The 266,956-nt window shown below is 43.2% G+C and overlaps 1 protein-coding gene across 1 annotated transcript; it reads right to left on the minus strand.

Annotated features, from left to right (window-relative positions):
* Positions 1 to 87,426: 87,426 nt before the first annotated feature.
* LOC139415634 (fucosyltransferase 8b (alpha (1,6) fucosyltransferase)) lies at positions 87,427 to 235,194 on the minus strand. Its single transcript, XM_071163747.1, has 10 exons — positions 234,993 to 235,194; positions 146,319 to 146,929; positions 136,688 to 136,809; positions 134,962 to 135,124; positions 115,998 to 116,112; positions 109,929 to 110,166; positions 102,921 to 103,167; positions 98,539 to 98,715; positions 95,728 to 95,878; positions 87,427 to 87,770 (listed from the first exon to the last, which is right to left on the minus strand). Exons 2-10 carry the CDS (start codon positions 146,519 to 146,521, stop codon positions 87,429 to 87,431), a joined length of 1,758 nt encoding a protein of 585 aa, XP_071019848.1. The 5' UTR covers positions 146,522 to 146,929; positions 234,993 to 235,194; the 3' UTR covers positions 87,427 to 87,428.
* Positions 235,195 to 266,956: the final 31,762 nt, after the last annotated feature.

Genomic DNA, 266,956 nt, shown 5'->3' on the forward strand with positions numbered 1-266,956 from the left:
ATGGTGAAGCCCCAAAATTACCTACACTGGAAGCCTGTGTTTCAGACATAAAGAAGTGGATGGCGGCACATTTTTTACTTTTAAATTCAAACAAAACAGAAATATTAGCTCTAGGTCCCAAGACACAAAAAGATTTGCTGTTGGATCTGAAAATGTATCTTGATGATTGTACAGTCATTTCCCAAAAAAACTGTGCAGGACCGCAGAGTTATTCTGGACCCTCCCTGTTCTCTCTTTTGAACAACACATCAATAATATTTTAAGGACAGCTTTTTTTCCATCTTCGTAACATTGCAAACATCTGAAACTTTCTGTCCAAAAATTATGCAAAAAAGCTAATCCATACTTTTGTCACTTCTAGATTAGACTACTGCGATACTCTACTCTCCGGCTACCCAGATAAAGCACTAAATAAACTTCCGTTAGTGCTAAACACTGCTGCTAGAATCTTGACTAGATCCCAAAACGTGATCCTATTACTCAAGTGCTAGCCTCTCTATACTGGCATCCAGTAAAGGCTAGGGCTGATTCCAAGGTTTTACTGATAACTGGTCGTGTTCCTGTAACAATAATGCTAGTACAAACTCGAACGCAGGAGCAGAGAGACACAGCAAGCAGGAGCAAGAGGTTGGACTTGCTTGACTATGCTGGGCCGCGGCCAGTTGACCACCGCTTCTACCTTTTGGGAGTCCATCCATATACAGCCCTGAGTCACGATGTAACCCAGGAAGGAGATCTGAGGAATGTGAAACTCACTTTTCGGCCTTCACTAACAAGTGGTGAGAGAGGAGTCTTTGAAGAACCTGGCGAACATGTTGGATGTGTTCAACCATGGACCTGGAGAAGATGAGGATGTCATCCAGGTACACAACACGAACTGGTGAAGGAAGTCGCTCAGCACATCATTAACCAGGGCCTGGAAAATGGCTGGAGCATTGTTAAGTTCAAACGGCATGACATGGTACTCATGTCTATTTGGGGTGTTGAACACTGTCTTCCACTCATCTCCTGGTCTGATGCGCACCAAATTGTACGCGTTCCGTAAATCCAATTTTGAGAAAACCGTAGCTCCCTGGAGTCTCTCAAATGCTGACGACATAAGATGGCAATGTTATTTAAACCCAGGTAATCGATACAGGGACGTAATCCACCATCCCTCTTTCCAACAAATAAAAAAAAACACTCCAACAGGTGAAGTGGACATGATATAACTGTTCATGGCTGCAGTCTCTGGACCTGAGAGAGAATAGAGCCCTCCACTCTGAGGAGTGGTGCCGGGCAGGAGGTCCATGGCACAATCATAAGACCTGTGAGGAGGCAGTTCACTGGCCCTTCCTTTGCTGAAGACCTGACCCAGATCCCAGTAATCCGGAGGTATGCGGGAAAGATCAGCCTTGTCATCCCCAGTCTGGGGAACCAGCGAATCGGAAGCCTCCAGACGATCAGGGCCAGAAAGATGTGGAGAGAGTTTCTGGCAGGTGGACTGGCATGAAGGATTCCATCCCAGAACTCTTCCCAAGGGCCAGTCAATTTGTGGATTATGGATAGAAAGCCATGGATGTCCAAGAGCCAGGGGAAGCTCAGGAGAGTCCACCAAATGTAACTGGATAAACTCCACATGATAATCCAGAACTCGTAGCTGAATAGGCATGATGAGTTGCTTCACTTTCCCAGACCCTAGGGGTTGACCATCCAGCACAGTGACCGACAACGGAATGTCCAGCTTAGTGAGAGTTGTTGGCTGTTGGCAAGCTAATGTGCAATCCAGAAAACAGCCAGTAGCCCTAGAGTCTAAAGCAGGAAGGTCCAACTGCCCATTGGCCCACCACATTTTGGCCGGAAGAAAGATGCATACCGGGTCGGCAACAGGAGACTGTATCTAACTCGCCCGTATTCTCCTGCCTACTGATGAGTCATCCCGTTTCCCGTCAGCTCGGGACAGGAGGCATGGAAATGTCCAGACTGTCCACAGTAAAGACAACGTTGCTTGTTAATCCTGCGCCTTCTCTCCAGAGCGGAAAGTCTGGTGCGTCCCAATTGCATTGGCTCCTCTGAAGGATATGAAGGAGAAACCGATCCAAAATGAGAACTCTGACGGGGTACAGGACAAGCAGACAGATAAGGCAGTGGAACAAACAAAGAATCGACTCTCTCAGTGGAACCCGAAACACTGGAACAACTCGGAACCCCTCTGTCCTCTCACTACAACGTTCCCGAAGTCAGTTGTAAATCTGGATGGTCAGAACGACAAGCCTGTCAGGGTTGTCCTGGAAAGTCAGTTCATCCTTGAGAACCTCGCTGACTCTGTTCAGAAAGGCTGAGTGAAGTGCCTCTGTATTCCAACCGCTCTCAGCGGAGAGAGTCCGAAATCAGTGGCGTAATCAGCTGCGCTCTGGCGGCCCTGCCGAAGCGCAATGAGTCTTTATCCAGCGTTCCTGCCACTGATGGGGTGATCGAAAACTAACTTCATCTCCTGGGTGAAGCTTTCCCAATGAAAACAAATGTCTGATTGCTGCTCCCATATGGCCGTGGCCCAGGCCAGATCCCGTCCTGAGAACAAGGAGATGACGTATGCCACTCTGGAACGCTCGGTGGGAAACGTTAATGTCTGCATCTCGAATGCCAGCGAGCATTGGAGCAGGAACCCACGACACCTCCCAGGATGCCCCTCATAGCGCTTCGATGCCGGGAGATGAGGTTTCCGAAGGGAGGAAGATGCTGCGCTGGTGGAGAGTGGAGGATTAGGAACCGCCACAGGTGCAGCAGTCGTTGCTCCCGCCTGTCCTGTCTGCAGAGCAAACCCAGGCGCAGAGAAACATAGCAAGCAGAGGTAAGGGTAAATCCAGAACTTTTACTGAGAGATTAAACAGAAACAAGACAACTGCACAAGAGCACCCTAATAAAACATGAGACCTAAGCAAAGATACAGGCCAACTGAGGAACCTCAATAACATGGCAACCAAGAGAACAGATAAGGTAATTAAATACAGGTGAATCCAATAAGTAATAATCAAGGTAACCTGGAAATTAGAAAACAGGGTAAGGGTGCCCTGCAGCGGTAATCCTAAGCAAACAACAATCAAATAACACAGAAACTGTGACAGTTCCTACCTATCTCTCTGATTTGGTTCTTCTGTACATACCTACACATACGCTACGGTCACAAGACTCAGGCCTGATTATTTTTCCTAGAATTTCTAAGCAAACAGCTGGAGGTAGGGTTTTCTCCTATAGAGGTACATTTTTATGGAATGGTCTGCTTATCCATGTGAGAGACGCAGACTCAATCTGGACCTTTAAGTCTTCACTGAAGACTCATCTCTTCAGTAGGTCCTATGATTGAGGGTAGTCTGGCACAGGGTTGCCAAGGGGAACAAACTTGCTGTCTCTGCCTGGCCGGCTCCCCTCTCTCCACTGGGATTCTTTGCCTCTGACCCTATTACAGGTGCTGATTCACTGGCTTACTAGTGCTCTTCCATGCCATCCCTAGGAGCAGTGCATCACTTGAGTGGGTTGAGGGGTATCGTCGGAATGGGCCACAGTGTCCCCCGACCCCACTGTCACAGCCTCCAATATCTATGCTGCAATATTCTATGTGCTGGGGGGCTAGGGTCAGTCTGTTATATCTGGTGAAATTCTCCTGTCTTATTTGGTGTCCTGTGTGAATTTAAGTATGCACCCCCTAATTAACTCTCTCTCCCTCCCCTTCCGGAGGACCTGAACCCTAGGGCCATTCCTCCGGACAACCTGGCCTGATGACTCCTGGCGGTCCCCAGTCCACCTGGTCCTTCTGCTGCTCTTGTTTCAACTGTTCTGCCTGCAGCTATGGAACCCTGACCTGGCCACCGAACGTGTTACCTTGTCCTGGACCTGCTGTTTTCGACTCTCTCTCTCTCTCTCTCTCTCTCTCTCTCCCTCATTCTCTCTACCGCACCTGCTGTCTCGACCTCTATTAATGCTCGGCTATGACAAGCCAACTGACATTTACTCCTGAGGCACTGACCTATTGCATCCTCTACAACCACTGTGATTATTATTTGACCCTACTTGTCAACTATGAATGTTTGAACACCCCTCAGAGCCTGGTTCCTCTCTAGGTATCTTCCTAGGTTCCTGCCTTTCTAGGGAGTATTTCCTAGCCACCGCGCTTCTACATCTACACCTGCTTTGCTTACTGTTTGGGGTTTTAGGCTTTTGATTTTTGATTTAGAAGAGACAGCGACAAGAGGCAGAGCCACAGACACAAAGGGACACACAAATGATTTACTTCATCCCTCAGTAAATGTGAGAGAATAACACTAAACTGAAAAATTCATCCCAATTTTCAAATGTATTCTTTCAAAAGAAAATAAAATAGTGTGAAAGTAGAGAAAAAGTGGGACATGGGCCAGTGCCTCGGAGTTTTAAACCACTGAAAGACTTACAGCCCTGCTATACTCCAGGCATTCAGCATTGCCATCAGCCATCAAGGGAATGCTTCTTTTGAAATCAATGAAGCTGGTATACTACCAGATTTGAGTCATGTCCAATGGCAGCATCCAAGCTCAAGAGGTTCTATTCTCGCTGGCTGACAGGCCATCTTGTGAATTTAAATAATGAGAAACTGACATGATGCTGATGGTGACGCAATGCGACGTGCGTAGTGTAGCTGAAGTGTTAGCCCACAAAGACCTCCTAGCAGTCATTTGTTCAGTCATTACAATGTCCAAATCCCCACTGATGTAAACATGACTGTTGACTTTGGCTATGTGTGTTAAATGAACATAGCAAAGCAATGATTATTGATGATCATGAAAAGCAGCCACAATTGTAAACACAACTTTTTTATTCCACAGTGTGTGACTCAGTCCATCTTGTTGCAATACTACATACAACACACACCCATCTATCCTGCAATACCACATTTCCCCACTAGATGTCAGCTCTTGCTTCGTCCTGAGACCCCGTCTCAGCTGACTTGAACATTGAGTGCCTGTAGGTAGACTACAGTATAAAGTACAGAGGACGCGGACCCAGACTGCAGCCTGGAGCCGCACTGCATCAAACACGTGGCAGTTATAAATACTAATAATAAGCAAGAGAGTGCTCCTCTGCCTTTATGAGGTGGCCCAGGCCAGTAGAGAGGATTTATGTTGCTTTGGCCCTGAGGGCAGCTCTGCATCGTATAACTCATTGTCCTGTTAAGCATCAGTTAGCGTAACATTCTCACAACATGAATTCACCCCCTGCCCCCGAGACAAGTGTATATTAGAAAGAGGGGGGGGGGGGGGGGGGAGAGAGAATAGAGAGAGTGTGTAAGTGTCTCTCTCTCTCTCTCTCTCTCTCTCAGATTTAGGTCTGTGCAGATCGACTGTACACATAGGGTCAAAGTGGGGGAATATTCACTACCGAATGACTAACCACATTGCAGTGGGAAGCAATAGCAGTGTGTGGGTAAAAACAGTGGGGAAGCCAAGCCATCCTTTGTCCTGAATTTGTCCACATTCCAATTGTTCCCACATGTTTAGAAAGGTGTCTGTGTGCCATTCATTGTATTAAAAACAATTTAATTAAATGAATGACACACATAGACAACACAAGTTTAAAACACATGCAAGACATACATAATAATGTACAAATATGACATGTAACATCGATAAAACAAAAATAATAAAGTAAGTAACAATGAAAACAATGTAATAGATAAATAATAACCATGACAGCCTGATTAAAATGATTCCATTTGGCCTCCTGAGTGGTGCAGTGGTCTAAGGCACTGCATCGCAGTGCTAGCTGTGCCAGTAGAGATTCTGGCTTCGAGTCCAGGCTCTGTCGCAGCCGGCCGAGACTGGGAGACCCATGGGGTGGCGCACAATTGGCCCAGCATCGTCCGGGTTAGGGGAGGGTTTGGTTGGCCGGCAGGGATGTCCTTATCCCATCGTGCACTAGCGACTCCTGTGGCGGGCCAGGCGCAGTGCACGCTGACACGGTCGCCACGTGTACAGTGTTACCTCCGACACATTGGTGCGGCTGGCTTCTTGGTTAAGTGGGCATTGTGCCAAGAGGCAGTGCGGCTTGGTTGTGTTTCGGAGGACGGATGGCTCTCATCCTCCGCCTCTCCCAAGTCCGTATGGGGAGTTGCAGCAATGAGACAAGACTGGGGTAAAAAAAAGGGGTAAAATAAGAAATAAAAAGGATTCCATTTATAATGGCATGTGCTACCCAAATCTGCCTCAAGATGCACACAGAGTGAGCACAGTACCAGCCCCCTATCGCCACACAATTGAGCCCTAAGAGGTGGCACCCGAAGCAGGAGAACTCTGGTGGAGACGCCAGCTCTTTGAAGCGGTGGAACTGGTGCAATCAGAATAGGAGAGCAGATTTTACCAGGAAGGGCCAGGGATGTCAGCAAGACTGACACAGCAAAATAAGCACATCTTGGATGTACAGTCCCTTGACTTCCCTCACTTCCCCATTCGAGTTCTCATCGGGCCTGGAAACTCGAGCCCGATTCCGACCTAAGCCTGGTGAGCTGTGAACATTTGGATCAGTTATAGGTCTACTGTATATAGTTTACAAGGTCAGGCAATGCACATTAGCAGGGCAGTCATAAGCTATGGTTACACCTTCCATTAATGTGGTTGTCTTCATCCGATCAAGACGATCCGATCCTCATCTGATAGAGATTTGTTGCATCTATGCATGGTAATGATATGTGTCTCTTATCTGCCCACTTCATCCATATTGTGATCAAGATTCCCTGGTCCCTCCCTGTATGCAAACTAATCCAACCTGCCCTTATGACACAATCTGTATAAATCAACACTTTTATAATCAATAGATTTATGCTCTCGTCATTAGAGTCTACTTTTGCTATCCAACTATGTAAGTCTGGGCGTAAGCCATACAGCCATACAAATAAATATTCAGAGAATCTCTCCCATCCCTAAAAATGTTACCACACAAACGAGCTGAGTATCTGGATGTGTGTACACAATGCAATTATTGCACAGTATAAATAAAGATAACATGTAGGCCTTAATGCACACTGTAAAAACAGAAATCCACTAGGCACACACTGTTTGAATCAACATTGTTTCTCATATCTGAAATAGCAACAGAAATAGACAATTCACCACCCACCCACCGTTCGTTCTGGCTAGATCTAAAGGTAGGCTACAGTGTGAAAATTAGGCCTACACATTATACCTGCCACACACTGCAATCACTTGTCATGCACTGCAATCTTCTGCTGCGACTCCCTCATAGCCTGTCCCATGCATCCCCAATTCATCTGTGCTTCAGTTTAAATGCTGCTATTACAGTGCCTTCTGTAGCCTACATTGTTTTCAAAGGTTATTTGGTTTTGCTCTGGCATTGGATGTGGGAACAGGATAACCCTTTTTCTCTCACTCGGGATGATATCTCTTCATAAATATCTTCATGCCCATTCTATATGCTCATTTTATACAGAGATGGACACGGTTTTGGAGTGTGGCATCCGACTACAGCGCCAGTAGGCTGGTTTTTAATGAAGATCATGATTTTTATTAAACTGGCCCGGAGTGATTTCTTTTGAGAGGGTGGGACAACCGTGACATTGGCCAAACGTATAGGCTTTAGTTGACCGGATTCATTTACACTTTAAGGATATCTGTTCAAGATGTGTACAAGAAGCAGGTGCAGTTGGTGAGTTTAAAATAATTGAACATGGCGAGATACAAAACAAGAGAAGCACCTGGACAAGAAAACAGAACCAATACTGCCTGATGAGTTAGGCTACAGAGTTCTAGATAAAGGCGAAGTAATCAAGGTAGTGATGTAGTCCAGGTGAAGCATAAGGAGTGTGCGTAATGATGCTTGCCAGCTGTGCGTAATGATGGGTTGCCAGGACTGGTGGTTAGTAAACAGGCAATGTTGAGCACCTGAGCGGGAGAGCGTGAGTAGTCTTGACAGCCACTAGTGTCTGCAGCTGCTGTGGCTGAGAGAGTCGTAGCAGACACGCACAGTTATTTTTTTCATACGACAGGACGGCAACACCAAAGTCCAATTCACAGAATTTGAGGGCCAGCCGGGTATAAGACTGGGATTCGGACTGAGAATTAGAACTCTAGCTCGCAGTAGTCTCCCACTTTTATTTTCTATTAGGTTACAATTCTAAACTTTGTTAAAAGGGATTGGGACCAATAACAAGGAACTCTCTAGCCCTAGTCTATGGGTGAAGTGAAAGTGGGTCAGGGTTAATGTTAGGGATAGGGTTAAAACAGAACAAATACAAAATTAAAATGAGTGCCTAGCACTGGGATTGAACACTCGATCCTCTGAGCAGTAGCGCTCCTAGTGCCATACAGTAGCTTGCAGTTTAAGCTCTTCCTCTATCCCCATCAATAACGCCCTAGCGAGTTGCGAGCCTAGTAGATGGTAATAGAAGCTTGTACTGCCAATAGTTGACGGTATTGAAATGACATGCATGCACAAGGCATCTCCCGGTGTCCTGGGGGCCTGGACAAATGTTTAACACGGCAGTGGATCTGGTGTGACCTGGCTGGTGATACACTGCAGTTCTCCCTTTAACTTGTAGACTAGTGGTTAGTGCGTTGGGCCAGTAACCGAAAGATTCCTAGATCAAATCCCTGAGCTCACAAGGTAAAAATCTGTTGCTCTACCCCTGAACAAGGCAGTTAACCCACTGTTCCTAGGCTGTCATTGAAAATAAGAATTTGTTCTTACCTGACTTGCCTAGTTAAATAAAGGTTCAAATAAAATAAATACAATTCTTTGGATTGAGTGGCAACAAGTGCTTGAGTGTACAGCCAACTGTACATTTGTTATTTTACTCCCTGTTGTTCTATTCTGTCCATTGTCCATTGTCTGCCTGCCAAATGCCACCCTATTCCCTCTATAGTGCACCAATTAGCTAGTGCATTTACATTGGGAATAGGGTTTCATTTGGGAGGCTTATTGTATCCATCATAGTGGATACTGGTGGTGCAGCCATGGACTGTACAAATCGCTCTTCTCACAAAATATGTGATAATCATCAAATGAGAATTGGATGAAGTTGCATTTGAAATGACAGCGGTTTTCTTTATCATGTAGTGCAACACATAATGAAATAATAAAGAAGGAGAAAAACCGAGGAATGACTACAAGGGTGAGGGAGATGGGAGAGAGAAAGTGAGCGAGGAAGGGAGGGAAAGGGGAGAGAGAGAGAGAGAGAGAGAGAGAGAGGGGGGGAGAAAAAGAGCAAGTGAGAGCGAGAAGGAAAGAGAAATGGAAATAGAAACAGCGAGGGAGGGAGGGAGCAAGTGAGAGAATGAGTGTGCGAGCAGCAATTAGGTGGAGATAAAAGGCATGGCAGCAAGGGTGAGACAACCTCCAATTATTGCAATTAATCCAATTTACAAAAAAAGAATTTACCGCACAAGTAAAAACGAAACAAGCAGATCCACCAATCCATTTTACTGACAACAACAAGTGTTTGGGTGTCGTGAGTGGGCAGCGGGCAGCAGCGGGTGGCAGGGGGAGTCTCAGGGGGTAGCATCGGGCGTGGGCCCCCTGCCAGGCAGAGCTAGAAAACAGCACGCTGGCATTTGTGCTGGCTGAGTGGAACACGCGCCCTGTCAGCAGCCACATTAACGCTAATTCAACACAACGTATTGATATTTTTTCATGGAGGTAATGATGTTAATAGCTGGGTTTTAATGCCTGTGTGTGCATGGGGAGGCACAGGGAATATTAATTGAGGCTGCCGGGTGGGGTGGCGGTTTGTGTGTGTGTGTGCGTGTGAGAGGGAGTGTAAGCGTGTGTCAGCACATACTAAATTGGTCCTGAATTATTGTCTGTGTGCGTGTCGGTGTGTGTGTGTGATATTGTGCTTGTGTGCTCATATATTTCGGCATATTCAGAACATCATGTATCAACGATGGCTAGATTCAATACCATATTCCTACTAGCACTCAGAACTCCATTGTTAGATAGATGCTACCTTACTAATCCCCGAGAGGAAATTAATTTGTCACGGCAGCAACCAACCATAGAGCTTACCTTCACCACATGTGCATGATCACAAAAGACAAAAGAAACATCAGTGTCTATCACAGGTTGCTGGCACCTTAATTGGGGAGGACGGGCTCGTGTTAATGACTAGAGCGGAATAGGTGGAATGGTATCAAATACATCAAACACATGGTTTCCAGGTTGCCATTCCATTTGCGCCGTTGCAGACATTATTATGAGCCGTTCTCCCATCAGCAGCCTCCTGTGGTGCCTTTAGTCAAAAACGCGAGAAGAAAACCAACAGCTAAAAAGCTAAAGGGAGAGGGGGATAGAGGGTGAGATAGAGGAAATGTAAGAATGAAGGACAAGGTCTGTGCTGTAGTGCACAGGGGATAGAGGTGATGTACTGGCCTTGAGAGGAGCTTAGAGGGCCTAGAGACAGGTGTGTGGAAAAAGAAAAGTGAAGAGAGAGAGAGAGCGAGAGAGAGATGGGGAGCGAGAGTGGGACAGAGAGAGCGAGTGCGAGAGAGAGAGAGAGAGCGAGGGTGAGAGAGAGAGAGAGAGTGAGACAGAGAGAGAGTGATGGGGAGCGAGAGTGAGACAGAGAGAGAGAGCGATGGGGAGCGAGAGAGAGAGAGAGAGAGAGAGAGATGGGGAGTGACAGAGAGACAGACAGAGATAGATAGAGAAATAGAAAGAGAGAGAGAGTGAGAGCTGCTAAGCACCTGGCTAACCACTTAATTAATACCTACCAGAAAATAAACAACTTTTCTTTACCCTCACCACATCATCTTCTTACATGCTGTGTGTGTGTGTGTGTGTGTGTGTGCAAATGACAGCAGAATAGGCAATGGGCTGCAAAGAGAACAGTCTTGAGAACAGTCTTGTTGATCCCAAACCTATGAGCGTGTGTAAAAGTTGCACCCAGAAAGTATCAATCTCCCAGCTTATTGTACACACATCAGCTACATCAGCAGTACTTGAGGAAATGGGGTGACAGTGAACGTTATTACAAAAACATCACATTTCATGAGCAGGATCAGAAGAGATACTGCTCAGGGCCCATATGTATTATCTACTGATCTAGGATCAGGTCCCCCGCCGTCCGTAATCTTATTAATGATGATCTGAAAGGCCGAAACTAATCAGGACTCATACTATGAGACGCTTTACGAATACGGCCCTGATGCAACTTGGAATTTAATTTGAGTTGCTAAAATGTGTTGTTCAGATTACAGTTAAGATTGGGAGTGATTTGAATTGATGCACGTGTTTTCAAGGTGGCTAGAGGCTGTTGTTATTAAGTATAATCATCAAGTGCTGTAGCTAACAGTAAATACCTAGCTCTATAACATTTCTCCAGCAGGGTTAAACTTGCACTGTACTCACAGTGAATAAGAAATGACATGCTTAACTTGCTTGCTGGCATTTATCACAAAGCTAATGGGCCATGTCTGAATTATAGATGAGTGTTGATCAAGAAGAAAGGGGAAAAATAGGTTACCTATGAGGCTGATTAGCACCCAGTGTGTGTGTGTGTGTGTGTGTGTGTGTGTGTGTTTGTTGTGTGTGTGTGTGTGTGTGTGTGAGAGAGAGAGAGAGAGAGAGAGAGAGAGAGAGAGAGAGAGAGAGAGAGAGAGAGTGTGTGTTAGTTTGTGTGTTAGGACAGACTAAATAAGTTCTGAATTATTGTGTGTGTGTGTGTGTGTGTGTGTGTGTGTGTGTGTGTGTGTGTGTGTGTGTGTGTGTGTGTGTGTGTGTGTGTGTGTGTTAGAGAGAGAGAGAGTGTGTGTGTTAGTTTGTGTGTTAGGACAGACTAAATTAGTTCTGAATTATTGTGTGTGTGTGTGTGTGTGTTTCTCAAGCGCAGTGGCATGCAATACTATGATAATATTCCAATATTCCGGCTTTGATCTGTAATTTATACGGAATGTATGAACACTGACAAAGATATTGACCTGCCTTCATCCATTTGTGCACAGGTGCATGCACAAACACAAACACCACCCGGATACTAGATGGGGTGATTCAGAGTGATGTGTGTGACCTTGGCCTGATTGTTTGCTGGTTTATTTGGTTAGTTTCCAAATTATTTGTGGGTCTGTGTGATCTGTGGGAAATATGTGTCTCTAATATGGTCATACAGTTGGCAGGAGGTTAGGAAGCGCAGTTCAGTTTCCACCTCATTTTGTGGGCAGTGGGCACAAAGCCTGTCTTCTCTCAAGAGCCAGGTCTGTCTATGGCGGCCTCTCTCGATAGCAAGGCTTTGCTCACTTAGTCTGTTCATAGTCAAGGCCTTTCTTAATTTTGTGTCAGTCACAGAGGACAGGTATTCTGCCATTAAATACTATCTGTTTAGGGCCAAATAGCATTCAAATTGTGTGTGTTTTTGGTTAGTTCTTTCCAATTTGTCATAAAATAGTATTTTTATCTTGTCATGATTTGGTTGGGTCTCTGTTTTTGCCTCTCTGCCGCTTTCTCTCTCAGTGGTGCATTTCTCCTCACAAATCCTCATTAGCAAAAGGCAGCCAGCCGACCAGGGCAAAAGTGAAGTTCTAGCAGCAGTGATGCAGAAGAAAGGCAATAGTGGGTCAGCAATGGCCATTAAAAGCTGTAATTTTGCATCAAAGGGGGTTCGGCCCAGCAGGTAGACAGCAGCAGGGCCAGTAGCTTTAGTTAGCATCGTAGCCTATTACCATCGTAGCATATTAGCATCCACAAGACCAGCAGGTGGGCAGCTAGCAGGGTGCAAGATGTAGCTTGGCAGCATCCACAGGCCTCCCCACCGATCAGCTGCATAAACCCAGCTAACGGGTGACACAATGATGGGTTAGAGTAGAGCGGGCCACCGCTGGTAAATGTAGAGGAAGGGAGGGATGAAGGGAGCAATGGGGGAGAGAATGAGGAGAGGAGGGTCATGAAGGATAAATAGGCAGGGGGAAAGAACGGTGGGAGAGAGAATGAGGATACATCAGGACCTGGGAGGGGGGTGATGTCTTGACCCTCACACTACACCTCTGCCTGGGGTGTGAGGCTGAATGTATTAGGGCACACACACACCTTACCCCCCCCCCACACACACAGATGGGCTATGGCATTCACCTTCCCGATGTCCTTGGCACATAAGCCCCACAGATTCTCATCATCCTTATCCCCCTTCTCTGTAAATCTACTCTTACTCTCCTATATGGTTCTTTCCTTTCAATTCATTTCAATTTCAAGGTGCTTCATTGGCATGACATAACACAAGGTTTGCCTTACAGACTTGGGGGAGCGTCTGTCTCTCTTTTTCTCTATCTCTCGTAAAACTATGTTTCTCTCTATTTACAGCTCTCTCTTTCTAGCTCTCACTCTCACTCTCTCTCTCCATCTCTCTCTCTCTCTCTCTCTCTCTCTCTCTTTCTGTCTCAGTTGTTCTTTCTCGACCACTCTACCACTCTCTCCCTCTCTCCGTTTTTCACTCCATACCTGTACCACCAGACACATACTGTAAGAGTAAACGACCCCTGAGTAATAAAATTCTTTCATATTGGCAGAATAATATTGATTTAGAGCTTTTCAACACTTTCTGGGCCTGTCGTAAGACTGAGCTGGAGCATGCTAAGCATGAACGATGGATAGCTCCTAAAACTATACACAGACAGTCTATGTAAGGGTCCCTGAGAAGGACTGTTGAAACTTTGAGTTTATAGACTGTCTGCTCCAGTGACAATTTTTCCCTGGGCACAGTTGCTTGCACGTGTATTCATAATCATAAAATCACTGTAATATGATGTATTTATTTTCCTATTCATCATCATTAATTGCAATAGACTCATTCCCTGTTTTTTATCTGCAGCGTATGAACTCCACGCTATAACAGAGAGAGAGATGTCCGGGCAATGGCATGATGGTGAGTAATCACAATTGGATGAGCACAAATCAATTTTCTTCATTAAAATCAAACAGGAGAGAGACACTCAATTACATGATTACCACATGGAAGTACAATAACAGCTAATGAGAAAAAGGAGCAAAGCAGCTGGTAGACGAGATGAGAGGTGGACACAGTTGAAGTTGGAAGTTTACATACACTTAGGTTGGAGTCATTAAAACTCGTTTTTCAACCACTCTACAAATGTCTTGTTAATTAACAAACTACATGACACAAGTGATTATTCCAACAATTGTTTACAGATTGTTTCACTTTCACAATTCCAGTCGGTTTACATACACTTAGTTGACTGTGCCTTCGAAAAGCTTGGACAATTCCAGAAAATTATGGCTTTAGAAGCTTCTGATAGGCTAATTGACATAATTTGAGTCAATTGGAGGTGTACCTGTGGATGTACTTCAAGGCCTACCTTCAAACTCAGCGCCTCTTTGCTTGACATCATGGGAAAATCAAAAGAAATCAGCCAAGACCTCAGAAAACTAATTGTAGACCTCCACAAGCCTGGTTCATCATTGGGAGCAATTTCCAAACACCACTTTATTTTAAGAATGTGAAATGATAGAATAATAGTAGAGAGAATTATTTCTTTCAGCTTTTATTTATTTCATCACATTCCCAGTGGGTCAGAAGTTTACATACACTCAATTAGTATTTGGTAGCATTGCTAATACGTGCGTACTATTGCTTGTATAGATGAACGTGGTACCTTCAGGCATTTGGAAATTGCTACTCTCTCTCTCAATTTTTTTTCTGAGGTCTTAGCTGATTCCTTTGATTTTCCCTATGATATCAAGCAAAGAGGCACTGAGTTAGAAGGTAGGCCTTGAAATACATCCACAGATACACCTTCAAAGCCATGCCATCATTTTCTGGAATTTTCCAAGCTGTTTAAAGGCACAGTCAACTTAGTGTATGTAAACTTCTGACCCACTGGAATTGTGATACAGTGAATTAAATTATATGTGAAATAATCTGTCTGCAAACAATTGTTGGGAAAATGACTTGTGTCATGCACAAAGTAGATGTCCTAACAGACTTGCCAAAACTATAGTTTGTTAACAAGAAATTTGTGGAGTGATTCAAAAATGAGTTTTCATGACTCCAAACTAAGTGTTTTAATCACTCCAACCTAACTGTGGTTTTCATGTGTTTGATACCATTCAATTCACTCCATTCCAGCCCCTCAGCAGCCTCCTGTGTATGTGGTGGCAGGTAGCCTACTGAAGGGTTGCCAGTTTGAGTCCCGGGTCTGATGGGATTTTTTGGGGGGGAAGTGAGCTGGCAACGGAGGGTTGCTGGTATCAAAGCACTTAACCCCCCACAACTACTTCTCCACAGGCCCCCAGGGTGGCTGCCCCCTGCTCCAACCAATATGTGTGTCTTTTGGAGGATTTGTGGAAGTCAAATTTGGACCTTGGGCATGTGATGTACACAACATTTATGGTCACAGTTGTGTTCATTTGATGTTTTCTTATATTTAAAAGATCTGCACCTAATTTCTCTACCTACGTAAATATTCGGTTTAAGAATATGTGTCCTCCAGACTTTACATTGGAAGTCATTTATACCAAGTGTCACTACAAGGTGGAGACTGCGAGATTTGGGAGCTCTGGTTGGTGATGCACTTTGACCTTGGCGCCACTTCCTCATTCTGAGAGAAGCTGTCCACGAACCAGACACCTTATTTGCAGTCTCATCATTTCTCCTGTTTTACAGGTCTGTAATATGTATAAATGTATGCGCTTTATCGTTACTTGTAAGTAAAATATAGTCAGTTAGTGGTTTTACTATTTGATGGTTTTGTGAAGTTGTTGTGACAGTTTGGTGCATGTGCGGCAAGCCGCATTGCTTATCTAGAGGGGAAAAAAGGGAGGAATTCACTGACTTTTTGGTTTCCATTTTGTATGTATTTTGTAGCTCCTGTCACTTTTATTTAATATCTCTATGGCTCAATTTCATCATGCACAGTGCATTCGGGAAAGTATTCAGACCCCTTGACTTTTTCCACATTTTGTTACGTTACAGCCTTGTTCTAAAATGGACAAAAAAAATTGTCTCTCAATCAATCTACTCATCAATCCCCATAATAGCAAAGGAAAATCAGGTTTTTAGAAAATTTTGCAAGTTTATAAAAATAATAAACCTGAAATATCACATTTATAAGTATTCAAACCCTTTACTTAGTACTTTATTGAAGCTGGACAGTTGTTTTCAGGTCTCTCCAGAGATGTTTGATCAGGTTCAAGTCTGGGCTCTGGCTGGGCCACTCAAGGACATTCAGAGACTTGTCCCGAAGCCACTCTTGCATTGTCTTGGCTGCATTGTCTTGCTTAAGGTTGTTGTCATGTTGGAAGATGAATCTTCACCCCAGTCTGAGGTCCTGAGCGTTCTGGAGCAGGTTTTCATCAAGGATCTCGCTGTACTATGCTCTGTTCATCTGTCCCTCGATCCTGACTAGTCTCCCAGTACCTGCCCGCTAAAAAACATCCCCACAGCAGGATGGTGCCACCACCATGCCTCACCTTAGGGATGGTGCCAGGTTTCCTCCAGATGTGACGCTTGGCATTCACGCCAAAGAGTTCAATCTTGGTTTCATCAGACCAGAGAATCTTGTTTCTCATGGTCTGAGAGTCCTTTAGGTGCCTTTTGGAAAACTCCAAGCGGGCTGTCATGTGCCTTTTACTGCTGCAAAGATGGTTGTCCTTCTGGAACGTTCTCCCATCTCCACAGAGGAACTCTGGAGCTCTGTCAGTGTGACCATTGGGTTCTTGGTCACCTCCCAGACCAAGGCCCTTCTCTCCCGATTGCTCAGTTTGGCAGGGTTGCCAGCTAATTTACCACAGGTGGACTCCTATCATGTTGTAGAAACATCTCAAGGATGATCAATGGAAACAGGATGCACCTGAGCTCAATTTCAAGTCTCATAGCAAAGGGTCTGAATACTTATGTAAATAAGGTCTTTCTGTTTTTATAATTTTTTAACATATTCAAAAATGTCTAAACACCTGTTTTTGCTTTATTATTATGGGGTATTGTGTGTAGATTGATGAGAAAAATGAATAATTTCATCTATTTTAGAATGAGGCTGTAACGTAACAAAATGTGTAAAAAGTCAAGCGGTCTGAATACTTCCCAAATGCACTGTATATGTGAGTGGCTTTTTTTGTATGAAATTATTATTTTTGATACCAAAAGGAAAATACAAAATAAATATTTTGAAAATATGTTTAATAGATTCTGAAAGAATCTGTCCACGAACCGGTCATCTTATTCCCAGTCGCATCAATTCTCCTGTTTTACAGGATACTATTATCTGTTGACGTGGTCCTAAGCCTGCCACACGTACGATTGACAATGTTAAACTTCCTCTTGAGAGGCCCTATCTGGCTAAATGGGGTGTCTGTTCAAAAGAGCTTCTGAGTAGCCATACTTACATTCTAAATAGTATGTGGTACGATGTAGTACACAGTATGTTGTTTTAGTAAGTTGTAGCCAAGACAGATTTCAGACTCTGCCACTCTCTGTGCTGACCTTGGGCCTTCCATTCAGCAGCCCCACTGTCTGTGACAGAGGTGACAGGGTCAGAGAGAAGGGGATACAGGGAGAAAGATGATGGTTTCTTTAGTCTACTTGGCACAGGGGTCTCACGTCTCAAACACCTACAACGTCATTGCACAAAACACTACCGTTACTGTCAAGCCGCCTACGAGTACAATTTGATGCATACGTTCGATAAATCCAACGTATGCACCACACAGAACGCACTGCAATGCAGTGCTGCAAGGCAAACTCAGCATTCCATTGGAAATGAATGAATTTCCATGTGTATCAAAACGCAATGACGCCTTAGGTGTGATTGAGGCATCAGGCACTTGCCGGTGAGAATGGACTCGAGTACTGTAGGCTATCATTAAGTTGTTGGTTGGTATTTGTCATTCTACTGTCAGATCCAGGGTAATCACAGGCCACAGGGAACAGAGAGAAACGCACGAGCACACACAAACAATATATCTTATAGCAATAACTTTCCAGCAATGTCCTTGAAATTTATGGCACGCAACACCTAGTATGATATAAATCTAGCTTTGATCTAATCTTAAAGCTCAGTTCAAAGTTAACAACCTGCTATCCCCCATCAACTGCTCACCAATCAGAGCAATGGAAAGGGCTATATGAAGCTCGAAACCCCCACTAGTAAACTGTTTTACTGACCAATGCAAGTCAAATCAAAGTTTATTGGTCGCTTACACAGATTTGCAGGTGTTATCCAAGTGCACCGAAATGCTTGTGTTTCTAGCTTCAATAACAGTGCAGTAATATTTAGCTAAAGGCTGGTGTTTCTAGCTCCAACAGTGCAGTAATGCCTAACAATAAAAACAAAAACAACAACACACACATAATCCCCCAAAATAATTACAACAAATTAAGAAATTAAGACCGAATATAAAAATACACTAAATGACCAAAGGTATGTGGATGAACATCTCATTCCAAAATCATGGGCAATTATATGGAGTTGGTCCCCCCTTTCCTGCTATATCAGCCTCCACTCTTCTGAGAAGGCTTTCCAGTAGATGTTGGAACATTGCTGTGGGGACTTGCTTCCATTCAGCCACGAACGCATTGGTGAGGTCGGGCACTGATGTTGGGCGATTAATTCGCCGTTCCAATTCATCCCAAAGGCGTTCGATGGGGTTGAGGTCAGGGCTCAAGTTCTTCCACACCGACAAAACATTTCTGCGTGGACCTTGCTTTGTGCACAGGGGAATTGTCATGCTGAAACAGGAAAGGGCCTTCCCCATACTGATACCACAATGTTGGAAGCACAGAATTATCGAGAATTTTAAGGGTTGTCCACATACTTTTGTATATACTGTATAATGTATGTACACTTATAATGGTTTGTAAAGACAGCATGGACAGTATATGATAGAAAAGGTGTGTAAAGGCTGTAGTTGTATAGAATGAGCCATGACTAAAATACCGTATACAGTATACATATAAAGTGGGTAAAACAGTATGTAAACATTATTAAAGTGACCAGTAATCAATGACAACTGCATGTACATAAGGCTGCAGTCTCTAAGGTGCAGGGTAGAGTACCAGGTGGTAGCCGGCTAGAACAGTGACTAAGGTTCAGGGGAGGGTACAGTCTGATGGCCTAGAGATAGAAGCTGTTTCTCAGTCTCTCGGTCCCAGCTTTGTCTCCGCCTTCTATATAGTAGCGTGGTGAACAGGACGTGGCCTTGATGATCTTCTTGGCCTTCCTGTGACACAGGGTGCTGTAGATGTCCTGGAGGGCAGGAAGTGTGTCACTGGTGATGCGTTGGGCTGACCGTACCACCCTCTGGAGAGCCCTGCGGTTGCGGATGGTGCAATTGCAATACCAGGCGACAATACAGCCCAACAGGATGCGCTCAAAGGTCCATATGTTCTTGAGGGTCTTAGGGGCCGAGACAAATTTCTTCAGCCTCCTAAGTGGCGCTGTTGCGCTTTCTAACCATTTCTAACCAACACCACCCATGACTGCATCATTTGACTGCAGGAAAGGCTACTATGGTCATATTAATTTGATTGGTTAATCAGACATGGTATTCCTTCCTTCCTCTAATTCTGGGTACATTTGACTTTTCTTTAAGTAGTGTACAGGACATAAATAAGTCAAGTGACATAGTCTGCATGTCAACAGAACATATCAGTGAGTGGAATCAAGTCTATTGTCTCCCCAGGGACTTGGACGGCTTTCAGAGACGCTGCTGCCACATCATTGGCACTTCCTACAACTTGTGCTCCTGCGCGATCACACAAGTGCTCTACACAAATGTCTAACACGTACACAGCAACAGTATGCTCTTACGAGTTCAAGGCAACAAGCCGCACTACTAGACACCGATGATCAGTCTTGGCAAGAGCTCTCAAACTAGGCAAATTACATTCTACATCACAAAAGGCATTTGATAGGCTTATCTATTGATTTGTTGTGTGCAACTTTTGATGATACACCTTTGATGATATATTTAGGCAGATTATATATTTTTTACCTGTTTTTGCATGACATCACATTTCATGTGTGTTTCTGCATATGTACCAATATCTTCAAATCAACCTAAACCTACCAAGGGCCCAACTGGACATCCAATGACAGTGTATGCACTGGGTTATAGAAGCAGCACATTTAACTTTGTTTGTAGCTAAAATGGGGATAGATGAATATAAAAAGAAAGTCCTTTTCTCGGTGGTTGTCCTTTAAGATGGGATCACTTCCATTTTCCTGTGGTTGAGCAGAGAGAGCGAGAGAAAGCTGTCATGGTCATGGGTTGTCTTTTCATTTTACCACGGCAACAGCATATTAACTATTCCATCTTTACTGTCTGCTGTAGAATGAATGGTCTGACATGTCTGATGTGTATGTTGTTGTTTTGTTCCCTGTATAGAAGAAGATGGCTCTGGTATTGAGCTTCAGGTCCTGGAGAAATGACCCCTTGTTCCTCACTCATTCTCCCTGAGCTGGACCAAGACGTTGATTTGTCTGTAGCTTTACTGTTTGAGTAAGAGAGGATTATAAATGTTTTACAGTGTTTTACAATGTTGATAATAGTGCATAGGGCACTGGAAGATGTATTGATTCATGAGTATTCTCATCTTTTAGCAGAATCTTCTAGCATAATTTTTACACACCTTTTTGTTTTGTTCCTGCATGCAGTAGGGGGGCAGACATCAATTAAGCAAAGTGCTGTTAAGGTGTGAATGACACTGTCTGTTTTTCTTCGCTGTCCAGTGTGAATGAAGTCAGCATGGATCATTTTTCTGGTTTTGTTTATCATACTTTTCTTTTGGCCTAATCAGATTTTATAATTAGCACAATGATTTTCTAAACATTTTATAGAATTTCTGAAACTGTTTTTAAACCTATTAATCCAAATATAATATGACTCATTGTCAGTCGCAGGTGTGTTTTTTCTCTCTTTTTTACTGTCAACCTACACTTCCACAATGTATGGTAAAGCATGATCCCTATTTTATTTCTTACAACCTAGTCTGCAGCACTTCTTAGTTTTTCCCATGCAAAGGCCTTTAGCCTACAACCGTCCTTCATAATTACGTCACAGACTCCTACCTATATCACCTTTACCTGCGGCTGAGTATCTCGTCGGGTGTGGTGGCATGTGCCTGTAATCCAAGTCACCGGGAGGCTGAGGTTGGTGGATCAAGTGAGCTGAGGAGCTCTGGGCTGCAGCACGCTATGTCGAACAGGTGTCCATGCTAAGTTCGGTATCAATATGGTGTTCCTGGGGACCCCGGGACCACCAGGTTGTCTAAGGAGGGGTGAACCAGCCCAGGTTGGAAACGAAGCAGGTCAAATCCCCCGTGCTGTCCAGTAGTGGGATAATACCTGTGAGTAGATGCTGCTTTGCAGCCTTGGCAAAACATTGAGACCTAATCTTTTTCTTTTTTTAAAACCTATTTTTATCTGCTACACAAATTGCCGCTTTGAAATGTTTATCAGACCATGAAAAGTCTACACTGTTTTGCAGCTTTCCAATAACAGTTACCGTTATACCTTCTGATAATCGAGAATTATACTGACTACTACTGACGAAATGTGTGAATACCGGTAACAAAATGCAGCACGGACCGTTGAGGGAGTAGTAAGTGCTAGCCGATGCTTAGCATGAAACTGAGGCCAGCTCTCCCATCACCATCGACAGACAGGCAGTTCGGATAGGTTCATTTACCTGTGTGAAATGAGCCACAATAATGATTAGCGACATCAGTGGAATTAGCGATTCACCATCAAATTAAAAGTCCCTCATTGAAGGTGATGCAAACGAATACAAATGATTTCAAATTCCTTATATTAAGCAAAACAGAGAGCACTATTTTCATTTGTTCATTTGTATTTTCTTTAGTAATGTAGTGAAGAAAAAGTACAAGTTGCAAAAACTACAAATAGTAAATAAAGTACAGATATCCCCAAAAACAACTTAATTAGTACTTTAAAATATTTTATTTCAGTACTTTACACCACTGCCCATTATTTCACAACAGCTCAGTGAGCTATGTACTAGCCTTGATGTATTTGCTCCGTCTAGTGCTAAGAGTTTATAGTTCATTTGTAGTGATGTTGCCTTAAAAACCTCTCTAGGGTACGTGGGACGGTAGCGTCCCACCAGGCCAACATCCGGTTAAATTGCAGAGCGCGAAATTCAAAAATACTAAATTAAAATATTTAACATTCTTGAAAATACATGTGTTATACAGCAAAATAAAGTTAAACTTTTTGTTAATCTAGCCACTGTGTCAGATTTACAGCGAAAGCAAACCATGCAATTATCTGAGGACAGCACCCCGCTACAAAACCATAAAAATCATATTTCAACCAGGCAGGTGTGACACAACAGTCAGAAATAGCGATATAAAAAATGCCGTACCTTTGATGATCTTCTTCTGTTGGCACTCCAAAAGGTCCCAGTTACATCACAAATGGTCCTTTTGTTAGATAATGTCCTTCTTTATATCCATAAAAATCCAGTTTAGCCTGTTACGGCTAGACGTTCGACAACATCCAGTGAAATTGCAGAGCGCGAAATTCAAAATAAATTATTATAAATATTTCACTTTTATAAAATCACAAGTGCAATATACCAAAATAAAGCTTAACTTCTTGTTAATCCAGCCACTATGTCAGATTTCAAAAAGGCTTTACGGCGAAAGCAAACCATGCGATTATCTGAGGACAGCACCCCACCATACAAACACATGAAAATCATATTTCTACCAAGCAGGTGCGACACAAAAGTCAGAAATAACTATATAATTCATGCCTTACCGTTGAAGATGTTCTTCTATTGTAACTCCAATATGTCCCAGAAACATCACAAATGGTCCTTTTTATATCCCCAAAATGTCAATATATTTGGCGCGTTTGATTCAGAAAAACACCGGTTCCAACTCTCCTAGCATGACTACAAATGATCTAATAAGTTAACTGTAAACTCTCTCCAAACATTTCAAACAACTTTCCTAATCCATCCTTAGGTATCCTAAAATGTAAATAATTGATCAAATTTAAGACGGAATATACTGTGTTCAATAGCAGATAAAATCAATGTGGTACGCGTGACCTGGAGGGTGCACCAAACAAAAGAGTACACATGGTTTGACACTCATTCTGAACAGCAGTACTTCTTAATTTCTCAAAGGAAAAATATCAACCAATTTCTAAAAACTGTTGACATCTAGTGGAAGCCATAGGAACTGCAAATAGGTGCCTCATAAATCTAGTTCGCCATTGAAACCAATAGAAAACACAGTGAACTCAACAAACAAAACATTCCTGGATGGGTTGTCCTCGGGGTTTCGCCTGCCAAATAAGTTCTGTTATTTTCACATACATTATCTTAACAGTTTTAGAAACTGTAGAGTGTTTTCTATCCACATCTACCGATTATATGCATATCCTAGCTTCTGGGCCTGAGTAGCAGATAGTTTACTTTGTGCACGCTTTTCATCCGGATGTGAAAATACCGCCCCTTATCCCAAAGAGGTTTTAACAACCTTTTACTACAGTGAGCTAAATCAGGGTTACACAAAATGTATCTTGATAGTCTAACCATGCGGTCTGTGTGGATGGACCATTTCAGGTTGTCAGTGATGTGCACGCCAAGGAACTTGAAGTTTTGACCCTCTCCACTGTGGCTCCGTTGATGTGGATGGGGGCATGCTCTCTCTGCTGTCTCCTGTTGTCCACGATCTGCTACTTAATTTTGTTGACGTTGAGGAAGAGGTTATTTTCCTGGCATTACTCTGCCAGGGCTCTCACCTCCTCTCTCTAGGCTATCTCATCGTTGTTGGTAATCAGGCCTACCACTGCAAACTCAGCAAACTTGATGACTGAGTTGGAAACATGCTTGGCCACACAGACATGGGTGAAAAGGGAGTACAGGAGGGGGCTGAGCGCGCACCCCTGTGGGGCCCCCGTGTTGAGGATCAGTGTGCCAGAGGTGTTGTTGCCTACCTTCACCACTTGGGGTCGACCCAGTTGCACATAGAGAGGTTTAAACTCAGGGCCCTGAGCATAGTGATGAGCTTGGAGGGCACTATGGTGTTGGAGAATGAGCTGTAGTTGATGAACAGCATTCTTACATAGGTATTTCTCTTGTCCAGATGGGATAGGGCAGTGTGCAGTGCAATGGCGATTGTGTCGTCTATGGATCTGTTGGGGTGATATGTGAATCGTAATGGGTTATGTGAATCGTAATGGGTTATGTGAATCGTAATGGGTTATGTGACTCGTCATGAATCGTACGGCCCAGTACATCACTGGGGCTAAGCTGCCTGCCATTCAGGACCTCTACACCAGGCGGTGTCAGAGGAAGGCCCTAAAAATTGTCAAAGACCTCAGCCGCCCCAGTCATAGACTACTACCGCATGGCAAGCGGTACCGGAGTGCCAAGTCTAGGACAAAAAGGCTTCTCAACAGTTTTTACCTCCAAGCCATAAGCCCTGAACAGGTAATCAAATGGCTACCCGGACTATTTGCATTGTGTGCCCCCCAACCCCTATTTTACGCGGCTGCTGCTCTCTGTTTGTCATATATGCAGTCACTTTATCTATACATTCATGTACATACTACCTCAAATGGCCCGACCAACCATTGCCCCCGCACATTGGCTAACCGGGCTATCTGCATTTTGTCCCGCCACCCACCACCCGCTATCCCCGCTTTTACACTACTGCTACTCTCTGTTCATCATATATGCATAGTCACTTTAACCATACCTAGATGTACATACTACTTCTACCTCAGCCTGACTAACAAGTGTCTGTATGTAGCCTCGCTGCTGTTATAGCCTTGCTACTGTATATAGTCTCGCTACTGTTATTTTTCACTGTCTTTTTACTCTTGTTTTTATTTCTTTACTTACCTATTGTTCACCTAATACCTTGTTTGCACCATTGGTTAGTAAGTAGGTAAGCATTTCACTGTACACCTGTTGAATCCGGTGCACGTGACAAATAAACTTTAATTTGATTTCTCACGTTGGCCACGGAGAATGAGAGCACAGCGTCAAGGGCCAGCATCGGCTACTCAATGTTGTTTTCCTCGAAGCGGCGAACAAGGTGTTTAGCTCGTCCAGCAGCGAGGCGTCGGTGTCCGTGATGTGGCTGGCTTTCCCTTGATAATCCATGATTGTCTGGAGTCCCTGCCACATACGTCTCGTATCTGAGCCATTGAATTGCGACTCCACTTTGTCCCTGTACTGTCGTTTTGCCTCTTTGTTTGCCTTGCGCAGATTGTTGCTGGTCTGTTTGTAAACGTATATGTATCACCTTGCCATGATTTAAATGTGATGGTTTTGTGTGAATACTGCCATCTATCTATGGTGATTGGTTTGGATAAGTTCTAATAAGACCTGTACTATTTCCAAGTCTGTGTAATCAAAACAATCTTGAAGCATAGATTCCGATTGGTTAGACCAATGTTGAACAATCCTTACCATGGAAGCTTCCTGTATAAGTTTCTGCCCACAGGTGGGGAGGAGCAGAATGGAAGCGTGATCTGATTTGCCGAAGGGAGGGCAGGGGAGGGCCTTTTAGCCGTCCCGGAAGGAAGAGTAGCAATGATCCAGAGTCCGTGTTGCGTGTGTAGCACAGGAGATGTGTTGATAGAATTTTAGTAGTGTTTTGACAGATTTCCTTTATTAAAGTCCCAAGCTAAATAAATACATGTATTTTTCCCGGAGAGTTCTTTCTTCCTGTCGTCACAAAGGACAGAGAACCTCACTGGCTGAATGGATGTAAACAATACATCCGGAGAGAGCCATGATTCCAGAGTATATTACAGTCCCTGATGTCTCCCAGGAAGTAGTCACAAACCTTTATCTGGTCTCAAGGTTAGACTGATGGGCTGACAAAGGGATGTTAGTCATAACACACTGGGGAAAAAAACTGGTTAAATCAACATTGTTTCCACGATATTTCAACTTTAAAAATTGATGTGATGGTGTTGAATCAATGTGGAAAACGTATTGGATTTGCAAAAAGTCATCAACACAAGAGCATTTTTTTTTTACCCAACTTTTAAGCAAAAGCCAATGACATGTTGAAAGGTTTTGTTGAATTCAAGTGAGTTGACTACTCAACCAAATGTAAATCAAAACTAGACATTGAACTGACATCTGTGCCCAGTCAGGAGGCTTTTATTTCTGTGTGTATGTGTATATGTGTGTACGTATGTTTGTGTGTGTGTGTGTGTCTGCGTGCACGTGTCTTTCCGTGCATGTATGTGCATGAGTACGTGCACACTATAGATTTATTTTAAAAATGTACTATACAGTAGATGACTACAATTATCTTGACATTATGATTGGATGAAAGTGCTTCTGCAGATTTTCTGACCAAGACTAATTTGTTAGAAAGTGTCACCCAGATCTGCACAGATGATTCAAACTCAAAGGTAAATAGTTTTTTTCTTGTCAAATTTAATCAAGATGACAAAAGAACAAAACAAAAACCTTCGCTTGGATTTGGGAAATGGTTGACTTGCGAACCCAGTCAGCTTGACAGTTGTTAAAAATACCGGACTTTTACTTCAATGTTACCTAGGCTTTCACCATTCTAGACAAACCGACCTTGGAAGCACAACACTGTACAGATACACACCATGCAATTCAGTTTGACAGTTTTGATCATTTCTGAGTTTTATTTCAACGTTACCTCTGCTTTTGCCTCAACGATTCCAGATGACCCAGCTCTCAGGCTGTCACACCCTGATCTGTTTCACCTGTCTTGTGCTTGTCTCCTATTCCTCCCCATTATCCCCTGTGTATTTATACCTGCGTTTTCTGCTTGTCTGTTGCCAGTTCGTCTTTTTTTGTTGTCAGGCCTTAACAGCGTGTTTCCCGTTTCTTAAGTTCTTGTTTTCTAGTCTTCCCGGTTCTGAACTTTCTGCCTGCCCCGACCCTGACATTACGAATGTCTGCCTGCCCTCTATCTGCCCTTTGTTCTAAAAAATATTTGGAGAACCGAACCATCCGCCTCCTGTGTCTGCATCTTAGTGATATCCTGAGACAGACGCAACCGTATACACTTACACAGGGACAGACTGGGACCATAAATCGGCCCACAAAACTCTAACACACTGGACCATTTCCCCCTCAAGGCCCCTGCACAACATGCAACCCTACAGAAAATGTTCAGCATAGTTATAACCCCACTCCCCTTCGAAGCCATTGAACCATCGCCACTCAACTGCATAGTTAGACCCCCACTGTGTTCCAACCAATTTGCAACCCACTAAACCTCTTACACTAATCAACAGGGAAAGGGATATGAACTGCATCAATCAATCAATCAATCAATCAATCAAATGTATTTATTTTTAACATCAGCCGATGTCGCAAAGTGCTGTACAGAAACCCAGCCTAAAACCCCAAACAGCAAGCAATGCAGATGTAGAAGCACGACTTAACATGGGGCTAAGGGGACAGGAGAGAACGACCTGTAAGCGGGACTGAGGGGAATATTTAGTGTAATGATCCAATGTGTGTCTAATGAAGAGACCCGATGACTAAGGGGTCATGTTCCAGTTAATTCATTGATCATTAATGAGTGTGTTTGTGTGTGTACGTGTATATGCATGTGTGCGTGTGTGTGTGTGGGTGTGTGTGTGTGTGTGTGTGTGTGTGTGTGTGGGCTGTTTTTGCCTCAGAAGAGTCCCTTCTATCGCTCTTTGTTCTTTCCTCTCATTTCCCTCACTGCCCTCCCTCGTTCCCTCCATCGCTCTTACGCTCTTTCCGTTCAGCCCTCCCTCGTTCCCTCCATCGCTCTTACGCTCTTTCCGTTCAGCCCTCCCTCGTTCCCTCCATCGCTCTTACGCTCTTTCCGTTCAGCCCTCCCTCGTTCCCTCCATTGCTCGTACACTCTTTCCGTTCAGCCCTCCCTCTTGTTCTCCAGCTCCATATCTCCCTCCTTTCTCCTCTCACTCCATCTCTCCATCTCCGATACAGACACGCATTCAGAGGTAGTGTTTTTTCAATTCAAAACATGTTAGTCTGAGTGTAGGACTGTTGATCCGAACGATAATGTTACCACAAATCATAGTGTGAGCAGAATATGTTTTTCATACGTTTTTCTTTAATTTAATCTTCTTTTTAAAACAGAGATTTGTTTATTATTGAGACTGGAAAATTATTTGCATATCATATACTAATATAATAATAATTTGGTGGGTGGTTATATCGGTCTTACATCCCACATGTAGAAGAGTGATTTATTATGCATTTGTGAATTGGAATTTTTTGCATATCCCAACTCTCCCTGAGACATGGGGTCACGGCAAGGGTCTGCCACTCGTGGGAATTGGCCTATATGGATAGGGCTAAATTGAAATTATTCTTACAGAAGCACTATAAAATGCTTTACCAGGTAGCAATTAACAGGGAGAACAGTTAGGAGATTATGGGAAAATGATTAGACCAAACTTGAGGACACCGGACACAAGACTGAATCACAACATTATGATTGGCAGATATGACTTTTATGACTATAAGAAGAGTCTTCAACTATAGGGTGGATTGTGAATCCATTTTAAATCTCATTCTGGGGCAGGGTGGGCATCATGTGAAAGCTGACTAGCTAAATTCTAAAATTAGATTTTACAGTGTGAGGATTTAACAAGGCGATACAGAGAAACTGATTTGCGATGTTGGTGCACGTAGAAAGGAGTCATGAGGAGCATTCAGGTGCGTGTTAAGCAGAACATGTTCTTCACAATAGACAAACATTCTGTTCAAGCTATGATGCCATGTCAAACATAGTGATCATAAACGTTGACATGGTATATGACATGAGTTTTATGATATGGAAATGTGAAGTGAACGTTTGGACTCATGGTTGTTTGGCTTGATTGTATGACATCAAAAGTGTTTTCAACTTTTCATCTTCTCAGTCCTCTTAATTTACAGCTTTTCCTTCACTCAGACAACAAAAAATGTACGAAAGTTGCCCAATTAGCGGGAGGGAATGGGGGTAATTCCTTGTCGCGGGCTGAGCTCAAGTTCAGAACGGCTATCAGTCAAAACCCAAACACAGCTTTGTAGCGTAGACCCTGAGATCTGACATCATTTATAGCGTAGTAGTAGTAGTAGTAGTAGTAGTAGTAGTGGTAGTAGTAGTAGTAGTAGTAGTAGTAGTAGTAGTAGTTGTCACGTTCTGACCTTAGTTATTTTGTTATATCTTTGTTTTAGTATGGTCAGGGCGTGAGTTGGGTGGGTAGTCTATGTTCTTTTTTCTATGATTTGGTATTTCTGTGTTTGGCCTGGTATGGTTTTCAATCAGAGGCAGCTGTCAATCGTTGTCCCTGATTGAGAACCATACTTAGGTAGCCTGTTTTCACCCTTGAGTTGTGGGTGATTATTTTCTGTTCAGTGTTTTTTCAGCACCATACAGGACTTTTCGTTTGTCGTTTTATTTGTTTTGTTCAGTGTTCAATTACTTTATTAAATATATGAACACTTACCACGCTGCGCATTGGTTCTCCTCTTCTTCCACCTACGACGATCGTTACAGAATCACCCACCAAGAAAAGACCAAGCAACGTGGTGACGAGAGGCAGCGATACCTGGAGAACTGGACTTGGGAGGAGATATTAGACGGCAAGGGACCCTGGGCACAGTCTGGGGAATATCGCCGCCCCAAGGCAGAGCTGGTGGTAGCGAAAGCCGAGAGGCGGCATTGTGAGGAGCTAGCACGGCAGCGTAACAGGGACAAGAGACAGCCCCAAAAATGTATTGGGGGGGGGCACACGGGGAGTGTGGCAAAGTCAGGTAGGAGACCTGAGCCAACTCCCCGTGCTTACCGTGGAGAGAGGTGGACCGGGCAGGCACCTTGTTATGGTGTGAGGCGCACGGTGTCCCCAGTGCGCAGGCATAGCCCGGTGCGTTACATCGCAGCGCCTCGTATCAGCCAGGCTAGAGTGGGCATCGAGCCAGGTGCCATGAAGCCGGCTCAGCGCATCTGGTCACCAGTGCGTCTCCTTGGGCCGGAGTACATGGCACCAGGCCTATGCACGGTGTCCCCGGGTTCGCCAGCACAACCCAGTGCGGTCTGTTCCACCTCGCCGCACTGGCCTGGCGACGGGGAGTATCCAGCCAGGTAGGGTTGTGCAGGTTCGGTGCTTGAGACCTCCAGTGCGCCTCCACGGTCCGGTCTATCCGGTGCCTCTCCACGCACCAGGCCTCCGGTGGAAGCCCCACGCACCAGGCTGTCTCTCGTCTCCTTCCTCCAGGTGTTCCCTCCTGTCCAGCGCTGCCAGAGTCTCCCTCCTGTCCAGCGCTGCCAGAGTCTCCCTCCTGTCCAGCGCTGCCAGAGTCTCCCTCCTGTCCTGAGCTGCCAGAGTCTCCCTCCTGTCCTGAGCTGCCAGAGTCTCCCTCCTGTCCTGAGCTGCCAGAGTCTCCCTCTTGTCCTGAGCTGCCAGAGTCTCCCTCTTGTCCTGAGCTGCCAGAGTCTCCCTCTTGTCCTGAGCTGCCAGAGTCTCCCTCCTGTCCTGAGCTGCCAGAGTCTCCCTCCTGTAAAGCGCTGCCAGAGTCTCCCTCCTGTCCAGCGCTGCCAGAGTCTCCCTCCTGTCCAGCGCTGCCAGAGTCTCCCTCCTGTCCTGAGCTGCCAGAGTCTCCCTCCTGTCCTGAGCTGCCAGAGTCTCCCTCCTGTCCTGAGCTGCCAGAGTCTCCCTCCTGTCCTGAGCTGCCAGAGTCTCCCGTCCATTCGGGGACAATTACTTTATTAAATATATGAACATTACCACGCTGCGCATTGGTCCTCCTCTTCTTCCACCTACGACGATCGTTACATTAGTGGTAGTAGTAGTAGCTTTTATTGGTTTCTCACAGACACAGACTGAATTTTACACAAATGTACAATCATAACTTCAATCATATATAATTATCCAATAGTAAAATCCTAAACTAGCAAATCACTTAATATAATACAATGTTAAAATATGCAATATATACAAAACAACAAGACCACAACGATAAGGTTCGGGGTGGAGGTTTAAGAAAATACATATTTAGAGGTGTTAGGAAGGCATTTCTAAGGCCCCTGGGCTATATGGTGTCTGCGTTGATCAGCTTTAGTGTGGAATGGGAGAGTTCTGATAGCAGCCTGTTCGTGTCATGGGACTGTTCTGTTTATGGCTGTTACGGGTTGCCCATCCAGTAATCTGCTGTCTGGTTGGGGGAAGCCAGTCTTCAAACTAGGTGCTCTGCAGAGATTGAGCAAATGTCAGGCAGATCCACTCCCATCTGCTCTCCAAGGACATTATTCTGAGGGTTTCCCGGGATTGGGTGTACAACCCACCCAGAGTTTATCTGAACACGCTCCAGCTGAGTGGTCAGGGTTTGAGGGAGGCCAGGGTGCCAGGCAGGGACAGTATACTCCAGAAGTTATCTTATGTAGCCAATGGTTAGTACTGTAGGTCTGCTGTGGTTACCAAGAAGTGCTTAATGCACTTGAGGAGGTCATGGTGTCAACCTGGCTGTTGCAGTAAGACCCTGCACCCGTTGATGAAGAGGGGTGGTGGAGGGGTTTAGAGAATGTAACATGCATCAGTACACATTCATTTCCAATGGTAGCATGTTACAGTACAGCCACTTCATTCCAATTTAGGTGCTTATCAGTGCTCAAAACTGCCATTTTCAACCCACATACCACACCTTGCTCAAGGACACATTTCCAGACTTTTCACCTTGTCGGTTTTTGGATTCGAACAGGCGATCTTTCAGTTACCGGCCCAACACTCTAATTGCGAGGCTAATTGCTGTGCATGCTGTAGGCCTATCTTTCTTAACCTTGTCTTTGCTGCCTGTGTGATGTGTCCTCTGAAACGTGAAGCTCACACAAGCTTTTCTTTCTTTTCACAAGGTTTTCTAGCCAGCAGCATACCACCCTGAATACCACTCCTGGCTTGCTTCTGAAGCTCAGCAGGGTTGGTCCGGGTCAGTTCCTGGATGGGAGACCAGATGCTGCTGGAAGTGGTGTTGGAGGGCCAGTAGGAGGCACTCTTTCCTCTGGTCTATAAATTGGGGACACTGCCCTGTGTAGGGTGCCGTCTTTCGGATGGGATGTTATTAAATGGGTGTCCTGACTCTCTGAGGTCATTAAAAAGATCCCATGGAACTTATTGTAAGAGTATCGGTGTTAACCCTGGTGTCCTGGCTAAATTCCCAATCTGGCCCTCAAACCGTCACCTAATAATCCCCAGTTTACAATTGGCTCATTCTCCCCTGTATCTATTCCCCAGGTTGTTGCTGCAAATGAGAAAGTGTTCTCAGTCAACTTACCTGGTAAAACAATGGATAAAAAGAAAATACAATTTATTTCTCTAAAGAAATAGACCATTTGCAAGAGGAAAGCTACACATTTTCCTGGTGTGAAAGAGTGCTAAAGGGGATTAGAAAGAGCCTCAAAGTTCACCTTTTTGTCAACCCCAGTAAAGACGCGCACACACAGGAGATTGTATTAACAGTGTGTGGGGTGGTACCCTGTGGGGAGGTCGCTCTGATAGAGGGGGTTACGTTCCTCCCTGAGGGCCGTGAGGAGCGATTCTCGGACACAGTAACAAATCACTACTCCAATACACCTGTCAGGATGTGATTAAACTCTCAGAGTCCCCCCCCCCCCACACACACACACCTTCCTGGAATTTGGCAGAGGGCAGGAACTGTGAGTGGAAGAGTCAAAGGCCCAAAGAAAGGTTATGACACAGTGTGAAGTCTACCCTAGGGTTTATTGGGCCACGGTAACATCAACCTCTAGAGAGACACGATTATCAGCATGAACAACCCCAGACTGTCCTTGTGCTATTTACTGTTGTCTCTAACCTTCTGTGCCCTACAGAAAATAACAATTTAAGAAGCCTACAGTACTTACAGTATTAATGTGCAGCAAGGAATTATATTTCTCAGAATCAACATTGTCCATAGTATCTGTTGCCTACAGTTATGGCAAATGTCTCCATTGTGTTGGTATATACACTGAGTTTACAAAAAATTAAGAACACCTTTCTAATATTGAGTTGCACCCCCTTTTGCCCTCAGAACAGCCTCAATTCTTCGGGCATGGACTCTACAAGGTGTCAAAAGCGTTCCACAGGGATGTTGGCCTATGTTGACCCCAATGCTTGTTGGCTGGATGTCCTTAGGGCGGTGGACCATTCTTGAAGCACATGGGAAAATGTTGAGCATGAAAAACCCAGGAGGGTTGGGTTTCTTGACACACTCAAAATTCAAAAGGTACTCGCACCTCTGAGCCGTCTTTGTTGCAGGTGCACGGTGACAATTTGAATAAGATGAGAAATAAGAAGAAACCCGCACACTGCTCTTGATAGTATCACTGCTCATTAAAAAGCTTTATCGGCCTCAAGGCCTCGGTCTAAGTTTTCTAAATTAGCACCCTTTAGGTAGACATAGCCCCACCCACATCCGTTCCATGCATCGAATGGGATTGGAGTCAAGGGAAAACAAATAAGTGCTACCAAAATAAACACAGAAATATTCTAATAAAGTGTGTACATAAAACCTATTAAACACGTCTGTAAAACCACAATGAGGACATCGGCCTACCAAGGAAGTTTTCATAAATCATTGGGTACAGCGCAAGACAAATGTCAGAGTCATCTGAAATAGGGGGCATAATTCATATTCTCATTTACAACATAACATACACAGGGATTTCATCATTAAGACCTTTAGGAAATAATGTCTGGAGGGTGAAAATCCATTATTTATATCACCTCCCCTGTCTGATATCTTAACTTTCTCTATGCTACAAAATCTAAAAGGTAGAAATGTCATGTTTTAGGTCATTAAAATGTACTGCGACTGGATAATTCCTGTCCTATCTCCCGATTGAACTTTTATGTTGACTGATTCTCTGTTTGAGAGAATGAGAGGTTTTACCTACATAACACAGCCCACATGGACATTTAATAATGTAAATAACGTGGGTGGTGGAGCACGTAATAATGTCATTGATTTGGAACCATTTTCCTGTATGTGGGTGGCAGAAATATTCACACTTCATCATATTGTTGCACTGTGCGCAACCTCTGCATTTATAGCTACCATTCGGAAGAGGGCGTAAAAGAGGCTGGCTGATTTTCTTTTGTGGCTGGCAGTTGGCATGGACACATTTATGGGGTAAATTGTGACCTCTCCTATAAACAATAAGTGGTGGATTCCTAAATTGAGCTGGCAAAGCTGGGTCCGATGTACTTGACACACTCACACCGGTACGCCTGGGCCTGGCACTAACTACCATCTCCCCTTCAAAGGCACTTAAATATTTTGTCTTGCTCATTCACCCTCTGAATGGCTCATATACACAAACTATGTCTCAATTGTTTCAAGGTTTAAAAAACCTTCTTTAATTGAAGTGGATTTAACAAGTGACGTCAATAATGGATCATAGCTTTCACCTGGTCAGTCTACATCATGGAAAGAGCAGGTATCCTTAATGTTTTGTACACTCAGTGTACACTTGTGTCACACCCTGATCTGTTTCACCTGTCTTGTGCTTGTCTCCACCACCCCACCAGGTGTCTCCTATTTTTTCCCATTATCCCCTGTGTATTTATACTTGCGTTTTCTGTTTGTCTGTTGCCAGGTCGTCTTGTTTTGTCAGGTCTTACCAGCGTGTTTCCCGGGTTCGCCCGTGCTCTAGTCTTCCTGGTTCAGACCTTTCTGTTTGCCCTGACCCTGCCTGCCGTTCTGTTCCTTTTTGACTCTGCCTTGGAGTATGAACCTCTGCCTGCCCTCGACCTGCCGTTTTGCCTGCACCTTGGTTATAATAAATATTCTGAGAACCAAACCATTCGCCTCCTGTATCTGCATCTGGGTTATATTGGGCTCCCGAGTGGCGCATCAGTCTGAGACGCTGCATCTCAGAGCAAGGGGCGTCACTACAGTCCCTGTTTCAAATCCAAGCCGTATCACATCCGGCTGTGATTGGGAGTCCCATAGGGCAGTGCACAATTGGCCTAGCGTCGCTGGTGTAGGCTGTCATTGTAAATAAGAATTTGTTCTTAACTGACTTTCCTAGTCAGTCCTAAATAAATAAAATAAAAATATCCTTCGTTGTGATATTATGTCTGGTACAGTGGTACTCAATGGGCTGAGAACACTATGGCAACTAAACACTCAATTGCAAGAAACGAATCAAAAAGCAATCAGCAGTGGCTTGCCGGTGACTGATCTAGCGTGGCTTGGCCATTCATTATGTAAATGTTACCAACCTGGTTTTAAGGCCCTAATTTCTTTACAAATTACCCCCTCAATTGGCCGTAAAAACAACAAGATTAATATTGGACAGTTGCCATGGAAACAGGTCATGTAAAATCCATTTTAGAGTGTCCGTATGTGTGTGTGTGTGTGTGTGTGTCGAGTTCCTTGCTACAATCAACAGGTCTGTAGAGCTGAATCAGAGTTTGAGTTCCAAATGGAGCAGTAAATTAGATTTTTAAATAGTGTGACATCAGACAATATGTCATGGTTGTCTGGCAACGTCATGTTGTGTGTTTATAGTGCTAGATTGGGTATTGAAGCGGAAGTATTAGACATGGTATGATATTGCTGCTGCAGTTGATACTGCTGCTGCAGTTGGGAAGTAGGTGGTGCTGGAAATTTGCCATAACATATCATACCCTGCAAAAATGTGAATCTCCCCTGTTATTGTAATGGTGAGAGGTTAGCATGTCTTGGGGGTATGATATTTGTGCGTCTAACTTTCTCACTCATCATTATTCCCGATTAATTCAGGATTATACATAATCATGGTAGCATCCACATTAATGTAGAAGTGTTTAGAGACATATTGTATTCTTATTAACAATAAAGTGACTCTGAAATGACACAATACATGATTCATCATTCATTTCTATTGGGCATACAATAATCTGAAACACAACCAAAATTAGTCGTTGTATGATTTCAAATCCAAAGTGCTGGAGTACAGAGCCAAAAGAACAACAAATGAGTCTCTGTCCCGATAATTTTGGAGCTCACTGTAAATCTTCTTTCTAATGATGTCAACTTTATTTCTAAACTGCTAATATTGCTCAAATTACACTAATTCAAATCAAACCAAATGTTATTGGTCACATGTGCCGAATACAAGAGGTGTAGGAAGACCTTACAGTGAAATGCTTACTTACAAGCCCTAACCAACAATGCAGTTTAAAAAGTATGAATAAGAATAAGAAATGAAAGAAACAAGTAATTAAAGAGCAGCAGTAAAATAACAATATCGAGACTATATACAGGGGGTACCGGGACAGAGTCCATGTGCGGGGGCATCGGTTTGTCGAGGTAATTGAGGTAATATGTACATGTAGGTAGAGTTATTAAAGTGACTATGCATAGAGGATAACAGAGAGTAGCAGCGGTGTAAAAGAGGGGTGGGGAGGAGGGGTGGGCAATGATTAGATGTTCAGGAGTCTTATGGCTTGGGGGTAGAAGCTGTTTAGAAGCCTCTTGGACCTAGACTTGGATCTCTGGTACCGCTTGTCGTGTGGTAGCAGAGAGAACAGTCTATGATTAGAGTGGCTGGAGTCTTTGACAATTTTTAGGGCCTTCCTCTGACACCGCCTGGTATAGAGGTCCTGGATGGCAGGAAGCTTGGCCCCAGTGATGTACTAGGCTGTACCCTCTGTAGGGCCTTGCAGTCGAAGGCCGAGCAGTTGCCATAGCAGGCAGTGATGCAACCAGTCAGGCAGGATGCTCTCGATGGTGCAACTGTAGAACCTTTTGAGGATCTGAGGACCCATGCCAAATATTTTCATTCTCCTGAGGGGAATAGGTTTTGTTGTGCCCTCTTCAAGACTGTCTTAGTGTGCTTGGACCATGTTTGTTTGTTGATGATGTGGACACCAAGGAACTTGAAGCTCTCAACCTGCTTCACTACAGCCTCGTCAATGAGAATGGGGGCTTTCCAGGTCCTCCTTTCCTGTAGTCCACAATCATCTCCTTAGTCTTGATCACGTTGAGGGAGAGGTTACTGTCCTGGCACCACACGACCAGGTCTCTGATTTCTCCTATATGCTGTCCCGTCATTGGCGTTGAGCAGGCCTACCACTGTTGTGTTATCAGAAAACTTAATGATTATGTTGGAGTCGTGCCTGGCCATGCAGTCATGAGTGAACAGGGAGTACAGGAGGGGACTGAGCACGCACTCCTGAGGGTCCCTGTGTTGAGGATCAGCGTGGCTGCCTACCCTCATCACCTGGGGGCTGCCCGTCAGGAAGTCCAGGATCCAGTTGCAGAGGGAGGTGTTTAGTCCCAGGGTCCTTAGCTTATTGATTAGCTTTTTCGGACACTATGGTGTTGAACACTGAGCTGTAGTCAATGAACAATATTCTCACATAGGTATTCCTTTTGTCTAGGTGGGAAAGGGCAGTGTGAAGTGCAATAGAGATGGCATCATCTGTTGGGCTTGGAGCTAATTGGAGCTAATTACACTTATTGGAGTAGGTAACATAAGCTTGGGAAAAGCCAGAAAGTGCTGCTGGCTGCTGGTAAGCTTTTTTGACTTGGACATAAAAAAAATGTTTTTACTTGGCCATTCATTCCCCTGAAAATATTTCTGCTAACATATGATGTGGTCCCTGGGCAAGAAAAGGTGGAAGACCCTTGGCCTGCATCAATAAAATCATAAAAAATATCAGAGCCGCAATTTGGTCAGCAATCCAGAACAGCTTGTTGTTTTGAGTCCATAGAAATATTATCCATAGAAAGGCCTTGGAACCTCTAACCCTGGCAATTTCACTGGTAAGTTCATACACTTGCAATGACTGCCAGTCCTGACTTGAATGGGCATGTGCGTTCTATGAATTCTATTTCTATGGTCAGTGAACATTAGCCATAATCTGCCTTTTCGCAAATTTCTGAATACAATCGAGAAAAGCGTGATTTGGAAATGAAATTACTACTGAGAAGACTAATCTGTCTGTAGAAGCAACCAAAATGTTTCTCAAAATTCTAAATTTGAGCAAACAGCACTGTTTTTCAAAGTAGCTGATCTTGAGATAGGCTATTAGCACAAGAGCATTGGCCATCACCGGTGAGTAGCCTAGATGTAACAGTATTGCTTCCGTCCCTCTCATCGGCCCTACCTGGGCTCAAACCAGGGACCCTCTGCACACATCAACAACAGCTACCCTCGAAGCATCGTTACCCATCACTCAACAAAAGCCACAGCCTTTGCAGTGCAAGGGAAACAACTACTTCAAGTTCTCAGAGCGAGTGACGTCATCGATTGAAACGCTATTAGCGCGCACCCCGCTAACTAGCTAGCCATTTCACACCGGTTACATAGACACATATTCATGCTATCTTTATCATTGGGTGAGTCAGTGCCACTGAAAATAAATATTTCCTCTCTTTTCATTGGCCTGTGCTGTTGGTTGCATTCACATTGAGTTTCTGTAAGGATCTGGTTGCAGCTGGTGCAGAGGAGTCAGGCGCAGGACAGCAGAGATGAGTAACACAAGGAACTTTACTCAAAATATCAAAATACATGAAGTAACACCAGGCCCACAAACATCGGACCGAACTTACAATAAACAAACACGCACAAAAACCATGGGGAAAACAAGGGGTAAATAATGAACATGTAATTGGGGAATTGAAACCAGGTATGTAAAACAAAGACAAAACAAATGGAAAATGAAAAGTGGATCGGCGATGGCTAGAAGGCCGGTGACCGCCGAACGCCGCCCGAACAAGGAGAGGGACCGACTTCGGCGGAAGTCGTGACAGGTTCTGTTAATTGATCTCAGTTTTGTCCGAGTAGCTACTCATTTCGGTACTAAAAACGATTCAGCTAAAACGTTTCCAACGTCATGTAAATTACAGTGCCTTGCGAAAGTATTCGGCCCCCTTGAACTTTGCGACCTTTTGCCACATTTCAGGCTTCAAACATAAAGATATAAAACTGTATTTTTTTGTGAAGAATCAACAACAAGTGGGACACAATCATGAAGTGGAACGACATTTATTGGATATTTCAAACTTTTTTAACAAATCAAAAACTGAAAAATTGGGCGTGCAAAATTATTCAGCCCCTTTACTTTCAGTGCAGCAAACTCTCTCCAGAAGTCCAGTGAGGATCTCTGAATGATCCAATGTTGACCTAAATGACTAATGATGATAAATACAATCCACCTGTGTGTAATCAAGTCTCCGTATAAATGCACCTGCACTGTGATAGTCTCAGAGGTCCGTTAAAAGCACAGAGAGCATCATGAAGAACAAGGAACACACCAGGCAGGTCCGAGATACTGTTGTGAAGAAGTTTAAAGCCGGATTTGGATACAAAAAGATTTCCCAAGCTTTAAACATCCCAAGGAGCACTGTGCAAGCGATAATATTGAAATGGAAGGAGTATCAGACCACTGCAAATCTACCAAGACCTGGCCGTCCCTCTAAACTTTCAGCTCATACAAGGAGAAGACTGATCAGAGATGCAGCCAAGAGGCCCATGATCACTCTGGATGAACTGCGGAGATCTACATCTGAGGTGGGAGACTCTGTCCATAGGACAACAATCAGTCGTATATTGCACAAATCTGGCCTTTATGGAAGAGTGGCAAGAAGAAAGCCATTTCTTAAAGATATCCATAAAAAGTGTTGTTTAAAGTTTGCCACAAGCCACCTGGGAGACACACAAAACATGTGGAAGAAGGTGCTCTGGTCAGATGAAACCAAAATTGAACTTTTTGGCAACAATGCAAAACGTTATGTTTGGCGTAAAAGCAACACAACTGAACACACCATCCCCACTGTCAAACATGGTGGTGGCAGCATCATGGTTTGGGCCTGCTTTTCTTCAGCAGGGACAGGGAAGATGGTTAAAATTGATGGGAAGATGGATGGAGCCAAATACAGGACCATTCTGGAAGAAAACCTGATGGAGTCTGCAAAAGACCTGAGACTGGGACGGAGATTTGTCTTCCAACAAGACAATGATCCAAAACATAAAGCAAAATCTACAATGGAATGGTTCAAAAATAAACATATCCAGGTGTTAGAATGGCCAAGTCAAAGTCCAGACCTGAATCCAATCGAGAATCTGTGGAAAGAACTGAAAACTGCTGTTCACAAATGCTCTCCATCCAACCTCACTGAGCTCGAGCTGTTTTGCAAGGAGGAATGGGAAAAAATTTCAGTCTCTCGATGTGCAAACTGATAGAGACATACCCCAAGCGACTTACAGCTGTAATCGCAGCAAAAGGTGGCGCTACAAAGTATTAACTTAAGGGGGCTGAATAATTTTGCACGCCCAATTTTTTTTTGATTTGTTAAAAAAGTTTTAAATATCCAATAAATGTCGTTCTACTTCATGATTGTGTCCCACTTGTTGTTGATTGTTCACAAAAAAATACAGTTTTATATCTTTATGTTTGAAGCCTGAAATGTGGCAAAAGGTCGCAAAGTTCAAGGGGGCCGAATACTTTCGCAAGGCACTGTACATAGATTTGCATGAAATGCGTTTAGGAACGGCCATTTTTTCCAGACCCTGCCCCCAAAAACGCACATATGTGCCAATCCTTCAAACACCTCTAGTCAACTATATGTCAGTCTCCAAGATGACGATCAACCACACGGAGCGGAGGAGATGGCATTTGGTTCACTAATAATTGAATGTGGGATTCCTAGAAAAAAACTAAGCATAGGCCCTTAGATTAGTGCATAGGCCCATTACTCCCAGACACTATACTACTCCAGTATGCAGGTAGGAAATAGTGGGGATGGGTTTGCACTATAAAACGGGTCTTATTTTGTTCTGTATTTCAGACACAGATCTGCCTGTAAGCTGTCAATGGTGTGGAGGACATTGTTTGCTGTCAACCATTTGATAAGTTATTGCTAAAGTGTGAATAAAAAGCCCCCATAAATTGGGAGATGAAAAGGTTGGGCACCATCAGAGGTTCGATGCGTTCGGAAATGGAACTCTGTCCATGCACTGTGGTGCGTTTCATGGTGAGTAATGAAGATTGGGGATTCCTAATGTAGAAATGACCCAAAGATGAAAGATCACTTTTCCCTTCTCTCTTTCTGCTCTCTTTCATCACATCTGGGGATTATTGATTCATGAATGTAAATGATAGCAGAGGGACGTGTCCTTGAGGGTAGTCTCCTCAGAATCTTAGTCAGTTTTATCTGTATGTAGGCTAAAGTGTTATAAGGGAGGGTGTCTGTGAGTTGTGGAATGAACTCTTCTGAGGCATATCTATCTTATCTCTGTTTTTTCCTCTCTGGCCTTACATTGTTTTTGAGAAAAGGTGCTGTGCCTTGAATCAGGGTTCTTCAGCTGGCCCTGAAAGAGAACCCTTTTTAGGTCAAACAACAAAAATGTTTTACACCATGAAGAACCATCAAAGAAACATTTAATGCTGGGCTAGCACAAAAACCTGCACACCCAGCAGTTTTCTAATAACAGGATTATAGAACACAAAAGCCTGAATCCTAACCAAAGTTTTGGCAGTCAATGCATGATTTACGCAATCATCAAATTATGTAAGTGTGTGCAACTCAAGTTAGGATACCACTCTCCCACTCTGTTTTGTAACTACAAAGGCCAACTCTGCACGGTCGCAGTCTCAGCGGGCCTCTCCTCTTCTCCGCTGTCATCATCCAGGCAAGGACCCACCACTGGGAACACACACGAACACACACACCAGGTATTTCTTTAAGTATGTGTGTGCCCGTGTGTGTCCCTGTGTACGTGTATAAGTGTGTACCTGTGTGCATACTGTAAGTGTGTATGAGTTTATAGTATTTAAGTATTTTATTAGTATCCCCAGTTCTGCTAAAGCAGCAGCTACTTTTCCTGGAGTCCTGATAAAATGTGAAAGATGACATAATACGGAACATTAATAGACAAGTACATCACAAGGACAAGAGTATATACATTTTAAATAAGTATACACACTTTCACACATTTATTCCTTTATAATCATGTGATTCATAGAACACATAGAAACGACAATGGAAATGCAATAACATGGAGTTGCATTGCAAATACTCTGACACTTTTTGCTAAATACCCCTGATGTGAATGTAGCTACCTTGTTTCCCTTATTTTTATAGTTACAGACCATATCCTGGGGAAAGTATAGACTTTTAACAGTGACCACCCACAATGGGTTTCATTAGGTAAAATGCAACATTCATGAACATGAAATAACCAGGCCTTGAATCTTGAGCCTTCTTACAGTATGTCACCCATAACAGGTTAACTGAGATATAGTGTAACGTGTTACAGTCTACCACCCATTAGGGGTTAGCTGAGCTATAGTGTAACTGGTTGCAGTCTAACACCCTTAAAGGGTAATCTGAGGTTTTACGCTAGGCTTTGGACCTGCTCTTATAATGAACGAGGTCCTGTTAATCTAATGGAGTAGTTACGCTCCTGCTCATATAAACTGCACCAGAATCAGATGGGAGTTTCACGTAAGGCAAATGGCTTTCGCCTTGGCTTTCACCTCAGCCACCTTGATCAGTGTTTTAAAAGATGTGAACTTAGCAACCTTGATTCATGTGTAGTTTCCCCACTCTAAAGTTTCAACTTAATGGTTTGCACCTCAACAACTTCCTACATTTCTAACTTCATTCCCCGACACCACATTCACACCCAGCAGCGTCCACCAGTCACACACAAACACACCAGTGGCGGTCAGTGCCGTTTAAGATGAGGGAGGACACATTTGTTTTAATGAGCACGGCTTTATTTCTGTTACATCATATTGGATGACTGTCATTCATATCCCATTCCCCCAGTTCAATGTAACAGCAATAGATGTAGGCTGCTACATGATACTCAAAATTTCCCAATACCCATCATGAGGTTGATGCAAACTAGCCTATGAATGAAAGTTTACAAAATAGGTGCACACAGGTTGAGAGACAAATTTGACATGACAGACAGTGACACATGGACAGACAGTAACATTCAATACCACCTTGCACACTCTTGCCTGCATTTAAACTCTAGCGTCGAGCAATCCCGTATCCGGGAGCGTAATCATAGCCTCAAGCTCATTACCATAACGCAACGTTTCCTATTCATGAAAATCGCAAATGAAATTAAATAAATATATTCAAACACAAGCTTAGCCTTTTGTTAACAACAGTGTCATCTCAGATTTTCAAAATATGCTTTTCAACCAAAGCTACTGTCATGTACTGTCATGTTGTGTCTTGTCTCTGTCCTTTCCCTTCACCCTGTCTCCCTCTGCTGGTCGTTGTTAGGTTACCTTTTCTCCCCCTCTTTCCCCCAGCTGTGCCTTGTCTCCTCCTAACCACCTCGTCACCCCTTTTCCCACCTGTTCCCTTTTTCCCTCTGATTAGTCCCCTATATCTCTCTCTGTTTTTGTTCCTGTCCTTGTCGGATTCTTGTTTGTTGTGTTTCATGCCTGAACCAGACTGTCGTCATGTTTGCTGTAACCTTGTCTTGTCCTGTCGGAATCTGCCGGTCCGTCTGAGCCTACCTATGTTTGGTAATTAAAGAAGCTCTGTTTAAGTTAATTCGCTTTTGGGTCCTCATTCACGCACCGTAACAGCTACACAAGCATTTGTGTAAGAGTATTGATAGCTAGCATAGCATTAAGCCTAGCATTCAGCAGGCAACATTTTCACAAAAACAAGAAAAGCATTCAAATAAAATAATTTACCTTTGAAGAAATTTGGATGTTTTCAATGACGAGACTCTTAGTTAGATAGCAAATGTTCATTTTTTCCCAAAATATTATTTGTGTAGACGAAATAGCTCCGTTTTGTTCATCACGTTTGGCTAAGAAAAACACCGGAAAATACAGTCACTTACAACGCCAAACTTTTTTCCAAATTAGCTCCATAATATCGACAGAAACATGGCAAACGTTGTTTAGAATCAATCCTCAAGGTGTTTTTCACATATCTATTCGATAATCTATCAGTGGTGGCAGTTGCCTTCTCATCAGAAGAAAACGGAAAAATACTGCAGCTGGAGATTACGCAATAATTGCGACGGAGGACACCAAGCGACCACCTGGTAGATGTAGTCTCTTATGGTCAATCTTCCAATGACATGCCTACAAATACGTCACAATGCTGCAGACACCTTGGGGAAAACGTGGAAAACGTAAGCTGACTCCTAGCTCCTTCACAGCCATATAAGGAGTCATTGCCATGAGGAGGTTTCAAAAAAGGCGGCACTTCCTGATTGGATTTTTATCTGGGTTTTTTCTGTAACATCAGTTATGTGGCACTCACTGACAATATCTTTGCAGTTTTGGAAACGTCAGTGTTTTCTTTCCAAAGCTGTCAATTATATGCATAGTCAAGCATCTTTTCGTGACAAAATATCTTGTTTAAAACGGCAACGTTTTTCATCCAAAAATTAAAAGAGCGCCCCCTATATCCAAGAAGTTAACTGATATAGGGTGTAATCATTAGTCTATCAGTTGCAAACAAGAGTTAATATTGGACAAATTCAGGGATGTTTATCCCCATTTTGTTCCTGTTGCTTCCGTTTAAGAAATGTTTTTCAACAGAATCAGCGGAATGAATACACCCCTGATCACAGGTAAACACAGTTCACTTTCATAGCAGCCACGTTGTATTCCTTCTCGCATCTATGTGGTCTCCTCCTCTCACCTCTTCCCTTCGCTTGTGGACTTCAATGCACAACACATCAGCTGTATTTGACCAGGCAAAAAACCTTTCCAAGTCAAATCACTACACACAGCCTACATTGTTGTCACCATATTAGCTAAAGTAACATCATAGTCATTATAGCTAATAGGACTAATGCATTAGTAAACCTGCTACAATCATGTAGTAACGTTACTGTGTACAGTCAGTAAGCAGTTACACCAGCGGGCCCGAGGTGGCAATAAATTAGTAAAACCAAAAGCTTACCTTGACTTGGAACATTTCCAGTGTTGTGTTGGATAGTCATCGCCAGCTAGCTAACATAGCATCCCTCTGTTTGAGCATGTTGTTTCAGTAGGCTAAACTAGCTAGCTGCATTTTCTAAGTTTCTGAAACTGAAAGGGAAAAAAATTAATAAAAAATCTCAGAATCTATTTCTCTCTTGCTTCTTCATTTTGGAAGAAATGAATTTGTTCATAATTGTTCAACTATTGTCTTTCTCTCTCTTTGAGTCATCTACTCACCACATTGTGCAGTATGCACTGCAGTGCTGGGTAGCTAGCTGCATTTTCTAAGTTTCTGAAACTGAAAGGGAAAAAAATTAATAAAAAATCTCAGAATCTATTTCTCTCTTGCTTCTTCATTTTGGAAGAAATGAATTTGTTCATAATTGTTCAACTATTGTCTTTCTCTCTCTTTGAGTCATCTACTCACCACATTGTGCAGTATGCACTGCAGTGCTGGGTAGCTGTATCTTATGTTTTCACTACTAGATTCATTCTCTGATACTTTGATTGGGTGGACAACATGTCAGTTCATGCTGCAAGAGGTCTGATAGGTTGAAGGATGTCCTCTGGAAGTTGTCATAATTACTGTGTAAGGCTATGAAAGGGGGTGTGAAACATGAGCCTCCTAGTGAAGGAGTCAATATATCCAGACGAGGACGGAAGCTAGCTTTCCTCCGGCTACACCATGGTGCTACCCTACAGAGTGCTGTTGAGGCTACTGTAGATCTTCATTGCAAAATAATGTGATTTAACTTCTTCAGATTAGGGTCTATTTTTCTCAATTTCTGCCTGAATGACATGCCCAAAGTAAACTGCCTGTTGCTCAGGCTCTGAAGCCAGGATATGCATATAATTGGTACCATTGCTCTGACGTTTGGTACCATTGCTCTGACGTTTGTAGAAATGTTAAAATGATGGAGGAGACTATAACACAATAGATATGGTAGGAGAAAATCCAGCCCATGCTATTCCAATGGAAGGTATAGGGAAAAAATGTAATCTAGCTCCCAGTATGCAATTCCTATGGCTTCCACTGGGTGTCAGTAGTCTTTGTTCAAGGTTTCAGGATTGTTTCTTCGAAAACGATGAAGAATAATGAGTTTTGATACAGGGACACAGACTTGCTAAAATCATTTTCCTATTGAGCATACTTCTTTCCGTATTAAATATTTTAAATATAAATATTACATTTTAGGGTATCTGAGGATTAAATAGAAACGTATTTTGACTTGTTTTAACAAAGTTTAGCAGTAGCTTTTTGCATACCTTTCTTTGCATGTTGAACGAGTGGATTACTCAAATCGATGGCGCCAACTAAACTGACTTTATGGGATATATAGAAGGATTGTATTGACACTACATGTTGTAGCTGGGACCCTTTGGATGACAAATCAGAGGAAGATTTTCAAAAAGTAAATTAATGTTTAATCGCTATTTGTGAATTTATGAAACCTGTGCTGGTGGAAAAATATGTTGATGTGGGGCGCCGTCCTCAAACAATCGCATGGCATGCTTTCACTGTAAAGCCTACTGTAAATCGGACAGTGCAGTTAGATTAACAAGAATTTAACCGATATAAGACACTTGTATGTACCTAAATGTTTAATATCTCAACATTTTTATGATTATTTATTTGAATTGCGCCCCCCCCCCCCCCCCCCCCCCCCCCCAGTTTCACCGGAAGTTGTCCGGCTAGCGGGATGCCTTTCAATTATTTCATGACGTGATTATATTTAGTATAGTTTTATCTAAAAATGATACTTTTTTAAATTGTTTTACAATTTATATTTTTTATAAAATTCACTGAGGAGGATGGTCCACCCCTTCCTCCTCTGAGGAGCCTCCATTGATACACAAACATCAGTACATACTTAGGTATCAACTCAAGGTCAGAACTACATACATTTAAAATAAGAATACGTTGACTTTAAGCATAAAATTGCTCTACTGAGGCAGACCCTGATATCTTGCAACTGCACCAATGTTTTTTAAACATCCTGAGAGATTCTGTTAATCTGTAAACTGAGCAGAGTATCATATTATACAGATCATGACTGAAGTCTGCTAAATGGCATATATTATATATTATACAGTGTCATGAATCTCGACCCCCCCAAACAATAAATACTGTCCAAATGATATTGTTTTGTGATATTATTAAGGACAGTATGAATAAATAACTGTAACTCTACAAATATATACCTCCCAGTTATCAGATTTACATCTAAATGTTGTAAAACATATATGATTAAATATGAAACTATTTGTGAGACAATGAAATGTGATATTAGCCTTGTAAATCAGATCATAGTTTTCCATGTGTGCTTAGGGTCATTGTCCTGTTGTAATGTGAACCTTCACCCCAGTCTGAGGTCCTGAGCGCTCTGGATCAGGTTTTCATCAAGGATCTCTCTGTACTTGCTCCGTTAATCTTTCCCTTGATCCTGACTTGTGTCCCAGTCCCTGCCGCTGAAAAAACATCCCCACAGCATGATGCTGCCACCACCATGCTTTACCGTAGGGATGGTGCCAGGTTTCCTCCAGACATGACACTTGGCCTTCAGGCCAAAGAGTTCAATCTTAGTTTCATCCGACCAGATAATCTTGTTTCTCATGGTCTGAGAGTCCTTTAGGTTCCTTTCGGCAAACTACATGTGGGCTGTCACGTGCCTTTTACTGAGGAGTGGCTTCCGCCTGGCCACTCCAGCATAAAGGCCTGATTGTTGGAGTGCTGTAGAGACGGGTGTCCTTCTGAAAGGTTCTCCCATTTCCACAGTGGAACTATGGAGCTCTGTTAGAGTTACCATCGGGTTCTTGGTCACCTCCCTTCCCCCCCGATTGCTCAATTTGTCTGGGCGGAGTCTTGGTGGTTCCAAACTTTTTCCATTTAAGAATGATGGAAGCCACTGTGTTTTCAGGGACCTTCAATGTTTCAGACATTTTTCGTACCCTTCCCCAGATCTGTGCCTCGACACAATCATGTCTCGGAGCTCTAAGGACAATTCCTTCGACCTCATGTACACATTGTTACTCTGACATGCACTGTCAACTGTGGGACCTTATATAGACACGTGTGTTCCTTTCCGAATCATGTCCAATCAACAGGTAAATCAAGTTGTATGAACATCTCAAGGATGTTCAATGGAAACAGGATGCAGCTGAACTCAATTTCGAGTCTCATGTAAAAACAATTGCAATAATTTAGATTGATGAGGGAAAAAAACAATTTCATACATTTTAGAATAAGGCTGTAACGTAACAAAATGTGAAAAAATTCAAGGGTCCTGAAAACTTTCCCGAATGAACTGTATATGCCTTACTCTATGGAGGTTTTGCTTACAATTGCTTACTCTAAGCAGGCCCTGCTATTCTAATGCCAAGGGCACAACTTATCTTTAGCTTTAACCCAAACACCAGATGTACTCGGGAAGGAGATGATACAAGCTGAGGCGTTGTCTATACGTGCGTGTGTGCCACCAATCCACCTCAACCCCAGCCCCAGCCCTATCTCTCCCATCCCATCCATCAGGGTTTTTACAGCCGGCCCCTCTCCCCCCACTCCATCGTAACCACCAGGCACAGATTATAGGATCACTGTAATGTGAAATTGCCTCTAGAATTGGCAGATTCCGTTGGAATACTATCCCTGATTTATGTGCCATAAATCTGCATCATTATTCCAAGCCACTCTTAATCCACCTGCCACCTGGGAGGAGGGGAGGGACAAGTGCCGGAGACGACGTTCCGAAACAGCGGGAGACGAGAACTCCAGCGGTATTCTGGCAGTATTCCGAGGAGTGGGGGATGAGGGGATGTGCAATAGAGAGAGAGAGGAAGTGAGAGAGAGAGAGAGAGAGAGAGAGAAAAAGGAGAGAGAATAGCAGATGAGGGATTGATTGCATGTTGTCCTGGGCCGCAGCTCCAGTTATGACAGTGTTTATGATGTCCCTTGATGATGTCCTAATATTTCAAGAGCCGGGGAGAGCGGACCTGTCACAGGATAGATGGAAGGCAGTGTACCTGTGTGTTTACCTGGGAGATAGTGGTGGTGGTGGTGGACTGCACTGAAGATGACAGCATCTCAGGTAGAGTTAACATCTGCCTGTAACAGCTCACTTCCAGTCTACTGGAGCTGTCTGCTCCTATTCCCATCTAACAGGCAGGAAGAGAGGGGGAAGGCTTACCATATAAGGTGAGAGAGTTTAGATAATGCCCAAGGCTTACAGGAGATGAAAAGGTTCAGTACACATGGGCTACATCCCAAATGGCACCCTATTTCCTATATAGTGCACTTTTTTTGACCTAGGGGCCTTGGTCTAAAGTGGTGCACTACATAGGGAATAGGGTGTCATGTCAGATGGAGACGGAGGGGAGGTTTGCTTAGTGGAGAGAGGTAGTGGTGATGGCCAGCTATTTAATTTGGAACTACAAATGGCAGTAGTTGTCATGACAACAGTTGAGAGGGGGGTACCGGTCATAGATAGAACCCTAGACAGGCTGATGTCATAGAGCCACAGTTTTATATCTATGGTACCGGTCAGATCAAATGTAACACTACCCAGATGACCCTTGCTAGTGTCTGTAGGTCTTGAGCTAGTCCTGTGTCCCGGTAAAACCGTTATTCTCTTCCATCAATCCAACAATCCATCCTTTCGTCTAACATTGTATTTCTGTGATTACATTTAGTGTGCCCTGCCCAAAGTCCAACAATCATCCTACATTGATTGATGTATCCATACACTTTGTGATCCCAAACCACCAATAGAGAATCTACTCACTATGCCTCAGTCAGCCAGTCAATCAGTCTGTGGGATCCAACCTGCAGCTCTCAGTTGAAGTCAGCACTTCTCCTCCATCAGATCAAATGATTGAATTCCCACTTGTCAGCATAATACACTGCTCTTCTTCCACACTCAGCAGATCGTGAGAGAGAGAGATAGAGAGAGTGAGGGCACCCTAAGAGTGTCCAAACATACGAGCAACATTGGACATGCCATTGCATCATATGCTTATGATCTGTCATAGATGCGGATTATGCTGCCCTTCTCCTCCAATGAGTTTTGAGAAGGAAGCACGGAGAGAGGAGGCAAGGAATCAAGGACATATAATTGAGATTCACCCCCTGCTCCTAGCTGCTCCCCCCCCCCCCCACTCCAATCCTTTGAGCTTTGTGCTCAGAATGTCCCCTGGGGCTCTGAGAGGGAACTGCTTTTTGATTCTTATTTTGTCTGGGTGTAAATTATTCACAGTGCATCCTCTCCATTTATCTCTGATGGCGACTGGATATTCACTGGGTGTCTATTGTGTGTGTGTGTGTGTGTGTGTGTGTGTGTGTGTGTGTGTGTGTGTGTGTGTGTGTGTGTGTGTGTGTGTGTGTGTGTGTGTGTGTGTGTGTGTGTGTGTGTCCCCAGATAGGATCTGTCTCCGCTCCATCTCAGAGGAGCCTTCGGCTGGCCCTCTCTGGAATGTTGATCATGACACTGTGGTGTGTCGGCTGAGGTCTGAAGCTAGAGCCACATCAGACGTACAAAGGGTGGACTGGGACCTCTTATGGGACGGTTAGACTGACTAGGAGTTCCAGCTTGCAGTCTGGAGTCTATACCTCCTGCAGATGCCCATGAGTGAGAATTGGGGAGAAACTCTGATGGTTGCATGTGAAAGAACCATCAATGCTAGTTTACCAGAGGTTTGTCCCTCTGAAACATACTGTAGGGAAAGGGAGGAGAAGGAACATACGGAAGGGTGTAGGTTGCATCATTTTACTGCACATAGAGTACAGTTGACACATTGGAAGAACACTCCCCTTTCCAGGCCCTTGTCCAGGTGTAGACAGCCAGTCAGTCAGAGGAGGGAACCAGAGTGAGGAAGACTACCATTATGCTGCAAATGTCACTTGTCACCGTCCATCTTCATCACCCTAGTCAAAAAATCCTATAGGAGTCCAACAGGACTGGTTCCAAAACCTGATAGGATTCTTCGATTGGATTATTGTATTGGAATCCTATAGGATCTTCTAGAACAAAATCATATAGGATATAATCCCAAAGGAGTTCAATAGGACTGGTTCTAAAATCTGATAGGATTTGTCTATTGGATTATTGTATTGGAATCCTATAGGATCTTCTAGAACAAAATCCTATAGGATATAATCCCAAAGGAGTCCAATAGGACTGGTTCCAAAACCTGATAGGATTTTTCTATTGGTCACATTGCAAATTAACTTGGAGCCTTGAATCACTCCCATAGTGAGATTGGTTTTCATTTAGTCAGTGATTTACAATGACGGCCTACCCCGGACCAATTGTGCATGGCCCTATGGGACTCCCAATCACAGCCGGATGTGATATAGCCTGGAACTGAACCAGGGACTGTAGTGGCACCTCTTGCACTGAGATGCCTTAGACCACTGCGCCACTCAGGAGCACTTTGGTGTGTTGAAGAGGTTGAGAACCTCAGGGAATCATCACCGGTGTGAGTCGGCAACAATATGGAGATCTGCTCCGGGGACATGGGAGAGAGGCTGTTCCTCCGTTTACTGGTCGTTAATCTGGATTGCAGTTTTACATAAATGTTCATTTTTCTATGTGATATTTAGCTGTGAGATTGTCCAATAAACCTATATTTATCAAACTGTTATACCCATACACGTGGTCTGAAATAACAATGAATAGAATGGTATAAATAATATGTCTTGATAGGTTATAATAAGTAGGCAGGGCGAATAAACGGGCTGCTGCAGAGTCACTATGGGAACGATTTCTAGAGCGGTCAGTTAAATGGTGCATAAGAGGAAGAAAAGAATACTCTGTAAATGGTTAAACTAGTGAGAAATATATGTGTACACAATCGGCCTAAATTAAAATTGACATATTTGATTTTATATTGCGCTCATTTCCTGTAAGTGGACAGTATACGTTACTACATTAAACCTCATGTTTTGACCACATCGAGTTGACGGTAATTGCACATACTTTTTACCTCAGGTTAGTGATGTAAGTATACAAGTTTATAGTGATCACAATGACACAAAATCAATTGCTTTAAAACAGATCAATATCCTTGGTTTTGTATCGTTGATTTTGTCCTTTGGCGGTCTTAAGGACTTAGAATTCTACTTTCATTTTCAAACTTAAATGGAAAGGAACATTTCGGGGTGCTCTCTGTATAAAAGTCGCTGACCTCACACCTATACATGCAAACTATCACTCAGGTAACAGCCAACCCTTGTCACTTTTGATATCCTATGGCGGGTCGTGATTCGTTGAAGTCAAATAACAAAGCAACTGATTTGTTTCCTTCCCCTTTACGGCAGACTCCCTAAACTTCCATCCGACGTTTTAGAATTTAGATGACTGTCTTCAGCAAATTATTCTCAGAGTCAGTTTGGCTTTTCAGTGTTAGTTTAAACAGTGCATACACCCCAAACGTTTGCCCTGCTCTATTGATTTTAAATTGATATCGATATGAGTGATTAACAAAAGTGTTGCGTTTACCTTTCAGTATTGGCAACCCACTTGAAACAAAATGCATTAATCCAAAATGTGGCTGGCTGTCTTCTACAAGTTGTCCTCTAACCTGTGTGATACACCTATTATTCCCGGTTTCCGTGTTTTATTTAGTACGGTCAGTTAGAACAGGACGTGAAACCCGACTCCCCTCTCTCGTTCTATTGATTTCAACGTGATATCAATATGAGTGATTGACAAATAAGTGTTGAGTTGCTCTTTCCATTTTGGCCACCCCCAAATCGAAATGCATCACTCCAAAATGTAACTGGTGGTCTTCAGCAGATTGTCCTCTCACAAGTGATGTAAACAATGGCAGGCTCTGCCCTAATGAATGTGCTCTCTGACACCTGGAGTTGCATGGTCCAGGAACAAAGGACAATGCCCAAGGACTCGTCAGCCCTTCCCCCTCCGAGCGGCCAAAATGGACCTCTCTGTTACAGTATCCAGGGGAATACCTAGTCAGTTGTCCAACTGAAATTTGTCTCACACATTTAACCCAATCCCTCTGAATCAGAGAGGTGCGGGGGCTGTCTTAATCGACATACACGGCGCCCGGGGAACAGTGGGTTAACTGCCTTGCTCAGGGACAGAACAACAGATGTTTAACTTGTCAGCTCAAGGATTCAATCCAGCAACCTTCAGGTTACTGGCCCAACGCTCTAACCACTAGGCTACCTGCCACATGACTATTGTGATAGAATAATGCTATATTATCCACGTCTGGTATGTATCAGAAACTTGTTCTCAGGATAACTCTGAGCTATCTGTATGGATGTATTATCTCTGTGGTTACTTGTATTTGTACAGGGTGAACTTTGAATTATTATATTATGCAAATACTTTTTTATAGTCTTCTCGGGAATTCTGTCTTATTTACTTTGGTCTCATCCCCCACACAAGCCTTTAAATAATGACACCCAACCCTGTGGAGATTGGGCCTAGGAGTGTTTAGATTACTGTAAACTTGGTATTGGTCACTTCTGGTTCTGAGTTGAAAGGTTACACCTTCAGATATTATAAATGGAACTAAATGCCTCCTGTATCCAGTCCATGGAGGAAGGATATATGATCAATTATAATTTCCTTGGCTTGTAGGCCTAATAGGCATCTCTGTAACGGTCATCGGTGGAAGAAGGTGAGGACCAAAGCGCAGCGTGGTACTTGTTCATATTATTTATTTAAACTGAACAAGATCAAACAAAGAAACAAAAAACCACAACCGAAACAGCTCCCTCAGGTGCAAACCACACTAAACAGAAAGTATAATCACCCACAACTCAAGGGTGAAAACACGCTGCCTAAGTATGGTTCTCAATCAGGGACAACGATTGACAGCTGCCTCTGATTGAGAAACCATACCAGGCCAAACACAGAAATAACAAATCATAGAAAAAGGAACATAGACTGCCCACCCAACGCACGCCCTGACCATACTAAAACAAAGACATCACAAAGGAACTAAGGTCAGAACGTGACAATCTCTTTGTTCATGATTAGAATAATGCTTTGTAACGCTTGTAACTTAAGCTTTATGTCTTGTATATGAATCCATTCATTTTACATAGTACTTAAATTATACTTGTATTCTCAGGCATTTCTTCATTGCTCATTGCTGTAACTCAACTATGGTCTCTTGTATATTGCTAATAATCTTTATGGAGCCAGATAAAGATGTTAATAGGCTAATTGTCTTATGAGTCGAATGTGAGGTATTTATAATATCATATATACTGTATATACACATTTCATATTTACTGTTTTTTGAGTTGCGTTCGTTTCAACAGTGCATATAACCTGATATCCCCCCAATCAATATGAGTGATTTATTGCCACTTGTCAAAACAACAAGGTTTTAGGAAAATAAATGGAACGTTCAACATTCATTTCCAATAGTATTGTACTTCATTAGGTAAAAACTGCTTGAATGAGTCCAAAAATGTGATGTGATCGATTGATGATCTACTAGAAATCATGAAAACGGGATTGACCTGCCTATAATAAGGCACATATACTGTATTTAGCAACAAAAAACAAGAAAAAAACATGTATCATCTGCTATAAATATTATAACAATACATTGACTCAAAAACGGCAAACAAATGGCTACAACATACAGTGCCTTGCGAAAGTATTCGGCCCCCTTGAACTTTGCGACCTTTTGCCACATTTCAGGCTTCAAACATAAAGATACAAAACTGTATTTTTTTGTGAAGAATCAACAACAAGTGGGACATCCAACCTCACTGAGCTCGAGCTGTTTTGCAAGGAGGAATGGGAAAAAATGTCAGTCTCTCGATGTGCAAAACTGATAGAGACATACCCCAAGCGACTTACAGCTGTAATCGCAGCAAAAGGTGGCGCTACAAAGTATTGACTTAAGGGGGCTGAATAATTTTGCACGCCCAATTTTTCAGTTTTTGATTTGTTAAAAAAGTTTGAAATATCCAATAAATGTCGTTCCACTTCATGATTGTGTCTCACTTGTTGATGATTCTTCACAAAATACAGTTTTATATCTTTATGTTTGAAGCCTGAAATGTGGCAAAAGTTCGCAAAGTTCAAGGGGGCCGAATACTTTCGCAAGGCACTGTAGTTAGCTAGTCAGATGAAAGGCAACATGTGGCTAACATAAAAATGAGTGCATTAAATGCTGTACAATTATGAAAATATGACTAAAACATTGACAACTTCATCAGGAAACATAAGGAAACAAATACTGTGGTCACAGTTGTTGCATTTCAGCACAGTGAGGGAAAACAGTTAGAACAATAATTTTAGAAAACCAGAGGCATCATTCCAAACACGTAAAAGACACACCCTCTCCTCTCAGCCCTCTCCCCCTGTATTTAGATTTTTTTACCCACATTTTCTCCCCAACCTCGTGATATCCAATTGGTAGTTACAGTCTTGTCCCATCGCTGCAACTCCCTTACGTACTCGGGAGAGTCGAAGGTTGACAGGCATGGGAAACACGACACTGCCAAGCCGCACTGCTTCTTAACACACTGCTCGCTTAACACCGGAAGACAGCAGCACCAATGTGTTGGAGGAAACCGGTCACCGAAGTCAGTGTGAATGCGCCCGGCCCACCACAAGGAGTTGCTAGAGTGCGATGGGACAAGGACATCCCAGCCGGACCATTCCCTCTCCTAAGCCGGACGACGCTGGGCCAATTGTGCGCCGCCTCATGGTATGATGATTTGACAATTGCATGGGGCGAGGAAAGAATGAATTAATTTTAAATATACCTCCCTCGTATGGATATTTGTCACTTGTTCCTCCCATTGTTGTGTTTTCAATCATCATGGAACCACCAGTAGCTGTTGTGTGTGCTTTATATAAGCTACAGTCAATTATGATTGCATTTCATATCTTGGCTAGAAGACTACGCATCCGCAGACATCGAATGCTAGCCCTCCGACGATGTCAGGTAAATCGGAAATGACAATGTAGAAGTGTGATGTCAGGAAAAGTTGTATGCACTAGCTAACGTTTTCAAAAGCTAACCAAACAAAAACATCATTACTCTTACATACGAGTTTGTGCCACCATGTGCATTAGTAGCACAATTTCTAACTTGTACTTCTATGTTGACTTCTCCATATTGATGTTGGTTGTAAGTTTTGGTTGACTTTTGTTAGCGGATGTACAATCATCATGATTGGGGCGTTCAGGCCCCGGAGTGAACAGAATTGTACACTCGCAAACTCAATCACAAACAAGGGCTGAGAGGCTTACGTTGCCAACTTCCCTTGCCTGGCTGGTAAGTGGAGGAGGGTGTGTCTTTTATGTGTTCGAAACGCAGCCAGAGATTCTTTGCACAGCCACAGGTGGCAAGCTGAACTTGGGAGTTAGGCTAATTAACATTGTGAGCTTGCGCTAGCTGTGAAGTCATCACTCACTCTTAAAGGGACAGGCCTTCTTACAGGTGAATTAAACAGAATTGAATATAGAGCTGTTTTTTCCGATCAACAAGAATGCTGGAATTAATGGTGTTGTATTGTACTGGAACTAATGAAAACAAACTAAAATTGAATGGATTCAAGAATTTAAGAAAAAAGTTATAATAGGATTCTGATTGGGGATATATCAAAACCTATAGGATCCAATCGGATTACATTTGATTTACAATCAGAAAAAAAGTAGTCCAATAGGATTCTGATAGAGGTGATGCAAAATCCTATAGGATTGTGAGAATCATGTAGGGCCCAAATAGGATTACCTTTGAATCCCAATAGGAAAAATGTAGTCCAATAGAATTCTAATTGGATTCTGATACAGGTAACACAAAATTATATTGGAAAATCACTAATCCTATAGGATTGTTTTGACTAGGGCATTAAACAATCTTATAGTACAGTATTTTGCATCCTCTCTCCTTTTCTGGAGCTACCATGTCACTCTGGCTACCTGCATCCAAACCTAGGGCACACCTTTGCAACGGTAAACGAATATGAACGTTTGTCATTGGACACGTTCAGACAGTACCTCCCTGTCTCAGTTAGTTTTTCTTCCAAATTGTACCTACTGAAAACAACCTTGGTAGTGGAAGTCTTGGAAATGTATTATCCCTTCTCATAATGACCTCTGCTTGGATGGGCTTTGCTTGGGTGTTATATTAAGTCAATCTGCAAACATGGTTGATATGAATAGGCTGAATTGGATCAACCTGGCCATGGAATAGTGGAATAATGGAATATGAATCCCTGGGGTGTCGTTGATGAATGTCGTGACAAGACATCCCAATAAATACTTCCCATAATTAGTAACTATTTTCATTATAGGCAGCCAGGACAAGAGGTTTACCGTGTGGTGCGTGTGTGTGTGAGTATATACACAGGGAGCGGAGAAAGAGCATCGATCCCACCACTTGGGTAACGACATGCACTCTGAAATAAGAGCTAACATCTCAATGCTGGTTAGGCCAAGAATAGATAACTAAAGGGGGAAGCAGTTGGTAAAATGCTGCTTTCAGCAAAATACATTCTGCAAGTTTTACTTGTTCAGCACAATGAGAGGATAACAAAAGGAGAGGTCGTCCAAAACATAAACCAAAATAGATACCTCCTGATTTTCTGATGCTCTCTCTCTCTCTCTGACACACACACACACACACACACACACACACACACACACACACACACACACACACACACACACACACACACACACACACACACACACACGTTTGAGAAACATGGATGAACACACACACTACCTCACACACACACACTACCTTGCCCCAGCCCCTCACATACACCCACACACTACCCCCTCACACACACACACACACACACACACACACACACACACACACACACACACACACACACACACACACACACACACACACACACACACACACTACCACCTCCACCCTCCCTCCTTCACTCCATTCCTCACACACACGCACGCACGCTCGCGCGCACGCACACACACACACGCACTACACTTACACACTCTCACAAACACTACCCTCTGCCCCACCCCCCTTTCCAGCTGCAGGCAAGAGTCAGGACAAGGCCATAATGATAGGGAGGCTGCAGCTGCAAGCAGTCATCTAGCAGCATGTCTAATCCAAGCCTCTGAGTGTACCATTTCACTTAAACATGCACAAGCACCTGCCATGAATTAGAATGCCCATTTATACACACTGCAGTCACACAAGGTGCATCTTCAAAATAATGAAATGCATTTATTTTTCCATAAGGACTCATAGGAACACATTCCTTGGAAGAAAAATGAATATATGTGACCTGTTCTAAGAAGCTAGGCATATGTCGCATGTCTCTACTTCACAGGAGAGGCATTAGGATCGAACCCTTTTAAAAAAAAAATGCCTAAAATGACATACCCAAATCTAACTGCCTGTAGCTCAGGATCTGAAACAAGGACATGCATATTCTTAATACCATTTTATTTACCTTTATACCATTTGAAAGGAAACACTTTGAAGTTTGTGGACATTTGAAATGAATGTAGGACAACATACACATTAGATCTGGTAAAAGATAATACAAAGAAAAAAACATGCGTTTCTTTTTTTCATCATCTTTTAATTGCAAGAGAAAGACCATAATGTACTGTTCCAGGTTAGGCGCAATTTCGATTTGGCCACTAGATGGCAGCAGTGTATGTGCAACATTTCAGACTGATTTGATTAAGGTTTGAATTTTTGTTCAAAATGCTGTATCAAGACTGCCCAAATGTGCCTAATTGGTTTATTAATACATTTTAAAGTTCTTAACTTTGCACTCTCCTCAAACAATAGCATGGTATTCTTTCACTGTAATAGCTACTGTAAATTGGACAGTGCAGTTAGATTAACAAGAAATTAAGCTTTCTGCCCATATAAGATATGTCAATGTCCCGGGAAATGTTCTTGTTACTTACAACCTCATGCTAATCACAGCCTACCTTACAGCCTACTACTAATCATAGCCTACCTTGGCACAACCGTCCCGCCGGGGGGACCCTGATACCGTAGTAAGAAGGTGTGAACGACACTGAACGGGTGTGGATAAAGAAGAGCTCTCCAGTAGGTGTACCAACATATTCACGGGCCATTTTCTCATAAGTGGGGTTACAAGTTCATCAACTTTCAAAGCAGAATTACTATCCCATTGTGCCTCAACTGCAACTGAGTCTCTACATTTATCCAATGTAAAAACACTATTTCAAAGAGGCTGTAAAATACAAAAAAAGTTTTAAAGGAAAGTGAAGTTTGAGACTTGCTTAATATCAAAGACTAAAAATTTTGCAAAAGTGTAAATAGCTAAGAGCGGTTTTGTTTCATCTTGGATTTCCAGAAACAAAATTAAATTGGGTGATTAGTGAATATGGTGTAGAAGATTTAAACGGGTTAATTTTGAGGAACAGTATGGATTACTATGAAACTATTTGCTTAACGTCAGAGTTCAGCATGTGGGAGAAGTCAGAGCTCAACGATAAGCAAGTTACCCACTAGTAATTACCAGTTGGAGAGGAATTCAAGTGGATTTATCCTAGTCATGTGATGTATTTACAAGACGTTATGAACGCAGCATAAGGCTGCAGGACCACGTTCAGTTGCCAAATGTTGGTGAACGCTGCAGATAGAAATTCTATGAATAATACCAACCTGATTCCTTGGTCTTTACATCGGAGATGCATGTTTGTTCTGCATTACGTATTTATACCTGAATGTTCCAAACGTTGGGTCCTACTGAACGCACTGCAGGTATGGGTGTGGTTGGAGGCAAGTCCTACCCAAAGGCGCCATCTTGAATTCAGTATTTAGGATATATGTTTTGTCTAAGTAAAAGTGGTACATTGACCTCAGTGGTTGAGTTTTAGGAAGACATCCGGCCTAATGTGACTAAATTGACTAGAAGAGGGGGGAGAGCAGGCCAATATAACCAACCTTGCATACCATATTTGCAAATATAATTTGGAATTTATTACCCCTTTTTCTCCTCAGTTTTGTGATATCCAATTTGTAGTTACAATCTGGTCTCATCGCTGCAACTCACGGACAGACTCGGGAGAGGCGACGGTCGAGAGCCATGCGTTCTCCAATGTGTTGGAGGAAACACCGTACACCTGTCAATCATGTCAGTGTGCACTGCACCCGGCCCACCACAAGAGTCGCTAGTGTGCGATGGGACAAGGACATCTCTACCAGCCAAACCCTCCCCTAACCCGGACGACACTGGGCCAATTGTGCGCCGCCCAATGAGTCTCCCGGTCACGGCCGGCAGCGACAGGGCCTAGACTTGAACCCAGAATCTCTAGTGGCACAGCTAGCACTACGATCCAGTGCCTTAGATCACTGCACAACTCAGGAGGCATATAGTTTGGATTTTGTACTAAAAGTTTCACCTGACTGGTACAGTGAGGAAAAAAGTAATTGATCCCCTGCTGATTTTGCACGTTTGCCCACTGACAAAGAAATGATCAGTCTATAATTTTAATGGTAGGTTTATTTGAACAGTGAGAGACAGAATAACAACAATAAAATCCAGAAAAACGCATGTCAAAATGTTTTTAAAAATGATTTGCATTTTAATGAGGGAAATATGTCTTTGACCCCTCTGCAAAACATGACTTAGTACTTGTTGGCAAACCCCTTGTCTGCAATCACAGAGGTCAGCCGTTTCTTGTAGTTGGCCACCAGGTTTGCACACATCTCAGTAGGGATTTTGTCCCACTCCTCTTTGCAGATCATCTCCAAGTCATTAAGGTTTCGAGGCTGACGTTTGGCAACTCGAACATTCCGCTCCCTCCACAGATTTTCTATGGGATTAAGGTCTGGAGACTAGGCCACTCCCGGACCTTAATGTGCTTCCTGTTGAGCCACTCCTTTGTTGCCTTGGCCGTGTGTTTTGGGTCATTGTCATGCTGGAATACCCACCCAACCCATTTTCAATGCCCTGGCTGAGAGAAGGAGGTTCTCACCCAAGATTTGATAGTACATGGCCTCGTCCATCCTCCCTTTGATGCGGTGAAGTTGTCCTGTCCCCTTAGCAGAAAAACACCCCCAAAGCATGATGTGTCTACCTCCATGTTTGACGGTGACAAAGACAAAATAAAGAAACAACGAAACGTGATGTAAATTAAGTGTTCAAAGGCAACAACTCAAAAACAAGATCCCACAAAACACAATGGGGAAATGGCTGCCTAAATATGATCCCCAATCAGAGACAACGATAAACAGCTGCTTCCGATTGGGAACCATACCAGGCCAACATAGTACTAAACAACCTAGATAACCCCCCCCCCCCCCCCCAGTCACACCCTGACCTAACCAAAATAGAGAATAAAAAGGTTCTGGGCATGACAAGGCATGACAAGGATGATCACCATGGATGGCACAGTTAGAAGGAACAAGCCTGAGCTCCCCCCCGCACAGCAGCTTCTTCACAGCAGCGCTTGTGAAAGCTGTTCAGGGGGCTGAATCTTGTCCTGGTCCACCTGAGGCTGCAGCTGGGGCAGGCAAGAGGAGAATATGCCAATTCTGCCTTCCAAAGAAGGACTGTAAACAAATACTATGTGCTGCACATGTGAGAAATACATCTGAAAGGTCTTCCCCTGCATATTGTCCTACATGTGCTAATTAGAGTTGATTGATTTATGTTCTTCACATTTTCGTTTTGTATCTATTATCCTATTTTATTCTTATTTATTGTTGTTGTTTATACATCCTGTGGGTGAGGGCAATGGTTAAAAAATGGGAGATGACTAGTATTTTGTAGATTAATTCCTCATTGTACAGTATATAAGAATATGACACTATGTTGCCACAAAAGTTAAAAACTGTTATTGTTTCCCTTCAATAAAAGGGTTTCAAAACAACTTTCTGCATATTTCTGCTACTTTCTTAGGCTATACATGTGCTATCTCTTGCAAAAAAATATGTTTACACCTATGCAGTACTTTTAGCAATAATAATAATAATAAACCTCTACTTTAGTAAAGAAAACATTTATGACAGGTGTGTTGTAATAAAAATGAGTGGTGTCCACTGATTAAATGAGGTCTTTCTGCATTATGAAGAGGGAAAACTCAGATATTCACAAAGTTTGTGATGAATGATAGGTTGTTTCTTCATGCAAAATAGATTTGGGGTTTAAAATTCAATTAAACTGCTTAATTTTAGGGGTTTAGTGAAGGCGGGTCATTTTTTACCTTTAGGACAAGGGGAGTGTACAGAGTGTTAAGACAACAGTACACAATGGTTAAGAGGTTTTAAGCATCCTAAATATTCCATAGATTCAGTTTGAAAAACAGTCAACTTGAAGGCAAAAAAGGGAAGCGTGATGTAAGACGCGAAACTGATATTCCAACTGATTATAGACTTTTGAAGCCAATGACTTCCTGTTGCGCCACAGAGTTTTGATAAAAAAAAGTGGGAAAAACAAATGATAATCACACACTGCTATTTATTGCTGACCAGCAGATGTAACTAATATGCGTTGTGAACAGATAATGAAGCTAAGAGTAATAACCTTTATTCGGCAGTGTGGAATATGGGAGACAAGAGGCCTAAAATCCTTTTTATTAGCTAACAATAACAATGGGCCTGCAACCTAATTCAATATGGCACCTATACCTGCAGCCTTAAAGGCAAACAGCTTAAAAGACAATTATCGTAACAGTAGAGTATTAACAGTAGAGCATGTTAACATATTCTTGGCCAAGTACATGCATTATATTCAGAAAGTATTCAGACCCCTTGACTTTTTCCACATTTTGTAAGATTACAGCCTTATTCAAAAACAATTGACATTTTTTTAATGTATTACAAATAAAAAACGTAAATATTATATTCACATACAGTAAGTATTCTGACCCTTTACTCAGTACTCTGTTGTAGCACCTTTGGCTGCGATTAGCGCCTCAAGTCTTCTTCGGTATGACGCTACAAGCTTGGCACACCTGTATTTCTCCCATTCTTCTCTGAAAATGCTCTCAAGCTCTGTCAGGTTAGATGAGGAGAGTCGCTGTACAGCTAATTTCAGGTCTATCCAGAGATGTTCAATCGGGTTCAAGTTCGGGCTCTGAATGGGCCACTCAAGGACATTCAGGGACATTTAGAACCACTCCTGTGTTGTCTTGGCTGTGTGCTTAGGGTCGTTGTCATGTTGGAAGGTGAATCTTCGCCCCCAGTCTGAGGTCCTGAGCGCTGTCGAGCAGTTTTCATCAAGGATCTCTCAGTACTTTGCTCCGTTCATCTTTCCCTCGATCCTGACTAGTCTCCCAGTCCCTGCCACTGAAAAACATTTCCACATCATGATAATGCCACCACCATGGGGATGGTGGCAGGTTTCCTCCAGATGTGACGCTTTGCATTCAGGCCAAAGAATTCAATCTTGGTTTCATTAGATCAGAGAATCTTGTTTATCATGGTCTGAGAGTCATTTAGGTGCCTTTTGGCAAACACCAAGCTGGCTGTCATGTGCCTTTTACTGAGGAGTGGCTTCAGTCTGGCCACTCTACTATAAAGGCCTGATTGGTGTAGTGCTGCAGAGATGGTTGTCCTTCTGAAAGGTTTTCCCATCTCCACTTCCATTTAAGAATGATGGAGGCCACAGTGTTCTTGGGGACCTTCAATGCTGCAGAAATATTTTGGTACCCTTTACCCAAATATGTGCCTCGACACAATCCTATCTCGGGAACTCTATGGAGATTTCCTTTGACCTCATTACTTGGTTTTTGCTCTGACATGCACTGTCAACTGTGGATGTCACGTTCTGACCTTTATTTCCTTTGTTTTGTCATTATTTAGTATGGTCAGGGCGTGAGTTGGGGTGGGCAGTCTATGTTTGTTTTTCTATGATTTGGGTATTTCTATGTTTCGGCCTAGTATGGTTCTCAATCAGAGGCAGGTGTCATTAGTTGTCTCTGATTGAGAATCATACTTAGGTAGCCTGGGTTTCACTGTGTGTTTGTGGGTGATTGTTCCTGTCTCTGTGTTTGCACCAGATAGGGCTGTTTAGGTTTTCTCACGTTTATTGTTTTTGTTAGTCTATTCATGTATAGTTTTGCTTTATTAAAGAACCATGAATAGAAACCACGCTGCATTTTGGTCCGCCTCTCCTTCACCTCAAGAAAACCGTTACAGTGAAACCTTATATAGACAGGTGTTTTCCTTTCCAAATCATGTCCAATCAATTTACCACAGGTGGACTCCAGTCAAGTTATAGAAACATCTCAAGGAAGATCAATGGAAACAGGATGCACCTGAGCTCAATTTCAAGTCTCATAGCTAATAAATAAATGTTCATAATTTTGCAATAATTTAGATTGATGAGGGGAAAAAATGATTGAATCAATTTTAGAATACGGCTGTAACGTAATAAAATGTGGAAAAAGTAATGGGGTCTGAATACTTTCTGAATGCACTGTATTTACATGAACACATTATTTTCATAGTTTAAACATGTCATTCCTTTTAGGGCAAACATTTCATTTCATTTTCACGATATGCTTTAATTCTTACATCTTTCTTTTCAACTCTATCGCAGTGGACAGAAACTCCAGCATTCCAATTCTTCACTAACCAGGTTTCCATCCAACCATTTTTTTTGGCGAGAAAAGTACACGTCACAACAACAAAAAAGTCAGGCCTGATGCAAACGTCAAATTTAACGATAAACCTTCCAAACGTCAAATTTAACGATAAACCTTCCAAACGTCAATAAAACAAAATACGTTAGAAAAGGTGGGATCTTTTTTTGTCTGTAAAATGTATTATGTGATACAGTATAATAACCATCATATCCAAGTTAACATGATATGCGATGACTTGTTGTGTGGTCCTCCCACTACGACTCGGGAAAGCATGCAGTTTGTTAGGCTCCAGATAAAATAAGTTATGAGGAACTTCACAGGGTCTTGAAAGTGCATGGTGATGAGCTTGATCCTCCTTTCCAATAAATATCGAGGGTCTAATTCTGATAACTTGAGGATTGGGGGCTTGGCTGCCAATTGACAAACCCCCCAAAAAGATAGCTATTTTATCCATAATATCGTCATGTAGGCTATACCCTCACTGTATCTGTGAGCTGTTGGCTAGAACAAGCATACCAAGACCCTAGTGGACACGTGCTATATAACACAAAATTCTTATTGACAAAACCGTCAGTAGATAGATGGCTTATGCAGATTTTTGAATATTCACATGAAAATATGGCACCAATTGGATGGAGCTACTGACACAAAATAAGAAATGCCTCCGCTGTAGTGGATGGGGGGGGTTCAGGGGAGTGCCTGACTACCTGACTGCATGTCACTTAAAGAAAAGAAACCTAATAGTGTTTGTATATATGAAGGAGTAATATACACTGATGAGAAACAAGAACGGAAGATGAGCAAAAATCCTCCCTCTCTCTTCTGATTTATTCCCAGTAGAAGAAACAGCAGCAGCTGTGCTACGTCGGCCACTATCCTCCTATCTTGTCCCCTAGACAAAGGCAACACACACTGTTATGCGAGGCACAAGGCCTATAGTCTGTCCACAGATGAGGGAGACTGAGGAGAGAGAGAGAAGAGAGAGAGAGAAGAGAGAGAGAGAGAGAGATAGAGAGAGAGAGAGAGAGAGAGAGAGCGAGAGAGAGAGAGAGAGAGAGAGAGAGACTCATTAACCTCGTAGCAACACAGTTAATTACACAGGCACACTTCACTTGTGCTTGGTCATCAGAATCAAAGGGACAGGGGCCAGGGAGGAAGACAGAGAGGTAGAGGGGGGATATGGGATTAGAGAGCGAGAGGAGAGAAGGGGAGAAAGGTGTGTGAGCGAGAGAAGCGACACAGTGATGGAGAAAGAGAGAGAAGACCGCAGCTAGACCACAGACCTGTGTCAGAGGAGGAGAGGAGTCCCCTTTTTCTCTCCCAGCGTGCGTCTAGACACCAGACACCTTGCTGTCCCTCTAGCAGGCCACCAGCTCATCACGGTCCTATTCTCCTGTCACACAATGACATCCTAATTACAGACCAGGGACCAAACAAAAGACTTGAAAATGCTCCACTCTCACTCTGACACGCCACCACCAAAGAGAAATCACAAATCGGCACGTTGGTTCGGCCATTACAGAACAACCACTTAAAAACTGCACCACATCACAATTTCACGCTCTTTTTCTTCCTAGGGAGCCTGGCAGCTAGCAATCTGTTAGGCTAAGATACTAGGGCTTTTATCAGGCTTCTTGAGTTCTGACTGTAGATTTGATATGTCCTGTTTCGTTTCATATGCATCTGCAATCAGACCTGGGTTCAAATAGTATTCAAAAGAATTGTTTACATTTTAGGTGAGGTTGATTGAGCTTGCCTGGCGTGATGTAACTTATAGAATAGTCGCAAAATGGCAACACGCAATCAGCTAGGCAGAATGAATCCTCTTTTCATGCCTGCTGGAGGTTCACGCAGTTGCTCAGGAATTAAGATGTAATCACGACATCGTATAGACACGGTGGTGTGGTGAGGACCAGCGTGGCGGTGGAATCTCTGGAAGCCATGCTGCGATCTTAATCACTCTCCGCTATTACCACCACCCGTGGAATTCGCCATGTAGAAAGAAAACAAGACTTCAGGAGAAATTACATGTTGTTCTTTTGTGGAATGGTCGCATCGTCAAGGTTGTCATGGTGCCATGAGATTGCCTAGGCAGAGAGCTCTGTAAATATTGTACAAATTTCATTTTCAATTATGTGTTTTTAGTAGCATTTTCTTTTCTTTTTTTATGTGTGGGTTTTGCTGCTCTGGGGTTTGATCACTTACATCTTGTGGTCATGATTCTCAGATTTGCAGATTTGGGATAAAAAGTCTATATTTTTGGCTTGTAGCTAGCTTGTTGGCTGTCTGGATTTAAATAATGCATTCCTGGCCTTTTTGTTTCATCTGTCGGGAATATCTACACCAAGGACTGCATGCTTTGTCCAGAGATGGCAAAGGAGGCTCGGGGACTGTTCTTAACCAATGTTTGTCAGACTGTCTTTGTTTCTTCCTGATTGCACCATCAATACCCCCTCCACTGAAGCTACACTGCATTTCCAATCCAAACTACACTCTTAGAAAAAAAGGGTTCAAAGAGGGTTCTTCAGCTGTCCCCATAGTAGAACCCTCTTGGGATCCAAATTGAACTCTTTTGGGATTCATGTAGAACCATCTGTGGAAATGAACCAAACGGGTTCTACCTGGAACCAAAAAGGGTGCATCAAGTTGTTCTCATATGGGGACAACCGAAGAACCCTTTAGGTTCTAGAGGGCACCTTTTTTTAAGACCTCAACTCCCGGCCTTTCTATCATCCGAAGCCAAATAGAGATATTACAACTTCCTTATATCAATTTCAATTTGTTATTTGTTCGCTTTTTATGCGCTTTGAGATTATTTTCTTTAATAATTAATGAAAAGGACTATACAAGATATACAGTTGAAGTCGGAAGTTTACATACACTTAAGCCAAATACATTTAAACTCAGTTTTTCACAATTCCTGACATTTAATCCTAGTAAAAATTCCCTTTCCTAGGTCAGTTAGGATCACCACTTTATTTTAAGAATGTGAAATGTCAGAATAATAGTAGAGAGAATGATTTATTTCAGCTTTTATTTCTTTCATCACATTCCCAGTGGGTCAGAAGTTTACACACACTCAATTAGTATTTGGTAGCATTGCCTTTAAATTGTTTAACTTGGGTCAAACGTTTCAGGTTAACAATTGTTGGAAAGAATTACTTGTGTCATGCACAAAGTAGATGTCCTAACCGACTTGCCAAAACTATAGTTTGTTAACAAGACATTTGTGGAGTGGTTGAAAAACGAGTTGTAATGAATCCAACCTAAGTGTATGTAAACTTCCAACTTCAACTGTATGTATTATTATTATTATCTAAACCCATTGTGCTACCATTGAGTGATGAATGATGAATGGCGTAGAATTAATACTTTAGAAATTATTATGCAAATCATTGTCAATGACTGTAGTACAATTTATTTATTTTAGATTTTTTTAATCAATATATATATATATTGTTCAATACAAACCTTCCAGCTATGTCCTGTCCTGGGCCATGTTCATAAGGGCACATTGTAGCAAACCAAAATGAGCATTTATTGTTGAACAAGTTAAATTCCAATCCGTTCCGGACCTTTTTCCTCTGTTTGGTGCCTACTGAACTCCAAGTAGCAGACAGTGTATAATATAAGTATGCAGGGAGAGTTGAGTTGTGTGCCTTCACAGCCTCCCCACTTTCTCTCCTTCCTCCCTTCCTCGTCTCTTTATCAAACTCTGACTGGGAAGACAGATGGCTTTGAATGGGGCAGCCTAATGTAAAAGTGTGTGGAGAATGGCGGAGTGGGGAAGATAAACGGCGGGCAGCCATTTCTCTCTGGCTGTGGTGGGATGCAGGGCCACTAAATCACCTGTTATCTCCTGCAGGCTGCAGCCACACACTAATGGTCATCACCACAGGAAGGTGGAACCCCGGGAGGAGGGACAGGGGGAGAAGAGAGAGGAGGGACACCTTTAAACGCCAGACACATAATACTTAGAGCTATTGGGTTAACATGGAAACTCCATGGTTTCACTGTAGTCACATTAGGTGAAAATATACTGTACTCACCACAATGGCTATAAAGATATCTACAGTATATGCTGAATGTGACATCATAATTGGAACCGGAAGGACACAATATGTCCTTCATGAGCCCATAAATAACAGTGAAATCATTATCACCATCATAAAATTACAGAGCCCTCCTTCTGAATCTACATCATTATTGACTCTGTGACATCACAACACTCTTTTTCTACAACCGCACCCACAGCTTTATAAGCATTAACTCTGTGACATCACACTGTTCTGCTTTATTTTAATTTTATTTCACCTTTATTTAACCAGGTAGGCAAGTTGAGAACAAGCTCTCATTTACAATTGCGACCTGGCCAAGATAAAGCAAAGCAGTTCGACACATACAACAACACATGGAGTAAAACAAACATACAGTCAATAATACAGTAGAAAAATAAGTCTATATACGATGTGAGCAAATTAGGTGAGATAAGGGAGGTAAAGGCAAAAAAAAGGGCCATGGTGGCAAAGAAAATACAATATAGCAAGTAAAACACTGGAATTGTAGATTTGCAGTGGAAGAATGTGCAAAGTAGAAATAGAAATAATGTGGTGCAAAGGAGTAAAATAAATAAATAAATACAGTAGGGGAAGAGGTAGTTGTTTGGGCTAAATTATAGATGGGCTATGTCCCGATTCAGTAGTCTGTGAGCTGCTCTGACAGCTGGTGCTGAAAGCTAGTGAGGGAGATAAGTGTTTCCAGTTTCAGAGATTTTTGTAATTCGTTCCAGTCATTGGCAGCAGAGAGCTGGAAGGAGAGGCGGCCAAAGGAAGAATTGGTTTTGGGGGTGACCAGAGAGATATACCTGCTGGAGCGCTTGCAACAGGTGGGTGCTGCTATGGTGACCAGTGAGCTGAGATAAGGGGGAACTTTACCTAGTAGGGTCTTGTAGATGACCTGGAGCCAGTGGGTGAGTATGAAGCGAGGGCCAGCCAACGAGAGAGTACAGGTCGCAGTGGTGGGCAGTATATGGTACTTTGGTGACAAAACAGATGGCACTGTGATAGACTGCATTAAATTTATTGAGTAGGGTATTGGAGGCTATTTTGTAAATGACATCGTCAAAGTCGAGGATCGGTATAATGGTCAGTTTTATGAGGGTTTGTTTGACAGCATGAGTGAAGGATGCTTTGTTGCGAAATAGGAAGCCAATTCTAGATTTAACTTTGGATTGGAGATGTTTGATGTGAGTCTGGAAGGAGAGTTTACAGTCTAACCATACACCTAGGTATTTGTTGTTGTCCACATATTCTAGGTCAGAACCGTCCAGAGTAGTGATGCTGGACGGGCGGGCAGGTGCAGGCAGCAATCGGTTGAAGAGCATGCATTTAGTTTTACTAGCATTTAAGAGCAGTTGGAGGCCACGGAAGGAGAGTTGTATGGCATTGAAGCTCGTCTGGAGGGTTGTTAACACAGTGTCTTAAGAAGGGCCAGAATTATACAGAATGGTGTCGTCTGCGTAGAGGTGGATCAGAGACTCACCAGCAGCAAGAGCGACATCATTGATGTATACAGAAAAGAGAGTCGGCCCAATAATTGAACCCTGTGGCACCCCTATAGAGGGCCCTCTGATTTGACACACTGAACTCTATCAGAGAAGTAGTTGCTGAACCATGACTGTAATCACCTGAATTATGTGACATCACAACGCTCAGTCTATGACTGCGAGCACATGAACTCTGTGACATCACAACGGACTGTTGCTATGACTACAAGCACATGAACTCTGTGACATCACCATGCCCTGTTTCTATGACCGCAAGCACATAAACTCTGACATCACAATTCTCGTTTTCTATGACCGCAAGTACATAAACTTTGTGACATCACAATGCTGTTTCTGACAGCAAGAACATAAACTCTGTGACATCACACTGCTCTGTTCCTATGACCACAAGCACATACACTCTGTGACATCACAATGTGCTGTTTGTCTGACCACAAGTACAGAAACTCTGTGACAGCACAATGCTGTTTCTGACAACAAGAACATCACACTTGTCTCTACGACCGCAACTATCACTAAATCTATCAGAACATTTTTAACAGGCGAACCAATCAAATACTTTTAAGAGCCATCAGCAGCCCAGATCTATTCTCTTTCTTCCTGGAACATTTGGAAAAGCCTGTTGCACATGTGTCTCTCATCTCCTTCACTGCTTCAGAGCTCAAATAAGTCATTGATTTATCTGATCTGCAAACGAGAATCACTTTGTTGTGTGTGCCAAACAAAATTCCTTTTGCTTCACTAAGTGGTGATGTACCTTACACAGGCTCAATTTGGGGGGGGTGGGGTTAAGGAATAACCAAAATAGGAAACATATTTTAAAGACTGGAGAAGGAGATGAAGAGGAATAAGAGCATTAAGGAATAACCAAAATAGGAAACATATTTTAAAGACTGGAGAAGGAGATGAAGAGGAATAAGAGCATTAAGAGACGGTAATACATTTTGGAGCTCATCTTCTGAGTGTGCAATCCGTGGACAATTAGGGTGACCCCACACAAGCTCAGTTTCAGACAAAGAACACCGACAACACCCAATCCATTTGCCCTGGGGTCGTTCCATATGATTTCAATCACTTTCTAATGGCACCCCTTTTGATTTGAACAAAACCTTTCAGATATATTTGCCCATGTGGGAAGTGGTCAGAAAGTGCTTATACAGAAACCCAGCCTAAAATCTCAAAGAACAAGCCATGCAGATGTACATGTTGAAGCACAGTGGCTAGGAAAAACTCCCTAGAATGGCAGGAACCTAGTGAGGAACAAGGCTCTGAGGGATGGCTAGTCCTCTTCTGGCTGTGCCTGTGGAGATTATACGGTACCTATTATGTCAGGACTACTGGGAATACCTACTGGGAAACCTTAAAGCATCTCACCAGAGGGGAGCCTCTGCAAGCCATTAAAGTATGATAAATATGGTTGCCATTTTCTAACATATGTATCACAGGAAGCCCTAAGAGAATACCTCATTTTTTCAAGCTTTAGGAAAAAAATTACATCGTTGAACCATTGAGAAGTAGACGGAAAACCTATCAGGCCCTGGAGCTTTGCTGCTCTACATTGACTTGATAGACTGAATAACTTCTTCAAGGCTGAGAGGAGAATCAAGGTAATCAGCAGTTTCAGTCTCAGCTGTGGGAGTCTCCAGTTCACCCCAAAATGTAGTCATATAGGCAGTATCTGATGGAAATTCAGATGTATACAGGGAGAAATAGAAAGATTTGAAGGTGTCATTGATCCCCGTAGGATCAGAAATCAAGCTATGAGAGGAATCTTAAACTAAGGGAATCACACGGGTAGCAGCACTGGGTTTTAATTGGTTTGTGAGCAGACGACTTGCCCTGTCGCTATGTTCATAGCAGGTACCACGTGAATGCAATAGTAACCGTTCTGCATCTGCAGTGGACAAGAGATTGAATTCAGATTGTAAGTTCAAGCGTTGCTTATACAGCTCTGGAGACAGCGTCAGGGCATATTGGTGGTCTAAGTCAAGGAGGCTTTAGAATACTCTCTTCAGAATACTCTCTTTAGAATACTCTCTTTAGAATACTCTCTTTAGAATACTCTCCTTAGAATACTCTCTTTAAAATACTATCTTTAGAATACTCTCTTTAGAATACTCTCTTCAGAATACTCTCTTTAGATTACTCTCTTTAGAATACTCTCCTTAGAATACTCTCTTTAGAATACTCTCTTTAGAATACTCTCTTTAGAATACTCTCCTTAGAATACTCTCTTTAAAATACTCTCTTTAGAATACTCTCTTTAGAATACTCTCTTCAGAATACTCTCTTTAGAATACTCTCTTTAGAATACTATCCTTAGAATACTCTCTTTAGAATACTCTCTTTAGAATACTCTCTTTAGAATACTCTCTTGCCTAGGGATTCTGAAATCTCCAGTGATCTGTACACCCATTCTGAACCATAAAACCTGAGAAGGACTTTGACATAGCAGAGGGAAACATAGTTCTGGGGTTGGAGCGGTCTAAAGCCGGGCTAATAACACAATTCAGATCCCCGCCAAATATCAAAAGATGCGTATTCAGAGAATGGATTTTCCCCAGCAACCCATTGGCAAATTAAACATCATCAAAATTGGGAGCATATACATTGACCAATACTACAGGTGTGTGCCAAATCGTGCCAGTTATGATCAAATATCTCCCATTACTGTCTGAAATAACATTAGTAGTAGAGAAATGCATTATTTTACTAACCAAAATTGCAACCCCTCTGGCTTTGGAGTTAAAGTCTGAATGGAAAACCTGACTGAACCTGAGTGACCTTTAATGTGTAAATGGATCTCTCTGCTTTTAGCTTTTTCAAATGGGAGAAGATCTTAGACCTCTTGACAGGATTATTAATTGTTTTAATATTCTAAGATAAAAACTTTATAGGATTAGGCCTACCTATTCCAATATTACTATTATTAGCGTTGTTAGCCATCTAAAATACTGAAAGGAAAAAGGTGTGAAAACAGACCATGCATTTGCAAAGATAACAGAGAAAAATGATGAAAAAAACGAATATTAAAAATACATTTCAAATTTAAAATAGGACCTCCCCTCCGCTCCCCTCCGACCCACCCAAACCCAAAGTCTCCTTCCCCAGCTAATGGAGACAGTAGGTTGACGTTTTTGCAGCTTCGGGGCATATAAACAGAAAACCTTCCTATCCTAACGAGGAGAGGCTCCATAGCACGAGTATTGAAATAGATTTGAAAAGGCATTCACAAAATGTTAAAGTATGTCAAAAGATAACCAAAACAAAGACAGAAAACCAGATAACAGTAAAACGGAATTGTCCTGACTCAGGGAGTATTCAATCAGTGCAACACGTACTATGTGTCTTAAGGAGGTCCAAATAAGTGTCCTGCAGTATGTTACCCTGTTACAAAACAAAAAAGGGGTCGAGTGTCTGTACATGTACGAATTAATGATCAATGGGGCGTAAAAAAGTGGTGAAAAGCCCTTCAGTAAGTATCTAGATGAAAAAACATCTCTGCCCCACCTCTAGGGGATGCACTCAATGGAGTTGTCGTCTCCCTGCCCGCCAATGCGGTGAGCTCTGTCCAGCTTCGGGGGTGATGGAACGATGGCCGGACCCAGCACCTCCGAGAAGAAGTCTGACATGAACTTAACTGAGTCCCCTCCTTCAAGTTTCTCTGGTAGACCAACAAACCGAGGATTGCAACGGCGAGAACGAGATTCCAAGTCATCAGTCTTGTCAATCAGCTTTTGGTTTTTGGTGCTCAGACGGGCGACTGTTTTCTCAAGGGCTACTAGGCGGTCACTGCAGTCACACAGGTCATGTTCAAAGCCGTCAAGTCTGCGGCCTTGTTCATCCGCAGAAGCTCGGACACCATCCAGGAAGGCGGAGAAGGGAGCCAGAGCAGCATCAATGGCCGTTTGAGCTGAGTGGCAATGGTAGCTGTCATTTCAGAGACCAGAATCGTACGGAGGTTCTGAAGATCGGTGGGGAGTGTGACCACATGAGGCTCTGTAACGGTTGGACTGGAGTCGAAGCCATTACCATTCACATTTCCCCTCGAGGTTAAAATGTTAATTATAGGTCTTCAGTTCCTCCGATTGTGTGACATTAGAATCAAAAAGGTAACTTACGAACTCATCAATCAAATCTGATATGTAAGAAAGTGGAATGCAAAGCCAAAATGTGGTAAAATTAACTCATGCGTAGGAGCCCTGTCCACGAGCTTCTTCTCCATTCACATGCTAAACCGGACGCACCTCCAACCATCTTTGCGGTACCATTTGAAAGTTGAAATGTCTACTTTATTCACGTTAGTACATTTATCAGCCAAAACATGACATATTCAAGAAGAGTGTGCTGTGTCTCAAGCGATGGCAGGCAAAACACAAACAAAACAAAAATCAGAGTTGCGTTTTTAGATAATTGACGAGCTTAAAAAATATAATTTGTGTTGTGAAAAACGTTATTTTTTATGAGTCGTAAACGGTTTGAAAACCTTGTTTTGTAAGCTTTCAAATTATATCAAATTCAACCGTTTATCTTAATGAGTAATGAAGACAAGGACGTGGGGTATGCAAAATGGGTAACTTTGAGCACCTCTATCTCCTGAATGTTTACCAAAAAATAACTTTCTGACCACTTTTACCATGGGCAAACTTGTATGGAAGGTTTGATTCAAATCAAAATGGGTGCAGTCAGAAAGTGATTGATTCCATAGTTGTTGTGGAATTGTTAGATTACTTGTTAGATATTACTGCACTGTCGGATCTAGAAGCACAAGCATTTCGCTACACTCGCATTAACATCTGCTAACCATGTGTATGTGACCAATACCATTTGATTTCATTTGATCACGTTGAATGATCCCCTGTGAAAAAAACTCTCTGTGTGTTTATCTCCCAAACCCCTCAGTCATCATCTGATACCTGTGATGGTCCGGCAAGTGTAAAGCATTTTCACATCATTCCCAAGAGTTACAAATAACCAACAACCTATTTTCCCTGACTAAAACTATGACAAGAACTAGACGAGATGTTCTGAAAAAAGCCTGATAACTATTACAAATTGTAATGCAATCCTGTCATTGGCAGAATTATCGTTTTTCAGGTGCACAGGTTGCCTGAGCTTGGCCCTGCCTGCCTTTGCAACACACACAGCTCCTTTTACCCTGATGCACCCTCAGGGCACTTCTAAATTGTAACAAAACCTGTTGGCAATTTTTGCTTTGATAACATCCCAAACTCTATTTTGCCATATGCGCTTTATTCACCTTGCGGTCCGCAAATGTGAGAAGAGTTACTTTTTTCCTACTATTTGCTGAGTATTACAAGTAGGCTACAGCAATAAGTCTGGCATTGTTAGAAAACTCAGATTCTCCCCTTTTCAATGGAATCACTGTTACTTACCCCCCCCCCCCCCCCCCCCCCCCCCCCTCTGACGATTTTAATGGGGAGAAAATCTGAGCTGTAAATGGTTTAACCTATAGACAAGGCTTTGTAGTAGCTTATGGTTAATCATGGCTATTTCTGCCACAATAGCAATGTTGCCAGCTAAGGTATAAGAGGCCTTGCTGGACAAGGCTCAATGTGCGCATTGAAGTGAGGGAATCAGACAGTGGCTCCGGCGAAGGAGCAGTAGACCATCTCTACCATCTATGATCCTGTGCACCTCGTGTTTTCTGAAAAATAAAATGGATGAAATCCGACTGGAAACCAGAGCATGCTACGAATAATGTGAGTCCTGCATCATGCCATTTACTGAGACTTGGTTACATCAAGACATCAACCGATTCTCCTATTGAAATAGAGGGGTTTACTCATGTCCGCTTGAACGACTTTCTGACTGAATTAGAAATGTACTGTATAATATCTGAAAATGTAGCTAGGCTCTTCCCCTGTGTGCGTGGATGAATGCTTCACAGCAGACTGGAACCCCTTTAACTCTGTTTTGTCTGTAGACTGTACAGCTTGTTTGGCCCGCGTTGTGTCAAGTCACTCGGGTTCACTCTGACTGTGTGCGGAAAGTAGTCAATCACAACTTTTTCACACTTTGTCCATAGCGCCTGCTAAATTCAGGGCAGCAATGTTGTTGAGAGCAGTATCAACACTTTTGCAGTTCTCTATGGCTAATGTTATATACTGTACTTTTAAAAAGCCGCAGTAGCCAGGATTATCGACACATACTGAACAGCTCACGTTATAGACAGAAGCATGATACACGGCAGAACAGTTCGAACTCATCTCTTGGCATGTCCAGCCCATTCATTATCTCAGCCAATCAGGGTTAGCGGGAAGGTTCCTGTCTTTTTCCATGGCTAAACCAACGAGACTCATAATTTAACAGTTTAATTCTTATTTACAGATGGCATATATGTTTTGTTATTAAGGCACATGAAAGTTCACATGTTCCAGAAGGTATTTCTGCCCATAAAATACATTTTGATTGAAAAAAGGTTACATTCAAATGCCTCTCCGGTGAAGTAGTGACTTGGGACAGAAATGTTTTGGAAATGATAAAAATGTATGCTCAGCTAGAGCTAAACCACCTGTCTAACTCCAATCACAACACCGTCCAGCTCACTCCCACCTACAGTACAGCTCTCAAGAGCTAAAAACCCCTCGTGAAATCTTTTAATGTGTGGACTGAAGACAGCAGATAATCACTTAAGGGATGTTTTTTTGTGTGTACAGATTGGGATATTTTTCACGAGTTAGACGTGCGCAAGTCAACACAGGCTGCCACAGACTATATCCATTTCTGTGTTGACTCTGTCATACCCCAAATGACATTAAAGGCATACCCAAACAACAAACCATACATCACAAAGGAGGTAACGGACTGGGTCAAGAGGCAAGCAAGAGGCAACAACCTCTGAAATGTGTGCAAAAGGAGCTCAACCAAAAGCTCAGGGAGACAAGGAAAGACCACAAGGAGACAAGGAAAGACCACAAGGAATCAATGAAAAAAAAGAGTTCCTTACAGTGAATGAAAAAAAACAATGAAAGTTGATGAGAACAATAACCATTATGAACCTTGCCTAAAGAATCCTTGCGCGCACCAGATGAATTGACCAATGTCAATTAATTAAGTGTTTTCTATGAAAGATTTGATGTACATGACTTCTCTGTTGAGTGTGATAATGACTGACTCCATTGTTATTGATGACATTGTTCTTAGGTCGGAAATCAACCCTGTGGCTGTCACTAGTCTTCAAGCACACCTGTATGAATAAGGCAACTCTTCTTTTCTTCGAGGGACTTACTCCTGCTTTATGCCCTGTCTTTCAGAGGTCTGTAGACTCCCATATTGTCCACATCTTTGTGGCCATAAGGCCATTAGCACTCCAGTCCCCAAAAAGCCTTGTCCAAAAGAAAATGATGACTAGACACCTGTTGCTCTGACCCCCATCGCAATTAAGTGTTTTGAAAAGATCATGGTGAGTTAGATCCTTATCAAGGGAAAAGTCGTGGGACGGATGATGCAATCAACACCATAGTGCATCTCATTGTTCAGCATCTGGAAAACCCCATGGCCTATGTTGGACAGTTATTTATTGATTTCAGTTCAGTGTTTAGCACAATAAAACCACTTGTCCTACTCAGCCAGTTAAATCAGATGGTGTTAACCGCTACACCATTAGATGGTACCACTTATTCCTGACTAGCCATACTCGACCGGTTAGAGTTAACAGTACCCTCAGGAATGCACTAGCAGTAATCCTGATAACTATATTGTCAAGTTTTCTGATGATACTGTCATTCTTGGTCTATTGTATAAAGATGCAGATACTACTGTGTACAAGTCAGAGATTCAAAGGTCAGAGATTTGTTAAGTGATATGATGAGCACTCTCTCATCCTCAATGTAAAGAAAATAGAGGCGATGGTGTTTGACCCCAAATCTGTCGGCGACCACATGCCTGTGGTTGTCCACAATGCCAACATAGCACAGGCTAGTTCGGATAAGTACCTGGGTGTACATATGTACAATGTGCTAAGCTGGAAGGTCCAACTAGAGTGTGTCTGCTGCAGAGTCCAACCAATGCCTCTATTTCCTATGTAGACTCTGGGTTTTTGGAATTGTACCAGAAAATAATGCTTCTGTTCTACCACGTGGTCGTAGAGAGTATCTTGAGACATGGCATCACAGTATGGTTTGGCAATTCATCAGTCCAACTGACATCTCAAATTGCCCGCCTGATACAAACTGCAATGAACGTCATGGGTGTGAAGGTCATGGGTGTGAAGGTCATGGGTGTGAAGGTCATGGGTGTGAAGGTCATGGGTGTGAGGCAACATCCCTCCCTGCAGACTATTGTCTGTTACCAGACAAGCGCAGAAAATTATTCCAGATCCCTCCCATGCACTTCACTCTGAATATCAGCTCCTCCCCACAGGCAGACTCTATAGGGTCCATCCTCCCCACAGGCAGACTCTATAGGGTCCATCCTCCCCACAGGCAGACTCTATAGGGTCCATCCTCCCCACAGGCAGACTCTATAGGGTCCATCCTCCCCACAGGCAGACTTTATAGGGTCCATCCTCCCCACAGGCAGACTCTATAGGGTCCATCCTCCCCACAGGCAGACTCTATAGGGTCCATCCTCCCCACAGGCAGACTCTATAGGGTCCATCCTCCCCACAGGCAGACTCTATAGGGTCCATCCTCCCCACAGGCAGACTTTATAGGGTCCATCCTCCCCACAGGCAGACTCTATAGGGTCCATCCTCCCCACAGGCAGACTCTATAGGGTCCTTAAGTGTAAACTGAACAGGTGTAAGCACTCCTTCATTCCCATGTCCATCAAATACCTAAACAGAAATAAGTAAAGCTCAGCTGTGTTAGAACGCCACTGACAGAATGAGGGAATGTGCAAAGTATTATGTACAGTTGAAGTCAGAAGTTAACATACACTTGGAGTCATTAAAACTCGTTTTTCAACCACTCCACAAATTTCTTGTTAACAAACTATAGTTTTGGCAAGTCTGTTAGGACATCTACTTTGTGCATGACACAAGTCATTTTTACAACAATTGTTTATACACAGATTATTTCACTTATAATTCACTTTATCACAATTCCAGTGGGTCAGAAGTTCACATACACTAAGTTGACTGTGCCTTTAAACAGCTTGGAAAATTCCAGAAAATGATGTCATGGCTTTAGAAGCTTCTGATAGGCTAATTGACATAATTTGAGTCAATTGGAGGTGTACCTGTGGATGTATTTCAAGGCCTACCTTCAAACTCAGTGCCTCTTTGCTTGACATCATGGGAAAATCTAAAGAAATCTGCCAAGTCCTCATAAAACAATTGTAGACCTCCACAAGTCTGGTTCATCCTTGGGGGCAATTTCTAAATGCCTGAAGGTACCACGTTCATCTGTACAAACAACAGTAAGCACGTATAAACACCATGGGACCACACAGACGTCATACCGCTCAGGAAGGAGACGCGCTCGGTCTCCTAGAGATGAATGTACTTTGTTGCAAAAAGTGCAAATCAATCCCAGAACAACAGCCAAGGACCTTGTGAAGATGCTGGAGGAAAAAGGTACAAAAGTATCTATATCCACAGTAAAACGAGTACTATATCGACATAACATGACAGTCCGCTCAGCAAGGAAGAAGCTGATGCTCCAAAACCGCCATTAAAAGCCAGACTGTGGTTTTCAACTCCACGTGGGGACAAAGATCGTACTTTTTGGAGAAATCTCCACTGGCCATTTTTTAGAACTGTTTGGCCATAATGACCATTGTTATTTTTGGAGGAAAAAAGGGGAGGCTTGCAAGCCAAAGAACACCATCCCAACCGTGAAGCACGGGGGTGGCAGCATCATGTTGTGGGGGTGCTTTGCTGCAGGAGGGACTGGTGCACTTAACGAAATAGATGGCATCATGAGGATGGAAAATTACGTGGATATATTGAAGCAACATCTCAAGACATCAGTCAGGAAGTTAAAGCTTGGTCGCAAATGTGTCTTCCAAATGGACAATGAGCCCAAGCATACTTCCAAAGTTGTGGCAAAATGGCTTAAGGACAACAAAGTCAAAGTATTGGAGTGGCCATCACAAAGCCCTGACCTCAATCCCATAGAAAATATGTGGGCAGAACTGAAAAAGTGTGTGTGAGCAAAGATACCTACAAACCTGACTCAGTTACACCAGCTCTGTCAGAATTCACCCAATCTATTGTGGAAGGCTACCCAAAATGTTTGACCTAAGTTAAACAATTTAAAGGCAATACTACCAAATACTAACTGAGTGTATGTAAACTTCTGACCCACTGGGAATGTGATGAAAGAAATAAAAGCTGAAATAAATCATTCTCTCTACTATTATTCTGACATTTCACATTCCTAAAAGAAAGTGGTGATCCTAACTGACCTAAGAAAGGGAATTTTTACTAGGACTAAACGTCAGGAACTGTGAAAAACTGAGTTTAAATGTATTTGGCTAAGGTGTATGTAAACTTCCGACATCAACTGTATGTGGCTATATGAGCAGTGTTTGATAATAAGGGTATGCATTATTTTTTGTGTGTAATGTACAGTGTCTATTTTGTATAGAGCAGTACTGTGTGTCTAAGACAATTTACCCATTGGGACGTTGCAGTTAATTATCTGCTATCCTAAATATTAATTATTTAATAGACAATGCATTGACTAAAACTAGACTAAAATTGTCCAGAGTTTAGACGACTGATAATAACTAAACCTAAGGATTAAATTACTAAAATGTGATTAAGACTACAAGCTATTTTAGTCAAAAGACTAAGAATAAAACTAAATCTAAAATGGCTGCCAAAATGAACTCTGCTTACAAGACATGAATTCTGAAAGTCAACATGCTGCTGTAACTTGTTAAACTTTTCCAGTGACTTACACTTCAATGCCACAATACCTGTATACTGTACTTAAAGCATGGATTAAGCCCCCAAATACTCCAGAAACCAGGAGAATGACCATCAACATGCTCTTTCTGCAGCAATGGCATACCCTCAGGACACAAGGCAGGACACACCTTTGCTACGCTGCCTATAAAACAGCCCTGTGTTCTCTGTGAGATTTACAATTGTTTAAAGAATTTGGCCATAAGTAGAGAGAGGAGAATTGGCCAGTTAAAAACCTGAAGGCACCCACACCGGGTACCGCAGACCAATTAACAGAATAATTAACTGAACTAACGTCTCTTTTAAATGACTGTTACAGCGTCAAGTGTTTTAATTAAACTCCCCTCGAGTTAACTTGTGCATTTAGAAAGCCCTGGAGGCACCTCTTACTCGGTGAAAGAGATGTTCACTGAATAGCTCTCGGCTAAGAGAGAGGATGTGCGTGTGCTCGTGTCTGCACCGCACACTTTGTGAGTGTGGTTGTCAACCCAGACTAAATTGGCTCTGAATTGTTGTCAGAAGTGTGAATAGCTATAAAAAAATATGATTTTCTCCTTCGTACACTCGAAACTCATCTCCCCACTAGCTCTGCACTTTATCTTGTTGCTGTCCAATGAGGCATGTAGATCACTGATGGAGTTAAAGGAGGGATATGTAACAAAGCTACCATACACCGCCAGTGCTGTGTACATAAGAAGTCTGCAAAAATAAGACGTATAATTAGAGATCCTAAATGACTAAGACGTTGTAGGAAGTAAAAAACTGGTCATGAGAGAACAAGAAGTGCTGTGTAAAATAACATGGCGTATACAGTCCCAGAGTTGTGGGTTTGATTCCCACTTTGGATAAAAGTGTCTGCTAAATGGCATTTATATTCTTCTCTGTCATCTGGTGCATGGGGGTTTTAGGTGGCTGAATTGTCCATTGGGGTGACTCACTCTGGCAGCTTTCCAGTATATCTAGATAAACAATTGGTTTATACAGCTGGAAATGGACAAGGGCTGGAAATTCGTGATTTCAGGGGCAAGGCCATTTGGCCTTCAAGAGGTGCCCAATCTGCCAGGGCACCAAGGCCATTAACCAAAATAGCCAATTACATTGATTTGAAAACAGAAAGTTTAGAACATGAATGATAAATAGGCTACTAGTTTCAAGGGCATATGAGGAAGTGTTTATGAAATAATCCCCTTAACATTCTGTCAGAACATGGTAAAACATGCGTCATAAAATGACAAAAAACGTTCAGGTTTCAAACAATTACGTTTATAGTTTCTAAATGTTGACTGCCTCCACTCAGATTGCAAGGTGGGTGAGGTTGCAGTGCACTGGCCTTTCCTATCTTGTCTAACAGTGCCTCAAGTATGTCGACAGAATCCAGCCTTCAGCTGTTAATAATGATCCTACTTTAAATTTGTCAAACAAGACTGGTGTTTAGCCTATATACAGTATATGCAGTACCAGTCAAAAGTTTGGACACACCTACTCATTCAAGTTTTTAATAAAAAATTTTTTTTTTCTATATTGTAGAATAATAGTGACGACATCAAAACTATGAAATAACACATGGAATCATGAAGTAACCAAAAAAATGTTTATAAATATTTTATATTTGAGATTCTTTAAAGTAACCACCCTTTGCCTTGACAGCTTTGCATACTCTTGGCATTCTCTCAACTTGCTTCACCTGGAATGCTTTTCCAACAGTCTTGAAAGAGTGCCCACATATTCTGAGCACTTGTTGGCTGCGTTCCAACTCATACCAAACCATCTCAATTGGGTTGAGGTCGGGTGATTGTCGAGGACAGGTCACTCCATCACTCTCCTTCTTGGTACCATAGCCCTTACACATCCTTTTCCTGTTGAAAACAAATGATAGTCCCACTAAGCGCAAACCAGATGGGATGGCAGAATGCTGTGGTAGCCATGCTGTGGTAGCCATGCTGGTTAAATGTGCCTTGAATTCAAAATAAATCCATCACACCACCTCCTCCAGGCTTCATGGTGGTAACCACACATGCGGAGATCATCCGATCACCTAAAAAGACATGAGGGTTGAAACAAAAATCTAAAATTTCGACAGATTTCCAATGACCTAATGTCCATTGTGCGTGTTTCTTGGCCCAAGCACGTCTCTTCTTATTATTGGTGTACTTAAGTAGTGGTTTCTTTGCAGAAAGTCAACCATGAAGGCCTCATTCACATGGTGGTCTCCTCTGAACAGTTGATGTTGCAATTTCTGAGGCTGGTAACTCCAATGAACTTATCCTCTGCAGCAGAGGTAAATCTGGGTCTTCCTTTCCTGTGGTGGTCCTCATGAGAGCCAGTTTCATCATAGCCCTTAATAGTTTTTACGACTACACTTGAAGAAACATTCAAAGTTCTTGACATTTTCCGGATTGACTGACCTTACAACGGTAATGATGGACTGTCGTTTCTCTTTGGTCATTTGAGCTGTTCTTGCCATAATATGGACTTGTTCTTTTACCAAATAGGGCGTATGTATACAAACCCTACCTTGTCACAACACAACTGATTGGCTCAAACACATTAAGAAGGAAAGAAAGTCCACAAATGAACTTTTAACAAGGCACACCTGTTAATTGAAATGCATTCCAGGTGACAACCTCATGAAAGTGGTTGAGAAAAGGCCAAGTGTGTGCAAAGCTTTCATCAAGGCAAAGGGTGGCTACTTTGAAGTATCTCAAATATAAAATATACATTTTGCTTTGTTTCACACTTCTTGGCTTACTACTTGACTCCATGTGTTACCATATAGTTTGATGTCTTCACTATCATTCTATAATGCAGAAAACAGTCAAAATAAAGAAAACAAACCCTGGAAAAGTAGGTGTGCCCAAACTTTTGACTGGCACTGTATATGTAATTCAAAGTCTCACTAAAGTTTGGCTACATTTTCAGGTGCCTCATGTCAGCATCGGTCTGGACATGACAGGCTGTATCCAATGCTCATAGGCTATCACCTACACTTCGACATGTAGCCTAATTAGTTATGTACAGTTACAACGCATACACTTATGTTGACACGAGGCACCTGAACATGTAGCCAAACTTTAATGTCTGCAGGCTGGATTCTGTCGACATACTTGAGGCACTGTTAGACAAGATAGGAAAAGCCACTGCACTGCAACCTCACCCACCTTGCAATCTGAGTGGAGGCAGGCAACATTTAGAAACTATAAATGTAAAATGTTTAAAAACCTGTTTTATAACGCATGTTTTACCATGTTTTTGACAGAATGTCAAGGGGATTGTTTTATAAACACTTCCTCACATGCCTATTTAGCTCATGTTCTCAGCTTTCTTTCGTTGTCCAGTCATGTTAACAACACATGCTCGTTAATGTGTCTTACTACATTTCGGAAGGATATTTTCCATCTCTGTCATATGAAAGAGCTCTCATTTGCAGTGCACTTCCGTTAAAATGGCATTTTAGAACATTTGAGAGTATAGCCTTCCTGCCTTGTGCGCATTGATGCATTAATGTGAAGAAATAGCCTAATAGTTCATCAATATTTTAAGCTGATCATTCTGTTCTGTTACATCAGCCTCATTGCGTGTACATTTTCATTTGTATTTGTATGTAGGCTATAATGGTTATTTTCATTTGGGATCTGTCACGTCCCACAACTATCCCAGAGTATGTTTGAAATATTTATTTATCTCACAGAAGGACAAGTTGACCAACAGAAAAGGTTGACTTTTGTACTATTGGGGATAGTAGATTGACATAGGGCTAGTACTTTTGTTGTTCGTTAGGCCTACTCATCATGTTGGCTTCCGGAGTAAACGTGGACAGTTCTAATGTCTTCAACAAGCGCCTCAGAATTTGATGGTGTTGCATCCCTGATGTGTCTGTCTTCTCTTGTAGCCTGCTTCGGAGATGCGATGCCTGTGAGAAGGACCCGATCACGTGACAGGTATTGGCTAATAAGAATTTAGATATCTGAGAGTGATTTGAGTGAGAGGCATTTAGGAGCACAGTGATTGGCAGCCGGGAAAATTAACAGGTGTGCTTTTTTAAAAAGTTAATTTGTGGAATTTCTTTCCTTCTTAACGTGTTTGAGCCAATCAGTTGTGTTGTGACAAGGTAAGGGTGGTATACAGAAGATAGCCCTATTTGGTAAAAGTCAATATTATGGCAAGAACAGCTCAAATAACCAAAGAGAAATGACAGGTCAGTCAATCCGAAACATTTCTAGCATTTTGAAACTTTCTTCAAGTGCAGTCGCAAAAACCATCAAGCGCTATGATGAAACTGGCACTCATGATGACCGCCACAGGAAAGCAAGACCCAGATTTACCTCTGCTGCAGAGGATAAGTTCATTAGAGTTCTTAGCCTCAGAAATTGCAGACCAAATAAATGCTTCAGAGAGTTCAATTTAGATATCTGAGAGAGCGATATGAGTGAGAGACGCTTAGGAGAACGGTGATTGGCAGCCGTGAGAAGGGAATTATTACATTCAGCCCAAGGGCACAATTGCCACTTTGGCAGCAAAGCATGTATCTTTTTTAGTGGGCATTACGGCCACACAGGGGTCATCGACAGCCTTGGCCGTCAGTGACGCCGGACCCAGAGCCATATATTTAGAGAGTTTGGACAACTTCTAGAACAGACGCCATTTTATTGCTTTTATTCTCAACATTTTGGTGATGTAACATTAAGATAGCACCTCCGACAGTTCCCTATGAAATGACCCACTGTAAAACAAGCAAAACAGAGCAGTGAATTTAATTGACATTTTTATTGATTAGCATTCAGGATCATGTGTATCCAAGTATTTTCTGTGTTTATATATATATATACTATTGTAGTGTCAACAAATGGACATCTTCATTGGTTTAGAAAACGTTCAGAATAAACAGCACAACACGGAAGCGTCAGTTATCACTAAGCAATGGCTACGGAGGAGAATGTAGAGCTCTCGTAACGTTCAGACAGAAACTGCATTGTCCCAACTCTCTAAATATTTGGCTCTGGCTGGACCCTTCCTTCTAAAGGAAGAGGGATGACACTTTCCTTGAAGGGTTAAGGCATACATAACCCTCATGTCACGAACACATACTGGATGAAGTCCTCTGATGGCTGTCAAACCATCAAATGTTTGCCATCTTGATGAGGTCAGGTGACTGGTCAGCTGATGATGATAGGTCACCTGACCAGGAGGCCATCTTGATTCGGGACAAAGACATTCCTGGTAGGTTCACATTGAACAATTAATATCAACCTTTGTGGGAGTAGCAGTATCATCCATAACAACCTTCGTAACACATTTATTCAACATCATTCATAAAGAGTTTTTGGGGGGGGGTTTGAGGGTAGAGGTGGAATCATTTTGGATTCCTTTTAATGGAGATGGAGCGGGACAACACAAGTGCCACTTGGTTTGTCAAGTTTACTCGATCAGTGTTTGTTTTCAAAGAAAATGCCCCCAGAACATAAGCTATGACAAAGTTCTTTATGACAGTCGATTACAAACCTCTTATGACATAGCATTATCAATTTCAACATAGGCATCTATTCCCCCCCCTCATATTTCCAACAGTAATGTTAGTAACAAAAAAAAATACAACAAACAAACAGATGGACTTAGACGGACGTAGAGATGTCAAAAGGACATTAGCTCAGTGGAGTGCTTTGTTTGGTGAGCCTAAAGAGTGCTCCTGTGTGCACTGTAGTTCACCGTAGATCATTACAGGTCATCATAGTTCAAAGGTAATCATAGGTCACCATAGAGTATTATTGTTCAACATAGATCAACATTGTTCACCATCATCAATCTTCACTTATTGGTCACCATAGTTCACGGCTCAAGTTCCTGCTATGGGTCCAACTGTCACCACCAGTCTCATTGAGCACAACACAACTATTCAGTCAGGAATAAGGACGCCGCTCACTGCTGACAGGCACCATGTCATGCCCCCTAAACAGACACACGCACGTTAAAATCAAATCACTTGTTAAAAAGACATTAAGGTGGTATAAAAGGAATTGCACATGAAAGACTAGATGTTGGACAGTGCTATTGGAGCAAAAGGAGAGGGGAGGAACGCAGTGAGTGAATATGGCAAGGGGAAGATACAAGATACAGTACATTTAATGAACACAGGAGAGAAGAAATAAGGCAAGAATAGAATTAAAACCACAAAAATAATTGAATAAAAATTAAAACATGTTTTTTTCTTCCAGTTTATAATTGTTTCTCAGCCCTTGATCCAAGGCTCGACCCGATTGGCTAGTTCCATTCCCAGTCCACGTTGTCGGCTACGGGCGTTTAATTGTTTTCCGGTTCGTTTGAAATCAATGTTTGATTGATACTTTTCATCATAATCTGTGTGCACGGGGACGATGTAGTGGCAGCTGCAAGATTCCATAATTTACAGACCCACACACACAACACACAGACTCTCAGTGCAGCCTAAACACGACCACCCCCCCTCCCCCCCATTTCCCCCTGTTCTATCACTGAATCAGAGTCTCTTTCTCTATTTTTATTTTCATATTTCCATTTCTTCTTCACTTCTGTTGGGAGTTTGAGAGCAACTTGTCTGCCTCGGGGTACGTGGGGTACTTCACAGTCTCGATCTTCTCCTTGACTTTGTAGGACGGGTAGAGGCCGGTGCGGCCCATTTTACGGTTGACCCCTTTCGAGTAGCCATCCCAGTGGTTCCCCGCCACGCCGATGACGTCACCGGGCTCCAGGGGTATGTCTTCGGGGCTGCGGGGTTGGTGGGGGTAGATGGCGATCTGGTTGTGGGCGTTCTGACCACCGAAGTAGTAGATGTCGTCTAGCGAGTGGAAGAAGGAGGAGGCGTCCGGGTGCAGCGTTTGCATCATCTCGTAGGCCACGCGGCACACCTGGAACCAGAAAGAAGAGATACAGGAAACAGGAGGTATAAACAGGAAGTTGAGCAACAGAAAACAGTACGTAGAGATACAGGAAGTACAGATGCAGTTCCTTCAGAAAGTATTCACACCCCTTCAAATTTTTGTTGTGTTATCAAATAACATTTTATTGGTCACATGCACATGGTTAGCAGATGTTAATGCAAGTGTAGAGCTTGTGCTTCTAGTTCAGACAGTGCAGTAATATCTAACAAGTAATCTAACAAATTCACAATGACTACCTTATACACACCAATGTCATGGGATGGAATAATAATATGTACATATAAATATATGGATGCACGATGGCCATGCGGCATAGGCAAGATGCAGTAGATGATATAAAATACAGTATATACATATGAGATGAGTAATGTAGGATATGTAAACATTATTAAAGTGGCATTATTTAAAGTGACTAGTGATACCTTTTATTAAATCAATTTATTAAAGTGACCAGTGATTTGAGTGTTGACGTTGAGTGAGAGGTTATTTTCCTGACACCGCACTCCGAGGACCCTCATCTTCTCCCTGTAGGCCGTCTCGTCGTTGTTGGTAATCAAGCCTACCACTGTAGTGTCGTCTGGAAACTTGATGATTGAGTTGGAGGCGTGCATGGCAACGCAGTCATGGGTGAGCAGGGAGTACAGGAGAGGGCTGAGAACGCACCCTTGTGGGGCCCAGTGTTGATGATCAGCAGGGTGGAGATGTTGCTTCCTACCTTCACCACCTGGGGGCAACCCATCAGAAAGTCCAGGATCCAGTTGCACAGGACGGGGTCGAAACCCAGGGTCTCAAGCTTAATGATGAATTTGGAGGGTACTATGGTGTTGAATGCTAAGCTGTAGTCATTGAATAGCATTCTTACATAAGTATTCCTCTTGTCCAGATGGGATAGGGCAGTGTGCAGTGTGATGGCGATTGCATCGTCTGTGGACCTATTGGGGCGGTAAGAAAATTGGAGTGGGTCTATGGTATCAGGTAGGGTGGAGGTGATCCTTGACTCAATCTCTCAAAGCACTTCATGATGACAGAAGTGAGTGCTACGGGGTGATAGTCATTTAGTTCAGTTACCTTAGCATTCTTGGGAACAGGATCAATGGTGGCCATCTTGAAGCATGTGGGGACAGCAGACTGGGATAGGGATTGATTGCATATGTCCGTAAACAAACCAGCCAGCATGCTCTGAGGATGCGGCTAGTGATGCCGTCTGGGCCAGCAGCCTTGAGAGGGTTAACATGTTTAAACGTTTGACTCACGTCGGCCCTCGGAGAAGGAGAGCCCACAGTCTTTGGTAGCGGGCTGTGTCAGTGGCACTGTATTGTCCTCAAAGCGAGCAAAGAAGTTGCTTAGTTTGTCTGGGAGCAAGACACCGATGTTCGCGACGGGGCTGGTTTTCTTTTTGTAATCCATAATTGTCTGTAGACCCTGCCACATACGTCACATGTTTGAGCCGTTGAATTGCGACTCTACTTTGTCTCTATACTGACACTTAGCTTCTTCGATTGCCTTGTGGAGGGAATAACTACACTGTTTGAATTCGGTCATGTTTCCAGTCGCCAAGCCATGATTAAATGCGATGGTTCGCGCTTTCAGTTTTGCGCGAATGCTTCCATCAATCCACAGTTTCTGGTTATGGAAGGTTTTAATAGTCACCGTGGGTACAATGTCTCCTATGCACTTTCTTATAAACTTGCTCACAGAGTCAGCGTATACATCAATGTTATTGTCTGAGGCTAGCCAGAACTTATCCCAGTCCATGTGATCAAAGCAATCTTGAAGTGTGGAATCCAATTGGTCAGACCAGCGTTGGATAGACCTAAGCACGGGCGCGTTCTGTTTTAGTTTTTGCCTATAGGAAGGGTGCAACAAGATGGAGTTATGGTCAGATTTGCTGAAGGGAGGGCGGGGGAGGGCCTTGTATGCATTGCGGAAGTAGTAGCAGTGTTCCAGTTCCAGTGTTTTGCTCGAGCAGGTACGACAATGTGGTACTACAGGTACTACAATGTGCTGGTAGAATTTAGGGGTCCTTGTTCTCAAATTAGCTTTACTAAAATCCCCAGCTACAATAAATGTATCCTCAGCATATATGGTTTCCAGTTTACAGTCCAGTGAAGTTCTTTCAGGACCGTAGAGGTATCTGCTTGGGGGGGGGGGGGGGGGGGGGGGAATTCTAGGTCAGGTGAAAAAAAGGACTTGAGTTCCTGCATGTTGTTATGATTACACCATGAGTCGTACACCCCTGCCCTTCTTCTTACCAGAGAGATGTTTCTGTCGGCGCGACGCATGAAGAAACCCGGTGGCTATACTGACTCTGACAACATATCCCGAGTGAGCAATGTTTCCGTGAAACAGAGCATGTTACAATCTCTGATGTCTCTCTGGAAGGCAACTTGTGCCCTAATTTTGTCCACCTGGTTGTCTAGACACTGGACATTGGCGAGTAATAACCTCGGAAGTGCTGGATGGTTGCTTGCCTTCTAAGTCTGACCCAGGAGGCTGCTCCGTCTGTCTCTCCTGCAACGACGACTTTGTTTTGGGTCGGCCTCTTGGGATTAGATCCAATGTCCAGGGTGGAGGTCCGAACAAAGGATCCGCTTCGGGAAAGTCGTATTGACCCGCTCTTATATCCAATAGTTCTTCCCAGCTGTATGTAATAACATTTAAGATTTTCTGGGCTAACAATGTAAGAAATAATACATAAAAGACAAATTACTGCATAGTTTCCTCAGGACTTGAAGCGAGGCAACCATCTCTATCGGTCCCAGCCTACACACAATACCCCATCATGTCAAAGTGGAAAAATGAAAAGTTGAAATGTCTTGAGTCAATAAGTATTCAACCCCTTTACTATGGCAAGCCTAAAGAAGTTCAGGAGTAAACATTTGCTTAACAATGGATGGACTCACTCTGTATGCAATAATAGTGTTTAACATGATTCATGGATGACTACCTCATCTCTTTACCACACACATAAAATGATCTTAATGGTCCCTCAGTCGAGCAGTGAATTTCAAACACAAATTCAACCCAAAACAAACAGTGTTTTTCCAATGCCTCGCAAAGAAGGCCACCTACACCCAGTAACTACAAAGACACCTGTATCCTTCTTAACTCAGTTGACAAAGAGGAAGACATCCCAAAAATCGGTCTTCTCAAAAAATCGTCTGTAGCGTCCGAATGGTTTGGCCTACAAACCCTATGGAAATATGAGACTCTCACGAACACAATAGTGTCCTCCGTTTTGCTCTACGACCCCCACAAGTGTCTTGGGACTTGTCTGAAATCGATACAGCCGATATGCCAACTTCTGTCTGTAGCGTCCGAACACTAATTTGACCCTTCTGTGAAAAGGTGAGACTATCACGAACACATACGTGTTGGTTGTTTTGATCAAGGACGCCCACAGGGCTCACAAGATTCGTCTGAAGGTCCCCTGTTACCGGTTGAAAAACAATTAATGGAAGTATATATGGAGACTGTTTAGTGACAAAAATAAGGGGTTAAATACATGTCAAATAAATAATAATTCTAAATCAAATAGCAAAATGATCAAGGGTATGACCTTCTTAAAACAATTCCATATAAACTCAAAACGCAAAAAACAGAAACATACCTTTTTCAGGACCCTGTATTTCAAAAATAATTGGTAAAAATGCAAATAACTTCACAGATCTTCATTGTAAAGGGTTTATACACGGTTTCCCATGCTTGTTCAAAGAACCATAAACAATTAATGAACATGCACCTGTAGAACGGTCTTTAAGACACTAACAGCTTACAGACGGCAGGCAATTAAGGTCACAGTTATGAAAGCTTAAGACACTAAAGAGGCCTTTCTACTGACTCTGAAAAACACCAAAAGAAAGATGCCCAGGGTCCCTGCTCATCTGCATGAACGTGCCTTAGGCATGCTGCAAGGAGGCATGAGGACTGCAGATGTGGCCAGGGCAATAAATTGCAATGTCCGTACTATGAGACACCTAAGACAGCGCTACAGGGAGACAGGACGGACAGCTGATCGTCCTCGTAGTGGCAGACCACGTGTAACAACACCTGCACAGGATCGGTATATCTGAACATCACACCTGCAGGACAGGTACAGGATGGCAACAACAACTGCCCGAGTTACACCAGGAATGCATAATCCCTCCATCAGTGCTCAGACTGTCCGCAATAGGCTGACAGAGGCTGGACTGAGGGCTTGTAGGACTGCTGTAGGGCAGGTCCTCACCAGACATCACCGGCAACAACGTTGCCTATGGGCACAAACCCACGGTCGCTGGACCAGACAGGACTGGCAAAAGGTGCTCTTCACTGATGAGTCGCAGTCAATCTCAATGCTGTGCGTTACAGGGAAGACATCCTCCTCCCTCATGTGGTACCCTTCCTGCAGGCTCATCCTGACATGACCCTCCAGCATGACAACGCCACCAGCCATACTGCTCATTCTGTGCGTTATTTCCTGCAAGACAGGAATGTCAGTGTTCTGCCATACTGCCCAGATCTCAATCCCATTGAGCACGCCTGTGACCTTTTGGATCGGAGGGTGAGGGCTAGGGCCATTCCCCCCCAGTAATGTCCGGGAACTTGCCGGCGCCTTGGTGGAAGAGTGGGGTAACATCTCACAGCAAGAACTGGCAAATCTGGTGCAGTCCATGAGGAGGAGATGCACTGCAGGTCTTAATGCAGCTGGTGGCCACACCAGATACTGACTGTTACTTTTAATTTTGACCCCCCTTTGTTCAGGGATACATTATTCCATTTATGTTAGTCACATGTCTGTGGAAATTGTTCAGTTTATGTCTCAGTTGTTGAATCTTGTTAGTTTGCTGAAAATAAACACAGTTGACAGTGAGAGAACGTTTCAATTTTTGCTGAGTTTAGCTTAGTAGAACCAATACAACACATTAAGGAGTACCACTCTCCATATTTCCAAGTATAGTGGTAGCTGCATCATGTTATGGTTATGCTTGTACTAGTTAAGGACTGGGGAGTTTGGAGCTAAGCACAGGCAAAATCCTAGAGGAAAAGTCTGCTTTCTTTCAGACACTGGGAGCAGGACAACAAGTTGCTTCGTTTTGACTTAAATCTACTTGAATATCTATGGCAAGACCTGAAAATGATTGTCTAGCAATGATCAACATACAATTTGACAGGGCTTGAAGAATTGTGAGAATAATAATGGGAAAATATTGCACAATCCAGGTGTGGAAAGCTCTTAGAGACTTACCTAGAAAGACTCACAGCTATAATTGCTGCCAAAGGTCCTACAAAGGTTTAAATTTGTTTGATTTAGTCCATTTTGAAATCAGGCTGTGACACAACCAAATATGGAATACTTTCTGAAGGCACTGTATAGGACACAGAAGGTATAGATACAGGAAACAGGACATGTGACCAGGAAGCGTGAAGAATCATGGCAGCTTGCATGTTAGATTACAGTGCATTCAGAGAGTATTTGTCTTTTTCCACATTTTGTGACGTTACGGCCTTATTCTAAAACGGGTTAAAATCAAACATTCCTCATCTATCTACACACAATCGCCCATAATGACAATGCAAAAACAGGTTTTCAGAAACGTTTGCAAATGTGTTAAAGCAACAACAAACAAAAAAATACGTAAGTATTCGGACCCTTTGCTATGAGACTCGAAATTGAGCTCAGGAGCATCCTGTTTCCATTGGTCATTCTTGAGATGTTTTCTAGAACTTTATTGGAGTCCACCTGTAGTAAAATCAATTGATTGGACATGATTTGGAAATGCACACAACTGTCTATATAAGGTTCCACAGTTGGCAGTATATGTCAGAGCAAAAACAAAGCCATGAGGTCGAATTAATTGTCCGTAGAGCTCTGAGATAGGATTGTGTCGAGGCACAGATCTGGGGAAGAGTAGCAAAACATTTCTGCAGCATTGAAGGTCCCCAAGAACATAGTGGCCTCCATCATTCTTAAATGGAAGAACGAGAAACAAGATTCTCTGGTCTGATGAAACCAAAATTAAACTCTTTGGCCTGAATGCCAAGTGTCACGTCTGGAGGAAAACTGGCACCATTCCTATGGTGAAGCATGGTGGTGGCAGCATCACGCTGTGGGGATGTTTTTCAGTGGCAAGGACTAGGAGACTAGTCAGGATGGAGGGAAAGATGAACGGAGAAAAGTACAGAGATCCTTGATGAAGACCTGCTCCAGAGCGCTCAGGATCTCAGACTGGTGCGAAGGTTCACCTTCCAACAGAATAACGACCCCAAGCACACAGCCAAGACAAGTAAACACAATTTTCTAAATGTCCTTGAGTGGCCCAGCCAGAACCCGGACTTGAAACCGATCGAACATCCCTGGAGAGACCTGAAAACAGCTGTGCAGTGACGATCCCCATCCAACCTGACAGAGCCTGAGAGGATCTACAGAGAAGAATAAAATCGACGTTTATTTGTCACGTGCGCCGAATACAACAGGTGTAGACCTTGCAGTGAAATGCTTACTTACAGGCTCTAACCAACCGTGCAAAAAAGGTATTAGGTGAACAATAGGTAAGTAAAGAAATAAAACAACAGTAAAAAGACAATGAAAAATAACAGTAGCGAGGCTATAACAGTAGCGAGGCTACATACAGGCACCGGTTAGTTGGGCTGATTGAGTTAGTATGTACATGTAGATATGGTTAAAGTGACTATGCATATATGATGAACAGAGAGTATCAGTAGCGTAACATAGGGGTTGGGGGGTGGCGGGTCACAATGCAGATAGCCAATGTGCAAATACAGCTGTGCCAAGCTTGTAGCGTCATACCCAATAAGACTCAAGGCTGTAATCACTGCCAAAGGTGCTTCAACAAAGTACTGAGTAAAGGGTCTGAATACTTATGTAAATGTAATATTTCAGTTTTGTATTTTTTATACATTTGCTAATATTTCTTAAAACCTGCATTTCCTTTGTCATTATAAGGTTTTGTGTGTAGATTTATGAGGGATAAAAACTATTTAATCAATTTTATAATAAGGCTGTAACGTAACAAAATGTTAAAATAGCCAAGGGGTCTGAATACTTTCCGAATGCACTGTACATTATGTGGATTTGACTATTTAGATTTGTTCAGATGAAAAGTTACCTGGTCCCAGATCTATTTGTTGCCTTGCCATCTCCTATGGTCATTGTTTAACATGACAATGACAATAGTAGTAGGCTATTCAGGTTTGTAACCATATAGATCAGTGAATTATATACCTTCTATTCCCTTAAAGGCTGTTGTGTTGGCTATGGCAGGGGTTGTCAAACCTTTTGGGACTGAGGACCTCTTTTGTGAATGCAAATTCATCAGGGACCCCCTCATAATCATAAAAATAGCATACAAGGAGTTTTACTATGACTTCAGTGCATGGCTGTAAGAATCAAGTCCCGGGCCCTGGGATGAAACATTTTAAAGGCTCGCCTCATTGCATCGGAGAGAAGGAATTCAGTTTTCAAGCTAATTTCCTGCGATTGTACTCATTCTACCATGAGGCAGAGAGAAAACGTTGCAGTTTTAAAGCTTAAATTACAGTGCGTTTATGTAAAAAAACAAACATAATTTTGAGGTATTGAGTTGAAAAATGTATAATTGGCGGAGTACTGAGGATACCAATCTCCCTGGGAGCCTCCCAGGCCCATGTTGCTCATGATTAAGAATATAAATTGTACATTCATAATATTACATTGTATTGCATTACACCCTCTAAACATATTCCACAGATCCCTTGGCCATAATTTGTTTAATCTGTTACTGTTAGTAATATTCATAAAAATAATATATATCTGTGTGTGTGTATATATATATATATATATATATATATATTTATTTATTTTTTGTTGTTTTAGCCAAGGACACCCTGTAGTACTTTCGCAGACACCCCACTTTTGAGAACCCCTGGGATGTGGTACTCCTACCTGTGAGGAGAAGGTGCAGACCAGGAAGTCGGTCTGGGACAGGAAGTGTATGTCTAGGATGACTCCTCTCAGAGAGTTCTCGGTGTAGCGGTTGTGAAGGCCGGCTGACCACGAGATGGAGTTATCACTGATGAACTCATAGTCAGCGTACCTGTAGGACACACATACTATTACCCACATGGGCTTCTACATACAAACAGAAACACAATGGCCGTGTCTGAATACCCGAACTTGCGTTCCAAATAGTAGGCATTTTGTCTATGCAAAAACATGATGTTTTATGTGAAATTTTTAAAAGGAAGTATGCTTTGATGTCATACTCATGTAGACATTTCATCTAGTAGAATTCGCTGCAAACTATTGAGGAGGAGAGTCATCTTTTCAGACCCAAGTGTGTTGGACAACAACTGATCACCAAAAAGGTTGATCGTTTTTGCCTACTGCAATACATTTTTTATAAAACAGTATGTTTTATCTAGTACAATTAGTATACAGTATGCAGTTCTAGTAAGTAGTAGGCAAGAAAGATTTCGGAAACGGCCAATCATACACACACAGTTGTGGCCAGTGATCAGCCACAGTGTTTTGGTGTTTGTTCCCTTTTGGATCGCAACAAAATGTGGATTTCACCCAGAACGGCTAATGAATATTAGGGACACAATACCGGCCGGTATTTGTCCTGAAATTCTGTCATCATCCAACGATATACTACTGAAGACTACCCCGATGTTGAGTCAGACTTTAATTAAACCGAGGTTATGGGACTGTGGGACAGAGACACATGGGGAGGAGAAGCTGGGACTCATGCCTTTTAGAAGGTGAGGACTCCATGCCCCTTGTCCGTCATCTCCCTCTCCAATGTGCGTTCACTCGCCAACAAATCCGACGAGCTACAACTTCTGATGATGAGGAAAAAAAGGACTTCTCTCTCTCACCTCTGCTTTCTTTTTTTTATGGTTAAATGCCTCTATTCCCGACACCGCCGTGGATCTAGCCGGCTTCCAGCTGAACTGGGCTGATCCCGGAGCAGTCCAGTAAATTCAAAGGATGTGTGTGTTTCCCTATTCTGTCTAAAGCATGCTCTCCAGAGTCTACATCACGCCGAGCACCTGTGTGCACACACATCACAACTGCTGCAGGCTGATCAGATCACAGAGGTGGAAAGGAAATATCCGGATTCTACTTTGACCATCATGGGGGATTTTAACCACACCAGCCTACAACAGGAACTTCCCAGCTACAAACAAATGGTGAAATGTTCAACAAGCCAATAAAAAATTCTGGACAACGTTTACGGCACTATTAAAGGGGCATACCACACTGTCCCCCACGCTCCTCTGGGCAACTCAGACCATGTGATGCTACACCTCATCCCTGCATACAGACAGAAACTAAAAACTGCAAAACCTGTCAAACATACATGTGCAGAAATGGACTGAAGAGGCCATTGGGGAGTTAAAGGACTGCCTAGACACCACGGATTGGAACATATTCATGGACAACAATGCCAACACACACGAGTACACAGACACATCCTACATCAGTGTATGTGAGGAGAATTGCATACCATGAAATACCTTTCTATCACACAGCAACGATAAGCACTGGTGAGCTTAGGGCTCTCCTTTCTTACAAAGAGGAAGACCACACGAGCAAGACCAGGGACCTCTATAGAAAGGCTAAGAAAAATATACACTCAGGAATTAGGGCAGCCAAACAGCAGTACAAAGACAGGCTAGAGCAACAGTTCTCCAGCCACGACTGTCTGTCTGGAGTGGACTGAAAACCATTACCAACTTCAAACCTAAAGCTCCCCAACGCCAGACGACCCCTCACTGCCCAACAAACTAAACCAGTTTACTACAGATTTGACTCATAAAGGCCCCTCAATCACCAGGACAATACACCCTTCAGCCTACCCCTCCTTGCCACTTCACTCATGACCAAAACTTCCCGCCACCTGAAACGTTTCTTCCCCCAGGCTGTGGCCCTCACCAAACGGTCATCTGGCCCATAGAGACTAACGGACTATGCTGTGGCCCTCACCAAACGGTCATCTGGCCCATAGAGACTAAAGGACTATGCTGTGGCCCTCACCAAAAGGTAATCTGGCCCATAGAGACTAAAGGACTATGCTGTGGCCCTCACCAAACGGTCATCTGGCCCATAGAGACTATAGGACTTTGCTGTGGCCCTCACCAACCTGTCATCTGGCCCATAGAGACTAAAGGACTATGCTGTGGCTCTCACCAAACGGTCATCTGGCCCATAGAGACTAACAGACTATGCTGTTGCCCTCACCAACCTGTCATCTGGCCCATAGAGACTAAAGGACTATGCTGTGGCCCTCACCAAATGGTCATCTGGCCCATAGAGACTAAAGGACTATGCTGTGCCTCTCACCAAACGGTCATCTGGCCCACAGAGACTAACGGACTATGCTGTGGCCCTCACCAAACGATCATCTGGCCCATAGAGACTAAAGGACTATGCTGTGGCCCTCACCAAACGGTCATCTGGCCCATAGAGACTAAAGGACTATGCTGTGGCCCTCACCAAACGGTCATCTGGCCCATAGAGACTAACGGACTTGATTCTTGATGGATTCTGACATACAAACACGAATGCTACACCCCCTCCCTGTCCCTGCTTGCTCTTTGTGTGGTGAGTTCATTTCACTGCTCATCTGAGCTGGATTCCTTATAGGAGCTGAGGCGGCACGGCACACCACACACAACACCACACACACACACACACATACACACACACACACACACACACTTCATTATAAGGGTATTGGTTGTCACTCACTTCGTCTTAGCCTCTTGCAGTAGTGAGGGGTCATCTGTTGCCAGGTAGACTCGTTTCTTGTCCACGTGGATGCGTCTGGCCATGTGTTGGAACTGTTCCTCCACGTGCACCATGTACTCCTCTATAGGGTGGAACGCAGCCTCCGTCCCCACCTTATCTGTCCGTCGAACATGGACCCTACAGGGACAGAGACAGGGGTGGAGGGAGGGAGGGAGCGAGCGAGAGAGAGAGCAATACTTTCAGTCAATACGCTCACTATCAGCTACTTCATACTGTACTTAATTTGGCAGAATCTTTGTGCCCTTGCCAGTCTTGCCCATAATCAGAGCGAGAGAGAGAGAGAGAAAGAGAGAGAGATACCCAGTGGCACAATGTAGGAGTAATGACAGAAAACTAAAGTCAGAAAGGAAGGGGGTTTGAATGGGAGATAGAAGCGAACGGACGAATAATAGACCAGCGCTGCAAGTGTTTGTGAAACTGAGTGCTTTCTTTGTTTAATCGCTCATAACACAACAACGCCAGCATCTATGGTTTGGAGAGAGAGAATAAAGAAGGTAGAGACAAAGGGAATAAGAGAGAGAGAGAAAGAGAGGAGAGCAAAAAGAGCGAGAGAGAGAAAGAGCGAGAGAGAGAGACAGAGAGAGAGAGCGACAGAGAGACAGAGAGAGAGAGAGGGAGCGAATGAATGAGAAATCGAAAGAACGAGATAATAAACACAGTGTGTCTAATTACCAGAACTGGCCTGAGATCAGTCAGCCCAGTCCTCGGGATGCTCACTGAAGCAACAAACACCTTTATTTACCCTAACACACTCCTGGATCAGAGAGAATAGAGGGAACGAGAGATTAAAAGAGAGAGAGGGATGGAGAGGAGTAGAGTGGGGGAGGGATTCTCCACAGGTGCACGTAAGGCTGAAAGTGAACCTCTTTGTTTCTCTACATCTATTTAACTCTCTGTTCATATCTTCATATTCACTCCCCTGCACTCTCACTCTCTCCTTCCATCTCTCTCTATCTGATCTGAAGAGACTTTTGATTATAAGTGGGACTCTTGACTACGAGCCTCTCCATTCTCTGCTTCTCTCTTCCATGGTCTCTGTCTGTCCTTCTCCCGCTCTCTCTCTCCTTTCATCTCTCCTCCTGTTTTGTTCCTCCTCTCGTTCTCTCCTCTTTCCCTCCCTTCATCCCGCCGCCCGTTCCTTGGCAGACGATGCGGCCGTGCCTGGGCGCTTAGTGCCAGACGGCGTGCGAGTAATCAATCTACCCATCCCTCCCTCCCTCCTTCTCCACTCCCCCTCCTCTCTGGCTGTCTCCACTGCTTGTGAGAAGCTGCGCGGGGGCTGAGGTTGTGCTGACGACTGCTTTTGGATGCTTTAGTCTGGTGTGTTGCAGGCCTACTGAGGGTAGAGGCTCTGCTGCGACGACATTGCTTTTCACAGGAGCAGGGGGATGCAGGGAGACGGCTGGCTCCCACGTCGTCTCGTGTCCTCGGAGATACCTCATACAGTCCCTCCCCTCCGAAGCCCCTCTCGCATTCCTCCTCTAGCCCCTTTCACTCATCCCCTCACTCCCTCACTCAATGTCTCTCCCCAGTTTCATGCTCTCCCACCCACACCCCATCTTCCTCTTCCCAAACCCCAATCCTACCCAGCTGCTCCCCTACCCCCTCTATCTCCCCCAAGTACTAAGGCACTTTATTATATTATCAGATGGAAGCAGAAAGAGAAAAGGAGCAGAGGAAACTTTCTTTCCATCTAGCACTTTATTACAATAGGCTCCCCAGTGACAGAGGGGGGAGAATGGAGGGAGCAAGTGAGGAGAGGAGAGAGGAGAAGACAAAGCAATAGAGTTAGGAGAGACAATGATGGGAAATAGGGAAAGCGATACGGCGGAAATAGAGAAAAAGGTGAGCGAAATAAATGAGATAAAGACAAAAAAGAGGAGCAGGTGAAAGAAAGGATAGAGGTGCAGACGACATGAGAGAGAAAGTTCGATTGGGAAAGAAAGGAGGGTGATTCATAGAGTCAAAAGAGGACAGGGAGGACAGGGAGGGTTGAGAGAAAAAGGTAGCAGCAGAAGAAACTGAGAAAGAAGTAGGCCTAATAGAGGTAAAGGTGAAGAGACAGACAGACAGACAGACAGACAGACAGACAGACAGACAGACAGACAGACAGACAGACAGACAGACAGACATTTACACAACTTTAACAGACAGAAACATACACAAATAGATAGAGAAATAGGACACTTCAAACCAATGCGCCGAATACAGTGAAATGCTGTAACAACTTAGAAATAAAAGTAACAACTTAAAGAGCAGCAGTAAAATAACAATAGCGAGACTATATACAGGGGATACCAGTACAGAGTCAATGTGGAGACTATATACAGGGGATATTAATACAGAGTCAATGTGGAGACTATATACAGGGGATACCAGTACAGAGTCAATGTGGATACTATATACAGGGGATACCAGTACAGAGTCAATGTGGAGACTATATACAGGGGATACCAGTACAGAGTCAATGTGGAGACTATATACAGGGGATACCAGTACAGAGTCAATGTGGAGACTATATACAGGGGATACCAGTACAGAGTCAATGTGGAGACTATATACAGGGGATACCAGTACAGAGTCAATGTGGAGACTATATACAGGGGATACCAGTACAGAGTCAATGTGGAGACTATATACAGGGGATACCAGTACAGAGTCAATGTGGAGACTATATACAGGGGATACCAGTACAGAGTCAATGTGGAGAATATATACTGGGGATACCAGTACAGAGTCAATGTGGAGACTATATACAGGAGATACCAGTACAGAGTCAATGTGGAGACTATATACAGGGGATATTAATACAGAGTCAATGTGGAGACTATATACAGGGGATACCAGTACAGAGTCCATGTGGAGACTATATACAGGGGATACCAGTACAGAGTCCATGTGGAGACTATATACAGGGGATACCAGTACAGAGTCAATGTGGAGACTATATACAGGGGATATTAATACAGAGTCCATGTGGAGACTATATACAGGGGATACCAGTACAGAGTCCATGTGGAGACTATATACAGGGGATACCAGTACAGAGTCCATGTGGAGACTATATACAGGGGATATTAATACAGAGTCAATGTGGAGACTATATACAGGGGATACCAGTACAGAGTCCATGTGGAGACTATATACAGGGGATATTAATACAGAGTCAATGTGGAGACTATATACAGGGGATCCCAGTACAGAGTCCATGTGGAGACTATATACAGGGGATACCAGTACAGAGTCAATGTGGAGACTATATACAGGGGATATTAATACAGAGTCAATGTGGAGACTATATACAGGGGATACCAGTACAGAGTCCATGTGGAGACTATATACATGGGATACCAGTACAGAGTCAATGTGGAGACTATATACAGGGGATACCAGTACAGAGTCCATGTGGAGACTATATACAGGGGATACCAGTACAGAGTCCATGTGGAGACTATATACAGGGATACCAGTACAGAGTCAATGTGGATACTCTATACAGGGGATACCAGTACAGAGTCCATGTGGAGACTATATACAGGGGATACCAGTACAGAGTCCATGTGGAGACTATATACAGGGGATATTAATACAGAGTCAATGTGGAGACTATATACAGGGGATACCAGTACAGAGTCCATGTGGAGACTATATACAGGGGATACCAGTACAGAGTCCATGTGGAGACTATATACAGGGATACCAGTACAGAGTCAATGTGGATACTCTATACAGGGGATACCAGTACAGAGTCCATGTGGAGACTATATACAGGGGATACCAGTACAGAGTCAATGTGGAGACTATATACAGGGGATACCAGTACAGAGTCCATGTGGAGACTATATACAGGGGATACCAGTACAGAGTCCATGTGGAGACTATATACAGGGGATACCAGTACAGAGTCAATGTGGAGACTATATACAGGGGATACCAGTACAGAGTCCATGTGGAGACTATATACAGGGGATACCAGTACAGAGTCCATGTGGAGACTATATACAGGGGATACCAGTACAGAGTCAATGTGTGGACTATATACAGGGGATACCAGTACAGAGTCCATGTGGAGACTATATACAGGGGATACCAGTACAGAGTCCATGTGGAGACTATATACAGGGGATACCAGTACAGAGTCAATGTGTGGGGGCATCGGTCAGTCGAGGTAATATATACATGTAGGTAGAGTTATTAAAGTGACTCTTCGATCTACCCTTTAATGGGGTGTTTGAAAGCCAGCTTGACCCAGGTTGGGTGTTGTGTGTGTGTGTGTGTGCGTGCACATGTGTGTTAATATGTACGTGCATGCATCCACCTACCCTATGATGGGGTGCTTGAAACCCAGCTTGGCTGTGGTGTCTGCAATCTCCTTCTCCAGCCAGGCCTGAGGACGCACCAGGTACTTAACGAACTGAGACACCCACCACACAGACGGGTCACCATGGAGACGGTGTAGACGCTGGGCTAGGTCTTCCGGGATGGACAGGGGCAGGTACGGGGGGCGGGGGTGTAGGCTATCCACGATGGGTAACTCCACTACCTGGATGTCCTTGTCATGGGCCTCACCTACAGAGACAGAGGGGGAAAGAGTTACAGGGGAGCTGCACAGCCACACTGGTTACGCCCTGGGTTAATTGACGTGAGTTAGGAGCGACTCGCGCTCTGCAAAAGTTATGCATCTCACACTCACATCTGGTGTAGCAGGCCAGTTCGGCAGCATCTGTAACAGAGCGGATTTTGTCCATCCCTCACTAGAAGCGAACTAGCAACCTTCTGCTGCACAACAACACTTTGCACCAAGCAGCGTTACCTGTCACCCCACAAACGCTATGGGAGAGCAGCTACTTCTAGGTATCAGAGCAGGTGATGTCGTCTGATGGACGCTAGTCTATCGCACACATAGCTAACTAGCTAGCTATTCCACATTGGCTACACTCACCCTTATTTGACCCAACTGGCCTCCTCTTGGGTCCTATCCTTGGTTTATACAAATCTAAAAACAGATAGGTGAGAGTTGATATCCAAATAACTTTCTGCCGTACTACGTTTTCTACTCATCCAATGATGTCAGATCAGAGCAGATGAGAGGAGGGAGCCATTCTATACTATTAAAAGAGTTGTATAACTAAACCAAGATGGACCACAGCCCGTTGTTTCAAGTAGGAACAAATTAGTCTCAGTGGGCAGAACAAGCAAGGCGGTGGGCAGAGCCAAGCACGAGCTAGTGAGATCCTATTGGCTCGTTCCAGCAAACATTTGCATATTTCCATTCGGGAACGCCTACTCTGTGAAGTGCGTGTGTGCAATAATTCAATTATCTTTTGCACTTCTAAACAATGGAATTTGTTACAACTTTGGGCAAGTGTAAAGTCCCCTCTGTTTATAACATATTCTAGTTTATGGAACGGAATATTTTATTGAGATCAAATGTTTAAATCGATGAGAAAATGTGCAGAATGTTGACCAAAATCCATTGCGTTCCATCATCTCCCACTGCCAGCCACTGAGCTTCCTCTCACTACCATATTTGGAAACGCCAAGCGGACGCTTCACATTTATAGATCCCGGTGAAATATTTGTCTCATTGTTCTATCTGTGACGCAGACTTATATCCTCGTTCATTTACAATCATTGGATTAGTGTAAACCTAGTGTAAACCTTGGCTAGACAGTTTATTCCCTCTGTACATCTAGCAGCTACAGTGAACAAGTGCACACTGTGGAGAAAAGGGTATGGAATGAACCGCAGCCAAAAAGATAGAGAGAGTGAAGGAAGTTAAAGAAGACAGGAGAAAGTCATGTAAGGATAGAGAAGTTAGAGAAGACAGGAGAAAGTCATGGAAGGTTAGAGAAGACAGGAGAAAGTCATGGAAGGATAGAGAAGTTAGAGAAGACAGGAGAAAGTCATGGAAGGTTAGAGAAGACAGGAGAAAGTCATGGAAGGTTAGAGAAGACAGGAGAAAGTCATGGAAGGATAGAGAAGTTAGAGAAGACAGGAGAAAGTCATGCCCTTTCAAAACAACAATCCCAATTCTCTCTCTCGCTTTATCCCCACTGCATTCAGAGTGACAGTTGCCCTTTGGCTGTCCTTCTTTAAAGGGATAATCCACCCTAAAATTGAAATGTGACATGCTACGTCATCATGATAAGGTTCTCATCACTGGAGATAGGGGATAACAAACGATCACATTTCATAACTCTTTTAAAACAATTACTTGCACTCGGGAATGCCAAATCAGCCAATAGACTGTATGGGCAAACTTGTCTAAAACACATCAGTCTGTCTAAATAGTCACGAGAAAGTATATATTTTGTTCAAATGTCTTCAAAGTGGACAGTGCACCATCAAATGAATTTCCTTTTTCCTTCAACTGCCATGATGCAAAGCAGTTTTCTCCTCTCGTCTCCCTGCACGCAGGCTCACAGGGCACATGCACGTTTGCATAGCAACCTGACTCGCACCGCTTTGAGCTAGAAATGCGATCTCTACCAGGTTGAACATGGTAAATTAATAGTGCAGTTTGTTTCAGGGATTTTACAACTAGCTAACTACTTCACATACTGATATTGGCTTTGGTATTATTGTGTTACATACATTTTCTAGCTAGTTACCTAGCTAGCCTATCTAGAGAAAGCATTGCATTGTGGGTTCTACTCTGCAGATCTCCACAAGTTTTTTTACATGTTGCTTCCTAACTACAAAATGCAAATGAAATTCCCATAGTATATTGTTCTCACATATTAGTATTATTTAACAATGTAAATCATAGGAATTTGTCATTTTAAGTGGAATATTCCTTTAAAAGCCGAGGTGAGCCAATCTACTTCCATGGTACTGGGGGTGGAACACTGGCACCAGCTGCACCCAGAGGGCGGCCCATAGACGGGCATGGGACTGGCAGGGGCTCTGGGCACAGTGGGCAGAGAGGACAGTTGAGCTGGGCTGATTAGGAAGGTCATCCTCTCTGGGTTCCTGATAGCCTTTCCACCTGGGAGAGTGGGTGTTAAGCCTCAAAACACAAAGGAGTGGCCAGGACACACACACAAGCGCGCGCACAAACACATGTGGACACACACACACACTTTTGGTCTAATCTCATCTCGCCAGGAGGGATATGTCTGGCAGACAACCTCCATTCACACTTACATCCGGTCTGAAAACCAGAGGACATTTTTTAAAACATGTTTTTTTTTTACAGTTTCAAAAATAAGCTTAGACGACAACTACTGATCTCTGTGAAGTTGCAACGACGGTGACCTGTTCCATTACAGAAAGCCTAATAAAACTGCACACAGCTTTCATAACCCATTATCAAACAAATGGCATAATTACTCATTCAAATGGCCTTTAAAAGAAAGTGTAACTGGAATAAAATAAAAAAATTAATAACAACAAGGGAACACAAAAACCAGGGTGTCGGTGCAAGGGCATGTGTACTCCATGTAGCGTGAGCTGAATATAAATTGGCAAGAGCATTAAATATTTAACAGAAAAAATATTTCCAAGCTTTCTCTTTGCTTATATATCATCATTGGCAGGTTTTGCGAGAGGGAGAGAGGGGACTAGCCATATTTTTTAGGCCTGCAATTCTTGGCACAACTGCACAGTTAAGCGCTCCTTCCCCCTCCCATAGCTTCCTAATTAGGACACAAAGAGTCTACATTTTTACTCAACCTCCGCAATCTGCATGAATAAATTCATGCAGCAACAATTTAAGACATTTATTTCACTATTTGAGGCAGGAATGGAGAAGAAATTTAACCCATAATGCATTGTTCTGTTGACCGCGATGTCAGTATCTTTGTTGATTGGCTCCTATGCTCTCACATACACTTCCCTACAACACACACAGAAACTTAAGCACACACATGAACACGGACGCGATTACAGTATTCACTTCTACACAAGCACGTTCACACAAATACAAGCACACATCGACCCACACACACACACACACACACACACACTCCCATGCACACACAAACACAAGAAAACGCACGCACACACACACACACACACACACAATAACCCTCCCAGACACACACAATACCACCCTAGACACACACACACACACAATAACCTCCCCCCCAGACACACACACAATAACCTCCCCCCCAGACACACACACACAACCATGTACTCTCGCACCATGTGTATACAGTGGGGCAAAAAAGTATTTAGTCAGCCACCAATTGTGCAAGTTCTCCCACTTAAAAAGATGAGAGAGGCCTGTAATTTTCATCATAGGTACACTTCAACTATGACAGACGAAATTAGGGAAAAAAATCCAGAAAATCAGATTGTAGGATTTTTAATGCATTTATTTGCAAATTATGGTGGAAAATAAGTATTTGGTCACCTACAAACAAGCAAGATGTTTGGCTCTCACAGACCTGTAACTTCTTCTTTAAGAGGCTCCTCTGTCCTCCACTCGTTACCTGTATTAATGGCACCTGTTTGAACTTGTTATCAGTATAAAAGACACCTGTCCACAACCTCAAACAGTCACACTCCAAACTCCACTATGGCCAAGACCAAAGAGCTGTCAAAGGACACCAGAAACAAAATTGTAGACCTGCACCAGGCTGGAAAGACTGAATCTGCAGCTTGGTTTTAAGAAATCAAATCAGCTTGGTTTTAAGAAATCAACTGTGGGAGCAATTATTAGGAAATGGCCACTGATAATCTCCCTCGATCTGGGGCTCCACGCAAGATCTCACCCCGTGGGGTCAAAATTATCACTAGAACGGTGAGCAAAAATCCCAGAACCACACGGAGGGACCTAGTGAATGACCTGCAGAGAGCTGGGACCAAAATAACAAAGCCTACCATCAGTAACACACTACGCCGCCAGGGACTCAAATCCTGCAGTGCCAGACGTGTCCCCCTGCTTAAGCCAGTACATGTCCAGGCCCGTCTGAAGTTTGCTAGAGAGCATTTGGATGATCCAGAAGAAGATTGGGAGAATGTCATATGGTCAGATGAAACCAAAATATAACTTTTTGGTAAAAACTCAACTTGTCGTGTTTGGAGGACAAAGAATGCTGAGTTGCATCCAAAGAACACCATACCTACTGTGAAGCATGGGGGTGGAAACATCATGCTTTGGGGCTGTTTTTCTGCGATGGGACCAGGACAACTGATCCATGTAAAGAAAAGAATGAATGGGGCCATGTATCGAGAGATTTTGAGTGAAAACCTGGAGCAAGGGCATTGAAGATGAAACATGGCTGGGTCTTTCAGCATGACAATGATCCCAAACACACCGCCCGGGCAACAAAGGAGTGGCTTCGTAAGAAGCATTTCAAGGTCCTGGAGTGGCCTAGCCAGTCTCCAGATCTCAACCCCATAGAAAATCTTTGGAGGGAGTTGAAAGTCCATGTTGCCCAGCAACAGCCCCAAAACATCACTGCTCTAGAGGAGATCTGCATGGAGGAATGGGCCAAAATACCAGCAACAGTGTGTGAAAACCTTGTGAAGACTTACAGAAAACATTTGACCTCTGTCATTGTCAACAAAGGGTATATAACAAAGTATTGAGATAAACTTTTGTTATTGACCAAATACTTATTTTCCACCATAATTTGCAAATAAATTCATTAAAAATCCTACAAAGTAATTTTCTGGATTTTTTTTTCTTGTTTTGTCTGTCATAGTTAAAGTGTACCTATGATGAACATTACAGGCCTCTCTCATCTTTTTAAGTGGGAGAACTTGCACAATTGGTGGCTGACTAAATACCTTTTTGCCCCACTGTAAGTGCTTCAGCTCCTATAAGGAATCCTGCTCAGATGAGCAATGAACCAGTGAAATGAACTCACCACACAATGAGCAAGCAGGGCGAATCAATAAGGACCATTAGAGCATGCAAGATGCAAAAACCCAACAGGAAAATCAAGAGAAAACTATATCAGGAAAAGCAAGAGAAAAAGAAAGCCCAAGGGAGAGGAGGGGGAGACAGAGAACAAGGAAGCTGGAGAGGAAGTGTGAGAGAGGCAGAGAAGAAAAAATGTAGCGAGCATAAAGAGTGTTCAGAAAGTATGTTTCCACATTTGTTGTGTTACAAAGTTATCTACACAAAATACTCTGTAAAGTCAAAGTGGAAGACCAATTGTAAAAAAAAAACCCTTGAGACAATACAGTTGAAGTCGGAAGTTTACATACACCTTAGCCAAATACATTTAAACTCAGTTTTTCACAATTCCTGACAATTCATTGTAGTAAAAATTCTCTGTCTTAGGTCAGTTAGGATCACCACTTTATTTTAAGAATGTGAAATGTCAGAATAATAGTAGAGAATTATTTATTTCAGCTTTTATTTCTTTCATCACGTTCCCAGTGGGTCAGAAGTTTACATACACTCAATTAGTATTTGGTAGCATTGCCTTTACATTGTTTAAAGTGTCGTTCGTTGTCTCTGATTGAGAATCATACTTGGGTAGCCTTTTTCCACCTGTATTTTGTGGGTGAATATTTCCTGTTTAGTGTTTTTTTCATTCACCTTACGGGACTGTTCGTTTGTCGATTATTGTTTTTTTCAGTATTCAGTTATTTTATAAAAAATATAAACACTTACCACGCTGCGCTTTGGTCCTCACCTTCTTCCACCACAGACGATCGTTACAGTATGTAAACCTCTGACCCATTGGAATTGTGATATAGTGAATTATAAGTGAAATAATCTGTCTGTAAACAATTGTTGTAAAAATGACTTGTGTCATGCACAAAGTAGATGTCCTAACCAACTTGCCAAAACTATAGTTTGTTAACAAGACATTTGTGGAGTGGTTGAAAAACAAGTTTTAATGACTCCAACCTAAGTGTATGTAAACCTCCGACCTCAACTGTACATGTAAAAATCACTTTTGCCAGCTATTACAGCTCGGAATCTTGCTGGGTACATGTCTAAGAGCTTTCCACACCTGGATTGTGCAACATTTGCCCATTATTCTTTTAAATAATTATTCAAGCTCTGTCAAATTGGTTGTTGATCATTGCTAGACAACCATTTTCAAGTCTTGCCATAGATTGTTGAACCGATTTAGGTCAAAACTGCAACTTGGCCACTCAGGAACATTCACTGTCAATTATGTTAGTATTGCAGGCGTCACTGCAGTCCCTGGTTTGAATCCAGGCTGCATCACATCCGGCTGTGATTGGGAGTCCCATAGGGCGGCGCACAATTGGCCCAGCGTCTTCCGGGTTTGGCTGGGATAGGCTCGTCATTGTACCATAATGCAGATACCTCAATGGTTCAACCATAGCTATAGAACCGGGCCAAACTATAAATACCTGGCTGCTCACCCGACAGCGTGCACCCTGCCTACCTGACCAGTGCCCTGTAGACACCCCAGTGCGGTCGGTACAGGAGTTGCTGACGGGGTGGAAGACGGTCTCCCAGCCACCCGTGGCGTAGCGCCAGTTGTGGGACTCCAGGATGAGGGTGCGCTGGGTGCCGTATGCGATCATGAAGCAGTAGACCACGTGGTGCAGCTGACAGCCATAGCCACAGCCCTTGTTGATGTTACACACCAGCTTACGTGCCTTGCTGCAGTCCTGGGGGTTCTGATGAGGGGGGAGGGAGAGGTAGAGGTAGAGAGAGGGAGGATGAGAGAGAGACAGATCGAGACGGAGCGGAGAGAGTGGGAGTGAAGAAAACGACAGAGGGGGATGGGGGAGAGAGACATATGGGTGTAAGAACATACATTTGACCACTTGACCTCTGGGGGGCCCAAAATGGCTTTCTGAGCATTGTTCTCTAATTTATGATAACACAATTTGCCTATATCTCTCGCTCTCTTTCACTCTCTTCCCCTCTCTGTCTCTCATGACAAAGAGATCTCCCGAAATATGAGCCAGAGAAAAAAAGCATTCTCTCAAAATGGCACCTGTAAATCACGACGTGAGACCATTCCACCGTATTCAACTACACCTCATCAGACGAGCGGTGGCAAAATGATGCCATGCGGCGCTGCGTCGTGCCCCACAGAGACAGAAGAGGAAGCGAGATATCCCACTCCCTCATTATTTCTGTTTCAATGGAAATCAATAAACTAAGTAGACCAGACCCAGCTGCTATCGCATTGGTGTCTATGGGAGAGCCACCCCCTTAAGTAGACAGGAACTGAAAAATGTTTTCAATCCAATCAAATCAAATTTTATTGGTCACATACACATGGTTAGCAGATGCTATTGCGAGTGTAGCAAAATGCTTGTGCTTCTAGTTCCGACAGGGCAGCAATATCTAGCAAGTAATCTAACAATTCTACAACAACTACCTAATACACACAAATCTAAGGTAAAGGAAAGGAATAAGAATATATACATAGAAATATATGGATGAGCAATGACAGAGCATATGCAAGATGCAAAAGATGGTATAAAATACAGTATATACATATGAGATGAGTAATGCGAGATATGTAAACATTATTAAAGTGGTATTATTAAAGTGAAGAGTGATCCATTTATTAAAGTGGCCAATGATTTCAAGTCTGTATGTAGGCAGCAGCCTCACTGTGTTAGTGATGGCTGTTTGACATGCTGTTTGAGTTTCTGAGATAGAAGCTATTTTCCAGTCTCTCGCCCACAGCTTTGATGCATCTGTACTGACCTCGCCTTCTGGGTGGCAGCGAGGTGAACAGGCAGTGGCTCGGGTGGTTGTTGGCCTTGATGATCTTTTTGGCTTTCCTTTGATATCGGGTGCTGTAGGTATCCTGAAGGGCAGGTAGTTTTCCCCCAGTGATGTGTTGTACCGACCGCACCACCCTCTGGAGACCCCTGCGGTTATGGTTGGAGCAGTTGCAGTACCAGGCGGTGATGCAGCCGACAGGATGCTCTCAATTGTGCATCTGTAAAAGTTTGTGAGGGTTTTAGGTGACAAGCCAAGTTTCTTCAGCCTCCTGAGGTTGAAGAGGCCCTATTGCACTTTCTTCACCACACTGTCTGTGTGGGTGGACCATTTCAGTTTGTCCGTGATGTGTAAGCTGAGGAACATAAAACTTTCCACCCAATGATGTGGTTAGGGGGGTGCTCCCTCTGCTGTTTCCTGAAGTCCACGATCATCTCCTTTGTTTCGTTGACATTGAGTGAGAGGTTGTTTTCCTGACATCACACTCGGAGTGCCCTCACCTCCTCCCTATAGGCTGTCTCGTCGTTGTTGGTAATCAAGCCTACTGCTGTTGTGTAGTCTGCAAACTTGATGATTGAGTTGGAGGCGTGCATGGCCACGTAGTCATAGGTGAACAGGGAGTACAGGAGGGGGCTAAGCATGCACCCTTGTGGGGCCCTAGTGTTGAGGATCAGAAAAGTGGAGATGTTGTTTCCTACCTCCACCACCTGGGGGCAGCCAGTGGGGACAGCAGACTGAGATAGGGAGAGATTGAATATGTCCGTAAACACACCAGCTGATCTCTGCATACTCTGAGGAAGCGGGTAGGGATGCTGTCTGGGCCGGCATCCTTGCGAGGTTTAACACGTTTAAATGTCTTACTCACGACGGCCACGGAGAAGGGGAGCCTACAGTCCTTGGTACTGGGCTGCGTCAGTGTTATCCTCAAAGCGGGCAAAGATGGTTTTAGTTTGTCTGGAAGCAAGCCGTCGTTGTCCGTGATGTGGCTGGTTTTCTTTTTGTAGTCCGTGATTGTCTGTAGACCCTGCCATATTCGTCTCGTGTCTGAGCCATTGAATTGTGATTCCACTTTGTCTCTATCCTGACATTTCGCTTGTTTGATTGCCTTGCGGAGGTAATAACTACACTGTTTGTATTCGGCCATATTCCTAGTCAACTTACCATGATTAAATGCGGTGGTTCACGCTTTCAGTTTTGCGTGAATACCGCCATCTATCCACGGTTTCTGGTTAGGGTAGGTTTTAATAGTCACAGTGGGTACAACATCTCCTATGCACTTCTTTATAAACTCACTCACCGAATAAGTGTATAAATCTATATTATACTCTGAGGCTACCCGGAACATGCCCTAGTCCATGTGTTCAAAACAATCTTGAAGTGTGGATTCCGATTGGTCAGCGTTGAATAGTCCTTGTCACGGTTACATCCTGTTTGAGTTTGGTGTCGTGGTCAGATTTGCCTGAAGGAAGGTTGGGAGAGGAGGGCTTTGTATGCATCGCGGAAGTTACAGTAGCAGTGATCCAGAGTAAATGGCCTGAGTGAACTTAATTTATCTACCGTCTTTGGTTCCCCATCTTCTTCTCCTCACTCCGCACCAACTTGTGCCAACATCTTTCTAAAAAGCAATTTACTCTGCATTGCGAGTGTTTTGCTCATTAGGCTGTCACAGCTGAAACTGGTTGGCGGTGATCATGGCGGCAAGGCGTCTGGCAAGTGCTAACGTTATCACACCGCTTGTCTGTTTAAAAACTAGAGGAGAGCTAATGTTCCTTCATGTTCCAAATGTATTACCACCGACGTTCAATAATAACCTGAACAACACAAGCAGATGTCAACGAAGCAACAAACAAGCCACTGGGAAGATTTCCTTTGAGGAATCTGTGTGTGTGTGTGTGTGTGTTTGAGGTAAATATCGCTCCTCTTCTCCATATTGGCCCCATAGGTATCACACTTACAGTTGAATCGAGTACAGGCTTTACTGAGTAAATAACAAAGACGGAATGTAATATGAGATTTAATTAAATTGTTTGGTGTGCGGCCTTGTCTCAGATGATGTGATGGCAGGTAGCCCTATGCGAGGCTTTTGGCATTGAAACACCTCCGCTGGGGGAAAGGAGTTCCAATGACGGGCCTTAAGGTTATTATAGCTGTTGGTTGTGGGGAGGAGGATGGTTGTCGAAACTGTTGCTGAAAAATAGCAAGTGAGAGAACATGGGTAAGTGATAATTGCAGGAGTGAGCCCATAGGTTAAACAGCAAGTGTGAGGAATGTGCATTATTGTGCCATGCTTATATGCTATAAGGTAAATAGGTGAATGAGATTCCGCAGATGGCTAATAGGGAAGAGGAGAAGAGGCAAGACTGTGTTGATGATACACTACATGACCAAAAGTATGTGGACACCTGCTCATCAAACATCTCATTCCAAAATCATGGTCATTAATATGAAGTTGGTCCCCCCTTCGCTGCTATGACAGCCTCCACTCTTCTGGGACGGCTTTCCACTAGATGTTGGACCATTGCTGTGGGGACTTGCTTCCTTTCGGCCCCAAGAGGATTTGTGAGGTCGGGCACTGATGTTGGGCAAATGGGCCTGGCACACAGTCTGCGTACCAATTCATCCCAAAGGTGTCCAATGGGGTTGAGGTCAGGGTTTTGAACAGGCCAATCAAGTTCTTCCACAGCGATCTCGACAAACCATTTATATTTGGATATTGCTTTGTGTACGGGGGCATTGTCATGCTGAAACAGGAACGGGCCTTCCCCAAACTGTTGCCACAAAGTTGGATGCACAGAATCGTCTAGAATGCCATTGTATGCTGTAGAAGATGTCCCTTCACTGGAACTAAGGGGCCTGAACAATGAAAAACAGCCCCAGACCATTATTCTTCTTCCACCAAACTTTACAGCTGGCACTATGCATTGGGGTGTTCTCCTGGCATCCGCCAAACCAGATTCATCAGTTGGACTGCCAGATGGTGAAGCGTGATTCATCACTACAGAGAATGCATGTACACTGCTCCAGAATCCAATTGCTGCAAGCTTTACACCACTTCAGTCACCACTTGGCATTGCACATGGTGATCTTAAGCCTGTGTCCAGCTGCTCGGCCATGGAAGCCCATTTCATGAAGCACCTGTTTGAACATTTCTTGTGCTGACGTTGCTTCCAGATGCAGTTTGGAACTCGGTAGTGAGTGTTGCGACCGAGAACAGATTTTTACACGTTATGCGCTTCAGCCCTTGGCGGTCCCGTTCTTGTTTGGCCTACCACTTTGTGGCTGAGCCGTTGTTGCTCCTAGACGTTTCCACTTCACAATAACAGCACTAATTTGAAGGGGTGTCCACATACTTTTGTATATATAGTGTACATGTGTATTCAATCCGACTATGCCAGTAGAAATGGAAATGAAGTGGATTATGTTATGCTTAATGGATGAATATAAACAAGCATCCAGACCAGCCTTCCTCATTGAACGTTTGTGTGCTCATTGAACGGTGTGTTGTTGTTGCGAGTCTCAACAACAACGACTTGAAAGGCAGTTTTACACCAGCGAGCCCATCTCTTTTGGAGCATGGCGTTAAATCAGAACGACAAACAACCATAAGCGCACAAACTCTGAACTACTTTGGTTGTTTAAAAATGACAGATTCATGCGATTCAGATGTGCTAGGAGACAAAGTTCAATGGTAATTATGGAGAGAGTGAAATACCAAGGCTGACCCTTACTGCTATAGGTTAAGTAGCCCTTCAAAAACTGCATTTTCTAGTTAAAATACAGTAGACTGAAAATGTGCATGTGAGTGCGTGAGAAAGAGAGAGAGAGAGAGAGAGAGAGAGGGTGACTCATTAAATATGACCTATAATCAGCTGGTTCAGAGCTGATGATGTGCTATGGAAGAACAAGTGAAAGTGGAAGGCTGAAAATGGAGGAGGTACTGTGTGTTTGTGTCTGTGACAAGGTGGTACTGTGTGACACTGAACAAAGGGACACCAAGTAAAGGCCACTGTGTTCTCATTGAAGAGTGCGCAGTGAGACAGACAGACAGACATACAGACAGGTTGATGGAGTCAGCCGGGCCAGGGCCGAAGGGCGCAGGGGCTGAGGTTGGTGGTGTGGGGGAAGGGTGGTGTGTGTGTGTGTGTGTGTGTGTGTGTGTGCAGGAGTGTGTATATGTGCTCATGCACATCCGTGTGTGTCTGTGTGTGTTTGTAGACCTGGGATTGATGTTACTGACAGAAGTGTAAGAGGTAGACGGGTCCCTGGCTCCCTAAGTGTGTGTGTGTGTGTTTGTGTGTCTGCCAGCCTGTGAGGACTGTGTGTGGTTGATGAATTAGTGATGGCGGCCACTGGAGCTGTGTGATCCCTCAGCAGTGGTGACAGCAGCTGTTAGCTATGGCGTCTCCTCCCAGCCACACTCACTCTGGCTCTCTTCATCAAACACCAAGGCTCATTAATGCTGCAGGGCCCAACGCCGCACAGCCCCACCCCAGGCCTGCTGCATGCAAACTGGGGAAGGGAGGAGGGCTGAGGGGAGACTCCTGGGTCACTGGGGGTGGAGGGTATATGAGGGGATAACAGAAAGTGGATAGTGTCGGAGGATGGTGGGTGTGTGTGTGTGTGACAGGATAGATGATATACAGGGATTAGACAGCAGTCAGACCCTTAGACACGATGTGTTTCATCTATGGTGATTCTGACAGGTTTGGCTTGTGTTAGGTAGAGAAGAGCAGGTGTGAGAAAGAGTGTTTGTGTGTGTGTGTACCTGTAGGTAGGTGATCCTGCTCTGCACCAGGTTAGACAGGTCCCTGGCCTCCTTCACTCTCCAGTCTCCCACTCCATCAGCCTGGCTGAGGTAGTACAGGTCTGTCATGATAGACCTGCACGCACACACACGCGCACACGCACACACACACACAAATGCACACATACCGAAAAAGAAACCCATAAGTCCAGTGTGCTACATAGTACAGACATATACAGCAGTTTCCCATCTCTAAAAACCAGCATGGCTCAATTAATTTCAGTGACCCAAATCAGTCACATCCTCAGTGTGGGAAACCTCCTGAGCACAAGTACCCATGCACACTTACACACTTGTGCACGTACACACATGCACACGCGTCCTCTGGCAAGACATAATCATTACTCATGCTTCCATTTTTAATCTTAAACCACAACGTGTGTGTTTGATATGAAGCCATGTCAAACTCCTTTACCCAGAACCCACCAGGGATATATCACAGTCTCCCTGTGAGATAACTACAACTCTCCGCTAGTCACTGAGTTAACATGCATTGTAAATAAAATAAAATATATACTAATCTAGTTGTTTCAACTAATCATTACTAAGTAACTGGTTACACGTGTTATCAAATAAAATAAAATATCGCCCAAACTTAGCTACAAATTGAGAAAACTTTGGCAAAAGTCCATTTCAAATGATGTGTTTGCTCAACTTGTCTCATATGTTCACTCAACTAAACATGATTATTTGGGCATCTTAACTAAAAAAAGTCTGTGCAACTGGTTACACACAGTACTTTTAACATACATATTTGACGCATGTTGACATACATAATTACATTGTCCACAGTAATTATTATTCAACAGGTCCTCACCTAGGATTTGAATGTACAACATCTTGGTTCATGGCATTCCAATCTTCCTGCTATGGTACCATGCCTCTGCCAGTTATCAGTCACCTTGATTATTCTCTCAATATTGATTTGATTTGAGGTTTTTCCTGTTGTCTACTGTTGGTGGGGCATATTATTCTGTTTTATTGTTACTCCTTAAATCACTATGATAAATACAATAGTTTTTCCTGAATTAAAAAATATATATATATATTTCACCTTTATTTAACCAAGTAAGCTAGTTGAGAACAAGTTCTCATTTACAACTGCGACCTGGCCAAGATGAAGCAAAGCAGTGCGACACAAACAACAACACAGAGTTACTCATGGAATAAACAGGCGTACAGTCAATAACACAATAGAAAAAAAAAGAAAGTCTTTATACAGTGTGTGCAAATGGGATGAGGAGGTAAGGCAATAAATAGGCTATAGTAGCGAAGTAATTACAATTTAGCAGATTAACGAGTGATAGATGAGCAGATGATGATGTGCAAGTAGTGATACTGGTGTGCAAAAGAGCAGAAAAGTTAATAAAAACAATATGGGGATGAGGTAGGTAGATTGGGTGGGCAATTTACAGATGGACTATGTACAGCTGCAGCGATCGGTTAGCTGCTCAGATAGCTGATGTTTAAAGTTAGAGAGGGAGATGTAAGACTACAGCTTCAAGGATTTTTGCAATTCGTTCCAGTCACTGGCAGCAAAGGAGGTACTGGCTTTGGGGATGACCAGTGCAATATAACTGCTGGAGTGCGTGCTACGGGTGGGTGTTGCTATGGTGACCAGTGGGCTGAGATAAGGCGGGGCTTTACCTAGCAAAGACTTATAGATGACCTGGAGCCAGTGGGTTTGGTGACGGATATGTAGTGAGGGCCAGCCAACGAGAGCATACAGGTTGCAGCGGTGGGTAGTATATGGGGCTTTGGTGATAAAACGGATGGCACTGTGATAGACTACATCCAGTTTGCTGAGTGTTGGGGGCTATTTTGTAAATGACATCGCCGAAGTCAAGGATCGGTATGATAGTCAGTTTTACGAGGGTATGTTTAGCAGCATGAGTGAAGGATGCTTTGTTGCGAAATAGGAAGCCAATTCTGGATTTAATTTTGAATTGGAGATGCCTATGTGAGTTTGGAAGGAGAGTTTACAGTCTAACGAGACACCTAGATTTTTGTAGTTGTCCACATATTTTAAGTCAGAACCGTCCAGAGTAGTGATGCTAGTCAGGCGGGCGGGTGCGGGCAGCAATCGGTTGAAGAGCATGCACTTAGTTTTACTTGCATTTAAGATCAGTTGGAGGCCACGGAAGGAGTGTTCTATGGCGTTGAAGCTCATTCGGAGGTTTGTTAGCACAGTGTCCAAGAAGGGCCAGATGTATACAGAATCTTCTACATTTGCACTCACTGTACACAGATTTTTCTATTATTTTGTGTTCTTGACTGTATGTTTGTTTATGTGTAACTCTGTTGTTGTTTCTGTCACACTGCTTTGCTTTATCTTGGCAAGGTCGCAGTTGTAAATGAGAACTTGTTCTTAACTGGCCTACCTGGTTAAATAAAGGTGAAATAAAAAATATAAATAAAAAAGAGGTTGGTGAAGGTGAATAACCTACTTACCAGTATTTCTTTATTAATGTCTAAGAAGGCTAAAGATTGACCATACTGCCACACTGAAAAAACAAGATGGTGGAGAAGAGGATGAAAGGCTTACCTTTAGAGCTACACATTGCAGGTTCAAACCAAACATGTACAGATTGTCGACATATGAAGTGTAAAAATATGGTTTGGTTTGTATGACTAAATGTTACATTTATATTCCAATCTGGTTTCTTAAAAATGTGTGTGTGTGTGGGGGGGTCTAAGCTGACACAACGCAATGAATAACACATTCATAAATGGCAAAAAAAGACAGTCAAAAAATAAATCATAAGGAATATGGTTTTGAAGTGTCTGTCCTACATCTAGGAGATAAAAGAAAGCTCAGGGGGAAAAAGTATAATATAGTACCAGTCAAAAGTTTGGACTCCTACTCATTCAAGGGTTTTTCTTTATTTTACTATTTTCTACATAGAAAGACATCAAAACTATGAAATATGGAATCATGTAATAACCAAAAAAGTGTTAAAGAAATCAAAATATATTTCAGATTGAGATTATTCAATGTAGCCACCCTTTGCCATAATGACAGCTTTGCACACTCTTGGCATTCTCTCAACCAGCTTCATGAGGTAGTCACCTGGAATGCATTTCAATTAACAGGCGTGCCTTAAGTTAATTTGTAGAATTTCTTTCCTTCTGAATGCGTTTGAGCCAATCAGTTGTGATGTGACAAGGTAAGGGTGGTATACAGAAGAAAGCCCGATTTGTTAAGTCGATATTATTGCAAGAACAGCTCAAATAACCAAAGAGATATGACAGGTCAGTCAATCTGGAAAATTTCAAGAATTTTGAATGTTTCTTCAAGGGCAGTAGCAAAAACCATCAAGCGCAATGATGAAACTGGCTCTCATGAGGACCGCCACAGGAAAGGAAACCGAGATTTACCTCTGCTGCAGAGGATAGGTTCATTAGAGTTTACCCGCCTCAGAAATGTAAAGAACAGCTCAAATAAGCTGTCTCACCCTGACCATAGAGAGCCCTTGGTTCTCTATGGTGTAGTAGGTCAGGGTGTGACTAGGGGGTGTTCTAGTATGTCTATTTCTATATTGGTGCTAATATGATTCCCAATTAGAGAGCTGTTTATCGTTGCCTCTGATTGGGGATCATATTTAGGTAGCCATTTCCCCACCTGTGTTTTGTGGGATATTGTTTTGTGTTTGTGCATCACTACTTTCACATTTCGTTGTTGGTTTATTGTTTCACCGTAATAAAGATGTGGAACTATACTCACTCTGCGCCTTGGTCCGCTCATTACGACGATCGTGACATAAGCAAAGAGAAAATACATAAACTTTTCAGAGGGGACTGTGTGAATCAGGCCTTCATGGTCAAATTTCTGCAAAGAAACCACTACTAAAGGATACCAATAAGAAGAAGAAACACGGGCAATGGACATTAGACCGGTGGAAATTTGTCCTGTGGTCTGGTGTCGTTGTGAGACGCTGTGTGGGTAAACGGATGATCTCTGCATGTGTATTTCCCACCGTGAAGCATGGAGGAGGAGGTGTTATGGTGTGGGGGTGCTTTGTTGGTGACACTGTCTGTGATTTATTTAGAATTCAAGGCGACCATCAGAGTCCCTGGGTTCACGCCCAGGCTGTGTCGTAACCGGCCGCGACCGGGAGGTCCGTGGGGCGACGCACAATTGGCCTAGCGTCGCCCGGGTTAGGGAGGGTTTGGTCGGAAGGGGTGTCCTTGTCTCATCGCGCACCAGTGACTCCTGTGGCGGGCTGGGCGCAGTGTGCGCTAACCAAGGTGGCCAGGTGCACGGTGTTTCCTCCGACGCATTGGTGCGGCTGGCTTCCAGGTTGGATGCGCGCTGTGTTAAGAAGCAGTGCGGCTTGGTTGGGTTGTGTATCGGAGGACGCATGACTTTCAACCTTCGTCTCTCCCGAGCCCGTACGGGAGTTGTAGCGATGAAACAAGATAGTAGCTACTACAACAATTGGATACCATGAAATTGGGGAGAAAAATGGGTAAAATTCAACAAAAATAAATAAAAAATAATAATAAAAAATAAAAAAGAATTCAAGGCGCACTGCAGTGATATGCCATCCCATCTGGTTTGGGCTTAGTGGGACTGTCATTTGTTTTTTCATCAGGATAATGACCCAACACACCTCCAGGCTGTGTAAGGGATATTTTACCATGAAGGAGAGTGATGGAGTGCTGCATCAGACGACCTGGCCTCCACAAACCCCCAACCTCAACCCAATTGAGATGGTTTGTGATGAGTCGGATCACAGAATGAAGGAAAAGCAGCCAACAAGTGCTCAGCATGTGGGAACTCCTTCAACACGGTTGGAAAAGCAATCCAGGTGAAGCTGGTTGAGAGAATGCCAAAAGTGTGCAAAGCTGTCAAGGCAAAGTGTGGCTATTTGAAAAATCTCAAATATATATTATACTCAAATTGTCACGCCCCGGCCATAGAGAGGCTTTTTATTCTCTATTTTGGTTAGGCCAGTGTGTAACTAGGGTGGGCATTCTATGTCCTTTTTTCTATGTTTTGTATTTCTATGCCTTGGCCTGGTATGGTTCTCAATCAGGGACAGCTGTCTATCATTGTCTCTGATTGAGAACCATACTTAGGTACCCTTTTCCCCCACCTGTTTTGTGGGAAGTTAACTTTGTCTTTGTTCAGGGCACATAGCCCAAAGCTTCACGGTTTGGTTTGTTCTTCATTTGTCGGCGTCATTTTTAAATAAAGTTAAAATGTATGCTTACCATGCTGCACCTTGGTCCAGTCCTTCAGCCAACCGTGACACAAATAAAATAGATTCTGATTTGTTTAACACTTTTTTGGTTATTACATGATCCCATATGTGTTATTTCATAGTTTTGATGTCTTCGTTAGTATTCTACAATGTAGAAAATAGTAAAAATAAAGAAACTCTTGAATGAGTAGGTGTTCTAAAACTTTTGACCGGTAGTGTACGTCGACGTTCAAAGGCAAGCATTTCAAAATCTTTCCAACATCGTGGATGGTTCCTACGACAGTGGATACTTTATTAATGGTAAAAAATGAATTCATGATTTTCAACTCTGTCGTGATTGTATGATTTGTCGAACATCGAATGGATATCTGTCAAGCTAGTAATCTGGTTAACTGGCAAGTGCCAGGCAGGGCTAACGTTAGCTATTTAGCTAGGCACCAGGTAAGTTAGCTGGCTAGAGCTAATGTTAGCTAGCTAAAGTCAGCTGAAGCTCTTGTTTCGAAACACCCCTATCTAAAAGAGGCATAATCTGAAACTTGTTGGAATCGATGGAAGAACAGCATCAAATTCAATATGGATAAATACAGAACCAAGATGAGGAGAGGAGGATGTCAGGTCTCCGTAAACACAGGAAAAAGAAGGAGAAGCAATCCAGAGAATGAACCACCGCACTCAAACATGAAGAGACCTAGGTAAGTGGGCTGAAGTGAACTTCCTGCCAAACCTCCACCTTGGAAAGGACTCAGGGAGTCGTAAATCGCTGAGACAGGTAATGGTCCAAGAGGTTCAGAAGATCGATAGGAAGATGCAGAACACATTCGCCCTGCGGTGCCAGGGTAGAGTCACCGACACTCAAATTGTAAAGGAGTTCCTTGATCACTGGACTGCTCTGAGCATGGAGCCGCAGGTAAAATTGCAATGCTGTATTAATATATTAGTTCTACTGAATTAAATTGTGATACAGTATTCCAAACCTGTGATAAATTCTAAATTATGTCTATTCCAAGTGTAGGTGTATGCAGAGTTCTAGCGAATTACAAAACAGAACCTGCCAAACATCTTCTATGCTGAGATTGACCGTCACACCCCTCGGTTAATGACCTTGTACAGACAGATGGCATCGAAGACTGGAAGGACTGCTGACACTTTGGTTGACATTCTGAGGTGTCATGATCTACAGGTAAGACGGAGGACTCCACATTATACTGAATTCAGATCTTGGTCTAATGCAATTATCAACTATTTATTAAACCTTGAGGGGAGATGTCCCAGACACAGATTAAGCCTAGTCCTGGACTAAAATTATGTCTATGGAGATTCTCCATTGAGCTTGCTTTTTAGTCCAGGACTAGGCTTGATAAGAATTTAAAAAGGCACCTGATAGTTTGCCCTTTTGGGACTATTCCACTGGTTCCATTGTACCTTGTTCCTAATTAAACCGACCTCAGTGAAATATTTAAAATCTTTCTCTGGTACCAGGTTAGATTAGTAAACCGATGTCATAAAATGTACATTCAGGTATCCCTTTAGGAACACATGATGCCCACACAAGGTGTACAACTGTTCTCTGTGCTCTTCCTGTGTTGCTGCGCTAGTAAGCAAAACATGCTAGGTAGGTTTTCTGTCATTCCAGTAATTTTGTATTATTGTGCCCATTCGCAATCAACCCACTCCAGCTCCTGAGGTGATCTCAGATGATTAGATGGGTGAGTATGGTCAATCTAGCCAACCATAAGTCAGTGTAGATTTATTGCTATATAACATATCTGTCTAGTATTCTCATCTGGATTCAGACGAACCAGAGGTTGGTGACTCACCGGTAGCCCTGCTGACAATCGTTGTTGACAACACAGAAAATCCAGTCCACTACAATCCGGTCAAGATCTGTCGTCCTGGAGAGTGAAGTTGTGGTGATTGACCTCCCCAGACTGCCGGATGCTTTCCTGGGTAATGTTTGGTCTGATTTATGCTCTACATCTCAGTTATCCGAAAGAACTGTGCAACACGTTCAAGTTCATTCAGAAAATCCTGCTTTAAATCCCAACTATTGTTGACATTGTGGCATTTTTTTTTTACGAAAAGAACCACAAAAGACACTTTCTCTTACCCCCTAATCATCATTACAGTAGCACCTCTACCAGGGTTGGGGTCAATTCCATTTCAATTCAGGAAGTAAACTGAAATTACAGTTCTAATTTCATTTTATAGGAGGCAATGAGAAAAATTGGAATTGATATTGAAATGTTAGCTTACTTCCTGAATTGAAAAGGAATTGACCCCAACCATGGTGGAAGTGCTACTGTAAAGTGTTCTCTTTAACAGTTAACCTTTGCAGTGTGTAGGCTAATAATTGTAGGTCATGATGCTTCTTAGATCTGCCGTTTTCCTCAACTTATTATTTCCTTGCTCAAATGCGTTGAGATAATTAGCATGTTGTCTACCGTTATTAACATGGCACTTGAATACGTCTACCGCTGTTAGTTTTTTTTCAAGCACGTTGTCCACTGCTTGTAACACACAGCACTTGAATAGGCCTAGCACTGCCAATTATTTTTTTCGGGCTTACATATGGAGCAATGTCTCAGTGGAGGTCAGGGTTGGGTCAATTCCATTTTAAATTCAGTCAATCCAGGCAGTGAACTGAAATTCAAATGTTTTCCTCAAAGGAGGCAATGAGGAAAATATTAGAATTTCAGTTTACTTACCAAATTGACTGAATTGAAAATGACTGACCCAAACCTGACCTCCACTGAGACATTGCCACATTGACCCCAATCTGTAATTGGGGTCAATTTAATTGTGGAACCTTGCACTATGTTCTCTAACATGTAAACCTTTTCCTGTATTCTCTTTAAATGTACTCTGATTGTTATTGTTACTGCAGCAATAAATCCATATTATTCCTGGTTTAAAAGCATTCATTTGTACGTGTTTTTTTTAACATTGCAGTTATTCTGTTTGAGTCAGTGCTACTAAAGAAAACCTACGCAATCAGTTGCCACAAAGTTTTTGATTAGATGCACAACTACCTTTTGATTGAAGTTCTAGTTTTTAATTTGCATATTAGTTGTTGCAACTTACAATAATTGATTACAGGTTAATGGCTAGGAAGTAAGCATTTCACAAAAATATTAAGTTCATACATGAAGTTTGTAGAAAAATTACTTGAAAGTGGTGTGTTACATTTACTTAAACATAATGAGTTTAATTGATATATATATTTTAAGTTACTGTAGATCATAGTAATAAAGTTCATTCTAATTACTTTAATTAAGCTATCTGTAATCAAAAATGTATATTAATTAACAATTTTTAAACTAAGAAAGTCAGTTAAGAACAAATTCTTATTTTCAATGACAGTCTAGGAACAGTGGGTTAACTGACTTGTTCAGGGGCAGAATGACAGATTTTTACCTTGTCAGCTCAGGGATTCGATCTTGCAACATTTTGGTTACTAGTCCAACACTCTAACCACTAGGCTACCTGCCGCCCCAATCAACAATTTTAAGTTTCATAATAACAACAAAAACGAAGCAATTAGTTGCCACAAATGTATTGAGTTCTGCTAACTTATTCGGTTTTACAGTGTACTTGTACCGGCCGTTGGTTGAAGAAGGTGAGGACCAAAGTGCAGCGTGGTACGTGTTCGTCATGTTTATTCCAAACTGAACACTAAAATGCAAAACAGCAAAGAGACAACCGAAACAGCTCCGTCAGGTGCAATACACACTAAACAGAAATTAACTACCCACAAAAACCCAGTGGGAAAAAGCTACCAAAGTATGGTTCTCAAAAGTATGGTTCTCAATCAGAGACAACGAGACAGCTGCCTCTGATTGAGAACCACACCGGCCAAACAACAAAGAAATCCAAAAACATAGAAAAAGGAACATAGAATGCCCACCCTAGTTACACCCTGGCCTAACCAAAATAGAGAATAAAAAAGCCTCTCTATGGCCAGGGCGTGACAGTACTTGGCCTTTATTGGTATTTCATTGTAGCTTATGTACCTATTTGTGAGAAGTGCAACATCATCAGCATATTATTTTAGTCAAACTTTTTATGGTTATTTCTCACATTGATTGATCAGCCATGAACTAAAATGTTGCTATTGTCTACCCTTGAATCTTACAATGAGGATAATGCTTTTAGGGCCTGATGCCTCTTAAACTTTAAGTGTTTTTCCTATAGACTTGCCATTATTTTGCTACAATTACCTCCACGTATCATCATGAAAAGAACTGGAAGCAGTTTGATATTCAGAGTCTTTTACATTTTGTTTTCAATTCAATAGAGTTGAATTCATCCCTGATGTTGAATTAGCCCTTTCTTACTTCCACAAAGCATTCCAGGATGTATGCAACAAGCATGCCCCTTTCAAACAATACCGAATTAAGGGCAGACAACTCTGGTTCTCAGATGAACTAGCTGAAATCATAAAGAAACGGAATGGTGTGTGGGCTAAAGCAAGGAGGTCTGATTAGGTTGAAGATTGGATGGCTTTTAAACGCCTTTGGAATCAGGGTGTGACTACGACCCGAGAGTTGAAAGCAGACCACTCCCTCAAATCTACTGCTGATAATCTGAATAATCCTTCAAAATACAGTGCCTTGCGAAAGTATTCGGCCCCCTTGAACTTTGCGACCTTTTGCCACATTTCAGGCTTCAAACATAAAGATATAAAACTGTATTTTTTTGTGAAGAATCAACAACAAGTGGGACACAATCATGAAGTGGAACGACATTTATTGGATATTTCAAACTTTTTTAACAAATCAAAAACTGAAAAATTGGGCGTGCAAAATTATTCAGCCCCCTTAAATTAATACTTTGTAGCGCCACCTTTTGCTGCGATTACAGCTGTAAGTCGCTTGGGGTATGTCTCTATCAGTTTTGCACATCGAGAGACTGACATTTTTTCCCATTCCTCCTTGCAAAACAGCTCGAGCTCAGTGAGGTTGGATGGAGAGCATTTGTAAACAGCAGTTTTCAGTTCTTTCCACAGATTCTCGATTGGATTCAGGTCTGGACTTTGACTTGGCCATTCTAACACCTGGATATGTTTATTTTTGAACCATTCCATTGTAGATTTTGCTTTATGTTTTGGATCATTGTCTTGTTGGAAGACAAATCTCCATCCCAGTCTCAGGTCTTTTCAAAATCAAATCAAATTTTATTTGTCACATACACATGGTTAGCAGATGTTAATGCGAGTGTAGCGAAATGCTTGTAGAACGCGAAGCGAGGCGGCCATCTCTGTCGGCGCCATCAGGTTTTCTTCCAGAATGGTCCTGTATTTGGCTCCATCCATCTTCCCATCAATTTTTACCATCTTCCCTGTCCCTGCTGAAGAAAAGCAGGCCCAAACCATGATGCTGCCACCACCATGTTTGACAGTGGGGATGGTGTGTTCAGCTGTGTTGCTTTTACGCCAAACATAACGTTTTGCATTTTTGCCAAAAAGTTCAATTTTGGTTTCATCTGACCAGAGCACCTTCTTCCACATGTTTGGTGTGTCTCCCAGATGGCTTGTGGCAAACTTTAAACAACACTTTTTATGGGTATCTTTAAGAAATGGCTTTCTTCTTGCCACTCTTCCATAAAGGCCAGATTTGTGCAATATACGACTGATTGTTGTCCTATGGACAGAGTCTCCCACCTCAGCTGTAGATCTCTGCAGTTCATCCAGAGTGATCATGGGCCTCTTGGCTGCATCTCTGATCAGTCTTCTCCTTGTATGAGCTGAAAGTTTAGAGCAGGGGTGTCAAAGTCAAATGGACGGAGGGCCAAATAAAAAAATCAGCTACAAGACGAGGGCCGGACTGTTCGAATGTTCATTGAAAAAATTTTAAATGACGCATATAGTCTAGTGAACCTAATTGAACCTACTGAAAACCTAACAAATATATTACAATATGATCAGATAAATAAAGCAATATTTTCTTATGGCTCTGTCAGTAATCTTTAATTTTCAACAGACACAAAAGACAAATTTCCTTTATATAAATATCCCCATAACATGAACATTAAATGAAAGAAACCGGTATTCAAGGCACCATCAGTAGACTATATTTTCTATTTTAGCAAAAGTGGGCTAAATTTACTTCAAAGAAAAAACAATAATAGCAATTTTCTATCATCCACTCAACTGAAATATTTTTAAAATATAATTGGATTGAAATACAAAAAAATAAAGTGCAAAAATCTATTAATCAAAAACAACACTTTGTTTAAGGAGAAGTAACATGCAGTGAAAACAAATATTAAATTTTAACTTTTAAACTTGAACTGAGTAAAAACTCTAAATATGTGATTGCACAGTAATGTTCACTTGTTTGAGGTTGAGGGTGATACTTGGTGGTGTCCCATCTTTTCCACAAGTTCATCAATGTTCGGGGTAAGGCTCTGAGCTGAAGAAATCCTCAGAATTGAGTGGAGGTGTTCAGCAGTAAGTCGACTTCTGTGTGATGTTTTGTTCAGGTTCATCAAAGAAAACAGTTGTTCACACAGGTATGTGCTGCCAAACATAGACAACGTTTGAGCAGCCTGGATGCGCAGCTGGGGCATTGTGCCGGGGAGGAAACGGGCGAACTCCGCAGCACCCACTGCCGCATATTTTGCCCTCAGTGCATCATTGCATTGGAGGTCAATCAACTCCATTTGGAGGTTTGGTGGTGAGCTTTCCACGTCAACAGCAAATGGGTTACCGAGCAGTTCCAACCTGCTTTTTTGTGCTTCAAAGTCAGCAAATCGGCGTCGAAAGTCAGCGGCAAGCATACCTATTTTATCAGCCAACTGTGTGCTCGGGAACGCACTGGTAGAGAGCTTCTCTTTCATGGTCTGGCAGCTGGGAAAGTGGCTCAAATTTTCTTTCCGCATCTGCGTCTCCCACAGAGTCAGTTTGGTTTTAAATGCCTTCACTGTACTGTACATATCAGAGATGACACGATCCCGACCCTGCAGCTGCAAGTTTATTGCATTCAGATGACTCGTAATGTCACACAGAAAAGCCATTTCACACAGAAACATTTCGTCTCGGAGTTGTGTTGTGTCTTTCCCTTTGCTGTCCAAGAACAGACAAATCTCCTCACGAAGCTCGAAACATCTTTGAAGCACCTTTCCCTGGCTTAGCCATCGCACCTCTGTGTGATAAGGCAAATCACCATGCTCCGTTTCTAACTCCGTCAGAAATGCCTTGAACTGGCGGTGATTCAAACCTTTGGCTCTGATAAAGTTAACTGTGCGCGTGATGATGCTCATTACATGCTCCATTTTCAAGGCTTTACCGCACAACGCTTCCTGGTGTATGATACAATGATAAGCTGTCAGCTCACCTGTCGCGTTTTCCTCTTGCATCTTTTCCCGTATCTTCGCCACCAGTCCGCTCCTGTGTCCACACATCGCAGGTGCTCCGTCGGTTGTCAAACCCACGAGTTTTTCCCAAGGCAGCTCCATCTCATTTACACATCTTGACACCTCTTCATACAAATCATGCCCCGTAGTTGTGCCATGCATAGGACGTAAAGCCAAAAACTCCTCTGTCACGCTTAGGTTGGAGTCCACTCCGCGGATGAAAATTGACAACTGGGCAATGTCAGAAATGTCGGTGCTCTCATCCACAGCCAAGGAATATGCAATAAAATCTTTTCCCTTTTTCACAAGCTGCTCTTTTAGATTGATGGACAACTGGTCTACTCTCTCGGCAATGGTGTTTCTGCTCAGACTCACATTTAAAAAGAGTTGCCTTTTTTCTGGGCAAACTTCGTCACAAACTTTAATCATGCAGTTTTTGATGAAATCCCCCTCCGTAAATGGCCGGGCTGATTTAGCGATCTCTTCTGCCAAAATAAAACTGGCCTTGACAGTTGCGTCCGCGTGTGTGTCCGCGTGTTTCGTTTCATAATGTCGTCTCAGATTATACTCTTTCAGTACCGCCACACTTTCTCCACACAGAAGACACACAGGTTTTCCAGCTACCTTCGTGAACATATACTCCGACTCCCACCTTGTTTGAAACCCCCGGTTCTCAGTATCCACCTTCCGTTTTGCCATTTTTGATGGGTATCTGAAAGTTAATTTTACTGTGATGCTGACGACTGCTGTGCCAATAAATATTGAAATGAAGCAGCCTACTGCTCGGTGCGTCACCTTTGCATTGTGGGAAATGTAGTATTGGTGCGTGTAAAAGATCTGCGGGCTGCCGGCTTGCTGCGGGCCGGTTCTAATAATAAATCAAGATCATCCCAGGGGCCGTAAAAAACCTTCTTGGCCCGCGGGCCTTGACTCTGACATATGTGGTTTAGAGGGACGGCCAGGTCTTGGTAGATTTGCAGTGGTCTGATACTCCTTCCATTTCAATATTATCGCTTGCACAGTGCTCCTTGGGGTGTTTAAAGCTTGGAAAATCTTTTTGTATCCAAATCCGGCTTTAAACTTCTTCAAAACAGTATCTCGGACCTGCCTGGTGTGTTCCTTGTTCTTCATGATGCTCTCTGCGCTTTTAACGGACCTCTGAGACTATCACAGTGCAGGTGCATTTATACGGAGACTTGATTACACACAGGTGGATTGTATTTATCATCATTAGTCATTTAGGTCAACATTGGATCATTCAGAGATCCTCACTGAACTTCTGGAGAGAGTTTGCTGCACTGAAAGTAAAGGGGCTGAATAATTTTGCACGCCCAATTTTTCAGTTTTTGATTTGTTAAAATAGTTTGAAATATCCAATAAATGTTGTTCCACTTCATGATTGTGTCCCACTTGTTGTTGATTCTTCACAAAAAAATACAGTTTTATATCTTTATGTTTGAAGCCTGAAATGTGGCAAAAGGTTGCAAAGTTCAAGGGGGCCGAATACTTTCGCAAGGCACTGTAGATGCACAGCTTTCTAAGCAACTGCTGGTAGGTGGTAACTGAGAACCTGTTTTAATCAGCATTTTCTTGATGCAGGTGGATTATTTTATAGGGTTAAAGGTCTAAATGAGTCCCCTGCGAAATGACCTGATTCCCCCGTCCACTCCTTCTCCAGGTTCTCCTTCTCTGTCTCAGAGGTGCGTAGAGCGGCGAAAGCAATTGATGTCAAACAAATCCCCTGGCCCCGATGGTCTAGACCCCCGCCTATTATTATGTGCAGACATAATTGCTCCCCCTTTAACATGCACATTTAACCTCACTATAAAATGTAATGAAATCCCCAAGTTGTGGGAATCAGCATTTTACCTTCTTCTTTTGAAATGAGGTGACCACAGTCTACTGAATAACTATAAGCCCATATCTAAATAGTCTGTTTTGGCAAAAGTATTGGAGTTCCTAGTCAATAAGCAGCTTAAGGCCTACTTCCAGGAAAACAATATTTTGGGTGGTATGCAATCAGGTTTCAGGACAAGCCACAACAGTACTGTTACAGTAATATTGAACGGTTTTGGATGATATTTACTGTGCTCTGGATAAGAAGTTGCATTGTGTATCAGATTTGTTCATAGATTTGTCAAAGGAATGGGACACTGTGGACCATACTGTATTGGTGCAGAGACTGAAGTGTATTGGGATTACTGGTCATGCTCTAGAGTGGTTTGTGAAATACCTGTCAAATAGAACCCATTGTGTTAAGGCAGATGGTTGTAAATCCGACATCATAGAGCTGCACTCAAGTGTGCCTCAAGGATCCATTTTAGGTCCCCTGTTGTTTATAATCTAGATCAACAACATTGGGAGACATGTTGAGACAGCTGACGTTTAATGCGAATGACACTGTCTCTATTCAAGTTGCAGCAGTTTGATTTTGGCTTTTGAAAAATCTAACATCAGAAATAATCTGTGCAAATTTGTTCTGAATTCCTCTTAAACAAAACACATGCTAATTTCCAATACTAAACACTCTGAAAACCATGTCATTACTACCTTGGAAGGGAATTCCATATAGCGAGTCAAGAAGTACAAATATCTGGGCGTTTGGGTGGATGAGAAGCAGAGCTTCACTACTCATCTTGAGAACCTGGTAAAGAAGATCAGGTTGAGAATAGGTTTTATTACTGGTATAAGGCTCAGCCAGAAAGAGCTGCTACGGTGTACATTCCTCTCTGTCTTGGACTACAGTGATGTAATTTATATGCAGACCTCAAGCACTACCATGAAGGCACTTGATTCTGTGTTTCACGCAGCTCTTAGGTTTATTACCAACCAAAAGCTTTTGACACACCACTGTGATCTCGATAGTGCTGTTGGCTGGTCTTCATTGACTCTACAGTACATAGATCATAGTATACCAATCTTGAAGCCTAAGGCCATTTTGGGAAAACTGCCACTTTATCTCCGTTATTCTTTGATAAGGTCAGAACATATATATCAGTTATGGTCTCACTCCTACTTACTTTTAACGGTTCCTATAATCAGAAAGGATCACGGCAAAAAGGCGCTTTAGCTACTCAGCTCCGTGGTCTTGGAATTCTCTCCAGGCCAGCTTGAAACGCCATGGTCTTGTTCCCTTGGAGGAGTTCAGTTGGTTGACTCACATATTACTGAGGAATGTGATTGTCATTAGGATTTGATGCAGTGGTACATATGATAGATTTTTTTTTTGTTTTTATCTATGACGCTTGTTTGTTTCTGTGATTGAAATGTATATGCTATAGAATGCTAAATGTGTCTGATCAGATATTAGCAAACTAATAGATGAGTTGCCACCTCCACTTATTTGCATCAGATAACCAAATATACAGATGGAGATTCAGTGAAACACAATCACATTGATTGATTATCAGACAAGTCAAGGGCTTTTAGTCGGGATGTAGCCCCTATAGGCTAAAAAAAGCAAAATAATCAACCTGCTATACTAGGCTAGCGTAGGCTACATAGCTAGCTAACATTACAGCAAAGTTTTCTGATAACACTGTTAGAAGAGCAAACTAAACAGAAAAATTAAAATCATGAACACTCACCTCAATTAGGCTAACATTTTGCCAGCCTAATTGTAACCAAATATTCAAACTGAGATTCGGACATTGGTTGATTTATCAAGATGAGTCCCAACACTTGTCTCAAAACAGCGCGTTAACGCTGTCGCAATCAGAACGGTGCCAACATTATAGTTGATAATACTTTAAAGCTATTGCTTTTAAAATATTTAAAATGGTTGGATGACTTTGGGAGTTTCAGTAAGCAACAATTTGATATATGCCTTCAATTGCATTAGCCTACTTTATTCCAATATTTTTATCATTCAGTGATATTCATTCCCATAATTATTGATTGACCCATCCAGTCGTGGTTCAGAAAAGGTGCATGCGTAGTGGTGGGCTTTGCGAAGTGACATGCTTCGCAAATTTTAGAACTGCCACGAGGAGGGAAACAGCCTAGTAACAGGTGCTGCCTAGAAACCATCATTATGAAGCATCAAATCTCATGAACACACGCTGTTTACACCGAATTTAGCTATGACTGTGTTCTAGGAGCATTCTTGCAACAACAAGTGAACGTTTTTGCATCATAAAATAAACATTGTAGAAGCATCTGCACAACTGGAAGCTTTGGTGTTTTGGGAACATACATTTCGGTTTTTTGCACCCTAAAATAAACATTGTAGAATCATCCACACAACTGGACAGTTTTTGTGTTTTGAGAAGAGATTTTTTTTCCCCACAATGTGATGCTCCAACAAAATGTTTTCTGGGGAACGTTCTTGTAACATCAGGTGAATGGGCCAGGTGAAAAGGGTCCATATCGGGAATATATTTACATGACACATTTTTTATATATATATTCTACAGAATACAGAACATTTCCAATGCATATTTTGAGTTTGTAGATAAGTACCATATCCTGACAAATTCTGATTCCAAAAGTGTCTTTTAGACAGACTCAGTATTTCAAACATTAGGAACACCCCCCCCCCCCCCACCCCCTTTTTATTGCCCTCTATCAGTCTCAATTCGTCAGGGCATTGACTCTACAAGGTGTTGAAAGCGTTCCACAGGGATGCTGGCCCATGTTGACTCCGATGATTTCCCATAGTTGTGTAAAGTTGGCTGGATGTCCTTTGAGTGGTGGGACCATACTTGATACACACAGGAAACTGTTAAGCAAAAAACAAACTAGCAGCTTTACAGTTCATGACACAAACCGGTGCTTCTAGCACCCATTACTATGCCCCATTCTAAGGTACTTAAATATTTGTTCTTGCCTATTCACCCTCTGAATGGTACACATACACAATCCACGTCTCAATTGTCTCAAGACTTAAAAATCCTTCTTTAACCGGTCTCCTCCCCTTCATCTACACTGGTTGAAGTGGATTTAGCAAGGGACATCACTAAGGGATCATAGCTAACACCTGTATTCACCTGATCAGTCTGTCATGGAAAGAGCAGGTGTTCTTAATGTTTTGTATACTCAATGTATATGATATTGGGATTACTCCGAATTATCCACATTATTTTAGGTGAATGTTTTTTGCATCCTAAAATAAAGAATCATTCACACAACTGGACAGTTTTGGTGTTTTGGGAACATATCTTTTGTGATGTCCCAACACTGTTCCCACCAGACTGTTCCCACAACCTAATGAAACATTCTGGGAACCTTTAAAGAACAGACGCAATGTGTTCTAGGAACATTCGTGCAACGTCAGGTGAATCTTTTTTGTACCCTAAAATAAATATTGTAGAATCATCCGCACACAACTGTTTTGAGAACATCTCTTTGTCCCCACAATGTGACGTCCACACAATGTTCTCACCAGACTGTTCTCACAACATTCTGGGAACCTTTAAAGAACAGATTAAAAGGTGCACTGTGTACAAATCGCTTCGCCATTTCCTGTGTAACTTGTTCCTAACCTTTTTTTTGTTATGATGCCCAAATAATAATTTCTAGTTGAATGAACATACGAGACAATTTGTGGAAACACATTTTAAGTTTTCTCATGTTGGAGCTATACTTGGGCCAACTAAACATTTTAAATTGAAGTAACACTTTGACCGAAGAGTTGAGTAAACAAAACAAAAAGACTGTGGAACCAGTTACTTAATAATATTCAGTTGAAAGATTTTTTTACAGTGTGGGTGAATAGACAGACAGACCCTGTGGGCTTTGGGAGACGAGAGGGGAGCTTCTTTTGTTGGTTGTATACATGCGCGTGTCTGTGTGTGTATGTATGTATGTCTTTCTGTATGCATGCTCCGTCTCCTTTTCTGTGTGGCTTGTGGGGGCTTCCTCTGCCCGGCGCTTGCTGCAGATGCAGACTTTCGAAGCTGCAGGCTGGAGACAGGGGTTGACGGGCGGCTGAGCTGAGCAGCCCTGAGTACTGATTACTCGCTCCAATTGGTGGACAATTATTGCCCCATTTACAAGTAATAAATCAACAAGGAGGCAGAGAAAGGGAGGGAGGGAGGGAGGAGGGGAGAGAGGGCTGGGGGACACTGCAGTCTTACAGGGCCCATCAACTACGTGAACGTGTGTCTCATGTCTCAACCGCTCCCTGCTCTCGATGAGCTCAAGGCCAACACAAAGGAAGAGAGAGTGGAAAGGAAAAGTGTGTGTGCGTGTTCCTGTTGTTTCTGTGTGTGTGGCGGGATGGGGGGGGGGCAGCCTGTGAAAGGCTTTTAAGAGGTCAAATCAATTCAAATGTTATTGCAGTGTGTGTGCATGCGTGCATGTTTGTGTTTATGTACTGTATGTGTGTGTGTGTGTGTGTGTATCTGTCTGTGTGTGTCTCTGACCTCTGCTGGTGTCCCAGGTCTTGTAGCAGGGTGTCAGCCTGTCTGGGCCTTCCCCCCGCCTCCACATGGCCAAGGCTCTTCACCTCACTGCGGACAAAGTACCAGAGCTCCCTCACACCGTTCTCTACCCTCCGCCTCAGCTCCTCCTGGGTGGGGCCTGGACCTGAGGGGTGGTGGGGATTGTGGAGGGAAGAGGGGAAGGAGGGAGGGAGCGAGGGGGGATAGAACAACTATTATGAACATAAAGCACAGGTGGAATTGTCATTGAACACATGGTAGCTTCAGGAACATTCTGGATCGTCTGCTTTCTCAATCCCTGCCTCTCAACCTCCCTCCCAAGGGGTTGCTTTGATCAGAGCAGTATTAGCACATCTGTTTTGTCCGTACAGGATGGAACACCACACTTATACATATTTTACAGACACAATCTATTTTACAATAGTTATATTTTGTTTGTTTTTAGTCCTTCCTCTATTTCTGATGTCCATCCAGTTTGATTTCTATTTGTAACTATGTTATTTCACAAAAGTTCTGAATATATATATACATTTTACAGATCCGGTATGTTTTACATTAGTTATTTTGTTATTAGTCCTACCCTTCAGCTCCATTCAACCCCTCCCATCTATCTCTTTATTAACACCATCCATTTTGGATTTCTATTTGCCATATATTTTTCAACTGTGGTGTGATGCTTCACAAAAGTACTCAACCTTTCTATTCTCATAGCTTCTACAGATTGTACTTTTTTTTTGCTAAAATAACAATTATATTATTGATTTATCGACTATGGCTTTTCAAATCACCCACTATTGCTATCTGCAGCGTTAGTTCTAGGCAAATGTTGCAATTTTTCAGACATTCCTGGACCTGTGACCAAAAACGAGCTACATACAGACAATACCAAAATAAATGATCTAATGACTCTGCCTCCTCACAGCAAAATCTGCAAAGCTGGGAAGATTGTATCCCCCATATATATATCATTCTATTGGTTGCAATAATTTTGTATAGTAATTGAAAAGTGTTTCCACATATGTTGCCAAAGCAAACATATGGACACATATAGAATCAATGAGTAGTAACATTTAACAGGACACTACAGTAAGAAATGAATGAGGACAATAATGAAATAGTGAGAAAGACACAGGTAGAAATGTTATTGCTCTGGTTGGTCGTTCCACTGGCTGTCCCTACGGGGTGGGGCAGGAAGCTACATATTTTGAGGCTGATATCGCACAAAGGGTTTTTTCTCACAGATATTGGATTTTCTCCTTTTGCTTCAAAATTGTTGTATTGCTCTCTCTCTCACACTAATTCTATTCCATTCCCACGTTTACCCACTCACCTAGCAACTACCCTATCCTCCTGACGCTCACTTTTTAGACACACACAGATGCAAGCTTAAAAAAAGCACACACACACACACACACACACACACACACACACACACACACACACACACACACACACACACACACACACACACACACACACACACACACACACACACACACACACACTCACACTCACACACACACATTTGTCCTGTCAGCTGAGTTTAGCTGCTAGCACAGCATTGGATTAGCCTGATCTATCTGACTTCATACCAACTGATCCTATAGGTACAGTTCCACCTGGTCAACCCTTCCTATCTGGGATTCTCCCACAGCTTTCCTCTTCTCTCCCCCGACATGTCCTTCCCAGGTCCTGCTGTTCTGCTCACCATCTCCGGTCAGTCTCTGGAAGCTGTGGATCTTCTGCTTGGCTCTGGTCAGCTGGTCCTCCAGCGAGCGTAGTCTCCCCACAGCCAGGGCCCCTCCCTCTTCTACTTTGCCCTCAGGTATCCTGCAACAAGAGACGAGGGTGAGAGAGAGCAATGGGTTTGGGAGTGTGTGGATGTGCGTGTGTTTGTTTTTCATCATCTTTCTCAGCTGGGTTAGTATATGAGTTACAGCTCTTATGCAGTGTGTGTGTGTGTGTGTGTGTGTGTGTGTGTGTGTGTGTGTGTGTGTGTGTGTAGCTCTTTGTGGCTGTCTTGATTAAATGTGAGCATGCATCAAAGAGTGTTCAATAGCACAGTATTTCAGTGAGCTTAGCAAATTTGCAGCTGAAAATCTTGCAAAGCTTAATTGCTAATTACAATTTAAATTACGCTCAGGCCGCCTTTTAGCCCATTTAAAATGTAGCCTACATTGCTCGCTTTTCACTAATGAGTATTTGTAAAGTATAATGCAGTGGTTTTCAACCAGGTTGCCGGGAAACCTTTCCAAATCGTGTACATTTTTTGAAACACACACTTGTAAACGTGACCTGTTGAACGTACAGGGAATTCTGACTTGGGAGCACCAGTGACGCTCGGATAATAAATGAAATGGCACATGGTTACATCTGTATCGTTGTTTCAAGTCCAGTGAACTCAGGCTGTTGCCACAATTGTATTATATGAGGGGCGCGCATCATGAGCAATGTCATTTGTTTCATTTTACTTCACCTGTGAGAACCATTAGCATAGGCAAGTCTGATTAGAATTAGCTGTACCACATCCTAAGACACAGGAACAAACGGAGCATGGATCTTTACAGATCCACTGCAGATAACCGCTTATCTGTAGTCCAAACCATTCAACCATTATTTTACTTTCTTAAAGGGGTACACACAAATGAATCATCATAAGTAAGGAACTAATAGCTCAAATAAAATGTAATCCATAAAACATGGTTCAGATGAGATGGAGGTCATTACCATTAAATAAATGAATAGGGATATTTTAGGCGAGCTGTAGAATTTTCAAGCTGTACCACAGTTCAATGCTACAATGCTGTATACAGTGTGCTATAGTGACTGGAAATGTCTCACTTGATACCATTTCCTGAGCATCTCAATTACTTCATGAAAAGGTTGTCCTCTTTTTCATAACACACAGATTACACATAGCCACGAACGTGCGCGCAAGCTCACACACACACACACACACACACAATCTTCAATCATGATGGCAAATTAAAATGCCTTAACGCTATCTAATACATTAATACCTATATGAAAATATTAATAGAAACAGCTCCAAGTGTGTCCAGACACATCCAGTCATTTGTGAACCGAGACAGAGGCTTTGTTAATGAGTCATCAGGCACGCAAACTCAATTTGCTTCCTGAGTGGGGAACATCAGAAGCTGTCAGGCAGAAGGAGGAGACTTTTATAGTAACATGGGTCATTATAAAACATGCACACACACATCAGAGAACTAAGCTAACAGCAGTGCGGGAGTAAAGAAACGAAGAAATGAAAAAAGGACTGATGAATAACCACTTGAAGTTCACATTTGGGCAGCAGTGGATAAGGGACAAGGTTAACCTTTCAAAAATCCCCTGTGATATTAGTTCATATTACTGTGAAATGGTCTTCCAACTCTCCCCGAGTCGCAGAAACTTGAGAAAGGGCTGTTTCACTTGCCTGAGTCTGACAAAGCTCTTACGAAGGAAGACCCATTACGTGTGTTCTCCTCCTTCAAGGTCAGGGGTCAGCTCCGAAGTGTGCAACGTTCCAGATTGTTCAGTTAGAAGAAGTGTATTCATTACATTTCTATGGGTAACATTATGAACGTTTAACCTCACTGTAAGAAGACAATGAGAGGGACTCCCAGAGGCCACCGCCTTACTGACCAGCTCACACGATCACGTAGGAACAAGGGCTGGGGGCTTGTTTAGGACGATGCAACTTGCAGAATGTTCAGATAGAAATTCATGTAGACTATGATATAACATTATTCTCTGTCCTGAAGAATATATCATCATTTCATTTAAAGAGAGCCTCTGATTACAGCTCTATATGTTACATTTCTATCTGCACCATTCTGAACGCTCTACATTACCGAAAATACCCCATGAGGATCCTGGAATGAAGAGGCAAACAAGTTTGTAGTTCCACAGTGTAGCACCTCCGACTAGAGACACAAATCCTTACAGCACTCACTCTATGTGATGCTAACAAAGGCTAACAAGCATAACATGTGTCTACTGCTAGCTCAGATGATAACAGAGAGACGTCAAATAGTAGACACCTGCAGCCACAGACAACAGACGTAAACATGTCAACACAGAGACAAAGACACAACATGAATGCAAACACAGCAACAACACCAAAGACGACCTACCACTGACAGAATACACATCAAATGAACAAAAAGTGCTCAAAGGATCCCTGACATGAATATGTGCTATACTTTTGTCCCGAAGGACAAACAGAACTGAGGCTAGGCAGGGTAACTTGGAGGGTAAAATATGTAAAACGGCACAATCCGATCGTGCATTGTCTTCTATGCATGTTTTAAAGGCAATGTTCCTTCAAATCGCTGAGGACACATTCACGGTGAACACTATGACCACTCAATCGGAAATGACTAATTAAATGTAAATTACGCTATAACCCGGATCTTCCGCGTTCTGATTGAATCTAGGCCTTTGTTTAATGAAACGGGAGAGAGATAGCGGACGGGAAAATTCCAACTGGGAGGGGGAGGGAGGAATGAAGAACACTGTTCAGTCTGAGTGAAAGAAGGACAGGCTGAGAATGAGGGAGCAGGGAGCCCCGCGGCAACGGCCACTGAGGCAGAAAGCAGGTGAGATTCCGCATGCACAGCCCCCGTTCCCTCGGAAACGCTGCCCGCTGCCTCCTCATTGGCTCGCCTCCGCCTGGTAACCATGGAGTTAGGAGTCACATTAAGATCGGAGCTGGATACAGCAGTTTAAACGGGGGGCGAATAATGTGTGCAAGGCATAATGGTACTGCATACATATTTCCATATTCCATTCGCCTCCTCTGTTCCGAGACTTCATAGGTGACCTTAGAGCTGACCTGGGCAGAGACATACACATGGATAGGAATGTAAAGCACTGCTAGAATCACACAGATGAAAGTGGGGCTATATAAATACAATTTACATCTGGAAAAGACGGGTGATGTGTGGAGCCGTGGGGGGAGACCCTATATATATATATGTGTGTGAGTGTGAGAGTGAGAGTGAGAGCGAGTGAGAGAGAGAGTGTTAAAGGCTGTGTATTGGAGTCAAAATCCCAGCTGGTGCTTGATACCCTATTACTCCAAACCTCAAATTCACTAGAAGTGAAGTACGAGCTAATCCACGCCCACACGGCCAGACTCCAGCTCTCTCCAAGCTCATCTCTTCCAATCAGGCCAGGCTTACACAGTTGTTGTGCCCACAGACAGCTCACACAATGGGCTAGTGTTGCTGTCAGAGCCCCTGCCTTCCCTGAGACGACCAGGTCAACAGAAGTTCAGTCTGGAGGCAGTGGCAGTGGTAGCAGGCAGTGTCTGCTCAGTGGAACCATACTGGGCTAATGACATTACCCAGTAAATGAGTCCTCTCACCAGAGTCACCACACAAGGAATACAGTCAATGGCACACAGGCAGCGCTCAAGTCATGAGATAAGATCTTACATACAGAGAGACACAAAGATACACACACACAATGAGGCTATAGACACACAATGGGGGACACACATAGACAAGCAGACACACACATGCACAAATACTAGCAAGGCTCAAGCCAAGCCCACCTGAGAAAACATCTCTTTGCTCTCAGTTGGCTGTGTTTGAGTAGTGGATGATCTATTTGTCAGCTAATTGCCACTTCACCGATTGCTTTCAAAATTGAACAAGAAAGAGTTGATGTTTGATTAGATCAGGGGGGTAACTTGGGTTTAGAAGTGGTCGGGGACATAATACAAAGTACCGGTCAAACGTTTGGACACCGACTCATTCAAGGGTTTTTCTTAATTTTTTTGTATTTTCTACATTTTATAATAATAGTGAATACATCAACACTATGAAATAACACAAATGGAATCATGCATTAACCAAAAAAAGTGTTAAACAAATCAAAATATATTTTATATTTGAGACTTGATGACAGCTTTTCACACTCTTGGCGTTCTCTCAACCAGCTTCATAATGTCACCTGGAATGCATTTCAATTAACAGGTGTGCCTTGTTAAAAGTTAATTTGTGGAATTTCTTCCCTTCTTAATGTGTTTGAGCAAATCAGTTGTGTTGTGACAAGGTAGGGGTGGTATACAGAAGATAGCCCTATTTGGTAAAAGACCAAGTCCATATTATGGCAAGAACAGCTCATATAAGCAAAGAGAAATGACAGTCCTTCATTACTTTAAGACATGAAGGTCAGTCAATACGGAAAATGTCAAGAACTTTTTAAGTTTCATCAAGTGCAGTTGCAAAAACCATCAAGCGCTATGATGAAACTGGCTCTCATGATGACCGCCACAGGAAAGGAAGATCCAGAGTTACCTCTGGATACGTTCATTAGAGTTAACTGCACCTCAGATTGCGGGCCAAATAAAAGCTTCACAGAGTTCAAGTAACAGACACATCTCAACATCAACTGTTCACAGGAGACTGTGTGAATCAGGCCTTCATGGTTGAATTTCTGCAAAGAAACCAATACTAAATGACACAATACGAAGAAAAAACACGAGCAATGGACATTAGATAGGTGGAAATCTGTCCTTTGGGATTTTTGGTTCCAACCGCTGTGTCTTTGTGAGACGCAGAGTAAGTGAGAGGAGGAGTTATGCAGGTGTGGCGGGTGCTTTGCTGGTGACACTGTCAGTAATTTATTTAGAATTCAAGGCACGCTTAACCAGGATGGTTTCCACAGAATTCTGCTGTGATACACCATCACGTGTGGTTTGTGCTTAGTGGGACTATCATTTGTTTTTCAACAGGACAATGTCCCAAAACACACCTCCAGGCGGTGTAAGGGCTATTTGACCAAGATGGAGAGTGATGCACTGCTGCATCACATGAACTGACCTCCACAATCACCCGACCTCAACCCAACTGAGATGGTTGACCAACAGAAGGACAACCATCTCTGCAGCACTCCATCAATCAGACCTTTATGGTAGAGTTGCCAGACGGAAGCCACTCCTCAGTAAAAGGCACATGACAGCCCGCTTGGGGTTTGCCAAAAGGCACTGAATGCCAATTGTTATGTCTGGAGGAAACGTGGCCCCATACTACAGTAAAGCATGGTGGTGGCAACATCATGCTGTGGGGAAGTTTTTCAGTGGCAGGGACTGGGAGACTAGTCAGGATCGAGGGAAAGATGAACGGAGAAAAGTACAGAGAGATCCTTGATGAAGACCTGCTCCAGAGCGCTCAGGACCTCAGACTGGGGCGAAGGTTCACCTTCTAACAGGATAACGACCCTAAGCTGACAGCCAAGACAATGCAGGAGTGGCTTCGGGACAAGTCTCTGAATGTCCTTGAGTGGCCCAGCCAGAGCCCGGACTTGAATCAAACATCTCTGGAGAGACCTGAAAATAGCTGTGCAGTGACGCTCCCCATCTAACATGACAGAGCTTGAGAGGATCTAAATTCGCACAAAAATGTATCCTGTTTTAACTTTGCACTTATGGGGTATTGCGTGTAGATTGATGAGGAAAAAAATACATTTTAATCAATTTTAGAATAAGGCTGTACTGTAACAAAAATGTGGAAAAGGGGAAAGAGTCTGTATACTTTCCGAATGCACTGAATGTGCTATAATACAGTCAACATTGTATGGATTAAATTTATTTTAAAAAGTGTTTTACTCCATCATGCAGCTGTTACATTTATCAGAACTGTATTTTGGACCTTTATATACACTTTGACGACTGTTGCTACACACACACGCACGCGAACACGCACGCCTGCACATAAAGCACAGTTATAGATCTGCTGCATGGAGCATGGAGAACACCGAGTAATAGAGTAATCTGTCTCTCAGTCTCATTGGAGGCAGACAGTCAGACTGACAGACTCCAATCCGTCTAATGGACAGATAATGGTCAATGGACACTGTAGAGAAAAACCAATAAAACCATTCAGCTCTTTCTTATTGTGTCTGTGTGTGCTCTAGCCTTTTGGGTGCCCTAAGCAAGATTTGATTGGGGGGACCCCCCCTGCGGTAAAACGTTTTTTGTGGCCACGCTCTAGACGGTGTTTTAGTTGTAAAGTACAGTTCCTGCAATTCTACTCGTTTTGCCATGGGGTGGAGAGAAAACTTTAGCAGTTTTAAAGGGGGGGGGGGGGGGGGGGGGGGGGGCCTAAGCAACTGCTTATGTCACTTATTCCTGCACCTGGCCCTGTGTGTGTTCTTGCAACCGGGCCTGTGTGTGTGCCTGCAACCGGCCGTGTTTGTAACGGATTTCCTCCTCTTCGTCTGAAGAGGTGTAGCAGGATCAGACCAATACGCAGCGTGGTAAGTGTCCATGTTTTAATAGAAAGGACTGAACATGACACAAATACAAAATAACAAAGTGAAATGGAAACAAACAAACAAACACTGACACAGGAAACAATCACCCACAAAATACCCAAAGAATATGGCTGCCTAAATATGGTTCCCAATCAGAGACAACAATAAACACCTGCCTAGCCAATCTAGGCAACCATAGACCTACATAAACACCTAGATGGAAACAACCCCATAAATCTACATAAACCCCTAGACAGTACAAACACCCTAGATGAGACGAAAACACACATATCACCCATGTCACACCCTGACCTAACCAAAATAATAAAGAAAATAAAGAATACTAAGGTCAGGGCGTGACACTGTTTGTGTGCTTGAGCATGAAGACTGTACATCTCTCTCCATTCCATTTCGTCCATGTCAGTCCCTCCACTCTCTTTCCCTCCTGTCCATGTTATCATAGCGACCTGCACTCAGTGGCGTATTTCAGTTTCTCGCTATTTTACAAATTTTGCCATGAGGCCTGGAGAAAATGATGCTGTTTAAGAGCTAATTTCCTGCTATAAAAAATAAAATCATGGCTTATAACGTGGGCCCCTTGCCTTGCGGGGGGGCTGCTGGGGTGTGTGCTACAACAGTGCCTGCACTGCTCTCCTCTCTCTTTAACAATCCTCTTCTTCCACCCACCCCTAAATATCTGCATGGTGCAGACCTCACCTCATCCATCATCCCTCCCTTTCTCCATCCGCATGCCTGGGGATCGATCAGGCCCTCATCGCTCTGGCCACCTGTTTTTTTTACACACGCACACACGCGCACACACATTCTCTCTCTCGTTCTCTCTCGCCATATCACTTGCGCGTGTAATCATCTCTGTGTGAGACACACCAGGTGATTGACAGCTGTGGAGAGGGCGGCACCAGAGGCAGATCGCCACACCGACCCTGTGTTCACCCCTCATTAGTGCTGCTGGGTGATTGGTGGGTGGGCTATCGGCCTGTCTCTCAAATCAGTGAGGGAGAGGCTGAGTGGGAGTTAATGTAGTGGAGGTGTGAGATACTGAGTTAATGGCTGCACCTCAGGGTGACTACATTGCAATACATGCTCACATGTCGTGTGCCACGTCATCAACTCCACAGTCCGACACCAGATTTCTATATCATGTGATGGGTTAGCTGATATATTAAACACAACAAGTTCAACACCTATCCAGGCATTGTAGTCAACCTGAAACTAGTCACAGCCATAATTCACTCAGTCAGCCAGTGAGTTGGTGACATACTCTGAGTGTACAAAACACTTGCTCTTTCCATGACATAGCATTCACCTGGATTCACCTGGATTCACCTGGTCAGTCTATGATCCCTTAATGATGCCAAATGCTAAATCCACTGTTGTGGAAATTCCTACACGGGGACACTCAAAGTCAATCTTAAATGAATCATTGTCTATTTGTCAGCATGTTGGAAAGGTTCCAACTATCTCAATGCCCCATAGTACACACGTTAATCAGAAGCTCTGCCGTGGCAGTCTCAGCAGTTTGTCTTATATACGGCTATACACAGACAAGTTATATTCGCATGATTTAGCATAATTAATTCATCATTACGCTTTTGTTTCATTCATGTGACTGACCAATATCTCAGGAGGCGTCTTCTCTCTAAGCTGAGACCTTGATACTGAGATATCTTTAGTTCGTTCTCAAAACAAGGTCTGGGCGTACTGCCAAATTGCAGCTACTGATAGTGAGGATTTGTACAGTGAGTCACTTGAATGAACACAGAAATTGGTTTATAGAACAGCACATGAATAGAACACGGAAATGAGTTAGAAGAAAAGCACAAACATTAAAATTATATTACACTACTTCAATCAGTGTAGATGAAGGGGTTAAAGAATACGTTTTAAGCATTGAGACATGTTTTGTGTATGTGTGCCTCCCAGAGGGTGAAGGAGAAAGACAAAAAATGTAAGTGCCTTTGAACAGGGTATGGTGGTAGGTGCCAGGCGCACCGGTTTGTGTGTGTCAAGAACTGCAACGCTGCTGGGTTTTTCACGCCAGTGTGTATCAAGAATGGTCCACCACCCAAAGGACATCCAGCTGTCTTGACACACCTGTGGGAAGCATTGGAGTCAACATGGGCCAGCATCCCATGTAGAGTCCATGCCCTGACAAACTGAGGCTGTTCTGAGGGAGAAACTCAATATTAGGAAGGTGTTCTTAATGTTTTATTCAGTCAGTGTATATAGTAAGTTAGTCAAACAGTGAGTCAGTGAGTATGTCAGTTCGTGACAACTAGGTGGTAAGAGCCACACCACTCAGGTCGGCTGTCACAAACACACACACGCACACACACAAAGGCCCTGGTCCATGTCTGTGCCAGCAGTTAGGTGGTGGAGAAGGGCAGGGTCTCTCTTATTATGCAGATAAGACACATCTCCGCAGCGGTCTCCTAGCTTGGGCCTGCTTCAGTTCAGACTCACCGCTACACACACATACATACCCATCTACCCAGCCTCATAGCTCTGGCATATCATCTCTGATAATTAGCTATATAGATTAGTGGGACTTTAGCAAGATATTACCTTTATGACGCTGGGTGGTAACACTGGTCCTGACCTGCTCTAACAGAGTAGACTGACTGGTTCCAGACCGCTGGCTCTATCTGTTCAATAACAACAAACACAAGGAATGCACTGTCTCTGACTGAGACCCACCTGGACAGTGCCTGTTTGAAGGCTGGTCTTGTTTTGGTGCCATGAATCCTACCTTTGCTTTCAAGCCAATCCTGAATAATTACAAAAGCAAGGGATTTAATCGGAGACCAGCTGTCTGAAGTGTGTGTGCTTCAAAGCAATTGAGGATATCACAGGAGGGAACTGAATGCTGCACCTACAGCTGGACTTATGACTAATGCAGGCCCTCACACACACACACACACACACACACACACACACACACACACACACACACACACACACACACACCAATAAACACACACAAACGCGCACAAACCAGACACAGACTAACCCCCCTCTACACACACACATCCCCCCCTCCGGGTAGTTACCTGAGGGACTCTGCCATGCGTCTCAGGTCCTCGTTCTGCTGCTTGAGGCGCTCCAGTTTGGCCAGGATCTTAGATAGCTCGCGGCTGGACCTCTCAGGGTGTTCGCTGTCTCTCACCAGATGGCCCCCGATGTAGAAGAGCAGCGTGCCCCACGCCAGCAACACCAGGGTGATCCAGCGCCACGAGCCCGCCCAGGGCCGCATCGTAGTTCAGCCTGGCCACCCACACACACCGTCGCGCCCCGTCACAATACCCACCAGGGCATCCTCTCTGGCACCGCAGGGCAGGGGGAGGGAGGTAGTAAGAGAGACGAGGGGTTTTGTGGAAGGCGTGAAAGGGGATACAATTGGGTGTTTCTTTGGTGAGTATTCCAACCAGTCCCCTCTTCTTGTGCTAGAGCATGTTTTTCTCCTCAGAGGGTTAACTGACTGACTAAGGCTCCTGGCTGTTGTTCCTGTCCTGTCCTGCAGGGGTCTCCACCTCCTGTTTTTTCGTGCTCCTTGGTGACTGTGTGTTTATCGTTCCACTCCTTGCCCCTTGCTGGTTGCACCTGGTTTGTACACGTCACCTTTTCCTCCGGTCCTGATTACTTCATGTGTTTGGCCTGGCTCCTATGGGGACAGAAAGAGAGGTTGTCAGACGGACAGAAAGACGAAGGGACGGACGGATGGGCGGACGAAGGGACGCTCAGACACACACCCAAACCCACACACATAGACACACAGAGAGAGATGGTCAAACATACAGACAGACAGAGAGACATATGCCTGGGAGAAGAGCTGAGCATCAGACATGCCACAGACAGTCCCATATAAGCACAGACACAGCTCAAAGGAACAAGGTTTGCTGGGTGTAACAGGCTCAGCAGCACAGGCTCAGCAGCAGCCCCTCAGGATTGATCAGCATGACACCGCAATTTACATTTCCAGCGTGATGAGAAACACAATGCACTGTGATGAGGAGGCAGAGAGACAGGGATGTTTTGTTTACTCTCTCTCTCTCTCTCTCTCTCTCTCTCTCTCTCTCTCTCTCTCTCTCTCTCTCTCTCTCTCTCTCTCTCCTAATGGCTAATGACTTCCCATGGTGATGGCTAAATCCCCGGCCGTTCCCTTGGTTTTCCCCTGTACACTCCCGCTGCCATCGCCATTGTCTTTGTGACGATGTGCAAACACTGTCAAGGTGATGTGACGAGCCCAATGGAGCATGTGGAAAGAAATCCCTGTATCATCACTTCACCTCCCCCACATCACAGAGAGAGAGAGAGAGAGAGATGGACGGACGGACGGACGGACGTGCGTTGCCGGGTTTATGACAATACACCCCTTTTCTATCAGCTCCAAAACCCAACAAAGCACTGGACCTACAGATGCTGTGTATGGACCGTGCTTTGAGACATGACAGGGAATGTCATGTGTGCGTGCCTATCTGTATGTGTGGTCTCACTAGGATGTGTGTGTGATCATTATCACCTGGGACTAGCGTGGTAACACATAAGTAGGTTAGCTGCACTGCCAGTGTACGTCAGCATGTGAATTATGGAGCAGAGTTGGCAGTAGTTGGTATGTAGGACATAAGTGGTGCCATGTAGGCCCTTCATGTTTCACTGACAACACTCCTGAACACAACTGCGGTCATGCACACACATCCTCTCTCCTTGTCTACTTCTCAAAACACATTGGAGGCGAAGGTCAAACGGGAAGGACCTCTGGCTTTCTCATCCAATGGGTTTTGAGAAGTAGGCGAGCATAGAGGAGAGACGACGCAAGGAGAACACAATTGAGATCTTCCCACACACAACAAGTCGTAATGGCCGACCAGTCCTTCTGGCCGGCTATTGAGAGCCAAAATGATATCGTGCCACTGTGCTCCGTGGCGGCTCTGCACTGTTGTTGTGACTAACACGAGCTGACATGAGGACAGGTTGACGTACTGTATGCAGGGCTAGGATAATGCTGAGCTGTGTTTTTATTATGGGAAATAAGCAGTGCGAGGATTAGCTGCTGCCAGCCAATGCATTTGCTTGGTGGAGGGGGACTGTGAATCACTCGTCATCATGTTATAGGGAGACAGGTTGTCTGGCTGGAGTAGTAATGAAGATTGTGTGAAGTGGGCTTGGACCGGGTCAGGGTGAGCACCACAGTAGCACTGGTCCCAGATTTGTTTGGCTGTATGGCCATGTCATATATGCTCTTTGACATACAGTACAAACAGATCTGGAACCAGGCTAGTGTTTCTCCTGACACAGCCTTTAAAAATATCTGTTGGTGCTTTGGCAAGACATTAATCTCCCGTGGGCAGATTTTGCTTGTAGAAGAATCTGCTGGGACTGATTGGGATGCGTGAGATAACGAGCAGCATTTAGTTACGGTTTTTGGGGTTTTCGTCACAGGTTGTTTGGCCGTATCAGGATTGGGGCGAAGGCGGTGCTTCAACTGCTATGCCTCGAATGCTTAGCGCTGTGCCCACACAGATTAGAAAGGGAGGGTGGGGGGGTGGGGGAGGGGGGGGGGGTGTGAGGGTGTAGAACTCTCAATTTCTAACATGTGTGAACACAGATGTTAATCATTCGGGCTGACCAAATTATGTGAGATTTTACTTCTGGGTCAGCAGAGATTAGCAAAACAATGACTATGGCCCCTTGCTACCCCAGACAATAAAATAATAAATAGAGAGGGAACACACTACCCTTAGTGCCAGAGTTCACCATAGCACAGACCAATATTTGCTATTTGCTAATATTTCTCGACAACACATACAAAATAAGCAGGGGAAGCTTGTGGCACACTCTGTATCAGCAGGTTACAATGACTTTAGTACAATAGAATAGTTGGAAACTATAAGTGAAACTGAAATGGAAGGCTGCCTTCTATGCTGTCTGATTCAATGGTTCAATACAGACATCGTTGTTGTGAATATGAGGTGAAAGGAGAGGTGACACTCTTCAAACGCTTGCGTTTCACAGGAATGAAAATGTGAGATCCACACATCAACCCTGAGATTCCCGTATAGATTTAGGCTAAGTGATACCTTATGGAATGGTATCAAGAATATGCATATCCTTGCTTCAGGACCTGAGATACAGGCAGTTAGATTTGGGTAGGTCATTTTAGGCGATGCAGATCCTTAAGAGTTCATCTATGGGTATTTCTCAATATGCGTACTACCATGCTCCGAGGCCTCTAATTGAAGCAAGGGAGGGTTGGAGCATGGAATGCTTTTCCAACAGTCTTGAATGAGTTTTCACATATGCTGAGCACTGATTTTCCTTCACTCTGCGGTTCAACTCATCCCAAACCATCTCAATTGGGTTGAGGTCAGGTGATTGTGAAGGCCAGGTCATCTCATGCAGCACTCTGTCACTCTCCATCTTGGTCAAATAGCCCTTACACATCCTGGAGGTGTGTTTTGGTTCATTGTCCTGTTGAAAAAAAATGATAGTCCCTCTAAGTGCAAACCAGATGGAATGGCATATCGCTGAAGAATGCTATGATAGCCATGAAGTGTGCCTTGAATTCTAAATAAATCACTAACAGTGTCACCAGCAAAGCACCTCTACACCATCACACCTCCTCCTACATGCTTCACAGTGAGAACCACACATGCAGAGATCATCTGTTCACCTATTCTGCGTCTCACAAAGACACGGCGGTTGGAACCAAAAATCTCAAATTTGGACACATCAGACTTCCACCAGTCTAATGCCAATTCCTTGAGTCTATTCTTCTAATTTGTTTCCTTTAGTAGGGGTTTCTTTGCAGCAATTCGACCATGAAGGCCTGATTCACACAGTCTCCTCTAAACAGGTAATGTCTGTTACTTGAACTCTGTGAAGCATTTATTTGGGGCTGTAATTTGAGGTGCAGTTAATTGCCAATTTCTGAGGCTGGTAACTCTAATGAACTTATCCTCTGCAGACGAGGTAACCATGTGTCTTCCTTTCCTGTGGCGGTCTCATGAGAGCGAGATTCATCATAGTGCTGGATAGTTTTTGCGACTGCACTCGAAGAAACTTTAAAAGTTCTTTACATTTTCTGGATTGACTGACCTTAATGATGGACTGTCATTTCTCTTTGCTTATTTGAGCTGTTTTTGCCATAATATGGACTTTTGTATACCAACCTTACCTTGTCACAACACAACTGATTGTCTCAAATGCATTAAGAATGAATGAATTAATGCATTTCACAAATTAACTTTTAACAAGGCACACCTGTTAATTGAAATGCATTCCAGGTGAATACCTCATGAAGCTGGTTGAGAGAACACCACAAGTGTGCAGAGCTGTCATCAAGGCAAAGGGTGGCTACTTTGAAGAATTTCAAATCTAAAATATACTTTTTTTGGTTACTACATGATTCCATATGTGTTATGTCATAGTTTTGATGTCTTCAATATCGTTCTACAATGTAGAAAATAATACAAATAAAGAAAAACCCTGGAATGAGTAGGTGTCCAGACATTTGACTGGTATTGTATATATATATATATACTGTACACTGTATATATATACATTTTTGTCATTTAGCAGACTTGTCTTATCCAGAGCGACTTAGTGCATTCATCTTAAGATAGCTGCAAGGTGGCGATTACTTTTTCACACAGTAGCATTAGGTGTTGCATAACTTTGTTTATGAAATCAATTAAATAAGTATGTCATTGTCGTGTTCTTTGTTCAATGAGGTTCCCTTTATCTAACATTAGGTTATGTTAAAGATCTGAAAACATTCAGTATCAAAAATATGCAAAAGTAGAGAAAATGTGATAGGGAGCACATGCTTTTTCACAGCACTGTAAGTCGACAACCACATATCACAGGAACAGTAAGTCCACTTTTCCTTAATACGGCAGCTATTAGCAAACTCAGAGCTAGAGGAAGGGGGGTGTTTGAGGCGAGGAGGGGGATTATTTAAGAGGTAGGGTTTCAGCTGCTTTCGGAAGATGGGCATGGACTGAGCTTGGACTGGGCTGAGCGGGAGCTGTCCTCAAGAGACTAGAGGTGACAGAACGGAGTGCTCGGGTTGGGGTGTAGGGGGATTTGAGGATAGCCTGAAGGTAGGGAGGGGGCAGTTCCTCTTGCTGCTCCGTAGCCAAGCACCATGGATGCGAGTGGATGCGAGCTTTGACTGGAAGCCAGTGGAATGTGCAGAGAAGCGGGGTGACATGGAGAACTTGGGAAGGTTGAAAACCAGGGGGGATGCAGCATTCAGGGGTTTGATGGCACAAGCGGGGAGCCCAGCTAATAGCGAGATGCAGAAGTCAAAAAAATGATAATGTCAGGTCTAAACCAGGAAATCGAAAATCCTGCCTCAGCACTAGAGTCATCTGAAGTGGAAGGTCCACGAGGCGGTTCTGCTGACAGCGGTGACATTTTCAGACAAGTTAGTCGTTTAGTGGTTGTTTCTGACCACAATTTCCCCCTCTCCTCTTCCCCTCAAAGAAAGAGCAACCTGATGTAAAGTGAAGCGCCAGCCACTCCAGCCTAAATTAAATATGTCACGACTCTCTTTTACATTTGCACTAGAGGGAATATGGGTGAATAGAAGGGGATAAAAGATGCGTAGCGCTATTCGTAAGTGGGTAGACTCAAGCCACCGCCATCTCGCCAATCTTCTTACCGACTAGGCTTGGGCGGTATACCGTATATACCGTATATTGGGGTATATAGAAATTAAAACTAGTAACTTTTATCTTTTTCAATACATTTTAATATTTGTGGCTACTTTTTAAGTAAATACCTGAGGTCAACTTGTGCAATACATTCGGAGATAACGCAGATTTGCATGATTCATTTCACCTGTCACATTATTTTACATTGTGAAGCTTACTGTGGTTCCCCAGAACAGTTGAGCCAGTCACGTGTTTGTTTGTAAATAGCACAACGGGAGAAAGGTGGAGCGGCTGAGTCCAGATGTGTATTGACTGGGGTCGTGTTCATATTGAAATCCAACAGTGTCTTTTCTTGCTTCAGAGGGATCAGGGACGTGCAACTATAGTTTTCCACAGTAGATACATTAGTGCAACACATTCTGCAAAAAATGGCTTGATTTTCATCCGATGACAACGGAAGTGCAACGCTATTTGTCTAGCAGCCAAACAATTATAGGAGTTTACAATGAAAAATCAAGGTCTTTTTTTGCAAAAAAAAAGATCCTTGGCCATCAAATGTCCTATGTTTATCATATAAAGAATGTAGCTTAAAGTTAATCTTGCAATAACTGAAAAGCATGCAGCTACACTGTGAGAAGTAGCCTACAGGAGAAAAGTATCAGTCAACTGAAAAACATTAATTAGTCCCTAATCTATGGATTTCACATGACTGGAAATACAGACATGCACCTGTTGGTCACAGACACCTTAAAAAAAGGTAGGGGCATGGATCAGAAAATGAGTTAGTATCTGGTGTGACCACCATTTGCCTCATGCAGTGCGACATCTCTTTCACATTGCGTTGATCAGGCTGTTGATTGTTGTCCCATTCCCCTTCAATAGCTGTGGAAGTTGCTGGATATTGGCGGGAACTGAAACACGCTGTCATAAACGTTAATACAGAGCATCCCAAACATGCTCAATGGGTGATATGTCTGGTGAGTATACAGGCCATGGAAGAACTGGAACATTTTCAGTTTCCAGGAATTGTGTACGGATTCTTGTGATATGGGGCTGCGCATTATCATGCTGAAACATGAGGTGATGGTGACGGATGAATGGCATGACAATGGGCCTCAGGATCTCGTCACGTTATCACTGTTCATTAAAATTGCCATTAATAAAATGCAACTGTGTTCGTTGTCCGTAGATTGTGCCTGCCCATACCTTAACCGCACTGCCACCATGAGGCACTCTGTTCACCAAGTTGACATCATCATTCCGCTCGCCCACACAATGCCATGGTTTGCGGTTGTGAGGCCAGTGGGACATACTGCCAAATTATCTAAAACGACTTTGGAGGCGGCAAATGGTAGAGAAATTAACATTCAATTCTCTGGCAACAGCTCTAGTGGACATTCCTGCTTCAGCATGCCAATTGCACACTCCCTCAGAACTTGAGACATCTGTAGCATTGTCTTGTGTGACAAAACTACACATTTTAGAGTGGCCTTTTATTTTCCCCAGCACAAGGTGCACCTGTGATCATGCTGTTTAATCAGATTATTGATATGCCACACCTGTCAGGTGGATCGATTATCTTGGCAAAGGAGAAATGGTCACTAACAGAGGTGTAAACAAATTTGTGGAAAAAATTGGAGAGAAATAAGATTTTTGTGCATATAGAACATTTCTGGGATATTTTATTTCAGCTCATAAAACATGGGACCAACACCATGTATAACTTTATTAGCTGGATTGCCTATCTTTGCAATTAATTTATGTCTGTTTGTGCTCGTCTGCGCATTTAGCTAGCAGCCTCCATGGAATTTCACTCTTACTTGTGCTTATTTTGTTAGCATTCTGATAATAGACACCCAACGCCCCCTTATGTACTAAGCTAGTAATGCCATAAATGACGGGATGAGAGAAAGACGGCATGATGATATGAAAATCTGGATACTGCCCAACCTTATACTGACACCTCGCGCCTAACTCTCAGTACAGCCAGGACTGGGAGATGTCGTCATGATGCTATCACACATAAACACATGCATGCATGCAAACACACAAGCATGCACGCACACACACAACCATGCGCACACACACACACACACACACACACACACACACACACACACACACACACACACACGCACACGCACACGCACACGCACACCAGTACAGGATCTTTATTATTTTCTTATTTTAAATGTATGCAGTTCTGTTCTTCAGCTGTTATTGTCTATTAATAGTCTGTATTATGTAATGTTTTATGTGAATAACAAGAAGAGTAGCTGCTGCTTTTGAAGACGCTAATGGAGATCCTAATGAAATAACAAAATAACAAATAACACACACGAACACAGACTGTCTATAAGACCAACCAGGGTTAGCAGAATGTGGAGCTAGAAGAGCTAGACGTGAAGCCCTAGGAAAGGTCATCTATCTTTCACAAGGCCATATTAAACCCAATCTATTGAATAAAGCATGAAGCGGTAGAATAAGTTTCTTACACATCTAGTGCCGTTCAGACACGTGAAAGACAGTAATGGAATTCCGTTTGTACAGTGTGTGTACTCTGTGTGTGTGGTTACATGAGTTTGTGCATATTAGCGTGTGCTCCTGGTATTACCTCTAGGTAGCTCGGGACGACAGGTGCACCCACGTGCTAAGAACAAGATGGAGGGGGTGATGGGTGCACTGGCTGACTACTGGAATATAGTTATGTAAAGCGGAACAAGACACACACCTGGGGTTGAATACAGCAAATAGGAGCAGCAAAATAACAGGTTTGCAGCCGTCTCAGTTAGGATGCTACATGACTCATCATTAGGAGTAGACTACAGCTGTCTCAGTTAGGATTCTACTTGACTCATCATTAGCAGTAGACTACAGCCGTCTCAGTTGGGATGCTACATGACTCATCAATAGGAGTAGACTACAGCCGTCTCAGTTAGGATGCTACATGACTCGTCATTAGGAGTAGACTACAGCCGTCTCAGTTAGGGTGCTACATGACTCATCATTAGGAGTAGACTACAGCCGTCTCAGTTAGGATGCTACATGACTCAACAATAGGAGTAGACTACAGCCGTCTCAGTTGGGATGCTACATGACTCAACAATAGGAGTAGACTACAGCCGTCTCAGTTGGGATGCTACATGACTCATCACTAGGAGTAGACTACAGCCGTCTCAGTAAGGATGCTACATGACTCATCATTAGGAGTAGACTACAGCCGTCTCAGTAAGGATGCTACATGACTCATCATTAGGAGTAGACTACAGCCGTCTCAGTAAGGATGCTACATGTCTCATCATTAGGAGTAGACTACAGCCGTCTCAGTTGGGATGCTACATGACTCATCACTAGGAGTAGACTACAGCCGTCTCAGTAAGGATGCTACATGACTCATCATTAGGAGTAGACTACAGCCGTCTCAGTAAGGATGCTACATGACTCATCATTAGGAGTAGACTACAGCCGTCTCAGTTAGGATGCTACATGACTCATCATTAGGAGTAGACTACAGCCGTCTCAGTTAGGATGCTACATGACTCATCATTAGGAGTAGACTACAGCCGTCTCAGTAAGGATGCTACATGACTCATCATTAGGAGTAGACTACAGCCGTCTCAGTAAGGATGCTACATGACTCATCAATAGGAGCAGACTACAGCCGTCTCAGTAAGGATGCTACATGTCTCATCATTAGGAGTAGACTACAGCCGTCTCAGTAAGGATGCTACATGACTCATCATTAGGAGTAGACTACAGCCGTCTCAGTAAGGATGCTACATGACTCATCATTAGGAGTAGACTACAGCCGTCTCAGTAAGGATGCTACATGACTCATCATTAGGAGTAGACTACAGCCGTCTCAGTAAGGATGCTACATGACTCAACAATAGGAGTAGACTACAGCCGTCTCAGTAAGGATGCTACATGACTCATCATTAGGAGTAGACTACAGCCGTCTCAGTTAGGATGCTACATGACTCATCATTAGGAGTAGACTACAGCCGTCTCAGTTAGGATGCTACATGACTCATCATTAGGAGTAGACTACAGCCGTCTAAGTTAGGATGCTACATGACTCATCATTAGGAGTAGACTACAGCCGTCTCAGTTAGGATGCTACATGACTCATCATTAGGAGTAGACTACAGCCGTCTCAGTAAGGATGCTACATGACTCATCATTAGGAGTAGACTACAGCCGTCTCAGTAAGGATGATACATTTGACATGGTTTTTTGGCATAAGTGCAGAACCGGCTGCTTTTTGGTGCTTAACAGCGGTGTGTGTCTTGGTGTTTGTGTGTGTGTGCATGCCTATGCATCTGCATGCGTCTCGGTGATGTGTGTGTTTAGGAGTCACCGGGGCTGGGTAGGGCTAGGTAGGGCTGGGCATGGGTGGCTGCACAGACAGAAGCCGGCTGCATATTTCATGAGCTGCTGTTTGCTTGACAACATTTCCAGGCTGACTGCACAGGAGTCCATTAACTTAAATGGCACAGAGCGCACCGAGAGATCTCCATATGGAAACCAGAGAGGGATAGACAGGCGGAGGGATTGAAGGAAAGAGGTGGGAGAAAAGGATGGAGGAGTGAAGGAGGGAGATAGAGAGAGAGAAAGAGAAAAATTAAGAGACTGAGAGACCATAGAGACAGTAACTGATGCTGTTAGGTTTACCAGTAGGAGGCTCTTGAGGTAATGACATAATGCCATTACAGTGTCATTATGAGTAGTGTAGTCGTTAGGTCTGCAGGACTATGGACAATGTGTAGGGCCCTGCTTTTTGTTGCGGAAATGGATGCACTGTGCTTTACACCGGTATTTCAGCATTATCCACTATTGTTACTACAAGTAGAAAATCCTCAAAACCGTTCTGTAATTGACACGAGGTCTCCAATCAATCAATCCGTGTCTCGTTGTGTGTGTTGGACGACGGGATCGCCTGAGCTAAGAGGAGTTGTAGCTCTGTGAATTTGAGCCGCACAAAACCTGTAGATCAGTAATTCCAGCTAGGTCACCCATGATACAAGTCAGTATTCGATGTCCTTCCATGTCTAAGGACATTGGGAGATGACATGCAAACTGTCCCCTATGGGCAACAGTGAGGACTTTTACCTTCAAATAGGTTTCAGTTTTGCTAGGGTAGGGTTTCACAAACTCGGTTTTTGGGACCCCAAGGTTTGCACGTTTTTTTCCCCACTCTAGCACAGCTGACTCAAATAACCAACTAATCATCAACCTTTGAATCAGCTGTGTAGTGTTTAGGCAAAAACCAAAAAGTGCACCCCTTAGGGCATTTTGGATGGGCCTTTGATTCTAAGTGTCACACCCTGACCATAGTTTACTTTGTATATTTCTATGTTTTGGTTGGTCAGGGTGTGAGCTGAGTGGGCATTCTATGTTTCATTGTCTAGTTTGTCTATTTCTATGTCTGGCCTGATATGGTTCTCAATCAGAGGCAGGTGTTAGTCATTGTCTCTGATTGGGAACCATATTTAGGTAGCCTGGGTTTCACTGTGTGTTTATGGGTGATTGTTCCTGTCTCTGTGTTTTCACCAGATAGGGCTGTTTCGGTTTTCGTTACGTTCTTTGTTTTGTAGTGTTTGTATCGATTCGTGTTTTACGTTTTGTTTATTAAACATGGATCGCAATCTACATGCCACATTTTGGTCCGACTCTCCTTCACATATAGAAAACCGTGACACTAAGGGCTGCAAGTTCAAATCCAGTGATAGAAGGCTTTTTTTGAGATTTTTGTTTTAAAGCCTTTCCCAAACCTTTACACTTACCTTAATCATTCAGAGTGTATGCCTAACCTTAAGATTTTAGAGCTGATCTTAGATGCCTAAACTGCCTAAACTTAACCCTAACATAAAACATATTTTGTTAATGCCTAAATGTAAACTTAAATTAAACTTTAAAAAAAAAGAAGATGTTTGCAACACCTCGAAATTTGACATTTGAGGAACATGGAGGAATGTCTAATTCTGACGAGACTGTGAGAGCTAGTTGGTAATTCTACACCTCACTTTGCTTAGTTACCCAAGCTAATGCCTAGGCTTTAGCTCAGCGGGTTAACACAGTGTGAGTGTGAGAGTGAGTTTGTATGTGTGCGGGTGTCCGTGTGCATATGTGTGTCATAACTTGAGTTACTCCTGGAGCGCCATGTAGGCACTGTTTCCCCTCATTACAACTTTGGGATTAACTTTGGAGGAAGCGGTAGCAGTCCCAAGTGCACACGACACACGACACACACACACAATGCAGCTAGGCCCGGCACTCGGTATCAGAGCTAAGCACACTGCCTCTCCCTCAAGGTTATCTCGGCTGAGAATTTGCTGACAGGGTCCAGACAGACACACACACACAAATACACACAATATACAAACAGTTGGACATACACACACTCTTCCAAGCCCAGAGGTAAAGAGCCGAGAAAGAAAGAGAGAAGAGGGAGTTTGTTTGTGCGGACTGTTATACAAACAAGTCTTTAATTTGGACGAAGGGACACATGATTAGCAGTAAAACGCTCCCATCATTCCCCTGCTTCATTACTTTTTATGTCCAAAAAAAAACGTACGGGGGCGGTAGGCTCGAGGCCAATCTGCCAGTCCAATCTGCCTCACGGACGAGTGAAGGTGGATCTGAGGGGCTCAGACGTGGTCAAGGACATGCTTGTCAAACCACACAGCCAGGGAGAGCCAGAGAAAGGCTGGTACAAGGTAACACTCTGAGAAGGGAGTGGGGAGTGAGGGAGTGCAGCAAGGGTTGGGGGTGTTATGTTTGAGAGAGCGAGAGCGAGAAAGACAAAGAGAGAGAGAGAACAATGCCACTTAGACAGACATGCATCACAATACGACAAGGAGGGAAACCGCATTTTCAAGAGTATGTATGTGTGTGTGCGTGTGCTAGTGTGTTTGTGTCCCAGGCTTGTCAATATACTTTCACTAAATGTGCATACAGCATCCTGTTGATAGTTCTCCAAATTCGTACATGCCCGATTCAGACATAGAACCTTGACTGTAATTGCTTTTGAAAAACAGTATTAAAAAACTCAGTCTACTTCTCCCGCCTGAATTAGCCGCAGCTCAGCTTCCGACACACACACACACACACACACACACACACACACACACACACACACACACACACACACACACACACACACACACACACACACACACACACATACACACTGTCTGTTCCAGTCTCTGTTTCTCATGAGGCCCCAGTGACAGCTGACCTTTGGCGGGCCAGGGGCTGAGGGGTACGAGGGGGAGATGGGCACAGTGGGGGGCAGCAGAGCGGATCGCAACCCTCCACTGACAGCGCCCACCTCTGTTCAGTCACTTCAACGGCTTAATGACAGACAGAGAGAAAACAGAGAACCAATCAGCCAGCCATAGAGGAGAGTGAGGATGAAGGGGGTGAGGGTGGGTGAAGAGAGATAGTGAGAGAGAGAGAGAGAGAGAGAGAGAGAGAGAGAGCGAGAGAGAGAGAGAAAGACACAGAGAGACAGTGGCAAAGAGGGAGACAGAGAAAGAGAGGGAGGGAGAGAAAGAGAGGGAGGGAGAGAAAGAGAGAGAGAGAGAGGAGAGAGAGAGAGAGAGAGGCAGAAAGAAAAATGTTCAGAGAGAGATACAAAGAGACTTTAGCTGGGGCTGTTTAGGGGGGGTACAGCTGTCGAGAGGAGACAGTGGAGAAAAACATCCCTGCCTCTAATTGTAACCTCCCAATAACAGCATGATTGAAGAGGGTGGAGGAAGAAAGGACAGACAAAGTGAGAGAAAGAAAAGGAGTGATAGAGATAGGACAAAATAGATTAAAGACAGTGTAACAAAAGTAGTGCTAGAGTGTGCAATATGATGAGCGAGAGAGAGAGTGAGAGTGCTCCCTAGGGGTGTTTGGGTCCTGAGTCTGACTAACACACAGGGTTGGAGGGAGTTCTATAAACAGCAATAGCCTAAAGCTGTGGCCCATTCATCCCTCGCTCCCTCTCTCTGCTACATTACTTCTCTTAGTGCTGCCCCAACCTGCCTGTGTGTGCATACTGGTGCACCCCTCCCACTCTTCTCCTTCCTTTTCTCTCACCCATTCTCTCACCCCTCCTCTCACTCTACTCCTTTTCTGTAACCCCTCCTTTCACCCATCTCGCCCTTCTCTTCTCCTTTCTGCCTCGTCACCCTCTGCTGTCATCTCCCTCTCCTGTCTCCCACCTCTTCGACCTTCATGGTATGTCAAAATGTCTTCACCCAGTCTCCTCTGTATATTCCTAATTTCTCTCGACGCTCCACGACAGCACTCCACACGCCTATTGGCATCAAATCAAATCAAATGTTATTAGTCACATGAGCCGAATACAACAGGTGTTGCTGTGTTGAGCATGCACCCCTGAGGGTACCCTGTGTTGAGGATCAGCGTGGCGGATGTGTTGTTACCTACCCTTACCACCTGGGGACGGCCCGTCAGGAAGTCCAGGATCCAGTTGCAGAGGGAGGTGTTTAGTCCAAGGGTCCTTAGATTAGTGATGAGCTTTGAGGGCACTATGGTGTTGAACACTAAGCTGTAGTCAATGAATAGCATTCTCACATAGGTGTTCCTTTTGTCCAGGTGGGAAAGGGCAGTGTGGAGTGCAATGAGATTGAATCATCTGTGGATCTGTTGGGGTGGTATGCAAATTGGAGTGGGTCTGGGGTTTCTGGGATGATGGTGTTGATGTGAGCCATGACCAGCTTTTCAAAGCACCTCATGGCTACAGATGTGAATGCTACGAGTCGGTAGTCATTTAAGCAGGTTACCTTAGTGTTCTTGGGCACAAGGTCTACAGTACACGTCCTGGTAATCCGTCTGACCCTGCGGCCTTGTCAATGCTGACCTGTTTAAAGGTCTTACTCACATCGGCTGTGGAGAGCGTGATCACACAGTCTTCCGGAACAGCTGGGGCTCTCATGCATGTTTCAGTGTTCTCGAAGCGAGCATAGAAATAGTTTAGCTCATCTGGTAGGCTCGTGTCACTGGGCAGCTTTCGGCTGTGCTTCCCTTTGTAGTCAGTAAGGGTTTGAAAGCCCTGCCACATCCGATGAGCATCAGAGCTGGTGTAGTACAATTCGATCTTAGTCCTGTATTGATGCTTTGCCTGTTTAATGGTAAGTCGGATGGCATAGCGGGATTTCTTATAAGCTTCCAGGTTAGAGTCCCGCTCCTTGAAAGCGGCAGCTCTAGCCTTTAGCTCAGTGCGGATGCTGCCTGTAATCCATGGCTCCTGGTTGGGGTATGTACGTACAGTTACTGTGGGGACAACATCATCGATGCACTTATTGATGAAGCCAATGACTGACGTGGTGTACTTCTCAATGCCATCGGAGGAATCCCGGAACATATTCCAGTCTGTGCTAGCAAAACGGTCACTTTTTTATTGATCTAGTTACTGGTGCTTCCCGCTTGAATTTTTGGTTGTAAGCAGGAATCAGGAGGATATAATTATGGTCAGATTTGCCAAATGGAGGGCGATGGGGAGCATTGTATGCGTATCTGTGTGTGGAGTATAGGTGGCCCAGAGTTATTTTTCCTCTGGTTTATATAGAGGGTCAGTCCCACGGCCTGTCACGCTGCGTTCCCTGGGTCGACACTCGACACACTTTCGCTTGACTTCCCTTCCTCTGCTCTCCTTCTGTTTGTGTGAGTGAGTGCGTAGATGTATGCGACTGTGTGCCTGTTTGTCTTGTCAACTTCCATCCGAGGAGACAAGACTAGCTTTACCATTCCTCTTAGCCTATTGTATGTGAGAAAGAACTTCTAAGATTGTCCATAAAACTGAAAATGAAAACACATAACTACCCACATCTCCTCTGCACTTGTTCACACCTGGACAATATCGTAGCCTTGTAGCTGTTCCAGCCGGTTACAGCCCAACTCTAAGTCTAAACGTCCTACTCTGCACCCCCCCCCCTCCTCCTCCAGGACAATAAAGAAGAAACAAGGCTCACAAAAATTCCCAAAATAGCCTTGCCTCGTCTCCCTGGGAACAGACTTTCCCCAAATGTGATTACAGTCAAAACAATGAGTTCCAGCTCCACTCAGTCCCCTGGCCCCTATTAGCACGCCCTTTAAATACAGGCTCAACATCTACAGCCAGTCCCAAATGGCACCCCATACCATACAATCATTTGATGGGTCCTTATAGCCATTTCATACATGTACAAGTGTGTATTAATACACATGTGAGGTGGAAATGTGTTTTTTGCATATCCAACTCTCTCTGAGACACCCTCGGAGAGTGGGGTCACAGCCAGGGATCAGCCATTATGAACGGCAACCATGAAACAATTAGGTTTAAGTGCCTTGCTTAAGGGCAAATCGACAGATTTTTCACCTTGTCGGCTCTGGGATTCAAACGTAAACTATATATGGAACAGGATGCCAGTTAGGACTCACCACTAGCCTCTCTCCCCGGTGTCGCCACAGAATGGATCTGATGCGCAAATCAGATTTACTAAGCGTGAAAAATGAGAATACTCAACCGCTGTGCAACTCATGCCCTAAACAGGAGAGGGCCAAGTCTCTCACTCTCTCTCTCTCTCTCTCTCGTGTTTTTGTGTTTTGTTTCAGGATTCTGTCTTGGTCTGATATTTTATTTTCTATGGTGGAGGGTTAATGCACTATTTTTTCAGGTTAGGGGGTTTGGAAGGTGTGGTGTGTGTGGTGGCTGTGGCTTCAGGTGTGTTCCTGAGAATGGAGTTAAGGTGGAGGAGGTTCTGCCATGCCAGAGATGATCAATGTCATGCCAGAGATGGTGGGGTAGCTGAGGCTGGGCCTAGTCATGCTATGGATGGTGGTGTATATGAGGCTGGCCTAGTCAGGCTAGAGATGGTGGTGTAGATGAGGCTGGGTCTGGTCAGGTTATGCTAGTGAATGAAGAGAGTATTGTGGGAAGTGTAAGAGACTGGGGGGGGGGGGGGGGTGTCAAGAGGAAAAGGAAAAAGGGGGAGAAGAAAGGAGGAGAAAGGGGAGAGGCTGGTGTGGTTAAAGGCACCAATGAATATTTGCCTGGTGCTGGGGGGGAGGCCCTGACCAGAGTGGAAGGGCAGGTGGTCAGGATGGGAGATGGAAATGAGGAGCAAAGTGAGTCCGAGGAAGAGGATGATGAGGAGGCCTTTTTTTCAGACTCCTCTGCAATGGATCCGGAGCTGACAGCCAGTCAAGCAGACGGGTCAAAGTACACGTTGAGGGAACTGACAAAGTTCCTGAATGAGACCAAGGGGAAAAAAGTTCATCTTGATGCTTTTTTACTGATCCAAGAAAGTTTGTAAAATCAGTACAACATTCTATGAAAAATGAGGAGTATGGTTTCCTCTCACCCAGGAAACGGTTTAGGTTGAGGAAGTGGGTCAGAACCGTGCGTAAGGGTCGTCCTTCAGACACTATTTAGATGTATAGTTTCTTTCTGGCACTGGGGCTTTTTGAGCTTTGCTATTGGTCTCTTTCTTTGCTGGCTTTTCTCCCACTTCTTATGGAGACTCTTGGGGTAGGGTCGCTCAATATAAATGGCGCCAGAGATGTGGGAAAGAGGAGTGTGTTGGGTGAATATGTAAAACAAAAAAAACTACAGGTGTTGTTTCTGCAGGAGACGCATAGTGATGTGGTGAATGAAGTCGATTGGGAGCTCTGGTGGAAAGGGGCAAGTGTGTTGAGCCATGGGACAAATTTTAGTGCAGGGGTGGCAGTCCTTTTTGTACCAGGTCTGTCTGTAATATTTTGAGAGGAGGTGTGTAGGGGTAGGCTGCTTGTTGTAAAAGCAGAAATTTACAACATGTGTTTTGTCTTTATAAATGTGTATGCGCCTAACACAGGGAGAGAGAGGGGGTTCTATTTGGGTGTCTTAGACAGGAACTCACAGGAGGAGACGCTGGTGGCCGGCGGGGACTGGAACTGTACAATGGATTTGACGAAAGACAGAAATGGGGAAGAGCCTCATTCAGTGTCAGTGGGAGTGTTAAGGGATATTAATCAGTTCGACCTAGTGGAAGTTTGGAGAATTAAAAACTGATCATTTTTACTTTCTCCCGGTGGGGTTTTCGGATTATCACATGTGCATGGCTCGGCTGTCTATTTCACCAGGGCCTTGGTAGGCATCCGATTGGAAGTTTAATGTAAAGCTCTTTCAAGATGCCACTTTTTGCTCATGTTTCCAGACTTTTTGGGAAAGGTGGGGGCAGCGAAGAAAGGAGTATGAGTCTCTGAGTCAATGGTGGGATGTGAGGAAAGTCCAAGTTCGGCTTTTCTGTCAACAGTATACAGCTCTCTCATCCTCAGAGGCTGGGAGAGTATTGGGGATAATTCAAGCGCAGTATTAGTGAGATGGAGGTAGAGATGGTGGGACAAGGCAGTGTAGGCCTCCAGGCTAATTCAGCTGAATTATGTAGGGACCTGGGCAGTTTTTTCCAGGTTAATGCAAAGGGAGCACTTGTAAGAGCTAGGTTTTACATGCTTAAGGAGATGGATGCTCCCAGCTCCTTCTTCTTTGGTTTGGAAAGACAAGGGTTTGCATTGTCTACGGCTGTCTGATGGGCAGGTGACCTCTGTGGTGGGTGAGATGCGGGAGCAGACTGTGGAGTTTTATACTGAGTTGCATAGGGCAGAAATGTGTGATCCTATGTGTGCTCAGGTCTTGTTCGCAGAACTCCCTAAGCACTCTCTGGCACAGAGGGATGAAATGGACATCCCTCTGTTGTCCCATGAACTAGCAGAGGCCATAACCCAGATGTCCCCCGGTTGTGCACTGGGGGTCGATGGACTCCCAGTGGAGTTCTATAAAAAATGATGGGGAATAATTGGACTGGACTTCTTTTGTGTGTTGCGTGAATGCGTCGGGGTAGGAGAGTTGCCGATGAACTGCCATCGGGCGGCTCTGACTCTTCTGCTCAAAAAAGTGGGCTTTTTAAGAACTGGAGGCCTGTGGCAATGCTCTACAAGATATTTCCCAATGTCCTGTCTAATAGACTGTCCCATCTGGACTCGATAGTACATAAGGACCAAACATATTGTGTTCCGGGACGCTCAATCATGGACAATTTGTTCTGAATCATGGACATGTTGGACTTGTCGAGAGGTTCTAATGTGAACTTTGGACTGGTCTCTTTAGATCAAGAGAAGGCTTTCGATAGAGTGGACCATGAGTATCTGTTTAATGTGATGTCTGGTTTTGGGTTTGGGTAAAGGTTTTGACTTTTGTGAAGATGTTGCATGCTGGGGTGTCATGTATGGTCAAGTTGAGAGGGGGGCTCAGTAGGTCAGTCTGGGTGAGATGGGGCATTAGACAAGGATGCCCTCTATAGGGGCAGTTATATACACTAGCCATTGAGGTGGTTCCTGTCTGGAGTGTCAAATAGAGGGAGCATGCTGATAATCAACAACCTGGTGGCATCTTCCCTGTGGCATAAACTGGCTGTCCTCAACCCCCCTGCCAGTCTGCTCGCAGACCTGCAACGTAAGCTTGTGATTTTTACTCCGCAGTGCTGAGGGCCTGGCAGCTGCTAACGAGAAGGGGGTGTGGAGCTTGGGCTGTGAGTGTGGGAGGAGCCTATCTTCCACAACCCAGCCATCCCTTTGAGATTGGTTCAGTCAGCCACCCTGCAAAGGCAACTGATGGTTTACAAAGGCTGGGTGACCTACGACTACTGGGAGAGGAGGGATGGAAAACAACGGACGTCCTGGCACAACAAACAGGAATAACGTCTCTTAGGCTGCTGGAAAGATTCCTGGAGGAGGTCCAGGAAGCACTGTCTGAGCCGGTAAGTGGGGTGTTTGAGTGGCAGAAGGGGAAGGGGCCACCAATGTTTCCACCATTGCAGGTGCCGGCAGAGACTGGGGACTGGGAAGGGGGTCTGGAGGACTTGTTAGATTTTAACACTCTGAGCCTGGGGGAGTTTGAGGTGGTGGGAGGTAAAGCCCTCTACAACCTCTGCATTAAAGTGAGGAAAATTAGGAGCCTAACAGGAGTGAAGGCACATCAGTGGCAGGGGGTATGTGGGGCGGAGAGTATGGTGGGTTTTAGATGGAACCCCCAGGAACCCCTACAAACCCCCAGTACCAAAGAGGTCAGGGGACCTCCAGTGGAGGGTTCTACATTGAGCCCTGGCCACTAACAGCTGGTTGGCACAGGTTGAGTCGGGGAGGGGTGCCATTTCTGTGTTATGAGAGAAACTGTGATTCATGTGTTTTCTGTGTGCGCCAGGTTAAGGCCATTAATGTCTCTGTTGGAATGTCTGTGTGAGAGGTTGGGGGTGGTTTTTACTGTTAGGATGTTTATAACGGGGTACAGGTATCCAAATAAGGAAAAGGCCAAATATGTTTTGTAGAGGCAAAGTTGGCTATTTGGATAACAAGGAGGAACAGGGTCAAAGGTGGGGTAATAGCAGACCCTTTACGATTATTTAATGGGATGGTCTCTGCGCGCCTTAGGGTCAAATTTGTGATCTATAAAATTATAAAAAGTGTACACACACACACACACACACACACACACACACACACACACACACACACACACACACACACACACACACACACACACACACGGCAGTACCAGTAGAGTCAACAACACCACAAAGATTCAGGTGTGCCAGTCATTCTTCCTCTAGAGAGCAACTTCGGGAGACGGGCAAACACACAGGGCTGAGGCAGCAAACAAAGTAGCTAAACTTGTTGTCAGCCTCTTATCTATATACAAAAGCAACACTAATTTCTACTGGCGAAATTATGCATAACATAAGCACTTCTAGGGGGAAAAAAGGCTTTTTTGCTTAGCTTTTGCTTTCTAAGAACAGATGAGAAAAAAGAAGAAACCCGCACACTGCTTTTGATAGTATCACTGCTCTTTAATAAGCTTTACATATCGGCCTCAAGGCCTCCGTCAGAGCTTTGAGAGTGTTTTTAATTTGCACCCTTATGTAGACATGGCTACACCCACATCCGTTCAATGCATCAAATAGGGTTGGAGTATAAGGAAAAAAAAGCATATGTTACCAAATATATCAACGTGCATTTCATACGTATTCTAATAATTATAATAAAGTGTGTACATAAAACACATTTATTTTCTAACAACAAACAAGGTTAGATCATAAGCACAATCAACAAAGCCCTGCTATTGTGTTGCAACGTAGTTAGCGTAACAGTTTGTACCATTCAACAGAACCCAATCCATTCAACAGAACCCAGATGGGACGTCTTCAACACAATCAAAGGAAGTATCTCATCTCTGACATGGGTTGAAGGAGGAATGGAAGGCGTCGATGAATGACTTTTAACTGAACGTGGGCACACGTGGCATGGAGAGTGAGGTAAAGGAAGAGGGCCTGGTAGCTCAGTATCTGCTGTTGCTGCAGATGTTGTTTGTTTGCATGGCGGTGAACTTTTCTCTCAATCCACCAGTAGGGACATAGGATGGAAACGGTACTGGTAGGCAAGCAGGGGTATGTCTGTTCTGTGGACCTCAGGCTGAGAAACCAGATATCCCATAATACTACCGTCCCCCAAATCCCCTCACACACACACCCTCCTTACCCCCCACCGTTTCTCCGCCGTCCATGCAGCGTTCTGGGCACGGTTACAAGCTTCATGTTGTGATATTGCCCTGTAATGGAGGTGGCTGGCGTGACTGGTTACCCTCTCTTGAATTATTGATCGCTAGCGTGTGTGTTGTACACGCAATAAGCAGGGGCGATCATTCCCCACTGTCACTCTCAACACGCAGATGTGTGTGTGGGGGGGGGGAGACCAGTAACACAAGCCCGAGGTAAACACATGGCTGATAACTAATAAAGGAAACAGTCATACAATTCAAGAGCCGGTCAATTCATTGGAGCAGTCATCTACAGATAATATATACATATATTTTGTTTTACATACATACAGTACAGTATATGTCACTTAACAGACCCTTTTATCCAGTCATGCATGCATTCTTTACATTACATTATGCTGTTTGTGATCCAAGTTCATCTTTAATTTGACCCTGCAAGTATGTGAGAGATCTTCCTCATTACTCAGCATCTTAAGACTACACGTGACTGAATTCAGAGCGTGGACATGGACAGGAAAGTTCTCACATCTAAGAAGACATCAGACTTAATAAAAGAGTCATAACAAACCTACAAGGCAGGCAGGCATACAAAGTACGCATTGATGTTTGCACCATCCACGTGTCTGTGCCTGCTGGCGGTGCTGTCTGTCTGTCTGTCTGTCTGTCTGTCTGTCTGTCTGTCTGTCTAGCTCGCTCACCATCCACGTGTCTGTGCCTGCTGGCGGTGCTGTCTGTCTGTCTGTCTGTCTGTCTGTCTGGCTCGCTCACCATCCACTGCGCTCCAACTCGTATGTCTGTCAACTCTACTTTTACCTCGTTTCGGGGACAATACTGTTTAGGTGTCTGTCCATCTGCTGAAAGAGTAGGAAGGGAAGGAACACCCTGACTTCCTCCCCATAGCCCCACCGTTACGCCTGGCTAACGAGCTGCAAGCAGCAGACGTCTGTCGGGAGCCCAGTTTTCCTCTCATATAACCATCACAGAAGAAGACCTACAGGCAACTGATGCTCCGGCACGGATCTAATGGAGCCATTTAATTATAAATCCTATAGACCCATCTAGCAAGGAAATGAATGAGGAAGTGGGTTACAGGTCCTTTCAACAAGGCGATAGGTAGGAATATGATTATGTATAGAGGGTTTATCATTTTTCACTACCCACGGGGCACCACACAATATTTCAATGTGGATAATTGGGTAATATTTGGTTGAGACATTGATCAGTGAGATTACCCACTCTAAAAGACAAGTTAGTTGAATTTCCAAATTTGTTAGCACTGTGCTTTCAACCAACTAAAAGCACAGCAAAATTGATATGGGAATACAATGTCAGATATTTGGGATTTATACAACAGATGAATGTGTTGTCACTATGCTTCATCTAATAGCAGAACGAAGCTGGATTGCAGTTGAGATTACATTAAAAGTACACAGTGCAGGTGATCAATGCTGTTCAAGATTCTGCACAGATTATTACAGCAATTGGGAAGATCTCCACAGATCTGTGACTACCTCTGCATGCTATCTTGGCACGCTTTATATGACTACATAAAAATAAATGTATAGTTACAGTATCCTCAAAATGTGCCCATGTATGTATAACTCATTTTAAGGTTTAATGTTACATTAGTTTGTAAAATAGCCTTAAAGCTAGAATCCTTAGTTGCTACAGTACACCCATTTTTGGACGTAACTTAATATAGCTATGGATTCTTGAAAAATTGGGGAAGCAATAAATGCCTCAAGGGCTTAGTTCAACTGTCGAACCTTATTAGAACCCAACATATGAGCTTGTTTTACTCCAATGTTTGTAAACAATCTAAACAAACACTGTACAGCCCCATAACATGATTAAAACTATAATTGTTATATCATGGATGGTCAGGCCTTGCATCAATAGCTATGTCTATTACATTTCTCCATGCTCATTCCTCAGCTTTTTACCAAAACAGAGGTGGGGTATTTTCTTTGTTATTGTTTCAATTCATGACTCTAGCTTTAACGTTTGGCTATTTACTGTATTACAAAAGTAATATTGCGTTTAGTTCAACCAAATATCAACATTTTCCAACGGGCGGGTCTAATTCTGGATGTTGATTGGTTAAAACCGCATTCCAGCCAGTGTCTACTCCACAATTTACCACCAGGTAATGCTATGATGTTGAAATGCTATTTACTCTGTTCCATCTCACTGCGCAATCCACTGTGTCATCAGCCCAGCCAGGCAATTTAGGAACTTGAGCTCCATTATAAAAAGCATCTAGACATTATCTACCAATTTGTTTAGACTAGCATTTAGTTTTCAACAGCGGAGATTTGTATAAACCTTGCTGTCCGTCTTTCCAACACTTGCAACATTGTTTCAAATATTGAAATTCGATCTTGAGCATAGTAATGAGCGTGTCAAGAGTTGGGACGAGACAGACAGGCAGACAGCTTTTCTCAGCCAGTCTGATTCAATCATGAATCAGCTGGCATCATTTTTATGGATACATACAAAGAAATGTCAATAGAAAGCAGGTCAAATGAAACGAAATGCAGCTAGTTTGCACTCTTTCTAGCCTACATGTGTTTGCTAGCTTCTCTGAACAACAGTATCCTGATGAGTGAGCACATTTTTCTAAGCCAGGAGAAATCGGGCATCATTAGCTCATTGTTATGGATGTATCCCAAAGAGTGTCACCCGAAAACAGCTTAAACAAATGCAAATGCAGCTAATTTTCTGTTATTCTAGCTTCACTGTTTGATGTGACTGTAGGTTAGCCGTAGTGGGCTAGATAGCAAGCAAGGGATAATAACGTTGCCAGCCAGTACGGCAATGGAACATTCAGAACGAAAGACTGGGTCGCATCCATATATACAGAACAAAAAGACTTAACGACTGAGTCGCATTTCTGGCAACCGAACCAATAGAACGAGTGACCAGCCAGCATTGGTAACGACCTTAGATGTGTGTCGGGACAATATCTTGTGAAAATATGTCAAATATGTTTTTTTATATCTTGGTAACCCGTTCAATAAAAGTGGTATTGCCCTCGAAGCCGGTGTTTGGAGGACATTTTGGCACGGGTTGCCAATACAGTTGAAGTTGGAAGTTTACATACACCTTAGCCAAATACATTTAAACTCAGTTTTTCACAATTCTTGACATTTAAAATTACCAGTCGTAGGTCAGTTAAGATCACTACTTTATTTTAAGAATGTGAAATGTCAGAAAAATAGTGGAGAATGATCCATTTCAGCTTTTATTTCTTTCATCACATTCCCAGTGGGTCAGAAGTTTACATACACTCAATTAGTATTTGGTAGCATTGCCTTTAAATTGATTTACTTGGGTCAAACGCTTCGGCTAACCTTCCACAAGCTTCCCACAATAAGTTGGGTGAATTTTGGCCCATTCCTCCTGACAGAGCTGGTGTAACTGAGTCAGGTTTGTAGGCCTCCTTGCACACACATGTTTTTTTTTCAGTTCTGCCCACACATTTTCTATGGGATTGATGTCAGGGCTTTGTGATGGCCACTCCAATACCTTGACTTTGTTGTCCTTAAACCACTTTGCCACAACTTTGGAGGTATGCTTGGGGTCATTGTCCATTTGGAAGACCCATTTGCGACCAAGCTTTAACTTCTTGACTGACGTCTTGAGATGTTGCTTCAATATATCCATGTAATTTTCCTCCCTCATGATGCCATCTATTTTGTGAAGTGCACCAGTCCCTCCTGCAGCAAAGCACCCCCCACAACATGATGCTGCCACCCCTGTACTTCACGGTTGGGATGGTATTATTTGGCTTGAAAGCCTCCCCCTTTTTCCTGCAAACATAACGATGGTCATTATGGCCAAACAGTTATATTTTTGTTTCATCAGACCAGAGGACATTTCTTCAAAAAGTAGGATTTTTGTCCCCATGTGCAGTTGCAAATCATAGTCTGGCTTTTTTATGGCGGTTTTGGAGCAGTGGCTTCTTCCTTGTTGAGCGGCCTTTCAGGTTATGTCGACATAGGACTCGTTTTACTGTGGATATAGATACTTTTGTACCTGTTTCCTCCAGCATCTTCACAGGGTGCTTTGCTGTTGTTCTGGGATTGTTTTGCACTTTTCGCACCAAAGTACGCGTTCATCTCTTGGGGACAGAACGCGTCTCCTTCCTGAGCGGTATGATGGCTGCGTGGTCCCATGGTGTTTATATTTGCGTACTATTGTTTGTACAGATGAGCGTGGTACCTTCAGACGTTTGGAAATTGCTCCGAAGGATGAACCAGACTTGTTTAGATCTACAATTTTTTTCTGAGGTCTTGGCTGATTTCTTTAGATTTTCCCATGATGTCAAGCAGAGAGGCACTGAGTTTGAAGGTTTGCCTTGAAATACATCCACAGGAACACCTCCAATTGACTCAAATGATGTCAGTTAGCTCGGAAGCTTCTAAAGCATGACCACATTTTCTGGAATTTTCCAAGCTTTTAAAGGCACTTTAAAGGCACTTTACAACAATTGTTGTAAAAATTACTTGTGTCGTGCACAAAGTAGATGTCCTAACCGACTTGCCAAAACTAGATTTTATTTGTGGAGTGGTTGAAAAACGAGTTTTACTGACTCCAACCTAAGTGTACGTAAACTTCTGACTTCAACTGTATATCCTAACAACAACCGCGCCATTATATCCACCAAACACCGGCTTACAGGGCATTATCACTTAGAAAAAGGAGATGTATCTGCAGCTTGGATATTTCCTTCTGAGGCACTGACTTAGTTTGGCTTTAATTCCAGTTTGTCTACAATTTATAATTTGTATGTTGGAATCACATCTCCATCTCAATAAAAATGTAAGAATAGGACTAAATCAAATCAAATTTAATTCACTTTAAATACAATTGTTTTTGATTGAGATGGAGAGGTGAATCCAACATATTAATTGTTAACAATTCAATATCACTAAATATCATTACAATCAGAGCTTGAAACCCTAGCACTATTGTGCTGTCTATTTTTATTTGAATCTGTGTTGAATTGAAACAATAGCTGTTGATGATGTTTCAAATAGTATATACACTGAGTACACAAACATTAGAAACACCTGTTATATCCATGGCATAGTCTGACCAGGTCACGGGATGTTGGTGGCAACTTAATTGGGGAGGACGGGCTTGTGGTAATGGCTGGAGCGTAATTGGTGGAATGGTATCAAATACATGGTTTCCATGTGTTTGATGCCATTTAATTTGCTCTGTCCTCCCATCAGCAGCCTCCACTGGACCAGGTGAAAGCTATGATCCCTTATTGATGTCACCTGTTAAATCCACTTTCAGAACTGCAACTTTGCTGGATTTTTCACGATCAACAATTTCTCGTGACAGTGCATTTGGAAAGTATTCATACCCCTTGACTTTTTCCACATTTTGTTACGTTACAGCCTTATTTTCTTCCTCATCAATCTACATACAATACCCCATATTGACAAAGCAAAAACAGGCTTTTAGAAATGTTTGCAAATTTGTGAAAAACCTATAACTGAAATATCACATTTACATAATAATTCTGACCATTTACTCAGTACTTCGTTGAGTCACCTTTGGCAGCGATTACATCCTTGAGTCTTCTTGGGTATGATGCTACAAGATTGGCACACCTGCATTTGGGAAGTTTCTCCCATTCTTCTCTGCAGATCCTCTCAAGCTCTGTCAGGTTGGATGGGGAGCGTCACTGCACAGTTATTTTCAGATCGGGGTTCAAATCCAGGCTCTGGCTAGGCCACTCAAGGACATTGAGGCCTGTCCTGAAGCCACTCCTGCATTGTCTTGGCTGTGTGCATAGGGTCATTTTCCTGTTGAAAAGTGAACCTTTGCCTCAGTCTGAGATCCTGAGGGCACTGGAGCAGGTTTTCATCAAGGATCTCGCTGTACTTTTCTCCGTTCATCTGTCCCTCGATCCTGACTAGTCTCCCAGTCCCTGGCGCTGAAAAACCTCCCCACAGCATGATGCTGCCACCACCATGCTTCACCTTAGGGATGGTGCCAAGTTTCCTCCAGATGTAACGCTTGGCATTCAGGCCAAAGAGTTCAATCTTGGTATCATCAAACCAGAGAATCTTGTTTCTCATGGTCATAGTCCTTTAGGTGCCTTTTGGCAAACTCCAAGCAGGCTGTCATGTGCATTTTACTGAGGAGTGGCTTCCGTCTGGATACTCTACCATAAAGTCCTGATTGGTGGAGCGCTGCAGAGATGGTTGTCCTTCTGGATGGGACCTCTGGAGCTCTGTCAGAGTGACCATCAGATTCTTGGTCACGTCCCTGACCAAGGCCCTTATCCCCACGATCGCTCAGTTTGGCCAGGCAGCCAGCTCTAGGAAGAGTGTTGGTGGTTAAAAACTTCTTCCATTTAAGAATGATGGAGGCCACTGTGTTCTTGGGGGACCTTCAATGCTGCAGATATTTTTTGGTGCCCTTCCCCAGATCTGTGCCTCGACACAATCCTGTCTCTGAGTTCTATAGACAATTCCTTCAACCTCATGGCTTGGTTTTTGATCTGAAATGAACTGTGAACTGTGGGATCTTATATAGACAGGCGTGTACCTTTCCAAATCTTGTCCAATCAATTTAAATTACCACAGGTGGACTCCAATCAAGTTATAGAAACATCTAAAGGATGATTCATGGAAACAGGATGCACCTGAGCTCAATTTTGAGTCTCATAGAAAAGGGTTTGAATACCTATGTAAATAAGGTTTCAGTTTTTTCTTGTTTTAAATTAGATAAAAAATTAACAGTTTTTGCTTTGTCATTATGGGTAATTGTGTGTAGATTGATGAGAAAAATGCATATTTAATCAATGTTAGAATAATGTTGTAACATAACAAAATGTGGAAAATCTGAATACTTTCTGAATGCACTGTATATCAAGAATCATCCACAACTCAGAGGTCATCCAGCCAACATGACACAACAGTTGGAAGCATTGGAATCAGTATGGGCCAGCATCCCTGTGGAAAGCTATCGACACCTTGTCGAGTCCATGCCTCGACTAATTGAGGTTGTTCTGAGGGCAAAAGCGGGTACAACTGAATATTAGGAAGGTGTTCATAATGTTTTGTAAACTCAGTGTAGGCCTAAATAGCATCATTGAGGATATTTGAGTGAGAAAGTATGGTCACATTTCATTTTCTCTGTTTAACCTACCCTTTGAAATCACTTCAATAGCAACCGTTCATCTACTTGGTATTTATGTGGAGATCTCTCAACAATCATTCTCACGATAGCACATTGGTAATAGTGAGTGACAAATATTATAGCTAAGCAGGGCGTGGCTTGGTTAGAACCCTGAGTTGGAAACCAAAGGTTAGCTGTGGATAGATCAATTCTCCAGTACAAGGTGATGCCCAGCCTATAGTTTTTTTCTGATAGCGGAAAATCTGACACATACATTATATGCATATATCTGCACCACAGTATTGCTCTTTCTCTCTGCTGTCTCCACTGAGCTGTTGGGTCCTCGTGCTAGCTGTCACTCAAATGGCAAGGGGCTGAACCTCATTGGCTGGAATTGCTAAGGGCCTGGCCCACGTCGTCCAAGCTTGGAGTACTCAAAGTGGCGTATACAGCTTCCAGAAAACAGTCACTTTAAAGCTAGGCATTTCGTGGCTAACTGAGGTTAACCAGTAATTCTGCTCCTAGATGATGCATGTATGAACTATACATTGACACATCCCAGCCTGAAGCGTGATGTTTCAAAAAACGTTCTTAGTCACCAAAGTACTGGAGCATGTCTTTAAAGGTGGAAATACAGCATATTTTATACATGGTTTGTCTAGGTTGACATTTGTTTCCTATGATGACATACTCCTGTGACTTTTTTCAAATCCAATGTATTTTCCACTTAGATTCTACATCACAATACAGAAATTACATTGAAACAACATTGATTCAACCAGGGGGTATATGGCGTATTATTTGTATGTCTATGTTGAGTGATGTCAAATGAACCTGTATCTGTGTCGGTGCCAAGGACATCCGATGAATACTTCTGAGAGAGGGAGAAGAAAATTAGGGATTTCACCGGCCCCTGGGACATGAGAAGAGAGAGTCATCAAAGACCCTCAAGATGAGCATGTACCATGACACACACACAGACCACAGACCACACACCACACACCCACATTATACCTGCACACACACACAAAAGCACACACACACCCATCCAGCAGGCAGACACATCCGTACACACACACAGACGCCCATTCCCACACACACACGCTAATGGCCCCCACCTAGCTGAGTCGTAGCTATAGTACATAGGTGATTGTGGAGCACTGAGGCCAGTAATTGTAATGTCTGCATGTTGTGTGTGAGGAGCAGGGCAGGTCTCTGTCCCTACAGCTCTAAACTGGCTGACTCCTCCCCTTAGACTAGGGAAGGTGACGCCGTCTCCAAGGTGACGCCGTACAGCGGAGGAATACTCGTGGCAGTGGTGGGGTGTGTGTGTGTGTGTGTGTGTGTGTGTGTGTGTGTGTGTGTGTGTGTGTGTGTGTGTGTGTGTGTGTGTGTGTGTGTGTGTGTGTGTGTGTGTGTGTGTAACCGTCTATGATTTTCTGGCAGCTGGAAGGCAGATGTGTATAAGGGGACCGTGGTGGGTGAGCGTGGTTACATCATTAAATTGTGGTACGGTACATTTTACTTCATAGTAGCAATCCATACACACATCACAACAAAAATAATCATGCTACATTAGCACCTTCTTTGGTGGTTTATCTACTTCCGTTTCTGATACCACGTGGCAAAGCTACGCACAACTTGGAAAAGTCCAACGAACGCGAAGCACTGCAACCTACAGTAGTCCGTCAGATGAGACACAGCGGTGCGGATTGTCTCTCATTCAAATATAGCAGTGGTGTGGTGTGTACGAGTACGAGGCTTTAGTCGGTTCTGTGGAATGTAAACCAGCCACTGACTGCATCGCTGGTCTTCCTCAGACATTCATCCCCACCTGGGCTCCATCACCCTCTATCCCTCCACCCCTCCCTCCATCTATCCCTCCTTCCCTCCCCGATTCGTGTCTACACAGGTGCACAGGTGCTACTGCCTCTGTGGGCTACAGGGAGCTGCCACCGCCTGCGAGCTTAGCGCCCACCTTTACCTCAGTTGCCAAGGTGATGTGCTCTACCCGTGTCTCTATTTTCAGATAGAGCAGGCAGAGGAGTTCAGACTGGCTGAACAAACGCTACCAGTAACAAACCATGCATTATCATTTCAACCATATCTTATACGTGCGCTCCTGTAATCTATGATAGTGGCCTAGGCTTTGAGAGCTTCAATACAGAGCATATACAGTTGAACTCGGAAGTTTATATACACTTAGGTTGGAGTCATTAAAACTCATTTTTCAACCACTCCACAAATTTCTTGTTAACAAACTATACTTTTGGCAAGTCGGTTAGGACATCTACTTTGTGCATGACACAAGTAATTTTTCCAACAATTGTTTACAGACAGAGTATTTCAATCATAATTCACTATATCATAATTATTTTTAGAGAAATGTCCTCTGGTCTGATGAAACAAAAATATAACTGTTTGGCCATAATGACCATTGTTATATTCGGAGGAAAAAGGGGGAGGCTTGCAAGCCGAAGAACACCATCCCAACTGTGAAGCACGGGGGTGGCAGCATCATGTTGTGGGGGTGCTTTGCTGCATGAGGAATTGGTGCACTTCACAAAATAGATGGCATCATGAGGTTGGAAAGTATGTGGATATATTGAAGCAACGTCTCAAGACATCAGTCATGAAGTTAAAGATTGGTCACAAATGGGTCTCCCAAATGGACAATGACCCCAAGCATACGTCCAAAGTTGTGGCAAAATGGCTTAAGGACAACAAAGTCAAGGTATTGGAGTGGCCATCACAAAGCCCTTAACTCAATCCTACAGAAAATGTGTGGGCAGAACTGAAAAAGCGTGTGCGAGCAAGGATACCTACAAACCTGACTCAGTTACACCAGCTCTGTCAGGAGGAATGGGCCAAAGTTCACCCAACTTATTGTGGGAAGCTTGTGGAAGGCTATCCAAAACGTTTGACCCAAGTTAAACAATTTAAAGGCAATGCTACCAAATACTAATTGAGAATATGTAAACTTCTGACCCATGGGGATATGATGAAAGAAATAAAAGCTGAAATAAATCACTCTCTCTACTATTATTCTGAAATGTCACATTCTTAAAATAAAGTGGTGATCCTAACTGACCTAAGACAGGGAATTTTTACTAGGATTAAATGTCAGGAATTGTGAAAAACTGAGTTGAAATGTATTTGGCTAAGGTGTATGTAAACTTCCGACTTCAACTGTACATACAGTAGCTAACTTTACATACAGGTAACAACTGCGTGATACACAGAATAATCAAAGCAGGTGCTTCCACACAGGTGGGGTCCCTGAGTTAACTAAGCAATTAACATCCCATCATGCTTAGGGTCATGTCTAAAAATGCTGGGCAGGCCATTATTTCGGCATTATTTTGGCTACCATGGCAACGCCCCCATAGGATGACAATGCCCCCATCCACAGGGCACGAGTGGTCACTGAATGGTTTGATGATCTCAACCCCATTGAAGACTTATGGGAGATTGTGGAGCGGCGCCTGAGACAGCGTTTTCCACCATCAACAAAACACCAAATGATGGAATTTCTCGTGGAAGAATGGTGTCAGATCCCTCCGATAGAGTTCCAGACACTTGTTGAATCTATGCCAAGACTCATTGAAGCTGTTCTGGGTCGTGGCGGCCCAATGCCTTATAAAGAGACTTTATGTTGGTGTTTCCTTTATTTTGGCAGTTACCTGTAGCTAACTAACATAATCTGGTCAAGGAAATTAACTATTAACATGATATTTGTTTATTATTTTTATTTTACCTTTATTTAACTAGGCACGTCAATTAAGAACGTTCTTATTTTCAATGACGGCCTAGGAACAGTGGGTTAACTGCCTTGTTCAGGGGCAGAACGACAGATTTTTACCTTATCAGCTCTGGGATTCAAAAGATGATGATGACGAAGATGAGGATGACAGCGATCATAAGGATGAGAAAGATGAGGAAGTGGATGGCTGCAAACTTTCTACTTTTAAACTCGGAAAAAACAGAGATGCTTGTTCTAGGTCCCAAGAAACAAAGAGATCTTCTGTTGAATCTGACAATTAATCTTAATGGTTGTACAGTCGTCTCAAATAAAACTGTGAAGGACCTCGGCGTTACTCTGGACCCTGATCTCTCTTTTGAAGAACATATCAAGACCATTTCAAGGACAGCTTTTTTCCATCTACGTAACACTTTCTGTCCAATAATGATGCAGAAAAATTAATCCATGCTTTTGTCACTTATAGGTTAGACTACTGCAATGCTCTAGTTTCCGGCTACCCGGATAAAGCACTAAATAAACTTTCGTTAGTGCTAAATACGGCTGCTAGAATCCTGACTAGAACCCAAAAATGTGATCATATTACTCCAGTGCTAGCCTCCCTACACTGGCTTCCTGTCAAAGCAAGGGCTGATTTCAAGGTTTTACTGCTAACCTACAAAGCATTACATGGGCTTGCTCCTACCTATCTCTCTGATTTGGTCCTGCCGTACATACATACACGTACGCTACGGTCACAAGACGCAGGCCTCCTAATTGTCCCTAGAATTTCTAAGCAAACAGCTGGAGGCAGGGCTTTCTCCTATAGAGCTCCATTTTTATGGAATGGTCTGCCTACCCATGTCAGAGACGCAAACTCGGTCTCAACCTTTAAGTCTTTACTGAAGACTCATCTCTTCAGTGGGTCATATGATTGAGTGTAGTCTGGCCCAGGAGTGGGAAGGTGAACGGAAAAGCTCTGGAGCAACGAACCGCCCTTGCTGTCTCTACCTGGCCGGTTCCCCTCTTTCCACTGGGATTCTCTGCCTCTAACCCTATTACAGGGGCTGAGTCACTGGCTTACTGGGGCTCTCTCATACCGTCCCTGGGAGGGGTGCGTCACCTGAGTGGGTTGAGTCACTGATGTGATCATCCTGTCTGGGTTGGCGCCCCCCCCCCTTGGGTTGTGCCGTGGCGGAGATCTTTGTGGGCTATACTCAGCCTTGTCTCAGGATGGTAAGTTGGTGGTTGAAGATATCCCTCTAGTGGTGTGGGGGCTGTGCTTTGGCAAAGTGGGTGGGGTTATATCCTTCCTGTTTGGCCCTGTCCGGGGGTGTCCTCGAATGGGGCCACAGTGTCTCCTGACCCCTCCTGTCTCAGCCTCCAGTATTTATGCTGCAGTAGTTTATGTGTCGGGACCATGCCTCAGGACTACCTGACATGATGACTCCTTGCTGTACCAAGTCCACCAGTCCACCTGCTGCTCCAGTTTCAACTGTTCTGCCTTATTATTATTGGACCATGCTGGTCATTTATGAACATTTGAACATCTTGGCCATGTTCTGTTATAATCTCCACCCGGCACAGCCAGAAGAGGACCACCCCACATAGCCTGGTTCCTCTCTAGGTTTCTTCCTAGGTTTTGGCCATTCTAGGGAGTTTTTCCTAGCCACCGTGCTTCTACACCTGCATTGCTTGCTGTTTGGGGTTTTAGGCTGTGTTTCTGTACAGCACTTTGAGATATCAGCTGATGTACGAAGGGCTATATAAATACATTTGATTTGATTTGATTTGATGATCATCATGAATTATTCGATTTGTGCAAAACATCTCCCAATAGACTGGTGGGTTGTTAAGGAACAAAACATCTCCCAATAGACTGGTGGGTTGTTAAGGAACAAAACAGCTGCGTGCGCAACTTTGAGGCAAAACAACTGTCAACTCCAAATGTTTATTGAAAACATGAATACATTTGCACAATAAGCACCTGTTGTCTCTCAAATACATTGTTACAGTTGTTGGTTAGTTAGCTAAGGAGTTTTAGTCATATTAGCATAGACACCTCAAAACAAGACATGGTATCAAGAACAAAATACAACTAGCTGAAACTTGCCAGCTACGATTCCCCACATGGTAGCTTCTTGTCATTGTTGCTAACTTACTGATTGTTTACAATCATAACAACACACAGCCTTCTGCCCCACTGATAGGGCTCTGGTCAAAAGCAGTGCACCAAGTAGGGAATACGGTGCAATTTGTGAAGCTGTCCCCGTTCGTCCCCAAATGAGAGCCATCCCTCCAACACTCAGGATTGGGCCTCTAACTGCAGCCACGAAGCAAAAGCTATTACAGAAAACATGACCTAAACTGATTTGAGTCGGAAAATACCATTAGCTCAGTGCGCAAAGATTATAAATATCAGAAACACCAATCTGAACGCAGAGGAAACGGAGTTGGGAAAGCAGACCTCAGCGTCACCAGGATTTTAGGATGGAGGCCATAGGATAGAGGGGTAGACTAGGACAGGGATAGGACAGGGACGGTAGTGGAGATAGGATAGTGAATAAGGTTGCGGCTCTCTGTTTTTAGCGGAGCTCGCTTTCATTGTGTTACATACAAAGCACCGTTGAAGGCTCAAAGAATCGTACAAGGCTACTTACTTTACTTTCTCGTAAAGAAAAATGACAAATGAACAGAACTTATTTAAGCAGGGATGTTATGGAGAGAAATAGATCATATTCCTGGGCCACGCTCAGACTGCGGGATGACATTGTGAACTGCCTTTATGTTCCTCATGGAGTGGTACAAATGGTCATAGTGGTGAAGTGGTATAAGTGCCTGAGCATTCCACACTGTAGTGGGTAATATTTGTATGTAAAGTACCTTACATGCGACTCGTAATAAGACTATGCAATTGATATAAGAAAGTCATTCAAAATGTAGATCTGACTCCATACAGATGATTTAGCCTTGTGCAAGAGGGACTATGGTCGAGTTACAGGAGTAGACCACCGAGAAAGGGCTGAGAATTGTCTATCAAAGGCAAATTAATTTATCGACACTGTGAAAGTCAATAGATTCCATCATACAAGGCAAAACCATAGGTTACAAGACATTACTCATTAACCTAAGCATTGATAATCTAGTCATGATCAGAGAGGGAGAGCGAGAGAGAAGTCATGACCTAAATAACCATGGGAAGGAGAGAGAGAGAGAGAGAGAGAGACAGTGTGTGTACCTCACCAGAGCAGGAACAAAAGAGAAATAGCAATGGATCTGACTCTTTTATAACCATCTGACCATCTGTTTGTCCAACAGAGTGCTGTCAAAGTAAACGTCCAATCAGATATCAGGCCGCAAATCAAATCAAATGTTATTGGTCACACACACATGGTTAGCAGATGTTAATGCGAGTGTAGCGAAATGCTTGTGCTTCTAGTTCCGACAGTGCAGTAATATCTAACAAGTAATTTAACAATTCCGACAACTCGACCTAATGCACACAAATCTAAAGGGATGGAATAAGAATATGTACATATAAATATGTGGATGAGCGATGGCCGAGCGGCATAGGCAAGATGCAATAGATGGTATGAGATACTGTTTATACATATGAGATGAGTAATGTACAGGATTTTATCACAACATCACCTCTGCTTCACAGAGATGTGAAAGTATGGGGGATGGTGAGAGCAACCCAAATAATTCAGCATTCCTGAGAAACACAAAAGAATCCTTGTATACAGTTGATAACAAACAGTCAGATAGGGAGCTGGGCCGTCACTACAACACAGACTCTCAAAATAAACTCTTACAACGCTCAACGGTATGAATTGAACACCAACACATTCTGTTGATCAAACCTTAAATGCCTGGGTCTGAACACTGGAATAAATCCATCTTGGAAGCTAAAGGGTTGCAGTTGGCATGACTGGTAGTTGAGCACGGGCCATTATTTCACAACAAAGTGATCAGTGTACTGTATACCGGGGGAAATTGCCATTTGTCCATACACATTTATTTCAGTTCCATCATTTCCCCTGGAAAAAAAAGGAAAAGTAGTCGGTTTGAGGATCATTTCAGCCACTATTTATTGTTGAACGCAGCGGGTTTTATCTGGCTAATATCCTATACAAATGGGCTGCAATCAAGGTAAATTAAATACATTTTCTAAGTGGAGGCCTATAGTAGCCACAGTATGCAACTGAGTCGCCTTGCATTCTTCTGTGCAAATGTTTTCACCATGGCCTGTAGGTCCAGGTTGCAGGTCTGACTGTTACCTATACTGAATATTGACAAACCAGACAGCCCTTTCTGAGAAACTGTGCAATATATGTCCATTGCACTGCACATAATTTAAACTAAGGGCTATATTGAATCCGCATCCCGGAAGATCAGCTTTAGAGATTCAATTTCAATCTAAGGTAATGCTCCTGCTTCAGCGGAGACTGCATTCACGGTAAACGCTGCATATGTAGGTTCAATCTGAAATTCCCTATAGGCTACATTTCTGTTGCAGAATCTGTAACGCTTCAGCTTTACAGACTGAATAGAGCCCTTAGTCTTGCCAAGATATACAAGCGATAAGAGACTGGATATATTGCAACCAGACAACCCAAACGCCAGTTCACCAGTATGAACAAAATCGTAAACCGCTTTCTTTTGTTTTAACCCTCAAGAACTGTTGTCCGCTAAACACGATAAATCTGTTTTCATCTGCCAATTTATTGGCTGTCCAGTATCCAGACGACCTGTCCCCAGAGCTTCCTATACAGTTCATCTCTGTCCGTAATGTGTTGAGGCTGGCAATTAGGCAGAATGAGAGAGGCTCAATTAGAGATGTTGCAGAACTGCTGTATTTGAAGCAGCACTCCCTTCTGCCCAGTTTCCCTGATGTTGCTATGGAAATCAAATGTTTTTACCATCCCTGTAACCAAAGACTGTGGCTTCTGCGCACTGATTGTTTTCTAAACCAAAGTGCATAAAGAACTACAAAGAAGCATGAGGCTCTCGGTCTGATTTGCTCTTTTGAACACCTGATTAAGCTCTACTCATTGCACTGGCACCATTGTAGCCTTAACCACAGCATTTGTTCACCAATATCCCCCTACTTACTTACAATCAGTTAAATGACTTATTTTTCAGGCCTGAAACACTTTGATCAGTCACATTCTTGAAGCCCAAGACACAAACACTCAGCTTCCTAGTACATATGGAAATTAAAAAGGTTTATGAATGCCTTTTTGTAGGGTTACTGTTAAAATGATTTATTACATTTAAAAAATAGACATAGATAACAGAAGCATGGGCTTACAGAGCTCGTCGGCCCATACCGCCTTGAGGGGACTGCGAGGGTGTCTGCTACGCCAGTGGCCCCCACCTTCCTCTCGCCCTCCACCCACTTTACTTGAAGGTTCCTGGCGAATGCCAACAACTGTTGCCTAGCGACTAAATATTAACCCTGCAAACATCACCCATCCACTCCATTATAAAAACTATTCTGAGAGAAAATAACGCAAATCGACAGTGTTTACTGCAAGTTTAAAAACAAATATCATCATCTCATCGGAGCTAAACTAATGCAACACTCTCTCCAAACATTAAATATATAACAATCACTTACACACTGACGTTATATGAAAGCAACAGCTGAACGGCTAGCGGCAAGTGATGGGCGAGATGGATGAGTGGAAAGGCATGAATTATTGGTGTTTTGTCCCTTGTTGATTGCCATACGTGTCTGTTGTAAATGCTATGGCGCATTGATTGTAAATGAAGGTTTTTAGTCACATGAATACAAATAGGATAGGATGGAATGGTATATGTACTCTTTTTACACTGATCTGTATGAGCCTGTTGAATGTTGGGAACATCCATGAAAGACTCAAGCCAAGTAGAATGTTGTTTACGTGGACTAACAAGATGCAAGAGGCCTGCACAGCTGGTGTCAGTATTTCAACATCATTCCAATCAGTCATCCTATCAGCAGCCAGCCATGGGAAAACCCCCTCATCATCCACCAATCATCCACTCGGACAGAAACCTGTAGCCTCCTCCTCGGCCAATCAAAAGACACCCACTAATATCTGAGGTGACGGATCATCACTTTGGGCGCCCGTGGAAACGGCCGAGCCACTCGACTACATGCCCACTCCAATTTCTACAGCTGTCACAAAGTGAACCAGCCTAGCCCACCCCAACACAGTCAGTTGCGCAACACTTACACTTATGCAAATATTTATCCAAATTCAGCCTCGGCTTAACAGTCTTGAACAGTTTGGGATACAAAATGGTAATTACTCCCGAACCCGGGCTGGAATAATGAACTCGTTAGCATGCTCAGCCTCCTGGAATTCATTACCGACCGCTCTGTACAGATCACTCTTCTGGAGGAAGGAAAGCAAATATGATCTGTTTTCATGACCGAACCAATGATCCCGGACCAATGTGCCCGCGAAGAGAGAGAGAGAGAGAGAAAGAGAGAGAGAGTGAAGGGAGCTTTAAATCAAGGGAGCGTGTTAATTGTGATACATCCAAAAAGCACTCAAAAACACGAGTGGGCACACATGCGTGCACACGCGCAGGCACGCATGCATAGTTCAACACACACATGGACGCACACACAAACACACACGCTCACACGAGCTCATCTAACGAGACAGAGTGGTCTCGCCAACGCCGACTCCCACTGTCTCATCTGATAGCACCCAGAGCCTTGGGAGAGAGGGATGAGAAGTGAAATGAAAGAAGGAGGGGGGAGAAAGAGGAGGGGAAAGCGGCTAGTATGCTCCAGCTAGGCGCTTGCAAGATGTTTGTGTGTGATATTCACAGGAAAACAACAAATAAAATGCACATCCGCTAAGTCCGTTCATTAGTTGTTGTCATGAATCATAAAACAAACACTGCTGTTCTAGCAGCTGGACATTGGCTGTGTGTGTGTGTGTGTGTGTGTGTGTGTGTGTGTGTGTGTGTGTGTGTGTGTGTGTGTGTGTGTGTGTGTGTGTGTGTGTGTGTGTGTGTGTGTGTGTGTGTGTGTGTGTGTGTGTGTGTGTGTGTGTGTGCAGAGCCTCTCTGAGGAGGTAAAAAGGCTGAGACCAAATCCGTAAGGCTTTATTTGAAGGCTACCTACATAAGGATTTTTATAAGCAGTAACTAAGCGCTAATTTCAACAACGACACAGTTGCTGACATAGAATTCTTATGTCCCACAGATGAATGTGTTATGTATGGGTTATGAATGGGTTATGAAGTCCTGATTTAGTTATCCTTCAGACAAAGTGTTACCTAAAAAATCTCTTCTGTTGTTCATACATCGCCTGTTTAGGAACCCGATAGCAAAGTCTACCGCTATTATTCTCTGCTCACAAGTCTGTGTCTGTCTGTCTGTCCATTCAAGGACATACAATCTGTTTTGTCCTGCTAATCCAAGATGAATGCTGACAGAACACTACCTTCGTCCATCCCAAATGGCACCATATTCCCTATAGAATGCACTACTTTTGACCAGGGTCAATAACGCTATTATCAAAAAAAAGCACTATATAGGGCTCAGGGAGTCAATTGGGACGTAATCATTGAGTCAACCACGTACACAATTGACCCACAGTCAATACACACTGCTCATTGCATTTCAGCCGGGTATTTGGAAGGCAGCAAGTGAATGACTGTGAAACCACCATAGGACAGTAACAAACACTTAGGGTGCGTCCAAAATGACACCATATTCCCTATGTATTGCTCTTCTTTTGACCAGGGCCCATAACGCTGGTCAAAAGTAATGCACTATATAGGGAATAGGACATATCCACAGTCTTCTCATGACACTCAGCCAGTGCTCAACACTGTATGCCAACACAAAACACCATAAATTAGAATTGACACTTATGACATGTTATATTTCATGTCATACATGTCCATGTCCAGGCCCGCGTCCGACTAGTGGGGTTAACTACACAGTAATGGGAAACATAAGAACTTATTGTATAGCGTATAAGAGCCCCCCAAAAAATAAAAAATAATTTGCGTTTAAGTGCCACTATACACAGCTAGATGGAAAGTTAACCACGTGTTTTAAATGCTGGAATTGTTTCAAAATTGGTTTTGATCACCTGGATTGGGATATATTCCGGCTCAGACACAAGACGTACAATCACGGATCATGAAGGGGAAGCGCCTTGCTCCCGGACAAGCTAAACACCTTCTTTGCCCGCATCAAGCAAAAAACATTGCCACTGACGTGAGTAAGACATTTAAGCCTGCCGGTCCCAGACGGCATCCCTATCTGTGTCCTGAGAGCATGTGCCGACCAGCTGGCTGGAGTGTTTACGGACATATTCAATCTCTCTCTATTCCAGACTGTTGTCCCCACTTGCTGCAAGATGTCCACTATTGTTCCTGTACCCAATAAATTGAAGGTAACTGGACTGCAGTGGAGAAGGTGAAAAGCTTCAAGTTCCTCAGCGTGCACATCACTGACAACCTGAAATGGTCCATCCACACAGACAGTGTGGGGAAGATGGTGCAACAGCGCCTCTTTCGCCTCAGGAGGGTGAAGAAATTTGTCTTGGCCTCTAAGACCCAAACAAACTTCTACAGATGCACCATTGAGAGCATCCTGTCAGGCTGAGTCAATTGGGAAATAGAAACAGATTCCATCTCCAGGCCATCAGACCCTGCCCTGAACTTTAGATCTGTCACTAGCTACCACCCAATACTCTACCCTGCACCTTAGAGACTCATTGAACACTGGTCACTTTAATAAAGTTTACATACTGTTTTACCCACTTCATATGTATATACTGTATTCTAGTCAAGGCTCATACTATATAAGTACTGCTGTACACACCTTTTCTATTCATATACTGTCCATAATGTCTATACACAACATCAAATACATATATATACTGCTCAAAAAAGGGAACACTAAAATAACACAACCCATGAAATATTCTTATTAAATACTTTTTTCTTTACATAGTTGAATGTGCTGACAACAAAATCAAACAAAAATTATACATGGAAATCAAATTTATCAACCCATGGAGGTCTGGATTTGGAGTCACACTCAAAATTAAAGTGGAAAACCACACTACAGGCTTATCCAACTTTGATGTAATGTCCTTAAAACAAGTCAAAATGAGGCTCAGTAGTGTGTGTGGCCTCCATGTGCCTGTATGACCTCCCTACAATGCCTGGGCATGCTCCTGATGAGGTGGCGGATGGTCTCCTGAGGGATTCCTCCCAGACCTGGACTAAAGCATCTGCCAACTCCTGGACAGTTTGTTGTGCAACATTGGTGGATGGAGCGAGACATGATGTCCCAGATGTGCTCAATTGGATTCAGGTCTGGGGAACGGACGGGCCAGTCCATAGCATCAATGCCTTCCTCTTGCAGGAACTGCTGACACACTCCAGCCACATGAGGTCTAGCATTGTCTTGCATTAGGAGGAACCCAGGGCCAACCGCACCAGCATATGGTCTTACAAGGGGTCTGAGGATCTCATCTCGGTACCTAATGGCAGTCAGTCTACCACTGGCGAGCACATGGAGGGCTGTGCGGCCCCCCAAAGAAATGCCACAGCACACCATGAATGACCCACCGCCAAACCGGTCATGCTGTAGGATGTTGCAGGCAGCAGAACGTTCTCCACGGCGTTTCCAGACTCTGTCACGTCTGTCACGTGCTCAGTGTGAACCTGCTTTCATCTGTGAAGAGCACAGGGCGCCAGTGGCGAATTTGCCAATCTTGGTGTTCTCTGGCAAATGCCAAACGTCCTGCACGGTGTTGGGCTGTAAGCACAACCCCCACCTGTGGATGCCGGGCCCTCATACCACCCGCATGGAGTCTATCTGACCATTTGAACTGACACATGCACATTTGTGGCATGCTGGAGGTCATTTTGCAGGTCTCTGGCAGTGCTCCTCCTGCTCCTCCTTGCACAAAGGCGGAGGTAGCGGTCCTGCTGCTGGGTTGTTGCCCTCCTACGGCCTCTTCCACGTCTCCTGATGTACTGGCCTGTCTCCTGGTAGCGCCTCCATGCTCTGGACACTACGCTGACAGACACAGCAAACCTTCTTGCCACAGCTCGCATTGATGTGGCATCCTGGATGAGCTGCACTACCTGAGCCACTTGTGTGGGTTGTAGACTCCGTCTCATGCTACCACTAGAGTGAAAGCACCGCCAGCATTCAAAAGTGACCAAAACATCAGCCAGGAAGCATAGGAACTGAGAAGTGGTCTGTGGTCACCACCTGCAGAACCACTCCTTTATTGGGGGTGTCTTGCTAATTGCCTATAATTTCCACCTGTTGTCTATTCCATTTGCACAACAGCATGTGAAATTTATTGTCAATCAGTGTTGCTTCCTAAGTGGACAGTTTGATTTCACAGAAGTGTGATTGACTTGGAGTTACATCGTGTTGTTTAAGTGTTCCCTTTATTTTTTTGAGCAGTGTATGTATTTATAGTATTCACACCCCTTTTACACATTAAGTTGAACTTGTACATCAAGCTGCCTCTTGCTACAGAAACAGGAGACAGAAACAGGCTCCTGCCCTATGAGCTGTTCTGGCATGCTTGTGCAAGGAAACTTACTTACCTCATCTCTGTACCCCACACATACAACTATCTGTAAGGACCCTCTGTAAGAACCGGTAGCAGAGAACTTCAACCACAAAGACGAGGGAGGTTTTCCAATGCCTTGGAAAGATAGGTGCCTAATGGTAGATGGGTAAATAAAAAAACAATTTGGATGGTGTCTCACTACAAAGAAACAGGTGTCTTTTCAACTCAGTTGCTGGAGAGGAAGGACACTGCTCAGAGATTTCACCATGAGGCCAATGGTGACTTTAAAACAGTAACAGAGTTAAAAGGATCCGCCCCTTTATTTCAGTTTTCGCCCAAAATAACATACCCAAATTTAACTCACAGTAGCGCAGGCATTGAAGCTAGGATATGCATATTCTTGATACAATTTGAAAGGAAACTCTTTGACGTTTGTGGAAATGTGAAATGAATGTAGGAGAATATAACACATTAGATCTGGTAAAAGAAAATACAAAGAAAAAAACAACACTTAAAAAAAACAAATTGTACCTTCATCTTTGAAATGCAAGAGAAAGGCCATAGTGTATTTTTCCAGCCCAGGCACAATTTAGATTTTGGCCACTAGATGGCAGCAGTGAATGATCTAATGAAACATTCTATTTCTGTTCAAAATGTTGTATCAAGACTGCCCAAAAGTGCCTAATTGGTTTATTAATAACTTTTCAATTTCAAAACTGTGCACTCTCTTCAAACAATAGCATGGTATTCTTTCACTGTAATATCTACTGTAAATTGGACAGTGCAGTTAGATTAACAAGAATTTAAGCCAATATCAGATATGTCTATGTCTTGGCAAAAGGTCTTGTTACTTACAACCTCATGCTAATCCATTAGCCTACTTTAGCTCAACCGCCCCAATGTGGACCCACAGATCCTGAAGAAGTTTTAACAATAGTAAAATCCTGTTTGCAACAAGGCACTAAAGTAAAACTGCGAAAAATGTGTCAAAGAAAGAAATACACTTTTTGTCCTGAATACAAAGTGTAATGTTTGGGGCAAATCCAATACAACACATTACTGAGTACCACTCTACACATTTTCAAGCATAGTGGCGGCTGCATCATGTTATGGGTATGCTTGTAATCTTTAAGGACTGGGGAGTTCTTCAGGTAAAAAAATAAATGGAATGGAGCTAAGCACAGGCAAAATCCTAGAGGAAAACCTGGTTCAATATGTTTTCCACCAGACACTGGGAAATTACTTCACCTTTCAGCAGAACAATAACCTAAAACACAAGGCCAAATCTGACACTGGAGTTGCTTACCAGTTAATGTTCGTGAGTGGCAGGGTTACAGTTTTGACTTGAAGATCTATGGCAAGACCTGAAAATCGTTGTCTAGCAAGGATCAACAACCAATTTTGACAGAGCTTGAAGAATTTTGACAAGTATAATTGGCAAATGTTGCACAATCCAGGTGTGGAAAGCTCTTAGAGACTTACCCAGAAAGACTCAAAGCTTTAGTCACTGTCAAAGGTGCTTCTACAAAGTATTGACTCAGGCGTGCGAATATGAGATATTTCTGTATTTACTTTTCACAAAATTTGTAAAGATTTCTAAAAACATGTTTCCACTTTGTCATTATGGGGAATTGTGTGTAGATGAGAATTTTTTGGGGAATAAATGTTGAATTCAGGCTGTAACACAACAAAATGTGGAATAAGTCAAGGGGTGTGAATACTTTCTGAAGGCACTGTATATTATATATATATATATATATATATATATATGTATATGTATATTCTGGACGCTGACATTAATTGTTCTAATATTTACATATTTCTTAATTCCTTTCTTTTTATTTTGGGGATTTGTGTGTATTGTTTTGCATTGTTAGGTATTACTGGATCATTGGAGGTAGGAACATAAGCATTTCACTACACAAATATGTGTATGCGACCAATAAAATTTTATTTGATTTGAGCTGAGGCATTGCTCAGCTGCAGGCAATCCGTAAACTGTCCAGACCTGGATAACACTCCATTTCTCTCCTGTTGCTCTCTCGCCTCTCTCTCGCTCTCTCTCTCTCTCTCCCTCAATCCCTCTTTCTCATCCTCTCTCCTCCGCTCCACTCTAAGCACCCATCAATACAGCGGCTGAGGCTATCAGCGCCCACGCTCCGCTCGGCCCTGCCTCTGACTGGAGCTATGGCCTGTGTGAATGTATTTGTGTGTGTGTGTGTGTGTGTGTGTGTGTGTGTGTGTGTGTGTGTGTGTGTGTGTGTGCGTGCGTGCGTGCGTGTCTGCGTGTGGCCACATGCGTGTCCGCGAGCCACCCCTAATTGGACTAATGAACACTGCCAGTCACAGTTGCACTCCTCTGAAGGGCTCCATTCTGTCACTCTTGGCGACTGATCAGCCGGCTCGGCTCTACAGTGCAATGCGGACCAATCCTCCCCTCCTGGCTCTGCTAGTGGGTAAGCTACTGGCTCCTTGATGGATGTGTCCATTCCCTGACCACTCAGTATCCATCCCTCTCCCTGCACCCAGATCCTAGCCTGGTATGCTACACCCAGACAGTACCATGCACATCTCAATGGATGGAGGAGCCACACTGAACAAAACATCCAAGCCATCCAACTCCTGCAGCAACTGAATGAAACCAGCGACCTCATCCTAATGAATACTCAAAAGGAGTTCACTTTTGTCCTTATTCATGTTTTATTTAATGAGTCCTGGGTTGTTGGGTGATTTGCATGTTATTGCGTGCTACAAAGACATTCTGTACTAGCCTATATTCATGGTCACACGGACAGAAATAAAGAGACATTTTCGTGAAATGTTTCGACTGCTTTGTCTGTTTATACACTGAGAAAAAAGGTCACAAATTGTACTTTATGGGGTACAAACGCTTTTCACTGTAATGGTACACTATAAGGCAGTGCTTCTCAAACTTAGTCCTGGGGACCCCCTGGGTGCACATTTAGTTTTTTTGCCCTAGCACTACACAGCTGATTCAAGCAACCAACTCATCATCAAGCTTTGGTTAAAATGGTATCTTATTAGGATCCCCATTAGCTGTTGCAAAAGCAGCAGCTACTCTTCCTGAAACATGACATAATACAGAACATTAATAGACAAGAACAGCTCAAGGACAGAATTGCATCAAATATTTTTTAAAGGCACATGTGGCCTACATATCAATACGTACACACAAACTATCTAGATCAAATAGGGGAGCGCCGTTATGCCGTGAGGTGTTAATTTGTTTATTTTTCTAAAATCAGGTTTGCTGTTCATTTGAGCAATATGAGATGGAGAGAAGTTCCATGCAATAATGGCTCTATATAATACTGTACACTTCCTTGAATTTAAACAGGATTTGGGGATGTGAAAAGACCCATGGTGGCATGTCTGGTGGGGTAAGTGTGTGTGTCAGCGCTGTGTAAGTTATGAAAACAATTTCAGATTTTCAACACATCAATGTTTCTGATGAAAAGAAGAAGTGATGCAGTCACTCTCTCCTCAACTCTTAGTCAAGAGAGACTGGCATGCATATTATTTATATTAGCCCTCTGATTAAAATGAAGAGCAAGACGTGTTGTTCTTTTCTGGGCCAGCTGCAGCTTAACTAGGTATTTCCTTGCAGCACTCAACCACACGACTGGATAATAATCAAGATTAGACAAAACTAGAGTCTGCAGGACTTGCTTTTTGGAGTGTGGTGTCAAAAAAGCAGAGCATCTCTTTATTACGGACAGACCTCTCCCATGACTGTTTACAATCTAAGGTAATACCAAGTCATTTAGTCTCCTCAACTTGCTCAACAGCCACAACATTCATTACCAGATTCAGCTGAGGTCTAGAACTTAGGGAATGATTTGTGCCAAATACAATGCTCTTAGTATTAGAGATGTTCAGAACCAGTTTATTACTGGCCACCTCTTCCAAAACAGACTGCAACACTTTGTTAAGGGTTTCAGTGACTTCATTAGCTGTGGTTGCTGATGCGTTTATGGTTGAATCATCAGCATACATGGATACATGTGCTTTGTTTAATGACAGTGGCAGGTCATTGGTAAAAATAGAAAAGGGTAGAGGGCAAAGAAAGCTGCCCTGTGGTACACCACACATTACATGTTTGACATTAGAGAAGCTTCCTTTAAAGAAAATCCTTTGAGTTCTATTAGATATATTGCTCTGAATCCATTATATGGCAGAGGATGAAAAGCCATTACACATACAGTTGAAGTCGGAAGTTTACATACACCTTAGCCAAATACATTTTAAACTCACAATTTTTCACAATTCCTGACATTTAATCCTAGTAAAAATTCCGCGTCTTAGGTCAATTAGGCTCACCACTTTATTTTAAGACTGTGAAATGTCAGAATAATAGTAGAGAGAATGATTTATTTAAGCTTTTCTTTCTTTCATCACATTCCCAGTGGGACAGAAATGTACATACACTCAATTAGTATTTGGTAGCATTGCCTTTAAATTGTTTAACTTGGGTCAAACGTTTCGGGGAGCCTTCCACAAGCTTCCCACAATAAGTTGGGTGAATTGTGGCCCATTCCTCCTGACAGAGCTGGTGTAACTGAGTCAGGTTTGTAGGCCTCCTTGCTAACACAGGCTTTTTCAGTTCAGCCCATACATTTTCTATAGGATTGAGGTAAGGGCTTTGTGATGGCCACTCCAATACCTTGACTTTGTTGTCTTTAAGTATGCTTGGGGTCATTGTTCATTTGGAAGACCCATTTGCGACCAAGCTTTAGCTTCCTGACTGATGTCTTGATATGTTGATTCAAAATATCAACATAATTTTCCATCCTCACGATGCCATCTATTTTGTGAAGTGGACCAGTCCCTTCTGCAGCAAAGCACCCCCACAACATGCTGCCACCCCCGTGCTTCACAGTTTGATGGTGATTACTGTCTTGCAAGCCTTCCCTTTAACCTCGAATCATAACAATGGTCATTATGGCCAAACAGTTCTATTTTTGTTTCATCAGACCAGAGGACATTTCTCCAAAAAATACAATCTTTGTCCCCATGTGCAGTTCCAAACCTGCTTTTTTATGGCGGTTTTGGAGCAGTGGCTTCTTCCTTGCTGAGCGGCCTTTCAGGTTATGTCGATATAGGACTCGTTTTACTGTGGATATAGATACTTTTGTACCTGTTTCCTCCAGCATCTTCACAAGGTCCTTTGCTGTTGTTCTGGGATTCATTCGCACTTTTCACACCAAAGTACGTTAATCTCTAGGAGACAGAACACGTCTCCTTCCTGAGCGGTATGATGGCTGCGTGGTCCCATGGTGTTTAAACTTGCGTACTATTGTTTGTACAGATGAGCGTGGTACCTTCAGGCATTTGGAAATTGCTCAGAAGGATGAACCAGACTTGTGGAGGTCTACAGTTATTTTTCTGAGGTCTTGGCTGAAATACATCCACAGGTACACTCAAATGATGTCAATTAGCCTATCAGAAGCTTCTAAAGCCATGACATAATTTTCCAAGCTGTTTAAAGGCACAGTCAACTTCTGACCCACTGTATTTGTGATACTTTTTTATTTTACCTTTATTTTACCTTTATTTAACTAGGCAAGTCAGTTAAGAACAAATTCTTATTTTCAATGACGGCCTAGGAACAGTGGGTTAACTGCCTGTTCAGGGGCAGAACGACAAATTTGTATCTTGTCAGCTCGGGGGTTTGAACTTGAAACCTTCCGGTTACTAGTCCAACGCTCTAACCACTAGGTTCCAACAATTGTTGGAAAATGTACTTGTGTCATGCACAAAACTATAGTTTGTTAAGAAGAAATTTGTGGAGTGGTTGAAAAATAAGTTTTAATGACTCCAGCCTAAGTGTATGTAAACTTCCAACTTCAACTGTGTGATTTTTCAAAAAAGGCTTCCTGAAATCTAACAGTACAGTCCCACAATCTTCTTATTATAAATTTCTTTCAACCAAACATCAGTCATTTGTGTCAGAGCAGTACCTGTTGAGTGCCCTTCTCTTTAAGCATACTGAATGTATGTTGTCATTGTTTTACAGAGAAATAGCATGGTATTTGGTCAAACACAATGTTTTCCAACAGTTTGCTAAAAGCTGGCAGCAAGCTCATAGGTCTGCTGTTAGAACCAGTAAAGGCCGCTTTACAACTCTTGAGTAGCGGAATGACTTTGGCTTCCCTCCAGGCCTGAGGAAAAATACTTTCCTCTAGGCTCAGATTAAAGATATGACAGATAGCTATAGGAGTAGCTATAGAGTCAGCTACCATCCTCAGTAGTTTTCCATCTAAGTTGTCAATGCCAGGTTTGTCATTACTGATCGATAACAATTTTTCCACCTCTCCCACACTAACTTCAAACTTGCAATGCTTTTCTTTCATTATTCTAATAATTATTTTGCACTGTTCGTTGTTGGCATTTCCTGCCTAAGTTTGCCCGCTTTAACAATGGAGTAATCATTAAAATAAAAACATCAAATGGTTTTGTGATGAATAAATCTTCTGATTTGATGAAAGATGGAGTTGAATTAGACTTTCTGCCCATAATTGAATTTAAAGTACTCCAACATTTTTTTTCTCATCATTCTTTATGTCATTGATCTTGGCTTCGTAATACAGTCTTCTTTTTTTGGTTGATTTTATTCCGTTTTTCTTTCCTCATCAATCCATGGTGCCTTAACAGTTCTAACAGTCTGTTTCTTGAGAGGTACATGTTTATTAACAATTGGAAGAAGCAATTTCCCAAATTCATCAAGTGCAGCACCGGTATGGTTCATATTAATCACATCAAACCAACAAATATTTTTAACATCATCCACATAAATGTTTTGTATTGATCTCTTATTCACTATTTTAGGCTCAGCTTTTAGAACTTCGGCTTTTCTGCATATAACCACTATATTGTGATCACTGCATCCAATGCATACGGATACAGTTTTAGATCAAAGTTCTACAGCATTAGTAAAAATGGGATTGATACATGCGGATGATCTTGTCCCTGTTGTGTTTGTACACACCCTGGTAGGTTGACTAGTAACTTGAACCAAATTACAGACACTGATTACAGTGAGATGCTTCCTCTTGAGTGGACAGCCCGATGAAAACCAGTCAATATTCAGGTCCCCAAGAAAGTAGGGCTCCGTGTTTACATATGGCTCTGAATACACAGCAACACCTTCCCCATGAGGATTTCTGTCTCTTCTATAGATGTTATACCCTTGTATTTCTACTGCTGTATGATCAAATGACTTATCTAAGTGATTCTCAGAAATGGCTGATATATTACTGTTATCTGATGTTAGCAAGTTATTGATTTCTAAGGCTACATATATTAATATGGCCTATTTTCAGCCCTTTCCTGGGTAGCTTATCAGAGATAGACATAATATGGAAAAGAGCAAACAAAGCAAGTGAAAAAAAGATACATTCAGCAGTCCATTAATCACTTGTTGTGTGTAAGTGTGTGTGTGTGTACTGAGGGGTTAAAGCTACGAACCCAATTGCTTGGCTCTTTCATCACTACCAGGCTTTTGGGAGGGAGCGTGGACAATGAGCCTGTCATAGCATATGCAAGCAATGTCCCCACGTGCTCTGGCAGCTTTCATGTCTGGGATAAGTTCTTTCCTCTTCTGGCGCACGTTGAGGACTATCGAGCTAGCCAGTGTAGATGAAGGGGAGGAGACAGGTTAAATAAGGATTCCTAAGCCTTGAGACAATTGAGACATGGATTGTGTGTGTGTGACATTGAGGGTGAATAGGCAAGACAAAAAACAAGTGCCTTTGAATGGGGTATGGTAGTAGTACAACACGTTGTAGAGTCCTTGCCCTGACGAATTGAGGCAACTAAATATTAGGAAGGTGTTCCTAATGTTTGGTATACTCAGCGTAAATTGTGATTTGATTTGATGTAAGCCTTTATAACGACTTCAGTGTGCATGCGTGCATGTATGAGTGTGTGTGTAGCAAAGCATCAGTGGGAAACGCTCCAACAGAATAGTGCTGATGAGGTGTCTTTAACTCAAAAGAGGCCAGGAATTTCAAGTGAGGCAACCACCACTGTACACAAGGTCTAAAACTGTCGACTAAAATAGTTATTTGAGAAGAACATCCAAAAACAATGAGTAAAAATGTATATTGTCTCTCGCATATAGAAACAACACATTAGAATGTGTTTTATGTACGTCCATAGTCCAATGATTATCCCTGGGGTTAAGAACTGTGTCCCAACGTGTCCTTCTTTGATGATGTCAGAGTTTTAATTTAAGGAGTGAGGGACAGGGGGGGGGGGGGGTGGACACAGGTACACAGACACAGACACAGACACACACACACACACACACACACACACACACACACACACACACACACACACACACACACACACATATAGACAAACACACACAGTGATTTTAAGGAGTGAGGGACAGAGACAGGTCAGCTGGTCAGAGGCCCTTACCGCTATATATTGTGCTGTGGACTTTGGCAATGTCTCAAATATCAACCTTAGTCCTATTTAGTGCACTGCATTTTACCAGAGAATTCTGAGCCCTGGTCAAAAGTAATGAACTGAAGGGAATAGGGTGCCATTTGGAATGCAGGCCAAAGGCCCTTAGCGCTGTGCTGTATTATACTCTGCTGTGGCTATGTGTCAGCTCGGCTAGCACTGTGATGGGGCTGGACAGACACACTGAGCAAAACGTGACAAGTCAGGGAGCAGCAGATGACTCGAAGGAGGAAGGAGGGATGGAGGGTGGGTGTACATGGTGGACAAAGAGAGAGGGGGGAGCGGGGGAGCGGGCGAGAAAGAGAGGGGAATATGGAGAGAGGAGAGAGAGAGAGAAATATGAGGAAGGAGAGAACCTGAGAGGGTGGAAGAAAAGAGACAGAGATCCCCTCTTTCCCTCGCCTTTTCTATCATCTCCTGGATATTGAGAGAGAGAGAGAGCGAGAGTGAGTGAGTGAGTGAGTGAGAGCGAGAGAGAGAGAGCGAGAGAGACAATGGGAAGGGCAAGAGGGGAGCAGAAAAGGATAGAAAGAGAGAGGGAGATTATACAGCACTGGCGAACAAGCAAATGATGGAATGAATGGCAGCTATTAATAGAGAGAGAATGGAGTGAATGGACACAAAAGTGAATACACTTAAAAAATGTCTTGTTGTTTACCTGTAAGTTACTGTAAAAGAAAGGAACAGTATGTTACAGTACATTATTTTTTGGTATATTATTACTCTTTTACAGTATACTGTTGTACAGGAATCTTTCAACTGGGATTTCTGAAAAACCTGGGAATTTTGGAAGAGTTAACAGTATTTTGCAACCCTACCTGCAAGTCATGCCCCTCACGCCATGTGACCTAGAATCATGAAAATCCGTACTTAAGTTCCTTACCTAACAAGGAACACATTTGCCTCTAGGACCCATAAGGTCGGCCATGATGGAGTTTCCACCATTTAACCTTTTTGAATAAAACTCAAAACGCTACTCTTCTGCCACCGAATAACCGATACGCATTTGATGTATAGCATTGATGGAATAAGGTCGCTCAACACAATATGTTCCAAAAATATGGCGGCTACTGAACAATAAATATTCACGTGGGCGTGATCTGCCACATAAATGGATATAAATCAGAAATGTATTGCTAGCTGGCAAGTATCTTCACTTACATTTTCAATCTCTCGCTGACCCAGTCTGAAGTACCTACGGTTTAAGTTGGAAGTTTACATACACCTTAGCCAAATACATTTCAACTCCGTTTTTCACAATTCCTCACATTTAGTCCTTGTAAAAAATTCCCTGTCCAAGGTCAGTTAGGATCACCACTTTATTTTAAGAATGTGAAATGTCAGAATAATAGTAGAGAGAATGTTTTATTTCAGCTTTTATTTCTTTCATCACATCCCAGTGGGTCAGAAGTTTACATACACTTAATTAGTATTCAATAGCATTGCCTTTAAATTGTTTAACTTGGGTCAAACATTTCGGGTAGCCTTCTACAAGCTTCCTACAATAAGTTGGGTGAATTGTGGTCCATTCCTCCTGAAAGAGCTGGTGTAACTGTGTCAGGTTTGTAGGCCTCCTTGCTCGCACACGCTTTTTCAGTTCTGCCCACACATTTTCTATAGGATTGAGGTCAGGGCATTGTGATGGCCACTCCAGTACCTTGACTTTGTTGTCCTTAAACCATTTTGCCACAACTTTGGAAGTATGCTTGGGGTCATTGTCCATTTGGAAGACCTATTTGCGACCAAGCTTTAACTTCCTGACTGATGTCTTGAGATGTTGCTTCAATATATCCACATCATTTTCCTCACTCATGATGCCATCTATTTTGTACAGTGCACCAGTCCCTCTTGCAGCAATGAAAAAAAAGAAGAAAAATCAAAAGAAATATGCCAAGACCTCAGAAAAAAACTGTAAACCTCCACAGGTCTGGTTCATCCTTGTGAGCAATTTCCAAATGTCTGAAGGTACCACGTTCATCTGTACAAACAATAATACGCAAGCATAACACCATGGGACCAAGCAGCCATCATACCGCTCAGGAAGGAGAAGGTCTCCTAGAGATGAACGTACTTTGGTGCGAAAAGTGCAAATCAATCCCAGAACAGCAAAGGACCTCATGAAGATGCTGGTGGAAACAGGTACAAAAGTATCTTTATTCACAGTAAAACGAAAGGCCGCTCAGCAAGGAAGAAGCCACTGCTCCAAACTGCCATAAAAAAGCCAGACTATGGTTTGCAACTGCACATGGGGACAAAGATCGTACTTTTTGGAGAAATTTCCTCTGGTCTGATGAAACAAAAATAGAACTGTTTGGCCATAATGACCATCGTTATGTTTGGAGGAAAAAGGGGGAGGCTTGCAAGCCGAAGAACACCATCCCAACCGTGAAGCACGGTGGTGGCAGCATCATGTTGTGGGGGTGCTTTGCCGCAGGAGGGACTGGTCCACTTCACAAAATAGATGACATCATGAGGCTGGAAAATTGTGTGAATATATTGAAGCAACATATCAAGACATCAGTCAGGAAGTTAAAGCTTGGTCGCAAAAGGGTCTTCCAAATGGACAATGACCCCAAGCATACTTACAAAGTTGTGGCAAAATGGCTTAAGGGTAACAAAGTCATGGTATTGTAGTGGCCATCACAAAGCCCTGACCACAATTCTATAGATAATGTGTGGGCTGAACTGAAAAAGCGTGTGCGAGCAAGGAGGCCTACAAACCTGACTCAGTTACACTAGCGCTGTCAAGAGGAATGGGCCAAAATTCACCCAATTTATTGTGTGAAGCTTGTGGAAGGCTACCTTATATGTTTGACCCAAGTTACACAATTTAAAGGCAATGCTACAAAATACTAATTGAGTGTATGTACATTTCTGACCCACTGGGAATGTGATGAAAGAAAGAAAAGCTGAAATAAACCATTCTCCCTACTATTATTTTGACATTTCACATTCCTAAAATAAAGTGGTGATCCTAACTGAGCTAAAACAGGGATTTTTTTTTTTAAACTATTTTTATTAAATGTCAGGAATTGTGAAAAACTGAGTTTAAATGTATTTGGCTAAGGTGTATGTATTCTTCCGACTTCAACTGTATAATTATATTTTATTATTAGCCTAATTCAGATAATGCAAGTCATAACAACAAGATGCCCTGCATGCCCAGCGCTCTCCTCACCCGCAACATTTCAGTCGCATGACGTACCCTGCCTGTTCGGGCGGTGCTCGGTGGTCGTCGTCGCCGGTCTACTAGCCGCCACCGATCCTTTCTTCCTTTTCTGTTAGTTTAGTCTTATTAGTTGGACCTGTTCCTTGATTTTTGTCTATTTAAGCCTGTTTTACCCGCTTAGGTTTGTGCGGGAATATTTTTGTTCTCTGTCGGTTGTGGATGTGTTCTCATTGTTGTTTTCTCCGCACTGTTTGTCCTGTGTTTGGGCTGGTCAATGTTATGCGCCCTGTAATTTGGCGTGACCGTTTTGTGCCGGAGAATAAATATTACAAATCACCGAACCATCTGCTCTCTGCGCTTGACTCCTACCCACCACTCCTAGTAACCTGTGACACCCTTGTTTGTTACATTCCTCGTAAACAACAGGTATCGACTAACAGTGAAATGCTTACAGTCTTTACCGTAGATACTGTCTGCTGTGAATTATTACTATCTTTCATACGAATCCTAACCCTTTGACCCATTCCATACATCTGTTGTTAATAATGAACATTCAGGAGGATGTACTTTGCTATAAAATGCTGTGACTCAAATCCGCTCGTTGGTCTCTCAACGAGTCAACTACGGGTGGGTCGTCGACCAGCTTCATTATTGCAATAATTAATTGATGTTTTAATACATTTTAAATAAAGTAATATCCTGATTGGTTATTGACCTTGTCTCTCCTCATTATTGATTAGACTTTCCCCGACAGCGTGTATGCATACGTGGGAGTGAGAGAGAGAGAGAAAGAGAGAGAGAGAGAGAGAGAGAGAGAGAGAGAGACAGGCATTTTCTTCCTCATTGGTTAACCACCAGTCACACGTGTGTGTGTATGGGAGTGTGTGTGTGCGTGCGTGCGTGTGTGTGTCTGCATCTGTTCAGATCTCACAGCTGATTTAGGCAACTCAAGTGAGAACATGCTAGAGAATGAGAGAGAGAGTGAGAATGAGAATGAAAGGGGGCCAGTATATGTGACTCTTTTCAGGAAACTCGGCACCATTACTTCACCGGAGAGGCATTTGAAAGTAAACTTTTTATTTTTGTTATCAAAATCCGTATTTTTGGAAGAAATGCCTTCTGGAACATGTGAACTTTCATGTGCCTTACTAACAAACTTGTATGACATCTGTAAATATGAATACGATTGTTAAATTCTGAGTCTAGTTGGTTTAGCCACAGAAAAAGACTCTCATTTGTGTCTGGAAGTAGCGTTAGCCAGTTAGCTTTGTGCTTGACTGCGGTTGTTAGGTTAGAACACTCAAATCAACAGTACTCTCCGGTCAGAGCGGCCAGAGTGCGCTCCGAATGCTCAGAGAGCAAACATATCTGAATTTACTAATGGACAATCTGACAACACTGAGTTTACAAACGCTCAGAAAACACTCTGGAGACGGCATGCTCTATCCCATTGCATGCCTGTGAGGAGTCTCCGACTCAGTATTACATCAGGGTATCAGTCTTTCACCTGAGCTCAACAGTCCAAAGCCTGGGATGTATGGGGCTAAGCCTGGGGTCAGGTTGGGTTACAGCAGGTATCACAGCCTGGGCTGTATGGGGCTAAGCCTGGGGTCAGGTTGGGTTACAGCAGGTTTCACAGCCTGGGCTGTATGGGGCTAAGCCTGGGGTCAGGTTGGGTTACAGCAGGTATCACAGCCTGGGCTGTATGGGGCTAAGCCTGGGGTCAGGTTGGGTTGGACATGGACAGCACCTTAGGTGTATCTGGGCTAGCTACATTACCCCAGCGCAGCCAAGGAAAAACACAGCACACCTGCAGCTTGGCCACACACTCAGTCAATGGTAGTCAACACAGCAGTGAAATGATCTACCTCTGATATGAAACAATGTATCTCTCCACTTCTGCAGGGGAAAAACTCAATCTATGACAGAGTTTGATAAACTGGGGGTCAGGGACATGGTCAACACACCATTACGTTATTATGAGAACTTTGATCCATTGCAAGGAATGCTGGGAGTCTGGGGCGGAGAGCTGGGCTGGGTGTCCAGTGGAGAAGAGGAAGAGAAGATACACATAGGCAAGAACACAAACACACACACAAACACAGCAGGAACCGTAAAATGAGCGGAGATTTGACACATCACAAATCGGTTTTGAGGCCAGAATAACAAACAACACCCCCCAAACAGCAAAGGGAGGAGGAAAGGAAGAGAGAAAAAGGAAAAGTCTAAACCTCTCTCAAAACATACAATTCTCAGGGAGAAGTACATTTTTAATCACCAAAAAATTTATATTTTTTCCGTCATTGTCTTTTGATGAACGAAAACATGTTCTATCATAGTAGCTCAAAATTGATCAGAAATTACTACTCTGCTTTGCTCTTTTTTTTGTTCTTCCTCCTCCTTGTACCCCTATTTTTACAGTACTGTACCCTGCATCTCACAAACGTGTCCTTTGTCTCTGTGATACTGTAATTCTTGTTCTTTGTTGATATGAACCTGCAACCAGTCAAAATCTATTGAGCAGTCAGTACTGTTAATAAATGGAAAGCACAATGTTCAGGGCCATACAATTTGTCCATTGTACAGTACACAGCCTACAATGCACTGTACTACAGTATCCATTCTCAGACTTTCTCCTTCCCACCTTCAACAACCTGTTTGCTCTCTGAACTGGCTTATATTGGTTGTGTCGCATCATTTGAAACAGGTTAAATCAATTTTGAGTGGTTGTTTTCAATCAATGACATATGTTCTCTATTTGTATTTGATTGTTGCCACTTGTGTTTACCAGTATGGATGACATGTGCATTAGAGTGCCGAATGTGTTTTGAGAATGAGAATGTGTTTAGAGTTTTGCTGAAAAGTCTAAGTGAGATCTGCAAATTGTGTTTTACCATGTGAAATGGTTTAAGGTATTGACAACAGACTGCATAATTAGCTAAATGAGTCCAGGCAACTGAGAACTTTGTTCAGCTAATGGGTTTTAGTGTTTTAGCAATTGAGAAAAACGGTAATTATCAGCCTACTAATCAATCATCTGATAGTCAACAGAGTGGGAGTGCTGATCTATGATCAGTTTAGCCTTTTCAGTCATCATGAAAATGATTATACGGATTGGAGGGGACTGATCCCAGAACAACACCTCTACCCGACACACTTGGAGAGTTGTAGAGAGCTGAAGAGCTAGGCCTGTATAATAGAAATGCCTCCTTGTCCATGTAATCTTATGTATTATGGTTTAAAGGGCAAAACTCATCCTCACACGCCACCTCTAACATGTACACAGACAGGTGTGTGTGTGTGTGTGTGTGTGTGTGTGTGTGTGTGTGTGTGAGACCTAACTGACTCTGTTAGTCTCTCGCAGGCACTCCATGTCAACGGTCGGGCTGTTCTTTTGAGGAGGCCTGAAATTAATTTTCCATGCTCCGACACTTGTTTGCTTAAGAGGCTGTTAGAATTCTTTCAGTAGCCCTGACTGCAGCAATCCTCCATGCAAATAACACTCACACACACGAGAACACACAAACACACTCAGACACACAGTTGCATTGTCGCGCTGTTGCACACACACAGCTGACATTTCCTCTCCACACATTTTCTTCAGATTACTTCACATATTAGTTAAGCACTGCCAAGACCCCTTTCATTATTCTCCCTAATCTCCTCTGCTTACAGGGTCAGCTCCTGCCCCCGCACCCCCCTACCCCTCCTCCTCCTCCCACTGCCTCGCTCCTCTCCGCCAGCTTAGCCGTGATGACATGTCGTCTCTGCCTCTTCTTCTTCCACCCCCCCCCCCCCCCCCGTCCCCCGTCCCCGTCCCACCGGGCTGCAGGTTGCAATAAGCGCCCACTGAGAGGCAGCATGCAGTGACCCACCTACCCATTTGCCTGGTGGACAGCGCTAATCACTAGTTAGCCGAGCAGCAGGCAGGCACTCTGGGGTTGGGTGGACACTTGCTAGGGGTGCCTGACATGCTAAGGGCTAAGGCTGGGGCTTACCTTAGTGGGAGTGAACTGAACAGTGGAACATCAACACTAGGCCCTCGTGCGGGCCGTATGGACCCCCCCCCCAGGCGAGATCAGCCTCTCAGGCGGGCGATAGCGTTAGCTCCCTGCCCACGCCTGCTAATACCAGTTAAGACAAGCCCGCCAGACGAGCCGATCCACAGAGGAGCCGGGTCCAGTGTTACTGGAATTAAAGCTAAAGCCTGCGCTCTGTTGTTATGGTAATCCTCACACAAGATAACAAAACCACGATCTGCAGGGGCAGCAATGTTGCCACGGTGATAAACATCACTTGAAACATCGGTGGAGAGAGCCTCAATTAAGGTGTGGATGGATGGATGGGATTCCAGTGTGAGAGCAAGAAAGAGGAGGAGGATGACGTTTCTACTTTTATGTTGGCGTTCAAATGGGAAATGGTGTAAGTAGTATTCTGACTGAGAGGAAGGTTCCGGTTTCAAATGGAGAGGGCAGGCTTACATTTGGGCTTGCACCACACTCATTGTATTCACCGGTTATGATGATACAACTCACGTAATAAGAGCAGGTACTTAGCTTGTCGAAACCTCTCACAAGTGGACGCTTGAATCTATCTTGTTCTATAAATATGACAGTTCAGGAAGGCGTACAGGATTACACATTTTGAGTAAACATCCTTTTTAGGGGGAGGGGGATCACAACATTGGGTTAATCCAACATAATCCTCAATTTAGACAAGAAATCAAAGCCCAGGGAGTAAAACACCTCCCTAAATGTTTTGGTTGTCCTTGTGGTAGGCTTCTTCTTCGGTGACGTATTGGACACTGTGCTGTTGCTTTCATCACAGAGATCAAAGCAAAGAAAACCCATTAAATAGAAAATTGAAGAGGCCTGTATTCATGTAGCTGGCTGTTGGCTGTCACACTGGTTTGTTGTTGCTGCTTCTTTCCCGGCATGACGTTGCACAAAGATCCGTCTTCTAGCTCTACGGCTGTTTCACTCCATGAACAGGCAACACAACAGCACGGAGGAACCAACAGGGACAGACCTCCCCTCAGACACACACACTACAGCCAGCCTCCATCCTTCAACTCTGTCACGTTCATCCTGTGGCTTTTTTGTTGTTGTTGTTCTCTTGTTCTCTCTCCACATCCATCTCTCTCCATCTCTAATCTCTTTGTTCATCTCCATCGCCTGCGCTCACTCTCTGTCTCTTGGTCTGTCTCTCTTTGTGTCTCTCTGTGTCTCTCTCTCTATGAACAATATCAATAAGCATACAGTAGAGGACATGTGCCGGATGATTGGTACCTCAGACACTGTCCCTCATCTTATGGCAGATGTAGTGCGCTGCCAACCCACAACTCTCTGCGTCTTCCCTCAACAGGACGGGTAGCCTACTCCCATCAGAGAGGTCTTTGAAACCTTGAGTAAGGGTTTCAAATCTGGGGGAAATTCACTCTCTAATTGTTTTATATTTTTTACATTTTGTCAGGAAAAGTCAGCTCTGTCTCAGGTTCTGCTGTTGTGCAGTGTTTGCACAGCCTTTGCTCTACAGGGAGCCAGGTTTTCCTGTGTCTACCCTTCTCAATGGCAAGGCTGTGCTCACTGAGCCTGTACTTTGTCAAGGTAATTCTAAGGTTTTGATCAGAAACCATGGTCAAATAGTCAGCCATGGTGTACTGTCGATTTAGGGCCAGATAGCACTGCATTTTGCTTTGTGTTGTTGTTTGTGTTTCCCAATAAGCAATGTAGTTTTGTTTTGACTGTGTTGTTATTTGGTTTATTCTGATTGATTGGATGTTCTGGTCCTGAGGCTTCAGTGAGTTAGTAGAACAAGTTTGTGAACTAAGCCCCAGGACCAGATGGATGAGGGGACTATTTTCTTTGCTCAGAGCTTGGCATTGCAGGGCTTGGTAAGGATATGAGAGGGGGTCACTGTATTTTAGATGTTTCCAAAACTTAATTGCTATTTTTTGAGTTTTTATTATTAGTGGATGTTGGCCTAATTCTGCCCTGCATGCATTGTTTGTAGTTTTCCTCAGGACATGTAGGAGAATCTTACAGAACTCTGCATGCAGGGTTTCAATGGGGTGTTTGTCCCATTTGATGAAATCTTGTTTGGCAAGTGGACCCCACACCTCGCTGCCATTAAGTGCAATTGGTTCAATGACACATTCAATTTGTTTTAGCCACATTTTAATTGGTATTTCAATTTGAATTTGTTTTTTAATGGCGTAGAATTCCCTGCGTGCTTTCTCTCTGTTCATTCACTGCCCCATTAAGGTGTCCAGTTGAGCTTATTTTTAAACCTAAGTCATTGTAGTGTGTGCAGTCCTCTATATATTTTGTACCAATTGAGAACTTTGGCCTAATTCCCTGAGATCTGGATCTTCTTTGGAAAATATATTTTTTTGTATTTTCAGGATTACTGCCAGGACCCAGGTCTGACAGTACTGCTCTAGCAGGTCCAGGTTCTGCTGTAGGCCATCTGCTGTGGGTGACGGCAGGCATAGGTCATCTGCAAAGAGTAGGCATTTACCCTCTGAATTGTGGAGACTAACACCATGGGCTGAGGATTTTTCTAGAATAGTGGCCAATTCGTTGATGTAAATATTGAAGAGTGCAGGGCTCAGATTGCAACCCTGGCGAAGGCCCCGCCTCTGGTTAAAGAAATCTGTTATTTTCTTAACAATTTTAATGCTGCACATATTGCCAGTATACATTGATTTAATTATGTCATATGTTTTACCCTCTACACCACTTTCAAAAAACTTTGTAGAACAGTCATGTATGCCAAATAGAATCAAATGCTTTTTGGAAGTCGATAAAGCAAGTGCATATTTTGGTGTGTAAATATGATCAGTCGTGCGATGTTTTAATATAAATCCAATTTGTCTTTTACTCAAGACATTGTTCTCTCTCGCTCTCTCTCTCTCTCTCTCTCTCTCTCTCTACTCAAGGTCTGACAGGGCTCTCTCAGTGGCTGTAATGGCCCTGGCGCTGTCATGTCGTCTCATCCAGTCCCATTAGGGCCTCTTACTTCCTGACTGGCATGTTCTTAACTACCCCTCTCATTGGCACAGAGGCCTACTGACTGAGCCTGAGGAGATGGACCTGCCTATGGCAGCCCCAGTTGCCCTTCTTGGTCTGGACATTGCCCGGACACAGGGGGCAGCATGTCATTATGAAGAGTGGTGCTCAGGACAAGCCGCACTGCGTGCCACCCTCCTTCCATCCCTGCATTATATCTGGGTTTGATGTAAGCCTAGAGGGCTTGGTGGTGGCGGTGGGTGCGGAGGAGGCAGGCAGACAGAGTAGGTCTCATGCTGGGTAGTGCCAGGGGCGAGCCGTAGGTGGATGCCAGTCCTGCCACTCTGACAACCACTGGGGAAGTTGGTGATGGAGGGAAAGAAGAGTGGCTGCTGCTGTTGCTGCTGCTGTTGCTGCTGGAGGCAGTCGAGAGAAGTTATGGATACGCAGAGTTGTGTTAAAGATCAGATGTGACTAGGAGGTTATTGGAGGGTAGTATGGAATAATCTGATTAGCCCGTGGCCATGCCTGTGAGGGGAGAGGATGTTTAGGGAGCAGTAAGTTGAGGCTGCCTTAGCCTCAGTTGACTCAAGGGGTTGAAATGCTTTGACCTATCCCTGCCCTTCTGCTCCCAGATACGGCTGGCAGAACTGGAGATATGTCTGAAAAATATAAAATCACTACCTTTATCCCCAGCCAATCAGGTCACTCCAGCAGCAGTGGTCTGCAGTGCCTCTGGCTTTGTCCTTATCAGTCCTTCAGGATTGAGGAGATGCTACTGGTCAGAGTTGGAGATGGCAGTGCAGGACCTTGGGCAGTTAAATGCAACTGCTGTTTTGCTCCATGCTGAAGACAGGTGACACTTCCCCCTATGGCAGGGCCAACACCAGGGGAAATCCTATCAGGCCAATCCCAATGACTCCTTCCAAATCCTCTCTGCTAAGCACCCCATGTCACTAACTATCACTCACACACACTTAACACACAGACAGTAAACACACACATTTACAAACACACCCAGAAAGTAAATGCAATGAAATCATATTCACACACACTTTACCCCAAACACACACAAAGCCCTTACCCCCTAGGAGGCATGGCTGATTGGCTGGCACCATAGTGACCTAAGTTACCCTGCCAGAAAGTGATAAAGGCTCTCTTTCATCAGAGTCAAGCTCTATCCCCTGGGGACCATAACTGAACCCTGGATGACCCACTATGGGGTCAGCAGCCGATAGGATGCCTTTTACTGTGCCCTGTATCTGGTACCACCATGGCTGTGTCCTAATGGCAGCCTATTCCGTTTTAAAGTGCGCTTATTTTGACCAAAGCCCTATTGGACCTGGTCAAAAGTAGTGCACCATGTAAGGGAATAGGGTGCCACGTGGTACTCACCCCTTGTCAACGGATGCCCATTACCGTCTCCTAGATCAGGTAGCACTGTGGTCGTGGAGATCTTTCATGAGTAAAGACTAGCCTGCAGCCCAGATGGTAACCTGTTCCCGATACAGTGCACTACTATGGGCCCTGGTGAAAAGTGAAGCGCTACGTACAATAGGGCACAGGGTGCCATTTGGGACACGGCCTCGAGGCGGAATGGGCTCATGAGAATATGAGTTGCTGAGAAAGTAACCAGACTTCACATAGATCTGAAAATCACCCCGCACAGAGAGAAAGGCCTGTCGTACACACTCAGCCCTAAAAAGTGTGAAACGTGCTCATTCTGTCAGCTTAGCTCATACTATCATGTCAGTGTGTTTCAGAGAGAGAGAGAGAGAGAGAGAGAGAGAGAGAGAGCGAGAGAGAGAGAGAGAGAGAGAGAGAGAGACTCAGTGGTCTACAGTGCATTTGTCTAACATAGGTTGTATCCCAAAATGGAACACTATGCCCCATATTAGTGTACTACTTTTGACCAGAAGTGTTTAGACTTTTCTGTGTGTGTGTGTTGTGGGGAATGTGTGTGTGTTGTGTGTGTTTCGGGAGTGGATTTGGGCCATTGTCACGACAGGATCATAAGGGCATCTGGGAGTGTGCCTTTATTGGGCTGGGCTCCTGCACCACAGCTGTCCCATTTACCACTTTTCTTTCCACCTCCTCATCCCTTCATCCCCATACTCTCCTTCACTACTATCACACTATCCATCCATATTTGGCCTTGGGTGGGGGAGGGAGGGATGGAGGGATGGAGCGATGGGCAGGGTTGTTTTAGGGGGGTTTAAGTGTTATTGTCCACCACTCGGTTTAAGAGGTTATTGAGTGTGTTTAAATGGTGCTAGGAAGCCTGTGTTCTTCGTGCATACTCAGCTAGCCTGCCCTGCAGTGACCACCTTACCGGCAGGGTAAGTTTATGACAAACTAAAAAAGACCTACAAAAGGATGTCATGTACTTTGTTATCAGTTCCTTGTGCAACAAGCATCACCCGGGACGACAGGGTACACCATGGTCCCTCTCCCTTAAAACACTTACACACAAACAGTCACGAGCATGCACTCGCACACACACACACGCACGCACAGGCTTGCACGTGCACTGACATGAGGCTATTTGACCAAGGATAGAGTTAAGTGCATTCTGGTGAAAGGGGGAAGAAAAGGGAGCAAGTGAATAAATCAGTTAGATGAGGGCATAGGGTCTATTTCTGGACGTTCTCCTTAGAGCGGACCATGTCGCAACCCACTTCCTAGTAGCTGTAACGGTGGCATCCCTGACGGGCCAACACACACATGCACGCACACACACACACACACACACCCCCCCCAACCCCCCCCCCCCCCCCCACACACACACACACACACACACATGCAAAGACACAAACGCACACACATGCATCACTGCAGGCAAACACACACACACAAAAGCACAAAGACACACAAAGGCGCATGCATTCACACACACATGCACGCACACACAAACACATACGCATATATACACAGTTCTAGCTGAGTACACAGGCACACACACACACTGACACACACTGATTCTCCACATCCCTAACTAACAACTCAACGACAGCAACCCTGCAGGGACAAACAGAGCCAGAACAGCAGGCACTTGGGGAAGGAAGGGGTTCAGGATCACTGGTCACCACGGCGACAGGGACAACAAACAAAGGGACAAGGACAGGACACACTCAAAGCTTAGACCCAATCCCTATAGGCAGCAGCAGTTAAGGCTGATCAAGAGTAAACTTCTTATCCAAGCAGACACCGCATCTCCTCGTCTTACTGCAGCGTTTCCCAAACTCAGTCCTCGGGACCCCAACGGTTGCACATTGTAGTTTTTGCTCTAGCACTACACAGCTGCTACATATTATCACCACTTGATGATTAGTTGATTACTTTAATCAGCTGTGTCGTGCTAGAGCAAAAACCAAAACGTGCAAACCTTGGGGTCCCGAGGACCGAGTTTGGGAAATCCTGCCTTAGCGCCTGGCTGCTTCTCTATTGTGCTGGTTCTTTTTCAAATATCAATTTTTCCCTCGTCTCCCACTCTTTTCAGAAATTCACCTGTTTAAGACAAACATTCAGACTGGCAGATAGGCGGACAGGCCTGTCTGGGCCCTTTTTCTTTCAGCTGCTGGAGAATGGTACATATCATATTACCATATTAGCAATGGATCAGACTTAGTTCTGGAGTTTCGCCAGTCCCTCGCAACGTTTCACCATGGAAACCTCCCCCAGACTAGCCATGTGATTGGCTTGTGCACTCAACAGTCATGCAGACCGTCTGTCTTACAATACGCACAATATTTCCAGCATAAATATGGGAGGAGGACGGAAGCATTAAAAAGAGTGATGGCAGAATTTAAGGAAGTCAAAGAGAGCTGATTTCTCTCTCGTCTTCATAGTGATTCTGCCCTGTAGTGGTAATAACAGAGACTTTCCCATTACAGCCTGAGAGAAACCACACACACACACACACACACACACACACACACACACACACACACACACACACACACACACACACTCACTCACACGGCACACGGCACACGCAGACTCAAAACACACACACACCAAGCAATCCATCTGGGAGCTAGTCAGCTAGGCTTTAACCCGTCTGTCTGAAAGCTGTTGGGAGTTCATAAGAATATTCCACCACAAATCAAACGTCAGAGGGGGATGATAATGCCTCATTCCTCATCTCTCTTTTCCAGCATTTTCAAAAGCCTGGGACAGAAGATAGAGGGACAGATCGAGAACTGACATTAACTGCTAGCCGTACATAAAAAATGCCAGCGAAATGCCACTACCGGACATGTTCTCTGACCCTCTCTGTATCAGAGAGGGTCCTCGAGTACCCCCAACAGAACACATTTTCATTGTATCCCTGGACAAGCACACCTCATTCAACTCATTGAGGGCCTGATGATTAGTTGACAAGTTGATTCAGGTGTGCTTGTCCAGGAATACAATGAAAATGTGTTCTGTTGGGGGTACTGGAGGACCAGGGTTGGGAAACACTGCACTAGCGCACACCCTGTCAAACACGCACACTTAAATTTGCACGTGCACACATAGGTGAGCACGAAGGCACACACATGCACACACACAAAAGAGGATGACATTTTGACTTTCTTTTTCTCAGAGCAGAAAGAGCAGCAAAGACTACTTTCTATAGCCTGGCTCTATTGACTGTATAAATGTAATTGGAAAGCTGGGAAATAAAGAATAAAACAAAACAAAGCTACCAGCCTTCCTTTTTCAGCTGCATTGTTACTGTAGATACAAGCAATACTCTCTCATAGCCCTCTCGCCTTCACAGGGCCTTTATATGTGCCATATGAGGAATGTAAACTGGGAATTCTCCTTCAAACAGTGTTTGTTTGCTGCTTTTTCTCGATTCAGCTCTCATCTCATCCCTCCAGTGTTGTTTAAGAAAGGGATCTAGGTTAGGATGGCTGGGCAAACAATGGTATGTAAAACGGATGTATACTTAGCCTATATCAAGGTGATATACATTGAGTCCAACACGGCATAGTCGGCACTGTGATGCTTGAAATTAACAGTTTCTTTGTGTGCAAAGAACAAGGTACCAGTGAAGACAGACTCGGAAATGTTTGAACTAGAAATCTTCTTGGCTGGTGCATTGTGTGTCAGAAAGCAATGTTAAACAGAGGGAGTAAAGCCAACTGGGAGCCTCGAAGCTCACCGTGGTTATTTGATCCAATATGTGTGACTGTTGAATACACAAACAAAGAAACGAAATGTTCCAAAGCCCGTTTTAGCTCATGCCACACCATCTAACCTCAGTGGCAGAGCAGTGCTGAGATGTTTAATGAAGTGATTAGTATCAAAATGAAGACAGACAGACGGTGGAATGAAGCTATGGATGAGAGGACTATGGTCTGAATTCAAAACTGAGGGAAGAGAGAGAGTAGAGGGAGCGGGTTCCAGGCATAATAGGCCTCATGTTATTACCAAATGATATAGATAGATCAGCAATGTATAACTGATAATGGCAGGGGCACAACTTTCACTGGGGGGGGGGGGGGGGGCATGACACCCCTACATTCGCTAATAGCATTTTTTGTCCCCGACCAGTTTTATCAATGCACTGTGATGCACAGCGCCGGTGTGCTTTAGGACCATGCGGACGCCTCAGAGAGGTAGTCCGTTTTCCGGTTACAGCCAGCAGAATTTAGGACCGCATGCACACCACAGAGCATGTGGACAGGCTGTGTGAAGGCAAAGCTTCTGAAAGGATGGTGTATAGGACCAGCACTGGAGAGATGATCAGAGGCAGCTGCTGTCTGTGTTGCACTTTTTCTCCGAGTTGTAAAAGCAAGCAGAGCAGAAATGGGCTACTCTTTAGTTGACTGATCTAGCTGGCAAGGTAACTGCTGTTTGACTGTCAAAAATGATTTATTCCCAGTGCTGAGCTAGTAGTGTAACTGACATGTTATGTTAGCTAATGTTTCATCCCTTCTCGACTGAAGTGAATGAACTAGCTACTAGAAGTTAGTTTGCTAGCTAGTAGCTACCACAGCCAGTTCAGCTCTAGCTTGCATCTAGCAATCTGTCAGATAGCAATATCTAACAGCTGTTTTGTGTATGGACATGTTTTATAGCCTTTGTTTTGTCCAATTTCAACAGAAGTACATTTGATGATGTACCATTGTACCATTAGCTAGAGCTAGCCAAACATTGTCTAACATTAGCTTGCTAGGTAGATTACTTTTTATCTATAATTTTTGCCTGAACCACACTAGACCTGAATCAAACTATGAAACCAGCTGCCAAACGATTGAAGACCAATATTCTGATTTTTTTTCAGGGCAATGTGAGTTTTTATTAGTCAGTATAGCAATGTAACGTTATTGATCTGTCAGTTTCCCTAGCTAATGCCCTACTTTTCACACTGACATGGTATGAACAGCTCTACAGGCTTCACTGTCGTGGTGCACAGTCAGTACACAACACTATGCTCATCATGTCTTAGCAGGATCAGATGGTGACAGGTGTCCCAGCAGGATCATACAGCCAGGGAAGACCAGTCTACGGAGCTCAGGTGAATTTTGCAATATATTATAACAATCAGTGAATTGGTACAATGTTCAATCTTGAGTTGGTGGGTAGGCTACAGTCTGGGATCTGGGAATAATAGTCATTTCAATAATTGAACCATTGATTCTATCCATGGATAATATCATGTATAAATCTACACCAAGGTAATTTTTTGTCATGCCTCATCTGCACAGGACAGATGGTGACAGGGGTCTCATCGGGTTCAGGCAGCCAGGGTAGACCAGTCTGTGACATCGCAGAGGTGAACTACTGCCGATGGAACACTTTATTCTCTCTGTGCAGCAAACACTGGACAAGAAAGAAGCTTCAAATCACAGACAATATTTTAAGGCAGTCTGACGAACCTCTGAGGTTGATTTCCAAACTGTATCAAGGGTTGATAGAGGCTTTTCCCGATGAGACAAAACATGAAAAATAAAAATGTGAGGAAGACCTGGGAGACACTATTGATGATGATGAAGGGAAACATATATGTTAGAATGTCGAGTCATGTTCATATAATAAACATAAATTACTGCAGTTTAAGACCATCCATTGAACGTACTATATGCCAGTGAACCTGAATATCATGCACTCAGAAATTGTATCTTTCTGCTGTTGTGTGAAACACAAAAGGGGACATATTTGCATGGTCTTGTGAAGGCCAGCTGAATTCTGGCAAAGACTATGTTCTTTTATCTCAGCATGTCTACAGAGTCTCCCTTCTCCCTGTTTTTGTTTGCTTGGAAATACTGCAGACTGTTCTCAGAAGAAACTGTTTAACCAAGCATTTACGGGGGCTAAGAAATGGAGTGCTATTAATTGGAAGGTTGGTTATCCTCCCACAATGGATGGAATCAATGTCCAGTTATGTATCACTAGATATGATTTATTACAAGATTATGGGTATACTGTACAACTTTCATAAGGTCTGGATGCCTTGCAGGGAATACTGTACGACAAAAGGAGTCTGTATTGAAAACATGCCCACGTCAGAGGAGATAGCTATTTAGGCAACCCCTAGCTGCTGGGCTTCTCAGTCCTGGCCCTGGGGGTCTACCGTACTGTTGGTTGTCACTCTGGCCTTGGCGTAAACACACCTGAAACCAATAATTCATATTTCACTAAGATCCTAAGGCTGAGTGGGGTGTGATGGGTTGGGGCGCTGCACGGCCTTCGACCCCTAGGTGAAGGATGGGGTGACCCTGCTATGTGGTGTGCAAGTAAAAAGAGCTCTGCAGTACTATTAGGGCTATGATATGAAATTCACTGAACAAAAATCTAGTTCATTCTTATCATTCACTTAAACATATTTAATGATCTCTTACCTAGCTTGATGACTGTGGGCATTTTTGCTTACTTTTTGTTGTTCTAAATAGAGATGGCTAGAAGGGCCATGGGTCATATTAGATTGTGTATAAATTATCTTTAGATTCCCCAGAAAATGAGAGAACCCCAAGACCGCACCATGTTATGTTTCCCCCACTTCTAAAACCAAAGTTGCGCCCCTGGATGATGGTGTTATCAAACCTAACCAGTTGGCCTGTAAATCGAAGAGCCATTGTTTAACCTGGCTGCGGAGAACCAATGAGTGCAATGGTCGTTTTTCCCTTGAAATGTCTGAATATCCAAGCCCAATAATAGACCTAGCTTAGGTCTCTCTCAAGGCAGGCCGCCATTTGCGGATACCGCCAGCGATAACGGACTGATAGGAACTATAATGACGGTATCTGTCAACACAATATATAACTGTTTACTTATTCATGGATGGATTACGGCTACTTACTCAACCAATTCGCTTCCATTTGCGAGGCATCACTGTACTAGATAAGCGTTAATGATGCATTAGCTGTCCAGAAGCGGCGAGTTACACTGTCCTCTCCTCAGAGGACCGTTTCATCATCTTAACAGCCTAGTGTTGCTACAAAGTTTATTGCTAGAAATAGTCAAGCTAACAAAGGATTCAGGTAGGCATATGCTGCACAAAAAGTTATGGGCAGCATCCCTCTTAATTCAGGCTGGTCTCCTAGTCTGGACATAGTAAATAAATATCCGGGACACTCAAATGTGTGTAATATGTTACGTTTAGTATAGTAACATAACACAGTTAAAGGGCCATTCTGCCACTTTTCAACCTCATATCCATTATCAAACCAGTCTCTATATACATGAAAACAGCATTGTGGTTAAAAAGACAAGAAGAAAGTGTTTCTCTGTGACATCACAGAGTAGGATTAAAAGTTTTTAAAAATTATTTTCAAAACCTGAAAGGAGTTTCTAGCCCAAAGGGTGGGTATGTTCTTGTTCCCCATGTCACCGTGAATCTCATAGTGTTTGAAAATCACTTAATTTTTATGTTTTACCTTTTGATGATGTCATTGGGTAGAACTTTTTTTTACCTTGGCAGTTTTCACATATGTTGACACTGATATTGTGCTGGAGATAATGAAAATGAAGTTAAAAAGTGGTGTAGTTGCCCTTTAAGGCAAAAACGAAAGGAGGGTGGTTAGTTGGTTGGGTGGGCGTATAATACTGGGCGTCTACTAACCAAAAGGTTGAGTGTTCGAATCTCAACAAGGACAACTTTAGCTACTTAGCAACTTTGCAACTACAGTATATATACAAAAGTATGTTGAAAGCAATTCAAATTAGTGCATTCAGCTATTTCCGCCACAACCGTCTCTGGAAGGTGTGGAAAATAGAGCACACAGCCATGCAATCTCCATAGACAAACATTGGCAGAAGAATGGCCTTACTGAAAAGCTCAGTGACTTTCAACGTGGCACCGTCATAGGATGCCACCTTTCCAACATGTCAGTTTGTCAAATTTCTGCCCTGCTAGAGCTGCCCCGGTCAACGGTAAGTGCTGTTATTGTGAAGTGGAAACGTCTAGGAGCAACAACGGCTCAGCTGCAAAGTGATAGACCACACAAGCTCACAGAAAGCGCGTAGCATGTAAATATCGTCTGTCCTCGGTTGCAACACTCACTACCTAGTTCCAAACTGTCTCTGGAAGAATCGTCAGCACAATAACTGTTCGTTGGGAACTTCATGAAATGGTTTTCCATGGCCGAGCAGCCGCACACAATAATCACCTTGCGAAATGTCACGGGTCGGCTGGAGTGGTGTAAATCTCACTACCAAAGGACTTTGGAGCAGTGGAAATGTGTTCTCTGTAGTGATGAATCACGCTTCACCATCTGGCAGTCCGGTGGCCAAATCTGGGTTTGGCAGATGCCAGGAGAACACTACCTGCCCCAATGCATAGTGCCACTTGTAAAGGTGGAGGAGGAATAATGGTCTGGGGCAGTTTTTCATGGTCCGGGCTAGGCCCCTTAGTTCCAGTAAAGGGCCATCTTAACGCTACAGTATACAATGACATTCAAGACTATTCTGTGTTTCCAACATTGTGGAAACTGTTTGGGGAAGGCCTTTTCCTGTTTCAGCATGACAATTTAAGATCCAAACAGAAATGGTTTGTAGATATCAATGTGGAAGAACTTGACTGGCCTGCACAGAGCGCTGATCTCAACCCCGTCAAACACCTTTGGGATGAACGCCGACTGTGAGCCAGTGTCCGACCTCACTAATGCTCTTGTGGCTGAATGGAAGCAAGTCCCCACAGCAATGTTCCAACATCTAGTGGAAAGCCTTCTCAGAAAAGTGGAGACTGTTTTAGCATCTAAGGGGGCACCAACTCCATATTAATGCCCATGATTTTGGAATGAGATGTCCATATATTTTGTTCATGTAGTGTACTTACAACTTTTTAGCTACTTTTCAATTACTTGGCATGTTAGCTAATCCTTCCCCTAACCCTAACCACTAACCATTTAACGTAACTCCTAACATTAACCAGAACATCCTACACTGTAAAATAAATATTCTGAGGTGATTTGAAATTGATTAAAACATTTTTTTTTTTACATACACTCAAAATGTGTACTATTTTCTACATTGTAGAATAATAGTGAAAACATCAAAACTATGAAACAACACATATGGAATCATGTAGTAACCAAAAAAAGGGTATTATATATTTGAGATTCTTCAAATTGCCACCCTTTGCCTTGATGACAGCTTTGCACACTCTTGGCACTCTCTCAGCTTCATGAGGTACCCACCTGGAATGCATTTCAATGAACAGGTGTGCCTTCTTAAAATATCATTTGTGGAAATTATTTCCTTATTAATGCTTTTGAGCCAATCAGTTGTGTTGTGACAAGGAAGATAGCCCTATTTGGTAAAATACCAAGTCCATAATATGGCAGGAAAAGCTCATATTAATAAGCAAAGAGAAATAGCAATCCATCATTACTTTAAGAAATGAAGGTCAGTCAATATGGAACATTTCAAGAACTTTGAAAGTTTCTTCAAGTGCAGTTGGAAAAACCATCAAGCGCTATGATGAAACTGGCTCTCATGAGGACCGCCACAAGAGTTACCTCTGCTACAGAGGATAAGTTCATTAGAGTTACCAGCCTCAGAAATTTCTTCACAGAGTTCATGTAACAGACACATCTCAACATCAACTGTTCAGAGGGGACTTTGTGAATCAGGCCTTCATGATCGAATTGCTGCAAAGAAACCACTACTAAAGGACACCAATAACAAGAGACTTGCTTGGGCCAAGAAACACGAGCAATGGACAGTAGACAGGTTGTCACGACTTCTGCCGAAGTTGATGCCCCTCCTTGTTCGGGCGGTGGTCGGCGGTCGACGTCACCGGTCTTCTAGCGATCATTGATCCATTTTTCATTTTCCATTGGTTTTGTCTTGTCTTCCTACACACCTGGTTTCAATCCCATTCATTACCTGTTATGTATTTAACTCTCTGTTTCCCCTCATGTCTCTGTCAGAGATTGTTTGTTGTTCAGATTTCGTGTTGTTTGTATTGGTGCGCGACGGGTCCTCGTACCCACTCTGTTTTATATTATTCATAGTTTTGGAGTGATGTTTTGTTTAAAGTCATTAAATAACTCCATTCCACTAAGTTTGATTCCCCTGCGCCTGACTTCCCTGCCACCTATACACACGACTGACACAGGTGGAAATTTTAGTTCCAACCGCCGTGTCTTTGTAAAACGCGGTGTGGGTGAACGGATGATATACGCATTTGTATTTCCCACCTTAACAAATGGAAGAGGAGGTGTTATGGTGATGACACTGTCTGTGATTTATTTAGAATTCAAGACACTTAACCAGCATGGCTACCACACCATTCGGCAGCGATAGGCCATCCCATCTGGTTTGGGCTTAGTGGGACTGTCATTTGTTTTTCAACAGGACAATGACCCAACACAGCTGCAGGCTGTGTAGAGCTATTTTACCAAGAAGAAGAGTGATGGAGTGCTGCATCAGATGATCTGGCCTCCACAATCCCCTGACCTCAACCAAATTGAGATATTTTGGGATGAGTCGGGCTGTAGAGTGAAGGAAAAGCAGCCAACAAGTGCTCAGCATATGTGGGAACTCTTTCAAGACTGTTGGAAAAGCATTCCAGGTGGCCTCCCGGGTGGCGCAGTGGTTAAGGGCGCTGTACTACAGCGCCAGCTGTGCCACCAGAGACTCTGGGTTTGCGCCCAGGCTCTGTCGTAACAGGCCGCGACCGGGAGGTCCGTGGGGCGACGCACAATTGGCCTAGCGTCATCCGGGTTAGGGAGGGCTTGGCCGGTAGGGATATCCTTGTCTCATCGCGCACCAGCAACTCCTGTGTCAGGCCGGGCGCAGTGCGCGCTAACCAAGGTTGCCAGGTGCACGGTGTTTCCTCCGACACATTGGTGCGGCTGGCTTCCGGGATGGATGCGCGCTGTGTTAAGAAGCAGTGAGGCTTGGTTGGGTTGTTTATCGGAGGACGCATGACTTTCAACCTTCGTCTCTCCCGAGCCCATACGGGAGTTGTAGCGATGAGACAAGATAGTAGCTACTAAAACAATTGGATACCACGAAATTGGGGAGAAAATGAGGTAAAATAAAATAAATAAAAAATGTCAATAAAAAAACAGGAAAAGCATTCCAGGTGAAGCTGGAATTGACAATGTCAAGAGTGTGCAAAGCTGTCATCAAGGCAATGGGAGGCTATTTGAATAATCTTTTTGACAATTTTTTAATTACTACTTTATTCCATATGTGTTATTTCATAGTTTTGATGTCTTCACTTTTATTCTACAATGTAGAAAATAGTCCAAATTAAGAAAAACGCTTGAATGAGTAGGTGTTCTAAAACTTTTTACCGTTGGTGTATACTTAATACAAATGAATGAAAGTTGTTTCAATTATTTATATTTTATTTAAAACTTGTTGGGGATAGGGGGCAGTATTTTCACTTTGGATGAATTGCGTGCCCATAGTGAACTGCATACTATTGGATAGAAAACACTGAAGTTTCTAAAACTGTTTGAATTATGTCTGTGAGTATAACAGAACTCATAGGGCAGGCAATCTTCCAAACGGGAAGTGAAATTCTGAATGCGGGTCTAATTTTAAGTCATCGCCTCTTCACTTACAAACAAGATATGGATCTGTTAGCACTTCCTACGCCTTCCACTAGATGTCCTCATTCAGTAGAATGTGGAATGGAGCCTCTGGTGTGAACTTTGAACGAATGGGAGGGGATTGAGTCACTGTCCTGGCAGAATGCAATTTCCCTGTTGCGCATTTGTCTGTTGATATCAGCATCGTTCCATTTGGCTGCAGATGAAAACGTATGCTCCGGTTGGAACGTTATTGGATATATATGAAAATAACATCCTGAAGATTGATTCTCTACTTAGTTTCACCAGTTTATTCGACCTGGAATACATCTTTTTGAAGTTTTCGTCCGAGTTCGCCTGGACCAGCGGCAGCTTTTGGGCACGTGAGCTGAAAGTGGTAGCAAATGCAGCTAATTGGACACTAGTAATGGACAATATGGAACAAAACAACGATTTATTGTGGAACTAGGACTCCTTGCACTGCCTTCTGATGAAGATATTCAAAGGTAAGTGAATATTTATAGTGTTTTTTGTAGCTTCTGTTGACGCCAAAATGGCGGCTATTTCTTTGGGTTCTGAGCGCCGTTCTCAGATTATTATTTTTCAGTAAAGTTTTTTTGAAATCTTACACAGCGATTGCATAGAGGATACGTTTATCTTTAATTCTGTGAATAACACTTGCATCTTTTATCAATGTTTATTGTGAGTATTTCTGCAAAATCACCAGATGTTTTGGAATCAAAACATTACTGCAAGTAACGCGCCAATGTAAACTGAGATTTTATATATATAGTGCATATAGTGCAGACACAGGTAACTAACACATACAATAACCCACGAATTACCCAAAGAATATTGCTGCCTAAATATGGTTCCCAATCAGAGACAACGATAAACAGCTGCCTCTGACCGAGTACCAATCTAGGCAACAATAGACATACAAAACACCTAGATAGTAACAACCCCATAAACATACAAAACCCTTAGATAGTACAAAAACACATACATCACCCATGTCACACCCGGACCTAACCAAAATAATAAACAAAACAAAGAATACTAAGGTCAAGGCGTGACAAATGTTCTGGCGGATCCGGACTGGAGGGAGACTCTGGACTGGAGGGACCCGTCGTGGTAGGTTCCGGACCTGCGACCCGTCGTGGTAGGTTCTGGACCTGCGACCCGTCGTGGTAGGTTCCGGACCTGCGACCCGTCGCGGTAAGTTCCGGACCTGCGACCCGTCGCGGTAGGTTCCGGACCTGCGACCCGTCGCGGTAGGTTCCGGACCTGCGACCCGTCGCGGTAGGTTCTGGACTGCGACCCGTCGCGGGAGGTTCAGGACTGCGACCCGTCGCGGGAGGCTCCGGACTGCGACCCGTCGCGGGAGGTTCCGGTCTGTAGACTGTCGCCGGACGCTCTGGACTGGGTACTGTCGCCGGACGCTCTGGACTGGGTACTGTCGCCGGATGCTCTGGACTGGGTACTGTCGCCGGACGCTCTGGACTGGGTACTGTCGCCGGACGCTCTGGACTGGGTACTGTCGCCGGACGCTCTGGACTGGCGAGGCGCACTGTAGGCCTGGTGCGTGGTGCCGGCACTGCTGGTACCGGGCTGGGGACACGCACCTCAGGGCGAGTGTGAGGAGCAGGAACAGGGAGTGCTGGACCCTGGAGACGCACTGGAGGCCTGGTGCGTGATACCGGAACTGGTGATACCGGGCTGGGGACACGCACCTCAGGGCGAGTGCGGGGAGGAGGGACAGGGCGAACAGGGCTCTGGAGACGCACAGGAAGGCTGGTGCGTGGTGTTGGCACTGGTGGTACTGGGCTGGGGATACGCACCTCAGGGCGAGTGCGGGGAGCAGGCACAGGACGTACTGGGCTGTGGAGGCGTACTGGAGGTCTGGAGTGTAGGGCTGACACAACCCGTCCTGGCTGGATGTTTATACTTACCCTGCAAATGCAGGGCGCTGGCACAGGATGCACAGGGCTGTGCAGACTCACAGTACGCAGAGCCGGCGCAGGATATCCTGGTCCATACTCGAGACCAGGAGCGCTGAGCCGGCACCCTCCTTCCTGGCTGGATGCCCAGTCTAGCCCGGCCAATGTGAGGAGCTGGAATAGAGCGCACCGGGCTAGAAATGCGCACTGGAGACACTGTGCGTTCCACTGCATAACATGGTGCCTGACCAGTAACACGCTCCACACGGTAAGCACAAGGAGTTGGCTTAGGTCTCCTACCTGACTCAGCCAATCTCCTCGTGTGCCACCCCCCGAAAAAAATCTTGGGGCTGCCTCTCGGGAATCCGTGCTAGCCGTGTACCCTTACATCGTCGCCGTTCCTCAATTCTCCTGAATCCCTCCTCGCACTGTTCCATAGAATCCCAGGCGGGCACTGGCAATCTCCTCGCAGGTTGTTACCCACTCATCCTTCTCCCGGGTCCATTCTTCCACAAAGCTCTGTTCCTCCCATTCACGCTGCTTGGTAGTTGTTTGGTGGGTTATTCTGTCACATTTGTTGTATGGATGAGACCAAGGCGCAGCGTGATTTGAATACATCTTCTGTTTATTAACGAAGAACACTTAAACAAACTTACAAAACAAACGTGAAGCTATATATGATAAGTGCAGACACAGGCAACTAACACATATACAACAACCCACGAATTACCCAAAGAATATGGCTGCCTAAATATGGTTCCCAATCAGAGACAACGATAAACAGCTGCCTCTGATTGGTTCTCAATCTAGGCAACCATAGACTTACAAAACACCTAGATAGTAACAACCCCATAAACATACAAAACCCATAGACAGTACAAAAACACATACATCACCCACGTCACACCCTGACCTAACCAAAATAATAAACAAAACAAAGAATACTAAGGTCAGGGCGTGACAAATGTTCATATTTCAATAGCATGACATTTGATATTAATCTCTTAACAGGTGTACATGGAAACCGAATCCCATAAGTCTTTGACAGTTTAACCTAAACGGTATGTATCACACTATATGCTTGATAAAAGTGAGGACGACATAAATTAGGGCTACATTTTAGCTATGTGGTTTAGGTGTGTTGTTACTGGTGTAGGCTAATTGCCAAACATCTCGTCAGTGAAAATACTGCATCTCAGAATACTGCTAATATGTTTTTTTGCTTAGGCGTCTGCTCATGAAATGGCAGTGTAAGGTCTGCAAATCTGTGTCTCCCATAAAGGGGGATCTCATGAAGCATTATAGTCTCCAACGTGGAACATTTGGTCGTCGGCATTCCCTACCATGTCTACATCACAGTTGCCCTGGCTCTTCGCACACATCTATCTAGATGCCATGGAAATGAGGAAACTCTGGGGCCAGGAGTAATCCCTTCTCTTACGTGTCAAGTTTGCAGCACCCATTATCCTACAGAGAAGGTGTGAATTCAACATGTCAGTCGTCATCTGAAGAATCATGAAACTGCAGTATGTGTGTGTTTGATGGATGTGTGATTTCAGAACAAATATATACGGGAACATTACACACACAAGTTAACATTGTGACCATCCGGCAGATGCATAATACACAATTGTCCCAAAAAATGGTCATATACAATGTCTCAGTGAAATGCATAGATGACTTAGTGGAAGAGCTGCTGTTTTATATTGTGTTTTTTGTTTTTTTTATATTGCATAATAATAATAGAATAATAGAATAATAGAATAATAGAATAATAGAATAATCCATTGCGGAGACCACGAGGATGGCACAGTTCATCACTCCTAAAACATGTCAAGTGAAATTATATATGGTTATATTATGTAAAATAATGGTGCAACACTAAAAACATTTAATATTATTTTACAACAAATGCACTTTCTCCCGCGCTGGATATGGTCGCTGTCCGTGGTTCTGAAGCATTATCTTCAGTGCACCGTAGAATTAGCGCTTTCCCTGTGTTGCTATGTGCATAATAGCAAAATTAACCATCCTATTGGAATTGATAACAATGCGGAGGCAGCAGCAGCAGAGTTGAGGAAGCCCTTGCTTAGCCTAATTGTCTAAGAAAGTAGGTCTATAATCAATAGCCTAACTGTTAAATGTGCATGGGTTTATAAATCATCCATATATATCTACATAAATAAGACAGATCTTGCTTCTGTTGCCTGGTTGAGTGTTTTTTAATAGCCTACTTATTCCATGAGAACCAAGGCTTATGCAATGGCAAAATGTTGGTGAAAGCAATTTCACAGATATGGCTGTTTTTAATCTTTACTGTTCTTTAATAAAGGCTTTACAATTGTTTTCCGTTAGAACAGACTGGTATTACTTTTAATTTACAGTGGCAAGAAAAAGTATGTGAACCTTTTGGAATTACCTGGATTTCTGCATAAATTGGTCATCGAATTTGATCTGATCACGTCAATAGACAAACATAGTGTGCTTAAACTAATAACACACAAATTATTGTATTTTTCTTGTCTATATGGAATACATAATTTAAACATTCACAGAGTAGGTTGGGGAAAGTATTTGAACCCCAAGGCTAATGATTTCTCCAAAAGCTAATAGGAGTCAGGGGTCAGCTAACCTTGAGTCCAATCAATGAGACAAGATTGGAGATGTTGGTTAGAGCTGCCTTGCCCTATACAATCCATCACAACATTTGAGTTTGCTATTCACAAGAAGCATTGCCTGATGTGAACCATGCCTCGAACAAAAGAGATCTCAGAAGACCTAATATTAAGAAATGTTGACTTGCATAAAGCTGGAAAGGGTTACAAAAGTATCTCAAAAAGCCTTGATGTTCATCAGTCCATGGTAAGACAAATTGTCTATAAATGGAGAAAGTTCAGCACTGTTGCTACTCTCCTTAGGAGTGTCCGTCCTGCAAAGATGACTGCAAGAGCACAGCGCAGAATGCTCAATGAGGTTATGAAGAATCCTAGAGCGTCAGCTAAAGACTTACGGAAATCTCTGGAACATGCTAACATCTCTGTTGACGAGGCTACAATACGTAAAACACTAAACAAGAATGGTGTTCATGGGAGGACACCACGGAGGAAGCCACTGCTGTCCAAAAAAAACATTGCTGCACGTCTGAAGTTTGCAAAAGTGCACCTGGATGTTCCACAGCGCTACTGGCAAAATATTCAGTGGACAGATGAAACTACAGTTGAGTTGTTTGGAAGGAAGACCATGTGTAGAGAAAAAAAAGGCACAACACACCAAGATCAACCTCATCCCAACTGTAAAGTATGGTGGAGGGAGCATCACGGTTTGGGGCTGCTTTGCTGCCTCAGGTCCTGGACAGCTTGCTATCATCGATGGAAAAATTATCAAGACATTTTGCAGGAGAATATTAGGCTGTCTGACTGCCAATTGAAGCTCAACAGAAGTTGGGTGATGCAACAGGACAGTGACCCAAAACACAGAGGTAAATCGACAACAGAGTGGCTTCAACAGAAGAAAATACACATTCTGGAGTGGCCCAGTCAGTCCTGACCTCAACCCAATTTGAGATGCTGTGGCATGACCTCAAGAGAGCAGTTCACACCAGACATACTGTATATATATATATATATTGTTGAACTGAAACAGTTTTATAAAGAGGAATGGTCCAAAATGTCTCCTGACCGTTGTTCAGGTCTGATCCGCAACTACAGAAAATGTTGGTTGAGGTTAATTCTGCCAGAGAAGGGTCAACCCAGTTATTAAATCCAAGGTTTCTCATACTTTTTCCAACCTGCACTGTGAATGTTTACACGGTGTGCTCAATAAAGACATGAAAACGTATAATTGTTTGTGTGTTATTAGTTTAAGCAGACTGTTTGTCTATTGTTGTGACACATTCTATGAGCAATTTCTGCAGGAATCCAGGGTAATTCCAAAGGGTTCACATACTTTTTCTTGCCACTGTATGTAGTGTTGTTTACACTCTTCCAAACAGCCAGAAAAATAATATTGTAATTGAACAGCACCTGTTTGTCACAGATAATACAGCCGCTCTCGCTCCTACACCCTCATTTTTATTATTATTATTATTACTATTATTATTATTATGATCATCATTGTAATAACTCATGTCACTGTCTTTAGTCGGCTTAATATAGCAAGCAGCCTTGTATAACCAACATCGAGCTGCAGGCCTAAGAGCGCATCCTGTTTAGTCTTAATACCATAACTTACTTAGGCCTATCTTTCAATATATAGGCTACTGTATCAATCACTCAATCATTCATTAGTTCATGCCATCACCCAGCATACGAGTCATTCATGCTTTTAAATGCAATCAAGCATTTTAGTTTTAAAATGAAATAAATGGAGTTTTGAATAATTCGCCTAAACAAAAAACAAAATGCATTTTGTGAATGCAACTGTTTTTAATCTGCTGTAGTACAAGCTTTATATATTTATTTTTTCTCTCTTTAGAACAGACTCTCTGGTACACGTTTCTTGTTTACACTGTTCCAAATGGTCAGTAAAAATAATAATATTGTAATCTAACAGCAGCAGTTTGGCACACATATTACTCAGGCAACGCTTGCTCCTATACCCTCCTTTTTCTTCATCTCCGGTATTTTCCACAACTAAGTAAAATGTCTTCCGCAGATCTGACTTCCCCTTTCCCTACTGAGGAACCAGTAAACATTCGTTTGAGTTTCTTTTAAACGTCGTCCGCATCCATTTTGCTGTCAGGCGTCACTGTGTTTGGAGTTTGTTATAACTCATTTATTAATGTGATTATGATAGGCTATAGGTCAGGCCCTATTGGTCACATGCATGCGATGCAAACATGTTTCACATAAATAGAGCAAGGATTGAGGGAATAGGGAATGATTTTCCTAAACAAATTAGGGATTTCAGTAGCATAACTTTTCAGTCAGAAACAAGTAAGAAACTAAATGGCTGTAATTATGTGGCAGCTTCAGCAAGGACAGCACAATAAACACTTGCTGTGCTGTGGTGCCTATTCACTGCAGTAGGGAGGAGAGCAAGACAACATGCGCCAGTCACACAGGACTCACTGTCATTTTTTTTAACAGTGTAAACATCGGTTACTTCTTGAGTCATTTGTGTCTTAATTATTTAACCAAACAGTGTGCTTAAAGCATCAGACAAGCTCAGTGCATATGTAGTTGATTGTATTCAGTCTATACTGTATATGGAAAAATATGTTTAAAACACAAGAACAGCATGACTCTCGGTCTACCAAGATTTTTTGGGGTCGGGGACAGCCCTACTGGCAATACAGATTTGCATCCATTGGTCACAGATACCTTAAAAAAAGGTAGGGTGTGAATCAGAAAACCAGTCAGTATCTGGTGTGACCACCATTTGCCACATGCAGCGTGACATCTCCTTGGCATAGAGTTGATTATGCTGTTGACTGTGGCCTGTGAAATGTTGTGCCACTCCTCTTCAATGTCTGTGCAACGTTTTTGGATATTGGTGGGAACTGGAACATGCTGCCATATACGTCAATCCAGAGCATCCCAAACATGCTCAATGGGTGACATGTTTGGTGAGTATGCAGGCCATGGAGGAACTGGGACATTTTCAGCTTGCAGGAATTGTGTACAGATCCTTGCGATATGGGGCCATGCATTACTGTGCTGAAACATGAGGTGATGGCGGAAGATGAATAGAACGACAATGGGCCTCAGTATCTCGTCACGGTATCTCTGTGCATTAACCCATCGGCTGTGTTCCGGTCGAATTGGACCGATTTACAAGTTCTCTCTTTGAACAATGTAGTTAATTTAATCTGATTATCATAAGGTTCCATGACTTTGTCCACACACGGCATCTGAACACACAATATACATTTGGATGATATTCATAACATTTTGGGTGTTTTATTTAACTTTTGTATGCCTGTGGTGTTCCCAGTCAAATATGACTGGTCATTAGAAATGAATGGGTGAGACAAGAATTAGTGTATAAAATTTAGTTCAGGCACATGCCCATTCATCAGATGGACACACTTCCTCTCCCAGACCCCCACATACATGTTTTTTTGAGCACACACACACACACCTCACTCCCCTACGGGAACCTCTCCCCAATAGAATCTTCCCCCACGGGAACCACACCTGTTGGCATTCTCACAAACAATCGCAACATTGTTTCAATAATATCTAGAAATGTTCTCACAGCTCTGGATATAAATCTTTTTTGAGGCTTTGCTCATAATTAATTCTGTGGCAGCACAATGACCAAACGATATACTGTATGTGAGGCTCTTGATCATATCTTTGATCATGACACTGGTGAGGAGAGAGTCCTTGTTAAACTTTGACACAAAGTAGTCTGTAATAAATAGCACAATATGTTTCATCTGAGTATTTGTTATAGTCAAAATAATTCATACATTACCTTTTTTAAAACTCAAAAATGAGTTGTATGAGCTCAGGTCAATGAGGCCTACAAGCTATAAATAGCAAATAGAAGTTCAAAACTTGTAATGTTCACAAGAACGTAAGTTGATAAAAATATCTAACACAACATTAGGTGATAATATATGTATTATTATGGATTTATAAACAGCTATAATGGGGGGGGGGGTAATTTTGGACCGGGAACACAGACTTAATGAAACAAACACAACAGGAGGGTTCAAATTGGCATCGATAAAATGAAATTGTGTTCGTTGTCCGTAGCTTATGCCTGCACATACCATAACCCCACCGCCAACATGGGCCACTCTGTTCACAACGCTGACATCAGCAAACCACTCATCCACACGATGCCATACACGCCGTCTGCCATCTGCCCGGTACAGTTCAAACCAGGATTAATCAATGAAGAGCACACTTCTCCAGTGTGCCAGTAGCCATCGAAGTGACCATTTGCCCATTGAAGTTGGTTACGACGTCGAACTGCAATCAGGTCAAGACCCTGGTGAGGACGACGAGCACGCAGATGACCTTCCCTGAGATGGTTTCTGACAGTTACTGCCGAAAGTCTTTGGTTGTGCAAACCCACAGTTTCGTCAGCTGTTTGGGTGACTGGTCTAAGATGATCCATCAGGTGAAGAAGCTGGATGTAGAAGTCCTGGGCTGGATTGGTTACACGTTGTCTGCGGTTGTGAGGCCGGAAGAATGTACTGCCAAATTGTCTAAAACAATGTTTATGGTAGAGAAATTAACACTCATTTCTCTGGCAACAGCTCTGGTGGATATTCCTATAGTGAGAATGGCAATTGCACGCTACCTCAAAACTTGAGACATCTGTGGCATTGTGTTGTGTGACAACTGCACATTTTAGATTGGCCTTTTATTGTTCGCAGCACAAGGTGCACCTGTGTAATGAGCATGCTGTTTAATCAGCTTCTTGATATTACACACCTGTCAGGTGGACGGACCATCTTGGCAAAGGAGAAATGCTCAATAACAGGGATGTAAACAAATTTGTGCAATTTTTTTGAGAAATAAGCTTTTTGTGCATATGGAAAGTTTTTGGGATCTTTTATTTCATTGGACGGACACTTACATGTTGCGTTTATGTTTTTGTTCAGTGTAGTACTGCAAGGTATGAGTCAAGTTATGATGGTAAATATTTCAAGCAAAATGACTTTCATGCTGGACAAGAATAAAGAATCTCTCTAGTCCTCTTTGTTGATGATTTTGAGGTGTTTAACCCACTTGGAACTTCAAGACGAAAAACCCCCAAAATAACAGGAGTGTATTAGGTATTGGCAAATGTACCATCCAATTGCAATCTGCACTAACATAAATAATCAGTGCATTCGGAAAGTATTCAGACCCCTTGACTTTTTCCACACTTTGTTACATTACAGCCTTATTCTAAAAATTATAAAATATTTCTTCCCCTCATCAATCTACACACAATACCCCATAATGACAAAGCAACAAAAAAAATGTAAGACATTTTTGCAAATGTATTAAAAACAAAAACTGGTACATCACATTTACATAAGTATTCAAGACCTTTTACTCAGGACTTTGTTGAAGCATCTTTAGAAGCAATTACAGCCTCGAGTCTTCTTGGGTATGATGCTACAGTACAAGCATGGCACAGCTGTATTTGGGTAGTTTCTCCCATTCTTCTCTGCAGATACTCTCAAGCTCTGTCAGGTTGGATGGGGAGCGTCGCTGCATAGTTTTTTAAGGTCTCTCCAGAGATGTTTGATTCCGGGCTCTTTGATTCGCCTGCTGGCTTTACTGAATCGATAGGAACATTAGCCCCAGCTATTTAGGAGGGATATCACACCTGGCACAAATGATTGTCTAGTTGTGTTTTTCCTGCTGAGGGGTGCCCTATACCTGCACCCTGAGGGGAGTGGTTCAAAGTCCAGGTACAGGGGGTGGCTTGGGTCTAAAATGATTTTGTGAGCCTTGCGGAGGGCCCTGACCTTAAAGATCTCATCCAGGCTGTCTGTTTGACTCCAAGTACCTTGCTTGCTGTGGTGATAATCCTTCTCAGCATTTTTCTCTGGCTGACAGTGGCATTGCCATACCAACAAACAATACAATAAGTTAAAATACTCTCAATGAAAGATTTGTAAAACAGAGTCAGTATAGTACAGTCTACATTAAAGGATTCCAGCTTTTTGAGAAAGTACAGTCTCTGTTGGCTCTTTTTGTAGATCAGGTCTGGATGGGCCACTTGTCCCAAAGCCACTCCAAATTGTCTTGGCTGTCTGCTTAGGGTCGTTGTCCAATTGGAAGGTGAACCTTCGTCCCAGTCTGAATTGCAAAGAAAAAGCCATATATTAGGTCTGGCTGGGCCACTCAAGGACATTCAAATACTTGTCCCAAAGCCACTCCAAATTGTCATGGCTGTCTGCTTAGGGTCGTTGTCCAATTGGAAGGTAAACCTTCATCCCAGTCTGAATTGCAAAGGAAAAGCCATATCTCAGACTGGCCAATAAAAATAAAAGATTAAGATGGGCAAAAGAACACAGACACTGGACAGAGGAACTCTGCCTAGAAAGCCAGCATCCCGGAGTTGCTTCTTCACTGTTGACGTTGAGACTGGTGTTTTGCGGGTACTATTTAATGAAGCTGCCAGTTGAGGACTTGTGAGGTGTCTGTTTCTCAAACTAGACAATCTAATGTACTTGTCCTCTTGCTCAGTTGTGCACTGGGGCCTCCCACTCCTCTATTCTGATTAGAGACAGTTTGCGCTGTTCTGTGAAGGGAGTAGTACACAGCTTTGTATGAGATCTTCAGTTTCTTGGCAATTTCTCACATGGAATAACCTTCATTTCTCAGAACAAGAATAGACTCATGAGTTTCAGAAGAAATGTATTTGTTTCTGGCCATTTTGAGCCTGTAATCGAACTCACAAATGCTGATGCTCCAGATACTCATCTAGTCTAAGGAAGTCCAGTTTTATTGCTTCTTTAATCAGGACAACAGTTTTCAGCTGTGCTAACATTACTGCAAAAGGGTTTTCTCATGATCAATTAGCCTTTTAAAATTATAAACTTTGATTACATAACACAATGTGCCATTGGAACACAGGAGTGATGGTTGCTGATAATGGGCCTCCGTACACCTATGTAGATATTCAATAAAAAATCTGCTGTTTCCAGCTACAATAGTCATTTCCAACATGAACAATGTCTACACTGTATTTCTGATCAATTTGATGTTATTTTAAATGGACAAATAAAATTGCTTTTCCTTCAAAAACAACGACATTTCTAAGCGACCACAAACTTTTGAACGGTAGTGTATGTATATGATTTTTGTGAACATTCTGCTCTTGATTCATAACTTAAGAAAATGCAACCGTGTATTCTGGTAACAAACTCGCCAGTTCTGAATCACGCGTCATGCAAGTTCAATTCTAACATTTGATCGCCAACATTGAGAGCTGTGTAGCCTGACAGATGACAGCAAGAACATGACAGAGACAACATAGTCCTGTTCATTTAGTGATTTGAAAGGATGCTGAAGGGACCTCACACTACAACCTTTTGAAAGTCTGCACGATCACGAAGGGTAGAGCATGCTTCTGGAAGTACAAGTACTGATCCACCTGGGTAATGTTGCAAAGGCCTGTTCCGCGCTTGTAGGGATTAAGTACGCACTCAACCTCTGCTACCCCAAAGAACTCAGGTACACCTTCAAGGCGTTCCAGAAGCTTTTCTTGGAGCTGGATAGTTCTAAGCTCTCCCCAAAAGTGCAATCCTTGAAGAATAAGCTACTGGCTTAAGGTCAATAGAGTTCAGCCTTTATTTGACCAACCTGGCATAGGCAATTGAATGATTTTATATCATTACAGAGTCGGAGGCCAAGTCTAAAGTAATGCTTTTCAGTATTTTGTGGCTTTTATAAAAGGTTCACAGAGCTTATTTTTCCACATCCAGTATGCAGAAAAGTGAATGGCAGTAGGCACATATACTGTATTGTCTCATTCAGGGACGGAATACCACATTTGGGGTTCCCCGGGCAGCTAACTTCCTGTATATCAACACGTTTTGCCATGGTGCAGAGAGCAAAATGTGCAGTTTTTTAATGCTATTCTACAAATTTTGTCATTAGGTTAAAATAAACTGCTGCTGTTTTAAAGCTAATTTCCTGGACTTCTACACTTTATGGGGCAAATATACTGTCAAATGGGCTGTTTTAAAGCTCATCTCATGCTTTTATTCACATTTTGTCATGGGGCTGAGATAATTTTGTAGTTTAAAACAAATATCCTGCTATTCTACCCATTTTGCCATGAGGTTGAGAGAAAATGTTATTTTAAAGCACTTTTCCTGCAATTCTACATATGTTTCTGTAATATGCTTTCTGGAACCTGACCTCTCTAGGCCCGGGGCCCGGGGCCAGTTTGGGAATCCATCCCTGTCTTTTTTGCATATTTACTATTTGTATTTGTAAAACGTGTCAAGTATCTTAACTAATACATTTTTATTTGTTTGACAAGGTGGTACTTTTCTTAAATATCAGGTGTTGAATCTACTTTTAAAAATTCAGGCAACGAATTTACACACAATATTATTGAGTAAATATAATGTCCTATGTTTTCAGTAAAATAATTGAATAAGTTATTTGAATTTACACTACTAAAGTAAATCCAAGAAATTACATATTACATATTAGTTGATGATGTAAGAAATATTATGAGTAAACCCAATACATTTTTACAGCAAAAAAAACTGTTGTGTTTGTGTAAATATTTGTGGACAACAATGTCAAAAACTGTATAGGAATTATTATTAGATATTTATTTTTTTAAATAAATATTTGTGGACAACAATGGCAAAAACTGTATAGGAATTATTATTACATATTTATTTTTTGTAATCTAAACAAAAGGGCAAATGCTCTTATCACAGGTATAGCTCTATCTGTATGTGTGCCTGGAATGAACCCAAACTCAAGTTGGGAAACAACAGAAATACGAAATCTAAACCATGAGCACTTACAGCAAGAATGTGGGTGATAAAGCTGGGTGGGAATGAATTAAGTCAGAATCCCGCCCGCGATTTAGCCTTTCTAGGTCTGGGTTCCGGTATCTGAATGAGAACAAAATATTAATTATGGACGGTTCGTCATGCTAGTGTCGCATCACATGCAGACATATCCAAGCTTAGCATGGTCGAAATATCACCCATTACCGTGGCTCAGTAGGCTAGCCTAACCACTGTCATCACCCAATAACCCGAAGAACCCATACCCTGTCTGTCTAGCTGTGCGTGCTGCGTGCACATGGAAGATGTGCAGCCAATGTCCTTTCGGATGTTATTTATTCTGACTGCGCTGCAGCATCAGCAACACTCTTCCGACAACATGCTTTATTCATTCAGCATAACATGGTCAGATAAGACCATGTCATGTGTCAATTTGATTTCCCTCACGTTTTCATGGGTGAGGTCAGACCCCGATGTGAGAGAGAACTTCACTTTCTAGTTATGGCACTAAACCAGTGTTTCCATCCATGTGCAGCTCATAACAATAACATCACAACAGTGCCAATATAAGCAGTGAATGTGCAACACATCAACAGCAGGTCTCGGAATATTATAATTCTCACATAGGTCTGAAATGTCTCGCAATGTATTGCGTGCATGTCAGATACACCCTGTCCTGTTCATCAAATCAATGCATTTGTTCCATGATACATTGTAGCCTGAAGTGGCAATATGGTTTGGAGATTTTTTTGAACAGATCTTTTGGAAACAGCTCTGTCCATTGGCTATTCGGAGCAGGACACAACACAGCACACCGGGTCAGAGCGGTGATATTACAGGGACAAGTCATTCCAAACATGACCGCTATTATTTCACAACGATCACAACAGCAGCAGCGACGCAGTCAACATGCCAGGCAAGGATGGACTGGAAACATATGGACCGAGCTCGGAGCTCACCTCACTGCGTGTTCGCTATGCACAGAGACAACGAGCAGAGAAAAATCACGTACCTTCACTTGACACACCAGGCTTCCGGGAGATCCGAGAGGGAAGGCCTGACGAAGTTGAAGTCTGACGCAGCTGCGATGTTTTGGTCCAAAATTCGGTTGGAAAAAGCTGCGGCGGAAACAGGAACTGGGGACGGCTGTTATCGGAATAGTCACTGCTGCCTGTGGCTCCGGTTGAGGAGACTCGAATTGACTCTAAACTGCAGTGCGCATGCCAGTGTCAGATTGCTGTACTGCAACCGCGTTGATAGACGGCCCTGTGGCACTGATTATTGGGTTTACGTCTCCTCCGCGGCTCCTCACCCCGCAGTTTGACAATCTGCTACCTAGTGCCACCGCATCGGTGTCAGAGAGAAAGAGGGGTCTGGCAGTCACATAGCCTACATACTGTAAGCACTCTGATTCTGCTACTGCGATTCCAATGGGAAGAGCGAGGAAGCGGCAACTTCACTGTTGGTCACTGCGCACCAAACGCATGGGCTCTTCCGCGGCATTGCAGGCCGTAATGTCAATTTACCCACCTTGCATTTCATGACTTTGTACAACTCATCGTTTTAAGAGCCACATATTTATGTGCTGTAAAATTAAATAACGGAGGCAAAATCTTATCAATTTACAGTACAGACTACCCAGCTGGCCAGTGTAGCTGCAAATTATGTTCCCTTCACACATCTATAAACCACGACCATATAACCCGGAAGTATTCATACTCAGTCATCTCCGACCCTCTAATCGCCATCACAATTGTGGGGTCAGCTCAATCAATTAGTCTACGTTTTATTGACATTAACCTATCAGCTCACTAATCAGATATATGTTCGTCGAATCAGCAAATGTTCAGAGTAACTTCAGTAACGCTATGATGAATGAGGGTTTTTGATAATACAAACTTACAACAACTTTGCCAGTTGAATTTTGTTTCAACATTAATACAAATGGAATCAAGCCAAAAGCACTGATAGGCTTCAGTAACCATGCATATACCCTTCATTGCGCAGTGCTATTCCTCAGGCTCCGGGTGAAGTTTCCCGTACATATCTGGAATCCGCTTCCCCTCCCCATATAACCTTAACCATTATTGGGAAAGATCCGTTTTTAGTGGCAACTTCACCCTTTTCCACTCCCCAGTGCTAAATATCCACTCACCTTCTGTAGGCTACCTCAGAGCATTAGACCTATTAAGACGAAATGGAATCAAACAAGCCCTGTTGTCTGTGGCATTACTCAATACATTCCATTTAGGATGACATGCTGTGGCTGAACGTTTTGCTGGGCGTAAAAATTTAAAATCACACAAGAGACATTGTGGAAATCTGAATGTTAAATCAGCTCTGTGTTCAATGGTCAGCATTGGCACTGGCTTTACTTAGGCTACACAGTCCTGCCACCCAGTGTTCTGAAGGCAATAATACATAATCTGATTGCAAGGCGTCATTTGAGATAGATAGCCTACACGTATTACCCAAACAAGTTACGTGCTTACTTTGTCTCAAGTGTCATAAGTGTAAAATGTCTGGTGGCGCTTATGTAAATAAGGTAAAAGCGGCGTTTCAGCACCACTGAAGCGGCCAGCGATAACTGTCACTCCGAAGTTCAGCACCACAGGGCAGTGGACAGCGATCGTCTCATACGCAGCATCTCTCTAGGGGAGTAAAACCTAGTTCAAACAGCGCTCTGTCGCTGCACCGAACAGAGGATATAGTGCTCTCTGAAACAGTGAGACTAGTCGGAATTTTGACCGTAGTTCGGCAGCCTCTGCCGCTCTTTCCGCGCGGTGCGGTTGAAGTACGCCTCTGTTTCATGCAGCGCGCCCGAGCAGTTCTTCCACTTCCACTGCATGTTAATATATGTTAATTGCATGCAAATACAGGTTGCTTCTCTACCACACCCACAACAAAGGCACAATCATGACCTCGGATTTGCATGTGGAGGTCTTCTGTGAGAGGTCACTGACATGAGAATACAGGATGCAGTCTATCACAGTGACATCAGTTTTGTCACCAAAGTCACATGTACTACCCACCACTACGACCTGTATGCTCTCGTTGGCTGGCCCTCTCTTCATACTCGTCGCCAAACCCACTGGTACCAGGTCATCGATATGTCTTTACTAGGTAAAGCTCCGCCTTATCTCAGCTCACTAGTTACCATAGCAACACCCACCCGTAGCACGTGCTTCAGCAGGTATATTTCACTGGTCATCCCCAAAGCCAACACCCCCTTTGGCTGCCTTTCCTTCCAGTTCTCTTCTGCTAATGACTAGAATGAATTGAAAAAATCACGGAAGTTGGAGACTTATCTCCCTCACTAACTTTAAGCATCAGCTGTCAGAGCAGTTCACCAATCACTGCAGCGTTACACAGCCCATCGGCCCATCCAACCAACTACCTACCTCATCCCATATTTGTTTTTGTTTTTCTTCTCTTTTGCACACCAGTATCTCTACTTGCACATCCTCATCTGCACATTTATCACTCCAGTGTTCATTGCTAAATTGTTATTACTTTGCCACTAAGGCCTATTTATTGCCTTACCTCATCTGCACACACTGTCTACAAAGATTTTTCTATTGTGTTATTGACTGTATGTTTGTTTATCCCATGTATAACTCTGTTGTTGTTGTTTTTGTCGCAGTGCTTTGCTTTATCTTGGCCAGGTCACAGTTGTAAATGAGAACTTGTTCTCAACTGTCCTACCTGGTTAAATTAAGTTGGATTTTTTTTTATTTTTTAAAGTGACTAAGCATAGATAATAACAGAGAGTAGCAGCAGTGTAAAATAGGGAGGGGTGGGGGGGGGGGGCAATGCAAGTAGTCTGGGTAGCCAGTTGATTAGCTGTTCAGGAGTCTTATGGCTTAGCTGTTTAGAAGCTTCTTGGACCTAGACTTGACGCTCCAGTACCGCTTGCCGTGCGGTAGCCGAAAGAACAGTCAATGACTAGGGTGGCTGGAGTATTTGACCATGTTTAGGGCCTTCCTCTGACATTGCCTGGTATAGAGGTCCTGGATGGCAGGAAGCTTGGCCCTGGTAATGTACTGGGCCGTTCGCGCTACGCTCTGTAGTGCCTTGCGGTCGAAGGCCGAGAAGTTGCCATACCAGGCAGTAATACAACCCGTATTGCTCTCGATGGTGCATCTGTAAAACCTTTTGAGGATTTGAGGACCCATGCCAGCGGCCCATGGGCTTTTTAAACATATTTTTGCGCAATTTCCCTAGTAATCAATAATGAGTTTTTGGCAGATCAGCCGGCCCAGTCATTCAAACACATTCTAAGTCAAACACAGAATGAGGAGAGAGACCTGCTTTGACTCTGTCATCAGTTATCCAAGATCACGGATTGTAAAACACAAAAAGGGTGCCTTTAAATGTAGAAAGAGCATATTCTACATTGTCACTTCACTCAAAATGCCCTAAAAATAATTTGGTCAAATAGTAAAGTGCGTTATCCTCATGATTCCTGTGATGAAAAAATGTGCCCCACCCCTGTGCCTGTGCCTGTGCCTGTGCGTGTGCCTGTGCCTGTGCCCTCACTGGGGCCTGTTGCCGTGATGAGCGACCCATTCTCTCCCCCATCAGCTTAAGAGAAAAATGCTGTCTGAACATTTCGAAATTCAATTGTGGGAAAAACGCTTTTGGAAGCTTCGTCCCCTTTCTCCCTATCGAAGAGAGGAGGGTCTCAGCTTTCTGTAGGTATCATTTATTTCTCAACTCTTAATATTTAGCTCAGTATAATTTATTTTTCAATTATCAATATTCAGCTCAATATCAACTATTTTACAATCAAGATATTTAATATGGCTTTGAGATATGGAACTGCGAACGTGCGCGAAATGTGCACCGACCATTGTGAGGGTATAGACTTATAGGTCTCATGGGTAGTAGTCTACAACTGCAACGTTTTTTAAGTCATAATATTTACTATTAGATGAATACATGGCTACTAGTAGTGTGTATTATATTTAGAGTTAGTTATCAAGTTAATGTGGTTTTTGTTTCCAATTCCTGTAACGGTTGTCTTCGTCGTCTGACGACGAGTATGAAATATCGGACCAATGCGCAGCGTCGTACGTGTTCATGATATTTTATTTACTGAAAACTGAAATACGAAATAACAACGTGAATAAACGAAAAAAACGAAACAGTCCTGTAAGGTGCAGAAAACACTAAACAGAAAACAATCACCCACAACTAAAATGGGAAAAATAGGCTACCTAAGTATGATTCTCAATCAGAGACAACAAACAACACCTGCCTCTGATTGAGAACCATACCAGGCCAAACACATAAACACAACATAGAAAAAAGAACATAGACTACCCAAAAACAGAAATGCAGCACGTACAGTGTTGGTCCCATGTTTCATGGGCTGAAATAAAAGATCCAATGAATGTATTTGTCAAAAAAACGAAATGTTTACATTCCTGTTAGTGAGAATTTATCCTTTGCTAAGATAATCCATCCACCTGACAGATGTGGCATATCAAGAATCTGATTAAACAGCATGATAATTACACAACTGCACCTTGTGCTGGGGACAATAAAAGGACACTCTAAAATGTGCAGTTTTGTCACACAACACAATCCCACAGATGTCTCAAGTTTTGAGAGAGTGTGCAATTGGCATACTGACTGCAGGAATGTCCAGAAGAGCTGTTGCCAGAGAACTGAATGTTCATTTCTCTACATTTCTCTGAATGTTCATTTCTTTTAAATAATTTGGCAGTACATCCAACCAACCTCACAACCGCAGACAATGTGTATGGCATTGTGTAGGCGAGCGGTTTGCTTGATGTCGACGTTGTGAACAGAGTGCCCCATGGTGACAGTGGGGTTATGGTATGGGCAGGCATAAGCTACGGACAAAGACATTTGCATTTTATTGATGGCAATTTGAATGCACAGAGATTCCGTGAAGAGTTCCTAAGGCCCATTGTCTTGCCATCACATCCGCTGCCATCACCTCATGTTTCAGCATGATAATGCACAGCCCCATGTCGCAAAGATCTGTACACAATTCCTGGAATCTGAAAATATCCCAGTTCTTCCATAGCCTGCATACTCACCAGACATTTCACCCATTGAGCATGTTTGGGATGCTCTGAATCGGTGTGTATGACAGCGTGTTCCAGTACCCGCCTATACCAAGCAACTTCACACAGCCATTGAAATGGAGTAGAACAACATTTGACAGGCCAAAATCAACAGCCTAATTAACTCTATGGGAAAGAGATGTGTCACGCTGCATGAGACAAATGGTGGTCACACCAGATATTGACTGGTTTTCTGATCCAGGGTCCTACTTAAAAATAAAAAAAAGTATATGTGACCAACAGATGCATGTCTGTATTCCCAGTCATGTGTAACCCATACATTAGGGCCAAATTAATTTAGTTCAATTGACTGAATTTACTTATATGAACTGTAACTTTGAAATTGTTGCATGTTCTCGGGGGGAATTCTTGTCCCATTCCGCCCTGTTCACAGACCACGATGCATTGGGGTATATTATACTGTACTTTACTGCTCTCTGTCTCCACCAGATGTCAGTGCTGCTCCTTTTACAGAACTACTGGAGTTGGTTGAGACTCTCTGCTCCTTCTGCAGTCTTTCCACTATCCTCTCCTTTATCCTCCCTCTGTTCATCATCATCACCATCATCATCATCTCCGTCTTCATCGTCATCATCATCACCATCATCAGCACCCTCACCATCGTCATCACCACTCAACAGTGAAGAGCCTGCGAAGGCACTACGAATTAAACGTTATTATTACTTCATTTGTAGAGTGCCTTGATATTATTATTGTTATAATTATTCTTGTCATTGTCATTTTAATTATCATTGTTACTATTACTCTTTATCATCACCACCCTCATCCGCATCCTCGTTGTCATCATGCTAAAAGATGTCTGCCATAATTGTTAGTAATATTAGAAAGTAAATATTGTAAATGCAGTGGCACTATTGCTGCTGTCTAGCAGTGAAAGAGAGAGGAGGACAGAGGCACTGTAGTGCGATAGTGTAACTGTGTAGCGATGCTGTATCTTTATGGGTTAAAGTCTTTGTGAACTGCATGTGCTCTTTACCTCTTGACTGTGGACGTATCTGATCTGATTTTTGTATCTGATTTAGATTCTGATCTGATTTTCTGTATCTGATTTTGGCTTGATGGGAAAATAAAGCTAGGTAACCATAAAACTCATCAGTGGCGGCATACTATGAACATGGACTCTGGAAAGGCCAAACGTTCAACAGCATGTCAAGACATGGACTCAAGGTCGAGCGCCAGGTCAACTAAACATTTAAATTGAATTTGTACCTTGAGACGGCCACTAATCCAATGCCATTACAAAGTGTGCTGAAGCTGAGATGGCTGACTTCGTATTATAATTTGTGAGATAGTGGATTATCTACAAGACCTCCAGGAGCTGGGAGGGAAAGGTGTGTGTTAGTGGTGTGCTGGATGAAGGTGTGTGTGTGTGTGTGTGTGTGCAACGCATGTCTGTGTGTGTGTACCATGGCATATATGCTTGTGCGCCTGCACACACTTGTGTATTCCTGTGTGTGTGTGCATATGAGCTGTAGGTGTGTGGGTCCCCGGAACTCGTGCACAGATGGGGGGGGTCGTTTTGTAGGAGGGAAACACATTATTTTCTGCTTTTTCTCAAATCCTCTACACGTTGGCTAGGAGTGCAGAGGAGAGAGGGACAGCCGCCAAAGTTAGAGCTGAATGGCTCCATGTGTAGCTTGTTCCTGCTGCCTCCCATGCGCTAACTACGGTGTGACAGCAGCACATCCAGAGTGACAGAAAGGCATGTGCATAACACTGGCCATGTCTGCATCCCAAATGGAACACTATGTCCCTACAGATAGGGCCCCGGTCAAAAGTACTGCGCTATCTACGGAATAGGGTGCCATTTGGGACACAAGCGGGGTTCAGTCTGTTTACCCAGAGGATGATGGGGAGATGTCTCCAGATGATAACTAGGTATAATATGTGACGTAGGGCAGGGTGGATATGACATGCCAATCCATTGACATGCACAGAGAGAGAGAGGAGAAGAGACAAAGAGTTGATCGTGACAGAGAATCCTCGTCAAAGGTTCAATGTGGTCAAGGCTGGGATGAGGTCAACTCCATAAATATATGTACATGTGTGGAAGGGTTGTGCACGAAAGCACACGTACGCGCATGTACGCAATAATGCAGGGAGGATGTGCTTGAGTTGCATCACAAACACACACACACACTGCTGAGTCATCCTACGGTAGTTTGGTCATTTATCTAGCCGTAGAGTGTTTGAAACGGTGTGTGTGTGCAAGTGTGTATATGCGCATATGCATTTAATGTAAGCTAAGCATATTCTCTATGCATATCCTATGTTAGATGAAGCCATAACAAAGATGTCGATTTTCAGGCAGGCATCATCTCGCCAGCCTCTTTTGGCAAGTCCTTCTCCTCCCCACTGACTGAGGACCACTCAATAAGCTGAGGTGAAGATCTAGAGCAAAATATTGAGCCGTGGCTTGGCCCCTAACAAGATGAATTCACTTCATAATGACTGTCTATAATTTACGTCTGAGAGGATGTGGGATCAATTTCTCAGTAGCATAGCATGGACTCACCCTACACCCACTCTTCAGTGAGCCAGATAATAAAAAAGCACCTCTGTCTATGGCACTGAACACTCTATGGTTCCAATGACACCCGTTGCACCAGCCCTATTCTTCCCAGACTTGGGTTCAAAAAGTGTTTGTTTCCTTTCAAACAGTTTAAGCGTTATATTGAGCATGACTTGAGTGTCGGATGGGAGGAATTTGCTCTTTTGGGACTACTTTATTGGTTCAACTGTGCCAGAAAACAAATACCGTTTGAACCCATGGTCTGACCCTTTGCCATAGGCCGACAGTAAGAGGGCACTGTTGCCAAGCTTAGGAGATTTTGCCTGCTGAGAGGAAGTGTGGGGATTCACCGTTCACCCATGTGAAATAGTACTACAACCTTCTCGTTTCAGTGCAGCTGAACTTTCTTCCCTTCTCAGTAGTCAAAGTGGGAAAATCAGGATGCAAACTCCTTCATGAATCTGTTGAAACACTGATTGCACCCGGAAGAGACACTTCGGGGATCATAGTCAGTATACATCCCGAGAGGAGATGTTTTTTCACACAGCATTGCATATTCCACTGCCGGTAAACAGGAGGCATACGTATGGCTGGGCTGCTACAGGCCTTTAGGCTAGGTTAAACTAGTCTGGCACATCGGGATAAGCAGGGTAGAAGGAATATCATGGTCGGAAGCACTTCCTGGTTCTTTGCATGCAACTTTTATGTTAATATTGAGGCTCAGAGGAGCAAGGAGGGACGCAACAGCGGGGGACTACTGTCATTACCACAGGGTTGGGGAGCAGGGTAGTTTGTGTGTGTGTGTATTGTGTGTAGTATCACCCAAGAGACACATATCTGCAATGACTTTACTCCATACTGTTTATGCAGCCGTTTGTACTATATAGGACTACCCACTCAACCGTATAGATTGCAGTTGCCTCCAATATGCAAGAATAGCTGTACATATGATACACTATGATATCGTGAATTATTCCGTATGATCTACTGCTTACTATATTAGAATATATTCATAAGACGTTGTGGAGATTGTGGAAAAGCCCAGAGAGAATCAGAAGGCTAGCTGGTGTGTTGCTCAACCCAGCTGAGCTCCAGTTCAGAAATCTTAACCATGGCAAATGAGCTCTCTCACACTGGGCTGACCATGCTAAGGTTTAGCTCTGCCAGACCCCTCTGCTGGGCCCGCATCCCTGTCCGCCGCTCCACTGGCCTCTGGTTTCCTCCAACACTGAAAGCCCATTATCCATTTTCCAAAGCAGCCCCGAGCCAGCTGGCTTTATTGGAGTTTCAAAAGTGTAGCCTTAAAATGTTCTCTGACTCTTATCTCTAGCTTTCTTTCATTCTCTTTTTTAAAAAATCTTTCATTCTCGCTCTCCCTTTCTTTCTCTTAATCCCTCGTCATAGCCCTAAGGCTCACATCCGCGCTTCTGTCTGGACTGCCTTCCCATAAACCCTAGGATACGTTGAACCGACTCTCTAAGCACCCTGTCTGCCACAAGACACCAGATATAGCCATCTTTCTACAGTAAACTCACATACCCTCCCGTTAAGAAAATCAGCTTGTCCATTTTGTCATACTTGTTGTGTATTTCCCCTCGTGTATAGGATCTAGCTTATATGAGCCAAACAAAACACAAAGCCTAAGATGTCCACACTGGCTATAAAACGTGGCCCCTGGAAGCTCAGGTTAGCTGTGTTGTGACAGTATACTTCTGGGAGCCGAGTATAGGGAGATGTTGAGGTCACTGACTGATTATGCATCTCCAAAGTAATTATATTAGACAATTAGAGAAACTATAATACATTGAGGAGGAGGTTCAGTTCAAGGTACAGCTTTCTTGCCTTTTGAATAACTGTCTTTTTGTGTGTGTTGTGGAACAGAGGGCTGCTCATTAACGCCTCTGTGGCCTTATGCTACGAAGAAGACAAGGTGGCTGGTTGTTTTCTCTAAGATCACAAGCTACAACAATTATCTCCAAGTTGGTGTTTGACGTAATGAATTGGTTCTGGTCACTGAGCTGCCACGGAAAGTAAACAGTTTCTACCATGAAAATGAGGCTTTTCACTCCCTGCAGAGTTTGCTAACTTCATAATCCAATATCATTAGTGGAGAATATGTCCAAATGCTGCAAAGAGACATAACATTGTCTTGCCTAGGGAAATATGCACATCTTCGGGGGCTAAGTTAGTCAAAAACAGCAAATAACCTGACATCCTGGTTTCTTTGAGATGCCTTATGAAAACAATGCCTTATACCTTAGGCCCTATACTCACTACAAGAGAATGCCTAGAGATTTCACAAAAATACCCTCAGCTAGACCTTCTTCTGTAACGTAAACTTGCGAACTGGTCACATCTCAACCACTACCTAAGGAGGTCGCAGCTGAGCCTTCCTGGAGACGTACCCCCCTCCGAACTGTCTGATGTGAGGGATGGATAGAAATGTACAGAATGATTACCTGGAGGAAAATGGGGGAGGGTCATGCTTTTTCAGTCAAGGGTAGTGTTTAGTTTAAAAAATATATAGTCCAGGGGAGAGTCATGCAATTTGTAATTGATGAAATGTCAACATTTCTCAGTGTTTTAGAATTAGTTGCTTATTAGGCTATATATCGATGTGTGCACAGTGACGCACCTCATCTCTGATTCTCAGATGGGCGCACAATATAAAGTGCCATTTTAGGCTATAGGCCACGAAGTGCATGCTCGGAGAAGAGCAAAGTTATATTTCTAAGATAGCTGATGGAATAGTGTAAATAAAACTAGGCTGCATTGAACAATGCAATGGATATTCCAACCCTGAGCCCTGGCCTGCTCTGCTTTATCTAACCAATGATTGTGCTGTGTAGGCCTACAGTGGCAGTTCAGGAGGAAAGTCAAAAGCTTCAGTTGTTTTATTTTTATTAGCCCTAGTCCAAAAAAATGCACTGTTTCACATGGACGAGCCTATGAGCTATGTTCTGTTCAGTTTGATAAGGAGAGCACGAAAATGAGAAGGAGGACTGGAGGTCAACTTTGATAGCTTGCTGCTACTATAATTGATTTGACTAAAAACAATATGTTTCTTGCCCATGATGTATTTATCAGAGTTATTGACCTCACAAGAAGTCAGATTTGAGAAACTTACACTGTGGTGCTGAAACTTAAGCCAGGAGCTGTGGTACAATCAGTCAGAAATAGGCAAATTTGAGTAGCCATATTTTCTTTCAATCATCTTCATTTTAATTAGACTTTAGTAACAAGAGGGCTTTCGGTTGGAGCCTATTTCTTCCTATTAAGAAAAAAAGAGGTAGGCCTACCTGTTTGACAGACAAAATTAGGCAATACAGTGCATTCGGAAAGTATTCAGACCCTTTGACTTTTTCCACATTTGGTTACGTTACAGCCTTTTTCTAAAATTGATTTAATTGTTGTTTTGTCCCTCATCAATCTACACACAATAACCCATAACGTCAAAGCAAAAACAGGTTTTTATACATTTTTGCAAATGTATTAAAAACAAAAAATTGGAAATATCATATTTACATAGAGTTGAAGTGGGAAGTTTACATACACTTAGGTTGGAATCATAAAAATGAGTTGTTCAACCATGTACAGAGCTCGTCCGGTTGGTTCACCAAATAAACGGAGGGAATAGGCGGTTTCGTCAGAGTTTTTATTCGATTATATTAGGATAACCATTAGATGACGTCAATGGCTACAGCTAGCTTTACTGGGGTTCCGACACATAACGAAAAATACATTACAGACAAAATACTTTACAATTGAAATACATTTAAAAACATTAACATGTGTGTTTGCATCTATCAGTTACACATACTGTACATGTCAGAGCATACACACAAAAAGTAGATCACATGGGGGAGAGGCATTGTGCTGTGAGGTGTTCATTTTTTTTCTTCATTAAACCAGGTTTGCTGTTCACTTGCGCTATGTGAGGTGGAAGGGAGTTCCACTCAATCATGACTCTGTATAACACTGTACACTTCCTTGTATTTGTTCTGGACCTGGGTACTGTGAAAAGACCCCTGGTGGCATATCTCGTGGTGTAACAGTGTGTGTCACTGCTATGTATAAGTTGACTACACAAACAATTTGGAATTTAAAACACATGAATGTTTCTTATAAAGACAAGAAGCTAAGCAGTCAGTCTTTCCTCAAATTTTAGCCAGAGACTGACATGCATATTATTGATTACAATGAAGAGCAAGAACTGCCGCTCTGTTCTGGGCCAGCTGCAGCTTAACTAGGTCCTCCTTTGCAACATTTTACCGGCCATATGACTGGACAATTGTCAAGATAAGATAAAACTAGAGCCTGTAGGACTTGCTTTGTGGAGTGTGTTGTCTAAAAAAGCATTTTTGTTGTTGTCATTTTAACCCCATTTTTCTCCCCAATGTTGTGGTTACGAGCTTGTCTCATCGCTGCAACTCCCCAACAGGCTCGTGAGAGGCGAAGGTCAAGTCATGTGTCCTCTGAAACATATCCTGCTAAACCGCGCTTCTTAACACCCATTCGCTTAACCCAGAAGCCAACCATATCGATGTGTCAGAGGAAACACCGTTCAACTGACGACCGAAATCAGCCTGCAGGCGCCCGACCCTCCACAAAGAGTCGCTAGAGCGCGATGAGCCAAGTAAAGCCCCCCCGGCCCAACCCTCCTCGAACCCGGACGACACTGGGCCAATTGTGTGCCACCCTATAGGACTCCCAGTCACGGCCGATAATGACACAGCCTAGGATCCAACCCAAGGCTATAGGGATGTCACAACACTGCGATGCAGTGCCTTAGACCACTGCACTACTCGGGAGGCCCAGCATTTCTTTATCACAAACAAGTGTCATATATTTTGTGTCTTTTGCATCATTAAACTGAAGACTGTTGTTTTATCAAACCAATTCTCTGTAATTATTATTACGTGATTATTCTAATAATGTAAATGTAATTAACTATCGAGGCTTGGTAGACAAAGGGACTGAGAAGGGCGTAAAAGACAAAAGACAATACACAGTTGATGGTACATGACCCTGTCCATCGTCCCTTTGATGCGGTGAAGTTGTCCTGTCCCCTTAGCAGAAAAATACCCCCAAAGCATAATGTTTCCACCTCCATGTTTGACGGTGGGGATGGTGTTCTTGGGGTCATAGGCAGCATTCCTCCTCCTCCAAACACGGCGAGTTGAGTTGATGCAAAAGAGCTCCATTTTGGTCTCATCTGACCACAACACTTTCACTAAGTTGTCCTTTGAATAATTCAGATGCTCATTGGCAAACCTCAGACAGGCATGTATATGTGCTTTCTTGAGCAGGGGGACCTTGCGGGCGCTGCAGGATTTCAGTCCTTCACGGCGTAGTGTGTTACCAATTGTTTTCTTGGTGACTATGGTCCCTGTGTAGTTCTGTGTAGTTCTGGGCTGATTCCTCACCGTTCTCATGATCATCGCAACTCCACGAGGTGAGATCTTGCATGGAGCCCCAGGCAGAGGGAGATTGAGAGTTATTTTGTGTTTCTTCCATTTGCGAATAATCACACCAACTGTTGTCACCTTCTCACCAAGCTGCTTGGCGATGGTCTTGTAGCCCATTCCAGCCTTGTGTAAGTCTACAATCTTGTCCCTGACATTCTTGGAGAGCTCTTTGGTCTTGGCCATGGTGGAGAGTTTGGAATCTGATTGATTGATTGCTTCTGTGGACAGGTGTCTTTTATACAGGTAACAAACTGAGATTAGGAGCACTCCCTTTAAGAGTGTGCTCCTAATCTCAGCTCATTACCTGTATAAAAGACACCTGGTAGCCAGAAATCTTTCTGATTGAAAGGGGGTCAAATACTTATTTCCCTCATTAAAATGCAAATCAATTTATAACATTTTTGACATGCGTTTCTGTTTTTTGTTGTTGTTGTTCTGTCTCTCACTGTTCAAATAAACTTACCATTAAAAGTAAAAAAATCAGCAGGAGATCAAATTGTTTTTTCCCTCACTGTAGCTGGCTCGAAATCATGAAAAGAATGGTCAATCAGGTTGGCTGATGGAATGTGTTGAGATATCGGAATATCTCCTTGGATCAGATTCTGCACCAAGAGATTTCTAAACGTATTTTTCCCAAGGGGTTCTTTCCACAGATACCCCTCATGAATGACTGCGTTGCAGCTAGCGTTAGGGGAAAACAGTGTGGTCAGTGGAGAAGGTACTGTGGCCTGTGACCATACCTGGTTGGTTTTCCAATCCATCAATGGGAGTAACCGATCCATCAAGTCTGCTCCAAGTAGCAGGGGTACAGTTTCGAGGCTGGTAACATACACAGGGTGAACAAGCGATACGTCCTGGAAGTGTAGTTTCAGCATGACTCTCCATGTGAGAGTGATACCTTGAAGTATAGTGTCACATTGTTCCACTTTTAACCAATGTTTAGTTGGCTTCAAAACCCTTTTGAGATCATCAAACAATGTTTGAGAGATGAGTGATATTGTCGTGCCCGAATCGATTAGCGCATGACAAGTTAAGCAGTCCTCCAGGACTGTTTCCAGGTATGGGCATTTAGATTTGTGTTTAGTGGACATATTCCCCACAAAGTGGAGTGGTCGTTCGCAATGACGTGATGTGCCATTTCTGTTTAAGGTGGAAGCAGATCGACTTTTCAGATTTTGAGTGGGCTTGGCCTTAACGAAGCATTTGACCTTTTCTTCGCAACCTTTGTATCAGAGTCAAGAGTCAAGCGGGCCCTGGATAGGGTCTCGAAAAGAGAGCGGGAGAAATTTGAACTTTAACGTCCTTGCTATGGGTGTTAATTCCTGCGGACCTGGTGTCTGGTAATTCCCGGTCTAGTCCTTGTGACTTATCTTTTACCCTTTTCTCAAATTGTTCTCTCTTCAGTTCTTCCCGTAGTGGATCTTCAGGAGAACATTGGCCTACGTTTTGATCGTCCTTCAACCCTTTGTTACCCTTGTGCTCTTGCACTTTTTGTGGGCTGGGTGCAGGAACGTAGAGAAAACAAGTTTATTGTAGAGGTAGTCGTTTTGATGGCAACGTACTTTACAGTTATTTTGACCGTGGAGGTTATTGGAATCATGGTTTCGTGCTAGAAACCGTTGTTGTGTGTCATCTCTCAATGCTACAATACCTGATAATGCACCCTCTAACTGGAGTGAGTGCTCCTGGTCAAACTTCAAACCCGAGTGGTCAGGGCTCTTAGCCCTGTGAACTTTAGCGTTGTGAACTTTTGATGCCTCAAAAGCTGTGCTTGCAAGCTCTCTGTGTTGTAAGATATGCAAGCAAACGTGAGCTGTAGGGCCCAAGTAGGTAGTGAAGGTTGGATACATGTTCGACAGAAACATTTGTTTGAATGGTAACAGCTCTTCCATTCCTGTTTCATTGAGTAGGCCAAAGTAAGCTGAACGAAGCCTATGATAGTAAGCTTGTGCGTGTTCGTTTCGAGCTTGTTTGATGGTGTTAGCCAGTGAGCTATCGTGTTTGCGAGTCACAGAGCCACTGAATTCTAATTTCAAAGCTGTGGCAAGTTTAGCGTAGTCATTTAGCACGTGTTGCTGTTGTAGACGGATGAACCTCGTCGCGTGTCTACTCGACATTCGCTTCAACAGGTAAACATTTCAGACCTCACAGTTTATATACATCCTACTTAAGACACTCCTCCTCCTTACAATTTATGGCTCCACAGGAAAGAAGGTAACCAGATACTAACCCTGATTACTCCCCTTAAGGGGAACTGACCTCACTCCTCACCTCCTGACCTCAACCCCTCCTTCACCTAATCCACAGATATCCATCTGTCTTCCCTATATCAACACATTGCTCTCCTCTCCTCCATCAAACACATTCCAAAGCCTGCTGTCTTTCTTCAGAGAACCATTAACTTCTAACATACCCAGTCTCTTTCATCTCCTATCATTCATTTACTACCTCAATGATCAAAGTTTAGCCGATTCCAAAACTAGGAAGACGGGGCACCAAGGAAATTATTCAGATTACAAAGTTATAATTTTCCTAATACAACTTTTCAGATATTTTAATATCTGATCAATTTGTCTTCTAATTAATGAATTATTCTTTACCTCACGTTATTCTCATTGCAAATGTCGTAAATTGTTGGTTATCTGCACGAACCCACTCTTCACTATGAATCATCCATACATCAATTGTCTCAATCATTTCCTTATTAACTAACTAAATAATCACAGAAATGCATAAACAAACAACAAAGTAGATATGGTTACAATGAAATGATAGCGGATGTGCTCTAGTGGGCTAAACCGGTATGGCGGCTTGGTAGACAAAGGGACTGAGAAGGGCGCGAAAGACAAAAGACACTACACAGTTGATAATTCTAACAATTGAAATGCTAATCCTTTGCACATGAACGCTCACTCATTCGGGAATAATTGCAATCAATGTATATATTTTTACGCTCAGTGTGTCGTCGTGATCTCTGTTGGAATCGTCCTTTTCTGTTGGAGAGTTCATCCGAGATTCTCCCGAGAGTCTTTGGTTAGAATGAATACTTCAGAGTAACATTCAGAAATGTTCTTATAGATAGATGCTTCGGCGGTTGTCGGTCTTCGGGTTCAGTGGTACAGAATTCCTAGCTGCAGACTAGTAATTAGTATCGAAGATTTGCTCTCATTCTGTCGGTATCGATAGTCTCAGAGTTTAATGAACCTCTTGGTGTTAGGGGGCAGTATTGGAAAAAAAACGTTCCCGTTTTAAACGGGATATTTTGTCAGGAAAAGATGTGAGAATATGCATATAATTGACAGCTTTGGATAGAAAACACTCTAACGTTTCCAAAACTGTAAAGATATTGTCTGTGAGTATAACAGAACTGATGTTGCAGGCGAAAGCCTGAGAAAAATCCAATTCGGAAGTGCCCCAGGTTTTGAAAGCGCTGCGTTCCAATGACTCCCTATTCAGCTGTGAATGTACCATCAACGAGCTTACACTTTCTACGTATTCCCCAAGGTGTCTACAGCATTGTGACGTAGTTCTTGCGTAAAATACAGAGGTAGCCATTACTCCAATCGGTCAGAGTGAAAAACGAATTGTCCCGACTGATATCTTATTGAAAAGATATTAGAAAAACACCTTGAGGATGGATTCTAAACAATGTTTGCCATGTTTCTGTCGATATTATGGAGCTAATTTGGAATATTGTTTGTGGTGACCACAATTTCCGGGCGATATCTCAGCCAAACGTGAAGAACAAACGGAGCTATTTCGCCTACAAAAATAATATTTTGGGAAAAAATGAACTTTGGCTGTCTACCTGGGAGTCTCGTGAGTGAAAACATCCGAAGTTCATCAGAGGTAAACTGTTTAATTTGATTGCTTTTCTGATTTCCGTGACAAGTTTGCCTGCTGCTAGCAAGGGATAATGCTATGCTAGGCTATGATAAACTTACACAAATGCTTGTCTAGCGTTGGCTGTAAAGCATATTTTGAAAATCTGAGATGACAGGGTGATTAGCAAAAGGCTAAGCTGTGTTCCAATATATTTTACTTGTGATTTTCATGAATAGGAAGATTTTCTAGGAAGATTTATGTCCGTTGCGTTATGCTAATTAGTGTCAGATGATGATAACAGCCCGTTCACGGGCTGGGCGTCACTACAGGTTAACCATGTGGTATGGTTAAGAATTCAGCAACGAGGAATGCATGGTCTCTACTCAAACTAAGGTGGTCTCTACATGGTCTCTACTCATTCCCAAGGTGGGGGTTATTTCCAGAACCGTAGTAGAGGGCTGTTCCATGATGCCAGATCAATGTCTGTGCTCATGGGGCGGGCCTATGACTTAGTTAAACTTCAAAGTGAATTGGAGTTTCCTTCATTAACTTGTTATGGCTGCAATCCCCCTATCGGGATAAGTGTCATCAACAACCGCTGAATAGCATAGCGCTACATTCAATAAATATTACTACAAATATTTATATTCATGAAATCACAAGTGCAATATAGGAAAACACAGCTTATCCTTTTGTTAATCCACCTGTCGTGTCAGATTTTGAAATTATGCTTTACAGCCAAAGCAATCCAAGCGTTTGTGTAAATTCATTGATCGCACGACAACACATTAAGTACACTTAGCATCAGGAAGCTTGGTCACAAAAATCAGAAAAGCAATCAAATTAATCGATTACCTTTGATGATCTTTAAATGTTTTCACTCACGAGACTCCCAGTTACACAACAAATGTTCCTTTTGCTCCATAAAGATTATTTTTATATCCAAAATACCTCCGTTTGTTTGTCGCGTTATGTTCAGAAATCCACAGGAAAGAGCGGTCACGACAACCCAGACGAAAATTCCAAATAGTTTCCATAGTGTCCACAGAAATATGTCAAACGTTTTTTATAGTCAATCCTAAGGTTGTTTTTAAAATATATAATGGATAATATATCAACCGCAAATGTATTTCACAGTAGGAGAGAGAAAATAAATACATATCCAAACTCTGTTGCGCGAGCAAAACTCATGTGACCAATTGATGCGATGTTATCGTTCTGGCTCATTTTTCAAAATAAAAGCCTGAAACTATGTCTGAAGACTGTTGACACCTTAAGGAAGCGATAGGAAAAGGAATCTGGTTCATATCCCTTTAAATCCAGCAAAGGGAGGCTATGGAACAAAGTAGAAAGTAGAAGCCACTTCCTGTTTTGATTTTTCTCAGGGTTTCGCCTGCAATATTAGTTCTGTTATACCCACAGACAATATTTTGACAGTTTTGGAAACTTTAGAATGTTTTCTATCCAATACTAATACTAATATGCATATATTAGCAACTGAGACTGAGGAGCTGGCCGTTTACAATGGGCACCTTTTCATCCAAGCTTCTCAATACTGCCCCTGCAGCCATAAAAAGTTAAACAGTTTAAAATCACATTACATAATTTCACAAATAGTTTCATCTTTACTCATTCATTTTATACAACAATTAGATGCAAGCCTCACAACTGAGACTCTTGTATAAACAGAGTTATGGTAATGTGGCTGTATTGTCTCTCATGAGTTTCACAAACATTAAACAAAATGGACCGGTCGTAGCTGGATTCTTCCCCCACCATGTACACATTCTCCAAAACGTGGACATTGTTCAGTTCTCAAGTTCTGTGATGTGGAATAGGTTCCTTTGTTTTCCTGTGAAACTCTCTCTCTCTCTGGCCATGTAGTATAGAGAGAGTGAGAGAGAGAGAGAGAGAGATGGTGCTCGCTGCACCCAAAGATGGCCACGTCATGACATAGACCTCTCCCCAACTTTACAACTGTTTTTTGACCTTGACAGTTTACAATCTAAGACACACCAAGCGTGCATGCATGTCGGTCTCTCTTATATGGTTTCTACCTTTTCTAAGACTCAGGGCCTTGTCCAGGGTGAGCAGTCGCAGAATCTTCATCCAAATCAATGTCAGTGATCACTGTTCTGATGTTCAGAAGCTATTTACGATCATAGGAAATGGCAGAAACATGTGCAATACAAAAAAAACACATGAAATAATGAGAATTGGTCACGAGCCAGTACAATGGCAGCAATCCAGTGCAATGCCTACCGGAACTCACCTGCGCTGTCTACATTGCCTACTGTTGTCATGTTCTGTTGCATTATTCAACAAGTGTCAATAGCAGGATACCCTCAGATTAAAAAACAGGATTGGCTCTAGGTTATACAGTACACATACTTTTTATTGTTTGCGAGATCAGATATAATATCATTATAGCCGAGTGTAAATTATTGGAAATTGTTCATTTCAGCGCATTTGTTAACATTTCAACTGTATTAAGTGAAATTTCTTTTCAATTCCACAATAAATGAACACCCATCAAAATGAAGTTCTTGCCTCCCTTTCTGTGATACAAGTGTTTAGACGATGTGTTTACTCCCCACGTAGCGTTAGCGTTTTTACAGAGGCAACGGAAAGATAATGTATTCATTAAGCCCAATTCAGCTATTACCGGGGTGTGTTTGCAGGTAATTAAAAACATTTGACACAACTAAAGATGATCAATAAAGTAGTCAAAAGTTTAGCATTTGGTCCCATATTCTCAGCACACAATGACTACATCAAGCTTGTGACTCATCAAGCTATAAAACTTGGGTGCATTTGCAATTACCCTGACATGCAAATTAGATACGTTACTTCCAGCGATTTCTCATTCACAAAAAGATTGAGTCATTCAAAATGCATTAACCTTCAGTCTAACGTTTTCTTTTTAATGGAGCTGTGAGTCGGGAAGCAGGTGAAATGTTTCATAAAACAAAACAATTCCATGTCTACATGCCGATACACAAGAATAATAGCCTTGTAGTCATAGCAGATAATATTCAAATTTTTGGTGATTTTAATATTCACATGGAAAAGTTAACAAACCTACTCCAAAAGGCTTTCGGAGCCATCAACGACTCAGTGGGTTTTGTCCCACATGTCTCTGGACCTAGTCATACTCTGTACCTAGTTTTGTCCCATGGAATAAATGCTGTGGATCTTAATGTTTTTCCTCATAATCCTGGACTATCGGACAACCATTTTATTACATTTGCAATCGCAACAAATAATCTGCTCAGACCCCAACCAAGGAGCATCAAAAGTCGTGCTATAAATTCTCAGACAACCCAAAGATTCCTTGATGCCCTTCCAGACTCCCTCTGCCTACCCAAGGATGTCAGAGGACAAAAATCAGTTAACCACCTGAATGAGGAACTCAATTTAACCTTGCGCAATACCCTAGATGCAGTTGCACCCCTAAAAACTAAAAACATTTGTCATAAGAAACTAGCTCCCTGGTATACAGAAAATACGCGAGCTCTGAAGCAAGCTTCCAGAAAATTGGAACGGAAATGGGGCCACACCAAACTGGAAGTCTTACGACTAGCTTGGAAAGACAGTACCGTGCAGTATTGAAGAGCCCTCACTGCTGCTCGATCATCCTATTTTTCCAACTTAATTGAGGAAAATTTATTTTTGATACTGTCGCAAAGCGAACTAAAAAGCAGCATTTCCCAAGTTAGGATGGCTTTCACTTCAGCAGTAATACATTTGTGAACTTCAAACTCCTCCAAAGCTCAGTTGTCCTGAGTCTGCACAACTCTGCCAGGACCTAGGATCAAGAGAGACACTCAAGTGTTTTAGTACTATATCTCTTGACACAATGATGAAAATAATCATGGCCTCTAAACCTTCAAGCTGCATACTGGACCCTATCCCAACTAAACAACTGAAAGAGCTGCTTTCTGTGCTTGGCCGTCCTATGTTGAACATAATAAACGGCTCTCTATCCACCAGATGTGTACCAAACTCACTAAAAGTGGCAGTAATAAAGCCTCTCTTGAAAAAGGCAAACCCAGAAAATATAAAAACCTATCGGCCTATACCGAATCTTCCATTCCTCTCAAATATTTTAGAAAAAGTTGTTGAGCAGCAACTCACTGCCTTCCTGAAGACAAACAACGTATACGAAATGCTTCAGTCTGGTTTTAGACCCCATCAAAGCAGTGAGACTGCAATAGCGAAGGTGGTAAAGGACCTTTTCATGGCGTCAGACTGAGGCTCTGCATCTCTCCTCGTGCTCCTAGGCCTTAGTGCTGCTTTTGATACCATCGATCACCACATTCTTTTGGAGAGATTGGAAACCCAAATTGGTCTACACGGGCAAGTTCTGGCCTGGTTTAGATCTTATCTGTTGGAAAGATATCAGTTTGTCTTTGTGAATGGTTTGTCCTCTGACAAATCAACTGTAAATGTTGGTGTTCCTCAAGGTTCCGTTTTAGGACCACTATTGTTTTCACTCTATATATTTTACCTCTAGGGGATGTCATTCGAAAACATAATGTTAACTTTCATTGCTATGCGGATGACACGGATGACACAGACTGGCAGCTCTGGCGGCTCCTTGCAGACTGGCAGCTCTGGCGGCTCCTTGCAGACTGGCAGCTCTGGCGGCTCCTTGCAGACTGGCAGCTCTGGCTGCTCCATGCTAACTGGCGGCTCTGGCTGCTCCATGCAGACTGGTAGCTCTGGCGGCTCCTTGCAGACGGGCAGCTCTGGCGGCTCATTGCAGACTGGCAGCTCTGGCAGGCGGGAGACTCTGGCAGCACTGAACAGGCGGGAGGCTCCGGCAGTGCTGTAGAGGAGGAAGGCTCTGACAGCGCTGGACAGGCGGGAGACTCCGGCAGCGCTAGAGAAGAGGAAGGCTCTGGCAGCGCTGGACAGGCGCAGAAAAACTATACATGAACATACTACAAAACAATAAATGTGAAAACTCGAAACCAGTCCCGTGTGGAACAAACAACCCAACACCAAACAGGCTACCTAAATATGGTTCCCAATCAGAGACAATGACTAACACCTGCCTCTGATTGAGAACCATATCAGGCCAAACACAGAAACAGACAAACTAGACACACAACATAGAATGCCCACTCAGATCACATCCTGACCAAACAAAACATAGAAACATACAAAGCAAACTATGGTCAGGGTGTGACATTACTTTCCAGCTACCTGGATAAAGCACTAAATAAAGTTCAGTTAGTGCTAAATACGGCTGCTAGAATCCTGAGTAGAAATGATGATATTACTCCAGTGCTAGCCTCCCTACACTGGCTTTCTGTTAAGGCAAGGGCTGATTTCAAGGTTTTACTGCTAACCTACAAAGCATTACATGGGCTTGCTCCTACCTACCTTTCTGATTTGGTCCTGCCGTACATACCTACACGTACGCTACGGTCACAAGATGCAGGCATCCTAATTGTCCCTAGAATTTCTAAGCAATCAGGGAGGTGGTGAGGGCCCTCGGAGTGTGTTGTCAGGAAAATAACCTCACACTCAACGTCAACAAAACAAAGGAGATGCTTGTGGACTTCAGGAAACAGCAGAGGGAGCACCCCCCTATCCACATCGACTGGACGGTAGTGAAGAGGGTAGTAAGTTTTAAGTACCTCAGCGTACACATCACGGACAAACTGAATTGGTCCACCCACACAGACAGCATCATGAAGAAGGCGCAGCAGCGCCTCTTCAACCTCAGGAGGCTGAAGAAATTTGGCTTGTCGCCAAAAGCACTCACAAACTTCTACAGATGCACAATCGAGAGCATCCTGTCGGGCTGTATCACCGCCTGGTGCGGCAACTGCTCCGCCCATAACCGCAAGGCTCTCCAGAGGGTAGTGAGGTCTGCACAACACATCACCGGGGGCAAACTACCTGCCCTCCAGGACACCTACACCACCCGATGTCACAGGAAGGCCATAAAGATCATTAAGGACAACAACCACCTGGGCCACTGCCTGTCCACCCCGCTATCATCCAGAAGACGAGGTCAGTACAGGTGCATCAAAGCAGGGACCGAGAGACTGAAAAACAGCTTACATCTCAAGGCCATCAGACTGTTAAACAGCCACCACTAACATTGAGTGGCTGCTGCCAACACACTGACTCAACTCCAGCCACTTTAATAATGGAAAAAAATATATCACTAGCCACTTTAAACAATGCTACTTAATATAATGTTTACATACCCTACATTACTCATCTCATATGTATATGTATATACTGTACTCAGTATCATCTACCGCATCTTTATGTAATACATGTATCACTAGCCACTTTAAACTATGCCACTTTGTTTACATACCCTACATTACTCATCTCATATGTATATACTGTACTCGATACCATCTACTGTATCTTGCCTATGCCGTTCTGTACCATCACTCATTCATATATCTTTATGTACACATTCTTTATCCCTTTACACTTGTGTGTATAAGGTAGTAGTTTTGCAATTGTTAGGTTAGATTAATCGTTGGTTATTACTGCATTGTCGGAACTAGAAGCACAAGCATTTCGCTACACTCGCATTAACATCTGCTAACCATGTGTATGTGACAAATAAAATTTGATTTGATTTGATGTGTGAATCATAATGATTAACAGGTGCGCTTTGTCATGAGTGCCAGGTGTGCGTAAGGATGAATCCCAGGACCGGTGGTTAGTCGTACACCGGAGGGGAGGAGTAGGAAAAGACGTGACCGTACCCCCCCCCCCCTCTGACGCACGGCCCTAGCCGCAGGATGATGCCGACCCCGAGGACAAGGACAAGGAGTGGGTTGGTCGGCGAATGTGGAAATCACGGCTGTTGGGGTCCAGAATGTCCTCCACCGGAACCCAACACCGCTCCTCTGGGCCATACCCCTCCCAGTCCACCAGATACTGGAGCCGACCCCCACAATGTCAGGAGTCCAGTAGGGATCTGACAGCGTACGCCGGACCTCCCCTCGATGTCCAAGGGTTTGGAGGTGTGTCGTGGGGGACAGTATCAGCTAGGGGACCAGGAACCACCAGCCTGAGAAGGGAGGCATGAAGAGGGTGAGATATGATAGTGATAGATGTAACCTGTAAGTCACCTTGTTGACAGGGCAGGTGGAGTGGGAGGTTCCTGGTAGAGATCCAGGATGGAACACAGAGGTCTCACTGCGGCAGCAGTGAGTCTCACGTGTGCATTCCTTTTGACGGACGGCGCGCTGGAGTCTCACATGCACGTTTCTCCACACCTCCTCCAGGCTCCGGAACCACTCATCTAACACAGAAGCCGAGGTCTGGAGCTGGCTGGAAACCCAAAACACACTGGAAGGGGGTCAACCCTGTGGTAGGAGTGATGTTGGGAGTACTCTGCCCAGGGAAGGAATCGTGTCCACTCACCCTGACGGTCCTGACAGTGACTCCTCAGGAACCTCCCCAGCTCATCCTCTCCACCTGTCCGTTGGACTGAGGCCGGTACCCGGAGGTGAGGCTGACCGTGACACCGAGCTTCTCCAAGAAGGCCCTCCATACTCTTGATGTAAATTGGGGGCCACAGTCGGAGACAATGTCCTCTGGAAGGCCATAATGCCAGAAGACATGCTGGAAGAGTGCCTCGGCGACCTAGAGAGCAGTGGGGAGACCCAGAAGAGGGATTAACTGACCCAAACTGACTACAAACAGTACTCTGATGAAGAAGCATAAAAAAATCTAGTTGCCATTTTTTGAATTCTCATCACGTCACTATGCAACAAGGTTACTAAGAGAATACAAATCTGTGTGAATAATAAAATAACACCCCAAAAGAAACCAATGCTGTATCTAGGTAGTTGGTTTTATCTGATATTGATGAGATACTGAAAGACAAGCTACCTGTAAGAAATCAACAACTTTTTTTACGATATAGGCATAGAGGAAGGATAAGCCCCAAAACAGATTTCAAGCTCAGAACAACCTACAGATGCTATGGTGCCTGCGTCAATAAGCCCAAACACAGCCCAAACACACACACGTGCACACACCACTGACACACACACGCATGCATGTGCACATATACTCACACACACACACACACACGTCTCTGACTCATAGGGTAGGAGAGCAGCACGCAATCTACAACTAAAGACTTGTGTAACATTCACTCACATACAGGTTTATAACGATACTACTCCTGATAAACGCAATAGCTGGAGGCTGTCGTAAATACACACACTAAACCAGAGCATGAAGATATACAGAGCAAATAAAAAGGATGTAGTGTATTTGGAACTGAGAGTGAACTGCAATGTACTAAACAGTTTCAACACTAGTCGACATGTACAAATTCCACCTATTGTACATCCATATCTGCTCTAGTCTTAGATTCATTTGATTGTTTTTCCTTTGAGGAAATACTAGTTGTATGCCTCTTTTTTCCTCATTAATCACCCTTCATTATTGCTGGGTTTGAACTGTTTTTGAACTGTGTAGCCATTGTTTTTGAACTGTGTATCTATTGTTAATGAACAGTGTATTTATTGTTGACTGTGCAGCCATTGTTTTTTAACTGTGTATCCGTTGTTTTTGAACTGTGTATCCATTGTTTTTTAACTGTGTATCTATTGGTTTTTTTTAACTGTGTATCCATGGTTTTTGAACTGTGTATCCATTGTTTTTTAACGGTGTATCTATTGTTTTTTTTAACTGTGTTTCCAAGCAAGGCTAACAGTGCAGCCAGTGAATTAGCCTTGTTATGAAGATTATATATGTGTACTAATCATTGTCTGTGTTGCATTGTGTATTGTTCATACTCACCCGTTTCCCTCCCTGGTGCAAGTACATAGTTTGAAGGGTGTGTTGTTGTGTGTGTTCATTACCGTTCCTTTGTTACAGTGAGGCGTGTTGTGCCAAGTATACTGAGGGGGCCTTGCTGCGTGTTCATCACTAGTGTTTTGTCAGCACTTCTGGGTCTGATGTCATTGGCGGTGAGGTGAAATCATGGTCAATGAAGTTTAGCCCTTCCACGGGGAGCAACTCTGCCATCTCATCAGGCTCATCTGCCTGCATTAGCATGAGGGACACAGTGTATAAAACAGGAAAACGTTAGCCGTTTTTGGCTAATTACCCACAATGCTAGTTATATTTCCCAGAGAGGATATGGAAATTGGTGTACCGAGGAGAAGGGTAGTACACAGTGGAGAGGGAGAAAGGAGAGAGGGTGAGTGGAGGAGGGAGAGTGAGAAAAAGAGAGAGAGAGAGGAGGAAGGTAGGAGAGAGAAATAGAGAGATGGAGAATAACTGTGGGGAATGGTGAAGGGGAAATATATTCACGTATAAGCATAAACAAAGCAGAGAGTGGGCCTGATGAGCCATTGAAATGAGAGTTGGGAGCGACCGCTGGATACAGATGTGTGTGTGTGTGTGTGTGTGTGTGTGTGTGTGTGTACGTGTGTGTGTGTGTGTGTGTGTGTGTGTGTGTGTGTGTGTGTGTGTGTGTGTGTGTGTGTGTGTGTGTGTGTGTGTGTGTGTGTGTGTGTGTATGTATATCAGTGTTGAAATAGTCCAGTTGAGGGGCTACTATGTAAACACAGAGATGAGGAGATGAGAGGCTGAGCTGGTGATGGGTAGGTCCTACTCTTGAGCAGAGAGCAGTAGACATCACCACCAGAGAGGATTTACAGACCTGGGCCCGGTTTTTAACGACACCGATGGAACAGGAATATGAGTGTTTTAACGATGCATCTTTTCTACAAAGGCCGAAGGTGTAACATTCGTTTACGAAAACATCACACAGAGAGAACGGTCGCTAAGTGTGTTGTTGGAGCACGTGTCGACACTGATAGGATTGAAAGAAAGGGAACGCTGCTCTCGGATGAACTTTCTCCATTCAAATCTTTTCTTGACATTATAATTATTTGACAATGCTGATGATGGATTCAGATCCTAGAGAGATACTGTATTATCACCTACGGCTGCAAATATTGAGGCGGCTTGTTATAGCGCTTACCCAATGAAAATGCACTAAATCACAGATTTGGCACATCATTGCGCACGTTAGGCTACACATCATGAAATATATTGAGACGATACAGACAGTAACCTACAAGTAGCAAAACAGAACTCGAGGGATTGAACATGAAATGTATTTCAATATGATTGCCTAGTCTACTGTTTATATTTTAATGCAGTCATCATGGTTTTCATTTGAAGCATCTTTTTATACGTCGCTTGTTTGCATCAATTGCAAAGACATTGGACACTTTGTATTTGTTCTGTTATTGGTGGTCACAGAGAGACAGATAAACCATGCGATTCTACGTTTAACCAAGATCTTTTGTCTATAAAGTGACGTAGGAGAGCCCCAAACTAAAAGCATCTAACGACACACGTAGTTGTTCTACGAGTGGTCTGAGGTAGGCATTAGATTACAAGCATTTTCAAGTGCAACGTTAGCAGCGATGGTTTTTGGGAAACAGCTCTGAGTTTTCAGGATGATCCTACCACGGTTCTAATGATGAACTTAGCCTTAAGATGCTTTGGGAATCCGGGCCCTGGCTGGCAGCTGGCGGTATGCAGGTTGCACTGTAGAGCCCAGAGACATTCATATCCAGACCTGAGCAGTGGAGGATGAACAAAATAAGAGTACAGCACATAACACAGCCATGATTCAATAGCATATGGTGTATGGCAATACTGTATGGTTGGTGCCAAACAAAGCAAATGCAATATGTTTGGAATAATATTGGCTATTGCCACCCACATGAAGGAGGTTTCATTCAAATATAACATAAAATTGAGGATGACAATTGAAAAACAGTATTATGCATTTGAGCCAATGTTAGGGGCACATGGGTGATTGTTATGAATAATTGTAGATGGTATTGAGTATTTGTTTGTATAATGCATCATTTTAAATAAAGCGGGAGCTAATTCATCGTTCAACCATCATCCACAATATTGCAACCATTCATTTTGGCTCCTGATTTAATGCGAACGCAACATGGAAAATGTCAGTGATTATTAAATACCTACAGTCAAATCGTTCCCTACGTTGTAGACCTCAGCTGAATCGGGTAATGAATGGTGTGGCTGTTGTTAGATTGTAAACTGTCATGGTCAAAACATATATAAATTCAATGGTTGCAAAGATGGGTCGAGGTCTGTCTGTGATAAAGAGATTCTCTGCTGTTTTTGACACCACACTCCACAAGCGCCCTGCGGGCTCTTGTCTTATCTTATCTTAATTATTATACAGTCACATGGTCAAGTGCTGCAAAGAAAGACCTAGTTAAGCCCAGAACAGTGGCACATTTTGCTCTTCATTGTAATCAGAGGGCTCATATCAATACTATGCATGCCAGTCTCTCTTGACTAAGAATTGTAAGTACAAGTATTTATCTTCAACTCGCAATCTGTGGATTCTATTCGATTAGATAGATTGAAATTGTACGTTAAACATCACAGGATAGTTGAAAGATACGTGTTGTGTAGAAACCCGAAGTGGGTGGCCAGCAGAGATAGATGGGATGGGCTGAGGGAAGCTGAGGGTTGGGATGTGGAATTGGAGACAAGTGGGAGTGGAGTTGCTGTGTGGGAGATAGAATGATGGTCAAAGATAAAAGTTTTTTTTTAATTATAATAATGTAAAGTCAAAATAAAACATAATAAAAAGTAAGTTTGAATGAAACTGAGGGGCAGTGTTTTTACATCTAATGCCGGTTTGCCTGAGGCTAATAACGTGCAGGTGTTTGTACACACTGTACACACACACTCTCATTCAAATAAACACATACAAGAACACACACATGCATGTAAGAGTGCCAGACATGCACACAAACATATACAGTTGGCATTGCTGTTATGATTTTAGTTGTCCTTGATGTCCTTTGTTTTCTTTTTTCTTTTTTTGCATTTTTGTTTGCTGTTTTCTTCTGTCTTTTCCTTTTTTTCTCTTTAGTTAATTATCTTGGTTGTTGGTGCATTGGGGGTGTTCTTGGGGGTGGGGAATGGAATTAATTGTATTTTAATTTGTTTTAATTATTCTTGGGGGGGACTGTGGGAGGGGTCTCGAATGGTTGAGGGACAGCTATTGGGGAACTGTGGGTGGATCTTGGAGGGTTTGGGTTCACTTTTTTGGCCTGGTGGTAGATTTGTCAACGTGCCTTTAAGCAGTGCATTGACCCTGGATGCTTCTGTGTGTCACTCTGAATGTGAATCTGTAGTTGTTGAGCCGCTTCACTGCAAGTATATTGTATGTTTCGGATATTCAATTAATAATAATAAAAATAATATATCGATATCATACCAGTCATCAATTAATAATTCTCTCATATCAGTCTCATTCAGGAACGTCGTTGACTTCGTAAATCTGCACGAATCCTGACCTAAGTGATGAATAATCGATACACAAATTGGATGAATTATTTATTTTCTTAACTAATTAAATAATCACACAGAAATTCATAAACACACACACATGGTATAGGTTATTGATTACTAACACAATGCAATGAAAACAGTCTCTAGTGGACTAACAGAAGCATGACCATTTGGTTACACATTGGAAAGGGGGTGGGGAAAGATAAAAGAGAGGGAGAGACAAAGAGGGTTGATTATCATACATACATTTGGAAACTACGTTCACCATAAATATGAAAATGTAGCACCCTAACAGCCACTCATTTGGATTATAAATGCAACATACATACTACCTTTCAAAAGTTTGGGGTCACTAAGAAATGTCCTTGTTTTTCAAAGAAAAGCACATTTTTTGTCCATTAAAATAACATACAATTGATCAGAAATACAGTGTAGACATTGTTAATGTTGTAAATGACTGTTGGAGCTGGAAACGGCATCATTTTTATTGGAATATCTAGGCGTACAGAGGCCTATTATCAGCAACCATCACTCCTGTGTTCCAATGGCACACTGTTAGCTAATCCAAGTTTATAATTTTAAAAGAATAATTGATCATTAGAAAACCCTTTTGCAATTATTTTAGCACAGCTGAAAACTGTTTTTCTGATTAAAGAAGAAATAAAACTGGCTGTCTTTAGACTAGTTGAGTATCTGGAGCATCAGCATTTGTGGGTTCGATTACAGGCTCAAAATGGCCAGAAACAAAGACATTTCTTCTGATAGTCGTGAGTCTATTCTTGTTCTGAGAAATGGAGGCTATTCCATGCGAGAAATTGTCAAGAAACTGAAGTTCTCGTACAACGCTGTGTACTACTCCCTTCACACAACAGTGCACTCTGTCTCTAACCAGAATAGAAAGAGGATTGGGAGGCCCTGGTGCACAGATGTGCAAGAGAACAAGTACATTAGAGTGTCCAGTTTGAGAAACAGACGCCTCACAAGTCCTCAACTGGCAGCTTCATTAAATAGTACCTGCAAAACACCTGTCTCAACATCAACAGTGAAGAAAGAGGTGACTCCGGGATGCTGGTTTTCTAGGCAGAGTTGCAAAGAAAAAGCCATATCTCAGACTGGACAACAAAAATAAAAGATTAAGATGGGCAAAAGAACACAGACACTGGACAGAGGAACTCTGCCTAGAAGGCCAGCATCCCGGAGTCGCCTCTGTTGACGTTGAGACTGGTGTTTTGCGGGTACTATTTAATGAAGCTGCCAGTTGAAGACTTGTGAGGCATCTGTTTCTCAATCTAGACACTCTAATGTCCTTGTCCTCTTGCCAAGTTGTGCACCGGGGCCTCCCACAACTCTTTCTATTCTGGTTAGAGCCAGTTCAGAACAAATACAAGGAAGTGTACAGTATTATACAAAGCCACGATTGCATGGAACTCCCTTTCATCTCATATATCGCAAGTGAACAGTAAACCTGGTTTCAAAAAACAAATAAAGCAACACCTCAGCGCAACACCTCTCCCCCATGTGACCTACTTTTTTGTGTGTATGTACTGACATGTACTGTATAGATGTGCGCGCACACACACAGACACACACTCCCCTCAGGAGTCACACTCTGCCTTGATGTTTATGCTGATATAGCGTGGCAACAGCAGATCTTGCTCAGCACTCGCTCTTCATATTAGTCGTGCTGGTGCAGCAAATAGACAGGGAACATCCACATTTTCCAACATGGAGGCCAGTATAACAGGCAGCCTAGATTGATTCCTCAGCCTGGCTGTTTGTTTTCTCTTGCCTGTCTGGCTGGCTGGCTGTATGTCTGGCTGGCTTCCTGTGTGTCTGGCTGCCTGCCCAGCCAGGTCACTCGAGATCCAAGGTGACATTCAACATTCTACCAGGTCCCCAGGATGTCAGGAGATGCCTTCAAAACCGGCCACTGAGGCAATGGTGAGCGCTATTACTTTCAAGTAGGCTTGCGGCAGTCTGCCTAGCTGCCTGTCTGTTGGTCTGTCTGTCTTTCTGCCTGGCTGCCTCCTGATCTGTTGTTTGGTTGTGTCCTGTCCAGGAGTGAGTCCTGAATTGGGCTGCCTGTGTAAACGCAGCCTAGAAGTCAGCCTTGGAGTTTCGTCAGCAACACCTGACAAAGGAGGGCACTCCGAGCGAGTTGCTATGGTTAGGGATTCACCCTAAATTTCCCAGTCACACTTTTATCAAGACTTCACTTAATCTAGCAGGCTCTTCCCCTGACCACACAGCACATTCGGAAAGTATTCAGACCACTTTACTTTTTCCATGTTTTGTTACTTTTTCCGCAAATTGTTTTTTCCCCCCTCATCAATCTACACACACTACCCTATAATGAGAATGCAAAAACAGGTTTAAAAAAAACTTAAATATTATATTTACATAAGTATTCAGACCTTTTACTCAGTACTTTGTTGAAGCAATTTTGGCAATGATTACAGCCTCAAGTCTTCTTGGGTATGACTACAAACTTGGCACACCTGTATTTGGGGAGTTTCTCCCATTCGTCTCTGCAGATCCTCTCAAGCTCTGTCAGGTTGGATGGGGAGTGTTTCTGCAAAGCTATTTGCACGTCTCTCCGGAGAAGTTCGATCGGGTTTAAGTCCGGGATCTGGCTGGGCCACTCAAGGACATTCAGATACTTGTCCCGAAGCCACTCCTGCGTTGT

The sequence above is a fragment of the Oncorhynchus clarkii genome, chromosome 8 (genome assembly GCF_045791955.1).
Source record: "Oncorhynchus clarkii lewisi isolate Uvic-CL-2024 chromosome 8, UVic_Ocla_1.0, whole genome shotgun sequence".
NCBI classification, from domain to species: Eukaryota; Metazoa; Chordata; class Actinopteri; order Salmoniformes; family Salmonidae; genus Oncorhynchus; species Oncorhynchus clarkii.

Coding starts and splice junctions, on each gene's coding strand:
- LOC139415634 (XM_071163747.1), bottom strand. CDS start 146,521: ATGCGGCCCTGGGCGGGCTCGTGGCGCTGGATCACCCTGGTGTTGCTG. Junction 136,810..146,318: donor CGCATGGCAGAGTCCCTCAG/GTAACTACCCGG, acceptor CTCTTGTTGCAG/GATACCTGAGGGCAAAGTAG. Junction 116,113..134,961: donor GACCTGGGACACCAGCAGAG/GTCAGAGACACA, acceptor GTGTGCGTGCAG/GTCTATCATGACAGACCTGT.